The 243,793-nt window shown below is 39.1% G+C and overlaps 2 protein-coding genes across 5 annotated transcripts; one reads left to right on the top strand and one right to left on the bottom strand.

The window, feature by feature from the left end:
* Positions 1 to 394: 394 nt before the first annotated feature.
* jazf1 (JAZF zinc finger 1) lies at positions 395 to 156,236 on the top strand. The gene is made up of 5 exons (XM_002933383.5): positions 395 to 668; positions 101,075 to 101,147; positions 125,488 to 125,684; positions 151,553 to 151,722; positions 155,301 to 156,236. The coding sequence occupies exons 1-5, from the start codon at positions 551 to 553 to the stop codon at positions 155,475 to 155,477; spliced, it is 735 nt and encodes a 244-aa protein (XP_002933429.1). The 5' UTR covers positions 395 to 550; the 3' UTR covers positions 155,478 to 156,236.
* A 6,462-nt stretch (positions 156,237 to 162,698) lies between these two features.
* tax1bp1 (Tax1 binding protein 1) lies at positions 162,699 to 223,219 on the bottom strand. 4 transcript variants are annotated; one of them, XM_031903297.1, is made up of 18 exons: positions 222,830 to 222,968; positions 215,266 to 215,448; positions 209,635 to 209,737; positions 205,094 to 205,281; positions 203,702 to 203,860; positions 193,984 to 194,132; positions 193,521 to 193,611; positions 190,319 to 190,504; positions 187,365 to 187,616; positions 180,312 to 180,461; positions 178,589 to 178,679; positions 176,412 to 176,530; positions 173,024 to 173,149; positions 172,071 to 172,166; positions 171,078 to 171,243; positions 169,969 to 170,135; positions 165,762 to 165,865; positions 162,699 to 165,329 (listed from the first exon to the last, which is right to left on the bottom strand). In XM_031903297.1, the coding sequence occupies exons 2-18, from the start codon at positions 215,440 to 215,442 to the stop codon at positions 165,128 to 165,130; spliced, it is 2,526 nt and encodes an 841-aa protein (XP_031759157.1). In that variant the 5' UTR covers positions 215,443 to 215,448; positions 222,830 to 222,968; the 3' UTR covers positions 162,699 to 165,127.
* Between the last annotated feature and the right edge of the window lie 20,574 nt (positions 223,220 to 243,793).

The raw sequence follows: 243,793 nt of genomic DNA, 5'->3' as shown, positions 1-243,793 counted from the left end.
TTGTGGTTTAATTTCATGGATAGCCATAAACAACAGCTTACAGAAGAACTACATTACCCAACATGCAATGGGTAATTCGGCAGGGAAAGGGGAGAGGCGGGCCAGGTAGGGCTGAGAACATTTTTTCACGCTTGTAGTTTGCATATATTGTTAAGAAAAAAAAAGTTGGCGGGGTTTTAAAGTCCAAACTCGCAGCAACTTCCAAAACTAGCCCACAACTGGACAATGGCCGATTTGGACCTTAAAAACCCGCCGCAGAGGTGGATGAGTTCGGCAGGGCTGCTGTCAGGTGGAAGGGGACGGAGCTGTCAGAGAGGGCTGGTCGCTGTCAGTCCAGCTGTGAGGGTTGCTCGGTTCCCTCCCCCTACCCCAGCTGCAGCCGCCGCCCCCTCTTCTGCTCTCAGCTGCAGCCTCCTCCTCTGTTCCCTACGCTTTCTGCTGCCTCCTCCCTCCCCTCCCTCCTCCAGCACCGGCTGCCGTCCTCCCTCTCTCCCTTCATCCCTAGCCCGGCTCTCACCCGCAGCCCTAGTGGGACCTCCATGAACACACCATGATGACAGGCATCGCCGCTGCTTCCTTCTTCTCCAATGCCTGCCGCTTCGGGGGTTGCGGGCTCCACTTCACCACCCTGGCCGAGCTGATAGAGCACATCGAGGATAACCACATCGGTGAGTACGCTACTCGGGGTCCCTCCCCCTCCTCATGTATAGGGTATCCAGTGGGGTCCCAAGGGTGACCCTCAGGGTACACTAGAGGTAACTACAATGTATTGGAAGGTGCAGCCGATATGCCCATTCTGTGCCCCCCTCCCCCAGGTGATGCTGAACTACAAATCCTAGCATACCTCGACCGTCAGAGGCGGTAGTGGGAATTGTAGTTCAGTAGCCACAGTTATGTTTCTATGCACTGCGTTCATTTCCAGGGGGGAGTTAAGAAACATGGCTATATACATATCCACAGGCTGCAGCAGCCATGCACTGCATGCACCCACCCCCATCCAGCTGTTAGCCACACCCCCTAATGCACACCCACACCAAGTGATGCGCTCACCCACTGGTCGAGAGCTCTGGGATCCTATAGCCTCCCCTAATTATGTCACTTGGTAGTAGCCATTGCTTCCTTGTGCCCTATCAGTTGTGTTATTGGGTGTGGTGGTGCCCATGGTGGGGCTGCAAGGCAGTCTTTATGCAGAAGTGCTATTTGCATGCATTTGCTAACAGTCTCTTGCTGTGTGGTAAAATAGTACACGTTTAAGGCATTATGTGTGTGAAAATGTTGGTTATTAAACTACATAATGCCTATGCCATTAGGGTTGTAGGATCTGCTTTAGCTGTGTGATTTGCTTTAGCCACCCAGACAAAAATTGTGTTTTAAAATGTTTGCACTGAGCTGATCATTTGCTTATTGTAGTTATTGACGCTGCCTATGAAGGGCTTAGATACACAGCAAATTACATTAAGGCTCTATGCACGCATCACTGTCAGCTGAGCTTCATGGGAGTCAGAAGAGCTAAGTAGGTGGGACACTCCTTCTTCCTTATTGAATCAGAAAACAGTATAACCATACATACCTCCCAATGGGCCACATAATGACCCCAACCCTTAGTACCACTACACTGTCCAACCTGTGACTAGGTCCATCCCTGTGCAAGTGCAACCGTACAATGTGTTGTTGCAGTATATGGTGATGTTTAGCTTTTAAAAACTGGCATATATATTTAGCAAAATAGCACCCGTAGTTTGTAAAAAGCTTTTCAAAGTAAGCAAGATGGTCCAGGTGCTCCAGCCCCAAACCCTCAGCTCTAGGGAGCGGACAAACCGTGTATCAGAACAGAAAAAAACAGGGGAAAGGCACTCCAAAAAACAGGCCATTCCAAAAGTTAAAAAGAGAAAACTTTACTATATTCTCATCTCAAAAAAAAAAATTGAAGCAGACAGCTAGAGCTGAGTTTCTATGGGAACCAGCAATGCCATCACTTTACTGGCTGCTAGACTCGGGGCGTGTTTAGTAATCTGAGCTTAGAACACCTGAGCATGCCCACAAGCCAACAGCCAAAGCAAATCCTGAGGGAGGGGCTGAGTGGGTTTCAGGAGGAGACGGAAATCTAAGTGATTAAGGAGGTGTTGCAGCCTTACTATTAACCTCTGGACAACCAGTGTGGCAGGTATTGAAAGATTTCAAAGAGGCTGTTCACTGATTACATTTTTGTGTGTGGGGTTACATGTCCTTTAATATCTTGTATGTTAAAGGAACAGTAACACCAAAAAATGAAAGAGCTTTAAATTAATTAAAATATAATGTACTGTTGCCTTTCACTGGTAAAACTGGTGTGTTTGCTACAGTAACACTGCTATAATTTATATAATAAGCTGCTGTGTAGCCACGGGGGCAGCCATTCAAGCTGGAAAAAAGGAGAAAAGGCACAGGTTACATAGCAGATAACGGAAAAGTTCTGTAGAATACAATAGTGTTTTATCTGTTATCTGCTATGTGCCTGTGCCTTTTCTCCTTTTAATGGCTGCCTCCATGGCTACACAGCAGCTTATTTATATAAATTATAGTAGACTTACTGAAGTAAACACACAACTTTTACCAGTGCAGGGCAGCAGCACATTATATTTTAGTTACTTTTATAAACTTTCATTTTTTGGCGTTACTGTTCCTTTAAATTGCCACCCCTCCGAGATGAAAAAACTCCCTATCCCTTGAACTTGGAAAAAGTCTAAATTCCCCATAGTGCAAGACAAAAAGTGTCTGGATACATTTGTCTGCTTTCTTATTCGAATGTCAGAAACATGTTCCCAAATACGTTCTTTAAAACTTTGCGAAGTTTGTCCAATGTATTGCATACCACATTTCTGACATGTAATCAAATATATGACATTTTTGGTATTACAGTTGATATATTGACCAATTGTAAAAGATTTATTAGTAACTGAAGATGTAAATTTATTGGCCACTATGTATGAGAGGACATAAAGTACAACGTGTAGCACCACATTAAAAAGATCCATGATACTATAGCCAGGTGGGAGTCTCTAATTTGTTGCTCATTACCATACTAGGAGATATATCTTTCCCCAAGGTATCACTTTTTCTAGTCACAAATTTACAGCCCGATCCTAAAATGATCTTAAAGGGACACTAAACCCTGCTGCACAGCGCTGCTCAACCAAACTTTACTCAGTTGTTGCTGGACTACAAATCCTAGAACAATTTAACCTAATGAAGGTTGAGGCATGCTGGGAGCTGTAGTCCACAACATCAGGGTTGTATTCTTAAAGTAATACTGCACAAAAAAACATCTCCAGCTCTCTAGAGCCTGCGGCAGCATTGAGATTCAAAAGAATCCTCAAAGAGAATCCCAGCTGATGTGTGAAAATCTTTCTCCATGTTCTTTGTTCCTGCAATTGGAGTTGGGAGGTTTAAGCACAGTTTTCCAGCACTGAACAAGTTTGTTCTTTATCCCTATGTCTGATTCCTGTGTCATATAATGAAGGACACAGTGCTGGAAATCAGCATTCTCATTGGTCAGTTCTCTTGATTCTATAATTAAGTTTTTAGTCATTAGAATTGTCATTGTTGAATTGGTTTCCATGTGTAATTATGTTTTTCATCAACTACTATAGAGAACTAGAGGGCACAGTGGGACAACTTTACGGTTGGGTTTAGTGTCCCTTTAAGCTTAGGATCAGTACATAATATGGGCAGATATTTATTCACTATTCCTTTACTTTGAGGAAATTGGGGACTATATGTAATTATACACAAAGGAGAATTAGAATCCAAATAACCCCTTGACTTCTCAAAAGGATTTCTAGAGTGACATTTCAACAAGTGGTCCTGTGGGGTCATCATAGCTCTTTTAAAAGCTTTTGTAAGGCACTGTATATGATAACCCCATAAAAGTAATCTTTAGCCTGCATTTGTACTGGTAATACAACACCAAAGCTCACTTGATAGCTAAAGGATGAAGGACTGCAGGCTTGCCATCTCTGGGTATATTGATCACTGTAAACACTGTTACATCTTATGTAGCACAGAAAGTATATTTTCTCTCAGCAAGCTCACACTACAACTTCACTGGCACACAACCTGAGTGTAGCTCTGGTAGATTGCAACTAGGGGAGCAACAATCTCTGTTTAGACTGACAGTGATAAAGGCTTTGGTATAGATGTTTACTAGTACTGAACTCTGCACGTGCTGAAAAAGGCCCAACATTTTTTTTAGCTCAGTTTAGTAGAATTACTTTATCTGCCATGTTCCCTACCAAAATTATTGCACAAGGCATTTTGGTAGGATGTCATTGTATAGTGTTAAATGTGATTGAACAGGATGTACATTGTTTTTCTGGTTCATTTTATAACAATTTTGTGTGTATTTAGAACTCTAACAAGACTTTTTTTGGAGGGGGGTACAGTGATTGATCCTAGAAATGCACCAAATCCACTGTTTTGGCTGAATCCAAGCACTAATTTGCCTATGCATATTAGGGCAAAGCACTGTAAAGGAGTTGTAAGTCCAGGCATAATGCTGTTTCTTGCATAGTGCAAGAAACGACCAATGAGACCACTTATTCGTAGCACCATGCCTGGCATCTTGCTGTTAATCTTATATATAGAGATAATGATGGCATTTTTTTTCATTATATGTCACTGCAATCAGACACAGGGATAAAGGACAGATTTGTTTAGTGCTGGGAAACTGTGCTTAATGCTCCCAACTCCAATTGCAGGAACAGAGAACATGGAGACAGCTTTACACACATCAACTGGGATTCTCATTGGAAGATTTTTTTTGCATTTCAATGCTTCCGCGGGCACTGGAGAGAGCCTGAAAAGTTTTATTGTGCAATATTGGTTTAAGAATACAACCCTGATGTTGCTGGACTACAGCTCCCAGCGTGGCTCATCCTTCATTATATGTTACATTATTCTGGGAGATGTAGTACAGCAACAGCTGAGTAACGTTAGGTTGAGCAGTGCCCCTAGGTTGAAAGTGTGCCTTTAAAGTTCCCAACTCCAGTTGCAGGAACAAAAAACAGGGAGCCAGTTTTATACAGATCAGCTGGGATTCTTATTGGAGGATTCTTTGCATTTTATGCAGCCGCTGACCATGGAGATTTGGGGAAAAGTAAGAATACCAAACCAAATCCATATTAGCATAGGCTAATTAGGTTTTGGAAGGGTTAATTGTCGGAAAATTTTGGTAAAATTTTCAACTACCGTGTTTACGTGACAAAAAGTCACATGATTTGTAGGATTCAGATTTGATCCGGCCATGGCGTTTAAGTCAGTACTATTCTCACTGGTAAATTTTCTTGCATCTACAATTACTGTTTTTGGCAACTTCTATAGCAAAACTAGGGGGCACAATGGGACAGCATTATAATTGGGTTTACAACCCCTTTAACGTTATCTTATCTCTGTTTAGTTCTATATAGTCTTTGGGTTAAATGTGACCCGCCAAAATAATTTTTGGCCTTGGTCTGCCCAAAGGCATCTCTACGTCTCACCCTCGAACTTGTGGTATAGTGGTTAATTGGCCCTCTGCAATGAATATGTTGTGCATGAATATTGTGACTCATGCTGTGTTATAAAGATAGCTAGAAGCTCAGAAAAGTATAACAGGACTGCATTTTTTTTACAGGAAGGAAGTAAATTGGAGCAAGAGTACCAACACATACTTTATGTCATATTAGCATAATACATTTTGTGTATATGTGTATATGTACACATACACAAAATATAAAAAAAATCATAAAAGACTGCACTGGTAAATAGAAACTTACTGAACCCACGTTTTGGTCTCTGCAGACACCTTTCTCAAGGTAACAGGAAAGGAACAAAGGCAGACATAAATAATCCCATGTAACTAACTCACTCACTCTCTCTCTGTTTTGCGAGAGAGAGAGAGAGAGAGAGAGAGATTTTTTTTTAAAAAGTAGATCTTAGGCTGATGCCACACGTGGCGTAGGGCTGATATTTTCGGCAAGCGGAAAAACGCTTGGCGAAAAGTCAGCCCTATGCCTGCTACTTGTGCCTGCACCCGAATGAATGGAATACACTCGGGTGCATGCACCTGTATCCGATATACGCATGAAAACGCGTGAGAATTTTCGCCAAGCGTTTTTCAGCTTGCCGAAAATATCAGCCCTACGCCACGTGTGGCATCAGCCTAAACCTTAAGGGAATACTAAACCCTGGGACACTGCTTAACCAAACTTTACTTAGCTGTTGCTGGACTACAAATCCCAGAATAATGTAACACAGGGGAGCCCACACTTTTCCACGCCACAATTGACTTTGGCTCCTCCCCGTGTACTTACGCGACTCAGCGTACATACGCATTATTCTGGCATTTGAAGTCCGGCAACACCTAAGTAAAGTTTGGTTGAGCAGTGCAGTACACCAGGGTTTAGTACCCCTTTATAAATTAATATGGCTAGAAATGGCATATTTTATATACTGGTCATACACCAGTCTAAGGATCAACATCTCTGTAGTAGGAATGATCCAGGCACAGGAGCTCCACATTTTGGATTCTCTTACAAAGGTCATTAAGGTTGAGGAGACTGCCTCATACAGATAGAAATAAACAAAAGGAATTCTGGGAATGAATTCCAAACTCCTAAAAAAAAAAAATCTCATTTACATAGGTTTACCCTACAGCCTAAAGCTCACCCATGCAAATGAGAAATTTTTAGGAGTTTGAAATTCATTCCCAGAATTCCTTTTGTTTATTTCTATCTGTATGAGGAACCTGATCAGCTATTATCTTGGCTTCTGCTTTAAAACCCACTGGGTGAGCTTTAGTCTATAGGATAAACCCATGTAAATGGGATTTTTTTCAGGAGTTTGGAATTCATTCCCAGAATTCCTTTTGTTTATTGTAATGGTCAGTGACACTGCACATGCTTAGTGTGTGCATTAGGAGTTTTACAAATAATCAAGTAGAAAAAGTAGTTTTGCCTGTTAAAGAAGCTGACAGGGCTAATATTATAACTGTGCTGGTTTCAGGGATGCCATGAACTAATAATCTGCATTATTTAATAATTAACCTTATATTGTAACTAGGAATACACCAAATCCAAGATTCAGTTTTCAACAGGATTCAGATTTGGCTGAATCCAATGTGTCTGGCTGAACCGAATCCGAAATCTTAAAATCACGTGACTTTTTGTCACTTAAATATGGAAGTTGAATTTTTTTTGCTGCATGCGCTCTCTAACCCTTCCATTTGCAAATTAGGCTTTGGATTCAGTTTGGTATTTGGCTGAATCTTTTACAAAGAATTTGGGGGTTCAGTCAAATCCGAAAATAGTGCATCCCTAATTGTAACATTTACATTGTGTATATACAGTACCGGTATGTTTTGTGTTTGTCCCTAAGCTCAGTAAGTGACAGCAGCACAGAGCATGTGCAGGAAATCAGCAGAAAAGAAGATGGGGGGGCTACTGGGGGCATCTTCAAAGGCAAAGATATTCCCTGCTAAAGGGCTGTGGCTGCCTTGGGCTATTACAACATTCATGATTATTCAGACTCTTCTGTCTAGTTATGACATAATAATCACTGTATATAAGATAAAAGTATGATATCTGAAGTTGTCCTTGTAAGTTGCATTCTCATTGGTGCATTCTCTTGCATTTATAAATGTTTTTGGTCAGTGGTATTCTCACAAAGGAAAAGTGAATGTTGATGAGGTCAGTAGGTAGCCCTCCCTGCATAGGGTTGCTACCTTTTCAGGAAAAATATGCCACCTTAAATATATAATATAAAAATATATACCTATATTTTTATCTTTTTTCCATAATAATATCAGCACCAAGCAGCATTCTTACCAGCCAGGTCGGAACCCTAGCCTTGCAGCACTAGGGTTCTGAGTTAAATTATAGCCTTGGCACTATTTACTGGATCTGTGTTGGCTTCCTGTGGGAATCCTCCCACACTTTAAAGGAGAAGGCAAGGCAAATTTTATAAATGGTACCATTGCATAGTGCTAGTATAGATAAAGAAAAACGCTACACTTTGGGCTCAATTATAATAAGAAAAACTTATAAAATCTTACTGTAAAATTTCAGCGTTATCTAAAGAATGGCGCGGCCATCTTGAAGTTGTATGCCCACTTCTTGTCCTTCGGCGTCTTTACTGCGCATGCGCAAGCTTCCTCCCTCCCCCAGCTTAGGCGCGCGTCCTTCTCTGCGCATGCGCTTACTTCCCTCCCCCCTAGCCGGCTCAGGAGATTTGACTGACGGGGAGCGCGCCTGCTTGTGCGCGCCCACAGAAGAGACAACTGCGCACGTGCCGCTTCGGTTCCAAGTCCTCAAGTCTGGGATCATGGGAACTTTTTTCACACAGCTCCTAGGTTTTATATCCGTTTTGGCTTCTGTTCTTCTAAACCATGGAGATATGGGGAGACTTAATTAAGGGCACCTTTGAGACAACGGATGGTAAGCCTCCAGCCTGAGATTAACTCTTATGTAGCCTTTCCTTCTCCTTTAAAAACACAGACAGGTTAATTAGCTTATGATGAAATTGATAGTGATGAGTGAATCCGTCAAAACATTTTTTACAATTTTTTAAAAAAAATATAGTGAAACACCTAAAATACAAAGTGCAAAAAAAAAAAAAAATGATGCACGTGACACGCAAGAAATGTACTATTTATATTACTATTTATTTGTACTGTAATTTTTTTTGCCACACCAAATTTTTCTGACCCTAGTGTGTGTATTGTGTGAATGTGAAAGGGACCTTAGATTGTAGGCTCTCCTGGGGGCAGGGGGCAGTGTGAATAATGAATAATCTGTGTGGCATTCCACATGGAGCTAAGAAACAGCCCATAAATTGGCATCAACCTTCTTCCTTTCCTGCACCCATAATGCGTAAGTGTACATTTACATTTTGTGCCGAAATCCACCGTATGTGCCTGTATCCAGGACGACATAGTAGTCCCAGGTGCAGACAAAGAAGAAGACTGATGCCAGGTGTAGGGGCTAATTCTCGGTCTTGGGTTTTCCGTAAGCCAAGAATCAGCCCAGTGTGGCATTAGCCAAACAAGCAAGCGATATCTGGCTAATAAGGTTGTTTGGCCCTAGGTCCAAACAATTAAATTGGCGGGTATAGACACCATCGGTTCAGGGACTGCATCAACAAGCCAAATGCAGTCCCCGATCTGATGGAAAAATCAAACCTGCCTGATTGAGATCTGACCAATTTCTGGCCAGATGTCGGGGAATCCTGTCATTGGTGCACGTACATGGGCAGATAAGCTGCCGAAACGGTCTAAAGGACCGATACCAGCAGCTAATATCGGCCCATGTATGGCCACCTTAAAGGAGAAGAAAAGTCATTTTGGCATTTAACTGCCAATAGATATGCCACATTAGTATCACCTAGAACAATATTTTTTTTCTGCAGAAAGCACTACCATACGTGAGTAAAGAGCCCTAGAAGCTTTCTCCGTTTGCAGCTGCCATTTTAAATTACATCCTGCTCTAGCATTTAGAGCTGAAAGCACACATTCCTAAGGGTGGGACTTCTTAGCATTCATATGGGAAAGGGGAGCAGGAGAAAAGAGAACTGCACAGACTCTGGCCATAGAATTAAAGATGTTTCTGAGAGAGGAAGTCAGACACCCAAACAACATGTTTACAAAAATGGAGACAAGACATCCTGTGTTTCTTTTGATAGAGGACTCTGTAGAATTTATGTGAATGGTTATGGCTGTATTTACATAGACCTTTTTGATAAAGCTTACTTAGTTTTTACTTATCCTTTAAACATTTTTAAATTGTGTCTGTGCTACACAAACAACAGATAATACATTCTGTAGAGAACAGGAGTGGCAATAATAGTCTTAGAGCATAGATTTTATGTGCCACTGCTCATAGGTTTGTAGGACAGTACTGCCTCACAAAATATTATCATTTATGTGCCACTTTTATAATGATCCTATATTTTATTGAAATAATTTGCAACAGTTCCCTGCTACAAATTTTTCCTAAGAAAATCAAAGCAGGAAATGAGCGAGTGTAATATTAGCCTGTTGCACACTAGTTGTTACATGATTTCTGAACAAGAAAAGCTTAGAGACAGTAATATTTAAAGGAAATAGCACACATTCCTGAAAAAAGGGATGTAATTAATCTGCCTTACTCCACAAAGAGCAAAGTTTACCTTAACACCTTTTGTTTGTAACAAAACCTAATCTGCAAATGTAAACTTGCATGAAATACAAATGAAGATGGAATGCAGCAGCATTAAAGGGGTACTAAACCTGCTGCATTACACTGCTCAACCAAATTTTACTCAGCTGTTGCTGGACTACAAATCCCATGATAATGTAACATATAATAAGGTTGTGGCATGCTGGAAGCTGTAGTCCAGCAACATCAGCGTTGTTCCCAGCACTGAATAAATGTGTCCTTTAGAAACCAATTGTAGGTCCTACATTCCTCACACAAAGGGTTAATGAAATAAACATGTAGAGATGACCAGCTTTTAGGCCTCACGGGGTTATTTTTCAGGTATTAATATATAGGCAACCAACATGTGGTTGGAATTGAAATCCATTGAACCACACAGGTTTCCTTTTCTGGTAAAAACACATTTTTTTTTGCTTGAGGAAGATCCTGTGGGGCTCCTAAAATAGGGAAGGGCAAGCAAATATTCACCACTAATTTGTTTTTTGGGTTTTGTATGTGACCAGACAATTATAGCGCTGAATGCTAATTAATTGCACTTTCCTTTTTTTATTTTTGGGGCAATATTATTATTAATTGTTAAGCATTTAATCGCTCTACAAGTAAGCCCCACTTACTAATATGATACTGTACATATCAAGTACGTTCAAAGCAGTGTTATAGAGGATTCTGCACTTCTTTTGTGCATCCCATAACAATTTACTCAAACTGGTATTTTACAGCTAAGCTACACAAGATTTAATAATGAAACAAATTGCTTCTAGGTTCTGTTGGTGTCAAATTTGTATTGCTGCAGCAGGCAGGGCTAGCATGGGAGCCTGATATAAGTAGTAAAATGTATGTAGAATAAAATAATGAATCTCCATTGCACCATTGCAACAGAATCATTATAGGCCTGTCTAATGTGGATCAATTCAACTGGTTTTAGAGTACAACTCCCAGCACCCACTGATAGCCATATGCTGCCATAAATAACAGAAAGTTGCATAGATTTGAGATTATATCCCTTTTAAAGGGGTGGTTCACCAGCAGGTTAAAGAGGTACTAAACCCTGCTGCACTGCTCAACCAAACTTTACTTAGCTGTTGCTGGACTACAAATCCCAGAATAATGTAACATAGAACAAGGTTGTGGCATGCTGGGAGCTGTAGTCCAGCATCAGGGTTGAATTCTTATAGTGGTTGTAAACCCAGTCATAGCGCTGTCCTCCTGTGCCCCCTAGTTTTGCTAAAGAAGTTGTCAAAAAATGTAATTATAGAAGCAGGAAAATTCACCAATGAGCATTCTACTAACTTAAAACCTCATTATAAGTCCAAGAGAAGTAACCAATGAGAACACTGATTTCCAGTACTATGTCAGGCATCTTGCTGTTATCTTACATATAAAGACAATGATGTAATTTTTTTTCTTTATTATATGACACTGGAATCAGACTTGTACAGTGCTGGGAAACTGTGCTTAAGGGCTCTGGTACACAGGGAGATTAGTCGCCCGATATGACATCCCACTGGCGATTGCATGGCATAAGCGGCGGCATAATCTCCGAAGTTGCCGCATATACCATCCCACCGGCGATTTACATTTTTGCCGGTGGGATGTCATATCGGGGAGTTTAGTCGCCCGCAACAAGGGAGATTTGTCGCGGGCGACTAAACTCCCTTGTGTGCCAGAGCCCTAAAGCTCCCAACTCCAGTTGCAGGAACAAAGAACAGGGAGCCAGGTTTACACAGATCAGTTGGGATTCTCATTGGTGTATATTTTGTATTTTAATGCAGCCACTGGTCCTGGATATTTGGGGAAAAGTTTAGGAAAAGTTTTATTGTGCCCTGTTGTGGCCTGTATCATCTGCCACTCTCTAACCTGTACATCTGATATTTAAGTTATGGAAAGGAGGGTGCCTATGTGTTTCTACTCTTACACCCATCAGTGGTGCTTGACGCAGGCCAGAGTTGCATTTGTAGGGGGAGCCACCAAAATTGAATGTACAATTCCAGATAAAAAATGTGGTGCCCCGTCGCATGCTGCACTTGTGCAAGTTAGGGGATGGACGGGACACTACATGCCTACCCCTTATGAATACAGTGCTGCAAAAAGTAGGCATCACTGTATTCATTGGGGAAATGCAACAGGTCTTTACTTCTTTTTTTTTTTTTACAGTGTAAACAACAGTAACAAATACTGTTAAATAGCTGTTAAATATCCTTTTTTCTAATTTAAAATTTGTTATCTTGTTTTTCCTGTTTTACAGCTTTATTTTTTTTTTCCTAGTAGCAGTAATTATTTATAGTGTCTCTTTGAAGTTTTAGAGAGATTCACATTAGTGTCCTTGAGTCTTTGCACATGAAGCCATCCTCCTACAAGATAGGGAAATAGACACCCCTGCTAAAAAGTCAGCCCATAGAGCCAGCAACATTCTTCTTCTCAATATTATTAAGAGAAGCGATGCCTAGCAGGTTGTTTTCCTTTACATTATCTTAATAGACAAATTGCAACTTATTTTCTTTTTTTTGTGGTTTAATATTTCAGCAGCTATCTGGTTGCTAGGGTCTTGTTTACCTTAGCAACCAGGCAGTAATTTTAATGAAAAACTGCAATATGAATAGGAGAGGGACCACACAGAAGATAAGGATTACAAAGTAACAATAATATTAAAATTGTAACCTCACAGAGCAATAGTTTTTTGGCTGCCAGCGTCGGTCACTCCCATTTGAAAGCTGGAAAGATGTGAAAGAGGAATGCAAATAATGCAGAACCTATAAAAAATAAATAATCAAGATCAATTGCAAACTTGCTAGGAATACGACATTCTATAACATACTAAAAGTTAACCTACAGGTGAACCACCCCTTTAATTTGGTCACTCAGAAGTTACTGAGAACTTTAAGGCCCGAAGAAGCATAGCCATGGTTATCTGCCCCTGTGATTATTTGCAAGGATTCTTCATTCCAGAATACATCTAACCCTGTAAAATAGTTGATGAGGCACCCTTTTGAAATAATTCCTTTGTGACTCTCAGGGGGACTAGTCCCTGCATCAGCTTTATATTAAGGATTCATTTCAGTTACCCTGTCTATTTTTACAAAGGTGTACAAGCCTTTCTTCAAACTATCTCATGTATTTAATGTATCTGCCAGCGCAACTGCCTCAGGAAGAGAATTCCACAACTTCACAGTTCTTAATGTAAAAAGGACAGGTCATTTTGACACCCATCATCTTTATACCCCATAACATAATGGCGGAAGAATACTGGTGTTTTAACCCCACTCTTATACCGCTGTAAGCTTGACCTGCTGCCTTTGCATCACTCAGCATGCTGTACTCCTAGGTTAAAATGTTTAAGTGCTGGTATGTGGGAAGATTACATGTCCCATGTGGCACTGTGTGGTCTTGGCTCACATGAATACACCAGTGTTTAACTGGAACCCGCAGTATGATCTTGTTACTGCCGGTACATTAGTTGTAACAATGCACACTCTGCTTGTAGCTTTTTAGGACTTCCATGTGTAGAATGGCTATCGTTACCCTTATGTATTGTATGTTATTTACACAGTGAATAGCAGCAGTTGCAGCAGCAGCAACGGGTAGCTGAAGATGAGCTGCTAAATTCATCCTTTTTTTGTACACTGTCACTTGAAGAATCCATCTTCATTGGTGCTGGTCTACAGCAGCCATCATGCTAATGCAGTATAGCTTTGAAAATGTTTACGCCCCCTTGCAGACAATAGTATTTTAAAGAATGTCCAATTAGTCTTCATATTTTATTTTTTGTGATTTTGGAGTCATTTACTTTTTTGTTCTGCAACTTTAAGGCTTAAGGGCTCATGGACAAATGCAGCTGCAAGTGCTGTTGAGCACTTGTTGCGCTGATGTATACAATCTTTGTCTGCATTGATACTATTCATTAAATGTACTTGTGTCTAAGCACGCATGGATATTGTGCATATCTAGCTTGATGAATGGCATGCAAGCATGCCTGTTGATGCTGGGAAACACTAAAGCTACTGCCAGCCTTGACATGCTAGTAAGTCTGGGGTTCCCACTGCAGGCTGCATGCCTCAATAGGTGCAGCAGACTTGAGCATAAAGTATCATTCGCTAGTGGCATATAAATGTAGATCACTGGAAATGACTCGGTGCTGACTCAACGCTTTATCAAAACACACAAACACAAATGTGCACATTTTAAAGGAAAGGTAATGTAACCCTTTCTTGGCACATGCTTCTTTGGGCTCTATACTTGCTAAATCAGTAGATTTTTATAGTTCTCTTTGCAATGTGAAAGATACTGAGAACTGGGATTTCAGCGCAGTGCGTCCACCTAGTGGACACCGAGGAGCACACCTCAAGGGGATTTCCACTAGGAAAAATAATTAGCACACACTTTGCAGCAAGGATAACTTTATATAACCATTGAAATAGAATGTAAAACAACTTTATGGATAACTGATTATCCTGCCCTGAGGAACCCGTGCAGTCTATCAACTCCTGGCACAGTCTCTTTTGGTCTGGAAAGACCCCAACCCTTTTATTCAGTACAGTCCCTTCCCAAAGAGCTGGCAAAACAACAGGGGCTCCCCCTTTATAAACTGCTGGGCCCGCCCCTGATTTTTGGCTCCAAACCTAGGCACTCCTCTCTCCAACAGTGCACTGGGGCATCCAGCCAATCGCGTTTTTCCCCAGTCTGTAGCCGGGCTGGATGATGTCACAGACAGAAAAACAGGGGAAAGAGTTCTCTGATCCCCTACAGTAAAAACTAAGTAAGCTTTATCAGAGAGGTCTGTGTAAATACAGCCATAAAACTTACAGAATTGCTGCTCTGAGTCATCAGTGAAAAGAAACACTACATGTCTTTCCTTTTATGCTGTATACATGATCTTCTGTGTCAGACTTCATGCTCTCAGAAAAATCTTTCAGGGCAGGGCACAGCTCTACTCAGTTCGCTCCTCTCCCCCCCCCCCCCCCGCTATTATCTCCTCCCATCTCTGCTATAGAATTTGCCAAGAAAATTCACCAGTGAGCACAGGGGCGGGCCAAGCCGACCGGGCGCCCTAGGCAACCCGGTCGCCAACTCCACCCATCTCCCCGCCCCCCCCAACAGCGCATGCGCGCCAAAGCACAGGAGGTGGCGCAGGGAGGGCGGGGTGATTAGATCGGTCATTGCCTCTGCCGCTAATGACAAGCGGCGGAGGCAATGACAAAGTAGCACTAGGGGTAAGCAGGAGAGGCTCCTGCCTGGCGCCCCTCAATCGTTGCACCCTAGGCAGCTGCCTCTTCTGCCTACCCCTAGTTCCGGCCCTGAGTGAGCGTTCTACTGACTAAAAACCTCATTATAAGTGCAAGAGAAGAGACCAATGAGAACAGTGATTCCCAGCACTATGTCAGGCATCTTGCTGTTATCTTACATCCCCTAGACATGGGGATGAAGGACAGACTTGTTCAGTGCTGGGAAACTGTGCTCAAAGGGACACTAAACCCAACCATAAAGCAGTCCCACTGCGCCCTCTAGTTCTCTATAGAAGTTGGTAAAAAACATAATTATACATGGAAACCAATTCACCAATAAGGCTCGGTGCAATGAGAGGTTTAGTGAATTGTTAACAAAGCAGGCAAGGCTATCATTGTAGGGTGCTAGGGTGGGACATAATTATCTAATTAACTATGTGTGTAAAAATCCTCCAATAAGAATCCCAGCTGATCTGTGTAATTCTGGCTCCATGTTCTCTGTTCCTGCAATTGGAGTTGGGAGCATTAAGCACAGTTTCCCAGCACTGAACAAGTCTGTCCTTTATCCCCATGTCTGATTCCTGTGTCATATAATGAAGAAAAAAAATTTACATAACTATCTCTATATGTAAGATAACAGCAAGATGCCTGACACAGTGCTGGGAATCAGTGTTCTCACTGGTCTCTTCTCTTGCTCATTGGAAAATTTTCCTGCATCTATGATTATATTTTTTGACAACTTCTATAGCAAAACTAGGGGGCGAAGAAGGGAAGCATTATGACTGGGTTTACAACCCCTTTAACAGTTTCTGCATTTATTCTAGTATTTTTCTTTTATATTCTTAGTATTTTGGATGTAGTTAGTGATGAGTATTGAGTTTGGAATTTCTGGCACTATGTGTATTGCTTAGTCTGCACATTTATTCCCAAGTTACAGTTTATGCATCTTATTTATTTGTTATTTTGCTCTGCTGGTACTGCAGGTTTCGCTGTTTGGTTTCATTTTAGTTATCCTGCTAATTTATTTAATTAAATTACTACGTATGTGTAACTTGTGTCTGAGACCCACTTTGTACAGTTCATGGGCAGATTTTCAATAAGGCTTAGGGATGCTAAGCCTACCTAAACCTGTGTGGCACTATAAAAAACAAACTCACTCTGTTTCTGCACTGCTCTGGAACTTTTAACATGGGAAATTCTTCTTGCATTCCTGCAAGCTTCTGTTTTGTTGTAATCAGCTGTGCTCTGATTGGATCTTTCTTCTTGTGGCTTCTCCAATTAGTGCACAGTTCTCTTAACAGACAGTAAAATTGACCAATCAAGGCACAGATGTAGGCAGGGATGATATTACAAACTGAAAGCAGTGCAGACATAAAGACTGATAAAAAGAATCTGCAGGTTGTAACTTTACCTAAGAACCTCACAAACTCTGAACTTTTGTTGCAGGTTTTATCCCACTCCCACAGGTACTATACTGTATCATCCCACTCCCACAGGTACCATACTGTATCATCCCACTCCCACAGGTACTATACTGTATCATCCCACTCCCACAGGTACTATACTGTATCATCCCACTCCCACAGGTACCATACTGTATCATCCCACTCCCACAGGTACTATACTGTATCATCCCACTCCCACAGGTACTATACTGTATCATCCCACTCCCACAGGTACTATACTGTATATGTTCTAAAGGCTGAATCACTAGCTGGAATTAAATAGTTTTGTGTCACCTGGCATCTATAATATCCCTATCACCCTTGATCCAGTCCTAAATTAACTCTTTCACCCTGAAAAGGCTAATTGTGCTTTTATATATGTTGTTTTTGCACTTACCTTTTTTCTTACTATTATCATTGTTTTGTTCATTTCTAGTTAGTTACAGTGGAGCCCTCATGAGACTGTATAGCTGGAAAACAAACCAATGTTGTGTATCAATGCCAGTGTTATAGTGCCAGGGCCTGCATATCTGCCATCAGTACCCACTGCATCTCACAGCATATAATTTGCTGGTTTTGTAAATACAGACTGCGTCTCACTGTATATAACGTGCCAGGGATGTCAGTAACCACTGCCTTGCTCGCTATAAAACTAACTAAAATACATTTAAGCTAACTGATCACAAACACAAATGGATGGAGAAGCCTTTTGCATCCTAAGCAGTTTAGGTTTAAAAAAGCACCCCCGCTCGCACTTTTACACAGTATCCCTGGAAGTCAGTGGGAACTGCAAGAGCTAGTTGGGAGGTTCATAAACTACAGGTATAGGACCCGTTATCCAGAATGGTTGGGACCAAGGGTATTCTGAATAAGGGGTCTTTCCGTAATTTGGATCACCATACCTTAAGTCTACTGAAAAATCAATAAAACATTATTTAAACCCAATAGGATTATTTTGCATCCAATGAGGATTACTTATATTTTAGTTGGGATCAATTACAAGGTACTGTTTTATTATTACAGAGAAAAGGGAAATCCGTTTTAAAATTCTCAATTATTTGATTATAATTGAGTCTATGGGAGATGGGATTTCCATAATTAGGAGCTTTATTGATAACGGGTTTCCGGATAAGGGATCCCATACCTGTATAATGTACTACTAGAGTTTATATAAATAGCCTGCTGTAGCCATGGGAGCAGCCATTCAGAAGGAAAAAGGCACAGGTTACATAGCATAACAGATAAACTCTGTAGAATGCAATGGTGTCTTATCTGTTATCTGCTATGTAACCTGTGCCTTTTATACTTTTTCCATCTTCAATGGCTGCCCCCATGGCTACACAACAGCTTATTTATATAAACTATAGTAGTTTTCCTGTAGCAAACACAGCAGTTTTACCAGTACAGGGCAAGGGTACATTTTTTTTTAATTACTTTAAAACACTTTCATTTTTTGGTGTTACTGTCTCTTTAAAGGTGGTACTAAACCCTGGCGCACAGCACTGCTCAACCAAACTTTACTCAGCTGTTGCTGGACTACAAATCCCACAATATCTAACATATAATAAGGCTGTGGCATGCTGGGAGCTGTTGTCCAGTAACATCAGGTTTGTATTCTTAAAGCAATATTGCACAATAGAACGTTTCCAAAACTTTTCCCAAAATCTCATGGGCCAGCAGCTGAATTAAACTTAGGAAAACTTTGCTGTTTGGTAGTTTGGGGTAGAAAGAAATATTTGTGCATTTTGGAGTTGTCTGAATTTGTATTTTCCAAAAATATATGGTTTTCTAAGGGTCTCTATACAGTTAGGGGGTCCTACGACACATAATACACAAGCGAGGGGTCTTGTTGGCAGCTGAGAAAATTCATATTCACTATTTTTCAAGTGAAGCCTCTACATATCACATACTTTGGTAAATCTATGCATATGGGGCATAAAACTGTTCGGAGGATAAATGAGGCAGATTGCAACATTTATGTGCGATTTTTACAAAAGCCATCAAAACCGCTAACTTTAGGCTTTGCAGTTTGATGGTTTGGGGTAGAAAGAATATTTACCCATTTTGGATTTGTCTGAATATACTTTCCAAAAATGATTTTCAGGGGTCACCTTACTTTTTTACAGCTTTTACCAAACATAAAACTGGACGTGTGTTTATGAAATGTAAGCCATGAGATTAGTATGCACAAGGTATATTTTGGGGTCTCTAAATGCCATGTACTTTGATAAACCTATGTACAGTGGGCATCAAACTGTTAAGTGGATCTGTGGCGTTTTTATTTAGCATGTTTTATCTTGGTACCTAATGATATGTGGGATATTAGATGCTGCAAAGTAGAAGCTTTGATGTGATTTTCATAAATATTATGAAATATTATGTTTTAAAAATCACCAAATTGAGGAAGGCTTTACGTCTTGGTAAGTTAGAGTAGAATGCCATCTTTACCTATTTTGGCCTTTCCAAAATATATGGCTTTCTGGGGTGAGCATACTTTTTTGTTTTTTTTTTGTTATCACACATAAATTATGTAAATGTGTTGATTTTGCAGAAGCTGAAATAACAGAAATGACGGATCATATGGGGGTATGTTCACATTGGGGCCCCTACATGCCACATACTTAGGGAAACCTATACATATTGGGCATCAAACTGTTCAGTGGACCCCTGGCGTTCATATTTAGGATGCTGTAGTCTTATGACCTGTAGGATATAAGATGCTGAAGACTGGAAGTTTTAAAGCCATTTTTCAAAATTTTACAAATTTTCTTTGGAGTTGTTCTGAATTTATCAAAATCTGTTCTTTCTGGAGCTTTGGAAATTTGGTAGTGTACTGCTGGGAGTTTTTGTCCTATACATGTGAGAAATTACCATAAAACTATATATATTTAGAACTGGCACATTTAGGAGAATGTGAATAAAATAATTAATGTTTCTGATACATGTTATGTTTATATGTTTATATTGTGGAAAATATTTTTTTTTTCATTTTTTTATACGCCTATATCTATACAGATGTGGAATTACACAGCATATTTTGAAAGCTTAGGTTGTCCTTAAAAAAATTATATATTGTTTCCCTGGGTAAACTAGAATTCTGGAAAACTGTTCCAGAAGTGTCAAACTGGCAGTGAAATGGTTAAACATTAATTGAACCGAATAGGATTGTTTTGCTTCCAGTAAGGATTCATTTTATCTGTGCTACCTATTTCTGTACAGTATTCCATGAACCCTTCTGTCCAGTGTCGGACTGAGACCCCAGGGGCCCACCAGGAAACCTTAGACCCTAGGCCCAATCTCCAAACTATTTTTTCTCCTTTCCTCACCCAACCTCTTTATTCTCCTAGTCTTTTGTTTACAAGCTAGCATCTATTCTTCCATTTATTTTTATATTTGTTCTTATTCAGAAATAGGAAATGACCATGAAGCAGGCCAAATGGTGAAGTGCAGGAGGGCCCACTGGCACCTGGGCCCACCGGGAGTTTTCCTAGTATCCTGGTGAGCCAGTCTGACACTGCTTTTGTCTGATGACTAACATTGCGCATACAGTGTTGCATCCCTGTCCACATTGCCTTGTAAAGGAATCGGTTGGTTTAACATTAATATATATCTAAAATGTTTGTTCCTGTTTCTGTGCCGTTGGGGAAGACAAAAAGAAACGAAAAAGCAGAAATGTATTTGCTTTCTCAGGCACGCTGCCATTGTACCAAGAACATTTAGGGCAGGAAAGTGTTCAGTCTGGATCTGACTGCTTGGCCTCATTGCTGATCTCCCAGGATTGTGATCATGCCTTACATCCCCAGGTGGTCCCAATACAATATACAGGCCCAGTCTGAAGGCCAGTAAGTTCCATGATTTCCTAAAATGTGTACTGCGTGTTTTAGAGATGGCATTTTCATTTCTGGTTTACGTTTGTCACAAGAAATGCTTCTTTGCAATCAAAATTATATGAAAAAATTGTTTATGGCAGCTGTGTCAGGAATCTCATTACTCATGTTACGTGTATTACTTTGCTTTCTTTTCTTGAAAACATTATAATTGCAGCAGTATATTTGCACCAGCAGAGGGTGCTGTGTGACACCTTCTATGCACTTACTCTGTGTAACTGTTACTAGTGCTGGGGGTTTACACTTACCGCAGAGATCAGCTTCAACTTCCTTACATATGCCTTACATATTTCATAGTCGGTCATTCTTCATCTTCTAAAAATATGTATTAAGTTGTAACACATTAAGATATGTCTCTTTAATGAGACATATCTTAATGTGTTACAACTTAATACATATTTTTACATGTATTATTTTCAAGATAATTTAATATTCTGAACCTATTTTACTAAATATATTTTTTTAGTAACCATATTCAGGGCTCTGTGCTCTATTTATAGATAACATACTTTAAGGCTTATTATAAAAATACTCAGACCTAAAAGTAAATGGCAATAGGTGCAAAGACCCCCTACGTGTAAATTTCAGGGGTTGTCCCCCTGCGCCACCTAGTTTTGCTATAGATGCTGTCAAAAACATTGATGCAATAAAATTCACCAATGAGCATTCTTCTGACTAAAAACTCTCTACAAGTGCAAGAGAAGTGGCCAATGAGAACACTGATTCCCAGCACTATGTCAGCCATCTTGCTGTTATCTTACATATAGAGATAACTGTCATTTTTTCCCTTTCATTATATGACACAGGAATCCGACATGGGGATAAAGAACATACTTGTTCAGTGCTGGGAAACTGTGCTAAAAGCTCCCAACTCCAATTATACAGATCAGCTGGGATTCTTATTGGAGGATTTTTTTGCATTTTAATGCAGCTGCCGGCCCTGGAGATTTGGGGAAAAGTTTAGGAAAAGTTCTGTTGTGCAATATTGCTTTAGGAATACAACCCTGATATTGATGGACTACAGCTCCCAGCATGCTACAACCTTATTATATGTTACATTATTCTGGGATTTGTAGTAAAGTTTGTTAGAGCAGTGCAGTGCTGCAGGGTTTAGTACCCCTTTAGGCGAATGCCACACGAGGCATAGGGCACATGTAGCCGATATACGCATGAAAACGCGAGATAATGCAAAGTCTCGGCGTATATCGGCTACATGTGCCTGCACCCGAGCGTATCTCATTCATTCGGGTGCAGGCACATGTGAATTTTCAGCAAGCGCTTTTACGCTTGCCGAAAATATCCACCCTACGCCTCGTGTGGCATTAGCCTTAGGATTTCAGTAACCGCAAAGGCACTTCTTATAGTCCATCTCTGTTCTCCGTGTCACTTCTGTGGGTATGTGGATATTGAAAGCCAGGCTCCTGATCCACCCAAAACTTTTTTTCCCAAACCTGTTGGCTGCTGTAAAGAGGCAGAATATGAATGCTAATACTTGAGTATAAGCCGATCCGAATGTACGCCAAGGTACCTAATTTTACCTAAGAAAACTGGAAAAATTTATTGACTCGAGTATAAGCCTAGGGTGGGAAATGCAGCAGCTACTGCTAAGTTTTTTTTTTTTAACTGTCAGGCAAGTTTGGGAAGGCTAAGGAAGCTGCCATACTAAGTATCAAGTACTTGCCATCCTGCTGTGTGCCCTCCCATCCTGCTGTGTGCGCTCCCATCGCAATGCAGCATGTCTCCAAGCACAACTGACCGCAAAGCTTCTATTTGTGAGAGTGCATCAGGGTAGTGCAGGTTCACAGGGGCCTTATGCAGCCATGGAAAAGCCATCAGTCGCATTTGTGCAGCGTGCACTCACATCTTATGAAGCCGTGTTGTGTGTTCTCCCAGCACAGTAATTTAGCCGTCCCTGAATGAAGCCAATTGCATGAATTGTGTCCGCTCCCGTATAGTAGTGCTGTATGCGCTGAGAAACTCGGCTACTCGGCCTACAAAGGAAAGAACAATTGAAAAGTTGCTTAGACTGTTAAAAGTTTACATAATATCTTAGATACCTTTATAACAGGGCATTTACACAGTATTCTTCTAAATTCCAACTGTTTGCTACAAAAGGGTTGTACTGATAACATCCATTATAAATGTCTGTTACTCTTTCTTGTTTTATATCTTTATAGAGACATGGTGTGTGTCATTTAAAGTGCTGATTGTGAGTGTCTCTCCAGTGCCTACTGTACCCTGTATTGTAAAGCAACTGGCAGGCCTAGAACATTGGCACACTGGCTTGTAGCCCATGTGAGAGTGGATCTGGTACACTGCTTAGTGTTAATCCAGACAATGCAGTTGCTGGACATAAAAATCTTGCTGCTCAGAAGTCAGAAATATGTGATGTTTTCATTGTTTATGGGATCACTGATGTAACCATTTTCAACCATAAAGCCAGTCTTATAGACATTGTAAGCTTAATGGGACATTCTGCTGCTGTATATGTTGTGCTTGGAGGTGGGTTACTAAACAGCATAGATTTTGCAGCAAGAAGAGCAATATATAATACCGCACAGCCTCCTTTTATCCATGTCTACAAACACCTGGCTGTACACGGGCCAGTATTAGCTGCCGGCTTGACCCTTTAGCCAGAAATCTTCTCTTTTGGGGTAGAAAACTCCATCAGGTGAGGACTGCATTTGGCTCACTAATGAGGTCCTCCCCTGACAAGTCAGCATATGCTCCCGTTATGATCTGATTTTTAGCCTGGAACAGAGAATTCAATTAGCCCAATTTTGGGGACTATGTCAAAGTGGATGTTGTATGGTCAGCTCAACACCATTTGCACCATCAGATGGGCCTTCAAGTGCTCTGGGTGGTGGTTGTGCTTTATTATAGGCTACAAAATAACTTCAGGTTCTTGAAATCCCCCATAGTTGCTAACCTTTCCTGGGTGCCTTGGTTCTGACTTTCTACTGACTGGTTGTAAAGGTGGTCCAATGCACACACAAACCAATTTCTCTGACACTATGGGGCACATTCAGGAAATCACAAGTTTGAATCCCAATTGGGAAAAATTCGGATTGGATACGATAATATACGAAAATATCACGAAAATGCCTACAAAAACATTGTATTAGTCACGATAATATCGTATTGGCGATTGCAAAATTTTCGTATCCGAATGATCGTAAAATGCAGGAAAACCTTTCCGACTTTGATCCTTCTGTGCATGATTTTGGAAGCCTCCCATAGGACTAAATGGCACTCTCCTTGGGCCAGGTTGGAGCTGCAAAGTCTCCCATAGGGCTCAATGGCACTCTGCAGCTCCAACCTGGCCCAAGGAAAGTCACGATACCGATGCTTGAATGAATCCGAAACTTTTGTACTCTGCGCGACAATACGATTTTGTTGCACAAATTTTGACGCAAGGTACAAAAAAGTCGCAGAAAATACGCTCGGAGCGTTCGTGTATTAATACATGTACCCCTATAACTGAGCAAGTGTAGAAAAATCCCATGCTCAAGCAAATTACATTATTCTCATAATCAATAACAAAGGCATCCCTCAACCACTTATTACCCTTCCATGTGTGATTGTAAGTAACCAACCAATTTAGATTGCACACTCTAGGGAACAGGTGTCTCCTTTACCTTTTCTTTAACATTTAGCACAATCTTAATTTATGTGTATTGATTTATAGTCTAATAGTATTCCCCATCTATTTTGTTACTGTAATGTTTTACTGCACAGTGCAGCTTATAGAAGTAGCAATATATAAACATATATATACATAACCCATAGTATTAGGTGGTGTTTAGAGATAGTTCCATAATCATAGACATTAGTCTTTTCAGTCTAACTTATATTCTAGGTTAGGCACATTTGCCACTTGCAGCAGTGCAAAATGCTTACTAAATTTAATATAAAAATAATTTGTTGTATCTGTGCTTATTAATGTAATGACTCTTGTTTGTACATTGCTGTGTAGATAAGTAGCACTATATAAATAAAAATATACATACATATGCAAGCATCATACTTGGTACATTTCTACAGATGTGACAGCAGAGGGCAGGCCAAGACAGTATTTGGAAAAATAACCACTCGTAGTACTGAAAGGAATTACTAATGTAAAAGAATGATATAGGCACAATACAAATGAAATTTCTTTTTTTTTTTTTTTTAATTTATTACAATGGGCCTTAATTTATATATATTATACCCTAAAGAAAAAGTGGCTGTATTATTGAATGAAATGAAAACATTTATTGTTAATTTTGCTTAGAATACTGTCTATATATTTTTTTCGGAGTTGGAGTTCATTTGACAAGGTCACCAAATGAGCAGATCTTTTTCTGGGCAATATCGGGTTTATTTGATTACTTGGCCCTAGACCAAGACGGTCGATCGAGATCTGGAAAATTTTAGGCCTGATATCAGTTGTGTGTGCCCATACAATGGCAGGTAAGCTGCTGAATTGATCTTTAATTAATTTTATTATAGGCAGTTTTAAAAAAACTTTAAATAGAATATAAATAAAATGAACACATTTTAGAGAGCTCAAGCATTATGGGAGAAGGAATTTATAGTCATTCATAAACTCCTTTCTCCCCTATGTACCATCATGAACATAACTACCACTTGATGTTTTATCATGCCATAATTAAATCTAATTGTCATAATACCATTTAATTTTGCAAAGCCTAAAATGGTGTCCTGTTAAGTCACAAGTGAGACACTTTCAAACTTTTTGGGTCCGAGCCCCAATTTGATGTGAAACATTTGTTTGGGCCACTATCTGCTCATAACAAGGTTACAGTCATATAAAAACAGCAGCCATTCAGCCTTGTTTCCTCCCTGCATCCCCCTCTTACCCCGTTGTGTAATAAAAGGCATTACGTTTACCCAGAAGCAGTAACTTATAGCAACCAATAAGGTGTTAGCTTGTAAATCGGTGACTAGTAAATGCTGCCAGCTGATTGGTTGCTATAGGTTACTGCACATGGGCAAACAGTGCCTTTTATTACATAACCTCATTATTGCCTTAAGAGGAGTATCTAGAGGAGAATCAGATATTCCCCAGATAATGCCCCTAACTGGCCTTGTCTCCTGGCGTCATTTCACCAGTTGGACAGCCCTGTATTACGTTGTTCTGGGATTTGTAGTGCAGCAGGGCAGGGGTGCTGCTACCATGAGTTGAGAAACTCTCCTAAGGCAGCATCACCCTTGTAGTTACCATGGTGTCGCTGCTGCCATTGTGCTCTCTAGGCTAGTGATGCGGCTCCTCCGGTGCTGTAAAGGTAAGCTAGGAGGGAGTAAGGGCAGCGGCATTGGACGGGCCACCTCAGGCAGCTGAGGGGCAAGAAATGCCCCTGCACCAGGGTTAAGTACCCCTTTAAGCAACAAATACTGCAAAATGACACCAGGCACACAACCCTATACAACACTTAGTTGCACTTAAAGGAGAACTATAGCCCCCAGGCTATAAATGTCCCTTCACCTCTCCCTCATCGCATAGTTTTGCTATTGCTAACCCCAAGCTAAAACAGCAGAGTAGCGCAGCAGCGTACCTGGCTAAAATTTTCTTTGCAACTGAAGACACTTCGGGTCTCTTTGCGTATGTGCTGTTGAAGGTAGCAGGAAATCTGCTTAAACTACACATTTTTTTTATTGAAAAATATACTTTATTATATATATATATATATATATGGGAGGGATGTGGAGTTTGAAATGCCCAAAGCTTTATTTTCCACTTAATCTTAGGGCTCTGGTACACGGGGAGATTAGTTGCCCGCGGCAAAACTCCCTGCTCGCGGGCGACTAATCTCCCCGAGTTGCCTTACCCCTGCCATCCCGCCGGCGACTTACATGTTCACCGGTGGGATGGCAGGGGGAAGGCAACTCGGGGAGATTAGTCGCCCGCAAGCAGGGAGTTTTGCCACGGGCGACTAATCTCCCCGTGTACCAGAGCCCTTAGACAACAAGGGAGGGATTGGGAGAAGGAGAGGGGTATTTAGTCCTCTTCTTCTCAAGGCTGTCCCGGATGTTAGTCCCGGAGCAGACTGTGAATCAGTCTGCGGCAGTCTTGGATTGTCATCCTCTCTCTCCTCAGAATGAGGCAGTTCCTGGAATACCACAAAACGTCCTTAAAACAGTTCATAAGGCGCCAGGCTTCCTGAATTGCCCCCTCAGTGTGGGTACCCTGAAAAGTTCCTGGGCACACAGTCTTTGAGTTCATGTTCCAGGGCATCAAGCAGGACCTGAGCAAATTGGCAATCCCAAAAAGTGTGCAAAGATGTTTCCTCATAAATGATGCACCGTGGGCAATGCCGGTACCTGCACAGGTTGCGGTCATGCATGAAGGTTCTGAGGGGCAACCCCCCCTGTATGGCCATCCATGACATGACCTTATGCTTAAACTACACATGTGCAAGCAGGGCCCATGTCGGCGGTGAGACCCAAAGTGTCTTCAGTTGCTAAGAAGGTGTAGGCCAGGTACTACTCTGCTGTTTTAGCTTGCAGTTAGTGATAGGAACAGTTGTTAAAGGGACACTAAACCCAACCGTAAAGCTGCCCCTCTGCGCCCCCTAGTTCCCTATAGAAGTTGATGAAAAACATAATTACACATGGAAACCAATTTACCAATAAGAGTTCTACTGACTGAAATCTTAATTAAAGATGCAAGAGAACTGACCAATGAGAATGCTGATTCCCAGTACTGTGCCAGGCATCTTCCTGTTATCTTACATATAGAGATAATTATGTCATTTTTTCCCTTCATTATATGACACAGGAATCAGACATGGGGATAAAGGGACAGACTTGTTCAGTGCTGGGAAACTGTGCTTATTGCTCCCAACTCCAATTGCAGGAACAGAGAACAGGGAGCCAGATTTACTCACATCAGCTGGGATTCTCATTGGAGGATTATTTTGCGTTTCAATGCTGCCAGAGGCACTGGGGAGCCTGAAAAGTTTTATTGTGCAATATTGCTTTAGGAATACAACCCTGATGTTGCTGGACTACAGCTCCCAGCATGCCTCACTCTTCATTATATGTTACATTATTCTGGGCTTTGTAGTCCAGCAACAGCTGAGTAAAGTTTGGTTGAGCCGCGCTGTCCCTTTAAGCTTAAAAACTATGCAATAAGGGAGAGGTGAGAGGGGTCAAGGCAGTCAAAGTTAAGGTTCTCCTTTAAGTCTGATGTGCCATGGAGAATGTATTTAATGCCATTAATGCCGCAATAGATCTCTGCTACCACGGGCGACTAATCACTCAAAAATACCTTTCCACTGGCAACACAAATCAGTGGTAGAAAGGCCTACACGTCTCTTCGGTTTTCCAAAGCCGTGCGAAGGTTCCTCCTGCAGGCAGAGCTACCTTATTATTTGTTTAGGGGGGAAAAATTAGCTTTTTGCAGTAAAACTAAGCCAGCCTGGAGTAGACTGTTGCTTTAGAAAGGATATCTGTTTTTGCAGAGAGCTATTATAAGACAGCATCATTATGCGATGTTTGGAAAGGTCCAAGCACTTTATACTGAGGCCATGCCCACTCACATCAACAGTTATACAGCACATTTTATTCCCAGTTAATGAGACGTCAAATTTACGGTTATAAATTGGATGAATTGCTTGTCCTCATTCGTTTTAACAGTGGTTTCTCGTGTATAAAAGCCTATTATTAGAGAAAAACTATGTATTGTGAAACTCATAATTGCCTGGCGAAATTGCGTCTCTGGTCACAAACCGTTCAATATTAAATGTAGTCTAAAGGTTTATGGAGACAGTCTTCAATTTGTTTTTTTATGTTGAGCTTTTTATCTGATCTGTTTTCTCTGTAATGTGGCAATTAATTAGAAAGTAATGCTCAGGGTTTTAGCCCTATGGCTTTAATCCCAGCTAGCTCCACACAGAAATAATACCAACCAGCCAAGACTGATAATGCTGAAGGGATTCCAATTGCATATTTTGCCTTAGCAAGCCTCGTGTTGTACGTGCCTCCTGCTGCATGACCTTTTCTTACAGAGATACTGTTGTACCTTTCTTTGTATATACTACATTCCTCTAAATAATATCTAGGGATGTCAGTGGACCTTTGCCCCATAAGTAAAATGTTGCATAATGTCCCATGCTTACTATTCATGGCACACCAAGGCCGTGGGTTACTGAGTAAGGATACACACTCACTGGTTGTAAGATCATGAACATTCTATTCTTCAATGCCATGCTGCCATGTTCCCATTTAGCAACTATTCATTAGTGTGATTGTATATATTGGGTCAAGGCTCCATATTGCAAACAGTACTTTAAAGTACATTATAAACATATTGGGGATCTACATGCATACTGTATGTAGAAAAGGCTATTAAGATTAGCCCCTGATTCACCCTTGATCCGCCCAGAATATGCCACAAACTTATATTTTCTTTGCCTTTTCCCTTTCCCCAATCCTCCACAGGACATCATGCCCCCGCCCCCTTACGTCATCCACCCACGCCTTTAACATCACGGATCGACCCCTTTTGTCACTGCCCACACTGCTGGCCGGTAAGTTCATTTTAAAAAGGTTGCAAACCTGCAACCAAGCACTGCTATAGGATGGCAGGATAGATCAGGCCTGGACTGGAATTTAAAAGATTTTCAAGTTAGAATTTCAATTTAAAGGAATTTCAAGCACACGGAGGCCCAAACAGCACTCCCAGCAGCCCCCCACAGATTGTCAGTCTGTGCCTGGGATAGGTTATGGAAAAGGATTGTAGTAAATGATAACAATATTTGTGAAAACAGTTATGCAGTTTTATGTACCATGATTCACACAAACAAAGACTTTGCAGACCCTTCTGCAGTTATTATAGTTATGACAAATGTACAAATAACTAATATAGTAAAAATAGCCAAATTGACAAAATGATAAAAATAGCCAAACAGTAAAAACAGACAAAATACATGTAGTTCACCATCTGTTCCAGTAAGATAAGCTCCTTGTCTCCCTAATGGAAGTGGCAGGTTGCTCACCTGTTGAGCGAATGAGTAACTATTGTTTCTATAAACTAAACTTGCAGGGAAACAGCCTGTTTGTCATTGAATGTACTATTTGTCATAACCATTTGCTGTACATGTAAATTATATAATAATAGATCTGAGGAAAGTTCTATTTTCTCACATGTCTTTTTTTTTTTTTCTTTTTATGCACAAACAAATGTCACATCCCACAAAACTAAATGATGTTTGTGTTCTGTAAAAGTACCAAATTTCCTTTCTGAATAATGTAGTTAAAGTTAGTTTTATTACACGGCGCACAAAATAAAAGTTGGTGCATTTATGTAGCAGGGGATATACTGTATATACATAGTTAACTCCTCAAACTCTATATATAACCTCCCTATGGGCACATATCATGTGCTGCCAGAGACTGGCCAAAGTAAGGGGAAATAATACCCCTTCTGTATTGTTTGAATGATAGCAATGATGTGTCCAATAAAAAGGGAGAGTTATTTGCTTCTAACAATAGTATTTACTATGTGTTTTTATGCAGGATCATTTATCATTTCTAATTATTTTCCTTGGCCCTATAATCTAACCTTTTCTAAAAAGCCCCCAAAAACATATATCTACATAGAGTTCAGTTGTTCCACCCCTGCCCCTTAGCTGACAACCTCTTTTGACTTTTACTTTGGCATTCCCTGACTTTTATAGCAAATGTCAACGAACGCCATTTCTGTGTCACTCTCAGTGCCATATTCACTTATCCCTCACCCAGTTTCTAAACTATGTGCACGTGGCCACCATCTGTAGGAGACAACTGTAGGGAAACGACAAATTTTAGACCCAGGGTGGCCCACATAGATTTTTTTTTTTTTTTTTATGGGCCCTCCTGGCTCCAGTGTCCATTCAGTTGTATGGGCCCCAAGGTTTTTAATCTTGGGGCAGTAAAATAACCAGGATAGTTATATAGCTTTGATCCGTACATTTAGCCATTAAATGAAAGTTGAAGTGGCATAAAAATTTGGACCCTGTCACTTTCCTGGCCTGACAGGTGAAGCAAAATATATTTTTTGCTGCAAGAAAGTATCAACCAAATATACAACTATTGATCAATAGAAGAGTGTCCTTTTTTTCAGTAAAGCTTACATTCTGAAGGGACCAGTCTGTTAAAATTGCCTCCCAAGGGGGCCAAACTGCTCAACCATATTGTTGCATGTATGGCCAACTTTTGGTTTTGACAGCCTAGTAGAGCACATTTCTTTGCTGCGATTAGCCATATTAAAGGGGTAGTTCACCTTCAAATTAACTTTAAGTATGATGCAGACACTAATATTCTTAGAGAAATTGCAATTGGTCATTTTTCACATTTTTGTATCATGTACCTTTCTGTTCAGCAGTTCTCCAGTTTGACTTTTCAGTACTTATCTGGTTGCTAGGGTCCAGTTTACCCTAGCAACCAGAAAGTGGTTTGAATGAGAGATTGTATAATAAGTAGGAGAGGGATTGAATAGAAAGATGAGTAATAAAAAGTAACAATAAAACTGTAGCCTTGCAGAGCAATAGTTTGGCTGCCACTGTCATTGACCCCCATTTTATAGCCAGAAAGAGGCAGAGGAGAAAGGCTAATATTTATAAAACTATAATAAAAAATAAAGATCAGCTGAAAAGCTGTGAATAATAGCCCAGCCTATAACATACTTAATGCTATTCTTTTCAGATATATTAAATTGGCAGTTCACCTTTAAGTTAGCTTTATCACTTTTTAGTTCAGTTAAAGGGGTGGTTAAGCTTTAAGTTAACTTTTAGTATGATGTAGAGAGTAATATTCTGAGACAATCTGCAGTTGGTCTTCATTTTGTATTATTTGTAGTTTTTAGTTATTTCATTTTCAGTTAAGGAGCTCCCCACTTTGGAGTTTCAGCAGCTATCTGGTTGCTAGGGTTCAAGTTACCTTATCAACCAGGGAGTGGTTTAGATGATAGACTTGTAAGCAAAAAGTAACAAAAATAAAATTATAGCCTCAAAGAGTAATAGTTAATAATTTTTGGCTGCTGGGGTCAGTGACCCCCATTTAAAAACTGCAAAGAGTTGGAAGAAGGCGGCAAATAATTGAAAAATATAACAAATAAATAATGAAGACCAATTGAAAAGTTGCCATTCTATAACATACTAAAAGTTAGCTAAAGGGACACTAAACCCTGCTGCACATCACTAGTCAACCAAACTTTACTCAGTTGCTGGACTACAAATCCCAGAATAAAGTAACATATAAAGAAGGCAGAGGCATGCTGGGAGATGTAGTCCAGCAACATCAGGGTTGTATTCTTAAAGCAATATTACACAATAAAAATGATGTGTGTAAATCTGGCTCCATGTTTTCTGTTCCTGCAATTGGAGTTGGGAGCATTAAGCACAGTTTCCCAGCACTGAACAAGTCTGTCCTTTATCCCCATGTCTGATTCCTGTGTCATATAATGAAGGGAAAAATGACATAATTATCCCTGTATGTAAGATAACAGCAAGATGCCAGACATAATGCTGGGAATCAGCATTCTCATTGGTCAATTCTCTTGCATCTTTAATTAGGTTTTCAGTTAGTAGAATTCTTATTGGTAAATTGGTTTCCATGTGTAATTATGTTTTTCATCAACTTCTATAGAGAACTAGGGGGCGCAGTGGGACAGCTTTATGGTTGGGTTTAGTGTCCCTTTATAGGTGAACCACCACTTTAAATGCTACTTGTCCACATGCCTTGCCTGCTGCAGTGAGTGGGCCACTGTAACAGAGCAGCCTGACTTCCTGCCAGCCCCAGCGCCACCCCTCCATTCCCCTGAATGAGCTAATATGTTTTATAATGAAGTGATAGTTCCCCCTTTATAAAGTGTGCGCGCATGTGAATAAATATCTACACCTACACACAGTGTATGTATAACTAAACGTAAATACTCAGTGCTTACACTTTTAGCCTATATGACATATTGCACGTGCAAGCTTACATCCTGTGCAACGTTGTTGTAGCGACATTTATAAAAACATAATGAGGTGAGAGTTTAAGTTTAAGAGAAAATTGCCCTGACGCTTGTAAAATCTAATTCCTGTCCATCTTCTTTTCACATTATTATCTCTTTCCTCGCAACACTTGCTTCCCTGTGCCAAGAAGTTTCCTAGACTCGCCCTTAGCCGGCTCACACATACCTTGCACGCATATTTTACTATTTCCAACGCTACGTTAATGGCGGCTCTTTCTTTTTTAGCCTGTAGGGGAAGCTCACATAACAGCACCAGATTAAATTACTGCAGCTACTGCTCTCTGTTGGAATAAAACAGAGTGTAATGTTTTCATTCAAAACAAAGCCTGCAACTCACTTGCCATCAAAACTACAAGGTCGGCCATAGAAAATATGGAGAGTCAGGAACTCTGCTGGCTTCTAGCTAATAAAGGCTTGATATTTATAGCTTTTACATCAACAAATCTTTATGGGAACATTAGAATAAATGAAGCACTGAAAGACATAATTCCTTGATATTTTTATATTTTGCGGGGATGTTTTTAAATGACATAACAAACCCAAACTGTGTCAGTGCCACTTTTTAACGGCAGTCTGCAAGTCCATCGGAGAAAGCCTTGTCACATGAATTAAAAGCAGAGTCCAAAAAAGCTAATGTTTTCTTTACTACCGGTAAGTGCAGGGGGCTTTTCGTCTCGCTTTTAATTATTTATGTTTCTTAACATTTAGATTTCACATGGGGGTTCTACAAGACTTTACACAGAAAAAATCAATTTCCAGGCTGGATTATATAACCTTGCAAAAATGCCTGTGATTGTGGTATCAAAAAAGTAATGTGATATTCCATCATATGCCACTCGTAATGGTTTAAATTTGATGAAAGAACCTTTCTTGTTTACAGGCGCAAACAAGTTGAAAGGCCTGCACATGTTCTACTGTTCATAAACGGCTTACAAGGAGGTTCATGTTTCTTCTGTAACATTGACTTTCTCATTATTAATATTAAAGTGAAGGAAATTAAAGTGAAGGGATTATTCAGTGTGTCCTTCCACGTGCTCTGTATTTGGCTTTGTTTTACCGTGATAAGGTAAGGAACATAACAACAGACTCTAGACGGAGAAGATTTTGGGGGATCAGAGTGTATTGAGGGTGCCATGAAGGCAAATTCATATATGTATATGTCAACAGAATTTGTATTGCTTCAGTTTGGGACCTCCTATTGCACTTTTATTATCTCATATTCTAGTTTGTGAGAATGCTAATGAAGATGTAAAACACAAACGGAATAAAGAGACATATAAATACAGCACTACCAAATAAATAAAGTAAATACATTACAGGTTAGGGATCCCTTATCCAGAAAGTTCTGAATTACGGAAAGGCCATCTCCCATAGACTCCATTATAAGCAAGTAATTCTAGTTTTTTTTAAAAGTATTTCCTTTTTCTCTGTAATAATAAAACAGTAACTTGTACTTGAGCCCAACTAAGATACAATTAATCCTTATTGGAAGAAAAACAAGGCTATTGGGTTTATTCAATATTTAAATGATTTTTAGTAGAGTTAAGTTGGAGATACAAATTACGGAAAGATCCCTTATCTGGAAGACCCTGGGTCCCGAGCATTCTGGATAACAGGTCCCAGAGGTACTAAATCAAACTAGAAAGGGAAGTTTGAGAACAAACTTCATGTTGGTTTGAAAAACATAAACCCTAACAAACATGAAGTCACTGAATGAAATCTGATTGGCTAGTGTTGCCTCCACCCGGTTTTTCTAACCTGGACTTCCGTCATATAATAAAAAACACTGTGCAATGTTTAAGGACCCTGGTTTTAATGGTATCAGCATGGCAGCAATTTAAATTTCCCCACTAAAAGTCGATGAGTGACATCTGATTTGCAGTTGGTGGTTCTGCCCACTTTTTCAAACCTAAAACTGCAGTCCTCTAGTGACCAACTGTGAGAATGACAGCAGGTTCAATTTTTTCACTGAAAGTCAATAGGTATAATTGGATCGGTTGTTGGTGGCTCTGCCCACTTTTTCTAACCTTGAACTGCAGTTACCTGGTGAGTAACTGCAAAATTTGGGGACCCTGGCATTAACATTTAAAGAATGGCAGCAGTTTAAATTTAAACCAAAAGAAGTCTGTTGGTGAAATCTGACTGACTGTTGTTTCTAAATGTGAAACATAGTCACAATGACAAACAGTGCAAAGGGGCAGTAGTTAAAATTTCCCCACTGAAATCAATTAAATAAATGTGATTGTCTGTTGGTGGCTTCACCCACGTTTTGTAACCCTGAGCAAAGTGTGAGATAGTGTGAGAATGTTTTAAATGTAAAACAATGAATTTCAGTGGCTGAAATCTTATTGGCTGTTGGTGGATCCGTCCACTTTTACTAACATTGGCCTGCAGTCCACCAGTAACCAACTGTGAAGAGTTTGTGAATGGTACATAACTCTTTCAACTCCGGCTGCTACTTTGAATGGAACAGTAAAAATTTATAAAAGTATAAAAGTTAATTAATATATTATGTTTATTGCTTTTCACTGGTAAAAGTTGTGTGTTTGCTTCAAATCCCTACTAAAGTTTATATAAACAAACAGGCCCGGATTTGTGGTGAGGCCACAAAGGCCCAGGCCTAGGGCAGCACAATTTAAGGGGTGGCATGCCATCCAAGCCACAATGAAACTTTTTTTCACATATGGAGCAATAGGTCCTGGACACACAGAAACTTCAGCCTCAACTCCCCACTGCTCCGTATTTGAATTAAGCGGGCACGCATGCACTTGTGGGTGGAAAAAGGGGCAGCCTCGGAGCGCCGGGTTATCAAATACGGCCCTGTAAACAAAGCTGCCGTGTAGCCACGGGGTAGCCATTCAAACTGAAAATAGCAGAAAATGTATTTATTAAAGAAACAATCGCTTACCTGAAACCCCTGGTTGTTGGTCCTGCTAATAGAAAACTGCAGCGCCCAGGGGTTAAAGCAGGCAAGTTATCCTGTTCCTTCTTTCTCCTTTTGACAAGATTCTGGGGTCTGTGCAGCTGAGTGTAAAGCCGTGAAAACAATCACTGTGGTGTGCCTAACATATTAGCACCCCTGTGATTGTAACTTTCCTTGTCCTTTAAATTTTTTAGGAGTGTGTACATTTTTGCTGACTCTAGGTACCCAAAATTGCTTCTGACACCACAGCTCTGTATATACTGTGTAAATATAAAGGTACAGTATATATAATTTAGTTTTGTTTGAAATAGTATTAGGGCCCATAAACATGGGTGGGTTTTTTTTTTCCTGTGTTACCTTGCGGTTGATCCTTCATGTGGACTACTGCAGGACAACACAAGAGAACAAGTGCAACCCATGCTTCCTGATTGGGCTGTCCTCATTGAGTTGCATGCAAGCACCAAATGCAGGTGGAACGCATAAACAACAGTGTGTATGGAAAGGGGAATCAGTACAAGTTGCTATCCTAATTGCATTTAAGCAAGTCATTGCATAGATCCGTAATGTTTAAACACCAAAGGCACAAATTATTGTATAATCAGAATTGTTACAATTATTAGGGCTTGTATAGACGGCTGTTTTGCCTTGCGCTCCCTGAGGTGAAATTCTCAAGCGTTTCACTGCAGAGGAAAGCTGCCCTTTCTTCCCCAAACCTGCATTTGAGGCTTCTATGTGCTTATGTGAGTATAACAGGATAGGGAAAAATGGGCTGTGTCTGTTCCTGGAAGGATCCACTTCAGGGGGATGCAGGAATTGAAATGCAAAATTAGAAAGAGCTAGCACCATCCACATTAATTATATATGAAAGAGAGTGAGAATATGGGGGTAACGTGCAACTGAAGTAAAAATGTATAACAGAAGAAGGAGAAGGAAAAACAGGAATATCCTCTCAGAGGACTATCCCTGTATAGACTTCAGGACACTGCACCGAAAACCACCCAAAAAAATATATGTAGTTTATTATCAGGTAAATTTCTTGATCAGGTGTGGTATAGAGATTAAGACTTAGCGTTTATTATTCACTTTTTTAAAAAAATAATAAAATTTACCACGGACCAAACCCTATTAAAAAACGCGTGAGGTGAAATACAACTCAAAAGAAAACTCTAACAAAATGCAAGGCGGCTTAGAGTTAACTTGCTTGCTAAGATTCGCTACAAAGTTTTATCTTACAGAGTAACCATTGTAAATTGATTCTCCTAAGCCTGTGAGGGCAATTCAAGGGAGATTTAAAAAGTATCCAAAACTATTGTTGCGAAAGTGTTGTAATACAGATAAGCAGAGGAATCAGTTTCCTTGTAATCCGAAATAACTACTTAATCACAAGGGGGATTCAAACCCCGTTGTTACTAAATGAGAAGTGCACTTCTCTTTAGGTATAGAACTATCATTAGATAATTGGGTGTACCAACACCCCGTAGTGAAATAAAGTTAACCCCAGCTTTAAGCCAAGTTTCTGGTTTCTAGATTGTAGCACCCACGCTTATTAAAAAGCACATCAATCGTGCATCCCTTTCAACCCACCCTTCCAACCACCAAACCCCACATCAACACCCGTTCATTCCCCCCTATATAAGCCCGACGCGCGTTTCGCTCCTATACACGCGGAGCTTTTTCAAGGACTAACGCGCGCCCCCACACTACCGGCTTTTAAATTTCCCATGTCACTTGCTATTGGACAGCTCGCGTCCTCCTCGGGACCTCCCCTATGACGTCACTAAAGGACCCGGACTGCACCATCCATTACAGCTCCTCATAGACAGGGAAACGTGAGTCATCATTGAAAGCTGACAGAGGGGGCGCTATATTATCTAACAAGAAATAGAGTTAAATAAAGGACAGAAATAACTGGAACATGATGAATTAAAAATGAAATAAATTTGTGACCAACAGTATGGATGGAATAAAGTAATAAATTGAAATAATTGAAATAAACATCAGAAATGAAAATCAGAAATCCAAGATCAAATAATTGTTAAGTGTCATCTAATCTAGGAAAACGTTTAAGGTAATGCTTTTGTTAAGGCCATTGGGAGATAATGAATTTAATAAAAAAATCCACTCACTCTCTTTTTTAAGAAGAGCTTTATCCAGATCACCACCCCGTAATCCTAGGTTGATTTTACTAAGCCCGGACATTCTCAGCCCGACACTTTTACCCTCGTGTTTTTCGTAAAAGTGTCTGGCAATGGGGGTCATTTTTATATTACTGCCAGCATCTGTGTTTGAATGTTCAATGTTCCTGACATGTTCAAGTAATCTGTCTTTCAGCATTCTATTTGTTTTACCCACATATACTGTTGGTCACAAATTTATTTCATTTTTAATTCATCATGTTCCAGTTATTTCTGTCCTTTATTTAACTCTATTTCTTGTTAGATAATATAGCGCCCCCTCTGTCAGCTTTCAATGATGACTCACGTTTCCCTGTCTATGAGGAGCTGTAATGGATGGTGCAGTCCGGGTCCTTTAGTGACGTCATAGGGGAGGTCCCGAGGAGGACGCGAGCTGTCCAATAGCAAGTGACATGGGAAATTTAAAAGCCGGTAGTGTGGGGGCGCGCGTTAGTCCTTGAAAAAGCTCCGCGTGTATAGGAGCGAAACGCGCGTCGGGCTTATATAGGGGGGAATGAACGGGTGTTGATGTGGGGTTTGGTGGTTGGAAGGGTGGGTTGAAAGGGATGCACGATTGATGTGCTTTTTAATAAGCGTGGGTGCTACAATCTAGAAACCAGAAACTTGGCTTAAAGCTGGGGTTAACTTTATTTCACTACGGGGTGTTGGTACACCCAATTATCTAATGATAGTTCTATACCTAAAGAGAAGTGCACTTCTCATTTAGTAACAACGGGGTTTGAATCCCCCTTGTGATTAAGTAGTTATTTCGGATTACAAGGAAACTGATTCCTCTGCTTATCTGTATTACAACACTTTCGCAACAATAGTTTTGGATACTTTTTAAATCTCCCTTGAATTGCCCTCACAGGCTTAGGAGAATCAATTTACAATGGTTACTCTGTAAGATAAAACTTTGTAGCGAATCTTAGCAAGCAAGTTAACTCTAAGCCGCCTTGCATTTTGTTAGAGTTTTCTTTTGAGTTGTATTTCACCTCACGCGTTTTTTAATAGGGTTTGGTCCGTGGTAAATTTTATTATTTTTTTAAAAAAGTGAATAATAAACGCTAAGTCTTAATCTCTATACCACACCTGATCAAGAAATTTACCTGATAATAAACTACATATATTTTTTTGGGTGGTTTTCGGTGCAGTGTCCTGAAGTCTATACAGGGATAGTCCTCTGAGAGGATATTCCTGTTTTTCCTTCTCCTTCTTCTGGGATGCAGGAATTGACGCTTGTAAGTACAAGACCTTACAATAAGCTAGAATTGCTGGGACAAGGTGATTTCATAAAGAAAAAATACTTGGATTCAGTTTGTATAGGAAAACTTAGCTCTAATTTAGTGGCCAAATGTTAAGTCAGTCAAAAACTTGCATTCAAAAGTATCTAAAAAAGAATAAAAAAAAAATTTGTTATTAATAATTTTTGTGTCCATAATAATGGAGAGGTCGTATCTTATGTCTTGATGGTCCGTTTCTCCTATGAAATGGTAGGATTGAGATGTGGCAAATGTGACTTAATGGAATGGTTAGAAAGGTAGTGGCAATAGTTTCTGAAAAGATTATAAACATTTCCTGCAAATACTGTGTGTGGATCAATAGTGTGAAAAACTGAATGCATTAATTTTATAGGAGCTTAGACTCTGGGTCTGTCAATAAGAATCTAGAGATTAATGGTTACAGGCTCACCTAGCCCATAAATATCTTTGGTGTGATCTGCTCTGTTAGAGACATTGTAAATTTATGGACCATTAATTCACTTGTGGTTCAGGTGTCTGTAAGGTTTTAATTTCTATTATGTTGATTTCCCACCACAGGGATTCCCAGCCTGCCCAACCTCCAGCTTTTGTTTTACTACAACTCTCTGCATTTTCTCATTATCTCAATTTGCAGTTGATTCTTTATTTTTTTTTATTATTTGTGGTTTTTCAGTTTTTGTGGTTTTTGTTCAGCAGCTTTCCCCAGTTTCAGCAGCTGTCTGGCTGCTAGGGTCTTTACCTTAGCAACCAAGAAGTGTTTTTTATGAGAGTCTGGAATATGAATAGAAGGGGGCCTAAATAGAAACATAAGGAATAAAAAGTTAGAGTAGAAAATACAATTGTAATAAGGAATAAAAAGTTAGATTAGTAAATAAAATTATAATTTTATAGTACATGTATGGGACCTGTTGTTCATGCTCAGGTCCTGGGGTTTTCCAGATAAGGGATCTTTCCAATTGCCTCCAATAAGGATTAATTATACCTTACTTAGGATCAAGGTACTGTTTTATTATTACAGAGGAAATGGAATAATTTTTAAAAATTATAATTATTTGCTTATAATGGAGTCTATGGGAGATGGTCTTTTCGTAATTAGGAACTTTTTGGATAACGGGTTTCGAGGTAAGGGATAAAAAAAATTGTTTGCTCACAAAGCAAACGTTTTTTTACCATTTGAAAACTGGAAAGATGCAGAAAAGGATAAAGATCAATTGCAAAGTTGTTAGGAATAGAGTAAACCACCCCTTTAAATGACTTGACAAGTATATACTTAATGAGTATATAACACATTTCAACAGTTCAATATTACAGGTTGCCAGAAAAAGTTCAACCAAAATAAAAGGGGTATAATTAAGGATGTGTTCGCCGGCGGTGGCTTTTTTATTCATTCAACCACGAGAAAAGGCAAACGTTAATGCAGCCTACTCTTTGCTTTCCGTTTACAAGCACTGCACTGAACGGAACTGCCAAATGCAGGTGGAATGCATCAAGTTCAGGTTTGCAGCTTTTAGTCTTCTAATACTTCACCAAACACCCAATTTAATTTAATGTGACTTTTTGCATTCTATGTCCAGGGAAAATGAAATGCCGATTAAATGTAGCGCATTTACAATACATTGGGCTTGGTGGTAGATTCTCTACATTTTAATCTCCTATGCATATTTGTTGTCCTTTGAGCCTTATTACATGACAAATATAATATCACTGTTGCTGGTGCTGTTCCTATTTTAATTACAGGGGCTTTTCTGCCTTCCCTTGATAGTGGAGGATATTACTCAGCAGGGGAGTCACTGTTACGTGTGAGCCAATGACTGCAAATTAAAGTGTCAGTCGGTTAACTGCTTCTGCTAAATGCAGTCTGTCAATTCAGAGGGCTTTTTATGGTTAGTTATATGTGGTGTGGACAGTGGTGATTCTTGGGCTGCTGCCGCCCAAAGTTCCCTCTAATTCCTTCTCCAACATGTGTGCAAAAAAATTATTTTGTTATTTTGCACATTTTAAATTTGTATGCACCTTTTTTAAAAACTGTGTGCACAGGTCAGAATAAGTACAAAATGTTGTGTTTTTTTACACGAAAGTCTTTGTGCGCACAACAATATGAGCGCTAGCCTCACCTTGCCTCATGGCAGGAGCAGCCCTGGCTCTCGCAGTTAGGTAGAAATGGTATATAGGCCTATTGTAGAAATAAGAAAGGGCTGATGACAATTATTGTAGGCTCATGTAGTCTTCTGCACCACTCTGAAAGACTTTGGACACAAGGGCATTCCTGGGCCCCTGGCTGCCCTGAGGTGGCACCTGGCTGCCCTGAGGTGGCATTTTGGATGCCACTCCCCCCCCCGTGTACCTTTCCAAGTGTGGGAGTGGGGTGAGTGTACGAGTATGGATTGCATTGCTAGTGCAGAGAGCACAATTGCGCTCTCTTCACTAGAAGAGCCGAAATTCATATTTAAAAATCTGGATTTAGGCTCTTGAAGGTACCCGCCTTAGGCAAGTTTCTTTACTTGGCTCATGGCAGTAGTGCCACTGACTGTACACCTTAATGTGGTTGCCATCTGTGGGGTGGCCCTCCTGAGTGGACTTGGAGCTGTGGCAATGGGTGAAGTGGTTTAACCTGAAGGCCAGTAGTGGTGAAAATTGGCCATTTGCTATAATAGATACACCTGAAAGCCTAGCTGAAGGTCAGTTAGGGTGAGTGAATATGTAGATATTCCTGAAACTATGACTGACAGATATATTTATATATTTTTTCTATATCTGTACTTATTTCATAAGATAAGGGGGGGCCCTGACCAAAGTTTGGACTTTCAAGGGGTACCTTGGCCAAATGGTGCTTTCTTTAATAAAAGCAGAAAATGTGCATATAAACTATGTGTACACAGTAATTATGGGCTTGTTATGCATTGTGACTGACATTCTTATTAACATCCTTTCTTATGACTGACACTACAATCAGAGTTGTCTGTAATAGTTATACAGCGAAAAATCCTCATAAATCACATTCCTAGCTGATATAGAAGTTATGAGTCATTGCAGATTACCAGTTAGTAGCAGTCAGACCAGAGTAAAGTCAGTTTATTAGCAGTGCACCTTATCAGTAGACCTTATCATGTACATTTATTGAACATAATGCAGTCCTACCCCCCTCCCGCCTCTCCAGGATTTTTTCAGATTTTTTGCAGAAACCTCTAACGTCAAAAAAAAAAAAAAAGTACATTTTGGCTACAAGGCCAGGGCACTGTACTTATTATACCCCTGTTTAGTGAATACATACGTTACTTTTATCACAGAATATTGTAATGAGAAACCATACTGCATGAGGGTTTGTAGGAGCACTTTTATAATTGCATAATGCGATATATTTACTTTTCTGTGTAAAGCTGGCCATACACGCACCGATAATATCGTACGAAACCTCGTTTCGTACGATATTCGGTGCGTGTCTGGCAAGCCGGTGAGTCGACCGGTATCGCAGGAGGCTGCTGATATCGGTCGACTCGCCGATCGGCCAGGTCAGAAAATTTTGATCGGGTGCCATAGAAGGCGCCTGAGCAAAATCTGCCGTCAGGGCTGAATCGACAGAAGGAGGTAGAAATCCTATTGTTTCTACCTCCTTATCTGCTGTTTCAGCCCTGACGGTGTGTGGCGGATCTGACGATGTTTCGTGCGACCGATGGTCGCACAAAACATTGCCAGATCGCCACGTGTGTGGCCACCTTAAGGAGAATGTTAATAAATGCTTTGGCCATATTATTTTACTTTTTGTTTTCATTGCTTTTCTTGTGGAACCAAAACATTGTGCTACAGGTTTGTGAAATAAGAGAACAAAGACATTTAAGACCCCTTAGTAAGACTGAGCTAGATTCACATAACTGGAAGAAAGCAGAACGCACCATGTGTTCCAAGAACTGTGTATGGATGTTTATTTTTCTCAGGCACTTACAACTAAGTCTTTTCAACCGCTACAATTTTGACATGGTGCATACAGCCTTTCTGCTGTCCGTTTCAGCTCATCTATAGTTCATATATAACTGGGCCTCCTATTCAGAGTGAAGTTCAAGGATAGATGTACTATTATACTAGATATTATATGCTGTAAAGGAGTTGATTGAAAAACACATTTACAGTATAACAAACTTAAAAGAGAAATAAAGCCATTAATATGTATGTTTATTCTCATTTATATAGCGCTTATGTATGTAGAGCTTAGTGTTAAACGGAAAGGTGGATGGAGGTCTGTTCTCCATGGACTTTTCATTCTATCAATATAGCATAGGGCCGTTGCCCAACCCCCCTCCCTAAACACAGCAACCAATCTACCTAAAATGATGCTGTTACCCAACCTACCCAAAATGGCCCTGTTACCCTGTACCTCAACTCAGAAACAGAGCTGCGCCGCAAGGTTGGTGGCAGCATTGTTTCCAGTCCTTGTCTCTGGAACTGGTTGACAAAGCTTGAAAGATTTGGTTGTGGCCTCCATTGTCATTTTCCTGGTTGCCAAGCACTCCTAAGTTATCTCATGGTTTATCACATGAAAACCTATGGATGAGATTCAATTGGAGAAGAAAAAACTTTTCTCCTAAATCAGTTCTAGTTTTTCCCATAATTTTTCTGAATTGAATTGCATCTCAAATTAAATCTCGTGAGTTGTCACTTATCTTAAGCTGGGAAGGAAATGCTTTTAAAATGCAAATCTATGTATGGCCACCTTTATCAGGCCACTGTATTTTAAAATAACCAACAGGTGCCTAGACTTTTCTGGCCACCCTCATAGCAAAGTGGCAGATCTGTATAGTTTAGCAAGCATCTGCCACCTCCCATGTTTTATGAGTTTTCATATACATTCTAGTTTTTCCTTTCCCAAACAAGCTACAATAAAAGCAATGTTATTATCAGATCCAGTAGAAGATCAGTGAATATGTGCAGTAAAGTTTACCATCCTGCTGTACGAGTGCAGATGGGGAAATAAAAGCACCATACGGATGGAACCGTGCCAGTGCTTTTGAATTGCAAACATTCCTCTCCAGAATGCTGAGAGAACTACAGACAGACTTACCATGGGCAATGTCATTGAAGTTTCATTGTGTCTCAATAAAATAGTGGAAATAACAATTAGAACAAGCAGTACAAAGGCACTTGAAGAAGGCATCCGGCTCATGGGTTACTTGGTTGGTTTAGAAGCTTGAAAGCGTCCATTTAAAAGTCATCTTGCACTTCTATTTAATTGGCTCCAAAGGCCACGCTTGAACATTTGGCCTGATAAGGAGCTTTTTTTTTGCTTTCCAAAGCCAATAAAATCAGCAGAGTGAGGCATCTGTTTAATGCAACAATAGTGATGGGGGCTCAGCCACTGACGTTCTCTTTATGCAGGATCTACCCCTTAAGGCAGATATAGCACACAATAAAATGGGGATTCCTACAGACCATACAGCTAAAGATTTCAGCAGTCAACAGTCTCCAACTTTTAGCCGCCACATAAGCTCTGGGGATGTGTTGGGTCACATAAGGCAGCATGCACTAGTTGTTATTGACTTGGAACTGAATCAAAACCCTGCCCCCAAAAGGCTTCTGTCATGTGGTTTGCTGAGCGTGGGAAAAAGAGACCCTCTGAAATCCGTTTGCTGGTTAATATTAGCTAAAAGGTTTGTTTAGCTGGGACTTTTGTTTTAAGCCTGATGAAGGCTGCACAGATTGTTTAAAGTCTATGCTGGGGTTCTGGTGTGATCTAATATATGTATAGAAGTAGGTAGTGTCCATCACATACCAATTACAGTATAAAGGCACAATTATTACAGCAGCAGACTTGAAGTTCATTAGATTAAAATTAACATTATTAAAGTTATTTCTTGTGTGTATATCTACCTTAAGGGGAGGGATTTCTTAACCTTCGGCCCTGACCTGCATTTAACTGTTCCTGCCTCTGCATTTACATTGTGCATGCTGGCAAATGGGGGTCAAGCCATAGGCCCTGCCAGTGGCCCCACTGTGTCCATTTGTTCGTGGAACTCCAAGGTGACTTCTAATATCCTTATTTTACTACTTGGGATACAATATTATAATGCACAAGTTTTAGTGAGTCATGTGACAGACATGAAATTACTAAGTACCATTTATAAGGATATACCTTTTGTAAAATATCTATATCCATATATAAATGGCATGTTCTACCACCAGAGCAGGGCCAGAACATAAACAGTGCTGTCTTCTGCACTACTATGACTGTGTGTCCATAGCAGTGCCTTTAGTGCATGATCCAACAGCAAGCCAGTAGAAATGCTTGGCAGTGGTGTTATAGAGAAAGAGGAGACTTGCTGTCAGGGTCACTCAATTGTAATTGTGCTTCTGTGCAGTTCCATGCATAATTGTAATTGGCACAACATATGTTTTCTGTTTCTGAGCAGTTGTTATCCCAGATTTTGCTTTAAGTTTTGTGTTTTTTACATCTGTGGCAGATGTTTTACAATGAAAATTGCGTTAGCTAAATCAAATGTTATGAATGTATTTGTATCATATAGAGAGCAAATTGTTTTGACATTCTAAATGTTTATGTATTTATGTATTATAATGTACAGAATAATGAAGCAATGTAGAGAAATAGGAGGGAATACATGGGGACACGAAGTTCTGTTTATGCCTCTCTGTAGTATCTGTTAAGCTTGCTGTTCTAATTGAAACTGGAAAATAAGAGGGATGTCCTAGGGGCACATTTACTTACCCACGATCGTTCCGACGGCGTCCGAATGTGTTTTTTTCGTAATGATCGGTATTTTGCGATTTTTCGGAAAATTGTCGCGACTTTTTCGTAGCCATTACGAATGTTTCGCAAAATGACACGACTTTTTCGTAGCCGTTACGAATTGCGCGAAAAGTCGCAACTTTTTCGCAGCTTTCGCGCCGAGTACGAAAGATTCGGATTCATTCAAGCTTCAGTATGGTGACTTTTTTCTTGGGCCAGGTTGGAGCTGCAGGGTGCCATTGAGTCCTATGGGAGGCTTCCAAAATCATGCTAAGTCTGAAAGTTTCGCCCGCTGCTTACGAGCGCTCAATACAAAAAAGTTGCGACAAGACACGAGCGAATCGTAACGGCTACGAAAAATTCACGTCTTTTCCCGCAAGTCGTAATGATTACGAAAAAGTCGCGACAATTTCCGAAAAGTCGTAAAGGCGATGAAAAAATCGCAAAAAATACGAAAAAGTCGCAAAATGTTCGTTTTCTAATCGGAATTTTTCCAATTCGGATTCGAATTTGTGGTTAGTAAATGTGCCCCCTAGAGTTGAGAATAATTATGGATGTGTGAGGAGCAGGGCATGGTGTTTGGTGTGGATCATGACAGTAAATCTGGGCATTGTCAGTAGTTAAGGGAATGGGGAATGGGGTGAGATCTGCTTGGAAGAGTGAAGGACAGTAAAACCTGTAGAGAAGTTGGGGGACTAGTACTACTGGGATTTTTTCTGAGATTAAAGGTGCTGATAAGGAAGGTACTGCTGGGTGAGGCGTCAGGAGCGGAGGTCTTACTGTTGGTAGTTGAGCATGAAAATGAAGGTGCTGGAAGTTATCTGACAATAAAGATAAAGGAACATACAGCTGCACACAAACAGCTTTTGTCCAATATGATGATTACTTGGAAAACATAGTACTATGTTAAAGCACTGTACCAAACTGAAGTTGTGCATGTGAAGTTTTTGTAATAGTTCCTGTTGATACTTTGGTGTATGAGCTCAGTAACATTAGGCATCATAACACAATTACGGCTAAGACAAAAAAGCCTGTTGAGCTCAAAATATTATATTGAGCAAGGGCTGAACACAAGGGCCTACACACTGTACTGCAATCATTGCTTCTGTTTATTTCCAGTCATCTTCACGTACCCTTCCACATCTTCTACTCTACCGACCCACCACTTTTATTGTACCCCTCCTTACACAGTATTTGCTATAACCCAACCCATGGCAGTGAATTCTACAATACTTTTTGACCTCCACAATAAATATGCATATCCTTTTTGGCACATAAACAGATATGATTTAGTTTCAAGAAGACATTTATTCTCAGTTGATGGAACCTTTGGTTTCTAAGAGATTGATCACTAAAAGGGAAGCGTATCTGTCTTGTGCAGCGGAAGTAGGCTTTTAACCCACTTATCTATAACTTTTAGAGCTCTAGAACTGTGCAAGTATTGTGTTACCATCCTTTAATCTATGCCTTAGGACAAGAGGACAAGTAAGCTCTCATAGGACAAGGATTAGTTGATGGTGATTTGATTTGCATTGAGAAGACCAGTTGACCTGTGTTCCAACCTAAACTTGGCCTTATACACAGTTTTTTAGTCAGAGCTAGATCCTTTTAAGATGACTTAAAAGGATTAAAGAGAATATATCTATTTTATATATATTTTTTTCCTTTTTTTGGGCGGGGGGAGCAAGAAGCTCCAAAATGTGCCCTTATTAGTGGTTTAGCCATTTAGAATTCAAACATATCCATATACAGTATTACTTTAAAAATGCACTTATTAAAATTTTCCGACTCTTGGGGGCTGATTTACTAACCCACGAATCCGACCCGAATTGGAAAAGTTCCGACTTGAAAACGAACATTTTGCGACTTTTTCGTATGTTTTGCGATTTTTTCGGCGTCTTTACGAATTTTTCGTTACCAATACGATTTTTGCGTAAAAACGCGAGTTTTTCGTAGCCTTTACGAAAGTTGCGTAAAATCTTGCGCTTTTTCCGTAGCGTTAAAACTTACGCGAAAAGTTGCGCCTTTTTCGTAGCGTTAAAACTTAAAAGGTGCAAAGTTTCGCGTAAATTTTAACGCTACGAAAAAAGCGCAACTTTTTGCGCAAGTTTTAACGCTACGAAAAATCGCAAGATTTTACGCAACTTTCGTAATGGCTACGAAAAACTCGCGTTTTTACGCAAAAAACGTATTGGTAACGAAAAATTCGTTAAGACGCCGAAAAAATCGCAAAAAATATGAAAAAATCGCAAAATACCGATCTTTACGAAAAAAACGCAATCGGACTCATTTCGACCCGTTCGTGGGTTAGTAAATGTGCCCCTTGGTATGAGATGAAAGCCTCATATATTAAAATATTAAAAAAAGGGAAACGCTTGTTTCCCCTATGAACTAAAAATGCCTTACGCAGTGGCATTTATATGTGTGGCATTCAATTTAAAATAAAAGTGTATAAAATATGCTTTAGTGATTTTAAGGTATTATGGAAAGCTCCTCTGGTGATCAAGTGCTGCGGTGCCTGTCACTATTAACACAGGAGATTTTCAGCCCAAAACTGCCTATTCCCAGGGTGATGTGATGTCCATTTCATTTAAATGACAAGTGGCATAGGTGATTTTGGGTATCTGTCCACTGGGAAACTGCGACATTCAACTTAGTGTTGTTGGACTAAGGGCAATTATACCTATGCTGGGGAAGGTCCTCATTCTGTTCATATAAGGCTAGGTATGTAAAGTTTTTACCCACTGTGTTGTTCTCATTTTCTTTAAATGTGATCTGTAAATAGAGTTAAATTCTTAGAAAAGGGTACCAGAGGTTTCACAGTACTGAATATCAGTTGTTATTCATTAGTAAGTCATATTCAGTAAGCTATTTCAGAAAATATAAAGGTTTGAAGTCATGTGAGTTCAGTTTTGGTTTGGTCAGGCACTAGGATTTGGCCAAATCCTACAGAAAATAACTCAAACCTTAAGTGCATCCTTACTTTAAACACATATTATGTCTTTAGATGCCTATATTGCAATCAAAAATTGTTTTGACAATTAGGGCAAGATATATTAATTTTCGGAATCAAGTTTTACCACATTTCTAAGACTTATCAACCAGTCAATCAACATTTTATTTTGTTTGCAGACGGTCAGGACTCTGTAATTACTTTGGCAGGCAGCAAATTGTTTGTTCTAGTCTCCCATAAAAGTCACATTCATGACATCTGTAAAGGTTCTCATTAATCCAGGCCATGGTATATCTGTAGTAATATGTCAAATCATCCTGACTTGCTGTGTTTTTCTTGAAGCTGTTTCTCTAGTCATATGACTGGCTTTCTCATTTCTGAATTTTGAATTGAGAAAGCCAATCAGATGACTAGCGAAACACAGCAAATCCATTTGATTTGACTTACTACTGATATCACATTTATGACACTATTTAAAGACTTCAGAAAAAATGTAATATTTAGCATAAATGACAAATGACTTGGCATTTCCTTCTCCTCGACATCAGAGATGCTTATGTTTTAAGATCTGTGCATACCCTTGGGCACATACCTGGGCATTATGCATCAATGACAAGCTATTCTGCTGATATACTTAGCCACAAGGGGGCGTTATGACCTTAATTGAATAGTCAAAGAGGCCAGCAATATATATAAAAGATGGCTGCATACATGGAATACAGCAAAACATTTTCAGTAATTCATACAGTACTTCTTTGATATATTGGAAAAAATAAAAATCACTGTCAATTTATTTACATCAAGGGTAAAGGATTATAAAAGTTTATTTTGTGCATCAGAAGATCATATAACCAGTATAAAGCTACAAATGCCTACAGATAAAGTCCAAATTCATTATGTATGCTGCAAGAGTCACCTTTCCTTCAAAATACATTAACCCTTTAAAACATTCTTCGAATTGCTTTTATGAGATCTGTTAATATGCTTATAATGTTTAATGATTAACCACTTCTTACCAGGGGAGTTCACATTTCATTGCTGGGCAAAATAAGAATTAATCTGTGTTAAACTGTGAACAAACACTGACAATTTTGATATATGTGGATTTAAGGAGGCTTTTACGGTGCAAAGCAGTTTTATGAGAGTCCCTGCTTGTAATCGAAACCAATATAAATGATGTAATGGGAGAGTAGAAATTTATTTCAGAAGAATGTTAAAGCGTAGGGAATCCGAAGCATAAAGATGAAATCTTCTGTTTGCCGTCCCACTTGAACTCTTGGCCTTGCCAGCCACTTTACGGGTGGTGCATGTATTATAATTAATATGTGTGTGTGTTGATTTTCCTTTATTTATTGTCAGCGGTTTCTATTTGTGTTGTTTTCAAACTATTCATTTATTTGTTCCTGAACTTTGGATATCATAAAAATGTCACCAATGTGGTTGAACATTAAGCACCTTCCCGTTTTGCTATGGGCCCTTGAAATAAATGTAGACCAGGTGCTCCTCTCATAATGCGAAGCCTTGATGTGCTCTGATAATGAGCTGGGAAGCGGAAGCTGTCAGCTTTCAGCTGGCTTGAAGAATGCAATTAGAAAACATTTAAAGCCACCAAGGGACTAAACTTGGTCAGTGCAGATCTTGCAAAGCAAGAGGGTCATCTATAAAATTCTGTACAGTTACAGGAGAAGAAAAAAGGTTGCATAGCGCCATTTAAATATCCAGTTGTGATGCAATAATAAAATAATCAGTCCTGGAATATTATAGATATACAGTATTTGTGGGCTGGTATTTATACCTGTGTAAAGGATCAGAATCCTTCAGGGGTCCCCAAACCTTTTTACCTGTGAGCCACATTCAAATGTAAAAAATTTTAGGGAGCAACACAGACAGAAAAGAAGCTTCATGGGGGTGCAAGATAAGAACTGTAATTGGCTATTTGGTAGCCTCTATGTGGAATGCCAACCTATAGGAGGCTCTGTTTGGCAGTGCAACTTTTTTTTATGCAAACAAAGCTTGCTTCAAGCCAGGAATTCAAAAATAAGCACCTGCTTTGAGGCCACTGGGAGCAACATCCAAGGGATTGGGGAGCAACATGTTACTCACAAACCATTAGTTGGGGATCAGTATCCAGGGCTGAGTAACTGATTGCTACAATCAGGCGACTTATCTCTCCAAAATGTCTTTCTACTGGCAAAAAAGGGAATCACGAGTGAAAGGCCTAGGCGTTACTTTGGTAAAGCTTTCTGCAGAATAAATATAGCATTCTAGGTGGCACTAATGTGGCTAATCTATTGGCAGTAAAATGCCAAAATAACTTTCCTTTTCTTTTAAGTTTTCCTTCATTTTAAACCTTTTTTTTGTTGTGGTACCGCTTATGTATATTATATAATGCATTTTAAATTTTTTCAGATTTTACACAATTTTTCTGGTCCCCTGAAAAAAAGTAAAAAGGGCGGTTGTACTGTAAATGTATATCACACAAGAGCCATGAATAAACTAAGTACAGGTATGGGATCTGTTATCTGGAAACCCGTTATCCAGAAAGCTGTAAGTCTCTGTACTGTCTGCAATAATAAAACAGTTATTTGTAACTGATCCCAACTAAGATATAATTAATCCTTATTGGAGGCAAAACAAACATATTGGGTTTAAAGTTTAAATTATTTTTTAGTAGCCTTAAGGTATGGAGATCTAAATTATGGTATGGAGACCTAAATTACGTAAATTTCCCTTATTCGGAAAACTTCAGGTCCTGAGCATTTTGGAAAACAGATTCCATACCTGTAATATAATCCTAAACACGGTGCTTATCACGATGTTATCAGAAATAATCATTGCTTAGTAAAATATTATTTTAGTCAATGGTGTTCTGCTTGGTACTGTATAGTACTCAGATATCCTTTCTACTTACTGTATACTGCAAAGATTTGGCAATTTGTATAATCTTGGAAAAAAAACTTTTCCTTTTTCACAAGCGCGTGCCTGATGTGCTGCATAACATTTCCTGAGTCTTTCCTTTACATGTAGCAGTAAAACACCTTTTATGAAACAGTTTAGGTGTAAAGGGTGGTATTATATGTTGCTGAATCCTGGTTAGTTTCTAGCTATTGACTACTGTTGTGGTAACACATTTTAGGAAAGGGATGTGAGTGCGGCTGCATGGATGTTTCTCTCATTACTCTTTGTCATGACAAGGCCCTTCTCTGGAAACCCTGGAAACTCAAGAACCGTAAATTGTGAAGTGTTTATTTTTAATAACGCCTATACTTTCGGAAAGGAAATTGAATTTTTTTTATAGTTAAAAAGTGTCTGACTATAAAACATGATGTTGGCACCTTACTCATTTTCTGGATGCGTGGAATATAAATACTTGAAATTTGCATACATATTATTTATTTGTTAGATTGAACTGAAAGGTTTTGTAGGAAAATAATATCGTTGCATGGAAGACATGACTTGTAGAATAATTATTTTCAAGGTTACTTTAATGTTGTACAGAATTTACAGTGAATGTACAATTTTTGAAAAATTGTCAATAGAGCCATAATTCAATTATTTTTTGTTTTGATTTCTGTAGAATATTTAACATTTCACACACAGATGAAAATCATAGAGTAATAAGGACCTTAACTTTCAGTGCCTTCTTTTTAGAATCCATTTCCACCCTCACCTGATACAAGTTACCAAAATCATTTTTGTTTAATACTTTTTTGAAGAAACTATTTTGACTAGAGAATGTAGACAAACTTTTTAAACAAGATTGTGTAAATAAAGTAGAAAGTCAGGCGTGCCCAGACCAAGGACAGAGGGCCATATGTGTTCAATAAATAATAACCTATTAATAATAACCCTTTTTGGGCCAATACTGGTTTCTAATGATCCTTATAGAGTTTATAGCAGTTGTGAAATAGTTCTTGATTTATGGAAATATCCTCATGGTACTAACATGCCACTCAAATCTCATTCCATCTGGGAATTAAAATATCAATGATTTCTGAGTTTGCCAAAACTTGTTTATCCAACAGTAGGAAATAATGGCTTCAATCTAGGTCTGATCTCACAATGTTGTTTTGGTACTATATTGGTTGTTTATAGTAAAATAAGGAAAATAAGTGATAGTATTTGGTTGTAATATTTTCAGGGCACTAGTTTTGTAAATAGCCAGAGTTTTATTTTTTTTTAAATGGTGAAATCTGAAAATATAAAAAAATAGCCCTGTTAACTATTGTAAGAGAATTTACTAATATTCATTAGCAAATGAATCTTAGCTCAAGTGCAGGAGCCCTAAGGGGAATACAGAGCATTTTTACTCCTGGAGTTGCAGTGTCTGTAGGCACAGATCAGCCCTGTCCTTACTGCCTGCTGCGGGTCCCTGTGACTGTTTGCACAAGACCAAATACCCCATATGCCAGCTAACCTAATTCTGGCATTAACTAGCTGCTAGTAACAAACCATAGCCATTATTTGCCTCTGTAAATATATAGGCATTAATGTAACCCCTATTGTAAAACATGAGGATATTAGAAGACACTGAGGAGTTTCATAAACTTAATAAGGGCACAAGGCCACAGGGCAACCATGAGTGACCTCCAGTAAATCCTAGCTCTCAACTGTCCCGATTTACGCAAGACAGTCCTTCTTTTGACAGCTCAACCACAGTCCCAGATTCTTACTGAAAAGTCCCTCATTTTCCTCTGATCTCCTGCACTGAATGCTAGAAAAGATACAAATTTAATTAAAAAGTAGCTTTTGGCAGGGAGCCCAGAAATCTCAAGGAGCTATACCTTCACTTAGAAACATTGTTTCTCACATTTAATTAAATAAGTGGGCTTTTGGCAGAGAGCCCAGAAAGTTAACAAACCACACTTGCACTTAGATACAGTTGTAACTAATAAGCTAAACAGGTCTCTTGGGGAAACTGAGACTTGCAGCCTAAATTTCAGCTTTTTTTAACAAAACTTTAATAACACTTAAAACAAGACCCCAAAACCCCCAGAAATATGTTCAAATTTTAAATAACCTGTCAAATTTTGTCAAATGGTATTTAGTGGTGTTGTCACAAAAATGGGTGTGGTCAAAATATTTTGCCATTTCAGGGCATTTCTTTTTGTCCCTCTTTACATTTTCAAAATGTTGGGAGGTATGCAGTATCCTTATATTTTACAATCATATGTTATAATATACACATTTCAGTGACTTGTGACAAATCACTAAGCAAGATATACTATAATTAATGTAGGACTACTTCCTTACTTTTTTCTCTGTGTTTGTGTACAGACACGTATCTAGTCACAGTGTTTACTTCAAGTTCAATCACCATTTTTTTTCTCCCAACAATGCACTGGTTTTTCATACAAATCCGGCATTAGTGTAGACACAAGCAGGTGATTCTCTTTACACTATTATGCTGCGCCTGCTGCAGTTGCATCTATTTCACCAAAATCCATTTTCCATTGTTTGCTGACATCACTTCTGGTGTTCAGAATGCCAGTCTGTGCCTGATGCTTTAGGCGCAAGTGTGCTGTGCCTATTGTTGCAGGGTACAGAGGGAGTCCTGTAACTACTGCCTGGTCAGATTCAGTGCACAAGGCAGGAAATACTGAGTGGTGCCAAACAAAACTATATGAAAGCACATTTTGACACAGGTGTAATTAATGAAAGCAGTTTTAGGCACAACTGACTGTGGGGAAAAGTACAAGTTGTCTACTGCACTTACGGCCATTAAAAAAAAAAAAAAGCCCATAGACTGAAATGGGTGAAAAAAATGTCACATGGTAAAAAAATTGCCGTCCATTGACTTCAATGTATTTTGTGACTTTTTGCCATATTGCAAATTTTTGGGTGAAGCGAAATGGGACAGATGCTCATCGCTTGCAAGTAGATATTTGTATATATATACTTATATAAGTCTGATATTTGGGTTCTCTCAAGTAAAGGCACTATTAAAAAGACCATTTGTGTTATAATATTGCGGGACTGTTTTACCAAATTGGGAAATCTGTTTTCTGATACATTTTAATAAGTTTATAACTGAACGCTAGATAACCAAGGTTACACAAGCCGCCTTCCTCCCTAGGGTGCTGATCACTGCTGTTTGGCCAAGCAGAAGAAGCTGATTAATGCAATTTGGTTGCTAACTTATGTGGCTATTGCTCTGTGTGGTTTGCCTTTTAGTGACTGATTTATTAGAATATGATAAGAATTATTAGTTAGCAATGCTTTATCACAGAACAAGTAGTTTATTTAAAGCCATCCTGTGTGTATATAGCTCACCTTTTTAAAATGTTTTATTTGCATTTAGCTGCCAATTTCTGAAGGTTATCTAATAATGTCAAATGGAAGCACCATGCTCAAGCAACAACTCTGTTAAACTGGCCATACACCGAGATATCTGCCCATTTAGCAAGGTCGCCAAATGAGCGGATCTTTTCCTTGTTATGCCCTCCTTGAGGTAGGCGATATTGGATTGATCTAATCATTCGTGCCATGGGCCAACCAATTCAATCACATTGATGATCACTTGTCTAAAGTCCCCATACATTTGACAATAAGCTGCCAACCCTGACCATCAGCAGCTTTAATCAGCCTCTGTATAGGAATAATCCCTATTTTTTTAAACACTTGAGCAATACAGGCTGTAGATGGTTTCGGTTTTTTTTTTATTCACTCTTTTTGGAAAATCGGTACAGGTGGAAATGAACAAAAAGAATGGTAAGTGCCATTATAATTCAGAAGGGTCGAAACAAAATGCATACAGTATGTATTTATGCAAATTCTGGATATATTACTTGTCACAAAGTGGGCATCACAAAACAGCTTGCTAAAGCTGAGCTACAGAAATAAATCCTTGCAGCATTTGTTTTTGTTTTTTTTTAATGCAGCAGTAAAATGTGCGGTATCTACATATGAATAATAATGTGCACAAAGGAGACAGGGGATGACACCGAGGTGGTTTTATGGATTCTAAACTTTAAGCAAGATGAGAATCAACGAGACAGACTGTCTGCCTGTCTTTTATGTTACCGTCAGGGGTTGTTTGACACTACAAGACACCAAAGTGATTCATTGTTTCTCGACACATTGTCTGTGTACCTAAACCATACATCATTTGTGATTTTAACCTTATTCATGCTGCAGTGCCTGGAGATATACAAGACATTACTGGAAGCAAAAGACTAAGCTGCTTGTCATCCCTTGGCTTCCAATAACTTCCTCGTAATGTATATGTCAATGCCCTGCAGTATGCGAAAGGTTAAATCTTTGTATTTTGGTTAGCACAGAGGACATTTTTGTGCAAGATTACTAGGAGAAGGCATTTGATGTGCAGTTTATAGGAGCCTCACTCATAGTTTAAAGGAGAAAGTGTCATACAAATTGTCATCACAAATCATGGTCCTCTATAGGGTGAACAAAAATGGCTCATTTACATCTGCAAGCACAGTGGGCAACTTGTACCTTTTCCTTGCACTGAGTTGCGCCTTTTAGCATTTTCATAAAAGGTATTTGCATCAAAATGTGTTCTCTGCACTTTGCACAGTCTCTGTTCCGAATCAGGTGCTGCTGTGCCTGTTGACGCGGGGGAACCCTGGAGCTACTGCCACCTCCTTCCCTTGGTGCCCTGCGTCAATAAGTGCAGCACACTTGCACCGAAAGCACACACATGGTTGCATCCCTTTCATCAACTTGGATACAACTCCAGTAAGCGCTGTGCAGTTGTGTTGAGTTTCCCATTCATGTTCACAATTTACTCCTGTTTGCCAGGTGCATCTTGAACTCTGTAATGAATTATAAGGCACCCAGCGTTGCCAAGGGCACAGGACACTGAGGTTGTTATTGGTGCAGGAACAAGTAAGTATGGGACACTGGTGTCAGTGATGGTGAGCTTTAAGAACAAATGGCACATATATTTAAGAAGAAACATACTTAGGTTAAGTCTAGAATGAATTCAGCCCTGGGCCAATGGGAGAAAGAAATGGGAGGATCTCTGTTGTCACTTAGAGCAAAAGAGCAGAATGGAATATAGAAGAGGAACTTGAGTGGTGCAATAAGTGCTTTGGGAGCTGTGAATTATGCAACTAGTTTTAGCCATCCCTTGTCTTTTTAATAAACAATCCCAAATGTGCAAAAGCAGTTTATTAAAATGGGTTTTATAATGGGTTTATGCTCTAATACCAATGACAAGGCTGTACAGTGCATCTTCTAATTCAGGAGTGCATAATGATCTTTCTACAAGTCTACCTTGTATTGTTTAAACACACTTACCTATAAGGATCATTAGTTAAAGGGGGCCTGTATACTAGACCTAAAAAGCTTTATAATAAAAGTCCTTTTCAAAATAAAAATGAAATCCAAATTATTTTTTTTAAACATCCATACCTTTTATAAAGGTATTTAAAAATCTCTGCTCTCACTGCCTGCCCTGCCTCTATGCCTCAGGCAATTACTTTTTATTTACCATTCTGCACTTACTAGATGTTACTGCACTCCTAACATTCCCCCTCCCTCATCACAATCTATAATTGTGCAAATGCATGGGCATTAGGTTTTCTATTGTGGCACATAAACAAGATTTTTGGAAGATGCAAAACTTGCCTTGATAACAGTGTTCAAGGAAACAATCTTTAAAATTTATATAGTGTAAGTAAAGTTTATTTTTCCTGACTAGCACAATAGAAAAAAAATGGAATTATTTCTTAAGGTAATAGGTCGGACCGAGACCCCAAGGGCCCACCACAAAAACCTTAGACCATAGGCCCGCTCTCCTAACTATTTTTCCTCCATCCCTCACCCAACCACTTTATTCTCCTAGTCTCTTTTATTTACATGTTAGCATATATTCTTCCATCTAGTTTTCCTCTTTGTTCCCATTCAAAAATAGGGAATGACCATGAATCAGGCCAAATGGTCAGGAACAGGAGCGCCCACTGACACCTGGGCCCATTGGGAGTTTTTCTGGTATCCCAGTGGGCCAGTCCGACTCTGTATGTGGACATTTTAAAATTTTTTGTGGCTCAAAAATTGGAACTATCATCTTCCAAGATATCTGAAAATTACAAGCATAGATGATCACATCAGTATAATCAGTTCAACAGTACTGAACTTCCAGATCAGTTATTATTCATTTAATAACCTTGACCTTTGTTAATGTATAGGTTCCAATGTTATGCTATGGGTAGATATCAAATATCGAATTGGGGATTCTGAAGGATTCCTAGAAGTTTGATATTTTCTCCATGTATTAGAGCTTTCCTGACTGTCAAAAATGATTTTTAATGAATTAACATATGAAGAAAACCTTTATATTTATGTCAGTACATTATAGTTTTTTTGGAAAACTATCACCTGTCCAAAACCTTGCTCTTTGAAAATGTTCTAATTATTGTTTTCCATAATAGAACTAATCACTTATGGTTTTCAATCAATTAAATCAACCCTACATGTAGTAGTTACATTTAACTGAAACACGAGATGTAATCAGGGCAAGCAAGGAGCAATAACACTCAAGGCAATGGTGATAGTCTGCTCCCCAAAGGACAGATGCATCCTTGGTGTGCAGCACATAATGGACATCAAAGGAGCATCTTGTTAAGCTATGAATGCAGTAGTAGACATTTAAGGAATGTATGAATCACAGTTATTGATAGTTGATTGGATATGGACAATAAACCCCAATAAAATCTTCTGGAGTTGTGTCCTAGACAGGTGCCTCTGTACTTAACCCTAGTGCCAGGCTAGGATTTGATAAAGATATGACCTGCTTGTTGGGTGCTGTAATATAACTGAAGCTACACAATAGCAAGTTATTTAGTTATGTCATCTTCTTTGCTCAAACACTGGCTTTTAACGTCTTTCTACAACCTGATGTGGCCTTAATAGAGGGTGAGTTAATATAGGGAATGCAAAACATGCAGGAGAAGATTGTAATAACAATATTTTTTATGGGGGGTACTTTACAAATCAGTATGCAGATAGTTTGAAAAAATGTAATTGATGGGAAAATGCCAGGAAACTCCAAATCAAACTTTCATCATCATTATCATCACTATTATTATTATTATTAGTAACATGTGTCTTTAAAGCATGAACATATTCCGCAGCACTGTACTGGGTGCACACACTGAACATAAAGATTTACATACAAAGCAACCAATAACTGATTAATGAGGGTTTTTTTTATGATGTGATGATAGTTCTGATTCATTGAAAACTTATACCAGTAGTAGGGCAGTAAGGTTCATAAGAGATACAAATAAAGTGTAATTATTCACACAGTCCATGTTCTGTTAATAATTGGGGAGTACGTACCCTTAAATAATTAATGCTCTGGGAAGTTACAATGCCTGTAATATTAGCCAGTTATGGTTTGTGATTTGTTTAAACCATGCCTAAACCAGTCCATGAACTTTGATTGTCCTTGAAGAGGATCAAGAAAAGTCTGAGATAAATTCAGTTTTATGTTGCTCAAAGAGATTTAATCTGCTTTATAATGACTTGCATGCTTCCTTTATGTAATTCATACCTAATCTATCTGTGCAAATCATCAAAATGACATAATTTATCCTATGGTATATTAATTTTTCTTGGGACCAGTAGCCTGCATAAGATGGGAACATATGAATAATGATTTTTCCTTGCATTCTGCCAGACAGAGAAACTGTGTTCTTAAAGTTTGCAGGGATTATCTTTTTAGTTACCCCTTATATCATGACCATGAAAATAATATTTTATGTTACCCTCCTAAGTTAAAAAATTATACCTCCATGGCCAGCAATACTGTTGGTAAAGTAGGCACATCTGAACAGCAGCTGGAGTCAGACAGTTTCTATTATAATATTTATAAAGCTCCACTAAACCTTAGAAGTATTGTAGAGAAATAGGGGAATCAAATGGAAATGGGTCTAGACGAGGGAGGAGTTATGATCACTACTTAATATGAGTTCTTTCAATCCTGTATTTATTTTATAAGTTTGTAATTTTTAGAGACACTGAGATTGGAGCAGGAAAATGTATAGACTGGATTTGGTATATTCATGTATTTAAATGGATATGGTTAACCTAAATCAAATATTGTGGATCTTCTTAGAGTATAGCAAGTTGCTGTAATGCTTCCCCTTGACTCTATTTTCTATTATTGTTTGTATGGTATTGTGAGGACAATATGCCCATCACCAGTGGGAGAGCTGTTGTATTACACAATAGTATCTGTAAAATATTATGAGTTGTGCAAAATGTCTAACGAGTGGTAACTAAAATCTAAACTTGAACCATCTGATGTCATCCCCTTTGTGATGCTATGTATATTATTACCACCAAATTCTATAAAATTTTAATTCAGTTATGTCTCTGTGTGTATAAATGGGAATTGAACTCAAATAATAATAATCAAATAATTTACATATTTAAAAATGATTTCTGATTTCCAACTAAGATGTTATTAATCCTTACTGGAGGCAACACAATCCTGTTTGGATTATTCAATGTTTAAATAATAATTTAATAGACATAGAGGCCCATTTATAAGCATTCTCATTTTCATGATTTTAGAGATTTTTGAAACCACAACTAAACTAATTACCATTAAAACCATGAATGCCAAGGGATTTATTAGAACAGACTTTTAATAAAAAAAACTGAAATATTTTTAAGTTCTTCCACCGAATGGAGTGTCCAAAGAATCAAAATCCCATGAAGTAAAAGAAGATTTTCCAGTTGGAAACAGGACAGCTGGCCATTGACTTCTACATGAGTTCGACATTTTTAGATGGCTTATTTTTTCTTTTGGATTTATTGTAGTTTTTACACATAAATGGCAAAAAAATCAGTTTTTTTTTCACGAAAAATGCAAGATTTAAAGATCGTGATTAAAAAATGCAAACGTTAATAAATGCCCCAATTACAGAAAGACTCCTTATTCGGAAAACTGCAGGTCCTGAGCATTCTGGGTAATAGGTCCCATACCTGTACAAGCTAATGGTTAATTGTTACAAAGAAGAACAAAATCGTTTTTTAAAACATTGAACTACTTGCTTAAATCGAATCTATGGGAGATGATCTTCCCATAAATTGGAGCTTTCTGGATGACATTTTTTTGAATTACAGATCCCATACTTGTATATACTTATCATTGATGTTGTGTCACAGTGTACAAAGGTCCATCTACTACTAAATAAATATCCATGGTGTAACTGATACACCAGTTTAAACATCTGCTTTCAAGGACAGGCCTATCAGCTGAATATTGTCCTCTACTTACATCTATTTCATATTTTTGATTCCAGTGCTGAGATTTGTCAGAATATTGCCTTACAAAGATGTGGTTTCTAGCTTCAGGCTAGTCAGTGCTGCAAATCATTTTTATGTATCAGGTGCACTATAGGTCCCAGCCCAGGCTATATTACAGAGTAACACTTTAGCATACACAAAACAGGAGTTACAGTAACTAATTCTAAGAGTTTTCACATTTTTAGCAGCAACATGATGAGGAACATACAAAATAGCATGTGTAAAGAATGAAGCAAAATCACTTATTTGGTAAAGTATTAAAAAATATCATTTTACTTCCAACCTATTAAAAATGCCTTAAAATAAAATGGAAAACTTACAGTATACAGAGGTTGAAGCCCTTGCCTAGGGTTCCAAAATACCTTGGCCTGGCCCTGCCACAGTCAATATGCACATCACTACTACATGTGGCTGGGGCTAGTATATATGTCTCTGGGGTTTGGCCTAGACATTCCTTGGTGAATAAACTTCAAATTTGACCACATCAATGTCAAAGCCTCTGCTTGTGACCCTAAAGATCACAAGGAAAATTATATGCTTGATGATCCAACACGCAGGTGAAGTTCATTATACCTGAGGTTCCTTCCATCCCTCCCCGCACTACCCTATACTGTCAAAAAGTGTCCTTATCTTTATACCTGACAGGCGCCAGTTAGTGCCACTTCAGATACTCCTTAGTCAGAACTTGCAAGCTCTGAGCACTCAGTGTCGGCAATCTGACAGACAAGCATGCAAAGCAGTGTGATATGGCACCTACCAATTCCACTGCAAAACTCTGTATTTTTATAGAAGGGTTTTCATCTACCAAAAGTAGACTTCTGCAGCCTCTCACTGACTTAAATAGAAAACACCTGACAGCATCAGAAACTAGTGCTTTCCAGACCAAAGACCTAGCAGACCCTGAAAAATGTTCAGTGAACTTCAAAAAGAGGTTTAGAACAAAACAAGATTATTAAAAATGAAGAAATTATGGGGCAGACTTGTTAATATTCTTAATTGCAGTTCTTTACTATGTTTAGCTCAGGTTTAGAAATAAAAAATATCCAAAAATTAAAATTAAGCCACCTTAAACATGGTTAGCTGTCATAGATGTCAAAGAGAAATATATATTCAACATTCAAGCAAGTTTATTTCTGCTATATTTACAACAGTTGTGATTTTCAGCTTGTTTGCAAAAGTTCAGCATCATGCTAATTAATCCATGTGAGTTATTTGCACGAATAATAATGATAAATATGTGTTTAGTATTTGTTTATGCAAGATAATTTGCTAAATAAAGGGTACCTAACAAGAAAGATCCTGGCACAAATGTGCCATTTTTAAGTATAACTTGAAGAAATAACTGGCACATGAATGCAATAGAAACTGACTGAGCTGTGAACGTAACAGCCATAAATGAGTTCTACCCTAGTTAAGTGTGTATACATGAGCCAGAGTTAATGCACCCTGAAGAGCAGTAGTACAGATACCCAGCTTGAGCTTGTTTTGTCACCAGATGGATCTCACATTGCACCTGGTAGAGAGAGGTATGTAACCTGGAGATCAGACTGGATTTGTGCCATACAAGTGTATAAGGTTCATGTGACATATCTGTGGCTTTTCCGAATGAAACAAACCCTTCTTTTCAACCAGTAAAACACTTGCAATTTATCCTCTGTTTATCTAATTTAGATTTAATCCCCATGGAACAAAACCCCACTTAATAGTAAAGGTCTCTGGATCATATACAGTGGTTTTCTTAAGAAGCAAAAGCAGTTAGTTGGCTGTTTCTGAACGTCAGAGAGAGAACCAAATGTCGGGAGCTGAAAATGTTGAGAAGCTGATGAGGCAGATATTGCTAAAATAGCACAGCAATCACACACACTGCACTGCTGGTTCTCTATAATGGGTCTCTCCTGAGTAGAGGCTGCCAGCACTGTCAAATTTTGTTTTATTTTGCGAGGCTCTTATAATTTAGGAAACTAGTCACAGGAGAAATATTCTGAAGCACAAAATAAGCTCCCTTTACTTGTGACTTGAAACAGACCACCTAAGGTGAAAGCCTTTCGGCTTGTGAATGACGTTGCCACACCAATTATATGTTCCTTTTCCTCCAGCCATGTGTCTGTCTGCTGGCCTGTGAAAAGAATTTCCGTACAGGTATTCATTAGTATTTTTATTGTTGCCTTTGCCACATGAATCATCTCCAAGGCCACCAATCCTGTCACTTGTGTGTAGTGGATTTTCTTTATATGAGATTTTCTAAGAGTTTCAAATTCTTAAATTCAGTGTCTGCTGTTCTATGATTAATACATTTCTGCTTCCACTGGGGCTCCAAAGCCCATTCTGTATGGATGAACCCGTTACTGTTTGTAGTTCCTAAGATGTAGATTTTAAAACATAAAATCACCATCCTTCAGTGGGCACTCAAGGGTGCATTTGCAAACATTTTGGATGCAAGATTGCAATGTTTTTTTTTTTTACTCACAATAACAGCATCAAATAACATCTGCACCCGATTCTTGAGGCACAGCTTAGCTTTGAAGATTGAGTACACAAGATGCCCTCTTTTACTAGTGCAACTGTGTCTTAAATGCTTAGTAATTTCCCCTTACTGTGCAAGATTGGTGAAAATTCCATTCCTTTTTCAAGTCATGGAAATTTCCCCCCCACTGAGTTTCCGCATTTTAGTACACAGGATGAAAATGCTCAGAAAATAAATTGTCGTGATCAAAAAATTGTTAAATCATGCATGGTAGAAAACCTCAGATGGTTTAGATATTTGCAGACAGTCATGTAAATGTGATTAAAGTAGTAAAATATAATTGAATTCAATAATTTTAGCCATATTATTGTTTTTAAAACATTTATAACCCTTCCTCTAATTTAGAGAGAAGTTCTTTATAGTCTCATAGGAAATAATGCTATATCATGAATACTCTTACAATAATAAATAATAATTTCATTTTGAGCACAGTTGGTCACCATGTTCATTATAGAGATGGAAGTCTGAAATTCATTACAGTGAAGAATATCTGTAAAAGTATAATTACTAGGCAATGCATATAAGCAAACTGGGACCCTACTAATCTACCTTTCTCAGCATCCCATTAAGCTGCAGTATCTGGAGGACCACAGGTTGCCCTTCTTGGACTTGTAAAGAGGTTGATAAATGGACATGTTTAATGCTCAGCCTTGTTTGCTTTTAGCTGCTATTTTTATACTCATTTTTTAGACTTTCTTTGATTTATTTCTGAAATTCATTTTCTCCCGGAGTGCAGCCTCAGGTAACCTCTTGAACGATCAGCAGTGCAATCGTGTTTAGCTTGTGTTTAGTACCAATGAATACCCATATATGTGCAATTTTATGACTCATAAATACCCTTTATTTACTGACCAGTCATAAAACTAGAGTTAAGAATTACGCAGATCAGTAAACAGGCTGAAAACGCTGATGAATTCCCTCCCAAATTGCAGTAATTTATAATATGTAATCAAGCAGACACACAGGAATGGAAGTGTTTGGGCATATGGATTCACTTTGTAATAAATTTCATAGGGAAACAAGGTTCTGTTTCAAGCTTAGCAATGGATCTGCAGCAAATGGCAAACAGAGCCCCTGCTATGAAACACCATGATTCTGTAGGCAAGCTCGTAGCTGTGTTTTGTCTGCAAATCTGCTGTTTTTATGCAAGTAATGCAGTTATAATAAACAGAACCACACATGTCCCTTTTTACTAGGAAATGTATAAATTTGAAAAAAATATAAACATAATACTATATGGAGACAACAACTCGGCAATAAATATTTATTTTGTAGTTTGGTTTGCCAACCTAAGCTTGAGATTTGTTTGCTTCTCATTTTTATTATTTAGTTTCTTATTTAGGCTTTTTCACAGAGGGATGATTACATACAGCTTGTATGCCATATTCACTCAGAGGTTGAAATAATATATAGACTAAATACATGGCCCATATTTCACACAAAACCTGCGTACCTATTCCATCCTCCCAGTAATAGGGAGTGTAGTGCCTGAAGTTCAGGAAGAATTTAAAGAGATATTTAGTGTTCCCTTCTCATGATCACAGGTCATGGGCAGAGTAGGCTAGAAGTGGTGGTATATATGCTGGGCTGCAGGTGGGCTTGTGTACTGTTTGTATATGGAGTGGAACCCAGCCCTGCAGCAGAGGCACCTACCCAGAGGTTTCATATTAGTGGTGTGCCTGGGCCATGCTCTGTTATGCCCAAGCCTGCCCCTTTATAATCCTGGCCACACACCCCAATCACTCTTCTATATCTACCTGTTGTTGCCTATTTCTGAGGGTATTCTTGTCATTTTTAATGCTTAGCAATGGGCAAAGTTACCAAAATTCTTGTGTAATTTACAGGCAGTGGGAGACTACACAAAGCATTTAAGCTTGTACAACACATTAATTGAGTTTATTTAAAATAGATATTTATGTTAATGCTATCCCTTTAGAAACTGTGTATGTAACACTGTAATCAAACTATGAATGGGTTAAGGCTGCTTTATAACTGCCTGTATTAAGATCATTATGAAGAGGGACTCAGTTTGCTTTGGAAATGTTTTTGGTTACAGCCCAAAGTAGACATGGCAGGTTTTAGGGAAATGACCACCGCTACAGGGAAAAAGTTGCAGCAGGATTTAAAAGTGTGTGTTCTTCATTTCCAGATGTGGGTGCACTCTTTCATTCTGCTCTGGTTTCCTGGCGGCTGGCAAAACAAGCAAGCACTTCATTTCTTTTTAATATACATGTATCCCTCCTCACATGCAGAAATACATAAAGTCAAATACTGTAAGTGCGTAAACATTTGGCCAAGTTCCCCTGGTTATTGGCTGTGAACAACACCAGTGTTTTGGTCTTCTATGTCCCTTTTGGCTTTTTTACATCATAACTGTCATGAGCAGCTCAGTAAACGGCGGCTCATTAATTCTGCTTGATGGCATATTCTTTAGCCAGTGGCTATATATTACCGCTGTCTTCGGCAGGAAGAAATTCTCTGTTCTTAGGTCTAATGCAAATATTATAGTGGGCAACTTGTCATCTGTGTCAGGAAACTGTGATCATTGTATATATTTAATAACTCAAATTTAAAGCTATAAGATATAGCATGGTATAGATAAAGAACAAAAAAAAATCATTGTATAACTCTCTAGGAACCATTCTGCGATTTGCCAATAGTCAATACAAATACTTAGAAGAAAGGATGAAGTACAGGTATAGGACCCGCTATCCAGAATGCTTGGGACCTGGGGTTTTCTGGATAAGGGGTCTTTCCGTAATTCAGCTCTCCTACCTTAAATCTGGTAAAAAAAATAATTTAAACAGTAATTAAACCCAATAGAATTTGTTTGGCTCCAATAAGAATTAATTATATTTTAGTTGAGATCAAGTACAAGCTACTGTTTAATTATTAGAGAGAAAAACAAAATTATTTTTAAAAATGTGAATTATTTGATTAAAATGGAGTCTATGGGAGATGGCCTTTCCGTAATTCAGAACTTTCTGGATAATGGGTTTCCAGATAAGGGGTCTGATACCTGTACAGATAATTCCGACAACAAACAGAAAAAAAAAAAATCTGCTCTCGTTACTGGCTGCCATTTTCTGAAAATTAAGCTTATACACAACTACATAGCACACTAGATATTATAATAATAATATCAACATACTATTTTGATAGTCCTGTAACTTGTGATTATTGAATGAACCATGCCTTCTTCATTACAGTTTTGAAAGCTAGATGCAGGCAGTATAAACTTGAATATACTCATAATAAGCAATTGTATGGCCCTAAGGGATACAGACCATCGGAGTGAGGACTGCATCAATGAGCTGAAGCAATCATCGCTCTGACAAAAAATTTAAACCTGTCCGATCAATTTCTGCCCAATTTTTAGCCCAGATATCGGTAAAAAAGGTGACTTTAAAATGACAGAAAATTATTGGTTTAATTTAGGGAAAGTGCTGCAGGCTGTGACTCCATAGTATTTTCTAGATAACAGTGTTTTACAAACAGCTGTTTGTAAGATGCTGTGAATGTCCAATTATTAATCTAGGTCTTATTTTTTTATGTTACATGGTAGATGAACTCTGAGGTCAATGGCACAGGAAATGATTTGTCGCCTTTGTGCTTGCAATGAAAAACACCATTACCGTAAAGAGCCTTTGTGGTTGCATGGGGGTGGGGACATAAAAAATCTTTGCAGGCTTCCATGTGGGCTGCATCAATATAGTGTGTGAGCAGGCAGTGTCATTAAGTAAGGCATTTTGTGGTAGAAGTGCATTAAAGGGGAACTAAAGCCCCAAACAAATTTGGATTCTTTAAATTACTGTTATGGAACAGGGCTGTTGTGCTGTTTCCATCGGAATCCAAACTGTATTCCAACTTGAAAGTTCAATGTGAGCACAAATTGGGGTTCCAGCATTACATAACATAACATGTCATATCAGTCATTTATAGAATCCAAGTTCATTGTGATTTATTTCCACTTTGAGGATCATTTATCAAAGGGGTCAAGCATGCACAGCACTGCTGCAGCCATTTAACACTGACCATGAAGTGCCAAAGGGAACCCTGTAAGCCAGTGATCCCCAACCAGTGGCTCCTGAACAACATGTTGCTCACCAACCCCTTGGGTGTTGCTCTCAGTGCCACAAACCAGGTAGTTATTTTTGAAGATTTACTACCAAATAAAGCCTCCTGTAAGCTGATAGTGTGCATAGAAGCTGCCAATCCATTTATTTGGCACCTTTATGATGCTTGTGTTGCTCTCCAAGTCTTTTTACATTTGACTGTGGCTCACGAGTAAGAAAGGTTGGGGATCCCTGCTGTAAGTAATGCCTAAACTGAAACCTTTTAGGCTAATGCCAGACGAAGCGTAGGGCGGATATTTTCGGCAAGTGGAAAAGCGCTTGCTGAAAATTCCACCCTACGCCTCCTACATGTGCCTGCACCTGAATGAATGAGATATGCTAGTGTGCAGGCACATGTAGCTGATATACGCATAAAAACGCGAGACAATGCAAATTGCCGGGGGTAAAAGGTAGGCTACTGAAGTGACTTGGGGGTGCCTAATATTTTGGAACCCCCAAGTGACTTTGACTTTCCTTCTCCTTTAAACTGAAACTTTAGATAAAGCACCTTTTATATAATCAACCTGGTGCAGTTTACCAGCCCAGCACTGCACACATAACAAGCTGAAAATGCCAGCTTTGCTGTTAATAGTGCAGGGATCTGGCACTTGGGGGAAGTATTGGTTCCCTTCAAAGTAATTACTGACTTTTTAAAGCTGTGTTGGTGAAGGAGCCAGACTTTACATTGGTGGTTTAAGAATTAGGAATTCCCATTGACAAAGGCTTTGTGCCGAAACGTTGCAGGTGATAAGTATTTGCTTAATGACTTGTATGCTGTGTATTCTGGGTTTTGGTATTTTATTACTGTGGAAATTGTCACTATTATATACACTTAGAGGCCTATTTATGATTGCTCGAGCCTACATTTTGCACAAGATTTTAATAAAAGAATATTTGTTGCAGTACCACTTTTGTATTTTGCTATTTTTTAGCGTGTTTTCTTTACTTTGAGGGTTTACCGTACTATTTCTTTCAAGTTATTACAAGCGGTCTATCATTTTATCAGACATCATACATTTTGCCCTTGTTGCAGTCATAAGTATACCTGTAGCTGCTGTAGGTCTGGTAAAGAGCAGGGGCTTTTCTTCTCATACCCATTTTTGTGTCATAGCAGCTCCCCCAGCTGGGCTCAGGATATTGCACCTGGGCAACTCTAGCCATGTTTTACTTAACTGAGTTTAGAAATGCTCTTCGGACTTCTGCAATGCTCACTGGTCTGTAAAATTGAAGTGAACATTGGCTTTGTCAGAAGGAATATTTGCATGCAGGGTCCAGGCACTAAAGAGCATGAAACTCTCTTAAAGCACACTGCAGTTTTCCCAAACGCCTGCAGCCATCAACACTCATTAGGAAATCAGATCTGGCTATATACAGTGCCAGCCAGTGACCCATAGCAATAGATTACAGATGCCTATAAAGTATTGGAACTAGTAGCCAAAAAGTACACGAGGCATGGACAAGGGTTTTTTCTCTTGTCAATGTTAAGCTACATTATTTCCACAATATTCTATATACTTCAAATAATAGGCAATGGCATGTAGAACAGTTACAACGTATATAGGTGTGCTGTGTATCATTGCGCAGAGTGGTTCTGCGTTTCCTTCATTGTACTGGCACCCATTGCAATCAATCACTCCTCCTGAGATCACCAGTCTCGGAGCTGAACTTTTCAGCTTTTGACTGATTTGGTTGATGTAAATCATGGTTTTGCTTTCAAGCTGTGATTCATCGGAAGCATGGTGTCAAGTCTGTAAGAGTTCAGCATTCTCCAGGAGTGACACAAGGAGTAGCTGTGCCTGGCACATCAAACACATTAACATTCTGCTGCCTGCTCTTTTCAAATCAGATAAATGGAAAGGAACTTCTCCATGCTCAAAACAAATCAGAGGATGACCTAAAGATGAAGTGTTTGTTGCCTTAAAAACAACGCTTCTTTGACTTCGGTATCTGGCATCACGGATTTGCAAAAGAGAAGGGGAATAAAGAATAGTAGTCTTTTTATCTTCAACAGCACAGTATAGGTAATCCTTTCCTGAACAGCCATAATATAAGTTTATGAATCAAAAATGCAGTGTCCAGAAATAAGAAGCATTTGGCGATTTTAAGCATTTTGTTGTGCAGCCCCAGAATTATGAAGTACCCCATGTTGCATTTCCCTGGAAAAAGTTTATAGCAAATTTGTTTTTCTTTTCCGTGTTTCTTTGTTTTAAAATGTGTGTGATCATTCTGTAACATGCTTACAAATGTCTTTGCACATTGACCGAAGAACATCATGGGGCCGATTCACTAAAGGTCGATAAAACGAGTGCTATTTATAGCATGCGTTAAAAATTTTATCACTTCATATTTTTTGCGACTTAACGCACGATTTACTACAAGGACAGGCATCATAATTAAGACGCAATGTTCTTTGCATTATTTAACTTGCGATGAGCGTATTTCTTACGTTATTTCCTGCCGTGTGCGTTATTTCCCACTGCGCGCGATATATTTCGCTGCATGCTATATTAGCGCACGATTTTACGCACGTAACCATTACTTTAGGAAAACTACTGTTCTGAAAATTACCATTTCCCTGAAAACTGGAGGATGCTTCACTCTAGGGCCAACACATACTTCTCACTGCAAAGTCCATGTTGTGTTGGCAAAAGCTCACAGACCACAATTTTCTTTAAGTACCTCCTGCCCCAAGTAGGTGTTAATCTTTGCACAGACTAACGCAAAATTTAGCACGTTTAACGCTTCATATGTGTTTGTGAATCATGCGTTAGTATTATTTCTATGCTAGGTAAATAACACATTGCGTCTTAACGCATGCAAAATTACTTTGATGAATCGGGACTTAATTATCGCATGCGTTTTAACGCAAAAAATTGTTAAAATTTTTCGACCTTTAGTGAATCGGCCCCCATGTGTACAAATAAAAGTGCAAATGGGAAATACATCAGTGCTAGCTCACAAGTGAATGCTTCCTAACCAAGGCCAACCTTCCTCCTCTTCAAACAATGAACTGGCCAGGGGACTTTTTGTCAAGATTGTCAACATTGCCAGTGTCCCAGGCATGTTGCATATCTATTGGAGCTGGGCACATATGCAGTAAAGATTTCTGCAAAAAACTTTCTTTACTGTGAATATAGTCTCCCAGGGTGCTGCAGGCTGTGACTCCAGAACAATATGCCAGTGCAGGCGCCCACGGTCTTTTTTAAAGAAGAGAAGCACCATCCTGAGGTTGGAAGGAAGCAACTAAATTACTGGGGGGTGCCTAACAACCTGGCACCCCACCCCACACAGTGATCTTCTATTTTAAAGAGGAACTTCAGCTTCAGAACCAAAATTTGTTAAAACTCAGAAAACAACACAGAAACCTAACCATCACTCTATTCTGTTCCTTTAAAAAAAATGACTTATTTGCAGCATTTGAAATCCTAGCAGGGGAGGAGGGACTAAAACATTATAACAAACATTGTAACAAATTGTGACTTACAGACACAGCTTAAAGGCAGCATGCAGGAACTACATAACCCACAATACATTGCACTGTGATGTTCCTTTTCTTATTAACATCAAGTGTGCAGGGGATTGTGGGATTTGGAGGATACAGGCTGAGGACGGTCGACTACAGTTACATTTTTTGAGTTTAAAAGTAGTCAGCCAGATCAGCAGGAGAACAGGGGGCCAGGCTTATGGTGGCCATACACATAACAACAGTAAAATCCATTGTACCATTACAATTGGTCGCAGGAAAGATCATTTGCATCCTCCACTGACCTTCAGGGCTGAAGGGCCTTCAATGGTACCCGATCAAAATCTTTTGTCCCGCCCGATCGAAGAGACGACCAATATCCAAGGCTTTTGTGATAAGTTATATATACCCTTAGTGATATAGTTTAATAGTGATCTACAGAACAGGGGATTGTATACAGTATATAACATAGTATACATTACAGTGGGGCTTAAAGGACAAGGAAAGGCTAAGTCACTTGGGGGTGCCAAAATGTTAGGCCCCAAGTGACTTTAATCGCTTACCTTGTACCCTGGGCTGGTGCCCCTGTTCAGAGAAAACAGCACCAGCCCGGGGTACCTGTAGCGCAGCGCTTCCTCCTTCCACCTTCACTTTTGGAAGGACTTAGGACAGGCGCATGCGCAGTAGAGTGAAAAGCTGACTTCTCTGTTAAAGTTCGGCTTTTCACTCTACTGCGCATTCGCGCGACAGAAGATGAAAGGAGGAAGCGCTGCAGCTACGCCGGGCTGGTGCTGTTCTCTCCGTACAGGGGCACCAGCGGGGGTACAAGGTAAGCGATTTAAGTCACTTGGGGGTGCCTAACATTTTGGCACCCCCAAGTGACTTAGCCTTTCCATGTCCTTTAAAAAAAGGTTAAGGAAGACAGTAACTAGCCAGCTTCTGTAAAACTAATACTGTAAGTTCAGCCTGTAACAGCATTGTGCAAAACAAAACCATTTTCTTAATATCTGTGTTTACAAAGGGAAATATAATATGAAGGTATTGTGGCCCTTTGCTTCTTTACTACCAAGCCATATTACACAAAATGGAGTGGTTTGTGACCTTGAGGACTTTGTGACACTGCCTGCTGCCCCATAGATTAGTTTTTATTGTACAGGCACCGTAGCCAAGGATCATTCATTTTTGGATACTAAGCTAATATTGGTGACATTAAGCTTGTATTAACTCTTTCAGCTATTGTAGCGGCAGCACAATCAAGGAGCATGCATGTTTGTTCTTAATTGCACCACATGACATTATTCCTCTCACAATTCTAACTGCCTTCACCTTAGCTATTGTTGCTGTAGGGTGTATATATTGTTGAAGGAGGTTATTTGAATTGTCAAATGTATAAATTTATAGTTTTGAAATAAAAATATATTGGCTTGAATCCATTGTCAGGACTTATGCAAGGGTTTTCACAATATTGTTGTAATGCCATAAAAGCAGGCATATCTGTATAAAAATGCTTACTGGTCCAACCCATACATGTATTTGTGTATTTTACAAAAAGAGTACTGCTTCATGCGGAATGTTCATAGGTAGGTATATACAGCATCGTAGGCTAATGTCAGACGAGGTGTCTGCCGTATATTTTTGGCAAGCGGAAAATCGCCTCCTACCTGTGCCTGCACCCGAATGAATGGAATATGCTCCGGTGCAGGCACATGTAGCCAAAATACGCATAAACACACAAGACTTTGCATTCTATTGCATTTTTATGTGTATTTTAGCTACATGTGCCTGCACCGGAGCATTTCTCATTCATTCCGGTGCAGGCACAGGTAGGAGGCGGAAGGCAGTAATTTTGGCAAGCGTTTTCTACATGCCGAAAATACACGCCAGATGCCTCGTCTGACATTAGCCTTAGGCTTAAGGTGACTATACACGTACCGGTATTATCATGCGAAAAGTTTTGTATGATAATTGGTGCATGTATGGTGGGAGACAAGGTAAACCTTGGATATCACCTCATCAATTGGCAGGATTGAAGATATTGAAGGGACACCTTTGTTTTTACCTGCATATCTGACGACTCCTCTCATAACGTTAGTGGAATGGACAAACAATATTTCCTGCAATCTGCTCCTTGAAGAACATGCGAAGCCAGAATCCAGCTCTGGGCCTCAGTGCTACCCACTGAGCCACCATGGTGCCCCACGCCTAGACAAAAATTTCTGAGTAAAATGGGGTTCAATCCATGTCTTAACTTTATCTGTATCAACTGCTAGACATATGTATGTCCCTTTAAAGGAAAACTATACCCCCAAACAATGTAGGTCTCTATAGAAATATATTGCATAAACAAGCTCATATGTAAAACCGTGCTTCATCCAAATAAACAATTTTCATAAAAATATACTTTTTTAGTAGTATGTGATATTGGGTAATCCTAAATAGAAAATTGCCATTTTAAAAAAAAAATAAGGGCCGCCTCCTGCACAGTGCACACAAACAAGCCAAGGCACACACACTGCTAGGCCCCATCAGCCAATTAATGGACAAGTTCTGTCTTTTGCTTTAACATTTCTTCCTGTTACAGTTAGAGCTGCATTATTTCTGGTCATGTGATCTCCGAGGAAGCACACAGCCCATCACTAAATGGATCAAGGGAAAAAATGTAAAAGTGCAATATTTGCTGATATATATATATATATTCCAGTTTGGCGAGATTCTTTAATAGGTCACTTAACATAATATAAATGGTTACGTATTCATTCTGGGGGTGTAGGTTTACTTTCATTATTATTTGCCTGATTGCCACAAATGTGTACTAAAATTAAAAGTCGATAGCTATTAGCTAGATCTACACTGGTGTTTGGATGACCATGCATAGTAACATAGGATCCATTAACCAGTAACCTTTGATAAAATGTTTCTAGTAGTCAAAGAAACAAAAGGTGGTCTAATTGCAGATAAAAAAAAATGGGAGTATATTTACTATGTGTGATGTGTGTGAGTTATGATCCTATTAGGTATATAAAAGTGACAGAACACAGAAACATTGCAGTGAATGAAGCATTTTAGCCTTCCATTATTGAGCAGCCTACGATGGTGTGCAGGAGGTTAATGCCTCTCTCTCCTTGTCACTTTCAACATCAAACGCTCTATGCACTTTTAGTGAACCTGCAGTGTCTATAGAGCCTCTCTCATACAGAAGAAAATGACAATATTTTTTCTTTACTACTGGCCCACACTGGCGTGTTTAGTTTCTGCCAATAAATCACAGTTCTTTCCTACTCACTCCTTTTTCAGTAGGTGGCGATGTGGTTCTTCCATTAAGAAAAAAATTCTTTTTTCCCCCCCTTTGTGTCCATGGTGTGTTTAAAATGTGTTCCTTATGGGCATAAAAATGATTATTTCAGTCTGGCCCTCACGGAACTTGAACTTGACCTCTTGCTAAGCTCTGGAATTCTAACACACACAAATACGGGTGCTAAATGTTTATCTGTATCTTCAGAAGAGCGAGTTAAACCCAGTGTGACACACATTTGGCATCATATCACCTCTGTGCAAGGGACCTATATTGTTGCTCTCACATTCCTGAGTGCTGCCTGTTCAGGAAAGGCATACCAACAGTAAACTTGCTATTTCATCTTTACAGACCTTTTACATTACACATCTCCATAGCATGAGATATTTGCCAGGCAGATCTCTCGTGAAACCATTTCTGCTGTACTCTGTAAATGTACTATATTGGCCTGTGCATTATTTCAGGTTATTTAAGGTAGGTTCTGTATAACCAACTGAACTTGAGTGTATTTTATATAGAAAGGGATTATTTATCCTGCAGATCTTAATCTATCAGTGGTGGCTTATTCTTTAATATGTAGAGGGGTGTTGGTGTGCTAATGAGCTTTCTGCACTAATTTGAGTCATTCCCATTCTATAAAATAAACACAAACCTTTCCTAGCTCCTTGCACAGATATTAACTGTAACTTAAGTAAGATGTGTACGTCACTCTCAATGCACAGACGCACACACAGTGTTACTAAAAAGAGCTGCTCGTCTTATTTACCAGGATGAAGAAAGACATGTGTAAGTGCAGAATCGTATCTCACTTTCATGCCCATATTTAGGAAGCATATGTGCCTATGGGCAGTATGGACCTGAAGTCTTCCCTTGTTTACTGAATGTATAAGCTTAGCTATTCCACTTGAGTGACTATATGAAATCAACTAGAAATAATATAAACGCAAACTATCTACTGAATGGTAGTTTGCTGGGGGTATCTTTAATGGAGAAGGATCTAGGGGTTTTTGTAGATAACAAGTTGTCTAATTCCAGGCAGTGTCATTCTGTGGCTACTAAAGCAAATAAAGCGCTGTCTTGTATAAAAAAGGGCATTGACTCAAGGGATGAGAACATAATTTTGCCCCTTTATAGGTCCCTGGTAAGGCCTCACCTTGAGTATGCAGTGCAGTTTTGGGCTCCAGTCCTTAAGAAGGATATTAATGAGCTGGAGAAAGTACAGAGACGTGCAACTAAACTGGTAAAGGGGATGGAAGATTTAAGCTACGAGGTTAGACTGTCGAGGTTGGGGTTGTTTTCTCTGCTCTGGAAAAGAGGCGCTTGCGAGGGGACATGATTACTCTGTACAAGTACATTAGAGGGGATTATAGGGAGATAGGGGGTGTTCTTTTTTTTCCCATAAAAACGATCAATGCACCAGAGGCCACCCCTTTAGATTAGAGGAACGGAGCTTCCATTTGAAGCAGCGTAGGTGGTTTTTCACGCTGAGGGCAGTAAGGTTGTGGAATGCCCTTCCTAGAGATGTTAATGCCTTTAAGAGGGGCCTGGATGAGTTCTTTAACAAGCAGAATATCCAAAGCTATTGTGATACTAATATCTACAGTTAGTATTAGTGGTTGTATATATAGTTTATGTATGTGAGTGTATAGATTGGTAAGTATAGGTTGTGTGTGCTGGGTTTACTTGGAAGGGCTAAACTTGCTGGACTCTGGTCTTTTTTCAACCCTATGTAACTGGAAAAGCATATTTAAATTGCTTTATTGTCACATCATTCTCTACATAAAGTAATATATTTTGCCCTCTTTGGCTGTCAGTAGTATTTCTAGCATTCTTCTAAATCGTTGATTTTGTCCAAGATTCAAGTATGTTTCACATTGTCAGCTTTTTTCCATTTTTGCAAAGAAGCATATGTATTGTTTTAGTGTAGAGTCTGTGCGAGGAAAGACTCGTTTAGTCCGAGTAGATTTTTCCTGCTTGCCTCTGAGGCTGCTGTCAGCACCCAGCCTTTAAGCATAAGAACAATGTATATATATTTTTACACCCTGCCCCCCACCCCCCACCCCCAAAAAAAGTGAAAAAAAAAACTCACTCTCTCTTTTCATGGGACAATTTGGATTTGAGATCTGTTTCTCAAAACAAAGTAAAATTATGATAATTCTGATCACTACATGTAACACTCATTCAAAATAAAAGACCAACAAATGTCCCAAAATTTCATGCAACTCTTAAAACTTTTAGAGATTTTAGAATTAGACATTTTAAAAAATATTTGCATGGATATTTAGTTGTACACAAAGAATGTCCAGTTAATAAAACCTGTGCTAATCCACAAGAATGCTCCTTTGTCAACACCTGAGTTTCTTTGCTGCAGTTTTGGTTGCACTTCAGAATTAGCTGCAGAGCAAAGCAGTTATTAGATGCAGCACCAGATGATTAATTGCTACTTTAAATCTTTCATAAATTAATTTGCTCCTCTACAGGTGTTCGAAAAAAAGGTACACACAGACGGGATGTCAGACAATTAGCCTGAGGCCTTAATCGGACATGAAGGATAAACATGGTTTTATTTAAGAAGAATAATTTGCCAATACGTCCTGGATAACATCTTGTAATTGCTGTCAATTTGTTGTCACGCGTATGATGTTATCATAATGAAGTACAATTTTACTTATGGCTTCAGACTGCCAGTACAAGGGAAATTGTCAGAGAGTTTTAGACATCGTTGTCCACACCTAATATTTAATAACTTTTCCTAGCTCTGCCCGGAGCTGTCTTCACACAAATGTTTGGTAACACGCTTTATACAATTTATGTCCTCCAATTTCCGCGTGTGATTATATGGGATCGGTATTTCCAGCTTCTTAAAAGAGTTGGGTATAATTCATCAAAGTTTACACCTATTTACCAGCTAGCTGTGGGAATAATTCCAACACTTACGAGCAGTCGGTAAATAAGAGGTATCCATCAAGCTTTCAGCTGCTTGTAGGAAAAATAGACTGTGTGGTCCCCTTAAAACAAAAGTACTGATGAACAACGAAAATAAAATGCTTTTTGTGTAATACTAGACTCATAGTTATTATATATGTTTTTTGCTTGGATCTGTGGTGGAAATAGCAGAATTTTATAAACATGAATATATAGAGCAAATGACATGTAATACATAACTTAAAATACAGAGACAAATGCAGGTTACAGGACCTGTTATCCAGAATGCTCGGATAAGGGATCTTTCCGTAATTTGGATCTCCTTAACTTAAGTCTGCTGAAAATCATTTAAATACTGAATAAACCCAATAGGCTTGTTTTTCTTCCAGTAAGGATTAATTGTATCTTAGTTGTGCTCAAGTACAAGGTATTGTTTTATTATTACAGAGGAAAAAGGAAATAATTTTTAAAAATTAGAATTATTTGCTTATAATGGAGTCTATGGGAGATGGTCTTTCTTTAATTCGGAACTTTCTGTATAACGGGTTTCTGGATAAGGGATTCCATACTGTACATCTTTGCTCTCTCTTTCTCTATATACATATATAGAGATATATATATATATTTAGCACTTTATTGCTTTTCAAGAGTGATACATATAAAGACCTATTGCACCGATACTTCTCTCACAAAAATCTCTGCTAAGGGCTCCTAAATTACCCTCAGTTTTATGGATACAGCAATGATTCAGTAGTGTAAATAAGATGTGCCGTACAACTAGAATGGTTAATAGGCTAATAGAATCTGTTTCGATCCACTGGGTATCAAACTTGAAGTGCATTAGCCATGAACTGGCTGCAGGACTGCAAGCTTGATCATGGTGGTTTTTAGTTAAACAGAATTGGTGTGTTGTTCTTGATATTGATGTTGTTTCTAGAATGCTTTTTGACATATAAATATGGCAGCCTTCAAGTCTTTGTTTTGCCACCAATATGGATTCATGCAGCTAGGTTACCATCAAGTTCAAGCTGCTGTTTTTTTATCACAGAGACAAATAATTTGACAAAATAATTTGTAAAAATGAGATTTATTTGCTTAAAATGGACTTCCTTTATGGAGTAGCTTTCTGAATAATGGGTTTCTGAATAAAGGATCACTACTATATAGTGTATATACTTACATTGCTATTTAATATATACATAGATTTCTTTATAAATATGTTTTGAATAATTGCTGTGAAATAGGTACGAACATTCAACTTAAATTTACACCCTCCACCCATAAAAAAGCTTCTGTCTAACCAATAAAGCACGTGATACTCACAGGAAACACAGCCTCTTTTGCTAGTTGCCTATATAACATTTGTACCCTGCTTTCCCATAATGACCCTATTCATATGTTTAGCTATTCAGTTATATAGCCATATAAAGTCTGATAGGGGCTTCCGGTACTGCCAGTTCAAGTACATGCCACAGCTAAAATGTGCATTACTCTGTGTGCCTCAGATCTGCACTGTCTAGTCCTTCTGTACTACAGTATGCTGGTTTCCCTGCCTTGTGCTACTTCTGGCGCATACAGTTCCACCAATCAATCTGTTATATTACTCTCTATAAATATGAGGATGATATCACAAGTTCTTGTCACTGGTCCTTTCTTTTCCATTTATATGACTGTGATCTAGTTAACTACAAAAATGGATTATATATGGATATATAAAATATTTTGTTTAAACACAGAAATGTGATTGTGTTTAATTGGCTGTGTAATTATATATATATATATATATATATATATATATATATATATATATATATATATATATAGCATAGAATGGAGAGCACTCCAAAAAACTCGTGTCGATACTTGGGTGCCAGAGCTGAGGAATACGTATAGCTATGGGAAATGCCAGCACTCACAGGGTTTCAAAACCGATTGAACAGACAAAAAAACAAAAATTGAAAAGATGAGGTGAGATTTTATTAATCCTACGTTTCAGTTCCCTACTGGAACCTTCGTCAGGGAAATGAATGTGTGTACAGAGCACAGGTTAAATGCATAGTTTGGCGCCAAACAGTATGTTGCTAGGCAACCAGATCAGACGCAAAATCCAAAAACAGAAAGAAAGACAGACATACAAATAAAAATAAACAGAATTTTTCAAACATATGCGTGATGTCGTTATTGCGCCAAATACCCTTACCCAAGAAGCGATCGGTAAAAGGCAAGTCTGCCCGATGCGCCAGAGTGGAGAGGCAGAGAGCTGACCTGTCAGTCAAGTGGAGACACCGCCCCCGTAACGAGCCTGGGGTATACCATAGCAACCACGTTTGATAGGAAGGCAGCGGCTCCCCTCATATAGCATAAGCGCATGTAATCGTGCCCGAGCGCCATAGCGCAACGTAATACCGCTCACCCTCGCATGCATCAAGAGGACTGAGGGTGGTACGGCATCGCCGGCATCAGCCAGGTTCGCCAACCACCCTTAGAGTCCGGCCCACATCGGGCCATAGCGGGATCAGAGGGAGCGTATTCAGCGCATACACATTACCACCAAGGCAAAGTGGAACGGGTGTAGGAGGGGGGGTGTTCCGTCTGCCCCCCGCGGGGCTGGTATATCAGGTCACTGCTGCTCTGCGCCCCTGTTACTTACACACGTAAGGTGAAGAGGGGCTGAGGAAGGTACTCCTGCTGCCTTCCAAATAACTCATACCATATTGCGTAGATAAGGGCAAACGAGAGGTACTCCTGCTACCATCCCATAACTTCGGGCAAATGGAGGTACTCCTGCTACCTTACTGAGTTATGCCCAAGTGAATCCGCACCATGGGGGGTGTTATGGCTATGATCATCTAGTACATAGAGGTTTGGAATATAGTGCACACTCACAGAGAGAAAAAGAAAGGAAAACAACAAGATCAGTATATTTAAGGTGAAAAGAGTCGCTCAAAGCAAAATTGTAGCGAACCAGATACAACGTTGCACAAGTTCAGGGTTGTAGCAAAATAGATACAAAATGATACAATGAAGGGAGCCTAGTTTCAAATAAAGCAGCCCAGAGGTAAAGTCTCGTTAAGTCCTCTGGGAGACACACAATCCAGTCTATGGATCCATCTAGACTCCCTCTGTAGGAGAGCTTGGTCCCTGTTGCCCCCCCGTGATGGGGGGGCTGAAAGTCAATAGCCATGCATCTGAAGGTAGGAAGGGAATGCTTCATTCTGAGGAAGTGTCGAGACACCGGTTGGTCCGCCTTGCCTTCTTTCAGGGCTTTGCTTACAGCCGAACGGTGATTCCCTATACGCTCTCGCAGGGTTGTAATTGTCTTGCCAACAAAATACAACCCGCATGGACAGGTAATAATGTAGATCACATAGGTAGAGGTGCATGACAATCTGGTTGATCTTGAATCTTTTGCCCGTATGGGGGTGTGGGAAATCAGGTCCTGTTAGAAGACATCTACATGTAACACAGTCTGGGCACTTGTAGCATCCATTCTTTTTATGTGTAGACAGCCAGTTAGTCAATGAAGCAGAATGACCTTTTAAAGTCTGTTTTTACTAGAAAGTCTCGGAGACTGCTGCTCCTTTTGTAGCCCATCATAGGTTTCTTTGCTTGATACAGTGAGAGGGTCTCATCTTGACTAATCATCGGCCAGTTATTCCGGATACTCTTGGACAATTGTGGTGACATGGAGTTATATGTAGTAGTGAATATCGGAGGAGTCGATTGGGCCTTATTGCTGTCACTTCTTTGTAGTAGTTCATCTTGTGTATGAAGCTGTGCTTTCTGAAGTTGTAGGTCGAGCTGTGTAGCCGTGTAGCCGTGTAGCCCCGTTCTAAGAATCTATTATACATATCATCCAGTTGAATTTTTGCAGTGTCTGGTGAACTATTATTCCTAATTACCCGTAGAAATTGGGAGAAGGGGATACCCTAATGGTGGCCGGGGGATGGTGGCTGGAGGCATGGAGAATTGAGTTGCGGTCGGTTGGTTTCCTAAATAGTCTTGTGCCAAGGCCAGAGTCCGTTTTGAAGATATTCAGGTCTAGGAAATCTACATTGTCATGGTGGTAGTTTAAAGTAAGTTTAATCGGACTGTCCAGATTATTCAGGCTCTGGTGGAATCCTAACATGCTATCTACCCTGTCAGTCCAGATCAGAAACAGATCGTCAATGTAACGAAAATATGTAAGAATGTGCCTGCCCAGTAGGGGTAAAATATGTGCCGATTCGAAGTCAAGCATGTACAGGTTGGTATATGACAGTGCCAGCGCACTACCCATTGCGGTGCCAGAAACTTTGAAAAAGGTCCCAAGAGGGACCGAAACGTCGGTTGTACATGCAATTATAATACACAAGAGATTTTTTGAAACACAAAGACCCTTGGTGCTGGCTGTTTTATTTTGATATAGATATATATATATATATATATATATATATATATATATATATATATATAATAATCATCTGTGGCCAGCACACCCTTCAATGTTTCATCAAAAATTTTTTATTTTAAATATATTGTTAAAACCAACGTTTCATCCTTATTAGGACCTTTCTCAAGGATAATAAGACCGAAACGTTGGTTTTAACAATATATTTAAAATAAAAAATTTTTGATGAAACATTGAAGGGTGTGCTGGCCACAGATGATTATTTTCTATGCAGACATAATTTTGGCTAGCACCCCGCAGAATATTGAGCCTTGGAGTGCGGACACCATTTGGATTGATATATATATATATATATATATATATATATATATATATATATATAATACAGGTATAGGACCCATTACCCAGAATGCTCGGGACCAAGGGTATTCCAGATAAGGGGTCTTTCTGTTACTTGGATCTCCATACCTTAAGACTACTAAAAAATCAATAAATCATTAATTAAAACCAATAGGATTCTTTTGCATCCAATAAGGATTATTTATACATTAGTTGGGATTAATTATAAGGTACTGTTTTATTACTACAGAGAAAAAAATTCTGAATTATTTGATTAAAATGGCGTCTATGGGAGACTTCAGAGCTTTCTGGATAACGGGTTTCCGCATAAGGGATCCAATACCTGTATGTATATATATTTGTTGTATGAGTCACTTTGAAAAAGGCTAGTGTATTAGCAGAAACGTCAGCCTTCTAGCAAATAAACAATGTTTTTTTCATATAAGTTCAGTGAGTGCGGATACTGCACCCTGGCTCCAGTATTCATCTCCAAACGTGAGTGCCAGCATCCTCTTGGACTTATATATATATATATATATATATATATATATATATATATATATATATATATAATTTATATAATCAAATACAGATGCACTCTGGGGAATATTTCTGAAAAAAAAGTAACTTTTATTAACCGTTGGTTTATGGGTTTTTCGGAGTATAATCCAACCTATTACTTTTCCTAAAGATTTTAATTGTGAATAAATTTAGCATTATAAGTGAATTTAAATGTTCCAGCATTGCTGAGAATTTGTCTATAGTTCCTCGCCAGCATCTAAAAAAAATTATTACGATACAGAGGGGCAATATGTTATGACTCAAATTGATAAATATAAAGACTGGCATATGCCGGTGCCATGGCCATTGCCATCCCCATTGCAGTCCTTGAAACCTTTACAAAAAAATGTTAAAAGTAGCTTTAGATGTGATAAATTATGTACACAGTAAGAGAAAAGCTGACGTTGCACACAGGCCCACTTATATGCAGGCAGAGAAAAGTGATTCATCCACCCCTTGTACCCCTAGCTTAAGTGCAGTACACACTACTACAAAATCAGGGTTGCTTTGATTACCATTATTGATAAATTAGTCCCTAAGTCTCCATCTTCTTTTATTGAAGAGTTCATCTTGGAAAAAATGTATGGTAGACTTTCTAGCAACATTGAATATGGTCCTTATTAAAGGGGTTGTTTACCATTAAATTAACTTTTAGCATGATGTAGAGATTGATAATTTGCAATTGGTCTTCAATTTTCATTATGTATGGTTTTTTAATCATTTAGCTTTTTGTTTAGCAATTCTACAGTTTTAAATTTTGGCAGCTATGTGGTTGCTAGGGTCCAAATTACCTTAACGACCATGTAGTGGTTTGGTTCAGAAGAGGCCTGAACAGAAAGATAAGTAATAAAATATAAAAATAACAATAAAATTGCAGCCTCAAAGTGCAATAGTTATTTTGTCTTCTAAGGTCAGTGACCCATATTTAAAAGTTGTAGAGAGTTGGAAGAAGGTAAATAATTCAAAAACAGTAAAACATGAAGACCAATTGATGGGTTGCAAAGAATTGCTCATTCCATAACATACTCAATGTAAATCTGTAGGGGAACTACCCCTTTATAATGATTTGTGCAGGGTTCTGAGATCTTATACTCTGCTGCTTTTTTAAGTAGTGTTTAATGAAATTAATATTAAATGTATACCGAGTGAGAGTCACTTTTTTATACAAGCATCTTCCTTGCTATGCCAGGCAATCTATACAGGAAATGTTTCAATGTCTGTATGACAAATGATTTTGTTAACAGTTGAAACAAAACAGCTCTGACCCTTCCTATTTGTAATCCACAAAGTTAGTTAATGCCCTCACAGTTTACCTTACACCTGTTATGTAGAGGAAACTCCTTTGACTGGCTGACTAGTGCAAGATGAAATGGAGCATCGATAATCTGAGTCACAAATCCTTTTTTAACCACAGGCCTCATATTTTCCTTTGCTAGCATGTAAGGAAACTCTCGGTGTAATGTTGTAGGGAAATGGCTTGTGTGCCTACAATTCTCAGGCAGATTATGTGCTTCACTGCTTACACACACAGCAGGAGGTGTCTTTGCTTCCAGAAGGTCTAGTATGTTCTAAAATAAATCCTTGGAACCTAGCCCTTATTTAAAAAAAAAAGGCTTGCCAAAGGAACTATGTCAGGTACTTAAATGTTTCATAGAAATGGCTTTGTGAATAATGCAGTATTGGAAAAACAGAGAACAAAATACCTATTTTCTTTCCTCTTGTCATTCTGGCAGCCGATGGCATACTTACTGCTGCTTACTTTACTCAGGATAATGTTTATTCTTTGCCATAGCATTAAGGGAATGATTTCAAATGCTTAAAAAACTATTTTTGGTTTTGTTTCCCTGCTTTACCTCTTCTCTTAAATTCTGTTTATCTGAAAATGTTTTACTTCCACTGCATTTCATAGAAATATGATTTCACCAACATTTTATAATTTTGACCTGAACAAAATAATGGTCCTTTGACTTTAGTTATTGATGCACCAAAGCCATTATTTTTAAATTCAGCCAAACACAGAATCCTTCACAAAATATTTGTTTAAATACCATACTGGATAGAACCATCATTTGTATATTTGCAAACAATAAAAAAAATGCATACATACTTGTTAGTTTGTCAAGGGATTTAAAGTTATGTTACTAAGGGACAGATTTATCAAATTGTGCGATTAAAGTTCAGCACAGAAAAAATCACCCACTTTATATTCATTCCTAATGGATTTTTAAAAGTATATTTACCAATGACTAAAAGTTAGAGTTCACTATTTGCTTCTAAAAATCCCATAGGATTTATAGAAAGTGGGTGGATTTTCCTGTGCTGAGCTCTAATCTAATATTTTGATAAATGCAGATTTTGCCTCAAAAAATTAGCATTATGGTAAAAATTCAAACTCAATTTGATGCACCCTGTATATTATTATTAACGTGTATTTATAAAGCACCAACATATTACAGTACAATTTCTGTACAATAAATGGGTTTATACAATGTCCATACAGAATTACATACAAGCAACCAAATAACCAATACAGGAGGTGAAAAAGGCCCTGCCTAAAAGTGCTTACAATCTAAAAGATTACTTTGATTGTATAATCTAATATAATAAACTGCTTTGTGCTTGGTATATTCATAATCGTGGGAGTATTATTTCCGTTTATTTACAATGTTCTAGAATACAGAATATGATTGGATATAGCTTTCTGACCCCCTAATGCCAGTTTTGACAGATAATCCGCTTTAACTTCACAATCTCCTCCAAAGCTAAATAAGTTGTGTGGTCCACCTTGGGAAGTCTACAGAAATCCTCATTTATCAATTTGGCACTGGACAGTTTTATTGTTCAGTCCCCATAGACCTCCAGAATTCCACATAGACAAAAGCATAACCTCACTGAAGAGAATGTTGCACTTGAGCAGCAGTACATTTTATACCAGACACTATAAATCATAATCACTAATTTTATACACATGGGCAGAGAATAGGTTATTTACTATTTCATGACTATCCTACAACCATTAGGAGATGAAAAACCTTCATTAAAAGGAACATGCACCGGGTGCAACCCTGCCATGTGTAAAAGTATATGCCTATAATGGGAATTTTAAAAGAGAAAAGTAAACATGTTTTTTTTTTTAAATAATCTACTACTAATTCACTCACATTAAATCAAACAAAATCTCTTAACAGAATTTGCTTTCAGGTTGAAATGTTTATCATACTTACATTGTGTGTGTCTTGGGTTGCACCTAGCAGAAAACATCATTGCTTGATAAACAACCATTTCAAGGGGTTGTTTACCTTGAAATTCATTCTTATTATGATGCAAAGAGTGATATTTTGAGACAACTTGCAGTTGATCTACATTTTTTATTATTTGTGGTTTTTTAATTATTTAGCTATATGTTTAGCAGCATTCCTCCAGTTCAAGCAGCTATTTGGCCGCAAGGGTCTAAATTACCCTACGAACCAGGAAATAGTTTGAATGAGAGATTGGATCAGTAGGAGAGGGACTGAATTGAAAGATGAGTAATAAAAAGTAACAATAACAATGTAGCCTAGCAGAGGATTATTGACCAGTTGACATGTTGAGCCACCTAGTCCAAAGGTCTGGAAGAGGTTTGCTCTACCTAAATTGACAGCACGGACATGATTATGTTTGAATAGTATAAAGGGTAAAGAACCAAAGGTGGTGACCCAGGACTTGAAGCATGAAATCTTTTTTTAATCTTCAGATGCTGAAGAAGTTGATGGTGACCTCTTAAGAGAAGATTCCTGTATGTATTTAGATCATATGACACACTTATAAGAAGCACAAAGACAAACTGCACAGGTCTCAAGTTTGACCACATGTTAAACTGGTTCATAAAGTTTTCTTTAGAACCCACCAGCTTTTTATGGCATTGTGTGAGATTCTTATTGCAAGGCAAACTACAGCCATTAGATGTCAGTGTGGCATCATTTGCAGGAACTACATTAAATGGGCGTCATCTCTATAAAAATACAGTACTGTAACAGAGTTTCTACTGAAGTTTCCATTCCATAATAATGCTCAATATTAGGTGGCTGAGAAATAATGTAAAAAAGTGGGACAAAAGTTTTTATTTTTTTCATACATTTTTATTGATTTGTTGAAAATTGTAGGTAGAGTACCCTTTAGAATATCTGGTGTTAAATTTAGATAGTGAAGCAGCAAATTGAATGTTAATAGCCAATGTATTTGCATGTCATCTACATGATATTTTGTGAGTTTTATACCCATATTTTGTACAGCATTGTGGCATATATTGGCTTTTTTTTAATTACAGGTATGGGTTGCATTATCCAGAAACCCGTTATCCAGAAAGACTATCTCCCATGGACTCCATTTTAATCAAATAATTAGATTATTTTGAATTCATATTCCTTTTCTCTGTAATCAAACTGTACCTTGTACTTGATCCCTGCTAAAATATAATTCAACCTTAATGGGGACATAAAAACATATTTAAATAATTTTTTAGTATGGTGATCAGGATTACAGAAAGCCCCCTTTCAGAAAACCCCAACTTCCAAGCAGTCTGGTTAACAGGTCCCATACATGTACTTCTTAATAAGAATGACAACAGTATATATTTCACTGTTTTTCACGATAATAAAGCATTAATTATAGCGCCTCCCATAAAGGAGGTTTTTGTTATTAAGCAGGGCACAAAGAGAAACACACAATTTTAAAATGTACAGTTACTGTATAAAATATCAACAAACACTGGTGCTGAAGAGGGTTCTGCTCATTAGAGCTTACAATATAAAGGGCCTGTGATACTTACACATGAGGACAGGCAAGATTAGGGTTGCCTCCAGTCCGGTTTTGACCCAGACAGCCTGGTTTTTCAAGGGGCAGTCCAGGTCAAAACCTTCTGCCCGGTTTTCAACATTCAGGACACTGGGCAGAACCCTCTGAATTACTTCTGGTGGATGCCATAATCCCACCCATGACATCATCATGTGATGACTTTGCGTGATGACATAGTGGCTTGTGTGATGAAGTAAACACCATACACCGCCGATATGAGCACTAGTCTTGTAAATGTCTGAAAGGTTTGTGTCCATCCTTAGAAATGCTATACCGTTTCTATAATGTAACTTTGTGAACTGCTCTCCTCTATCATGTCTTCCAACCCAAAAGCACCTAGCCATGCCTTGTACTATAATAATCAGAGCTATCCATTCTTTTTTTTATGAGACATTAGGAACTCACCCTTAACCCTCCTGGAAGAAAACAGAAGTTTTCTACAGGAGTTCTTATTGCCCTTGACACTATCTGTAGCTTTGCTGAGTTTACAATCCAGCGGCTTCCTGACTTTGCTGGGTCTATGATTACTTTCTATGTACAGTATGTTTTATTTGTGTGTGAGCTGCATCTAAGGCATTTATTCTCTAATTCAGGCCAAAGAGTCACCAGTTTTATGAGAGCTTTTGGACTTACATGGATTTTCATAAGTTATTCTAAAAAGGGATTCATGTCTGGTATTATTTCCATCTTGCACATAACAAAAAATAGAAGCCAGTAACGGCTTGTGGAACTGCTCTCACTGGGCAACTGCTGCCAGCTAATGTGTTTTCTTTTGGTGATCTTTGCTCTTGTATATCTATATCCATGTACAAAAGGTTAACTATATAAAATAACCTGTACATGGTCCCGTGACTAACCTTTAAAGGGGATATTTATTTTTAGACAATAGTCCAAATTTAAGGAGCCCATGTCAGAAAAACATTTTTGTAAATCATATTTAGTATTTAAAATGTTCATTCTCCAAGCTACAGACCATGATCAGTGCTGCTAAAACTTTCATTGATCTGCTCTATCCTCTCTCTGTAGGGGATTTTCCAGACCAGGTCTTGGCAGGCAGCCAAATTAAAAACTTCCCTTCCTCTCCTGCATCATTTGCATATCTTTGATACCACTGATTGGCAAGATTCAGCCAATCAAATCAATGAAATGCAAATGAAGCAGGAGAGGGAAGGCATGCCAGTAACCAGTGTCAACATCCCCTTTGGGCAGAATGCAAGTTGATGTCGGAGAGGAGAAAGCAGAGGAGAGAGCTTGATCCTGATCTGTAGCTTCAAAACTAAACATTTTAAATAGTAAAGATGAATTACAAAAATGTTTTTTTTTCTGACAAGGGCTTTTCAGATTCAGACCGTTGTCTAAAGGTGAACATCCCCCTTTAATGTGTACTTTTTTTGTGGGTACAGGTATGAGATCCGTTATAAATAAAGATATACAGTGGTGTGAAAACTATTTGCCCCCTTCCTGATTTCTTATTCTTTTGCATGTTTGTCACACAAAATGTTTCTGATCATCAAACACATTTAACTATTAGTCAAAGATAACACAAGTAAACACAAAATGCAGTTTTTAAATGAGGGTTTTTATTATTTAGGGAGAAAAAAAATCCAAACCTACATGGCCCTGTGTGAAAAAGTAATTGCCCCCTGAACCTAATAACTGGTTGGGCCACCCTTAGCAGCAATAACTGCAATCAAGCGTTTGCGATAACTTGCAACGAGTCTTTTACAGCGCTCTGGAGGAATTGTGGCCCACTCATCTTTGCAGAATTGTTGTAATTCAGCTTTATTTGAGGGTTTTCTAGCATGAACCGCCTTTTTAAGGTCATGCCACAACATCTCAATAGGATTCAGGTCAGGACTTTGACTAGGCCACTCCAAAGTCTTCATTTTGTTTTTCTTCAGCCATTCAGAGGTGGATTTGCTGGTGTGTTTTGGGTCATTGTCCTGCTGCAGCACCCAAGATCGCTTCAGCTTGAGCTGACGAACAGATGGCTGGACATTCTCCTTCAGGATTTTTTGGTAGACAGTAGAATTCATGGTTCCATTTATCACAGCAAGCCTTCCAGGTCCTGAAGCAGCAAAACAACCCCAGACCATCACACTACCACCACCATATTTTACTGTTGGTATGATGTTCTTTTTCTGAAATGCTGTGTTACTTTTACGCCAGATGTAACGGGACACGCACCTTCCAAAAAGTTCAACTTTTGTCTCGTCGGTCCACAAGGTATTTTCCCAAAAGTCTTGGCAATCATTGAGATGTTTTTTAGCAAAATTGAGACGAGCCTTAATGTTCTTTTTGCTTAAAAGTGGTTTGTGCCTTGGAAATCTGCCATGCTGGCCGTTTTTGCCCAGTCTCTTTCTTATGGTGGAGTCGTGAACACTGACCTTAATTGAGGCAAGTGAGGCCTGCAGTTCTTTAGATGTTGTCCTGGGGTCTTTAGAAAATGGCTTTATAACCTTTACCAGACTGATAGATCTCAATTACTTTTGTTCTCATTTGTTCCTGAATTTCTTTGGATCTTGGCATGATGTCTAGCTTTTGAGGTGCTTTTGGTCTACTTCTCTGTGTCAGGTAGCTCCTATTTAAGTGATTTCTTGATTGAAACAGGTGTGGCAGTAATCAGGCCTGGGGGTGACTACAGAAATTGAACTCAGGTGTGATAAACCACAGTTAAGTTATTTTTTAACAAGGGGGGGCAATCACTTTTTCACACAGGGCCATGTAGATTTGGAGTTTTTTTTTCTCCCTTAATAACGTAAACCTTCATTTAAAAACTGCATTTTGTGTTCAATTATGTTATCTTTGACTAATAGTTAAATGTGTTTGATGAGCAGAAACATTTAAGTGTGACAAACATGCAAAAGAATAAGAAATCAGGAAGGGGGCAAATAGTTTTTCACACCACTGTACATCCATACATACAGTACATACAGAAAGCTCAGAATTACAGAAAGGCCATATCTCATAGATTCCAATATCATCAAATGATTATAATTTTTAAAACTGATTTCCTTTTCTATTTAATAAAAAAACAGTACCTGATACTTGATTCTTTCCTAACTTAGACCTAATTAAAGGAACAGTAACACTAAAAAATAAAAATGTTTTAAAGTAATTAAAATATAATGTACTGTTGCCCTGCACTGGTAAAAGTTGCGTGTTTGCTTCAGAAAGACTACTATAGTTAATAGAAATAGCTGCTGTGTAGCCATGGGGGCAGCCATTTAAATTGAAAAAAGGAGAAAAGGCACAGGTTACATAAGAAGATACCAGATAAACTGTGTAGAATACAATGGGAATCTGCTACTTATCTGTTATCTGCTTAGTAACCTGTGCCTTTTCTCCTTTTTTCAATTTAAATGGCTGCCCCCATGGCTACACAGCAGGGTATTTATATAAACTGCAGTAGTGTTTATGAAGAAAACACACAACTTTTACTAGTGCAGAGCAATAGTATATAATATATTAATTATTTTTATACACTTTCATTTTTTGGTGTTACTGTTCCTTTAATACTGGTTGAAGACCAAACAATCCTATTGAGTTTATTTAATGTTTAAATGAATTTTTTTAAGTAGACTTAGTATGGAGACTATAGACTATAGTAGACTGTAGACCAGTGATCCCCAACCAATGGCTCAGGGGCAACATGGTGGCAAGTTTTGGTTGAATAAAAACAAGATTTCCTACCAAATAAAGCCCCCTGTAAGCTGATATTGGGCATAGAGGCTGCCTAATAGGCAATCTTAGCCCTTATTTGGCACCTCCATGAACTTTTATGATGCTTGTGTTGCTCTCCAAGTCTTTTTACATTTGATTGTGGCTCTTGAGTAAAAAAGGTTGGGGATCCCTGCTGTAGACTATAGTATGGAGATCCAAATTACAGAAAGATCCATGGAAAACCCCAGGTCCATAGTTTCCATACATACCCACATTTTTCATACATACATACATACATACATTCCATTAAAAAAAATCGTAATGTTCTTGAGATGATACTTGATGAATACATTCATTTTGAGAAACTGTGGTCCTTTAGCCACAGTAAAATTGGTATTCGCCTTTGTATATGCTTGTGATTATGATTCATGTTCAGTTTCTGTGTGATACAGAAATTGGAAGGTGAAGATGGTATTTATTTGCTGAGCATAATTTTAGTCTGGCCAGCCATAATGTCCAGCTGATCTTGATTGCTTTTTTTGACCGCACTTCACATGCAATAACTATTATTTTAAAGTGCCAGTAAAATTACATTATAAAATGACTAGAACATTATATTTTTTACCCTTATTTTTAACTAACCCCCAGAATAACATACCTTCATCCCTGCATTCAGTCTGATTTGAAGTTGAAATCTCCAGCTCCTTTTCTCTTCTTCCTGGTACAGCATGATGCCCTGCCCCCTCTTCCTGTCCAGCTCTCCATAGTGGAGCAGAGCCTTGTGTGCATGCCTGATGGAGAAGAAGCTTTCTGGGAATGCACAGTGAGCCAGGTAGTTATGCTGCTATGCTGCTCCAAACTGGCTCCTGCTTCTCAGAAAGCTTCTTCTTTGTCAGGCAGAGATGAGGAGAGCTGAACAGGAAGAGGGGGCAGGGCTCCATGCTGTTACAGGAAGAAGAGGAAAGGAGCTGGAGATTTTAACTTATAAATCAGAAACCAGATCAGACTGAATGCAAGGACTAAGGTATGTTATTCTGGTGGTTGTTTAGAGTAATTTTAAAGATAGGGAAAAAAAGGTTTACTTCTTTAAACACAATTGTTAGGTACAACACTGTCTAGAAAAACAAGTTTAAATTATAGCAAGGTAGGATATTGTCTTGTTCCTGGGTTCAGGCAGTATTAAATAAAAAAACTTGAGAACCTGGTGGCAAGCTTTTTATAAAAAATAAAAAAGATATCTGGGGAAAAAAAGCAATTTGTGTAAAAAAAAAAAAAAAACCTGAGCAAGATTAAGTTCTCTCTCTTGATTTGTTACTTTGTATTTTCCAAACCTAAAGTACAATTATTAATGAAGCAGCTCCAAAATTTCCAGCATGTAATCCAACATGTAAAAATGAGTGGAAAGTAGGGATACACTGAACTTTTTCCCATAGAGCTAGATGCAGTTCAATGAGGAATTCTCTATTGAAGTCGCTGGGAAAAACGGTAACTGAATTAGGAGAAAAGTTTTCTCTCCATAAATTTAGTCTCACTGATACATTTTCATTTGATAAACCATAAAGTATATTTAAGTTGTGGAATTGGATTTGGCTCAATATACTGGTTAGTATCTCATTGGTCATAATGTTATTTAGCTGAACTTTCAGTTGGTCTATTTGAAAAGAAGAGGTAAGCTAGGGGTCTAGTTGTTTCTTTAATGGCCTTAGAACTGCTTGGGGGCCAATGCTTTGCACTACTAAAATGAGTAGTAGTGCCAGGTATTAGTGGTGACTGTTTAACAGAATTACATTAAATTATGTAGTATAAGGAACTACAATACATAACATAGTGACACAATGCACCATTAGTTTGGGATTTATGTATTACATTGCAACATTTTGAAACAGCTCTGTATCTATTTCTAGATAAAAGCACCCCATGTTTTGGTAAATATAATATCCTGGAAGCACCCATACTTAACTAGTGAATATTTTTCTGACTATATATCATTTGCTGTCCTTAATTCTGTATTTTTGTCTTCAGTGCAAACGATTTTCTTTAATGTCAGGCCTTACAAAATCTTTTTAAAACTAAACCAAAACGAAAACAAGCTATAAAACTTAGCTGACTGGAGAGTCTTTTAATTTTAGTCCAGGAGAATGACAGCTGCCATAAAACTTACACTGTCAATCTATCTGCACCTGGTTACCACCATATCCTGCTGAGTGCAGTAAGTTATAGAGCAGAATACGACTGCTATACATGGGAGTGGAGGGCTGGGTTACCAGCTACTTTCCTTTACACAGAAGACCATTGTATGCAATTAAAATTTCCATGGTATAAATGGAATAGTTGCTCTGTCTGAACTAGAATATTTAATCCAGGTCCCGTATTGAGGGAGTGTTCAATACATTTGCTAAACATAATAATACTGTATGTTTGTTTTTCTTTTAATTCAGTGTACTTATAAAAATCACTTATTACTATTTCTGAAACTTTTTATAGAAAGAAAATGCTAAAAGAGAATCATGCTAAATCTTCTGTTTCAGTAGAAGCTCTTCCAGTATACTGTGGGTTTTGTGATATCTGGCAAAGTCTTCATTTAAAGCTTATTGCTCTTGCGCAATAGTATTCTATCAACTGCCATAGAAGAGTAGAAGCACTGCACTGGCTGTCAAGTTGTTAATTTTTGGGTGCGGAGGTGGGGGCAAGTTAAAAGCAAGTTATTTAAAGACTAAATTCGATGCCAAGATCTACACCGTGTCTGGGTCAGCCCATGCCACTGCACGCCCACCTACTACCTGTCACCTGTGCTGTGGTGCTGCTGGAGGTGCTAGGCTAAAGTGTTATGAGGGCTGGTAGCTGTGCGCAGAATGAGGTTGTGGGGGTTATTGTGCGTTGTGGTGAGGATCTGTGGCAATCGGAGATGGGTCCTAAAATTTGGGTTTGCCCCTAGTCTGCCCAGCCACGCCTCATTACACCTAACACACTCCCAGACCTCACACACAAGCTGCACCCCTTCTTATCCCTTGAACTGAAACTTTTTATCTATTGTGGCCACCCTCTTTCATGAGGCTTGTGACCTCTGCTATAGCAAGGTGACTATTTTTACTCACTGTCAAGGGGGAACCTAAAAAAGTCCAGAAAGACTGGTAAAACTAAACTTCACTTATATTTGTTTTTACCCTTGTATAGGACAACCTTGTTTACATTTTCAGAATTTTCATAGTGTTTATGTAAACTGTACATAAACTTGGGATACTGGGAGGTGTGCTTTAAAGGCCTTTAGGGTCAATATCTCTGTGCTAGAGGTACCTATCAGTGAAATCAACCCTGTAACTTTATTTGTACGCTCCATAATTTCAATTGATCTCAATTGTAGGTATTGTGAGCTAGAAGCAGCTGCAGATTAAGTGTAAATGGTATGTCCACCATTTGCCTTAATCACTTTACTCTGTCTGCTTCCAGTTGCCATTTGCACTGGCAAATCGATTTTGGCATGGATTATTTAAGTTTTTTTTGCAGAATTTGAGTATACTCAAATTAAGAATAGTTTTTGGTATGCTTGGGCTTCAGTTGACTGAAACTTCCTTGGTTTGTGGTCCATACATTTGTGCCATTTAAACACCTGCACTTGCACCTATCCTTTAATAAATGATCTGTATTGTATATTTATTGTCTTCTAATCCAGATGTCCTTCAGTAGCTGTATAGTTATTTTACTTATGGGCAAACTGTAGTAATAACTATAATTAAGTTTAGAATTTCAGATGTGTTGCCTTTCTTAGATATAAGAAGGTATAACAGACGAGTATATCCATAGGTCCTTTATGCTGGAATTTCGGGGGAACAAATAGCATTATAGAGATACATTTTGCCATTTGCAGCCAAAATTGCAGTTTTCACACTGCACTTGCATGTTTCCTTGCTTGCTTCAAAAATCTAGTGCACTACAATGCTTTTATTTACATGGAGGGATCCATTTTTTTACCTTATTCTGTTGTCTGATTTTTGACATAAAATTGCAAAATGTTAGCAAGGTTTGATATCATCAATCAAAATCAATTCAGCTGGATGTTGTGCATGTTTGGAACCCAAAAGGAAAATACTACAGGGAGTAAAAGAGCAAGGAGGAACAAACCTTCTTCTAGTTCACTTTTTCTCCTAAAATGTATCTTTGTATGTTAAAAAACAGGGAATATATAAGCAAGAAAGACTTGATTCTTTTGGTAACTTTATATAGTTTTGCTTTAACATTGTTTCCTAAATTTTGCCATTTTTTAATGCAGCTACAACAATAAATTCATATTACGCTAACATTTTAAGATTTATATTTGGCATGCTAAGGAAAGAAAGGAAAAATATGTGTAAATAAGATGTTCTGGAGTGAGTAAAATAACATTAAATGCATTTTCTTTTTCTGCCAAGGAATAAGGGGTTAGAGCTCTAAGCTGTATTTATTAAATAGGCACATGATTTACATTGCTTGTTATTTCTGCCTTAGTTCCCCAGGTCTCCTGTTAGTTGCTTTGATTAATGAAGGCTTGGCCAAATTGAATTGCCCATTAATAAATGCCATAGGCCGTGGAGATAATTATAGCTTTTAAATCAGTCTACATTAACATAAGCTAAAATAACATTACACCATGTAAAAAGGACTAATGATCTTGTAGTTAGCAATGTATACATTTCATTCACTGTGCTAGCTTCAGGTCTACCCTTTTATTAAATGTATTCTATGCATGACAAATAATTAGAATGATATAGCTTTTGCCTTGCATCCCTCAGTGTTTTCTTTGTCTCATGCAGAACAAATTAGAATAACAAGTAACAAGCTGCCCCCCCAACACCCCCCAATATTTCCATGTGGTACTTTGTCTTGAGTTTGCTAATAAAATATGGAATGTCAGGGATTTATTGTTTACAACTTGTTAAGAGAAATCAGCCTTTTCCGTGCTACCAGTGAGATTTGGTTTGAGCCAATAGCCCCTGAATTCTATTAAGGTGGAAAAAGCCTGGAGAATATCAGGACTGGAGCATTATGGTATATTTAACTTATCAAGAGGAAGTGGTGTAAATAAAGGTGTTCTGCGAAGTCCAATGTGAACAAAATGGCTCAAATATTCATATTTTGCTATATTCATAGTTTAAAATCATCATAATATAAGCCACAACCAATGAAAATGCCATGGCAGCCTGCACAGCCTTGTATTGCCCATTATCCTTGTCAGCTCAAATCTCAACTGAATGTACTTTACATTTACTTCAGTATTAGTCTGCTTTGCCCACATCTGTTTTGGTGGATGGGCCTACTAAATACAGTACTGTAGTGGAATTTCCTTTGCTATATATTGCCTGACACCATAGATCGGGGGTCCCCAACCTTGAGTTGGAGAGCAACACAAGCATACAAATAATTTCTGGGGTGTCAAAAATGAATCATTGTTAGCCCTTATGTGGACTGGCAGCCTACAGGAGGCTCTTTTTCTCAATACGCATGGCTTTTATGCAACTAAAGCTTGCCTTCAAGCCAGGAATTCCCATATAATCACCTGCTTTGAGACTACTGGGAGCAACATTCAGTTGGTTGGTGAGCAGCACATTGCTTGCAAACCACTAGTCGGGGATCACTGCTATAGATAGACATGACATGAATAGGGTCAGTTTGTAAGAATATTAGGGTTTAATTTCTGATTTATCTTGTGTGTGCATGTGTGCATTATAACAAATAAAACTCCTAGGTCTTCGCCATGTACTTATTTGTCTACTTAATTGCCTGTTTCAAGGATCCGTGACAGCTGTAAAGGCTAGTGTTGTTCATACCTGTCCTCCAGAACCACTTATTACACTGCAGTTATAATTGATATGGGGAAAAGAGGCATCATCATTTGATATCATGGAGATATTTTTCTATCATAAACCTGGAAGAAGATAAGAAAACCTGCATGATTTACAGAGTTCTCATTTAATAATGGTTACACTGGCATAGGTTTAGAATAATTTATAGAAATCTTCCTTGGATTTCACATTTTAACAGTCTGAAAAGTGCAAAGTCAGGTTTTTGCAGAATGGGGCTGTGGGACGTGAGGAAATCATTAGCCATAAGTACATTTATCATTATAAATGCTACTGAGCCTATGTGTGTATTTCAGTTGTCTGGAGCTGGATTTGCTCTCCTAAGCACCTGTCTAGTGAATGCAGAGAAGCTGCTAGTAAATCTGCTTGCCTAAGTGACAGTGACAAGCCAGGAGTGTGTCATGCTTCTCACACAAACTAGTGTGGCAGTAGCTTTTTCCTATTTCCTTTTTGTGCAAGGATTTCTTACTTTTTTGGATAACAGTGCTGACGTCATGATGTGCGCCCCTTTGTCTGGATTTAAAGCCCAACAAAGCTGGCAACCCTGGTTTGCTCCTAATTTAGATTTGGGCATGGCTATAATGTAGTGTGAAAATGTACTGTACTGCGTATGTGCAGCTACATTTGTGCAAATTTTCCTGCAGTCAGTTGCATGTAAAAACCCCATTTGCTAAGGGTACATAAAAATGTGTTCTTTGCAATTCTGTAAAGTTGCACTCAGCGCTGCTCAGTCCTTCCTGCTCCCATTCTAAATGTGACCTATTGACACAGAGGAACCCTGGAGCTACTGACACCTACAGACAAGATGGCAGATTCAGAGTTCTCGCAGCACAATATGTCAACAGGCACAGGGCACTTGCAACCAAAGAATCTGGTGCACACACCATTCTCACGTCCAACACTGAACATGACGTTGACCAGATTTGATAAAACTTTCATGTTGAAGTGTAAGCGCAGTTGCATTAATATTGACCATTGTGCCGGCCAATTGACTTCCACAATGCTGGAATTCTAGGAAAAAGGCTGCATTGTGGGGAAATATACCATGCTGCCCAAAACTGCCCTTTGCTCAATGCATTTGTGGACATAGATCAGCAAACATGAGTCTAATTAAAGGCATAAGGGTTCCAGGGCCGGCCCAGGTATTTTGGCATCCTAGGCAAGGACTTCAATTGGCGCCACTTCACTGACGTTACTGTATGGACGCACCATTGCCTACAGGGTATGCTCCCCTGTGTGTTAACATGAGAGTGGGAAACAAAGGTACACACTGGCAAGAGAGGGGTGGAGAGTGCTACTGCAGTACAGAAAACAAGCCAGAGAGGGTTGGGGTGGGCAGTTTATTAAAGCAAAAGACCATTAAAGGCCAAGCAAACCAAGGGTAAAAAAGGAAAATATATATATATATATTTTCCCTTTATGTGCGCCCCCCCAATGATTGTGCCCTAGGCAGTTGCCTAGTCTGCTTACCTCTAGTTCCAGTCCTGACCGGATCCCTGGCAAGGTAGGGTAACGCGGCAGAGTAATGTTGTACATAGAACCTTTCAGTTTTAGGGATAATAGGTCCCGTGGCTGTATCAGATTAGTCATCCAAGTAACTCCTCAAACCTGAAGTAGAAATGAATTGTAAGCTCAATTTATTTCCAGACAGTGCATATAACTAAGCCACTAATTTAAGCTCCAAGTTGATCTGTTGAAAGTGAGGGGTTATGCTGTGCTAGACCCCTGGCAGAGAACAGATACTGCTTGACAGTCAATTTCAGTCATTGATATATATGCTTTGAAGCAGGGCTGGCAATGCAATAAACCAGGATGAACTTGTGAGAAATATGGATGATTCAGGTGACATGTTGTTTGTAGGTGGCTGGATTTAGAGGCAATAGAGCCCCAGCCCAGGGATGCAGGCTAGTGCTTGATAAAATGCTGAATGAACATTATTTGCAACTGTCACTAAGCACAAATCAGGCAAAGAACAAAATATGTATGTGCTGTGGGCTATATTATCCAGCGGCTTATTTCCCATCTGCCGGTATATATCCTTCCCTCTCCCTGTGTGCAGACAATGAGACACTGTGCACCTCACACAGCTCCGCACTTAATCAGGGTACTAATAGAGAATGAATAGTCTCACAACATAAAATATTTTTTTATATAAGCTCCTGTTTGACTATAAGTCAATCAAGTAAGAGTCAAGGAAAGTACTTTATGGAAGAAAAACTGCCAGGAAGTTTGTGACAATTTAAAAGTAAAGAGATTTTTTTCGGCGAAGATAAACTGTATGTGGGGAAGGATTCTGACGAATGTCATGCTTGATGGATGGCATTCCTGCAAATGAAAAATACAGCATCTTGTTATTTATGAACAAGGAGTGATCTGTGTTAAGTGTATGCATGTTACTTGAGGTCATTCCTACTTCCACGCAAAGTGAACTTAATGGTTTACATCTTTGTGACTTTAGAAGGGGGAAGACCTGCGTGGGATTAAATTGTGCTGAAGACAGTGTGCTGATTGATAGGATAAGTGCATCTGATAAATGTATCTGACTAAAGGTCAGCCTGTAAATATAAGCACATAATCTGCTTGAATCCACAGCTACAGATGAAAAGTGATCATATTACTTATTCACAAGATACCAAAACAGAGACGTAAGGGCAGTACTGCTGGGCACTAAGAAAACTGCACAAACAACTCTATTAGTGTACACTTAGGTCTAAAATGGGCCAGTTATCCCCATGCTAGGAGTGATAGGAGAGGCAAGTGGCCTTTCATGATTTGGGAAACCACGCTACACATTTACATATTGTTCCGTGGAATTACTAATTATAGGTCCCTGCAGCAAGATCTGTACAAGGCACCCTCATTTCCAAGGCCTTATGGCAGATTATTCACATATAGATTTGAAATGCCCTAGTAGGGTAATGCCACATGCTGCTCCTGTATACACATTTTACATAACATGAAAACCCTGACCCATTTTTGTGAGTCTCCTGACTAATGCTTGTGGCAAAAATTTTTCAGGTAATAGTGGCTTAAAAATAAGGATGCACCGAATCCACTGTTTTTGGATTTGGCCAAAACCCGAATCATTCGTAAAATATTAGCCTGAATACCAAATCCTAATTTGCATATATAAATTATGATACAGAAGGGTTAAAGAGCGGTAACAAATGTTCAACTTCTGTGTTTATGCAACAAAAACAGAGCTGAATTTCTAATCCGACTGCCCCCATTGTGCGCTCCCCCCCCCCCCCACCCGGCATACGCATGTGCAGACACAAACCCCCCACCCCGGCGACCTCATGCTCGCATGTTTAAACTCCCATATGGAGCACTGGGGAAAGGTCCCCATTGTTCCTATGGGAACAAAATTTCACGGTGGCGTGGCGGTTTGCCGCCTCTAAATTTGTGCCGCCCTAGGCCTGGGCCTTTGTGGCCTGGACAAAAAGTCACGTGATTTTAAGGATTCAGTTTGGCCAGAAGCGTGGATTCCGCTAATCTGAATCCTGGTGAAAAAGGCAGAATCTTGGCCAAATCCTGGTTTCGGTGCATCCCTACTCGAAAACATGTAGTTGCACTTTTGCAGGCTAATGTATAAAAAAAAAATGGCCCAAGTGTTTGTCACATGATCTCCATTCAAAGCTGTTGGGGACTGCTTAGGGTGCTTTACTGCACTATTTTAAACATTTTTAAAGTGGGGGATACTGGGAACAAACCTAGTAGGCCCAGCCTTCACATGTCCCTCCGACCCACCCTAGATCACAGCTGCAAAGTTAAGGAGAAGGCAATTTTGTGCCCCATACGGATTGAACTTGCATCCTGGGCATCATTAAATGAGGCCCATTGTATTTGCTTCTCAAGCTTACATTAACATTGTTCATAGCACAACAAATAAAACATCTTATTTATTTTGAAGATTTATCACTGTAATGCTATCATCTAATGACAGATGGAACCAAATAAGTTAGAGTATATATGTTTGCTTTACATGTAACATGTTCTTTTAAACAAACCAACAAATCAGGTGCTTACTGTACTGTTTGTATTACAGATACAGATCCACGTGTCTTGGAGAAGCAGGAACTGCAGCAGCCTACATATGTGGCTTTGAGTTACATCAATAGGTAAGCTTTCTTTTCCAGCCATTTTATCTATACTTCGGGATAACTGGTTAGCTTTGTTTTGGGTTAATTGCCCAGAATTGATTAATTTTGATAAGAAAGGGTTTACTATCAAAAAACTGTGTACCATACCACTCCAAGCTTTGTTTTTACCTGATTAGGCAATGACCACACAGGGCTGTTGCTTAGCCTGCGGATAAATATAGGATGAGAATGAGCCCCCTACTGTTTTGAAGCATAGGGGCTTATTGTTGACCTGTGTTTATCCACAGCCTGGGATAAGCCCTGTATGGTTGTAACCTTGGTCTATGGCAAATCTACACCAAAGTGCCCTGAATCACTGGGAGCTCCTTGCCATTATAGGAAGAGGGCTGCCAGTAGCACACAGGAGTGCAATATAGATGTCTGCTTACTTGCATAATACCTTCTTAGTGCTGGGAATTAGCCATCATTGGCAGTGACACTTTTATAGGTACAAATTGCGAGCAGTTCAGTTATTATCACAAATTTTTTTGCACCAGTCTACATGCTGTGAGTGAATAAACAAATGATTTGACTTTTTTTTTAAACAAACAGTAGACAAATTTACTTTTATACAAAACAAAAGGGGGAGAGGAATGTGAAATAAACAAACCTCAAATGGATTTCATGAAATAAATTCAGTAAAATAGTTATCTTAACTGACTCAAAAAATAATTGGAATATAGTCAATGATTGAGTCAAAATTTGTTCCCTAATATACATCAAAGCAGTAAAGGTTATATATATATATATACCCAGTATCGGGCTAGGCCCGGGTGTTCAAACCCTGAGCCCGACGCAAGGTTCAAAAAAGGTCATTCAATAATATACGGACAAAGAAATCCAAGTAGCTCACCAAAAGCCGATGGTGGTCCGGGTGCTCAAGGCCCCGAACCCGCAGCTGAAAGGGAAAATTCTCCAAGGTTGAACGTGGGACATCCAGCACTCTGGACTCATGAAAACTGCTAAAATCCAAAGTTTATTCCTTCATGTTTAAAACAAATAAACGCCTGACGCGTTTCGTGCCCTTTAGGGCACTTAATCATAGGCAAACACTAATAGATACAAATGACTTTAAATAGAGCAAACAATATGACGTAGAAGGAGGTAAGGCTGGATAAACCACGCCCTCTCCTGGTATTTAAAAAGACAGACATGAGAAATAAATCACAAGCAAAAATTCCTTTTTAGCAGAGTTCATCTAAGGTGACACCCACTCTAGGGTTAATAATTAGTTATATGTATGAATATATAAATATAATACAGATTCAATGAATTAAAAAGTAATGGATAAAATTACATGAATGAATAATAAATAGTAAACACATAAGTATACGTATGAATAAATAGGTCAATAGAGTTCATTATAAAGATAAATACCTAAAGAAAAAGCCTCATTTCATGAATGCATACATATATTGAATGCATATTCGTACTAAATTTGAAGCCACAGAAAGCTTCTGCGAAACCTCCCTCTTTGATGAAGGTGAGTTCAAGTTAAACATAGCAACTGACATCAAAGATAGAATTTAGACCGACAGGGTAGCGAGTATTGAGGATGAAAATCCATTTCATTTCTAAACGTAACAATTTTGAAAGCCTGTCTGAATCTCTTTCATCCATTAGTACTCTATCAATCACTTGTATTTGTAACATAGAAATGTTCGAATCGCAACAATGTTTAAAATGCCTTGCCACAGGACTTCTATCATTACTAGTAATAATATGTCTAATGTGTTCCCGCATCCTGTTCTTTAAAGGGCGGGTAGTACAACCCACATATTGGATGTGACAATTAGCACATGTCAAAAGATAAACAACAAACTGCGTGTTGCAATTTGCATAAAAAGACATATCAAATGTTCTTCCAGTCACTGAACTACAGAAACTGGTGGATTGCTTAATGTAAGTACAAGTCATACATTTCCTTGCACCACAAATGTATGTTCCTTTTGTTTCTAACCAAGTCTTTTTTCTTTTAGTAGGTTGTGAGCAAAATTTACTTTTATCTGTAAACCCAAGGCCTAGAATTTGTGTTGGTATGTTAGCTTACCTTCCTTGGTAAGGTTATTTTATGACTAGAAATAAGTCACTATTCTTGCCTGTTAAGTTACCAGAAGTGAAATCCAGGGAAAGAAAGGGGCATATAGTCCTATAGGGGCTCCAGCTACACATATTAATCTCAATATATTTCCCAAACCTCTAAAATAATTTTATACATATTACTAGACCTAAAACCATAATGCAAGCGATATTTCCAAAGTTCAGAACTGAAGGAGTAAGCAGGACTGTGGAGACACTCCCTCCCTTCCCACTCTTGCCCTGTTGCACCTAGCTGACAAAATGACACCGTTGTGTGGGTGGAGTTCAGCCACAGCTTTATTATAGAATACAACCTCAAAAATAGTCCTTGACATGTATTTCAACTTTTCCAAACATCTTAAACTGTTTTGTTAATGAATGCCGGCCACTGCGAACGCAGTGGGCATGTAGAAGCCATAAAACAACCCAGAGCTTAAATGGCCAAGGACTACCCCACGCCATTTGCTTTGACAAATTAAATATATATATTGATATGATAACTTTTTTTTTTTTTTTTGCATGAGACAGAGCTGTAAAAACTTACATCCTTAACCGACAGCACTTATATAATAACGTATCATAAAGTGAATGTGCTTAAACAGGGAGAGGGGGAAGGGAAATCCCGCTCGGTGGAAGCCGGAAGATGAATGGGCAGCAGCGGGAGATGCAGGCACAGAGGGGGAGGGGGAGGAGCGAGCGAGGAGGCTGATCTTTCCCTGCCTACACTAACTGGGTGAGTTAATCCCTTACCAGCACGGAGGGAACTGAACCACAGCTGGCTCCACAGTCCCTCCGCGCTTTCATTATTTATTTCAGCGCTCTCTATGATAGCCAATGATCAGATCTTTGTTAGGCAGTGTTTATAGTGGGGCAGAACAGCAACAGAGAGGGGGTGCTCCCTTCAGCAACAAAAATACTGGTGCAGGAAGTTTGGAGGATGGAAGGAGTTCAGCTGACAGAAGATTACCCCTTCTTTCTTTCTGTCCTGGACTAGCAATGATTGCCTGGGGGCTGATCTGTTGCCACAGCAAGAGCCAGGGACAGCTTTCTGAGGCATGGATACTGCATTGCAGGATAAAGTTTTCAAACCTGAAAAGTTTCCTGAACTAACCGATATCCATAGCATGTGAATATTGGTTGGGATCAGTGGGTCACCATACAGAAACCAATATTCATACAAAATAATCATATTTAAATGATTATTGGTACATTTTCAGTGAGATATCTGTCGGGGAGGGGCGATATACCATCAGATAAGCTGCCATCTCTGTCTGAAAGGGCCAAATGGAAAGCTTTAATCTGCCTGTGTATGGGCAGTGTATGGGAATCTGTCAGTCTGAGCTTTTTAAGTTTAATTATTTCATACCATCACCCTAAGATGTAAAGAATGGGTGTCAGGGAGTGTCTCAGCTGTAACTACTGTTGCTTCATATCCCACTTTAACATGCAAGATGCTCAAACACCCACTCACTTTAAAAGAATTCTGGCCATTGCCACATTAAATGTATTTACACCGCATATAATAAACAAGCTCACTTATTATTAACAGTGGTGTCTGACTTAAAGATTATTAGAAATGATGAAACAATTTAAGTAATTTAGGTAAATGTGTCTCTACTTACACCCATTTTAGCATTATAATGAAAGTTTTTTTCTCTAGGCAGGGAAATATTAGCATAAAAAAATCTGGGTCTTACAATAGGAGCTGGCTTGCATTTGCCTGAGAAAAGGCAGAAACTGATGGATCAAAGCCACACATCACTCGGCAGATAATAATTCCTGCTTCTTCCTATTTTATGTTTGTGGTGACTATGCTGATCATGTGTTTTTATTCATGAACTAAGATCTCTACATTCTGCTATCTGAGCTCTCTGCAGGAATGGCAAAAGGCGAACCTTAGATGATAAATTCAAACAAGATGTGCAAAATGGATCCTTGCTTAGGGAAACGGGAAGTGTCTTGCGTTCTTGAAAGATTTATGTATATGACTTTATTTTGTCTTTTTTTTTTTATCAGATATTAGGTTTACCAAAATGTATCTTTCCTGAGCTTGATAAAACATTTGGCTCTTATTCATGTCAGTAGTAAACATCAAAAGGGTAAATTGGAAGTAAAGGGGAAAATGTTACAAAACTGTATTGTAAGTACAATGGTCCATGTTATCAATTTATGAAGACCATATGCTGAATTCTTTGTGTCTTTGATAAGAGCATTGTAAGTTTACACCTTTGAATGGCAATTTAGCTTTGAATGTAATTTACTGCATGGGATATTTATTGCTCGCACAGTGAAGACACACACAGAAGATATAATGTAATATATATTTTTGCCTGCTCTATATCCATAATGGTGACCCTTTTATAATGAATTTTCTGCTTGATCACTTGTGTCCACTTGTACTGCTCATTTGCACATTTAATGTGTGTCAAGGTAGCATCTATGTTCTGGATCCCTAGATATCAGCCACTGAGGGTTCAAGGGGCTAAAGGCAGGGTCGGACTGGGCCGCTGGGACACTGGGAGAAAACCCAGTGGACCTCCACTCTCATGGGCCCCTGCCAACCCAGGTCCATTCCCTTGCTTAAGCTGCCCCATCAAACACTTAAGGCAAAAGTTGCGTAATGTGACATGTGTGTACCCACGCACTCACTCACGCAGGGGAAAATATGTTGGGAGGGGGGCTCTTAAAGTCACAGCTCTGGTAGGCCACTGCTGCCCCAGTCAGACGCAGACTAAAAGTGCACATGCATGGGCCAATAAAAGTTTGGACCCTTTGATAGGCCTACCCAACCGATATATGGGCAAAAATTGGGCAGATATAAAAATCCCTAGCCAAACGAGCAGATGGCCAGCTCAAATCTGGAGGTACTGCAATACCAGTACCATGGCTGTAAACTAATTTCCATTATTTCTGTAGTAAATTGATGGACTGTTTTTTTTTTTTTGGCTGTTGTCAAAAGTTAGGGGTAATGGAAGAGGCTACAGTGGACTTTTGTGAAAAGAGTTGAGAAACGTTACTTTTGACCTCTACTGGGTTGTTTACTTATAGATAAGGCATGGCACATTGTGAAGCTGGTTCCCTTCCTTTTAAATAGTGCCTTCCAGATTTCTCCATTTACTATAGAAGACCAATTATTCAACCTACGCCCAAGGGCAAGGTTTTATTAAACTAAAAGTATATTAAACATTAAACAGTGGGACGTTTAATACCAAAGATAGCAAATTAATTACCAGCTTTATCTATTCTTCAGGGATAGTTTGTGCTAATGTTCTAAAAAGAGCCTGCCATCCGCATCTCTAATAAACAAGCTTAGTTAAGTTTAGTGTGCAAGGTGACTGCATCATTAACCAATAGGACTTATGTATTTAAAGGAGAAGGAAAGTCATTTTGGCATTTACTGCCAATAGATTCGCCACATTAGTGCAAGATAAGAACGCTATATTTATTCTGCAGAAAGCTTTACCATACCTGAGTAAACAGCCCTAGAAGCTCCCTCTGTTTGTTTAAGACAGCAACTGCCATTTAAGCTTAGTATCCATAGCTTCCGTGCTGCTGGTAGCATAGATCACACATTCTGATGGAAGGGGGAGTAAATTCTTATGGGAAGGTAGAGCAGGAGAAGGGAGAGAGCTGCACAGACTCCAGCCCCCGGAATGAAGGATTTTTCTGAGAGAGGAAGTCAGATACCGAAGTACACGTGTACAAGGGCACATACCCCTTCTGCCTGCTCTTCGTTAGTTCCGACACTGGAGGATCAAATACCGATGCGTCACCTGCACTCTCCTGATTGTAAATGTGCACACACAGGAAAAGGGGTGGGGATGTGCACGGGTTGCCCTGGGCTCCCATTTAACTTGGCCTGGCCTGGCCTGGCATATCTTTATGTAATAGATAACAGGTAGTGTCTGTAGAATATGAGTTTAGTTATTAAACAGGAAACTATTTTAAATATAAATAAATGAAATAAAGTACATTTTTAAAGTACGATACTCATACAGTAGGTTAAATGCCATCCATGGCTCTCTATAAATGAATACTTTCGCATGTAAAATAGGATTTTTGTTGCCAAGAAATGTTTTTTGAGGCTAGGTTCTTGATCATCAGATACAAACTTTAACAATCAAACAAAGCTGGTCTTTTAGGAAGGCTTTATCTGTATTTTACAGTTTGTGTACAACTTATTGGTAGTTCTCTTGTCCATAAACACAGCACAGTGAGGGGTCAATGCAGCCAAACTTGCAATAATTGTCAGACGCCAATGCTCAGGGAAATCTTTCTTGCACAAAAGTCGCTAAATAGATTGTAAATTTATTACAATCTATTATAATAGCTAATACAGATTTCAGATCTCCCTGTCTCTAGGAGGTCTGTGAACAATCAAATGCCTAGGAAATTAGGATAAGCTTTCTAGAATATGTGTGTTCTTCACTGCAAATCACATTGCAACTACACATCAGAATGTAAATGTAGTGAGATGTTAAATCGATGATATGGAAAAGAAACACAATATCGCCATATTTGGAGAGAGTGAGATTTACAAAAAAAAGGGAATATACTATTTAAAAGGTGGCAGACAAGCACATGCTATCCCACATGTTCTTCTCTTAGGGGCAAGGTAGCCACAGAAACCCCTTAAATACACCTAGCAATACAGCAAACTAGTGGGGTCTGCAAAGGGAGTCATTTCTTTGTTGTACTTTGCTTGTCATTTCTTTGTTGTACCCATATTGATAATAGTCATGCAATGACTGGAGGGGGTGGATTACCTTAACCCCCGATAGTGAAATGCAGTGGTGGGCAGCTGTGAGTCCTATGTCAGGTCTGGCACAATATGAACATTCATGGTCAATTTTCTCATAGCTGTTTATTTTAATATTCTATTTTAGCAAAATAACTAAAGTACATGCATGAACATTTGGTTTCTGAAGGTGAGCAGAGAAGCATGCAGTCTATATGGTTAACAGACCCACCCCTGTAGGTTGCACTTAGTTTGCTTTGGGGGGAGCCCCCATCTGCCGCGACTCCTGAAATTTAATTAGTTAATATCCCAAGGCTACAGCTGAAATCTGTTTCGGCTCAAGCAAAATCTCATTTAAGCTTGATGGGAAAAAATAATATCTTTCCATTTTACCATACATTTTAATATAGTTATTAAGCCGACACAATAGCCAGAATTATATTAAAAAAAACAAAGTCCAAGAGCTAAATAAACATTCCGCCACTTTAGTCATCTGGCTAATGAAGTTCTTTAATTTAAAAATTCCAAAGCGGGTCATTAAGCTTTCCATAATGAATTGGTTTCATGGCTGTAATATGCTCTTCATTTTACTGGTGGAATTCTGGTGTAAATCTTGCAGGTGAAGGGTAGTTGACATTGTTCTACATTATCTTTCTGAAGACCATATGTTGATGCTGGGCTATCCCTCAGTCAGTTTTGTACTATTCCATGCTACTTTTAAATTTTGGTCCTAAATGGTTCATATTTTTCAATGCCAGAGGTGATTTACAAAGTAATTGGGCCTCATTTACTAATGCCACAATGAAAATGCTGAAGCACTGGTGATAGCATTTTTGCAAAAAGAGATAGCACTTGCACTGCCTATATAACTAACCATAGTGTGTGAATGTGGTAGGAATCTTAGATTGCAAGCTTCACTGTGCAGAGACTTATGTGAATGATGTATAATCTCGGTAAAGTACTTTGGAATATGTTGGTGCTATATAAATAAAGGATAATAATACATTGAGCTACATTGAGCTACATAAGCGTTTTCTACAGGCCTATAGCCCACAACTGAAGGAATCAGGGTAGTCAAAGACTAGTGTTCATGTCATTTTGTTTGAAAAGTTACAGATAATATATAAAAAAGAACTTCACATAACCAAGGCTGTGGCTCATGACCACTGGGTTGTGAATGGGGTGGGACTGTAGATAACTGTAAGGCTTCAGATGTGACTTCTTGCCCGTAACAGATTTTGTCTGTGTTTTTCCATCGCAATGGAATGTTGTGATTATTAATCGATCTGTCATCTTTAAGGAAGTCTTCTTCTAAGACCTAACATGCCCTATAAGAGTCACCCAAGTGTGTCCAGTATTTACAACTGCATTATTATTTGTAGGCTGTCGTTTTTTGGATAATCCATACTGAAAATATTTCTAAAAGCCTTTAGGGAGTCATTGTCCTGGAGAGTCACTTTGCGAATGATTACTATGTATCTGCTGTTTCTGGAACACAGCACTAAAAAAATCTTTAATATGTACATCTGTACATAGAAATAGGCATATTTCAGTAAAGGCTATGCTTTGATGCAGACAGGGGGGTGGAGTCTGCAGTCTGGGCAATATTGCTCCTAGCCAATAACTTGGGTCAGTAAGTTCTAGTAAAGGCTAAGCTTAGATTCAGACTGGGATGTCTGCACTCTGGGCAATATTGCTCCTGGGCAATAACTAGGGTCACCATGTTCTAGTAAAGGCTAAGCTTAGATAAAGACTGGGGGTCTGCACTCTGGGCAATATTTCTCCTGGGCAATAACTTGGGTCACTATGTTCTAGTAAAGGCTAAGCTTAGATACAGACTGTGGGGTCTGCACTCTGGGCAATATTGCTCCTGGGCAATAACTAGGGTCACCATGTTCTAGTAAAGGCTAAGCTTAGATACAGAATGGGGTGTCTGCACTCTGGGTAATATTGCTCCTGGGCAATAACTAGGGTCACCATGTTCTAGTAAAGGCTAAGCTTAGATACAGACTGGGGGGTCTGCACTCTGGGCAATATTGCTCCTGGGCAATTACTAGGGTCACTATGTTCTAGTAAAGGCTAAGCTTAGATACAGACTGGGGGGTCTGCACTCTGGGCAATATTGCTCCTGGGCAATAACTAGGGTCGCCATGTTCTAGTAAAGGCTAAGCTTAGATACAGATTAGGGGGTCCACCCTCTGGACAATATTGCATCTGGGCAATAACTTGGGTAACCATGTTCTAGTAAAGGCTATGCTTAGATACAGACTGGGGGTCAATTTCACTGGCCTTAGCTGGTATTACAAATTTACCATCAATGTACTTGCCAGTAAATTTGTAATAACTTGTCCTCCACTCCCAGCCCACCTTCAACAGCGAAATTCACTATTTATTTTACACAGCGTTTTTTTGGGGGAGAATTTCATTTTTGCACAGCATAATAAATAGGCCCCTTAGTGTACAAGAATTGGAGGTAGTATAGGGTTATGAAAAGTCTTTTACAGAGTTTATCTGTGTCATGTATTTGGTCACTGCTTTTGTTTCAAATACAGTAAAATGGAAAACCATTGTAACATCAGTGTACAGTATGGTATTTGTACGACTTAGGAAGCATTGCCTACGCATGTAAGAATGGGAGCTCTTGTTTTCCTGTGTAAAACTTAACATAAATTCATTAGGAGGGAACCTTATTACCACTTATGGGCTCATATTTGGGATTTATGTTTCCCTGGCAGCCGGTCTTTAGTGTTCACGCTCATTTTGAAAGGCACATAAAAGATATTTAAACTCTGCAGTGCCTCTTGTAATATTTTAGTATTTCCATAAATTGTGCGGCACTAAAGTGTGAAACAGCCCTTGGTTTTTGTAGCCCCATTTCATTGGTGCCATATAAGTTGTACACAGGTAACATTTGTAAAGTTCAATTGTCTGCAAAGGAAATAAAACTTATAGGTACACTAAACGTTATGCGTTGGTTTATACATGAGCAAACTACTGATGTGAAGATCACTTTAATCAACTGCACAGCCCATTAAAAGAAAGGATAATGCTCTGTAGTTTTATAGTGCATTTGTATCACCGTGGGATAACATTGCAAACACAATTCATTTTGAATAGCAATGATGTGCTTTCTGTGTTTTTGCCAGCAGGAAAGGAAAAACAATAGTTCTATAGTGGGAAGGTCAGCTGAGTATGTTAGCTCCTGCACTCAACAATTGATCCATGCTGAATTCCACTATGTATGATGCGGTAGCCAGAAGGAAGCACTAGATGAGAGGTATTTAGTGGTGAAACACCTGCCCTTTTGCGTGATACTGAGATTTAATAGGTGATAAAGAAAATCTGAAATGGACCTACCCTATTCCAGCCGGATGTGAATAAACAGATGACCTCAAAATGTCACTGTGGAAATAGCTCATACGATGAAACCGTGAAGGAGAGCACAATCATTGTGTGACCTGGGATTAGAAGAAAAAAATCCCATACAGCCAAACTGTTTTCAGCTTTTACTGAGGTTGTGTATGCCACATATTTCTCCCTCAACCAGAGTATGTCTTGGACTAGTTTCATATATTTCATATAAATTAATGTTAATAAACTTATTTATTTCTACACTGTACTCTGTCAGGAGCCCACAGGGACTATTAAAATATCTATCTGGCTGCTTTAAATAGCCTTTAGCCTCTTACTGAGAGTGTAGTAAACTGACTTATTATATTTGATTTTAGTTTTCATATTTATGTTAATACATTTAATGATTAGTTTTATAGGGCAGTCAGTTATAGAAAGGGTTTTTTTTTATTCAATAGTTTTAGCAAAGAGTAGACATTTTAAACATAATTCTAAAACTTACACTTTCGCACATGGGTAGATTTGCCCATTCAATCCAACCCAGAACATGCAAAGAAAAGGCAAGCAAGGCAACACATATGGTGGATCAGACTGGTTAATAAAATGCCTGATTTGAATTGTATCAGTATGAGGTCTGCTCTATTTCCCTGGCTTTCCTCATTACCATGTTCACTGAAATATTGGAAAAATATTGAAAAAATGATATAATTATCTCTATATGTAAGATAACAGCAAGATGCCTGACATAGTGCTGGGAATCAGCATTCTCATAGGTCAATTCTCTTGCATCTTTAATTAGGTTTTCAGTCAGTAGAATTCTTATTGGTTTTCCATGTGTAATTATGTTTTTCGTCAACTTCTAGGGGGTGCAGTGGGACAGCTTTATGGTTGGGTTTAATGTCCCAGCACTCAACAAACCTGTTCATTATCTGGATGTCAGGGTGGCCATCTTCCACAACCATGTCCCAAAAACTGAAATTAAATTTTGTACACTTTTCATGTATCCCTTACCTTTAAATGAGGATGGAGAGCAGGAATTATTAATTCAGAGTCATCTGCCATCTGATACTAAATGCACATATGATTTATATTTCCTGGTTTCTTTACGGAACAAAAAGAAATGAAGATCCCAATGCTCCGGTAAAGCCACTTGTGTATTTTATCATTAGCAGAACCAGATTAATGAATACTTGGCTGATGATTTACTTTAATTTGTGTTCTTTGCCCAACACTAGTGGAGAAACAAGTAATGCAAGGGCTAAATAAATTAGCATAGCATATTTTTTCCCTGGCTATCTGTTAGTGACTGCAAGAACAGGTTTGGTATCTCGTTTAACAGTAGGAGAAGCATACCCTGCATCTACTGGGAGGTCCAGCACCATGGGGTTCCCTGACTGATGAGCAGTTTTAACAGTTCTCTTTTTACTGAACATTGAAGCCACTTCTGCCTTGCCTTGCTCTTTTTTGTGTGGACAAGTAAGAGTAGAGATGGGTGGGGGCAAAAGAAGGGCCACTGGTTTAGAGAGCTATAATTCAAGTGTGCTTTAGGATCCAGTAAGTAGTTATGTCACTGGTAAACAAAAGTTCCATTTTAATGATCATGTTTCTAAAACACAATGTTGACTTCAGGACTGCAGAAGAAGCAGTCCAACACAATTTAGGCCCCAGTTGAATATGAAGATTCAACATTAAGAATTAACATAACATGCCAAATGTATATTTTCCCCAAAACTGCGTTATTTTACCCAATGATATGTAGGATGTAGGAACAAAACCCTTTTTTGTTATTATGATTTTCAAGATTGTTTTTCTATTTCTTATTCTGCAACCAGCAAAGGTATTTTAATGAAAGGGCTCTCTGCACTTTCTTATATTGTCTTACTGATATCATTATCCTGCTGCCGACATTAATCCAAATAATGGATGCATGAATTTTAAGTACTAATTTCCCAGTGTGTTTAACTGCAGTTGTCACATTTCTGGGGGTGACATTTATCCTACAATTAGCTTTTTCATTGTGCTATTGCAATAATAAAATATTCGAAACCAGAAATAAACCCTTATTTACATGTGTCAGGTACAAGTGCATTAGGAGCAATCATTTGCAGTCATTGCCTTGATTCCTTTTTTTTTACCCACGTAAATGGCACCCACGCTGTGAATCGGTAATTGACGAGAGCGGCTTTTATAAAGTATTCCTTTTAGGTTAATTAGCTTTTTTTTCTTTGGATTCTTGGAGTGAACTGAAATCAAATAATTTATCATGGCAGAAGCAAGCTGTCAGGGTCAGACACAAATATTCCTTAATGATGAATAAAATATTAAGTGCAGCTTCTTGTTCACAAAATAGGCCAACTATTTATGAGCTGGGTAGCATTTCAGGCAGGGTTTTTGCAGCGCTGCAAATTGTGTTAATATATTTGTTAAAGCAGGAGACATGACCAATGCAAAGCCATTTTCTGATGTTAAAGCACACCAGCATATTATTGCTCTGTAGCATAATATATAGACCTCTGCATTACCTGTTCTCCTCCACTTTATTTTCTCTTTGCAGGCACAGTGCTATTCGGAAAAATTCATGCAAATTTGAACATTAAAAATGCTAAATTTTCAGAAAGTGATTGCACCTACTATCACTGATTTATTTGCTGTATCTTAATGTAAATTAGGCTCAACAGCTATATAATGTACAAGGGGACCCTGAACTTTATGCCAGCTATAAAGGTTTTCCTTTATCAACTTAGTCAAGTACAAAGGGAGGGCATGTAAGTGATGTAAGCCTTTGTGATACCCATAATGATGCCAGTGCACGTGTGACACCTTTATTTTTTTGTTGCACCTAACCGTGACTACAGTGGGTGCAGTAATACTGAATCACGTGCTATAAGTAGATTCTTTTGGTGCTGTCACCTGCATATTGTCCTTTAAACATCCCAAAATGATCTGATCAAAAAATAGTAAATCCAAGCAAACAAGGAAAAAGGATCTGTGTGTGGCCTGGTGCCTTGCGCTCTCTTCTTTGTCAGGGAGCTGATGTACCTAAACATGCTGTAACTTTGGCACAAGGAGCACTGCCAGAGCAAACATACAATATGCTTTCCTCTAATCCATTTGTAAACCCACACACCCTTAATCATAGCTTTCTGTTTCTAAACTGAGTCATTCTTAGCATTCAAATAATAATCCAAATATATTTACGGTAATAAAATATTACTCATGAAACAACATGGCACTTGATATTATATTAAAGGCAAATTATACCCCTGAACTTGTAGGCCACCAATGAGCTTTCTAAAACCTCATTATAAGTGCAAGAGAAGAGACCAATGAGAATACTGATTCCCAGCACTATGTCAGGCATCTTGCTGTTATCTTACATATAGAGATAATTATATCATTTTTTCAATATTTTTCCAATATCTTAATTATATGACAAAGGAATCAGACATGGGGATAAAGGACAGACTTGTTCAGTGCTGGGAAACTGTGCTTAAGGGCTCTGGCACACGGGGGAGATTAGTCGCCCGCGATTAACTCCCTGTTCGCGGGCGACTAATCTCCCCGAGTTGCCTACCCCTGCCATCCCACCGGCGAACATGTAAGTCGCCGGCGCGATTTCGCGCAAATCGGCGAAAAAGACTCGCGAGTCTTTTTCGGCGATTTCCGGAAATCGCCCCGCCGCGTCTGCCATCCCGCCGGCGACTTACATGTTCGCCGGTGGGATGGCAGGGGTAGGCAACTCGAAGAGATTAGTCGCCCGCGAACAGGGAGTTTTATCGCGGGCGACTAATCTCCCCCGTGTGCCAGAGCCCTAAAGCTCCCAACTCCAATTGCAGGAACAAAGAACAGGGAGCCAGGTTTATACAGATCAGCTGGGATTCTTATTGGAGAAAAGTTTAGGACAAGTTCTGTTGTGCAATATTGCTTTAAGAATACAACCCTGATGTTGTTGGACTACAGCTCCCAGCATGCCACAAACTTATTATATGTTACATTTTTCTGGGATTTGTAGTCCAGCAACAGCTGAGTAAAGTTTGGTTAAGCAGTACAGTGATGCAGGGTTTAGTACTCTTTTAACAGCCTGAACAAACCTTAGTGGTGGTATTGGGGGATTCATAAATAAAAAAAATATTTGGTGAAATCAACATTAAATTGAAGTTTGTTTTATGTTTTCTTACAATTAAAAGCACAACCATTTGTATTTTTTTTATTATGTGGCATGTTTTCATTTAGAAAAAGATGTGGAATGACTTGTGAGGCTTGGTCAAAAATCAGTTTTCTAAATACCTAGTTTTTAAAATCTTGCTGAAATGGCAGCTATCCAGCTAGTGCTAAACTATGTTGTGCTTGTCATGCTTGAGATAAGGAAAAGAAGGTTTCTGTTTCAGATGTCCTGAGCCTGGGTGCAACACAGCGGGAAGGGGCAATCATAATTTTAGAGCTATTATTTTGAATAAAGTAGTGTTGGGCACTGAATAATAAACCAGTAACACCAAAAATGAAAGTGTTTTATATGCATGTTAATAAATTTTACTTGTTACCCATGCTGGTAAAAAATGTTTTTGCTTCAGAAACACTATATAAATAGGCATTCGGTCTGAATAGGGCAAAAATGGTTACATGGCAAATAACAAACAAGCCTTATAAATTACAATGGGTTTAGTTCTTACACAGGAAGATAGAAAGGGTACAAATGTCATCCATGGCTCTCTACAGGACTATAGACTGAAAATGTTTTCTCATATAAGATAATTGTTGCCACCAAATAGTTTCTTTGCGGCAGGGACGTTTCTGGCCCCTGAGGCGGCTCCTCCGATGTCACCCCCACCTTGGCCCCTCCACGCTTACCTTTACTGCACTGGAGGAGGTCCGGTGGGGGCCGCATCACTAGTGTAGAGACCACAATTGCACTCTCTGCACTAGCCAAGCCGAATTTCCATTTTAAAAAACAGAAATACGACTCTTATAGTTACCAGGAGCAACTTTTGCCGGCCCTGGCAACTTCGGGGGCGCTGCTGCCTGATTTGTGGGCGCTGAATCAATAGATACATGTGTTAAATGTAAATGAAATATTTTCACTATTTAATCTTGCCTATCCTTTACAGTACAGACTTGTTCTGATTTAATTTTGTCCTGCTGTAATAGTATTAATAGGACAGAGGTATGTAAAGGTAATAAAAGAAAAGAACTTGGTGAACTGCACATTTTAATGAGCAAATTAAAAACTTCTAACGTTTAAAGTTTCTTTTCTGACTAAAAGGAGAATTTAAAATAAATGATGCCCTAAAATAGGTGCACAATATACTGGAAATTTTTCAGACAGTATGGTAATGAGACTAAGAAGCGCAGTAGGCGCACAGAAGGTGACTGGGTCAGTATGTCAGACCGAGAGGCTAAATGCAAGCGAGAGATAATATAATGTAATGTTTTCCACTTGACTAATAGAAACTAATCATTACCACCTTTGTCCTTAGCGCTTCATCCATTCTAAAATAAAACATTGTGTTCTATGGAATTTGACAGGTTCTGAGAAGGAAATGGTTTGCCTTGATAGCAATCTAATTTGTTAGCATTAGTGAAGCACTGTACTTCTAATTTAATGCAGCTTCCATTTGATTAGTTTACACATGAACAATTCCTGACACCTTTTTTCCCTAATTAAGCTTTTCATATTCATAATATACTTTTGTTTTTATTCTTCAAAGATATTTAGACATTATTAAGGCTCAGATACCTTACTTATAACTAGCATTGCCAGTTTCCTCAGCATTTTGTGTAACAGGTATGGAGAAAATAGATCCCTTTATATGATGTTAAAGGGGTACTAAACCCTGCTGAACAGCGCTGCTCAACCAAACTTTACTAAGTTGTTGCTGGACTACAAATCCCAGAATAATATAACATATAATAAGGTTGTGGCATGCTGGAAGTTGTAGTCCAGCAACATCAGGGTTGTATTCTTAAAGCAATATTGCACAATAAAACTTTTCCCCAAATCTCCAGGGCCAGCAGCTGCATTAAAATGCAAAAAAATCCTCCAATAAGAATCCCAGCTGATCTGTATAAACCTGGCTCCCTGTTCTTTGTTCCTGCAATTGGAGTTGGGAGCTTTAAGCACAGTTTCCCAGCACTAAACAACTCTGTCCTTTATCCCCATGTCTGATTCCTGTGTCATATAATTAAGCAGAAAAATGGCATAATTATCTCTATATGTAAGATAACAGCAAGTGCTTGACAAAGTTTGGTTGAGCAGTGCACTAGGGTTTAGTACCCCTTTAAGGATCAGTTTCTTGAGAACACCTTTAGAGGAGATGGCAGCAGTTTGGGAAAGGCCCATTTGAAGTCTGTACAGAATGGGTTTGCTAAGTGGACCTGCACAGAACCATGGCCTCAACCCAACTGAACACCTGTAGGATGTACTGGAACACCAAATATTTGCGCCCTATTATTTATATATGATTTATTTATTAATTGAAGCAAATCCCATCCACAATGGGATCTAGTGGAAAGTATTGCTGTGCAAGTTGTCAGTTCATGGTAACATTTTATATAGTAATTATATTACAGTAAATAACACTGAATAAATATTGTAATACTGGCTGCCAGATCTGACTGATCAGATTTCAAGTACTAGATTACTGTGTCCTTTGGAAGGTTTTTTTATGGGAATGGTGGATGTCCCTATGTCATATTCTCTGTGCAGCTTATTTCCACATTTACTTCTTTAAGATACTGTTTGTGGGCAATCCCCCTTTAAAGACTGTCCTTTACACTTGCTAAAATGATGTATCTGTTTGAGTGCTGAGTCCTTCACTGAACTGCATGCCAGTGGAAAAACACACCACTGCTGTTGATTCATTTCCATCTGTTTGAATGTGTCTCCAGCAGACAGTAATGAAATGACTTCTCACACTATAAGTCTCTCATTAGAAATAACACGCTTCTTGCATGCCTTGAGCTATTAATTCAGCGGCTTGTATTTTGCTTAATAATTAATTTGCAGTTTGTGTAGAAGGTTGAACCAGGCTGTTAGTGTGAAGAACATTTGGAATTGCCAAAGTAATTTGTAACACCCAATAGGCATTATGTAAAAAATCAGTACTCAATTATACATTAGATTGCATGCATTTTTATTAAACTAAAACCATTGCTGAAGAATAAAAAGGTTAACTAGGCAGATAATCTATAATGTATTATGTATGATTATTAAATTGTCAGTGGCCGTTTCATTTACTAATATTTGATCAATGTATTTACAAAATCTAAGTAATACTCTATATTTACTTTATTTGTTGGCCCAGCTACAAGGGTGTGCCTAATTCAGTGGTTATCAGTGCTCTTGTTTATCTAGGCAAACCTCTACAGTGAAAGATTTGTTTATAATTAAAGAAAACATAATTGCACTTAGGCTGTGCTCCACCTATACGTAGGGGCCCATTCATTAAAGCATGATTGACCATGAATGAGAAAAATTCGTATTTTTTCAAATTGTTAGAACATTTCGTATTGACCACGATAATATAGTTAAAATAGTACGACTTTTTTGTGGTTTTCGTTAAAAATTCCACTAAATAGCCTTATTTGTTGCAAAAACTACAACCATTTCGGAATTCATTTAGTCTTTGGAATTCATTCCCAGAATTCCTTTTGTTTGCTTTTATCTGTATGAGGCAGTCTCCTCAACCTTATTTATTTGTTTGTAGAACCACATGGTGACTCTACCTAAGCTGATCAGAAAACCCTGCACTACACTGATGAGCCTCAAAAAGGCGAAACTGGTCTGTAGTTGGGAATCTGATCAGCTATTGTCCTGGCTTCAGCTTCAAACCCAGTGGGTGAGCTGTAGCCTATAGGATAAACCCATGTAAATGGGATTTTTTTTTTTTTGGAGTTGTTTGGAATTCATTCCCAGAATTCCTTTTGTTTGCTTTTATCTGCATGAGGCAGTCTCCTCAACCTTATTTATTAGTCTGTGGTATTGTGACTTTCTTTTGGCCAGGTTAGAGCTATAGAGTGCCATTGAGTCCTATGGAAGGCTTCCAAAATCATGCATTGAAGTTTCAAAGCCAGAAAGGTTTTTGTGTCCTTTAAGATTGTTTGGATACGAAAATTTTGTGACTTTAGGATCGCAACCACAATATTTTCTTACTACCAAGAATAGAATTTTTGTGACATTTTTGCATATCAGAAATTATTGTGGATACTCTGAATTTTTTCCAATCGGCCTTTTTAGTAGCGAAAATTTGTGCTTTAATGAATGGGCCCCAACGGGTTGCCACCTTTTGCCCCCAAACTTACTGGCCAGTGTCAAGGGAGGGCATTGGTGATGTCAGCGTAATTGCTGGTGAATTTGTAATACCAGTTACTCTAGTGGTATAATGTGCACCACACATGATAGAAAGCAGAACTTCAAGTCTCAGAATCCATCACTTCATCATGAAGCAAAGAAGGGTGGGTTGAATGACTGCCAGCCTAAGGGCTGAGGAAATGGTCCCTCCTAATCAGGGGCATACTAACATGGTTTCCTCTCTATCTGGGGAATCGTATTGGTGTTAATAAGTTATATACTTATTTTTGACAGCTCAGATAGTGTTTATGCACCTTGTACATGAACCCAGCTGAATGAGTTCATGTCAGTAAGGGGATATTTTTCACTTTATACTGGAGCTAAACCATGCTGCACTGCTCTGCTCAACCACATTTTACTTCCCAGCACTATAACTTGCTATTATCTTACATATAGAGATAATTATTTTCTTCATAATATGACACAGGAATCAGACATGGGGTTAAAGGACAGACTTGTTCAGTGCTGGGAAACTGTGCTTAAAGCTCCTAACTCAAATTGCTGGAACAAAGAACAGGGAGCCAGGTTTATACAGATCAGCTGGGATTCTCATTTGAGGGTTTTTTTCTGTTTTAAAGCTGCCGCTGGCCCTGAAGATTTGAGGAAAAGTTTTGGATATGTTCTATTGTGCAATATTGCGTTAAGAGTACAACCCTGATGTTGCTGGACTACAGCTCCCAGAATGCCACAAAATTACTATATGTGACATTATTCTGGGACTTGTAGTCCAGCAACAACTGAGTACAGTTTGGTTGGGAAGTGCCGTATACCAGGGTTTAGTACCCCTTAAATATGCCACCAAATATTTTCAGTATCCATTATTTCTTTTTATCCTTTATTATTGAACGTACTGCTAAAATGTCTTCATCCTGCAGAGGGTGCTCTTGTCTCACACTACACATTTATTCCTTGATGTAAGGTGGGGGAAGGGTTTTTGAGCAATATTCTTCCAGTCTAGTCTGAGTCTGGTAAACAGCCTAGAAATTGTGGGCAGTGTCCATGCTCTAGGCTCTGCACCAAGTATGAAGTCATATGATTCAGTCCGGGCTACAGCTGTCAGATGGTAATGGTTTTGGAGCAGCAGCAGGAGTCTGCCGAAATAAGCATTTAATTGTTAAAACTGAAACTGCAATATTGTAATGTTGTTATATTACTTTAATTTAAGTAATGTGGTTGAGTCATTCATTATGGCTCGTTCCCGCGCAAAGGCATTGTCGAAATGTTGACATCCTCAAAAAATAAAAATTACATTTCTGTGTACCCATCTCCAATTAATACTAAGTGAGTCAGATGATAGTTTCCAGCTTTTCTGTCTGTGTTCTCCATTAGAGTATTAGTAAGGATTGCCATGCATTGATTTTTCCATGTTCTAAGCCTTACTGTATTACTTTGCAGTGCATTAGCAATCTGCTGTAATAAAGGCAAGCATATTATTTGCTTAAAGGGGTTGTAAACCCAGTCATAGCGCTGTCCCCCTGCGCCCCCTAGTTTTGCTATAGAAGTTGTCAAAAAATGTAATTATAGATGCAAGAAAATTCACCAATGAGCATTCTACTGACTAAAAAACTCATTATAAGTGCAAGAGAAGTGACCAATGAGAACACTGATTCCCACCACTATGTCAGGCATCTTGTTGTTATCTTACATATAAACAAATAAATTAGGTTGAGGAGACTGCCTCATACAGGATAAACCCATGTAAATGGGATTTTTTTAAGAGTTTGGAATTCACTCCCAGAATTCCTTTTGTTATCTTACATATAGAGATAATTATGTCTTTTTATTTTTCTTCTTTATTATATGACACAGGAATCAGACATGGGGATAAAGGACTGACTTGCTCAGTGCTGAGAAACTGTGCTTAAAGCTCCCAACTCCAATTGCAGGAACAAAGAACAGGGAGCCAGGTTTACAAAGATCAGCTGGGATTCTTATTGGAGGATTTTTTGCATTTTAATGCAGCCGCTGGCCCTGGAGATTTCGGGGGAAGTTTATGAAAAGTTTTATTGTGCAATATTGCTTTAAGAATACAACCCTGATGTTGCTGGACTACAGCTTCCAACATGTCACAACCTTATTATATGTTATATTATCCTGGGATTTGTAGTTCAGCAACAACTTAGTAAAGTTTGGTTGAGCAGTGCTGTTCAGCAGGGTTTAGTACCCCTTATTGGGGGTAGTAACTCTCTTGCAACTATATCACATACAGAAAAACTTTTGCAATGAGAAAATGTATGCCCAGATGGACTGTTTTGTATAAGCAAAGTGATTAGAACTTTTGTCATAGCTTGTGTTCTCCATATAAGAACTAGTCAGTGCGTGAATTTGCTTTGGACACAATAAGTCGGGCGCAGTCGGTTCAGGGACCGCATCAACGAGCCGATTCGGTCCCTGATCCGACTAAATCTTTTCACCTACACGATCGATACCTGCCCAATTTCAGACCAGAAAGGCATGCCCGTTGTTCCTGCCCCTACACGGGGCGATAAACTGCCGAATCGGTCTAAGGGACTTTAGTGTCCCTTTAAGATGCAAGTCTCAGTTTATTTTATTAGTTACAATTGTATCTCAGTGCAGGTGTTGAGTATTCTGGGCTCTGGCAAAAGCTACTTATCTAATTAAGTTTAAGAAACATTGTATCTTTTTGGCATTCAGTGCAGGAGATCAAAGGGAAATGAGGGACTTTTCAATAAGAATCCGGTACTCTGGGTTTAGCTGTTAAAATCTGGACTGTCCCTTGAAAATTGGGAAAGTTGGGAGGTATGAAGTGACACTATCATGCTTTTATTTATATCAGGAGGTGCTGATTAGGCAATTTAGGTTGAAGCCTATGTAACTACCACCTTATTTTTTTAATTTATTATTTTTATAGCTACAGTGGCTATAAAAAGTCTACACACCCCTGATAAAATGTCAGGTTCTACCATGCTTCACTGTGGGTATGGTGTACTTTTGGTGACGTGCAGTATTGTTTTTGCACCAAACATATTTTTGGGAATTATGGCCAAAAAGTTCAACTTTGGTTTCATCAGACCATAACACCTTTTCCCACATGCTTTTGGGAGACTTCAGCTGTGTTTTTGCAAAATGTAGCCTGGCTTGGATGTTTTTTTTTCATAAGAAAAGGCTTTCGTCTTGCCACTCTACCCCATAGCCCAGACATATGAAGAATACGGGAGATTGTTGTCACATGTACCACACGGCCAGTACTTGCCAGATATTCCTGCAGCTTCTTTAATGTTGCTGTAGGCCTCTTGGTAGCCTCCCTGACCAGTTTCTTCTTGTCTTGGTAATGTCACTGTTGTGCCATATTTTCTTCACTGGTTCTTCACATATTTTCTTGATGACTGTCTCCACTGTGTTCCATGGTATATTTAATGCCTTAGAAATTCTTTTGTACCCTTCTCCTGACTGATATCTTTTAACAATGAGATCCCTCTGATGCTTTGGAAGTTCTCTGTGGATCATGGCTTTTGCTGTGGGATGCGACTTAAAAAATGCTGAACTTTATTTGGGGTTAATCAGAGGCACTTTAAATGATGGCAGGTGTATGCTGACTTCTATTTAACATTATTTTGAATGTGATTGCTTAATTCTGAACACAGCTACATCCCCAGTTAGAAGAGGGTGTGCACACTTATGCAACCACATTATTTTAGTTTTTTTTGGTTTTCTTCCCTCCACCTAAAAGATTTCAGTTTGTTTTTCAATTTAGTGGTACAGTTTATAGGTCACATTAAAGGTGGAAAAAGTTCTGAAATGAATCTTTGTCTCATTTTTGTACAGCACAGGAACCTGACATTTTTCCAGGGGTGTGTAGACTTTTTATATCCACTGTATATATAGAACACCAACATATTCTGTAGCACTATACATAAGGGTTTATTAATTATAACTGACAAAGGTAATGAGGGCCATTCCCACAAGATCTTACAATCTTCACCTGTCTGTATCCTTTATTTTTTATATCCATTTACTTTTAGTGAAGCTACAGAATTATTATTGTTGTTTGTTTTTATAACTTATCTTTCTGTTAAGGCCCCCTCCTATTAATTTTTCATCTCTCATTCACTCCACTGCCTGGTTGCTAGGGTAATTTGGACCCTTGGAACCACATAACTGCTGAAATTCAAAACTGGAGAGCTGCTGAACAAAAAGCTAAATAAGTTAAAAACAACAAATACTAAAAAATGAAGACCAATTCCAAATTGTCTCAGAATATAACTCTCAACATAATACTAAAAGTTAGTTCAAAGGTGAGCAAATCTTTTACGTTTTGCCGAAGGTAAGTAGTTGCTGTAGTTTTAGTTTGATTCCTACCTACTGTATGTACATAGAGTTTGTGTATTTTGCTGATATATGTGCAGGTTTTTACTCTGGGCACTCTGGCTTTTCTATCGCAAATCCATACTGGAAGGTTAATTGGCTCTTTGTGTTACTGTGAACTGAAATTAGATTGTAAGCTCCACTGATGTGGGGACTATTCTTAATTAGCACAAAGAACTATATAATTTTATATTTATATTTTATATATATATATATATATATATATATATATATATATATATATATATATATATATATATATATATATAATTTTTACTTTGTAAATAAAGGACATTAAAGGTTCTGTGCATTTCAGTATTATATACAACACGATGTTGAGCCCCTTCCACGTGGCTTATGCCAACCACAAATGGGCAGCCTGGATATGTTTCCAGAATGTGGCTAACAGGAGAAAAAAAATCTTGATTATTGTACTGTCAATAGGGTTCATTTAGTTAACTTGGTAATTATATATCTATTTTAATAACATCAAACAGATTTTTTTTATTGCAGACACATTTCCAGTGATGCCTGTAATGCTTTTGCTGTGTTTTGTGGTAAAAAAAAAGTCTGAAGGGCCAGTTGTGTAAAGTAGAATGTGAAGCACACATGGAAGCCTTCTGCTCCATTGCTGGCCGGGGAGGCCAGAGGCATCCCATAGCTCAGACTGAACTACACAAAGAAAAAGCCAATTACAGCAGAGGAGAGGGAATTAGGTAATTAGGCACTTTGAAAAGGGAGATGAATAATATGTAGAATGCAAATTACCTGTATCTAGTAAACCACAGGGATGATGTATAAATGCAGCTCTCCAGTAGATAGTACTTTGCCCTTTCTCTATAATCCCGTGTCTGTTGTTACTGTTTTTGTATTGCTGTTTTACAAGAATTTGTTTCATGTTACCAAAAGCAATTTTAAAATTTTAGTCTCTAAAACAAAGATAACAAGCCATAAGAAAACAAAACAACTTTTCCCAGAGAAAGTTGTTGAATCATCAAGATTTCTACTGGGAACATGATGCTGATTGGACAAAGAAAAAGCACTGGTATTAGGTACTTTTCTGGGCCCATCTCACCTCAGCCCAATAACAGGGCCAGTCCATGGAACTCAATGCATTATCCAAGTTCAAGACCACCATCAACCTAGAACTATAGTTGTTATCATTCATTTTACAGTAATAAAGAATTGTTGGGGTTTAGTTCTGCATTTGCTACATAAGCTTCCTAGATATTTATTATTTATTTAAGGCAGTGCTTGTATATTAAAGTTTAGCCCTCTTATTTTTAACATCCTCCTCTTTTATTCAACTAGCTGTAGAGAGAATAGGAGGTTAGTCATTTAACCAAATCAAATTAACCAAATTCCCTTTGAATGCTGTACCTATAGGAAACTAATGTTGAGCTGAGCCTTGATATCCTTGAATTTAGTTTGGAAATCATAAAATCTGAAATAAAAGTTTTTCCTTATTTCTATTTTAGATTCATGACTGATGCAGCCCGACGTGAACAAGAAACACTAAAGAAAAAAATTCAGCCTAAACTCTCATTGACATTGTCAAGTTCTGTATCCCGTGGAAATGTGTCTACCCCCCCACGACATGGCAGCGGCAGCCTCACACCTCCAGTCACCCCACCAATCACACCATCCTCCTCCTTTCGCAGTAGCACTCCTACAGGTAAGGCCCAGTTCTTTTACTGGCATGCTTTACTTTGGCATGCTCTCAGTGTATGTTGGCTCATTTGCTAACATGTTAGATTGCAACCAAACAGCAATTGGCTTTGACCAGTCTACTATAAGTAAAAAAGGCTCTGAGCTACAGAAGGCAAAAATACAATACAAATCAATGAATATAGTAATGAACAGTAAAATGCCTATGATAAAGATGCTTACAGACTTCCATATTCCAAGGAAACAAAATTCTGAATTTGAGATTAAGAATTAAAAATATGTTATATATTAATTTCCATTGGTGTGGAGGTTAGCATCGCTGCTTTGCAGGGTTGGCGTCATAGATTCAGTTCCAGCCAGGACACTATCTTCATGTTGTACCCACTGGGACAGGGACTGATTTTAATGAAGTATAATATCTATAAAGGCATTGCTGAATATGCCGGTGGTTTAAATGATCATAATTTAAGTATATATAAGTAATAAACATCAGACTTTTTTTCTGAGTCTGTGGAGCTCTAGGACATAAAGCGTGAGTGGAACAAGTGAGCAATCTTTTACCAGACATGCTAAGCCCCTTGGACTGGAAAGTTTTATCCCACATCATTGACACGAGACACCGCATTGAAGTTTTGACTTTTCATATCTAAGTATGCATGTCATAAATTCATCCTCCTGTTCTCAAAGTATCTATGCAATCTTTGGATTGGAAAAAGTTTTTTCCTCCATGACTTATATAATATAATGACATTCAAATGTAAATATTTATTTTCCTGGCTGATGAGTAGAATATGGATATAGTTAATCATACAAAGTGATTGTGTGAGAACCCTAAATATTGTGGACTTTATTAGTCATGCAGTACTGGAAAATGTCCATATCCACTCATTTCTGTTAAGACTAATACAGATTATCGTGGGACAGGGAATTTTGAACACCGAGAGGGTTGTAGATTAATAAATAATAAATAACAATAAAAAGGTAATCTACGTGCTAGTGAACTAGAGAAAAAGTATCTTGTTTCATTTTGTTGCAATTTTTTTGGCAATATTAAGGCAATCAAAGAACAGTCAAATGCCACAGAAATAACTGGAAAATGCTAGCTCTATAAGGTGTCTAATACAGTACAAAAAACCATATTACAGCTTCCTGCAGCAGCCCAACATCACTGAATTACAAAAAAAACTGGGAAATAAACTGCAAATATCTAAGGAGATCATTTATATAGCAGTCATAAGTTGTCTCACTTCTGCATCACTAGAGCCATAGTTAAGACTAGAAGCTTCATATTTATGCACCTATCAATGTATTAATTATTTTCTAAGTAGTGGGTATGGGATCTATTATCCAGAAATCCGTTATCCAGAAAACTCCAAAATACAGAATTAAATTATGTCCTATCTCTCTGTAATAACATAACAATACCTTGTACTTGATCCTAAGATATAATTTATCTTTATTTGAGGCAAAACATTATTAGGTTAATTAATGCTTAAATTATTTTAGTAGAGTTAAATTATGGAGTTCCAAATTACAGAAAGACCCCTTATCCGGAAAACTCATACATGTACTATGACCTCCTTCACTGATCTTCAGTGGAAAGAAGACATGTCCTATATTGGTGAATGGAGTATTAAAAAATGACTTGTGCACATTTTTCACACATTGAGCACAATTATGCTGTAAAAATTACACTGTAGGTTAAAAACATGGCTAACGTCTCTGATGTTATGCACTTCGTACATAGTGCCATTTTAGTGTATGAGGGCTAACGTCAGTCCACTGAAATTATAAAATAATTTAAAGGACAATGAAAGGTTAATATAAATTAAAAGTAAGTCTAAAGGCATTCTTTTTAAGTACTTACTGCATATCTAAATTCCCAGATCCCTGCTTGCTTCTCTGAGATATGGTGCTGGCAGCCTACAGCAGTGTGAAGCCTACAGTGACATCACTGAATTCTCTCTTCCCTTCCTATAGGCTGCCAGCGGCAGCCTCCCTATTCTCTGAGCATGTGTGTAACTTGATCCTGTCTCCTGTTCTGAGTTACACATGCCCACCAGCCAATCAGAAGCAGATCTGGCAGGGGGGGGGGAGGGAATGAAACACATGTGCAGTATGAAGCAAGGAGGGAAAGGAAGGGAGAATACCATTTTAGAGATGGCTGCCTGTTCTAGAAAATGTGAAGTAAGTGTGACTGAGTAAATATTTGATTAGTTGAGCCAAAAGTGTGGCGTTTTTACTAAACAATAGGAGGACTATTGGGCAGTATGCTTTTTAAATTTTGACTTGCATTCTCCTTTAAGTTGTACGATTTTTGATTCTATTTGCCATTTCCAAGCAAAGCTATAATATTTATTTCATAGAGATAGAGAGAGAAATGGTTAATTTTATACGACAGCCCCAGTGCATTATGGGAAAGGAAAAACACACCCCAAGTATGAGGCAAGTATTCAGCTGCTAAATAAGTGACAGTGGTAAATCCTTTGATTTTTGTAACTCCCTGGTTACTTTCATACACTGTGATTGCTGCTCTTACCTTGAATTTACAAAAATCATGACAATTACCCTGCCTTGACTTAACATAACATACAGCTGTGGCTCAGGGCATAAGGTTTTTAGGAGCTATTAAGGGGTTAACGTTAACCAAATATGTGACCTCACTAATTAACAGAGAAAAAGTGCATAAGATTGTTTTAGTTGGCTCCTTTTACAGGGAAGATTTAAGAGGCGACTTTCTACTTACCACTGCAACGAAAGCCAATTTATGGTGTGGTCCGGAGGTAACCAACTCGGTGTCTGTCAGACACATTACTGAACCATTGAATCCGTGCCGTACAAAGGAAGTGGATGCCAGCAATTAATGAGGAAGCCTGCTTCTGTCTTCCAAATATTTTTCTGTTTTCACACAGTAAATTTTGTCCTTGCGCGAATATTTCCAGTCGCTCTCATTTTCTTTTACCTGAAGTCAGAGAGATCAGTTTATCTTGGACATCCACATGATCTTTTTTTAGTCATGTTTGTCAGACTAGAAATAATTACCACCGATGTTGTGACTTCCAAAGTCAACATGCAAACTTCAGCACTTTTGCATAGAATAACGTGAGTGAATTCAGATTCTGTATTTACTATAGTTGCAGCTTATGTTAGTTCTACAAGGCAAGGTACCATTCTGCGTGCTGGATGCTGTGGAACCAGCTATGCTAACAGTGTCGGGGCAGTTGTAGTTGCAACAGCTGAAGCAACACAGAGTGCCATTGCTGGTGCAAAGAATGTTTCCACTATTCTGTATGTGAATATATATGTGATGGTTTTATTACAAAAAACATCCCTCTTTTTTATGTTGGAGCTAAATGACGCCCATTTTGTATGTGAGTACAGGTATGGGATCCGTTACTCGGAATCTTGTTATCCAGAAAGTTCCGAATTATGGCAAGACCGTCTCCCATAGACTCCATTATAATTAAATAATTCTAATTTTTAAAAATGATTTCCTTTTTCTCTGTAATTATAAAACAGTACCTGTACTTTATCCCAACTAAGATATAATCGATCCTCATTGGAGGCAAAACAATCCTATTGGGTTTGTTCAATATTAAAATGATTTTTTAGCAAACTTAAGGTATGGATATCTAAATTACAGATCCCTTATCGGGAAAACCCCAGGTCCCGAGCATTCTGGATAATAGGTCCCATACCTGTACAATACAGATGCACTGCCATGGGGCAGAACTAAAACAATTTGTCACTATGGAGGAATTGGCCTCCCATGCCATATTTTTCCAATGTGCAGTCCTGAGGGAGTTAAGAAAGACATAATGATATTTATTTTAGATTCTGAATAACACAATATTATTTTCATTTTAAACAGTATTGAGTGGTTTTGTTTATGTGACAAATCACATAAAACTTTGTTTTTAAGTACTGTTCCCTATATTTTATTCTTGCTACAGAGCTGTAAACAGATGGGTCCCTTTATTCAATTCTTGCCTGCTTTCCATAGTATTGCACTTAGTTTCCAGGCTCTGCATGGGTGCTTTGGCACCTGTTACAGGGGGTAGTACATCTTTAAGGTAACTTTGATTTTGTATAGAACGTCCTTTTCTTAGCAACATATCAGTTGCTGTCCTTTTCTTCTTCAGCTGCTTTCCTTGTTTATTACTCTTACTATTCTAAAAAATATTGTTCTGTTGGGCTCCATTTATACTTTATGGTTACTTTCTATTACTTTTCTTTCTAATTACATATTACATTACATATTCATCTTCCAGTCTCTCATTCAAACCACTGCTAGATCTCTAGGGTAAGATGGCAGATGAAACAGTGTGAGGAACTGCAGCTCTTCTTTATATTTATCAGATCCACTTGTTTAGACTGTTAACTCTACTAAAGGCATTTGGCCATCCCTGTGTATATCATACCGTATTCATTCATTTGATTAGTCAGATAGCTTGCAAGGTTGGCAGTTTACACCAACCTACACTATTGCACTGTAGAATACCTCCTCAGCTGGGTCTCCCACTGTTGCAACGACAAATATATCCCCTTCCCCAATTAAAGGTTGTAATACAGCAGGTTAAATGCCACCTGACTGCAGCTACAGCAATCAAAGTACTGAGACCGTGGGACAGAAGCAGTTCCAGGCCAGTTGAGGATGCAGGGAGTTTTAGGCCTTGGCCAATGAATAGCCCCAATCATCGACATTTGGTAGAAATATTTCTAGCTGCTCCATTTTCATCAGTTGAAGAAAAAGCCTATTTAGCACTGTGCAGCTGTGTAACTTGGTTGCTAAATCAAACATGATTAGGCTTAATATACATATGTTTATACATTGGAGGATTTAGCAAGCATTCATTTCCCTGGGGCTACTGAACAGGGTATTAAAGACAAATTCATGTAGTATTAAGCTGTTATTCATACAATAAAGGTAACTAATCAGTTTACAACCAATGCAGCCCAGTGGCATGCATTTATTAGACACTCAGGTAACCTTTTAGTTCAAGTGCACATAAGGGTAAAGAAAAGATTATTTGTATTTGATTCTATCATTTATTCATGTTACCCACATATTTGCCGGTGACACATAATCTAGTGTCAGACTAGCCTACCAGGATACCAGGAAAACTCCCGGTGGGCCCAGGTGTCAGGGGCCCTCTTGCTTCTATCTATTTAGCCTATTTCATGGTTATTCCCTATTTCTGTATGGTAACAAGGAAGCTTGATAGATGGAAGAATAGAGTATAGTATATAGAGAAAAGAGACTAGGATAATAAAGAGTTTGAAGGCGGAGAGGAGGAATTCAACTTTTGGGGCCCTGCAATCTCAGTCCGACGCTGGCAGTAGTGAGAGGTGTTGTAAAGTTACAGCCCTTACAACTTTAGGAGCAGGGAGAGTAAGTGAATTGCCTAAAGCCACTAGAAGGGGGACACAAGAGGGACCTTATGAATTATATATTTTTTAACATGAAATGGGCTGTGTTTTTTTCCAGGAACCCAGGCTTAGGGCTGTGCACATAAGCTGATAGTTCTTTCAGTGCCCAGGGCAACCTGCATAGATTCATTTAGATTTATTGCAGCAGAGATGTATGAGTCAAACCCTGGGAAGTTGGTAACGTCACAGTGCTGTTTTTTTAAGATACTTTTAATTTTTTTTTATTTTAAATTAAATTTGAAAAATAGTGATAATGCTTTTTGGCTACATACTCTTTTCCAGTCAGTGATTCCTATGGCTCACATTGGCATATATGGAGCTTTTGTATAATTCAGCCTTGGATCTGTTCAGTCTAAAATATTGCTGTTTTACTAAGTGTATCTGAAGTGTATAATTAGGGAGTCTCATACAGAAAATCATTAAACTGCAGTTCAGAGTTGTCACTAATGGTTTCCTCCGTTGGCATTCTACACCTGACTGCCGCTCTTAGTACATTTCTAACAAGTCCAAACTTACTGGGGTCTAGACTCTGACGTCTTTATTGGCAATAAATCATTAGCAAAAGCAGTTGGGTTTATCTTGTCCCTGTTGATAAAGTAGTTGGAGGTGGATTCCAATTACATCAATAAAGCAGCTGAACATATTTTAAGTGAAATCCTTGTAGAACACCCAGGTTTGTATTTTAGTTGGTATAGTATCGTCTTCTGTTGTTGAAGTAGCTCATCAAAGGGTGATAAGAAAGTGTAAGCTGTATTAGCTTTAGAGACTAATAGCCAATGGCTTTCTAGTAGGGTTGCCCCCTCCTTTATGGCCTTTGTGTTTGGGGGTGGGCAGTGATGTCACTTAAGGCTGGGGTGATGATGGAATAGGGCGGGGATATGAGTAGGCCAGGCGGGGGAAATGGGTGGATGGGTCTCAGAAATAGGCGTTCTGGGGAGGGGGAATAGGCATGCCGTTTCGTAAAAGAGGGTGATTGACCACAGAGAGGGTCAGGGAAGGGAGGGAATGTTTAGGTACGTTTACTATCCCTACAAATTTGCTGGTAAATTTTCAATACCAGCTAGGCCAGTCAAATAGCAGCTAGGTGGCTCAACTTTCAAGCTGTAATCCTTTTAATCTTTCCCCTTGCTCTTATGAAGGTATTTTTGGTTCAGTTTAAAGTTTTATCCTTGTCTATTCTGCCACTGCATCTAAAAAATTTGGGTGATGGCAGGTCTACTAAACACCTCCTATAGCCCCTGCCGTGTCGGACTGGGGACCCAGGGACCCACCTGAAAACCTTAGACCCTAGGCCCGCTTTCCAAACTATTTTTCCTCCTTTCCTCACCCAACCTCTTTATTCTCCTCTCTTTAATTTACATGCTAGCATCTATTCTTCCATCTATTTCTCCTCTTTCTTCCCATTCAGAAATAGGAAATGACCATGAAGCAGGCCAAATGGTCAGGAGCAGGAGGGCCCACTGGCACCTGGGCCCACCGGGAGTTTTCCTGGTATCCTGGTGAGCCAGTCCGACACTGAGCCCCTGTTTTGTGTTAAAACTGCCTTACAAATAAGCAGAAAAGGACATTACCCAGCAATGTGGGAGGTGTCAGTGGAGTGTATACTTCCCAGCACAGATAAAAGAGAAAATGTGTTTATTAAGGGCCAATCACATATTTCCGATGGTTTTAGGAATAATTTTATGGTTGGGGTCACCACAACATGAGGAACTGTATTAAAGGGTCGCAGCATTAGGAAGGGTGAGAACCACTGCCTTATAAAGCTTGCCACTGGTCCATATGTAGAACTCAGTGACATATACAACAATATACAGTATATAGTACAGAATAATTATGTGCAGCATGTCGCACCAGTTCTTTAAACCTTAGAGAAACATTATTTTGAGTGCTCATTTCTGAGCACCCAATAGTAATCTGCACAGTACAGAAACGGACACAAGTTGCCTTTAAAGGGGCACTAAACCCTGCTGCACAGCGCTGCTCAACCAAACTTTACTCAGCTGTTGCTGGACTACAAATCCCACAATAATGTAACATATAATGAAGGGTGAGGCATGCTGGGAGCTGTAGTCCAGCAACATCAGGGTTGTATTCTTAAAGCAATATTGCACAATAAAACTTTTCAGGCCCTCCAGTGCCCACAGCAGCATTGAAATGCAAATATATCCTCCAATGAGAATCCCAGCTGATGTGTGTAAATCTGGCTCCCTGCTCTGTTCCTGTAGTTGAAGTTGGGAGCATTAAGTACAGTTTCCCAGCACTGAACAAGTCTGTCCTTTATCCCCATGTTGGATTCCAGTGTCATATAATGAAGAGAAAAATGACATAATTATCTCTATATGTAAGATAACAGCAAGATGCCTGACATTAGATTAGATTCAACTTTATTGTCATTACACAGGTATAAATACAGCGTAACGAAATGAGATTCAGCATCTAATCAGAAATGCAAGGGACAGCTGTGCAATATATACAATTTACAAACCGGATTCCAAAAAAGTTGGGACACTAAACAAATTGTGAATAAAAACTGAATGCAATGATGTGGAGGTGCCAACTTCTAATATTTTATTCAGAATAGAACATAAATCACAGAACAAAAGTTTAAACTGAGAAAATGTACCATTTTAAGGGAAAAATATGTTGATTCAGAATTTCATGGTGTCAACAAATCCCAAAAAGTAGCAATAAGAGGCTGGAAAAAGTAAATTTGAGCATAACGAAGAGCTGGAAGACCAAATAACACTAATTAGGTCAATTGGCAACATGATTGGGTATAAAAAGAGCGTCTCAAAGTGGCAGTGTCTCTCAGAAGCCAAGATGGTAGAGGATCACCAATTCCCACAATGTTGCGCAGAAAGATAGTGGAGCAATATCAGAAAGGTGTTACCCAGGGAAAAATTGCAAAGATTTTGCATCTATCATCATCAACTGTGCATAAATCATCCGAAGATTCAGAGAATCTGGAACAATCTCTGTGCGTAAGGGTCAAGGCCGTAAAACCATACTGGATGCCTGTGATCTCCGGGCCCTTAAACGACACTGCACCACAAACAGGAATGCTACTGTAAAGGAAATCACAGAATGGGCTCAGGAATACTTCCAGAAACCATTGTTAGTTAACACAATCCACCGTGCCATCCGCCGTTGCCAGCTGAAACTCTACAGAGCAAAGAAGAAGCCATTTCTAAGCAAGATCCACAAGCTCAGGCGTTTTCACTGGGCCAGGGATCATTTAAAATGGAGTGTGGCAAAATGGAAGACTGTTCTGTGGTCAGACGAGTCATGATTCGAAGTTCTTTTTGGAAATCTGGGATGCCATGTCATTCGGACCAAAGAGGACAAGGACAACCCAAGTTGTTATCAACACTCGGTTCAGAAGCCTGCATCTCTGATGGTATGGGGTTGCATGAGTGCGTGTGGCATGGGCAGCTTGCATGTCTGGAAAGGCAGCATCAATGCAGAAAAATATATTCAGGCTCTAGAACAACATATGTTCCCATCCAGACGTCATCTCTTTCAGGGAAGACCCTGCATTTTTCAACAAGATAATGCCAGACCACATTCTGCATCAATCACAACATCATGGCTGCGTAGGAGAAGGATCCGGGTACTGAAATGGCCAGTCTGCAGTCCAGATCTTTCACCTATAGAGAACATTTGGCGCATCATAAAGAGGAAGGTGCGACAAAGAAGGCCCAAGACGATTGAACAGTTAGAGGCCTGTATTAGACAAGAATGGGAGAGCATTCCTATTCCTAAACTTGAGAAACTGGTCTCCTCGGTCCCCAGACGTCTGTTGAGTGTTGTAAGAAGAAGGGGAGATGCCACACAGTGGTGAAAATGGCCTTGTCCCAACTTTTTTGGGATTTGTTGACACCATGAAATTCTGAATCAACATATTTTTCCCTTAAAATGGTACATTTTCTCAGTTTAAACTTTTGTTCCATGATTTATGTTCTATTATGAATAAAATATTAGAAGTTGGCACCTCCACATCATTGCATTCAGTTTTTATTCACAATTTGTTTAGTGTCCCAACTTTTTTGGAATCCGGTTTGTACAATATAGCACAATGTTCAGTGTTAAGTTAAAATAAGTAGAGTGAATTTAAAATAAGTATAGTAAAGTTGAAGTAAATAGTGAAATTGAGTACTTGTGCAGTATAGTACAGTGAGATTACAATAAATACGGTGATTTTAAAATACTTGTACAATATAATACAGTGTAATCAAAATAAATACTGTGAAGTTGAAATACTTGTACAGTGTAGTACAGTGAAGTTAAAGTTCAGTGAAGTTGAGGTAAATACAGTGAAGTTAAGGTAAGTGCAGTGAAGTTGAAGTACTTGTACAATACAGGACAGTGAAGTTAAAATAAATACAGTAAAGTTGAGGTAAGTAAAATTAAAGTAAGTACAGTAAAATGAAGGTATGTGAAGTTGAAGTAAGTACAGTGAAGGTAAAATACTTGATTATATACAAATAATAAAAAGCAGTATAAGCAAATAAAAACAATGTAGGTATTAATTATAGTTTCCCAGAATATATATATATACATTTTATATATATATATATATATATATATATATATATATGTATATATATATATGTATGTATGTATATATATATGTATATATATATATATATATATATATATATATATATATATATATATATATATATATATATATATATATATATATATATATATATATATATATATATATATATATATATATATATATATATAGCAAGACAATGAGCCGCACACGCAGGGACTTTTTTAGAAAACAAAAAATTTCTTTAATGAAAACGATCCAACGTTTCGAGCACCAACTGTGCTCTTCCTCAGGGACAAACCAAAAGACAGTGCAAACCTCACCCCCCATAAATACCCCACCACAACAAAAAGGGCGCCAAAAAAATCGGTAACCATGGTAACCAATGCACATGAACTATGCTGGTACAGGTAGAAAGAACATAAAGGAAAAAGTTTCAAAATAGTAGAGGTGATAGAACAGAAATAAACACAGCTTGTGCAATGAAACAATATGGATAACAACAATATCAATGATCAGGGAAATGTATATAATGCAGATCGCTAGTGAACCAAAAATAAAGGTGCAGACATACAGAAAAACAGAAAAACAAAGCAGATAAGGGAAACTGCAGTATGAGGGAGTACAACCGAAAAAAGCAATGAAGATCGTACTTGCCAGGGAGAGAGAGCCTTTGTCAGATCAATCATTGTCCAGAACAGAAGCGCTGGAGCTGATAGTGTAACGAACCGATAGCTGATGACGTCATCATGTAGAGCCTAGTGTGCCCCGTAGTCATGGAAACGTCCAGTGTCAGAAAAAGTTATACGAGCCTGAATAGCTACCAGAGAGGTAGCAGGCTGTAACACTGATGGCATTCCACTGGGGTAATAAAACATGTTGTCAGTGGAGCGCAGAGTATGTGGCTCAAGGAACAAAAATTATAAAAAATAAAAATATTAAGTGGCTAAAACAGAAACAAAAACTTGAAACTAAAGTAGAACAGAAAAATTAGATCAATAAGTGAAAAAAAGGCAGGGCTGCACAAAAGAAATGACAGACACAGAACATTGAAACGAGTAGTAGGAAACAAATAGCAAATAGACAGGGCCAATTGTCAGTTCCAGGGACATGCCGTATAGGGACATTAAGGTAGTGCATGACTAGGGAAAGAGCCCCCGCAGTTGGTCTAGCACCATATGAAGTGCTGTATAGCATATTGAGAGGCACAGGGGTATACTTTGCCCCGCATTGAGCGACAAGTTATGCTGTGTCAGGCATGTATAGTGCCAAAAACAGCAATACCCGTGCTGCTGTATGTGCCCAATGATAAAAACGTGTATTACTCCAGCGGTAATGATGGTATTCAGAGAGCTCTCTGTAACTTCACAAGTGTCACCACCGGCGCTGCTTTACGGCTTCCAAACCATTTCAGGTCTTGGATAAAACCGCTACGGGTGCCCCCCGCAGCCCTACCGACACTGTTCCAAGCACTGTCGGAGTAATTAGTATCACACTGGCGTTCATGGCATTCAGCACATGAGGTCCGAAGGACCTGTGATGTCAAAACGGCAAGGCTGTGACAATATTGGTGGCCAAATAAAGTAATCTGAAGAACAGACAAATAAGGAATAAAAGATGTAGAGTAAAGAGTATTGCTAGTAATGATTGAAGTACAAAAAATGAGACACTGGGGACAAAAAAATGTCCATGACGTTAATGGGACATATAGGAAGATACAGTTCCATTGGACATATGTTAATGGATAAAATATAACAAACTTGTGTTTTGGGGGCTATGCGGTCAGATTGAAAATGTACCAAAAGCAACTCTCTCCCAAGGGACTAACTACACCATAGGCCGTATTGGTAGTGCGAGCCAAGGGAGGCATGGCAAAGCCTACACAGACAGAGGTGTATGAACTGCAGTGACAGATATACAGACAAAATTAAACACAAAGCTAAACATTGCATATTAGATGGTGAAAGTGTAAGGTATAAGCTGGTGTGATAAATTGATAACGGAAGCATCTCGTTAAGTCCTCTTGGATTAACAGTGTCAAGTTTGTAAATCCATCTGGATTCCAATTTCAGCAGATCCAAGTCTCTATTACCCCCTCTCCTAGGATTCGGAATATGGTCAATGAGCATATGTCTAAATTGGGGTAAAGAGTGTTTTGCCATCAAAAAGTGTTTTGCAATGGGTTGTTCGGCTTTTCCGGAAGCTAAAGCCGATCGGATAGCACAGCGATGATTGTTCGTTCTGTCTCTGTAAGGGGTAATGGCCTTCCCAACGTATGCCAAACCACAAGGGCACCATGCCATGTATACCACGTAATCACTGGTACAAGTCAGTCGATGCCGAATCTTAAAAGGTTGACCAGTGTGAGGATGTCTAAATGTGGTACCCTGCACCATTCCACTACAAGTTTGACAACCAGTGCATTTGAAACATCCTGGCTTCTGCAAGCACCCCAACCAAGTGGTGGGTGATGTCGTAGGTTTCAGGTCTTTGATCATGAGCAAGTCCCCCAGGTTTTTGCCCCTTCTATACCCCATGATAGGTCTTGGGGCACCAAAGAAAGGTAATGAGGGGTCCGAAGAAATGATGTCCCATCTATTGGAAAGGGCAAGCTGGAGATTTTTGCTCTCGACGGAAAAGGTGTTAGAGAAAATCAAAGGCGGTTGTTGTTTGGCAGGTCTAGTGCTGGGCTGTAATAAATCATCCTGTGAAAATTGTAAGGCTTTTGACTTTTGTTCGAGGATCAGCTTGTGGTTGTACCCCCGCTCAAGAAAACGTTCAGCCATGAGGTCTACCTGGGCAGCAGCCTTCAAACGATCCGAGTTGTTTCTAATCACTCGCAGGAATTGGGAATACAGGACCCCCCTTGAGGTAGAGCTGGGATGGTGTGAGCGTGCATGTAAAATAGTGTTGCGATCAGTAGGTTTGCGGAATAAGGTGGTACCTAATGTGTCACCACATCTAAAAATTTCTAGATCAAGAAAATGTATACAGTCTCTGCTCCACTCTACTGTAAACCTAACCGGACTGGGTAGATTATTGAGGTAGTCCACAAAGTCAGACAGATCAGTCTGAGAGTCACGCCAGATTAAAAAGCAATCGTCAATGTAGCGTTTGTAAAATAATATAGAATGACCCAGTCTGGGGAAAATGTTCAGCCGTTCATAATGCTGCATGAACAAGTTGGCAAATGAGGGTGCGACATTGGACCCCATTGCCGTGCCAGAGATCTGTAAGAAAAACTTGTTCTCAAACAGAAAGTAATTGTGCGTCAAGGCGAAGTCAAGAAGACTGCAGAGATAGTCAATGGGAGGGCTAGTATGGCCAAACTCACTAAGGGAGGTACGAATAGCATCAATGCCAGCCTCATGGGGGATAATGGTGTAAAGACTTGAAACATCCATGGAGACTAATAAGCAGTCATTGGGGACAGACAGGTCACGTAGTAAGGTGATAAGGTGTGTACTGTCCTGCAGATACGAATCCATGGACCTCACCAAAGGCTGTAAGTAATGGTCCAAGTATGTGGCCACCGGTTGACACAGTGAGTCAGTGGCTGAGATAATAGGTCTGCCAGGAGGATTGTCAAGGGACTTGTGGATTTTAGGGATAGTATAGATAAAAGGAACCCGGGGATTTTGATTATACAAAAACTCATAAGTAGGTGAATCCAGCCAACCACTGTCAAGTCCTAGGCGAAGTAAAGAACCCAGTCTGTGTCCATACTCTAGTGTCGGGTCTTTGGTTAAGCTACGGTAAGTGGTTTGGTCAGAGAGTTGCCCCAGGAGCTCAGAGCGATAATACGCTTTGTCCATTAGCACAATAGCCCCACCCTTGTCTGCCTGACGTATAATCAGGTCTTTATCTGATGTCAGCAATTTAATGGCTGACCATTCCTCCCCAGAGAGATTATTGTAAGGGGGCACAGTCTTGGCGGACTTGCCGGTCATTGTTTTGCAGTCTTTGGTTAATAAACGAGAAAAAGTAGCAATGGAAGCCGGAGTGTTGGGAGGAATGTAATTGCTTTTAGGTTTAAATAAGGTAACAGGTGCACTCCCTGAGTTCTTAAAGTGATCTTTAAGTTTTAAGGTACGTGTAAACCTAAAAACATCCTGCGTAAGGTCAAAGGGGTCAGAGTGATGGGTAGGTACAAAAGACATGCCTTTGGATAATAGGGACACTTCCCCTTTAGTCAGGATATGTTTGGACAGATTGAAAATCACCTTCTCCTGGGAGCTTGGCTGGATGGTGGTCTGGGAGGTTTTTGCTTGGGGATGGTACCCACCCCTCCTTGGCCTTCTGTGTCTATGTCTCTCCGTGTGCCCTGTGACCTATATATATATATATACTGTATTCCCAGACATAGTGCTGGGAATCAGCATTCTCATTGGCATATCAGTTTTCATTGGTGAGTTGGTTTCCATGTGAAATTATGTTTTTCATCAACTTCTATAGAGAAATAGAGGGCACAGTGGGACAGCTTTACGGTTGGGTTTAGTGTCCCTTAACTAAAAAAAACTCAGGTTACATAGCAGAGAGCAGATAAGCTATTTGGAATATAATGGTGTTCTGCAGAGCTTATCTGCTATTTAACCTATGCCATTAAGCCCTATTTCAGTTGGCTCCATTGCCAATAGTAGTGCAGGGTAACAGTACATTGTATTTTAAATCTTTCATTTTCACACTTTCATTTGTTGGTATTTTTGTTCTTTTAAACAGAGTATATTGCAACTCGCACATAATTTAACAACACAAAAAAAATGAAAGTCCACTTTGACAAATCAACTCATGTTACGGCACGAATGTTCCTTATTTCAACTTTCGGTGTCTGTGGTGTCCTCTAAGCAGGTTTATGCACATGAGCCAGGAATAAGGGAAGAAATCAACCATTTTCTGTAAACTTTACCACTTTCATGGATCAGCTTCTAATTATGGGGCTGACCCTTCTGGAACACTGAGCCACTCTTATTTCATCGGGAGGCATCTACCATAGACAGCTGGAGTATAGCAGTATCTATTTACATCGACTAGATGTGCTTATCTGCAGTCATTCCAACAGTATGGCATCTTTAATTCATTTGTATAAACGTTAATATAAAATGTACTTCATAAACAGTGCCCTTATACTTTATTATTTTATTATTATTAACATTTATTTATAAAGTGCCAACATATTCCGCAGCGCTGTACAATAAGTGGGTTTCATACATTGGACATACAGAGTAACATATAAAGCAATCAATAACCGATACAAGAGGTGAAGAGGGCCCTGCCCAAAAGAGCTTACAATCTACAAGGAGAAAGGGTTGAGACATAAGGTGTGGGAATGGGCATGACCAGAGTTGTGAGAGGTGTGGCACAGGTTATTGCTAAACTAGATTAGGGTAAGCTTCTCTAAATAAATGCGTTTTTAAAGATCTCTTGAAGGCAGAGAGATTGGGAGAAAGTCTGAATTCCAGAGAAGGGGGGCAGCCCTTGCAAAGTCTTGAATGCGAGCGTGTGAGGAGGGAATGAGAGAGGAGTTGAGGAGCAGGTCAGTAGAGGAGCGTAACAAGCGGGTTGGGTGGTACCTAGAGATGAGTTCAGAGATGTACTTTACTGTGCATTTATGGTAACATAAACCTTTACACATATAGAATTTGTTTAAAAACTTGGGGACAGCACAGTATAATAAACTATATATAGTGTATATACAATATGTTTATACACTTGTTTAGGGGACTCTTTAATCCCTGCTAGGGATAACTGGTCTATGAGGCACATTTCCTCCAGTTGCATGACGTTTTAATACATTATTGAATCTGTGTGTTCTGTGCTCTTGCACTAACCCCGCTTTACATGTCTAAGACTCTAATGGAGGGAAAACAGAGCATATGCCTGCGAAGGACATTCAGATCCAATATGGTGTTTTGGAAGCAATCAGCTGAAGGAAATTGTGTTCGATGTACAGATGTGTTGCTTGAGCAATGATGACATATTGATGGAGGAAATGTTTGTTTCATAATTCCTGCTACAAAAAAAGAACATTGTTACTTAGAAACATTTCATAAAACAATAAGAACTGTCATTCTGACATAAAGAAATCATTTAAGAAGATATAGATCCTGATTGTAAAGACATTTGAAGTCTGGCAGCAGCTGCAGTCCTCACCATAATATATCTTACATCAGCAATATGGATGTGATAAATTATTTTTAATGCCATACACTAGCATCTCAATGATGATTTATAAGCCATGCAGTATTTTGCAGCTACCACACTGCTGCTGTCTTGTAACAGGAAGATTTGTAGCTTTGTTGGATTTAATCACAAAGAAAAACTCAAACAATACAATTTCTGGAGGTTTTGTCTTTACATTTTATTTACTGTTTATAGGGTAAAGCTACTTGGCGTGTGTATGTGTGTTCTAGTACAAGTTAGAAAGTAGAAGCTTGTTGAAAACTGCACTTGTTTGTAAATGAGCCCCAATATATTTGCTTAAATATATCATAACATTTATTTGTGTTTTTTTTTGCATGATGAAAGAAAATGTCTTTCTAAGCAACTTTCCTATATCCAATTATTACAGGTTTTCAAATTATTGTGAAGTTATTTGTAAATGTAATTGCAGGGCAGTGCTTGTTTATTGCATTCTGTTCTCTGGGTAACAGCAGTCAGGTCTCCTCCAGGTCTTTCAATCAGTTGACTTGCAACACTTTTTTAGGAACTGCAGAGAATGTAAACAGACAGGAAAAAACATTTACTTATAATTTTAAGGGGGACCTGTTAAGGTAACAGCATGCCTTTACCTACATTATTCTGGAAATTGTTGTCCAGCAACAACTGAGTTAAATGTGGTTGAGCAGTTCAGTGCAGCAGGGTTTACATCACCTTTAAAACTATTGAACCTTTTGTATATTGGAAAGTTGTTTAGAATGACATTTTCCTTCACTGTGCCAAAAATGATGCCTTCCCTTTCTTGAATATGTGCTCCCCTAACACTCAGCTGACAGCTATGGACAGATGTGTAACCACAGAGATAGAGATAGAAACCATCTGAATGTTCCTTTAGTGATCTGGGGTCAGTAGTTATGGGATTTTTAAGCTACGAGGTTTTCACTTTGGCAAAGTGCTACATTTATATGCCAGTTAGACTTTATTATACTGGCCTTGTGGGATTACTTTTGAGGCAGTGTTTTGGGTAAAAAGAAACTGCAGATTTTTGTATCTTTATTTTCTCTGCAGTGTACACTAGAATTCTAGGGGTTGTAAACCCAATCATAATGCTGTCCCCCTGCGCCCCCTAGTTTTGCTATAGAAGTTTAAAAATATATATATAATTGTAGATGCAAGAAAATTCACCAATGTGCATTCTCCTGACTAAAAACCTCATTAGTGCAAGAGAAGTGACCAATGAGAACACTGATTCCCAGCACTATGTCAGGCATCTTGCTGTTATATTACATATAGAGATAATTATGTAATTTTTTCCCTTCATTATATGACACAGGAATCAGACATGGGGATAAAGGACAGACTTGTTCAGTGCTGGGAAACTGTGCTTAAAGCTCCCAACTCCAATTGTAGGAACAAAGAACAGGGAGCCAGATTTATACAGATCAGCTGGGATACTCATTGGAGGATTTTTTGCATTTTAATGCAGCGGCTGGCCCTGGAGATTCGGGGAAAAGTTTAGGAAAAGTTTTATTGTGCAATATTGCTTTAAAAATACAGCTCCCTTCATTCCACATCCTTATTATATGTTACATTATTCTGGGCTTTGTAGTCCAGCTGTGCTGAGTAAAGTTTGGTTGAGCTGCAGGGTTTAGTTCCCCTTTAAGCTTTTGGAAACGTAAAAATAACGCTTTTGGAAAAGTAAACATAATTTCAAGCAGATTCGCAATATACATCATTAAAAAATATGCAGCCTTTTCATGATTTTTGATCATTTTTTGGTATATTAGGGGTTTCTTTGTTGTCTGGGGATTTTTAACAAATTGATGCCGCTAAACCTTAGAGTTACTCCCAGGTCAGGCCTGAGAATAAAAATAGGCCCTGGCTTTTCAAGTACAGAGAGGCCCAAACAGCCCCCCACAGGCCCAATAAATAGTGACTGTAAATGGCATTGTACAGCAGCCCCTCTGGCATTGGCCAGGATCCTCAGATTGCCAGTACGGGCCTGGTTACCACCCCATTGAATATGGCAGTAATTTCAGGCTTCCCACAGTGGGTTGTATCAATAGCAGCAACAGAATCTCACTCCAATGACATTTTAATGCTGCACACCAGAAATGTTAGCTACAATTTCCTGGAAACATATAAATGATATCTATAGTTCAGTATATTACCAAATATTCCGACATATGGTAGTACCACAGTGCACAATATCGTTTCCAGCACTTGTTCCCTTCACTTTATTACACTTAGCGCAGATGTTTATCACCGAGGTCCTAATTGGAACCACATATTTAAATACACGGAGTCCAAGGCATATTTCTGTGCCAAGCTCTGCAGGTAACGTCTCGTAGCCACAGTGGGAGAATCTTTTGAACAAGCTTTTAAACCTTAAATGAGTGCATTCAGTCATGTGCAGCGCTAACATCAAAGGGGGCTTTTAGCAGAAATGTATATTGAAAATAATTGAAAATACTTCTATATTTGTACATTAAAAAAGTAACCTGTCTGCATTTGCCTCTCTGATTTTTCTTTTTAAGAAGAGCAACTGCCAGGGCAAAATTCACTCTGCCAAATACTGGCACCTAAATAAAATAATAACATTATGAACTCGGTTATTATTTTGGATTCTGAGTCAGAGAGTTACTGTGATTATCATACACTATAGACAATTCATGTCTAATTTCTTTAAAGGGACAGTATAACCCCTTTATAACATGAGCTGAATGTATAGGGCTTGTACTGAACATGTACATTAATATGCCTATTGTTTTACTTACAAAATATCTATGGGTTTTTTTATTTCTGGCACTAAACAAGAATATGAAGCCAGTTTTACTGTTGTATTTCCTGTCACTTCTGGTACCAAAGAACTTCAAAGGAGCTGATAAAACTCATTACCAGTCCAGTGAGGAGCCCCTGATAATGAGATGCTCAAAGGCTGTTGATTAGATAAGGAGCTCTGAACAAATTGCCCTGTTTATAAAGGAAGGGGAGGTGAGTTCAGTGAACATAGCCCAAATTTTAAATAAGTGCTTTATAATGGCTAAACATAGGAACATATGGATTTGTTAAAATCAAAACAATACGATGTAGTTTCAACACAAGTTATATTTGTTGTGCAGTTTTAGCAAATGTGTTTTTAGTTGTATAATGTCCCTTTAAAATGAATGTAACTAGAGATGCTGCATTTTATATACAGAATTTACTGTCTCAGCAGAGAGGTTCAGCAGTAATAATCCAGGCCTTCAAAATTGCCCACAGGTACTTGCCATATTGCCAAGGGCCATTGTTGCCTTTGATGTCTGCTTGGCTGTGTGCGCAGGCAAGAAGGCCACTTGTTGAGCTATCTGTACACATGCTTTTGGCTTTTACATTACAGAATCTCTGCTGCGATGCCCAGCCTTGGAGACATCCTTTCTATACAATTGTATCTCTGTTTGCGGCTGGACAGATTGTGAGCAATGTTATTTCTGGTTGTGTTTCTATGTCATAATTACATTCTGCAGTAACAATTGCCCAAACCACACTAATTAAGGGAGCAGCACACAGTACCAGATTGCAGCAGATGTTCATTTTTCTTCATCCCGACTGTTTTTAATTCTTGGTGAGTGTTTGATTGAGGGGTGGAACAGGGATTGTTTAAACATTTGCCAGAGTGCCATTAACATCCCATGACTGAAGGTGGAAAATTTCCTATGTTGTGTTCCTTCAGCCGTACCATATTTTTTCCTGCTTATGCCACAGCTTGGAGAAGGGACAGCTTATATTGGCACAGCTTATATGGCTGCAGAATTGGCTTTCAGCAAAACCTCTTGGATTGGAGGGTACTGTTATGATTTACACCCAGCAAGTCTGTGGGAAGTACAAACTGTGTCCACTTTAGACTAATTACAGAAATATTCCGTTTCATTTCTCTGAGCTGCAAGTATATGCACTGCTATTGCCATTGGCTAGGAGTAGCCTGAAAGTACTGTGATCCTATGGGGATTTATATTCTTATATGTAAGGGAGATTTATATTCTTATATGTAAGGGATCCCTTATGCGGAAATCAGTTATCTAGAAAGTTTCATAATACAGGAAGGCTGTCTCCCTAGAGTTTCCCATAGGTTTGCCTAAAACCTGAGCAGTCATAGATCTAACTTAAAAGCATTTTGCAGTAAAAAAGCCTTTGGAGTCATGTATTAATGCTGGGTGCAAGCCTTGTGGGCACTAATAGACACAAAGTGTGCCCTCAGTGCCCAATCTGTATGGCGCATATGATTCCTTCCTGTGTGGAACAGCTGTGCCCTGCATTATTGTGCCCATGCATTAAAGGTTCCATTCGCTATTTCAACACAAAGAGCATTAAAAATTCCAAACCTTCAGCCAAAACAAATGTCGTTTCTCATTTGCATTCTATTTAGACATGCTTATGTAAGCAGATAATTAAAGCTACATCTCACATGGCATCATGTATCCTTCAAACTGGGTGTTTTAAGCCTAAAAGCCCACTTGCAGCATTTTTTACTCCTATTTTTCTTTCCTTCACAGAAACATTTATTATTCCTTTTCTGAAGGAAAATTGCACAAAAAACTGTTTTTATATTATCAATGACCCTCCAGCTATTATAGAATACAGCATGGGCTGTTGAGCGGCACTGGCTTTGAGGGAACACAGAATGAAAAAAAGGATAATTTGCAAGGGAAAGAGAAAAGAAAAGATTATTTATTCTGAAATGTCATGATTTTGTGGGGTTCCTCTATTCATTGGGCTGCTGTGGGGCCTTTTTGGGCCTCTGTGTGAAATGCCAGGGTCTGTTTTGAATCCCAGTCCAGACCTGAGTACGAGGTACTGTTTACTTATTACAAAAAGGAAATCATTTTTAAGTGATTTCATTTATTTATTAAAATGGGATCTATGGGAGATGGTCATCCTGTAGTTTGGAGCTTTCTGGATAACAGGTTTCTGGATAAGGGATCCCTTACCTGTACAGAGAAGAAAGAAAATGGAAAAAATTATTGTATTCTAAAAATTGTGGGAAATATCCTTCCTGTTAAATATCAAGTTTGTTACTAAGAGATAAAAACACAATTCTGTGCTGCAGCTGGAAAAATAAATAGAAGCCGTCTCAGTCTTAAAGTACAGTTACAATAAGGCAGTACATTAGTGTGTGTAGGGGGGGCTTAAAAACAATACCTTTTTTAAAATCAAAGTCTAAACTCTAAAGCTATTTTACTGTACTCAGCATCACATTTCCAGTACCATTCAATATAGATTATACTAATTTCTATTTTATTAATACAAAGACCTTACTATAAATAAAGAATTGCATGTGGTGCTGTGTGGTAGATTGCTATGGAACTCACTGCTTTAAAAATTCTTGTGCTGTAAGTACAGTGCATGGCTGCATAAATCCTGTCTAGTCAGCAGCATGAATCTAAATGAACTGCTGGTTAGACATGCAGGACGTGGCCTACATTTGGCAAACTGTTTTAAAAAGGTGGCAGGCCTAGAAAACAATATATCCCATCATCTCTGTGCCAGCTGATCTGGGGGGATACCCTAGGAGTAGAGCTGTGCCAGATGATCTGGGCGGGGGGGATACCCTAGGGGGCACATTTACTAACCCACGAACGGGTCGAAATGAGTCCGATTGCGTTTTTTTCGTAATGATCGGTATTTTGCGTTTTTTTCGTATTTTTTGCGATTTTTTTCGGCTTCTTTACGAATTTTTCGTTACCAATACGATTTTTGCGTAAAAACGCGAGTTTTTCGTAGCCATTACGAAAGTTGCGTAAAATCTGGCGATTTTTCGTAGCGTTAAAACTTGCGCAAAAAGTTGCGCTTTTTTCATAGCGTTAAAACTTACGCGAAACTTTGCACCTTTTAAGTTTTAACGCTACGAAAAAGGCGCAACTTTTCGCGTAAGTTTTAACGCTACGAAAAAAACGCAACTTTTTACGCAACTTTCGTAATGGCTACGAAAAACTCTCGTTTTTACGCAAAAATCGTATTGGTAACGAAAAATTCGTAAAGAAGCCGAAAAAATCGCAACAAATACGAAAAAGTCGCAAAATGTTCGTTTTCAAGTCGGAACTTTTCCAATTCGGGTCGGATTTGTGGGTTAGTAAATCAGCCCCTAGGAGTAGATCTGTGCCAGCTGATCTGGGGGGATACCCTAGGAGTAGATCTGTGCCAGCTGATCTGGGGAGATTCCCTAGGAGTAGATCTGTGCCAGCTGATCTGGGGGGATTCCCTAGGAGTAGATCTGTGCCAGCTGATCTGGGGGGATACCCTAGGAGTAGATCTGTGCCAGATGATCTGAGCGGGGGGGATACCCTAGGAGTAGATCTGTGCCAGCTGATCTGGGGGGATACCCTAGGAGCAGATCTGTGCCAGCTGATCTGGGGGGATTCCCTAGGAGTAGATCTGTGCCAGCTGATCTGGGGGGATACCCTAGGAGTAGATCTGTGCCAGATGATCTGGGCGGGGGGGGATACCCTAGGAGTAGATCTGTGCCAGATGATCTGGGCGGGGGGGATACCCTAGGAGTAGATCTGTGCCAGATGATCTGGGGGGATACCCTAGGAGTAGATCTGTGCCAGATGATCTGGGCGGGGGGGATACCTTAGGAGTAGATCTGTGCCAGCTGATCTGGGGGGATACCCTAAGAGTAGATCTGTGCCAGCTAATCTGGGGGGATACCCTAGGAGTAGATCTGTGCCAGCTGATCTGGGGGGGATACCCTAGGAATAGATCTGTGCCAGCTGATCTGGGGGGGATACCCTTTGGAGTAGATCTGTGCCAGCTGATCTGGGGGGATACCCTAGGAGTAGATCTGTGCCAGCTGATCTGGGGGGGATACCCTAGGAGTAGATCTGTGCCAGCTGATCTGGGGGGGATACCCTTAGGAGTAGATCTGTGCCAGCTGATCTGGGGGGGATACCCTTAGGAGTAGATCTGTGCCAGCTGATCTGGGGGGGGATACCCTTAGGAGTAGATCTGTGCCAGCTGATCTGGGGGGGATACCCTAGGAGTAGATCTGTGCCAGCTGATCTGGGGGGGATACCCTTAGGAGTAGATCTGTGCCAGCTGATCTGGGGGGGATACCCTTAGGAGTAGATCTGTGCCAGCTGATCTGGGGGGGGGATACCCTTAGGAGTAGATCTGTGCCAGCTGATCTGGGGGGGATACCCTAGGAGTAGATCTGTGCCAGCTGTGGTCCCACATGTTGCCAGTGACTTGCAATATAATTGCTAAGTGCCGCTTACAATACTAGTAGCAAATACATGTAATATTCCATGACAGCTGTGTCGTGAACAGAAAATATCTAATTTTCCTGGGTCTCAGAAAGGCTTCTGATTACAGTAGTAAAACGTTAGCCCCAAGCCCCTCGCCCCCTCCTGCAGACTGTTCCCTCCTTCCGACAGTTTGATTAATAAGCTTAGAAGTGGAATTGAAATGAAAGAGAAATGAGCTCCAGGTGGCGGGACGGCTAGTCCTGAGCTGGGCAAAGCGCACAATGCTATTCATTCCTACACCTGAGGGACCAAACAGTGGAGCTATAATTGCTGTAACTCTTATTAATGTTCTGCCATAATTCCTATTAATTCCAGTGGGCTAGTAAATGCATTAGAACTTGTCAACATATTATTTTACACGGTTTATGTTCTGTAGAATTATAATCTCCTTGACTGGGCAGAGGAAAGGTCCTTATTAGAGAGAGAGAGAGAGAGGGCCCTTTCAGGCTGGTCAGCCACTTTGTGTGTCATATGGAAAACTCCACTTGCAGTTGGTAATGAACAAACTGAACTGTATGTTACACGATTGTCTAACAAGATTGTCTAACCTGTGCTGCACCCCCCAAGATTGCTGCCCAACCAACACAAATAAAATACAGAACAAACTGACCCTAGACAAAGCTCTATAATCTTTATATATTTTAACCAGTCCTAGCCTATATGAAGGCACATTTATGTACACAGTGAAGTGTGCAAAGTACAATTTTCAGATAGAAATCGACATTTTACTCTCAACTCCACCATTAACAACCTCAGTGTATCACCATTTCATTGAAGGGTACCCAGTCCTGATAGGATGATATTTTGTTATCAATTAGTGGTTGTACTCAGGGTCACACTGGTCTGGCAGAATAATAGAGGAGTATCCAGTGGGCCCAGACACTAGTACAGTAGGTCCAAGCATAGGGTTGCTGCCTGCCCGGGATATCCTGGTTTTTCAAGGTTCCGTCTGGGTCAAAACCTTCAACATTTTGAAAACTGGGCAGAATCCTCTGAATTGTGTTGTCAATTACCCCACCCCTGACATTACACCACCCAAAATGTTGTCATATCTCTGCCATCTGCATAATGATGTCACTGGGGTACACAGTGATGTTGGGGTGTGTACACTGCTGATGTCATCGTGCATACCCCCTTTGTCTGAGTTTATAACCTTGCAAAAGTGCCAACCCTACTGCAGCATGGGAAAATTCCTATAAGCCCATTCTTGCTTCCACCATAAGACTGTATAACTTTTCTACTATATGACACTGTCAACTTCTAGTTGTTGTGAAAGCAAGCCCTGGGCATTAGATGTTTTGGTGGGACATAGGAGGATTCATCCAACAGTGTGTGTATTGAAGTAAAAATTTGTTAGCATAAAGCCGACCACTTGTAACTTTGGCAGAATTTCTGTTTTTATTTTACTGGAAATTGTGAACTAAATTGGTGTAGGAGAGTACAATTACACACCCTATACAGTTATGGGACTCGTTATACAGAATGCTCAGATAAGGATAAGGAGTCTTTCTGTAATTCTGATCTCCTACTTTAAATCTGGTAAAAAAAAAAATAATTAAACCCAATAGGATTGTTTTGGCTCCAGTAAGGATTAATTATATCTTAGTTAGGATCAAGTACAAAGTACTGTTTTATTATTACAGAGAAAAAGGAAATTATTTTTAAAAATGTGAATTATTTGATTAAAATAGAATCTATGGGAGATGACCATTCCGTAATTTGTAACTTTCTGGATAATGGGTTTCCAGATAATGGGTTTCAATACCTGCACTAGCAGTCCGCCTTGCCAGCGTGCCTCACACCATGGAGGGGTAAGTTTGCAGAATGGGTGCAAAATCTCCCATGGCGCCATAATAAAATAGGGGAATATGTATGGGGGAATATGGTATCTTTCACTTTTGGATGATTTTGCCAGCAGTGATGTCAGACTAAACCCCATCTGGTTTCCATTAAAGGGATTATACCACTACAGGAGGTTTAAAGAAGAGATAAGGGGGCTTCAGAGAGAGCAATGGAGGCTTAGACATAAATGAATCTAGAAAAATACATTTTCCCCTTCAACTCAAGGGTCATGGCACACAGAATATTTTCCACCAGTTTTATTCAGCCTGTGGAGCAGTGCCTGTACCTGGCCCAGGAGCCTGTCATTAGTTTCTGACTGAAATTCACTTGTCACCACTGTTTTCCATTTATATTAACGACATGCTCCTTGGCAGGATTTGGGTGCTTCTTTGCCGGCTGAAAAATGCCTGTGGAAAATACTTCATGTGTGCCTTTAGCCTATTAATGTGTGCCTTTTTCCAAAAAAGTGGAAAACTAAAAGTGCAGGTATAGAGGACCATGAATTACAAGACCCCTATCTTCCACAGCAACAAATGTGTTGGCCACCATGAACAAACAGTGTTGTCATAATATTTTTGCCTTGTTTTTGTGCTGCCTCTGCAGGAAGTGAGTACGACGAGGAAGAGGTAGACTATGAAGAGTCAGACAGTGACGAGTCATGGACCACAGAGAGTGCCATTAGCTCTGAAGCCATCCTTAGTTCCATGTGCATGAATGGGGGAGATGAGAAACCATTTGCCTGCCCTGTTCCTGGCTGTAAAAAGAGATATAAGGTAAGGGTCATATTAGAATGTGAATTGTCACCATTCTCAGCTGCTTATAACTGTCATATTCAGTGCATTATTTTGGATCAGTAACACCCTAGGCACCAGACCTCAGACCACCCCTTACCCTGCAGCCTAATCAGCGTGTCCTACTGTGTGCCGCTGGCACAGACTTATGGGTATCACTCTGCCCCCAGAATTAATTGCAATTATGCAGCAGGGTTGTATTCTTAAAGTGGTTGTAAACCCAGTCATAACACTGCCCCCGCTAGTTTTGCTAAAGAAGTTGTCAAAAAATGTAATTATAGATGCAGGAAAATTCCCTAATGAGCATTCTACTGACTAAAAACCTCATTATAAGTGCAAGAAAATAGACCAATGAGAACACTGATTCCCAGCACTGTGTCAGGCATCTTGTTGTTATCTTACATATAGAGATAATTATGTAATTTTTTCCCTTCATTATATGACACAGGAATCAGACATGGGGATAAAAGACAGACTTGTTCAGTGCTGGGAAACTGTGCTTAAAGCTAATACAACACACAGCACATGTAGCATATTTTGGCAAGCCGTAAACCACTTATCGAGAATACGCTACATACGCTTAAAAATCCTCCTACCTGTGCCTGCACCTAAAAATGCTAAGTATTGCGTTTTTTGGCAGATATTGCCTACATGTGCACCCGAGCATATTCAATGCATTCAGGTGCAGGCACAGGTAGGAGGATTTTTAAGCGTATATAGCTTATTCTCGGTAAGTGGATTTCGGCTTGCCAAAATATGCTACATGCGCTGTGTGTTGTATTAGCCTTCAGCTCCCAACTCCAACTGCAGGAACAAAGAACAGGGAGCCAGGTTTATACAGATCAGCTGGGATTCTCATTGGAGGATCTTTTGCATTTTAATGCAGCCGCTGGCCCTGGAGATTTGGGAAAAAGATTTATTGTGCAATATTGCTTTAAGAATACAAACCCTAATGTTGCTGGACTACAGCTCCCAGAATGCCACAACCTTATTATATGTTACATTATTCTGGGATTTGTAGTCCAGCAACAGCTGAGTTAAGTTGAGCAGTGCAGTGCAGCAGTGTTTACATCCCCTTTAAATGGGGTGGTGTGCAACATGTTGCTCCAGAGCCAATGGTTGGGGATCACTGTCTTCAGTGACTTATTATACCCTAATTCCATTATTGGCGTCACTGGTGCTCTGTGCTCACCAAATGCTTTTACAAAACCACGTGCCCGACTTGTATTTCTTGACGGAAGAAACACTGCATTGTGGGTAAACAACAGTAAAAATTGCACATAGCCCTGTAAGTTTGGTAATAATTTGTATATTAGATTCGTAGCAGGGCAACACAATCAATTTTAATTACTAATAACACCCAATAGTCAGACTTTCCACCCCCCTCTCTTTATGTGGGGATTTTCCAGGTCCATTTTATTCTGCAATGGCTGTGTGCCAACAGCTGCAGTCCATAAGCGCCAGCCCCTGAGCCTTCTCCCTACAAGACATTAAGCATTATTCTGCTCTGTTCCACCCCCCAAGCCCGCACCTTAATGTGCTACACAACAATATAATTAGTGGCATTTCACTTGCTTTTATCCTGCCTTTGGCCTGGAGGAAAATGCACCTTTAATATTAAAAATAGAAAGAGGGACTTTAAGGAACTGTAAATAAAGTGGAATTAAAGCTGCAATTAGAGCTGGTATCCAAATCCCCATGCCTGCAGAGGTGTGCCTGGGGGCTGGCACTGCTGTGCGTTGTACGAGCGCCTCTTGACTCTCTCACCAACACTTGTGTCTCACATGATGTTTATTCCTGTCCATTTAAACCCTGAGCAGTGTGAACATATTTATGGCGCAGCCAGATACAATAAACGAGTGTTAGGCCGGGTATGGCATGGCACACCCTGGTACAATACTGTACATACATCTCTGCAGCTTAATTACAGCACATTCAGCCCTGATTAGTTGGACTGGAATATGATTTGCAGGGGAGGGGGGTGCTGGGGATGGGTGCTGTTTAGTCTGGAGTCTCAGGGGGAAAGCAGAGCAATCTGCGGGGCAGCAGACAGTGTTATTTTCCCCTCACTCCATGAATACAGTTTGTTTATGAGTAAAGTAGTGACAGTGGGAGGGTATATTGTAAAAGTCACAATGCCTTTACCTCAGGAAGCAGGCAGGCCATTGTGAGAGCAAGAAGGGCCCATTCCCAGGGGGCATCCCCGCACCACACTGAGGGTTTCTTTAGAAGAGAAAAGCTTGATGCAGAAGCCTGTAATTTGCCACATCCTGTCTGTTCTCTGTGTGACTGCCAGCCCGCGTTTTATTGCCCAAATAAGCACACTATTCCTGCCTGCTTTTCCTATCACACCACCTTCGTCTCCAGCGCACAAGGACTGTCTCAAGGATATCTTGCACACCATTAAGTCAGAAGGGGATGAAGTTAATGACCCATGGGAAAGCTGACAAACGTGCAACAAGCAGCAAATAAAAAGTAATGATACAGAGACTAGAATAAACAGAAGGATTTCTTCCTTCTCCCAGGAATTTACTCTGATGTCTCTCAGCCTTTTCTCTCTCCCTTTTTTTTTTCTTTTTGTCCAACATTGTCTCTGTGCTCTGCACCTCTGGCATCATAAGGGGTTAAGTACAAGTTACTTTTTTATTATTACAGAGAAAAAGGAAATAGTTTTTGAAATTTTGAATTATTTGATTAAAATGTCTGTTTGGAGTCTACTGGAGATGACCTACCTGTAATTCAGTCTTTGGTTGGCAATGGGCAAAGGTGCCCTTGTTACTTCTGGAACACAGAATAGTACATCATGTTATAAAGCTATGGAAACAAGCTTCTAGAAAATGCTGCAAGACGCTGGTTTGCTTCCAGAAGCTTCCTTTCAGGATTGTATGTACTTGGGTACCATTGTGCCTTGTGTCATGTAGTACAGTGGCCTGCTGGGCATGGAGGGATTCTGCATGGCACACCTCTGCAGATAATTCCCGTGGAGGAATTAAGTCTGTGTTTTAATGAAGTTACTGCATAGTAGCTGCCAACATTCTAAATATAGGTATGGGATCTGTTATCTGGAAACCTATAATCCAGAAAGCTCCAAATTAAGGGAAGGTCATCTCCAGTAGACTCCAAACAGACATTTTAATCAAATAATTCAAAATTTAAAAAACTATTTCCTTTTTCTCTGTAATAATAAAAAAGTAATTTGTACTTAACCCCAACTAAGATACAATTAAGTGGGTGCACAAACTATAGGGCGCTGGGAGACAGCATTATGACTGGCTTTATAACCCCTTTAAGCCCACTTTCCCAGAGCTGAACAATTCTGTCCTTTATCCCCATAGGAAAGAGTCATACTGTAAAGTCAGTGACAGGTGCATAGACGCCAAGGGGAAATGTATTGGTACATTCATTTGAGTACATTGTAATTAATGCTATAGAGCTATATATATATATATAGCAAAATATATATTGGTACATTCCTATTGGAATATAGGTTGGTGCCTTTGAGTAGCAATGTCTATTAAATGTAAAATGATTCTTAAACCCCTATTCTTGTTCTTCCACAGAATGTAAATGGCATTAAGTACCATGCCAAGAACGGGCATAGAACACAGATCCGAGTGCGTAAACCTTTCAAGTGTCGCTGTGGGAAGAGTTACAAGACAGCTCAGGGTCTCCGTCACCATACAATCAATTTCCATCCACCGGTCTCTGCCGAGATCATCAGGAAGATGCAGCAATAAAAGCTGAACCCCCCTCCCCGTGCCAAGAAGCCCTCACCAGCAGACGCTGAATCTGAAACAGCCGCCGTTCCTCTCTTCTTTTCTTTGCCATTGTATTTCAGGGGAAGCACTGGCTCAGTAGTAGGAATTACAGTGCATGCTTTGGCCCAGCAGCCCCACCTGGTCGGAATGGTGCAAGTCTAAAGGGAAATCTCTTTTGCACTTTTGCACAGGTTATTTTCCATGCCCATTCTCATTACTTTGACAAAGGTGCTAAAATAATGAGATGACATGATTAAATAAGTGTCGTTGGGCAAGAGCCCCAGGTCACCCCCCCACCCCCAGTGCATAACATTTAAGGGGGAACTGCCATATTATAAACAGAAATATCCACCAAGTTTTAGTGGATGTTTAATAGATCAGCATTATTATTTTGCATGGTTTACGAAGAGGGGTTTTCCAAAATGGTACTACACACAAAAGGTGTAAACGACATGGAATCATTGAGCCCATTTAAAGGCAAATTGCTTGCTCTTACAATACACACAAATGGGTGCACAAAAAACACCGAGCTTTTGTGGTGCAGTTGAATGATTGCTGTCTGTCCATTCAGTGACGTGTAGCTGCCTCTCAGTGCCTCCTGGTGCAGTAAGGGGCCGGCAGCACGAGACATTAGCTTGCACCAGTGATAAATGGAAATAAGACATTAAAGGGACCTAAACCCAACCATAAGGGCTCTGGCACACGGGGAGATTAGTCGCCCGCGACAAATCTCCCTGTTCGCAGGCGACTAATCTCCCCGAGTTGCCATCCCACCTGCGAAAATGTAAGTCGCCGGTGGGATGGTACACGCTACGCAGGCGATTTTGGCAAATCGGCAAAGTTGCCTCGCGAGGCATTTTTGGCGATTTGCCGAAATCACGCCGCCGCGTGTGCCATCCCACCGGCGACTTACATTTTCGCCGGTGGGATGGCAACTCGGGGAGATTAGTCGCCTGCGAACAGGGAGATTTGTCGCGGGCGACTAATCTCCCTGTGTGCCAGAGCCCTAAAGCTGTCCCGCCTCACCTCTAGCTGTTTTTTTTTTCATGAGAGTGGGACATCACTTTACCGTCTTGCTGTTATCTTACTAGATATGGACATTATTATGTCATTTTGGCTTCGTTTTGTTATATTATTTTTCCCCCACGTCTGATAACCGTGTAATATATACATATAATGGAGCCAAAATAACACAATAATCACCGTATGTAAAGTAAGATAACAACAAGATGCCCAACATAGTTCTAGTAAGTCAGCATTCTCATTGGTTAATTCTCTTGCATTTATAATTGTGTTTTTGGCCAGTAATTCTCATTAGTGTTTTTTTTTTCCGTGTGTAGTTACATCTATAGGAAAATGTGGGACAGCTTTATGGTTGGGTGTAGCATCCCAGAAAAACTATAATCAACTAATAACTAAAAGTAATGATGGAAGGGGGTATTAAACATCCACTGCAACTTTATAGGTACCTACATGTATGTATTATATATGGCAATCTCCATATTATTGTCTGCAACAAACTCAACATTGATTTTAAGGTGAACTGCCCCTTTAAAGGTTCATTTATAACACATGAGCGTGCATTAGAAGGCCATGGTGTATACGGGGGGGTCACTAACATGATTTACTCCATGCCTGCATATGTCACCAATAAATAAAGTGCCCCACCTACATAACCTACAGCTGCATTTCACACCGATCCATTGGCGCCCCAGGATGTAGCCGGGCCGTATGCCTTCCCGCTAGCCCTGCTAAAACATTAATAGGGTTATTTGTGCAGAACCCCTGGGGAATTGGGATGTTCCGTTTCCCTAATGCCATTTCTGGGAACTTTTTTGACAGGTAAATTCCCTTTTTCCAATCACTTTGCTACCAAAGGTTTTTTTTTTGGCAGCAAATCCGTATCTCCCAAACATGCAAGCAGGACTGAAGGACCTTAGCACCTTTCCTATACGTATATATAGATATATATCTGTATATAGAGGATAATGCCACAATATCTGTAGCACATTATTAACCCTTTCATAATTTCAGGGTCCTTCGGTGCAATGAACATAATGTGCATTTAATTCCAAATTATCACCACTTTGATACTCCTTAACCTGCCTTACGTAATAAGCTCAGTATGCTTGGTAATGATTGCATAGGTTACAGAGCTATAAATAAGAATGTTTAACATAATATTATAATACAAATTATTTTCATACGTAAGTAAATAGCATACATATAATGATTGTGCTTGCTGTTGTCTCACTTAGTTTCTCTTTTACCATGAAAGTGCTTAACCCCCCCCCCCCCATGTTTCTGCAACCAGCAAAATAGTGTTGGGCCCAACTGCTAGTGTCAGGAACCGGCACCAGAATAACGTTGTGGTTTCATAACAGATTGATGTTATTGACCAAAAACCAAAAAAAGTCTCTCTTTTTACCTTCTATAAAAAAGCGTTTGCCTGGCAGCATTGCAGCGTTGCCCTTTATTGGCAGAAACATTGGTACAGAACTTTGCAGGATGGCGCTACTGATCCCTAGGGATCACATTAATAATCTCATTGGCTTGCACTGCAGTATTCACAGCTAGAAATCTTGGGAGATCAAAGCTTGACTAAAGCCTAAGAAAGAATATGGGGGATATGTAATAAAATACACTAGCATTGCCCAAAAGCAGTAACCCATAGAAACCAATCAGCAGGTAGAATTTACTGGCCAAAAGTTATTGGTTACTAGAGGTACTATTCCTGGTCAAACTTGGTGCCTTTTATTACATATGGGGGTATGGCTAGAAATTGGAGGTATGGCTGGAAACTTACTGTACCAGCCCAGAGCTTCAGTAACCATTTAGCAGCAATGAACTAGGCCTTCAAAGTTGTCCAGCAGCTCTCCCCATCTTGGATCTTGTTAGGCCATCTTTTTGCCTGCCAGTGGCCTCGCACATGCTCAGTGCGCTCCGGCCTGTTGCCAATGAGATAATTTTAGAGATTGTTGAAAATAATTTGAAAAAGTGAAGTTCTAACTATTGTAATGGTTACTGCTAAACGGTTGATTATGAATGCATTCTAATGCAGAATGCACTGGTTTCTGTGCTGCCATGTAATGTGAGTCTGAATTTGATATTCTACAAATACTTTATATGGTCAATCCCTAATCTGAGAGGCGCAGAGCATGATGGGGAGCTACTGGGGCATCTTTGGGGGCACAGATCTTCCCTGCTAAAGGGCTGTGGGTGCCTTGGGCTGGTACAGAAGCACAAAACATACAGGCATAGAATGTTTAGGATTTGTTTGTTGAGCATTAGTTCTCCTATATGTATAGTGTATTTACCAAGGTTGTCTTTCTCCAGAGACAGAAATGTGTAATATTGTAATATTTCATGTTAAAGCATTGGTTTGTGAGACACAGAATGGTGGGAATGAATGTCGTGCCCGGCACAACACTGCAATGCTGCTGTTTCCTATTCACATCTCCCTATTACTTTCCCTTTATTTGTCTGTCCCGGGACAAGGAGAAGGAGCACTTTGTAGTTCTATATTGCCAACACAGTAAGACTTGTCTGCAATGCCAATCCCTGCAGCTCCGCGCGTGCTGCACCCCAATCTTTCAGCCGAGCCGGAGGCGCCTGTTGGAAGGTTTCCTTTCATGTTTATTGTATGTTATTTTTAAAGTTCATTTAAGCTGTGCTTTCTTTCTTTTTAGCCTTGTGATATTAACCTCAGGCCGCGCGCAGTTATCTGCTTAAACTCATTGGTCCCTCTGCTCAGCTGACAAACCCAGAGCAGCTGGGAGTCAAGTGCTGCGTTACATGTCTGGCCCATATCACACACAGTATATACAGTATAGAATACAGCAATGAGCTGGAATAGGCTTTAATGCCTCTCGCTGAACGGGGCAGAGATGGGCAGCTCTCTTGGGCCTTTGCCTTCATGGACACAAGTGACTCTGTAGTAATGTACACCAATCAGCATGCAACATTTGTATATGTAATTAAAGGGGATGTAAACCCTGCTGCACAGCGCTGCTCAACCAAATGTTACTCAGCAGTTGCTGGACTACAAATCCCAGAATATTGTAACATATAAAAATAGATAAAGGCATGCTGGGAGCTGTAGTCCAGCAACATCAGGGCCAGTTGCTGCATTAATATGCAAAAAAATCCTCCAATAAGAATAAATAAGCTGATCTGTATAAACCTGGCTCCCCTGTTCTCTGTTGGAGTTGGGAGCTTTAAAGGAACAGTAACACTAAAAAATGAAAGAGCTTTAAAGTAATAAAAATATAATGCACTGTTGCCCTGCACTGGTAAAACTGGTGTGTTTGCTACAGTAACACTACTATAATTTATATAATAAGCTGCTGTGTAGCCACGGGGGCAGCCATTCAAGCTGGGAAAAAGGAGAAAAGGCACAGGTTACATAGCAGATAACAGATAAGCTCTGTAGAATACAATAGTGTTTTATCTGCTATGTACCTGTGCCTTTTCTCCTTTGAATGGCTGCCCCCATGGCTACATAGCAGCTTATTTATATAAATTATAGTAGACTTTCTGAAGTAAACACACAACTTTTACCAGTGCAGGGCAGCAGCACATTATATTTTAGTTACTTTTATACACTTTCATTTTTTTTGGTGTTACTGTTCCTTTAAGCACAGTTTCCCAGCACTGAACAAGTCTGTCCTTTATCCCCATGTCTGATTCCTGTGTCATATAATGAAGGGAAAAAATGACATAATTATCTCTATATGTAAGATAACAGCAAGATGCCTGACAGTGCTGGGAATCAGTGTTCTCACTGGTCATTTGTTTTGCATTTATAATGAAGTTTATCAGTAGAATGCTCATTCGTGAATTTTCTTGTATCTATAATTATGTTTCTTGGCAACTTCTATAGCAAAACTAGGGGGCGAAGTGGGACAGCATCATGGCTGGGTTTACAACCCCTTTAAAAGTTCTACATTTGCCCCAGTGCAGTAAAACCAGAGCAGCCACTAAAATATTTGCACTTAAACAGGTGACCAGTAAATGCTGCCTGCTGATTGGTTGCCTTTTATTACATAACCATGTAAGAAGCAGGCAGGTGGGGGAATTTTGTCCAGCTCTGTTTTCACCGGATATATAAAAGGCAGCAGGTGCAGAGCAGAGAGGGCTCTCTTGGTAATGGCGGAAGGCTGAGGCTCCAACAGAGGGAAAAATAATCATCTGGGGAGTCTCGAGCTGTCGGACTATCAGTGCTGGATGGCCCTTCTGGGCCCACTAGAGAATCTGACATTGAGAGCCACTTTCACAACAGTCACAACATTTAGACTATTATGTAGGCCTGGGATGGAAATAAGAATGGGCTGATGGGAAATAGTCCTTGGCTGGGGCCCTGAAGGAGTCCTTTTGCTACCTTGGCAGGCCAGTCCAACCCTGTGGGCTACAGCTCCCAGGTATCTGCTGTTAATGGCATTGCTGAGGGTGGTATTTGTTATTTTAGCATCATTTTTACACTCCTTTATAAATGACCCCTATAAACTGGGCCAGTGTGGGGGAACTCAGTCCCATGTATGTAGACAGGCAAGTAGGGAACAAAGCAAATGTATATGAAGTAATATACGTTGTGCAGAGATCCCGATGCAGCAGAGGGTTCTGGGAGGGCACAGAAGGAGAATAACACAAGCCCGGTACTGCTGTGTGCTGTGATCCAGACATGGGGAAGGAGCCCTGTTTGGCTATTCTAAGCCATGGGGTGCGGCGTTGGCAGCACTACAGAAAGAAAAGTATTTTTTTTGTCCCAGTTTCTGTCTCTCCCAGGCCGGATGTTAGCGGCAAAGCCAAACAGTTGTAAAATAATGTCCCTGTTGCATGGAGATTCTGTTCAGCTATAAAAGTGCAACTCCCTTTTCTATTTCCCCATTGTGACAGTATTATTATTATCCAGGTAAGGATGGGACTATTTTGTTATATTGTGTATAGTGAATGTATTGTACGGTGTCTGTGAAAACAAATGTGCTTAAATTATATTTTCATATGTTTTGTTGGGGACAGAGTCCATTCAGTCTGAAGGGGCCAGTGGTTTTATGTTTCCAAACTGAAGGCAACTTAATGAATCAAAATCTTCTGTCAAAGCTGCTTATAAATGTAAATGAGAATTAAATAAAGCGCCTCTGACTGAGAATTGGACAAACGCCTCTTTTTTTTTGCTTGCAACTTTAAAGGTGACTAAGTTTGTGGTCATCAGAGGAAGAAACAGAAGAGAAGTTGGGAGCTTTAAACAGTTTCCCAGCACTCAACAAATCTGTTCTTTATTCCCATGTCTGATTCCTGTGTCATATAATGAAGGGGAAAACGACTTTCTGTATCCCCAACACCAAGTGCTGACTTGTGCAATAAAGTGTGCAAACGTTTGTCATAAACAAAAACATCTACCTGGGCAATGTATTAACTTTGTAGCAGGCTTTATTTGCTGCTCAGATAAATTGTATATAGAGTTCATTGTCTGTATCTTCTGCCTGTTGATTCCAAGTGATTTGCTGGGGAACAATACCTGTGTTTACTGCTTACCCAGCAATATACTGTACATAGGACAAAGGCATTGAAACTTCAGAAACCCAAAGCAATGGGTATGTCATCCCACCAGTGATTCCCATTCTTTCCAGAGTGAAGCGGGAGATCAGTTGCCCACAGTAGCGAAGGTTACAAAAGTGCCCACAAAATGGCACCTGCCTGCTTGATGTGATTGTAACTTCCAAGACAGGATTCAAATAATTTATGTAATGTAAATAATTTAGAAATATTTCTTAGGGTGACAGGTCCTCTTTAACAAAGAAGTAGGGTAGAAATGGTAGCCATTTTGTCCACACAACCCTTTAGTAGTGAAGGAAGAAGATGCCCCAGTGGCTTCCCATGTACTGTTTTGCAGATTTCACATTCTCTGGGCTGCTGTTAGTTCACTGAGCTTTTACATAAGTGCATGGAACTCCATAGTGACTTATAATATACTCATATTTTACAACAGGAAGTAGTTTATACACAAGTTTTAATGAGTCATGTGAAACTTAATACATCACTAAGCACTGACTGTAAATGATGACGTCACTAAACACCATTTATAGAGATACAATTTACAGAATATTAATGGCTCTTGTGTATTCCATACTTATAAACGATGCTTAGGGAGGTTGTCTCGTGTTGGTTTTTCAATAATCAGATGAGACTGAAGTTGGCGAGTTAGAGGTGAATAAAGTTTAATGATTTAATTTACAGGAGAAGCTGCACTCGTACATCCAGGTTAAACTCGGCTGCATTCAATCAAACACAATTTGTGACACAAGTTGTATAGTTCCGCAAAGTAGCCGTTACTGGGGTATGAAACATGGAGAGATAAAGGCAGAGATGCAGGAAAGACATATACAAAGGGGGGAAGATACAGAGAAAGATATGGGAGGGAGAGATAAAGGCAAAGAGATACGGGGGGGGGGGGGCGGGGGGAGAGTAAGAGAGAGAAATAGAAATACAGGGAGAAATAGAGAGATACAGGGAGAGATATGGGGGGTGGGAGATACAGAGAAAGATATGGGAGGGAGAGATAAAGGCAAAGAGATACGGGGGGGGGGGAAGAGAGAGGAAGAGAGAAATAGAAATATAGGGAGAGATATGGGGGGTGGGAGATACAGAGAGAAATATGGGAGGGAATGATAATGGCAAAGAGATATGGTGGGGGGGGAGAGAGAGAAATACAGGGAGAGATAGAGATACAGGGAGAGATATGGGGGGTGGGAGATACAGAGAGAGATATGGGAGGGAGAGATAAAGGCAAAGAGTTGGGGGGGGGAGAGCGAGATACAGAGAGAGATATGGGAGGAGAGAAATAACAGGAGAGACTGCAGTGGAGACTCCAAGCTACACAGATGCACTCAGATTTCTCTTTATTTGAAACAGAAGAACAATAGTGTTCAAGCAAATGATGCTTGGGCTGAACAGAAAGAGACTTTATACAGACATTACAAGAAAGAGTTAAAACATAAATATGGTATGATTTCTGTAAAGGGGACCATTTACAATGTAAAATTGTTAGAAAGCTCTTTAAAGCATTTTTGGAATTAACAGTAATATTTTTAAGGTTTCCCAATATTAGTAGCTCATATGATAAAGTTCCCCTTGCTGTGAGTAGGACGAGTCTCTTGCTGCTCTGCGGCTCAGCCCATTGCTCAGTATGAGGGGACAGTAGAAGTGAGCAGAGAAGTGTCAAGAGATGCTTATGCTTCAGTAAACTCTTGCTGTTTTGCTTGACCCTCACTGAAGCCAAAAAGCAGGGGGCACTCAGGCAACACCGATTTCTTAGCAGTGTAAATCATGAAATCTTTTTAAAAAATGTAAATTACAAAAGTGCTCAAAAGAGCATTCTGAGCAATGTTACAGGTTAAATAGTATATGTCCCCTTTAACCTTCTTAAAATAAATGATATTATCTGACTGCCATGTCATACAGCGCATTTATTCCAGGCATGTAATAGGCTTGGGCAGGCAACTGCATAATAACCAGTTATGTCGGCTGGAACCAAATGACTTTGCATCACTCTGCAAATAATAGTTCAGCTTTAGGGGCCTATTTATCAAGCTGTATAAAATGTTTTACTTCAGAAACAAACTCTACACCTTGATAAATTCCACCTGAATTTGCTCAATAATTTCTCCTGAGCTAAAAGGTAAATTATTAAACAAAACAAGGAACCACCACAGAGAATTGTACTCTCCGCCTCCCACTTATTCCCAGCTTATCGCTATGTGTAGTGCATCATAACTCCACTTCTTCTGTTGCGCAGCTTGATAAATATGCCCTTTAGTGTTGTGTGCGGGCTCCTCCGGGTATCACACAGCGCCTGTAATAACCAAGCTATTAATGTAATATTACCTCAGGGTAGAGATGAATAGAAAGCAATGGGTGGATTTTTCCCAGCGCCACAGAACACTTTATCAGAAGTATAAATAGACATGCTGCAATCAGACCAATGGGATTACTCCCTAACTAGCATATGCCATCACTGAACTGCCCTTCTTCTACCACTGGTAGCATTTGGGTTTTGTGCCCTTTACACCGTGGCCTCTCTTGTCTTTAAAGGATTAACTGCAATTAACACTAAGTTAAATCTATCATATCGTAAGAGAAGCAAGAAATTATGTTTAAATCATTGCAGAACATTTCTAAAGGGAAATGTTTCCCACCCCCTCGTGTATAAGTGGGTTATCCCACTCTCCGCTAAACAGATAGGTATAAGAATAATGGATTCACTTGACTTTAATCTATTATAAATGTCTGTGCAAATAATTACAGCATATTACCAGCAACCAAGCCATATGCTGCTTTCATTAAAGTATATATCAATGGAAACTGCCATTTTGCTTGCCCTGAATGAGGGGACTAAGGATGGGTTCAGACAAGTGCGGATACTGAGGAATATGAAATCATGAAGGGACAGCCCATGGCCACATACGTTATAGTCTGTTTAAGGGAAAGTAATGACAGATCCCTACTTCCAAGCAGATTTATTGCCCCCATTGGTTCTGATGGGGAGTGACGCTTTAAGCTACATTGCACACCTAGTTTTTAAGGTGATCTCCTCACCGCTACATTACAAACATACAACAAGCATGGCGGCTTTAGTCAAAATTCAAGACACTGCCATCAAAGTGGGTCTGCACATGCCGCTCGAAGATCTGCTGGTCGCAGTCTGGGGGGAACTGCTCGTTGCACATGGGGCAGACTTTCCAGTGACTCTCCACGTGGGCTTCAAACTGGCCCTGGTCGTAGTTGGGGGGAAATGAGACTGGGCAGAGAGGGCACTTCTTATTCATAGTGTACCTAAAAAAACAAATTCAGCCATTAACCATGGGGTGCTGCGGTGGCAATATACAATGCACACACTCAATTGCCCCCCTATACACAAAACTGGCTGCACAGAACTCAAATCCAATTATTTCCAGAAAACTGAACTCTGCCCTGCGCCTGGGATGTGCGGGTATCAGCATGGGAAAAGAACCATCATGCCTCAGCAGTTTCTGGGGTTTGGTCCCAGTGGCTGCTCCCAAGGGTAATTCTCCAACACAGAACACACGAGTTGTCTCTGACAGACACGTATGGCATTCGGCAGGATTAGGGGACAGACATGTCTGACCCCAGTAAAAGGCCCAGAGGGGTCAGGTAAAATGAAACACTATTACACATGATTGCTATCTACTGATATCTGAGTTGCATGAAACTTTTTTTTAATAAAAATATTCCAAATGTTATTACCCTGCTTCAAAGCAGAAGCCTGATTGGTCATGCATGGCGATGCGTGTAGGATCAGGAGTTTGTTCAAAATTTACATTATCGTCATCATCATCATCGTCTTCATCCTTTAAAAGCAAAAACAAAAGGACACCAGTTAACAGACAGTACACAGCAATGTGAATATGATAACATTACTACTGAGCTTTATTCCACATATATGTTCCTTGCAGAAAAGCACTGATGGCTGACATGGATTTCTGTATGAGAGACTGCAATACAGTTGGTGCAGTGATGGGCCAGGAAACAAGAGGGATATATGTGAGTGCCAGTAACTGTGTGACGCTGAATGTGTGCATCAATGTTATTATAGTCCCCCAGGAACTGTGGCTGAAGCTGAACACGTGTGTTACATATTAGGGTAAAGACACACTGAGCTACTAGTAGCAGCTACTTGTCACAGCTACACCAGAAAATACCCTGCCATAGAGAATACTGAGAATTGCCTCTGCTAAAACACACGTAGAGACAGTTATCAGTAAATGATCAGCATTGTCTGATTGTCTGTCTGTAGCCGTAACAATTAGCTGCTACTAATAGCTCCGTGTGTCTTAAGGCTCTGGCACACGGGGAGATTAGTCGCCCGCAATAAATGTAAAATCGCCGGTGGGATGACATACGCAGGCGCTGCGATTTCCCTGAAATCGCAGAAGTTTCCTCTCAAGGCAACTTCCGCGATTTCGGGGAAATTGTGGTGCCGCATATGCCATCCCACCGGCGATTTACATTCTCGCCGGTGTGATGGCATTTCGGGGAGATTAGTCGCCTGCGACAAGGGAGATTTGTTGCGGGCGACTAATCTCCCCGTGTGTCACAGCCCTTAACCCTAAACCATTCACATGAGTCTTTGAGAGCTTATAAGTGAATGAGCCTACTACAGACCAACACAATAAGGGGAATTGGGTGCTAAAGTAACTATTGCACAGTATAAGTATAGATAGTCAAACAGATGAGACTATGTATACAGATCTCTGATTTGGGCTCCCAGCAAATCCATGCAAGTTGGAAGCACGTCACAACTCACTAGTTCCCTCTGACAATGTGAGAGTGAGCAAAGGCAACACAAGAGTCGCGTGTCAGCACGCAGCCAGGAGTGATGTGCACATGGAGCTAGCGCCACTCAAGCATGTCACACGTGTCTCTCCGCACTCAGGCGCATCACTTAAATTGCCCTGCTGAGCAAAAACTACATCTCATCAGCTCTGACAGCTGCTCTATCCCGCGCACTAACAGCAGAGATCTATAGCCGCCCACCATGGATGGCAATCACTGTGCTGATAGACAATCAGAGCCATCACAGAAAGCTCAGCGCTGCCAATACAATAAAGAACAGAATGAAATCCATGCGCATCGTGTTTAACCCATGGATGACAGCAAGATACCCACAGGCCATGCAGCAGGTTCTCAAACTTTTTCGCTGCACTCTCAAAGTTCTGTCAAATATGGTTCCCAACTGGCCACACTTTATAATAAGCCTTCTTCTTGTGGACACTCATAACATCACCACTGTTTGGAATGGAAGTGCCAGCCTGTAAGCTCCGGGGCAAATGTAAGCGCATATTATTCAGTGATCAACTAAAGGTGAAAAAACAGTATAATTTATCTGTACTGAGGCACAGTGTGCCCACCACCTTTCTAACGCACACGAAGCACCGGATTTAAAGTTGTGGCACCCCAAGCCCGCCCCCCATCCCTCCCGAGCGCATGCGCAAACGCGCGAGCAAGCTCCCCAGTCCACACCAGTATTTATGGGATAAAAGAAAAGATGTGGTGACAGAAGAGAACAGTAACATTGGCAAATATGCTTCTTCTGTATAACAGGCGTTTTGCACTTGGGCACAAGGTTAGTGGACAGCAATTTCTTGGACAAAACACCCGGGCCAGAAAAAGGGCTGTGCTAATTAAAGTTCCCCACAAGACTACAGAATAGAAGAGCCTGTCGTACGTAATGTCAAGATGATTAAATATGGGAAAAAAAGTGAAAAGGTGGGTAACATCACTGAGCTAACACTTTACACCTTAGAGAAGGCAGCAAAACATATGACAGGTTTTTTAATTACCTTCAATCCTAGCCGTGGGGGACCTGAAGGCAGAAGCAATAAGAACAATCCTCTGTATTCTAGGTGCTGAGCACTAAGGCTAAAAACAAGCCTGTCTCACCTCTGATCACTTTCTGCAAAGGTTAATAGCAATTATATGCAGCAAACGAGACTAAATGAGAAACAGGTCGCGCTACTGCTGTACTGAAAAGAGCACAGTGCTCAACAGATAAGTATTTCTCATCACAAGCGCCTTGCCAGGTCCAAGGAGCCCTGCTGTGGAAATGCTAACCCAGAGAACACAGTGGCATTTATAGTAAATTTACAGTTCCAGAAATATGGTTACTCCCTCCTGCCATGTCCTGCCAGGCAGAGTCAATTATCGATGTGAAATATATGTCATCAGTAGTTATATTACTAATACAAATGTGAAAAGATCAATGATTTATGACATTTGTAAAAGGTTATGAGAAGCTACAACAACAAGAAGAACTGGAACATTCCACAAATCACTACAGTTTTTGAGCTCATGGATTTCCGTTATGCCAGGGCCCTCGAAATGTTAAGGAATTACAAATTCCAGAATCCTTCAACAGTCATGGAATCCTGCTGGCCAGCTACATGATGTTAGGCCTGTGGCACAATAACGTATCTCTACCAGCATATTATAACCATGGGGGAATGACCCAATACTCCTCTGGCCGCCTGTCATTGATATGAATATAACCCCACAGTGATGAGAGAGGATAGGCACAGGGAGAGTATCAGCCAGTGCAAAAAGCTATATGTGCTGTAAGCTTAAATCTAGACTCTTGCAAAAAAGCTTAGGGTTCCACAAACTGCTCTCAGCAGCATCTTTTTTTTTGCAAATGTTTTTTTATTGAAGCAAGTCTCAGCTTTGTCCAATCCACAGATGCTTCACTTGTGCAATGTACATTCATCTTCTGGTATTAGCCATTTCTGAGACAGCTGCATTTTTATACTGCTACTACCAGGAAGCGCAGACAGTTAGCCGTTCAAAGAGCCACATTAACTCTAACATTTCTATTTTTTTTTTTATAAAATTTGAATAAACCAACATCAAAAATCATAAAACAAGGATCCTCCAAAAGAAGGATCCTCCAGGGGAGGTAAGATGCATCTGCCATTGACTTTTACATGATCTCTGCAAGTTTTAGCTGATGAATTGTTTGAATCGGATTTTTAGGTGCTCAGTAAATCTCAAAAAACTCACAACTTTTTTTTCCTGCCACTTATAGCTCTAAAAAATCTGAATCAGAAAAAAAAAAATCTAAAATAAATAGTCCCCTAAGTCTTCAAGGAGCTGCTGAGCCAGGCCTGCTACTGACTTACAGGGGGTTTTTGTTTGCTGTAAGACCACAAAAAATATCTTGCCATAAGGGAAACTGCAAAATTGCCCCTGCTAAAAAACTCAAATCACATAATGCTTTTGTAAGCTTCTAAGCAATTGCACGATTTGAGTGTTTTAGCAGAGGCGAGTCTCCATATTCCCTATGGCAAGGTATATTTTCTAGTGTTTTGCAGCCGTGACAAAACACAGGCAAAAAGCACACCATGTATCATTGCCCTAAATCTGAATTAAAATTATTATTATCTCAGAAACCACTCAAAATAATAAAAAAAATTTAATTTGAGAAGACCACTCTGAATATGTTTACATCAATAATTTCTTTATGTTTAGCTCGCCTTTAAAGTTTGCAAAACAGCACGATTATGTTGTGTCATTCGCCCATTTTATTTAAATTATAATTTATATGGAGCTTTCTTTGCAGACAGCAGGATAAGAAACATCTGCACAAGAAAGCATTATGGCTCCACATAAAGGAACAAGCAAGCAGATGAGCACAAAGACATCAATACACTTTTTAAATGTAACTTCTTTGGTTCTTTTAAGTCCTAAAGCCTATCCATAAATCCTATTACCTCTTCCTGAGGATCAAAGATTCCAGATTGCAGTCAGATATATTTAAATAATAATATTTTCTCTGGCATAAAGGGATATGTTACATTCTGCTTAACCATATGTCAAACAATGATATAGTAAATTATACATACATAGAACATAGAGTTTAAAAACAATAGCACTGGCAAAATGACAAGCTAGTAAGTACCTTAGTAATTAGGCCTGCATTGTTTTCATCAGGATCTTCCAAACCATCAGGCCGACTAAGGTTGCGAGCAGGTTGACTGCAGACAACCTTGTCCTCGAGACCCCAGGAGGTAGCTCTTACTGGAGGTCCTTGGACTTCATCTGGATTAAAAGCTCCATCTGCTCCATCTGAAAAATAGGTTTTACTAGTTGACTGACATGTTGAATATTGTCTTGAGAGCACAGGCATTTATTATAGCATTATCACCCAAAAACTGTAACAATTAAAGTTTCTCTCCTATGATGCAACTGGGGCTGGTCACTGGTGCCTAACCACATCGCAAATATATGTACTGTATATACAGTATACTGTATAGAAGATCTGCATGGATAAAGAAGCAAATTGATTTTTTTTTTGGCAAAACTAACCCAAGAATGTTTTGCCAAAACTCTACTGAAATCTTTCATTCCTACAGGATGCTACATGTGTCATATGAATAAAAACAGAGTACAAAGAAGTACAATTAAAGAAGAAAGAAAGTCCCAATCATTGGGGGCTACCAAATGTTAGGCACTTTCCTGGTACCCCAAGCCAGCCTTGTTAGCAGAAAACTGCACTGGCCCAGGGTACCTGAGAGTGAGTAATGCTTCACGATTCTGGGGCAGACGCATGCAAAGTATTATGAAAAGGCCTGACTTTCTTGTTAAAGTTCAGCTTTTCACTCCATGCGCATGTGCCAGCTGCACGAAGCAGGAAGATTGTTCGCTCGTAGATACCCCGGGCTTGTGCAGTTTTCAGCTAACAGGAGCACTGGCCCATTGTACCAGCTAAGTGATTACAATCACTGAGGGGGGGGGCTAAAATTTGGGCACCCCCTACTGATTAAGACTTTCCTTCTCCTTTAAATCACTGGAACATTAAGGCCTCAGTGCCCAAATTGCTGGATTTTTAGAAGAACATCAAAGCTTCTAATGGATGTCAAAAGGTGAAATTCTAATTGTAGTTGCCAAGTAGGGGTGCCAAAGCAAATAATGAATTGCCACAGAAGACTAGAGAGCAACATAATACACAAATTATGTAATTAAATCCATACTGCATGTACATGCAATAGGAACGAATTAGCCACGTACCTCTAGTTTCTTGAGATGCATATGGATTTCCAAACTGAAGAAGAGGCTGCTGAGCTGGAATGGCAGGAGCTAATCTGTGTTCATCACAATATGGATTAAAGAACTGCAGCCCCTGTGTGTTACTTGCAGCCCAGCCTGCTTGTTTTTCCAGTTTTTTCTCAAGATCCTCAAGAAAAGACACAAATATAAATAAAATAGCACAATAGTATTGTGGCAGCATATAAATAACTTTACAAATCACATGCATCGTAGCAAAATGCTATAACAGCCTGTCATAAGTAACTGGGCAACTGTTCTTTGACACAAAATTATGCAATATCAGTACAACTACTGTCTGCCACAGGAAGGTTTCAGTTGGTATGGTTATATAAAGGTTCATACCACTGGTTGGCCTCCAGTGTGGTTAGCCATTGTTAATGTTACACAGGACAGTGAATCACATACAGACGCAGCACAACTCCAGTATCTGCATGTGTATATTTAAGATATTGTGCTTTGTAAATAGGTGGCCTACTATCCAGATGCAATGTCCGTTCCCCTGCAACGGCCATCCAAGGAATGTGTATATCTATTTCTTCTAAGCAAGTCTCCCATATTGCTCTGTTATAGAGTAACTATAAAAATAGCTACTATCTTTAAAAAAGCAAAAATGCCAGTAAGCCTATAACTGTTCTAAAAATGTTTATTTCTAGCCATGTACATGTTTGGATGGTTTGACATACTTGCATGTGTTCTGCTGCACATACTTTTTTTTAACCATTGTTATGAAGGGCTGGGCTCTATGCATGGGGTATACCAGCAAATTTCCAAAATAGTTGTTTTGCTGGTTTTATTGAGAAGCCTAATTGATGATGGACCAAAATAAACGTGGCATCTGCTTCGTACGAGGAATACCAAATGTACATTTTCATGCATTCTTTTAGGGGTACTATCCCCTTTATATATATATATATATATATGTATGAATGTTAGTTTGTTGTGTTTAGTTCTCACATTTATAAATCTCTCCATTTTCGCCTTTTCATTACGAAGTGTTTCAATACTATAAGACAGGTCACATATTTCTCGATCTTTCTCTGCAGACTGCACCTGAGAAAAAATAATTAGAGAGACTCTGCATCATCAAATAATCACTTTAAATACAGAATGCAATTTTTGTGTCAGAAATATTCAACATGAGAGACCCAGCTAATTCTGTGGTTACTGGCTAGGATTTAGCAAACAGAACTATAATTACAGAGAATATTTCAATGGTTCCCTGTGATGGTAATGTGATGGTAAATGAGAAAAAATACTCATTCATGTCAATCTGTAGAATGAGAGGTGGTGGAAAAGAGGGAATATAGTACCTGAGCCAAACAGAAGAGGCTGTAGATACAATCATTTTCTACTTTTTTACAGATACCACATTGCCCCATGATACAATCTGATTAAACCTTATGATCCAGAGAGGAGACACAGAGATTTTACCCATCATTTCATACTGCACAACCTAAACTTGCTGCAGTTAAGACTTCAAAATGGGACCTATATAAAATCCAGGTAATGCAGTAGTAGCTGTTATGTTTCTTTTGTGCTTTTTTTAGTCCAAGGCATACTGAGAGTTGCAGCAATGGCTGGCATATCATGTTGATGTATAGACATATTCAAAACATGCTACATAAACATGCTTCAGACCTCTGATTTCCAAGCACCCATGTGGTATGCAGCCAAATACTGTGCCATTTTCCTATGCATTCTGACTAGATAAGAAACAAACAGTGCAACTGTATTTTTCTACTATGTATATGCTCAAGTTACCAAACTGACAGCAGTCAAATATAAGAAGCGATCAGGTTGAGGAAGCCAGTGCTCCGACTGCACAAAAGAGCTATACTTCCCCTGTTAAACCCAATTTATGCAAAACCAACAGTATAATAATTTGGATTTAAAAAAACACTATATACTTTATATTGATCATCCAAAGCAATCAATTGCCGCTTGATGCTGTCGTTGACTTTGAGCTGCTCCTTCCACTTTAGTTCCATCTTGGCAACATCATCAGCATAGGCACTGCATCTTGCTTTTTCTTCCTAAAGAGGAAACAAGACCACAACTTTTAACTAGGAGTTTGGGCATTTCTTTTGTTTTGCAACATTTAACAGTCTAAAGGTATATACCACAATACATCTTTACTAGTTTACAAAATATAGGAATTACAGTAATAGCTACTTGATACTATCAAGTGTTCAAACATAAAATAAAGAAAGTAATCCGACACAGAAGTAATTGGAAATGTGCATTTAATCACATGTTTTGGGTAACACAACTCTATACCCACATGGTAGTGTGCATCAGGACATGTAAGGAAAAGCATAGGCTATATACACGTTTGGTAGTGGAAGTTTTTTAGACTGTTACTATGTTGGATACTCTGAAAACATTACAAAAATGACATATATAATACATTATAACATACATTAACATACATATAAGCCATGAATATGCTGTGAATTAAATGCTTATAAATGGTGCCTAGTGATATCATCAGTGCTTAGTGTAATGTAATTTCTGTCAAATGATTCACCTAAACTTGTGTATGATAATAAATACTGTATCCCCTGCTGTAAAATATAAGGATATTATTAAGTCCCCTTGGAGTCCCATGACCTGCATGACCTGTCCCATGGCCTGGCTTTGGCCCTGTGACTTTATATGGGCATGGAACGTCTGTCTCATTGACTTATAATGTCATTATATTTTACAAATGGTGCATTATTCACTACATATTTGCTACAATTGGGCAGTTTTTCCTTCCCTTTTGTTTGGCAAGTCTGAAAAGAAAATGAAAACATGAAGGATTTAGAGCAGGGGTCCCCAACTTTTTTTTTTTTTTTTTTACCTGTGAGCCACATTCAAGTGTAAAAAGATTTGGGGAGCAAAAGAATTTAAAAAGTTCCTGGGGGTTCCAAATAAGGGCTGTGATTGGCTTTTTGGTAGCCACTCTGTGAACTGGCAGCCTACAGAAGGCTCTGTTTGGCATTATAATGGGTTTTTATGCCACCAAAACTTGCGTCCAAGCTGGAAATTCTAAAATAAGCCCCTGCTTTAAGGCCACTGTGAACAACATGTTACTATTGAGTTACTGGCTGGGGGATCACTAATTTAGAGCAATAACATATAATATACTAACCATTTGTATTTTATAGTATAGTGCAGACATTTCAATGAATTTCCCTATCGCCTTATTCTGCTATTTGGTGTGTGTTTTCTGCTCATTTATTACCACTGTTTTATCCCACTGCCCATCTGGCTTGTCCTGTTGCTAGGTGTGTGCATGCCCACTCATAGCTTTCAATGTAATTGTGCAGTTCATTGTAATTGTGTGTTCATTAAATATAGTTCATATTTACTTACTATTTCAAACAAAGCACAATATACTAAAGAGTGTATACTTCCCTTAAAGGGGTTGTATGCTTTTGAGTTAAAGGGGTGGTTCACCTTTAAGTTAACTTTTAGTATACTATAGAATAGCCTATTCTGAACAAAAAATTAAATCATTAAAAAACTATAAATAAAAAATGAAGACCAATTGCATATTGTCTTAGAATATTATTCTCTAAATCATAATGAAAGTTAACTCAAAGGTGAACAGCCCCTCTAACTTTTATTACGATGTAGAGTGAGATAGACAATTGCACTGCAATTAATTTTAGCACTCATGCAGTGGTTTGAATGAGAGACTGTAATCTGAATAGGAATGGATCTGAATAGAAAAATATGTTATTCAAAGCAGAGTATGGCACACACAGGCAGGGTAGGGCAGGCAGGGTATGGCACACAGAGGCAGCGTAGGGCAGACAGAGTATGGCACACACAGGCAGGGTAGGGCAGGCAGAGTATGGCACACACAGGCAGGGTAGGGCAGGCAGGGTAGGGCAGGCAGAGTATGGCACACACAGGCAGGGTAGGGCAGGCAGGGTAGGGCAGGCAGAGTATGGCACACACAGGCAGCATAGGGCAGGCAGAGTATGGCACACACAGGCAGGGTAGGGCAGGTAGAGTATGGCACACACAGGCAGCGTAGGGCAGGCAGAGTATGGCACACAGGCAGCGTAGGGCCGGCAGAGTAAGGCACACACAGGTAGGGTAGGGCAGGCAGAGTATGGCACACACAGGTAGGGTAGGGCAGGCAGAGTATGGCACACAGGCAGCGTAGGGCAGGCAGAGTAAGGCACACACAGGCAGCATAGGGCAGGCAGAGTATGGCACACACAGGCAGGGTAGGGCAGGCAGAGTATGGCACACACAGGCAGGGTAGGGCAGGCAGGGTAGGGCACACACAGGAAGGGTAGGGCAGGCAGAGTATGGCACACACAGGTAGGGTAGGGCAGGCAGAGTATGGCACACACAGGCAGGGTAGGGCAGGCAGAGTATGGCACACACAGGCAGGGTAGGGCAGGCAGAGTATGGCACACACAGGCAGGGTAGGGCAGGCAGAGTATGGCACACACAGGCAGGGTAGGGCAGGCAGAGTATGGCACACATAGGCAGGGTAGGGCAGGCAGAGTATGGCACACACAGGCAGGGTAGGGCAGGCAGAGTATGGCACACAAGCAGCGTAGGGCAGGCAGAGTAAGGCACACACAGGCAGCATAGGGCAGGCAGAGTATGGCACACACAGGCAGGGTAGGGCAGGCAGAGTATGGCACACACAGGCAGCGTAGGGCAGGAAGAATATGGCACACAGGCAGCGTAGGGCAGGCAGAGTATGGCACACACAGGCAGCGTAGGGCAGGCAGAGTATGGCACACACAGGCAGTGTAGGACAGGCAGAGTATGGCACACAGGCAGCATAGGGCAGGCAGAGTATGGCACACACAGGCAGCATTGGGCAGGCAGAGTATGGCACACACAGGCTGGGTAGGGCTGGCAGAGTATGGCATACATAGGGCAGGTAAAGTATGAAACAGGCAGGGTAGAGCAGGGCAGGCAGAGTATGGAAGGAGACCGGGAAACCTATCATGTTTATGTAAGTAATTAATCATGATCACTCCAACATCAACAGTTTGTACTGAAGTTCATATGGTGACACAATACCACCACTGCTCCTACAGTTTGTATGAAGTGTGAACAATGTGGGAGCCTACAGTCTGAGGTCTTACAGGTGAGTACAATTCATGGGCTCATAGGTGTGAACAATACAGAGTGGTACAGGTGTGAATAATAAAGGGAATTGCAGGTGTGAACAATACAGGGGATTAAAGCCTGAATGTGTGGCGTGAACAATGCAGGGGGCCAGTTAATCTCAGAATATAAAAAAGGTATTGTTTTAGCAAATAATATTACACTTACAGCCAGCATTTGCTTACACTTGCGATATTTTTCTGTTTTTTCAGCCATTTCTAAGCTCATTTCCCGCACTTGCTCTCTAATGTCAAATTCAGGTAAAGAATCAGAAGTAAACGGACTCACTGGAGGAGAAACACAAAAGCCATCCATTAGATTTCTTTCAAACACATTATTAAAAAACTAAATAATGTTTTCACAAACATATATTACTGTAAGTGTTTAGTCATGAAGCATCTTTAATCTGTTAGAGATACATTTTAGTTGTACTCATGTTATGAATAAAGAGCAGGCAAGTGGTTAGGTGACCATTCTGTGATGATAAAAGCTGTTTAGTTAAAGTCCTGTGCTGTTGCCAGCTAAATAGCTCCTATATAGCCACAACCTGCTACCAGACCCATGAGGGTTTGAGCTAACTGCGGTTTGTTTGCAAAGCTTAAGAAAAGGATGACTCTTGGCTCCTGCAAAACAATCTTTATTGGTGCCCCTGTGCTTTCCTGAGTCAGAATGTGGAGTTTAATACTGTAAAATAGTCTGAACTAAAGTACAAAGAGTTAGGGATCTAGAGCATCCAGTTATTGTTCATTGCACCTCATTCTCTGTTTACATGCCATCTAAAATGTTGTTTATACATGTTCAACAAAGCCTGGCAACTGCTCTCTGCCTACTTGGTTTAAACACACTGCTTCAGTCTCAGGATAGACAATTCTTTACTACTCCGTAGAACTTCTAGTAACAAGGGGCTTTGCCTGCTATGTTTTTTAGTGTTCAAATACATAGGGGCAAATCAACCTCCACCTCCTAAAGGTGATAGAATAAGCCTGGGGATGGCTGGGAAACACTGATGCAGCTGGATGAAGAGCTGGTGCTAACGCTTTTAGATGATTGCTCTAGGTGCTATTTTGGAAATATTACATTTAGAAATCATCTTAAAACCATTAAAATGTTTAATCAATGGATATTGATCACTATAATTTATATGCAGATACCCAAATATACCTTTCTTCCCCAGACCTGCCCTCGCTCCTAGCTCGTGTCTCCAACTGTCTAACCGCAATTTCTGCATTCATGTCCTCTCACCACCTAAAAATCAACATGGACAAAACTTATCTGGTCATCTTCCCACCCTCCAACTCCGTTTCCCTGCCTGACAAAAATATTAATATAACCCCAGTTCCACAAGCTCGCTGTCTAGGAGTCACATTTGACTCTGCTCTCTCTCGGTTCAACCTCAAAAACATTGCACGCATTCGACCTTTCCTCACTCATGAGGCCAAAATTCTCATCCACGCCCTTGTCATATCTCGCTTAGACTACTGCAACTCACTGTTCCCCACTCCAATCCATCATGAACAGTGCTGCCAGACTCATACACCTCTCCTACCGCTCCACAAGTGCTGTCCCTCTCTGACAATCCTTGCACTGGCTATCTCTCACGTACAGGATTCATTTCAAGATTCTTGTACTCACCTTCAAAGCACTCATTGGCCGTACCACTCTATTTAACCACCCTAATCACCAAGTACACCCCCAAACGCAACCTTCGCTCCACACATGACCTCCTTCTCTGCTCCTCACTCATCACCTCCTCTCACTCTCGCATCCAGGACTTCTCATGTGCTGCACCCATTCTCTGGAACGCTCTTCCCCATCCCATTAGGCACTGCCAGACTCTCCAAGCCTTTAAACGGTCTCTTAAAACTCACCTTTTCACTGAAGCCTATAACCTAAACCCCTCAAACATTCACTAACCACTCGTTTTCACGTCTCACTCTGCACTTAACGTCACTTTACACACCTACATGAACTCCAACACCATGCTTGTTACACTGACCTTATGTCTCACCCTTCCCTTTTAGAATGTAAGCTCTTGCGAGCAGGGCCCTCCCCCTGGTGCCTTCGATCCTCATCCAATGTAACTGTAAACCATTTTTGTGAATTGTTTATATGTTCATGTTAACTCTTATGTCTTTTGTACCCCTCTATTCTGTAAATCGCTGCGTAAATTGTTGGTGCTATATAAATAATAATAATAATAATAATATTGCTTAGAATTATATTTTATTATAAAATATTCCCTACCATTTAAAAACAATACGCAAAATATATATGAGATTATAGAACATATAATAAAGTTCAATGGAATTTCTAAATAAATACAGAGCTAGAAGTCTTAGGCTTACCTGGTGGAGTACATTGCTTCATAACTGTAACAGCTGCAGCCTCTGTAGCACAAAACAGTTCTCTTTCTTTCTGCTGATTTTCTGTAGCTTTCTGTTATCAAGGCAAAGTATTGTGAGCAGATCAAACCAGGCAAAGCAATTGCTTTTCAAAAACCTTTTAATTTTACAGAACTACTGCCTACAGACAGGTGGGGAACGTAATTGTCAGAATAAATCTATCCTACTTGCCTAAAATAATTCTTTCCTGTGAAACAGTTCCTTAACTCATTATCTTCAAAACTGATTTGTGAGTGCCTTATCAAGGTAGACTGAAATAAGTATATATTATATTTAGTACAATTTTAGTTAATTTGTTCATTAATGACTTAGGGGTGTGCAATGTAAGTAATGTATCAGTGTTTGCAGATGACACAAAACTATGCAGGAACAATTCATTCCCTCCAGAAAGTGAACAGAAACTCTGGAAAACTAAGTGGCAGAAAAAATTCATGTTGATAAATGCAAGGTTATGGATCTGGGATATAAAAATATGCAAGTTACTTATACCTTTAGGGCAATGACACATGGTACATTTTCTCGCAACTAAAAAACACAAGAAAATACTTGCCATACGGGATACTGAGACTTGTCTTTGCTAAAACACTGAAATCACACTGATATCTGGTTGCTAAGGGTCTTGTTTACCATAGCAAGCAAGCAGTAGTTTGAATGAGAGACAGAAATACGAATAGGACAGGATATGGATATAAAGATAAGGAATAAAAAGTAACAATAATAATAAAATTGTAAGCTCAAGAGCAATAGTTTTCTGCTGGGGACAGTGATCCCTATTTGAAAGCTGGAAAGAATGCAGTTTGTCACCCGGTCAGACTGAGCATCAATATATATAGAATTCAATGAAGTACTGGAGATGGAAAGCTCACTGAAAGTGTAAAGTGTAACTGTACCGGTCTCACCTATTTGGGGAAGTTTACAAGGCCTAAATTAGGGGAAATTTTATATGCCTCCCACTACAAACAGAAAGACATAAGATCAGCCCTACAAGATTCTTTACAAAAGCTACATATCCTAGAAATGAATGGAAAGCTACAACGCAGCTAATACACAGTGAGAACTTCTACAGTAGAACCAACAAGACACTGTAACACAAAGGTACAAAGGAAACTCAAATATACAAACCTACAAAACAAAATACAGGAATTGCCTTTTATAGAGTCCTATATAATAGGTTTGGATCAATTTTCAGTAAATATTGAAAATCAGGCATATCTAAATTTAAGTGCCAGGATTTTGGCTGAATCCTGAACCCAAATCTGTATTTGGTACATCCCTAACAACCAAAAGTCTAGAACTTATGACACAGAAGTTGTAATGACAGTCACTCCTTTATCAGAAATGCTGCATTCATACATCAGGTGGTTACATATGTGATATTTTTTTTTTTCTTTTTTTTCTTTAAGCTCATTGGTTTCTTTCAAAACCCTTTACAGAGTGATGCCTGTCACGGCCAAAAATAAAGCAAATGTGCTGCTTAAAGAAGATTAGTTCAAAACAATTATGGAAGGAGGACTGGCACTTTCTTACACCAGGTGGAAGGTTTGCAGTCTTAAAAATGTAATTCCCACAAACGGATGCGTGAGACAAGAATATATTATGCCTGGTTCTACACAAACACATTTCCAACCAGGAAAAGCCTCAGCTGCTGGTAACCTTAGATACTTACAAGCTGCTCTGTGAGTTTTACTACTTGCTTCTGAAGCTTCTGGCATTCTTTAAATTTATCTTTATAGTGGTCCGCTGCCATCTGCAATCTCAGCTTCAGGTCTTCAACCTCTTTGCGAAGCTCCTGCTCCACTCTGTTATTGTCTGCCCCCTATTAACAACATAAGTACTCAAACTTTACTCACTGCCTTCACCAGCTAGGAAAATATCAGTATTACATTTCCTACTTTTTCCTAATAGCACCTAACCAGTTATGTCACCATAATGACGACAAATAAGTGTTAAACTGAGTTGCTAACAACTATATTTCCAGAATCATTTTATATCTGGCATGGAATGGTAAATAGCTAATGCAATATTTAAAAAGGGATCCCACTCTCAACCTGAAACTATGGACCTGTTAGTTTGGCATCAGAAGTTGGAAAGTTTTTTTTCTAGGGAGTAAAAAGGGTTAAGATACTGGCATATACGTAAAATCACAGCATGGGATCTGTTATACAGAATAGGTTCTCTGGATAGAGAAATCTACTAAAAAAAATTACACATTACTTAACCACATAAGATTGTTTTGTCACAAATATGCATTTATATAGCCAAGTTTGGATCCATTATCATTATCTCAAAATATACATTACGGGAGATGGCCTCTTCATAATTTGGAGCTTTTTGGATTCCTGACAAGAGATACCTTACCTATAATATGAGTTTGTGGTATTACATGCAACATATCTAATAAAACATGTAATTGCATTCTATGAAGAGGAGAGCAGGAGCTACTGGGGAGGCAGTGGATGCAATCTAATTGACCCGTGCTGTGGTGGAGTACTGAAGGGTCCTTGGTTCCTGGTTCTTCCTTGCTCCATTTATTTATTAATGACCTTGAGGTTGGTACTATCTCAGTTTTTGATAATGATGCTAAATTGTGCAAAACAATACGTCTCATGCTTGGATGCTGCCACTTTGCAAGAGATCTTAATAAATTAGAGAACTGAGCAGCAAACTGGCAGTTGGATAAATTGTGTAACTCTAGGTGGTGTCAGTCAGTGGCTACTAAAGCAAATAAATTGCTGTCTTGAATAAAACAGGGCATTGCCTTCAGTATGCTGTGAAATTTCTAGCCCAACTCTTAATGATATTAATCTGGAGGATTAATTATATTTAACTGGAGGGAGGAAGGGCACCTGCAAGGGGAAATGATTACTCTTTAGACTATGGACACACCAAGCTGATTCTCATAGGCTCCTATGCTTCAATCTGTCAAGCCCTGTGGGGACCACAGTGTCGGCCGGGTTAAAAGGCACACAGAGCAAATTTCAGTGGCTAAATGCATACCCGCACATCTCAATCTTGAGCATTTTGGAATCCACTTAGCATGCCCAGGCTAATGCAGTGGCTCCAGGTGCAGTCATAGGGGAAGGCAGATTGGAGCAAAGGATGTGCCATTAGCCTTACAAGTATAATATAGGCAGGAAGTGGGTCTTTTCCTATTTAAAGAAAATAACAAAAAACAAGGGGCCATGCCTTTAGACTTGAGGAACTCATTTCTTCTCATTTGAAGCAGCAAAAATGCTTCTCAACTCCGAGGACAGTGAGGTTGTGGAATGCTTTTTCAAGTGATGTGATGGCAGTTTTTTATTCTACTCTATCTCATACCTTTTCAGTGGTATATATATATATATATATAAAGTCCAAAATAGGGAGCACTCCAAAAAAGATTTTCTATACCTTGGTGCTAGAGCAGAGCAATCTTCAAATGGAATAAATGTCAGCACTCTGAGGATTTTCCATAACTGGTCAAAGAAGTCATCAAGGCTAGTATATTTGCAAAGGTGAGTATTTATTACCAACGTTTCAGTCCTCGCTGGGACTTTCGTCAGGGAATATAACAAGAGAACATACATGTCAGCGTTTTTAAAGGGGAAATGGCGCCAAGAGATAGTGTTGCTAAGCAACAGAAAGTAAACAACGCAACCGACAGGATAGTGTCAGAGTGAGTGACAAACATAGATAAAATAATAAAGTGGTAGGTGTGTGTGTGATTATTCGGTCGCTCTGACTCTATAGCCCCTCTGTAACACATAACCATAGACTTTACTTACAGCCGATCATATCTGGGGTGCCGGACAGCGAACCGCTCATTGTACTGCGAGGCAGGATAGCGCGTACACGAAGATGGCAACAGGGAAGCCAGGCGTTGCTAGGCCAGTGAGGCACGTAGAGACGCCGTGTTGCGGCGTTGCTATGCAAATAAGGTGGGTAGAGATGCCGTGTTGAAACACGGAAATACTCCCCCTCCTGGGCAAAGCTCATAGTACATCGACCCCAGTGAGTAGGCGCTACCGCAGCGCTTCAATCGGGGACTGACGGGGGATCCCGTTACTCGGTAAAAACCGAGTAGCGGTAGCCCAGAGTCAGGTCCACATGGCGGGGTGTTTGTTTAGTAGGAAGACAAGCCTCTTTAAAGGAAATGCCAGCCTGGCAAATACGTTGCCCCACGCGGGGCATGTCCCATACCGTGCACATCTTGTAAAAATAGATATCCCCCGCGGGGTATATTCAATATAGGGTTGCTATCCAGGCACATTGCCTCATCCGCATGAGGTGCTAATAGGGAGAGTAATCGGGAAACGGCTGTCCCCTTTTGCGAACCATGATGAGGGGATGTGTTTGGCTAGTGGGAGACAGAGGATTTGTACAGAGTACACACCATGAGAGAGAAGAGAAGGGAAACATATAGTGAACGGATAGATACAATGTTAAACATGGGAGTAGAAAACATGATCTCATGTTAGTTAAAACAAACAGAACGCATTTCTTAGACAGACCGATAGAGAGGGAGCAAAATAGGACTTAATTCAGTTCCAGCAGAGTGAGCATCCCGGACTGGCCTTGAAACTTGGAGGGATAGAGAGGTCACATTGTGTCATACACATAATGTAGCTAACCAGGGCAACTGTAAATAAAGCAGAACCGCAGGTGTTACATAAAGAGACATGATAGATCAGTCGAGCCATTAGTATTACAGCCAGATCAAAAGGAAGTCACAGTGTAGTAAGGGTCACATGGGGATGTTCAAATAAAGCATCCAAGTGGCAATGTTTCATTAAGGCCCTTCGGGGATACACAGTCCAGTTTGTGGATCCACCTGGATTCTCTTTGTAGTAAGGCCAGGTCCCTATTTCCTCCTCTTGGTAAGGGGGGCTGAAAGTCTATGGCCATACATCTGAAGGTGGGTAGAGGATGTTTCATATTAAGAAAGTGTCTTGCGACTGGTTGGTCTGCCTTGCCATCTTTCAGTGCTCTACTCACTTCAGAGCGGTGGTTTGCAATCCGGTCACGTAGAGTAGTGATGGTTTTCCCCACGTAGTACATACCACATGGGCAGGTAATGATGTAAATAACATAAGTCGAGGTGCAGGTTAATCTGTGGTTGATTTTAAGTCTTTTACCTGTGAGGGGGTGAGGGAAGTTGGGGCCAGTCAGTAAGCATCTGCATGTGGTACAGTCAGGACATTTGTAGCAGCCCAATTTCTTCTGTTTAGAGAGCCAATCCATCGGGGTTTTTGGGGGTCCCTTAAAATCTGTTTTGACTAATCGGTCTCTCAAACTGCTGCCTCTTCTGTATCCCAGCATCGGTTGATCAGAAAGGTGCAGAGATAAGGTCTCGTCCTGATTGATCATTGGCCAATTCCTCCGGATGCTTTTTGAGAGAGATGATGATGTAGCACTGTATGTGGTAGTGAAAATTAGGGGAGGTGTTCGGGATACCTCCGGTTTTTTCTTGGAGATTAACTCGTCCTGTGTGTGTAGGAGCGCCCTTTGCATCTGGGGTTGAAGCTGGGTATCGGTGTAGCCTCTTTCACGAAACCTGTTATACATCTCATCTAGTTGGATTTTGGCTGTATTGGGTGAGCTATTATTCCTCATGACCCGCAAAAATTGGGAATAAGGGATACCCCTGATGGTGGCGGGGGGGTGGTGGCTCGTGGCGTGTAGTATGGAATTACGGTCGGTAGGTTTTCGGAAGAGTCTGGTCCCGAGTCCTGATTCAGTCTTGTAGATGTTTAGGTCTAGAAAGTCGACATTGTCCTCATGATAGTTCAAAGTGAGTTTAATGGGGCTGTCCAGAGAGTTTAGTTCCAGATGGAACTGTAGTAGGCTGTCTAGATCCCCCTTCCAAATGAGGAAGAGATCATCAATGTAGCGAAAATAAGAGAGAATAGAGTTGCCTATTAGGGGGAGGATGTGTGCCTCTTCAAAGTGGTGCATAAATAAGTTGGCATAGGATGGTGCCAGGGCACTGCCCATCGCGGTGCCTGACACCTGGAGATAAAAAGAGCTTTCAAAGCGGAAGTAATTTCTGGTCAGAGTCAGTTCCAGGAGTTGTAGCAGGAATTCGATGGGTGGGTTTGTAGGGGGATTCTGCAGAAGAGCTTTACGTGTCGCCCATACCCCTTGGTCATGGGGTATCACTGTGTATAGGCTCTTAACATCCATGGTGACTAGTAGGCTATTGTCAGGGATGTCGCTAAGATCCTTAAGCCTTTGTATGACATGGGTAGAGTCCCTAGTGTATGATTGCATGGATTTAACTAGAGGTTGCAAATAAAAATCGATGTAGGTGGCAACAGATTGGTATAGTGAGCCTACTGCCGAGATGATGGGTCGACCTGGGGGTGCTGAGAGGGACTTGTGTATCTTTGGTAGCGTGTAGATTATAGGTATGCGTGGATATTCAATGTTCATGTATTGGGCAGTACCTAAGTCAATCCACCCTGCATTCAGGGCGGAGGATGTAAGGGAGTCCAATTCCCTTTTGAATTTGCTAGTGGGGTCCCCCGGGAGAAGTTTGTATGTGGTAGAGTCTCTCAATTGTCCTAACAGTTCATCCCTGTAGTAACCATAATCCAATAGTACAATGGACCCACCCTTGTCTGCGGGCCTAATTACTAAGTTTGTATCCTCCTGGAGAGTTTTAATCGCTCGGCGTTCTGCTATTGATAGATTGGGATAGGACCGTGTACTTTTAGCCATAGCTTTGGCTTCTAAATTAAGAACTTTACCGAAAGTACGTACTGCCGCTGGGGTATTAGGGGGCTCAAAGTGGCTTTTAGCCCTAAAGGGGGGTTGTGTATCCCTAGGTGTGTTTCTAAAGTGTTCTTTCAGCCTAAGTTTCCTCTGAAACTTGTAAATGTCTACTGAAGTATCAAATGTATTGGGTATAGTGCTAGGTACAAAGGAAAGACCCTTGCACAATAATGAGGACTCACCCGGTGTGAGGATATGTCTGCTCAAATTGAAAACTATGTTTTCTTCCCCTTTGGAGGCTTCCCCCTTACACTTGTGACCCCCTCTCCTGGTAGGTCTCCTCCTTCTTTCTTTGATCTTGTGGTCACCCCTAAAAAAGGCCTATTGCCAGGGTTGTTGGTGTTCCCAGTGTCCGAGTCAGTAGACTGATCCGAACTGTCTACAGTTGCTAGGGATCTGGGGAGTCTTTTACGTCTAATAGGTCTCCTTCCTTGGTCGCCTGGTCTTAGACCCAATAGCCACCCATAAACCCTCTTGTGTTTATAGTCATCTGCCACTTTGTGTAGTTTTTTCTGTTTGAAATTAGTTAGATCTTGTTTGTATTTGTCAATATTTGTTTGTAGTTTGTGTATCCAGTCGGAAGTAGTGTCTGCCCTGAGGGATTCTAGGTGCTGTAGCTCTAATGTGTTAATGTCTGCCCGTATAGATACCAGTTCCTTCCCAACTTGTTCTACCACTAGCAATAGCAGGTCAAATGAGCAATGGTTCAATATACCGCACCACTTACTGCAAAACTCTGGGTTACTGCGACCAATGGTGGGGATGTTATTAATCCTAAAACCCCGTGGGATAAGTCTTTGTCTATGATAGTTAGAGAGATAGATACCGTGTAGTTGAAGGTCTAACTCCTTCTTCTTCAAATTTAGTAGATCATGGTATATATCGATATCAGGTTTGTTTGTAGCAATGTCCAATGGAGTTTCAGTAAACAGAATTTTGTCTGCATCCTGTGGGGTGAAGGTGAAGTCCGTGCTAGTATCAACTTCAAATGTTAGTTGCGAGCCGCTGCCTTCCATTAGCCAGTGGGTAGTAGGGGTGAGCGATGTAGGTAAATCAGTGTGTTCAGAAGAAATGCGTGTTATCGTTTTAGTTCCGTAATTTCACCAATGATCAAGCAAGAAATGGGGACAAACAGAAAACTTCAAAATATTGCATGTAGACGGCCCAAAGGAAGGGCCATAAAAATTCCTTTAAAGTCGGAAAAATAGAGGTGGGTGCTTACCCTCAGAAAGCTGAAAACAACCATCTGAAAATACAAAGTCCAAAATAGGGAGCACTCCAAAAAAGATTTTCTATACCTTGGTGCTAGAGCAGAGCAATCTTCAAATGGAATAAATGTCAGCACTCTGAGGATTTTCCATAACTGGTCAACTTCTCAACTCCGAGGACAGTGAGGTATATATATATATATATATATATATACACACATACACATAGCTGCAGCAGAAAGCACTCACGGCTCCGATTTGTGCAAAAGTATCAAAAGTTTTATTGCTCCACGCTCACATCATGTGAGCGTGGAGCAATAAAACTTTTGATACTTTTGCACAAATCGGAGCCGTGAGTGCTTTCTGCTGCAGCTATGTGAATACGTTTGGTGAGCACCCGGCGTGTGGCTTGCGATTGGTGAGTGCCGTTACTGGAACAGATATATATATATATATAATTTTTTTTTTTTGTATATTGTTAGGTCTTTATAGGTATGTGTATATGCACTGGGGGCCATTTGGAGGGGTTGAACTTTTGTCTTTTTTCAACTCACATTAACTATGTAAGGAGGATATTCTAAATTATCAACCAGAACCAACTAAGCAATAACCTGCAAATTACAAGTCACACCCAAACTAATTACAAGTTACATCCAAGCGTATTTGACATTACTACTGGAGACCCCAATTCATTTAAGTGCTTGCTACTTTCGGACTGGTGAATCTGAATGAATATTTGTCTTTTCTGTCTGTTTTACCTGGTCCTTTTTAGCAAAAGGGTTGGACTTCTGCTGTTGCTCATCTCGCATACTTAGTTGAGCCAAAGCATCAGCCAGTTGCATCCTCACACTGTCTGTGTCAAGACGGGCTGAGTGGAGATCGGCCATGGTTTTATCACGTTTATTTACTGCCTCACTCAATTCCCTAGACATTAAAGAGACTTCTTGTCTGCTGGCTTGGTGTTGATCCTCCAATTTTCGTAGCTGTTGCTTTAAAAAGGCGATATCCTCCTTATAAAATATTTAAAACAAAATAAGATCAAATCAGATTAAGCAAATAAAATAAAACAAAAGCATTGCATTATATAACAGTTGCACAACAGCATAGTATGCAAAGACCATACAGTTCAAATCATTACTTGTCATAAGCTGATAAGAAGTGTTTTCGGTTTTATACGGTATTTTTTGATTAACATTTTTATTGAATGTGTGAAATCTGCAGTGACGAGTATCTTAATTAAGATACCCTTGTATAAAGGCTCAAACTATTTGAGATACATTCATGGCCCATACAGTAAACTGTCTGGTTATCTGTCAACAAATCTGTTTTTATATACAATACAAATACATCCCATAAAAATACAAAAACATAAGATTTAATGGCATGAATGTTAAAGGGGAACTCCACCCAAACACAACTTAAGCTTTCTGAAAATAAACATAATTTTAAGCAACTTTTCAGTATAGAGGTATAGGACCAAGACCTGGGGTTTTCCAAATAAGGGGGTCTTTCTGTAATTTGGGTCTCCATACTTTAAATCTATTAAAAAAATATTTAAACATTAAATATACCCAGTAGGAAAATTCTACCTCCAATATTGATTAATTATATCCTATTTGGGATCAAGTATAAGGTATGGTTTTATTTTTACAGAGAAAAAAGAAATCATTTTTAAAAATGTGAACTAAAATGGAGTCTATGGGAGATAGCCTTCCCATAATTCAGAACTTTCTAAAAAAACTTTTTTTCTGATCATTTCTTGATTGTTTTCATGATTGTAATTTGGGCTGTTTAACACATTTTGTTTTGGAAGAGTTCTCTTATAAAGAAGCAGATTAAATGCCTAATGCCTGGGTAGAAGACCAACAACCATGCCCTTATTATTTCTGTCTGGGGGAAAATTGAGCCATCAAATAGGACTACAGGTTGGAATCCCTTATCCGGAAATTGGTTATCCAGAAAGTTCCGAATTACGGAAAGGCCATGTGCCATAGACTCCATTATAAGCAAATAATTCTAATTTTTAAAAAATATAATTAATCCTTATTGCAGGCAAACCATCCTATTGGGTTCATTCAATATTTAAATGATTTTTAGCAGACTTAAGTTACGGAGACGGAGATCCAAATTACAGAAAGATCCCTTATCCGGAAAACCCCAGGTCCCTAGCATTATGGATAAGAGGTCCCATACCTGTACAGTTATATACAACAGAATTATTTTAAAAACACAAATATTTAAAGCAAAAATAACAGAAAAAGAAGGCAGCACATTGTTAATACAAGTCATGCATTAAATACAGGATTTGGTTCAGAATGTAGCCAGATTTTTTATCTTTTAGCACAAATCTCTGCCAAAGCTCAACCCAACTGAACAACTCAATCCATTTTTTGCCCAAAATTAATTAAAATTTTCTCAAAACTGAACATGCATGAAATTGGGGCTCAAATTCAGTTTGGTATTCAGCCAAAATTTTGTAAAGGATTCTGTACAGGTATGGGATCCCTTATCCGGAAACCCATTATCCAGAAAGTTCAGAATTACAGAAAGCCTGTCTCCCATAGACTCCATTTTAATCAAATAATTCAGAATTTTAAAACCGATTTCCTTTTCCTCTGTAGTAATAAAACAGTACCATGTAATTGATCCCAACTAAGATATAAATAATCCTTATTGGGTGCAAAATAATCCTGTTGGGTTTAATAAATGGTTTATTGATTTTTTAAGTAGACTTAAGGTATGGAGATCCAAATTACGGAAAGACCCCTTATGCGGAATACCCTTGGTCCCGAGCATTCAGGATAACGGGTCCTATACCTGTATTTGGCCAAAATTCTGGACTCTTCCCTAAGGGGCACATTTACTATGGGTCGAATCCGAGTCCGAATTGGAAAAATCCGATTTGAAAACGAACATTTTGCGACTTTTTCGTATTTTTTGCGATTTTTTCGGCGCCTTTACGACTTTTCGGAAATGATCGCGACTTTTTCGTTACCAATACGATTTGCGCGGAAAAACGCGAGTTTTTCGTAGCCATTCCGAAAGTTGCAATTTTTTTGTAGCGTTAAAACTTGCGCGAAAAGTTGCGCTTTTTTCGTAGCGTTAATCGGACGCATTCGGCCCGTTCGTGGGTTAGTAAATGTGCCCCTAAGTATTACATATTTGGCATTATTTATTGCTACAAAGGCAAAAATATAGAATTTATGGTTATGGCCCCTAAACAAAATTATAATCAAGGTCTTTATTTATAACCTTTACAATGACAAATAGCATTCTTTTAGTCTTTGTATGCTAGCTGAGTTTCCACAAGCATGCATGTATCTTGCCAGCCAAATGTTTATGTCAGTGATTGCTTCTTAATGCCATAGGTCTCTATCAGAGGCCCTACTGCCATCTACTTGCCTCAGGTGGCACTTTATCACTGAAAACAAGGCAAAGAAAAGTAAGCAGGGGGTGGCACACCTGTTTCCTATCTATGCCCTCCCAAATATCTCTTGTCAATTGCCTGCTAATCATTTCACAAGCAGGTCTCACGAAAGGTCCCAAGTAAGGACCCACATTTCAACCTAAGAAAGACAACTGTTTTCACTTTATAACTTCCCGGGATTGACCCATTTGTTTTTGTTTTTTTATATTGTTTCCAATATGTCTGCACCAGAACAATCCATATATTGCTTGGGCTGTAATTCTAGCCTAATTCCACTGTTCTCACTTTATTTGAAGAATTCTGCAGAAGTTCTTTATTCATTTTTTCTTTATCAGCTAGACAAATCTGCAGCTTGCCAAGCTCTTCCTTGTAGTGGGAAATCAGATTTTCTTTGTTTGTATCCAAGTTCTTTAATGTCTGGACCTCAGTTAGCAGCTTGGTGTTTTCAATCTCTGTATTCTTCAAATGAACCTATGAATTAAAAAAACAATACGAAATGGCCAAAAGAGTATCAAATATCATTAATGTTCTTAACAGGTATTTATTGATGAAGATTTTGTTTTACCACTAAAAAACTATGGAGACGCCAATAAAACACTTGACTAATAGTGTATCAAAATGTTAGGGGTCCTTTGCAACTCAGAACTGAAACTGTCAAAAATGCCAGTTTTTTGTACTTAGCCCCTTGGATAGAGCGATACCTGCTTTAGCATCCTAGCACTTGTGACCAAGGGTTCTGTAAAAGACCCCTATGGTCTAACTACATATTGTAATACATTAGCTCTGCTGTCATTTTTGATTCCCACTGGGAATAATAAGTTAGTGGGGTGAGATTTTGAGAATTCTATTTCTAAACACCATTTATGGCTTTGGTGCCATATTGCTTACACTCTACATCAACTAAAATAAGCTCTGAAACAATTGCTTTTTTTACCCACAGGCCTTATATGGTGTGGCAGCCTGCACTGTATATTTTACAGCCTGAGGCATGTAAGTAAATAATAGTACAATAACAATGTATGATGCATACCCCCTCCAGAGATCTGATGTTCCTGTATAGTAGGAAATTATTTGCATGGCTAAATATGTTAGTTTCAAGCTGTGCCCCTATATATATATATATATATATATATATATATATATATATATATATATATTTCCAGTTGTACAACAGTAGAGTATATACGTAAATAAAAATGGAGGAGCTTTTACTAACAATGATTCAAAGCACACTGTCTCCTTTCCTAACTTCTTCCATATGTAGCCCAAGATCTTTGAAGAGCTCCTTCGTACTTTTAGCATAAATCCTTTAACCTTTCTTTTGGGGTCAAGGTCTCTTTTTCTCCTTTTATTCATAAAATCAGTGAAAAGATTTACTTAAAATAAGTGTAAAATGGGTGAAAATATAGCTTTTTAATCACCAGCACATGGTCCATTTGTACAAGCCATGTAGTGGAAACTGTTATTTCTCACAAACCTCTCAAAGTGAATCAAATGTTACATATTTATTTGTGACATGAATTGGTTTTGATTTGCAAGTGCCTGCCAAGTGTACATAACTAACTACAGTTTCCCAAAGAGTGCCAAAATATCCCAAGTATGGAGCAAGGCACCCTGTCTGATCAAGCAAATACCACTGGGTGGATAACACTGACAGTGCTCCCACAAGCAAATTTACTGGCCCACCCACTTTCAACTTCATTCTGCATTCCCTGGCCCAACAAGATTAAGTGCTATTGAGTCAAACCAGGAGACTTTAGTCATCCTGACCATCTCTCTAGAGTCTAGACTAAGATAACATTTTCTTATAACCAGTGTATATTTTGTGTATGTGTGTGTGTGTATAATTGCAAGACTGCAACAATGAAAGCTTGGTATAAAGTAAAAAAAAAACTAAACATATATTGTATTAAACAGATAAAACTACTTACTACCTTACTTTTTTAGAGCAGCCAGCAATATATTAAGATATGTCTCTTTCTAATGAAGTGCACACATCTGAGAATAATCCTCTCTAGTATGAGACAGGGAGTTGAAGTTGCTGACCTGCTGGCACTGCAAGCCATTGTTTTCTGGCTCATGCAAAATGTTTTTAAAAGGGCTATATAAAATAATTTATTGTGAAGCTATTAAATTGACTTCATCAGACAGACTGTAGCAAAGAATGTCTTCACACTAATAAGCACCAGTCTGATAGTAACATTATGCTCTCTACTTTGTGCAAGCCATTACCTGATACCAGTGTAACTCATTAAATAGATTAGTGGTTTCGTTTTTGGCTCAAAAGTGTGTACAAAAGTCATTATGCAACATATATGATTGCAACATGAACAATAATTTATCCTAAAGAGTGTGTTTGAATACTGTACTTTTATGGGGAAAACATGGTCATCAAAATACAAAGATTTTATGTGCGTCATGAAACAAGGTGCAATCATGTGACCTGTGCTCTAAAAAAAACTTAAGTAACACTTTACTGCTGATCTGCAAATTGGAGTGATCTCACCCCCAGCAGACCATACTGAATTAACGAGCCAAAGCAGTCCGTGATCCGACGGGAAAATCAAACCTATCCAATCAAGATCTGCCCAATTTTAGGCCAGATACTGGTCAGGTAGGCCCGTTGGGGGTGCCCATACACAGGCAGATAAGCTGTCGAATTGGTCTGAAGGAACCGAATCAGCAACTAAAATCTGCCCATGTATGGCACCTTTAGGGAACTGGCACATGGGGAGATTTGCTGCACACAATAAATCTGGAAATTGCCTTCCTTCACATTTTTTCTGCAATTAAAGGTGGCCATACACGTAGCAATAACAATCTTTTGTGCGACCATTCGTCGCATAAAAGATCGTTCCCACTGTCCACTGATGTTCAGGGCTGAATAGTCAGATATGGAGGAAGAAACAATAGAGCTTAATTTGGTAAAATGCAAAAGAAGGCAATTTCCTGCAATTAAGTTGGATTGCCTTGAATACTGTATTTTACTTTAGGTGATCCAAAGTTAAGTGAAGGGGAATGTTGTTCGCAGCCTGAGTGCCAGTACACTTATGGTACTTAGGGCATCCTGACTAAAGTAGACTGATCTGTATATCACTGAGAGGTTGTAGTGGGCTGCATCAGTGTAAATCCATCCCTTTTTCAAGTGCGTGAGAGGAGCATTGAGAGTGCTTTCCATCTGGGTAACTGCGAGCCAGCGATCCTCTTCCGTTTCTCCTCATTCTTCTGAATTCTGGGGCCGGCACATGCGCAGTAGGATGAAAAAAGTTCATCTTTTCACTCATGCAGTAGAAGACAGAAGAGGATCGCTGGCTCACAGCTAACCTGGGCTGGTGCAGTTTTCTCCTAACAGGAGCACCAGCCTGGGGTATAAGGTAAGTGATTACAATCACTGGGGGGTAGCTAACATTTGGTACCCACAGTGATTGTACCTTTCCTTGTCCTTTAAGCAGTTGCTACAAACAATTTGAATATTATATATTTTTACCTTATAGAGATCTTTTTCATCCTTCTCATATTTCAGCTGACATTCCAGTTGATCTTTCTCCAGTACTACTTTCTTTAATTTATCTTTCAAGCTAGGAAGTTTAAAAAAAAAAAAAAAAAACAACAATCAGAATCAAAGATTCATGCTCTATAACAAGGTAGATTGCCCAGGGAGCACTTCTGAGCATTTTTACAATTTATATTAATTAGTAGAAATAGAATTGACAAAAGACGTGTCAGAAGATGCTTGCTACATTGGTAATTTCAACTTTTGCTGTTCTGCCTTGCCCCTGCCCATGCACAATACCACAGGGTACTCCTGGTACACATTTATGATATTTGTATAAGTGCAAAAACTGCTAATATAATAACATCTTAATAAAGGGGTTTTTTAAGTGCTCAGAAGAGTCATTTAATACTCTCATTTAGCTCGGTGAAATCTCACAGCAGTTTACAGAAGTTACCTGTCCAACTCTGTTTCTTTTGCTATTGCCTTCTGTGTCACCAACATGATATCTTCTTCTAGCTGAATAATTTTAGCTGACATCTCCTTACATTTTCTTTTGGCTTCATCACTTTCATTTCTTAAGATTTCTGATGCATTAAACAATTCCTGTCACAAAAGAAAAGAAGTCAGATAACACTAATGTAAAGGAATGTATAGCTGTATAAAGAAAAATTGTAGTTATGAGTAACATATACCTTCTACTTTTGCAAATAATGTAAAAATGAAGTACAATATCAGGGCATAGCTCATTATTTGTAATCAAATACAACGGAATAAAAGCTCTAAGCTTTTATAGGTTCCAACAGAAATAAATATGATACAACATAGAAATTCAGCACAACTCGTGTAATACGTGGGATACCACCTCTTATTAGTAGCCTACAATTACACCCACCCATATAGAGCCACTGTACTGAAATGACTGAAAAATGCATTAATAATTAATTAAATAAACAATGCCTATTAGCTGAAGAATTAGTTCATTACTTAATTAATTCATAGGCATATATATATATATATATATATATATTGTGGCAAAGTTGCAGTTTATGCAGTGGAACCAGACAAATTAAGCCATTAAAGGCTCAGATACAAAGGGGTAGACACAAGTGCTATCATAGTGCACTCACTGGCCCCTCTATATACAAAACACATTGCCAAGTTTCAGATGGTTTCTGCCACCACTAGCTCCATGTACTATTGTATCTTTAGCCAATTCACTATTATTTATCTAATCTCAATTTTTTTTTATTTTGCCAGTTAACTACAATAAAAAGCTGGATAAATCTGGTTGGTTGCTTGTTCCTATTATTGACCTCAGTATACTAACGGCAGCTACTGTTTTATGAGTAGATGAGGGTTATCTGTGGTGACTTGCAAACACTATCTTTCACTAGAAACAATCATTAACAGAAACACCATATATGATATCTCAGAATAATGCCATAGTTAAGAGAGGTGACTTCCTGGTATATTTACCAGCTATTCAATCTGATTTCCAGGAGTACAATGTGGCAGGTGACAAGCAGATCATCTCTAGCACAAAAGAGATAACAGCAACTCAAATAGTAATCCAGTACTGTGATCCTTGGGGTTCCTGAGTGCTACCCATTTTTCAGCAAAGAATAGTATCTCCTATACAAATGAATAGGAAAAAGCTGCCAGCAGACATGAGTAACCTGCTTATCAGTAAAAATGGCGGCCATTTTAAATTCCTGTCTCCCATCAGCCAAATAATTTTGTTCCAGGAACATTTGCCATGATCCCTGGCAAAGCCAAAAAGTAAAAGACACCAGTTTAAAGGTTGTAAGGGAGGAGGGGGTTATTCTTCCCCTTTACAGAGCACTGGTAAGGCCCCATCTGGAATATGCTGTTCACTTCTGGTCTCCAGTGCTCAAACGGGACATGATTGAGTTAGAGAGGGTCCAGAGAAGGGCAACTAAGTTGGTAAAGGGTATGGAAAGTCTCAGTCATGAAGAAAGACTGGCCAAGTTGGGTCTGTTTACACTGGAGAAGAGGCACTTAAGAGGTGACATGATAACTATGTATAAATATATAAGGGGGTCATATAATAACCTTTCTAATGTTTTATTTACCAGTAGGTCCTTCCAACGGGCACGAGGGCACCCACTCCGTTTAGAAGAAGGGAGGTTATGTTAAAATATTCGGAAAGGATTTTTTACAGTGAGAGCTGTGAAGTTGTGGAATTTCCTCCCAGAATCAGTCGTGCTGGCTGATACATTATATAGCTTTAAGAAGGGGCTGGATGGATTCTTAGCAAGTGAGGGAATACAGGGTTATTGGAGATAGCTCTTAGTACAAGTTGATCCAGGGACTGGTCCGACTGCCATCTTGGAGTCAGGATGGAATTTTTTCCCCCTCTGCGGCAAATTAGAGAGGCTTCAGATGGGGTTTTTTGCCTTCCTCTGGATCAACTAGTAGTTAGGCAGGTTATATATAGGCATTATGGTTGAACGTGATGGACGTATGTCTTTTTTTCAACCCAACTTACTATGTTACTATGTTACAAGGTTTTGCAAGACTGATTATATTAGATTTTTAATCTAATCTCTGGCTATTCTCACTTCAACTTAGATGTGGAATGTCTAGTGGAAAATACTTAAAAATACCTTTTAAAAAAAAAAAAAAAAAATCACCAGATTTTTTGCAGGCGCAAAAAACATGTACCAGAAATATTTATGTGAGTTGCTAAAAGACCCGATTATAGGGGGCTATATAGCAACTTGTTCAATGTGAAGTCAGTGAATAGGGCTTGGGCTGAACATCCTTTTTCTCTATTGTTTTAATCAGAAAATCTATGGTTTTTGTTATTTCTTAAGTGAAACAGTCAAACAAGGATGCTAAAGTTACTTCATGCTTGGTCCTTGCCAGATAGATAATAAGCGTACCAGTATATAAAAATCGCTTCACCCTTTGTTGTGACTGTTTTGTTAGCAGGAGTCCATTATGTAGGGGAATTATCGGTGTACTAATATGCAATTTTATGTAGTTACAAAAATAGGCAAAAACTATGTTCAGAACAAGCTGTATTTATCGCACTCATATTGAACAAGGGAGTGTACTGCCTCTTTAATATATAACATAATGTGTGTCAAATGTATTTATTGTGTTTTAATTACATTTATTTAATACCAACCAGCAACTGCAGGCTTCTTTGGAAAAAGTAAATAATAAATGGGAGAGCTAGCAATACACATTCTAAAGCACATCTGGCAGTGAAAGGGTCAGACTAACCTGCAGTGTTCCATACTTCTTGAAATAGTACTGGACGGCATCCAAGTATTCAAGTACAATAAAATATAATGAGGGGCTGTGTTTACTCATTAATTGTGAAAATCATGCTCAGAGCTGTAGTAATTAAGAAAGGAACTTTTACAAGCACCCAGGGGTAGAGCAGATACATACAAAGTAGCAAGTCTTCAAACCATACTTGCACTTTTTCCCTCCCACAGAAAAAAACAAGTTTAAATCAATGGCAAAGCAATCTGTGGAATGAACCCAAAAATTCTGTTACACAGGTCTTTTGTCCCTCACCCACTCACAATTTTCTTTTAGATCTCCTAATATGACCTGAACTTGTACTAAAAAATAACCATTTCTTTCTTTTTCTTTTCTTCCAAACTTTGGGTAGTGTAGTAAAAGTCTTAAAGTTGGTATTGTGTTCAAACCAATGAGATTTTTTCTTTTAAACAGATGATCAGTAAAGACAAGTAACAGATTGTATGTTATGGGTTACAAGACCTGATGCTACTTTTTTTTTTTTTTAATAACAATCCTGGTCTCTAAGATTCCTCCTCCTCTTTGCAAACGGTATGCTGCCTACCACTAAACATGCCCATAAGCTAGGAAGCTAGGATCCATAACTATCAGCAGCTATGAAGGTTAATGTAAAGGGAAGATAGGACATGTAACCATGAAGGAAATACACATATTTTAGTCTCTGTAGTTGACAACTGTACATGCAATCATATTCAGTGAGCTTCAGTCTTGTAGTTTTACTTTTTTTAAGTTCCTCTATTGTTAAGACACAAGCTGTACTATTATCTTCTGGAAAATACAATGAAACACTTAACTGCTTGCATTTTCATATGTTTTACCTTGAAAGCAACAGATGGAATCTGGGAAAATTTGGGGGGCATTTTTTATGCAGAGGTTTTAAGTAAGGAGACAAAGCATTTAGTCCTATACAGAAAGTTCATGCGGCTATTCCACTGCATATCCCACTTGACCAAGAGTGTGCAGACTGCGTAGCAAGGAACGCATCTGCATGATTTAACTATATACCCAGAGATGTGCTCATACTTGGAATGTTATTGGCTTTGATTTCGTTTTACAAAAACTTGCTGTATATTTTTCTTGATTTTATTTTTTACAGTTTAATGTTGAAAAGTTATTTTTCTCAGCATGTTTCTATACTGGTGGAAAAATGTTCACAAAACAATCCACATATTCTGACCACTAGGGGGCAACAGAACACTATAAACAGCAAGCTGGTTTTATGTCTGCCTTTTAATAACATCATCATAGCTGATAGTGGGATAAAGCTTCATTCAGTTGTGTAGGCTAAAGAGCTCCAAATCAAGAACATAGTAAGGAACAGAAGATGGATTCAAAACTATATTATAAATGCAAACAGACACTTTTTTATTTGTTATTTTTTTCCAATATACTTGATTGAATCTTAAGGCAGCTCCATAATTTGGATCACCATACCTTAAATCTAAAATCATTTAAACATTAAATAAACCCTACAGGATTGTGATACCAATATGAATTCATGCAGCTTTGTGATAATAACACATTACCTTGTAGTTGATAATTACTGAGAAAGAGGAAATCATTTTTTAAAAGTCAGAATCATTTGTGTAAAATATAGTCTATGGGAGATGGCCTATATGTAAGTTAAAGCTTTTTGAAAAACAGGTTTCTGGATAAGGGATTCCATACCTGTATTGCATAAACCACAAGGAGCTCTGAATACACTACTAAAGCTGGCCATACATAGTAAGATCTGCTTGCTTGGAGAGGTTGCCAAATAAGCAGATATTTGCCCAACCTGGCCACCAACGAGGGACCATATTTGGCTTATTCGATCAATGCATATACATCTCATTACACTACGTATATTTGGACTGTGTATTGGTTCAAGAACACCAACTGTCTATTTTTATCTTTTGCTAATTATATTTGCTTTTTAGTTTTTATATATCTTTTGCTCTTTACACTGCACCCCTTGTTTCTACTCTTGATTTGATCAATGGACATTTTGTCTATGTCTTTGATCCATTTAGTACATATATGCCCATTATAGTCAGAACTGGGAATCAGGCATACTCCTTGTAGAAATACATTTTTTCTAAATTTTTTACAATTTTATCTATTGAACTCTAACACGGAGTTAGAGAATAATTTCACATTTCTCAAAGGATGCAAGCTCAAGGACACTTGGTCACTATGTATTTAAATAAATTATATACATCTGTTCAATTTTTTCTCATTCTAATCCTGCCACTGCACATTTATTTCTCTGTTACAAGACAGCAAGTTATTTGAATACCACTTCTGTATGCCTGATGACATCACTCCCACTGAAGATATGTGAAGAACTGTCAGTTTTTCATTTTTCAAAGGTTGTTCAGCTTTTAGTATGATGGAGAGAGTAATATTCTAAGACAATTTGTTATTGGTCTACATTTTTTGTGTTTTTAAAATACCTTTTTTTGTTCAGCAACTCTTTAGTTTGGAATTTCAGCAGTTATCTGGTTGCTATGGTTTAAAATACCTTAGCAACCAGAAAGTGGTTTTAATTAGAGACCGGTATATAAATAAATTTGAATAGAAAAATAAGTAATAAAACAACAACAAAACGGATTACAGAGCAAAGGTATTTTGGCTACTGGGGTCAGTGACACCATTTTGTCAAAAAAAAAAAAGGCAAATAAAGTATAAAAAACAAATAATGAAAAAGGATTGAAAGGTCGCTAAGAACTGGACATTCTATAATATACTAAAAGTTAACTTAAAGGTGAACCACCCGTTTAAGGCACATTTCCCAAGTAAGTTAAAGTTAGAGGTGGAGCTATCTACAGTGAATGTACATAATCAGCACCCAGCAACCCCTTGCTATAACGGCCACAGAAAGTTAGCTGCTTGGAAAGAAGTGGCTGGATTTTATAGCAAATATACTGCTTTTAGTTCAAATCATTTCTCAGTAGCACCAAATGCATCTAATGAATCATTAACTTCTTTGTTTTATGCCTCAATTACAGGTATAGGATCCTTTATTCGGAAACCCATTATCCAGAAAGCTCCGAGTTACGCGAAGGCCAAGGCCCTTTTTCTCTGCAATAATAAAACAGAACCTTGTACTTGATCCCAGCTGAGATATAAATTAATACTTATTGGGTGCAAAAACATCTTATTGGGTTTATTTAATGTTTAAAAAAATTGTTTTATTAGAATTATAGTATAGAGATCCAAATTGCAGAAAGATCCCTTATCTAGAAAAGCCCAGAGCATTTGCTACTGTATGGAATATCATTTCCAAACATTAAGATAACAAAGTACAGAATCTGTCCATTATATGCATACAAATACAGTTTTCTTCCTCTTAACTACATTGCTGCAAAAGCTATGCAAGTTAAGACATACTCACATACAATGTTGCTTACAGTGCGATCTGCATATGTAGGCACTTATGTATAGTAGCCTGCAGCATCCCTTGGGCCATTACTACTTGCCACAAGTATTACACATGAAATGCATATCGTTACAGCTTCTTTCAAGAGCTGGCTGTGCACGCTGATGGCTAGATCAGTGCCAAAAACAACACCACTTGGCCCTCTTATCAATAGATCTCACATAAATAAAATATTTTGCTGATAATTATATAGAAAGGCTGAGAATGGTTATCACTCAGGTGGTCATTTATGTGCAGACAGTATGCACTCTGCATAAATAGATCTGTGTTGGGCATGGCTGCTCCAACCAAAGAAACACATGCAATCAATAGGTTTACTGCAGTGTACTGATTTAAGCTGATCCACTGGCAGATATTTCCCTACTGCAACACATCTGGAAACTGTTTTGATCCAGGTTTTGTACTAAAATGCTAAAGCTTTCTAATTGTTTTACAACATAAAAGCCAAAGTGGCAGGAGGTTAATAGAATTAACCTGTGCTCTTTAAATGCAAACCTCCTTCACCTTGAACTATATTGCCTGTCAGCATCCCATTCAAGTTCTAACAGAGCTTCAAAGAAAAGCAACACATACTAAAAGCACAACTTACTTCTACAGTGGCAAACTGTTAGCAATTTGCTATATAGACTAAAGCCAAAAATATGCCCTGCCATTCTGCCACTATATCAAATTATTCTGAAATGTATTTTTTATTTGTTTAATAGAAACAATTCAGTGTACACCAAGTTATATTTTATAATCAAGATTACTTACATGCCCTATTGTCTATGGAAACTTTACCTCTATTATTGTTGCTGGACTAAAATTGTCATTACCGTTAGAGAACAGAGGTCTTAAGTTAAGTATGTTGCAAAAATACAGAGACAATAATGATAATCATTACTTATGCATGTAGTAGCAGTTCAAGGTAAGGATCGGGAAGAAGAATGAAAGTACGGGCTCTGGCACACGAGGGAGTTTAGCCGCCCGCGACAAATCTCCCTTGTTGTGGGCGACTAAACTTCCCGATATGACATCCCACCGGCAAAAATGTAAATCGAGTTTAGTCGCCCGCAACAAGGGAGATTTGACGCGGGCGACTAAACTCCCTCGTGTGCCACAGCCCTAAGCGCTCTCTGGGGTTCTTGTACTGCCATTTGCATTTAGTGATCACGGTTCCTTGCTCAAATTGACAAGACACTGATGAACCCCAATAAGGGCAAAACTGTGGTTTGGGAGTCTGAAAAGCTTTCTGCCTTGGCTGTGCTTTAAGACCCAGTGGGTATGATTCAGCTGCAGGTTATTAAACGTAAATGAAAATCCTAGTAGTGATACTGCCCCGCCAAAGTGCTTTGCTTGCAAGAATTAGTTTTATGGTTTGAAAACCCCCTAATCCACATGACCTATCACCATGCGTGCACATTATAGGGTTGATTCACTAAAGTGCGTTAAGCGGTATCGCATGCTTTTTTGCATTAAAATTGACGCGAAAAAAAACATGCAATTAGCTAAAGTATTATCGCATGCATTAAAGGAACAGTAACACCAAAAAATGAGAGAGCTTTAAAGTAATAAAAATATAATGCACTGTTGCCCTGCACTGGTAAAACTGGTGTGTTTGCTACAGTAACACTACTATAATTTATATAATAAGCTGCTGTGTAGCCACGGGGGCAGCCATTCAAGCTGGAAAAAAGGAGAAAAGGCACAGATTACATAGCAGATAACAGATAAATTCTGTAGAATACAATAGTGTTTTATCTGTTATCTGCTATGTGCCTGTGCCTTTTCTCCTTTGAATGGCTGCCTCCATGGCTACATAGCAGCTTATTTATATAAATTATAGTAGACCTTTTGAAGTAAACACACAACTTTTACCAGTGCAGGGCAGCAGCTCATTATATTTTAGTTACTTTTATACACTTTCATTTTTTGGTGTTACTGTTCCTTTAAGTCGCATATCGCATGCGCTAAATAATGCATGATCGCAAGGCGTTACTTTTAACGCATTGCGTTAATTCTCACACAGAAATAATACTAACACGATTCACAAACACATAGTTGCGCTAAATATCGCATTAGTCTGTGCGAAAATTACCACCTACTTGGAGCAGGCGGGTATTATAGAAAATTGTGGTTTGTGAACTTTTGGCAACACAACATGGGATTTTTTCAAGTATGGGGGACAATTACTAATATATGAACAATTTCGTACTTTGCAACAAAATTTGTGCAAAACAAACGTATTGTTGCGCTGAGTACGAAAGTTTCGGATTCATTCAAGCTTCGGTATTGTGACTTTCCTTTGACCAGGTTGGAGCTGCAGAGTGCCATTTAGTCCTATGGAAGTCTTCCAAAATTATGCACAGAAGGATCAAGGTCGGAATCCAGCCGTTTACGATCGTTAAATACCAAAATTTCGTGATTTTCAGATCGCCAATACGATATTATCGTGACTAAACCGTTCATTGCGAGTTAAATAACGCAAACAACATCGCGTCTAAATTAACGCAAGTGTCCTTTTAGTGAATTGTGCGTTAAGTCGCGAAAAATAAGAAGCGATAACATTTTTTACGCTCGTTTTATCACACTTAATCAACCCTTATGTTTCTACCCGCAAGCAATAGAGGAGACCAGGCTGCATGTGTGACCTGCAAGCTTGGTGAATGTGCAATTCAGAATAGGACATGTTTTCAATATTGCAGCACTGGAATCTGTTAAAGATGCTGAGATTTCTCTTCTTGTACTATGGAAATGGGACATATTTTGGATATAAGCATTATATATTTCGAGTGCCTTGTGAATATGGGTAGTGATTTTTTTTTTTTTTTTCAGATATACCTGCTCTTTAAATGAGAATAAACACTTGGACTCTTGCCTTATACCTTTATATGGCCTTATGTCCTAATAGCTTAAAATGGGGATACATTATTCTCTATATATTTTATTAGATCATTAACTCTTTATAAAAAAAATCTAAAATATGTATAAAATAAAACAATCCAAACCTTGTAGCAGTAGTTTTACCTATGAGTTTCAGTATCTCTGAGTACCTTCTAATTGTTAGAGGTTCTTATTATTAACCCTTTTCACTGCCGGGCTACTTTGCACAAATTTGTGTGGTACTTGCCAAGCAATTTTAAGCAAATTAATTAGGCTTTTTTAATTAAATTTTTACATTTGATTTCACTATGCAAAAAAATAAAAAAAAGTTTGTTTAGATGGAGTTCCCCTTTAAGTATTTGGTGAAATCTTTGGTGAAAATTTTCAGTCATATTCAAATGTTAATCACACTCAATTGGGACATTTAAACTTGCTTTATTTTTTTTTTTTTTTATTATTCCCATTTAAATTTAGTAGGAGTCGGTTCATTTTTTGCCGACTCCGACTCCAGGTACCCAAAATTGCCTCCGACTCCGAATCCTTGACTCCGACTCCACAGCCCTGTTTGCAGCAAACAATCCAAAATATTTACCTCTCGCTCTGAAGATAGTTGTTCAGATCTCTTTTGCTCCCGCAGAAACTCACTTTCTAAGCCTTCGACATGCTCTCTCAACTGTAGCACTTCCTTTTCAAGCACAGTTGTTATTTTTACAAGTTCTTCCTTTTCTTTCATGGTTTTTTCAATTTTTAACTGAAAAAGATAAAAAGCAACTATTCAAAAAACAGGCTTTGTGAATCATAACTGCCAAATACCATTTAATCTAGAAAAGGACAAAGGACAAAGGTTAAAACTACTGCCACATGTGACAGTAGGCAGGCCAAGAATCTGCTCCGAAAAGCATTTTGGTGTACTTGCACCCATAGACGTTGTGTCAGCTTGGCTGCAAAACAGCATACACTTCACACTTGAGCAGCTCTCTGCAAAATTCCACTCTTTGTGCCTGCACGCAAGCTGACATAATGGCTCCAGGTGTATGCACAGCAATAAGATTTTTGGAGCAAAAGGCAGATTTTGGCCTGCATTCAGTCACAGGCCAAGAATCCGACACATGTGGCACTAACCTTAAGCCACTATCACAGGGGCGGATTCTCAGCCTGCAGATAAACACAGGCCATAAATGCACCCCTACTCTCCAAAAATCTTATTGATGTGCCTGCACCTGAAGCTATTGCATCAGCCGAGGTACAGGTACGCGAAGCAGTTGCGTATGCAGTTTCCTGCCAAAACTCACTTCATGTGCCTGCACACATCAAGAAGCTTTTAGGAACATAGGGTGGATTCTCGGCCTGTGGATGAACACAGCTGTGAATTAGACACTTGTGGCACTAGCCTTCGATAGCACATAAATTCTGTAAAATACAATGGGCTTAGAGTCCTGTGTAAGGGTAATGCCTCACAGAGATTAGTTGCCCTCAATAAATCTCTGCTACTGCATGCAACTAATCTCTCCGAATTTTCGGTGAAAATACATATATACGGCTTCGTTTTCCCGAAGTTGTGCAAAGTCCTGCTGGAGGAAGAGATAGTGACACCAAACATTAAACCCTTTTTTTTTACATCTATCATGTCATAAAAGTACTTCCTAATGCTTTTATATTACCTATCTCATCCCCGTGTTTTTCTATGAGGGGGCTGCCATATCTGTGCTGCAGTAGTCAGTTAGCATTAGAAGCTATAACTGGCAGGTTGAGAAGGGACAGTCAGGTTTAGGAACTTCAAGTAATAATTACTTACAAAAGCAGCCCTATCAGAGACAATCACTGTGACCTATAGATAACTTTTAATGTAGTTTAATATTTTAAGGAGTAGTTTTTTGGTGTCAGTATCACGTTAAGTTCCCAGCAATGACAGGGGTCCCTAAAACTGCTGCCCAGCAAAAAAGCAAGACATACAGAAAAATTATTAACTAAAACAGTGCCATACCTCAAGAAGTCCAGTTTTAGTAGTTACAACCAACATGTCTGAATGCCCCTCATCTTCCATGGTTAAGAGTTCATCTACAGGAGAAGATGCCCGAAACTGGAAAGGTGTGCTTGCACCACGGATCTCTCCCTTGTGGGTTACATAGCAAAACTGGTAAAACTCGCCATCATCATTAGGAAGATAGTATCCTAAGAAACGAAATATGGTATATTAGTTGTATACAGACTATGACACATGAACATTTTCATGAAAAGTTTAAAAGAATTTTGCAGTTTTGTTGTTGTGCTGTTGTTTCCCTGATTTCATAGAGGAAGTTTCAGGTAAGAAAATTACATTTTCCAGAATTCTCTTTCCTGAAACCCTAAAATGAGAGCTTAGCTGATACCAAGAAGTATGCCACCAAACCACACCAACAAAATAACATAAAAATGCAACATTTTTTAACAATAATCACCTGACCCAGCAGTGTACATGTGTGCAGGCACCTGCCATAGAAACTAATAGTGAATATTCTGTTGCCCACCTGCCGAGCTAGAAATCATTTAGCTAAGCCAGTAAAATACCCTAAACCACCCCTAGATTTCAGGTACAGAGATTTGGCCCTTTGTCTTTGTTTTACACAAAAGAACAGCCACAACATCAGTCTAGAGTTTCTTTTGACAGAGAACTTAGTTCAGCGTTTCTGTGAGTGCTTATGGCTGTTATATATTTACATAAACCTTTCTGATAAAGCTTACTTAGTTTTTACCTTTCCTTCTCCTTTAATACTCGCAACTGGCCAAAACATTAATTTGCCCAGCTACTCCCAGTTATTCCCAAACAAGCCCATGATATGCCCCAAACCCAGTCCTTTGCATGCCTTGCAACTCATACCCTTATGTCTGCCCAGGTCACAGGGCCCCCGACTCTCTCACTCTCTGCAATATTATATATATGTTAGAAAACATTTTTTTGTGATGATTTTGTGTTTTTTTGTAACTGCACATATTTTGATTCCATCCCCACTGCTGCATCGCAACTATTAACATGATGTAATTAATGGTAAGAGTTAATATGAAGAGTGGCATAAGGCACATATACAGACATGGATGCTAGGCAGAAGAACCATCAAACCACTGGAATATTTGATGTAACAATGAGAAATTAAAATTACATAACATAACCTTAGCCCTTAACCTTACCAATTAAACAACTGAGTACTTTGGCTTTAAAGACCACAAATATTGACTCTGAGATGTAGGCAAAGTGTAACGCTTATTTTAGAATACTTTGAATGTTTATATTCTACAAACCTACAAAACAATCCAAAAGAGAATAGCTATTAAGGTACAGCTACTTAAACACAAAAAAACGCAGTTTTTCTATCAACAGCATATTTAAAATTAAACCTTTGGTCTGTGGCTTTTCAGAAACACCACATTTGAATACTTGGCATTTCATGTACATATAAATACAGTCATTGTTCATGTAGTCTCAAGCTATACACTTCAGAGCAACACATTTTCATCTTAAAATATTTTGATTTGGGATCCAGATGGTTTTATAAAGCATGCATATTTTTTCTGTGTGGTTGCTTTAGGAGGGAAATTTGGTCTCATTCACAAAAAAAAAAAAAAAAAAATACAGAATGCAAAATAACAGGGACAAATCAATCTTCTATTTTTCCCACCTTGTTGGTGAATGTTGCACCCTAAGGCTTTTCATTCTATAAGAAGAATATGCATACATACATGTAACAGCAAGTTTGCACTTGCCAAAAAAAGGTTAGTCATTCTATGTGCAGAATTGACATGCATACATAAATATAGCCAAAAATAAAGTAACTCTATCACATTCAATATGCCAATCCCTAACACAGTCACATTCAATAATTGACATTTGTTGTCAATGCAAGCCATAAGCATCACTTATTTTGAAAAATCTTTAAATTAATCTCTGCCTACATTTGTTTGGTGGGGGGGGGGTTGAAAGGCAGCAAATAGGTATAGCCCTTCTTCCCAATTTCTTACTCCCAATGATCTAGAGGATTAATTATATTAATGATTCAATAAGGCCTAGGTCTAGCATAATTCATGACAAACTAAATCACACCCATAATAAGAGAAATATTAGTCTACTCACTTTTGGTCTAGTCACGATGTTTCACATGATTTTAACGCTACTGTATAAATCTTTACATGCACATTTTGCATTAAAGGTGAATTAAAAAAAAATACACCAAACTGTACTTGATGTTAATTAAAAAGCACTCAACCATAAACTTTTCTTAAAGATGTAAAGATGCAAACAATACACTTAAGGGGCACATTCATTAAAGTACGACAGGTCCGAATACAAAAAATTTATATTTTTTTTCTAAAGTTTACAACTTTTACGTATTTTCTGCAATATTTTCGTTAATTTGCACAACTTTTTCATACTCTGCAACAACTTGTGCAACAAAATCGTATTTGTTGCAACAAGTACGAAAGTTTCGGATTCATTCAAGCTTCGGTATCGTGACTTTCCTTGGGCCAGGTTGGAACTGCAGAGTGCCATTGAGTCCAATGGGAGGCTTCAAAATCATGCACTGAAGGTTCAAAGTCAGGGTCAAGGTTTTCCCTCCGTTTACAATCGTTCAGATATGAAAATTTTGTGACTATCGCAAATGATTGTTTCAATACAAAAATTTCGGGACATAAGTATTAAATTTTCGTATTCAAACGTAAAGAATTTTCGTGACATTTGCGATCATCAGAAATGATCGGATTTCGTGATTTGGATTCGTATCTTAGTGAATCTGGCCCTTAAGGACTGTGGCACATGGGGACAAATCTCCCTTGTCCCGGGCGACTAATCTCCCCGATATGACATCCCACCGGCGAAAATGTAAATCGCTGGTGGGATGGCATATGCCTCTTGAGGCAACTTCAGCGCCGCGTATGCCATCCCACCGGCGATTTACATTTTTGCCGGTGGGATGTCATATCGGGGCCAGAGCCCTAAGAGATTTTCTCTGACCTAACAATGGTTGAAGGTACAAATGTTAGAATAACAAAACATAAGAAAGTAGTAATAACCTCAAAATCTATTTGTAAAAATATAAAAAAAATAAAGAAAATGTGTTTCATGATTAAGCTGATGGGGCACAATGAACTCTTTTTATGAAGCCATAAAAATCCTTTGGAGGGCCACATCTGGCCCACAGGCCACCATTTGGACAGCCCAGATCTATAGGATTGAGACTGGACTCTGTTTTGCTCATTCCAGGACAATAACATTATTTTTCCAAGTCACTTTTGTGTAGCTTTGGATTTTATGCCTAAGACCATTAAGTATTACAATGGAAGTCACAGTGTGCAAAGTGAAAAATTAGACCCACACCACAGCACCCACAGTGCAGCAGTTTCCCCACAATACCAGTGTAAAATGCTTTAACTACCCCTGCAACATCATCCAATGTCTTAAGCGCATGCACATGGAATTGCATGTTTTTGCATTTATATGATGTTTGCACATGATTCTTTAGGTGGATATTTGCAGAACCTACTGATACAGCCTAAAGGATTACACTGTATTTTGCTGCATTTATTCTACCCTCACAAGCCTGATGCAGAGAACATGATACTGCCACCACCATGCTTCACGGTGCAGATAGTTGTTTATTATGATGTACAGTGCTCATTTTTCCATAAAACTCTAACTAGGGGGCAGTTGTTGTGCACATTTTTTCTCTAGTCTCACCCAATAAGAATTATAACTCATTCAGAGCTCTCATAGGTAAGTTGGTTGCCTTCTTTGCCAGGCCAAAGCCTTGCACTGTCAATCACTTTTGGGGATCGACCTGTTTATGGCAGATTTACTGCTGTGCAATATGCTTTCCATTTCAGTGAATTGGAAATTGTCCAATAATCCATCACCTGACATGAGATTTTTTAATCACCTTTTCATGCTGTAGTTTGGAGGGTTTGTTTGCCTTCATGGTGTAGGTTACGCCACAATACTAACTAATCAAAAGTTGGACCTTCCAATACATGTGTATTTATACTACTACCACTTGAAACCCCTTCACTACACACAGACAGTCTCCATTTATCTATGTAACACGTGTAACAATGTCAATAAACAAATAATAATACAGGTATCTAGAAAGCTCAGAATTCTGAGAAGGTCATCACCCATATACTCCATTATAATCAAATAAGTTTGTAAAAATGATTTCCTTTTTCTCTGTAATAATAAAACAGTAGCTTGCACTTGATCCCAGCTAAGATATCAGTAATCCTTATTGGACTCAAAACAATCCTATTGGGTTTATTTACTGTTTAAATTATGTTTAAGTAGGCCTAAAGTATGCTGATCCAAATTACGTAAAGACCACTTATCCAGAAAACCATTGTGCATTCTGCATAACAGGTCCCATACCTGTACTGAGCTAGTTATTAATACTGACCACTTTCTTGTATGATAATTTGTTATACTAAAAAAAAAAATGTGATTGGTGTGGTAATACATGTTGTGAAAACCAAGACTAATATAAGGATAAAATGAATTTCTCTTACCTTGAAAAGTCAGTACACAGTTACAAGTGGACTCTGCCACATATTTTTCTGGCATGAGAGACCAAAGAAATGTAAAATAATCCCGAGGAGTGCTCCAACCAACCTGAAAATAGAAATACAGTTAAGCGTAACAGATGTTGTAAGAATTTTATTTTCAAGTTTTTACAATAAATGGGAAAAAATTAAATAATTTACAAAAAAAATTATTTTCAAAAGTTCCAGACAGAATCAGAAAAAAGAAAAGAAGCAATACTTATGTTCAGTGTCCGCATACCATCTTATCAGTGAAAATGGTTCTTTAAAGGAGACATATCCTATAAAAATTATGAATGTGCCAGGGAATTATACTCCTCTAGATATAGAAGGATTGTGCTTAAAAAGTTGTGTTTCTGACTGATTTATTGAGAAATTCCACAAAAACCCCCACTAGCCCCGCCCATCTGTGCCACTTCCTGCTGGCTGAATTCTCTGGATGAGCTGGGGAGCCGGCGGCCCTCTGTACCCTGCACTGTAGGATAGGAACCAATCAGCAGCTAGGCTGACCTGATAGGGAACTGAAGCCTGTCTGTGCTTGTGTGACTGCAGGGCTGTGATTGGCTCTCCCCCTCCTACTGTGCTTCTGGCAGGGACCGTTAGGACACGCCCACTCTCCATTTCAAACTCTGACAGAGAAGAGATAGGATCTATAGGGAGCTCCAATAAAGGGGCCATTGTTACAGACAGGATTAATGTTTAGCCCAAAGGGAAACCAGCACCGTATATTATTCATAATTGCCTACAAAATTAGGGTTTTCCCATTTATCCAATATGTCTCCTTTAACAATTTTTGATACGTTTGCTGTTTTATATGATTTTTGGTACATATATTTTGGGCAGACAGCCCTGACCATACATTTGTACCATATATAGTGGTGGGCACTTCAGTTGGGCAGGTAATGACATTTTTGGCTTTAAAAGAAGAGTAATACCAGGACATGATAATCAGGCTATAACACTGGATCTAAATTATCTTATGTTTCTGTATGATTGCACTTCTCTTCATAAGAAATTTTCCCACATATAAAGCCCAAAACATGCACATACAATACATGCATAATCTGCACAAAAACTGCAAACAGGTTACTAAATCTGATCACTATTGTACTCTGAAGCAAGGTAAAGGCCACCAAAATTACACAGCCTTTTTCTCCCTTTAACTTCTGTTTTCCATTAAAACAAAAGAATTGCATAAGAACTATGATCAAGTGATAATCCATGAAAGAAACACAAAGTCACGCTTCAGGGTATTTATTAGATATGAAATGAATCACATGAACCTGAGAATAGAAAACAAATGCTGTTCATCCACATATGTGCATTTTAAAAGTGCAGAGCTGTACACGTTTGCAAGCATTTAAGTCTTTAAAGACAAAAATTTCATGCCACCCTACTGCTGTTATCAGATCATGAGTAAGGAAATTTTTGGGAATTTCCTAGAACAAAAAAAGATGGTGGAAATGATATACAGGGAGCTGTTAATACTGCCTTGCTTAAAAATGACAAAACCTATTTTTATTACAACTCTGTTTTCAAAATAGCAAAGTGCTATAGTGCTTTCTCCAAACCACAAAATCTGCATGCTGAGTTTTGTTGTTTGGAGAAAGCACTGTAGCATTTTACTGTATTTTATTTTTTGAAGAGAGCACTATAGCACCTTGTTTATCATTTTATGCCTAGAAAAATCTGTGCATAGACTAAAACAGTTATTTTGAGAGGTAATGAAGCTAACTGCTGGGGGAAATGTTTTAGATTTAAAAAACTTTTCCCAGCTTTATTTAAAATTTCAAAAGCACACATTAAAGATTGTATGTAATGGCAAAGTCCCACCATAGACTTTAACTGCTTTAATATCAGCTTTCATTATCTTAAAGATGCAGAATCTTTATAAATCAGTTACTGCACAGTGAGAAAATGGAATCTGACCAATAACTCTTGGCAAAACTATCTTAGGAAAAATCCTTTCCATACAGGAAATCTGAAAAAATGACATTAAAGTTCAGGAAACTCCAATCCAACCTTTGTACTTATTGTATGTTGTGCTAAGGAGCTTTAACAAATGAAAGCACTGTCTATTCCAAAACACTTGCATATTTGTAGCGGGGACACAGCAGTTAAAATTTTGACTTAATCAGCAAGAATCATTTCTCATTTCCAGCTAATAGCACTACAGCATAGAAACGACAATGCTGTAAAAACAGAACCTGCAGACCTGGTGATGATTTAATCCAGGCATGGTTCGGATTTAATTAATGTTAAGAAAGAGACATGCAGCTCTTTATACCTAATTACACCAAATACTTCCAAGCATTAAACTCATTTGCCTTACAGTACATACTAACAGTTGCTATTCTTCCTATAGTTTATAGCTCCCCTCAGGTAATCCCCCAGTTAAGTGAGCCTGTTTCTTTAAAGTTGTTTGATATCTCTGGCAGTGAAGATATTAAAAGCAACTTTAATCCAGACACACAAAATCCCAACCAGAACAGGACATTTATGCATCTTGGTGTGTTTACAAAACCTTTTCCTTCCTGTACAGATATGGGATCAGTTATCCAGAAATCCGTTATCCAGAAAGCTCCAAATTAGGGGAAGGCCATGTCCCATAGACTTTATTATAAGCAAATAATTCTAATTTTTAAAACTAATTTCCTTTTTCTCTGCAATAATAAAACAGCACCTTGTACTTTAGTAAACTTAAGGTTTGGAGATCCAAATTACAAAACAACCCTTTATTCACAATACCCCAGGCCCTGAGCATTCTGGAAAACAGGTTCCATACCTGTATTTTAAAATTGAAAATATACATGATATAAAACTCCAGAGAATTACATCAGCATGATAGTCAAATGGTATATATGTTTATGGTAAGTTTAAGAGCACTTTAATGAGCTTTAAATGTTTAGTTTAATATCAAAAAGTACATTGTAATTCATAAAACCTTGGAACAGACTGCCCTATATTAGGCAGGTAAACCCAAAAAGTGTGAAAACACCTTGTTAAAAAAATATATTTTTTTAACCACTATACCAGGTTTACCCAGCAATCCAATTGTTTGTGTCCATCCTTCCCTTCTCTAAAGCAAAATGCCAGTTTAAGGGAAATTATTTATTATATACACATGAACTCGAAATACAGCAATGTTAAAAAATATTTAACATTTAACATATTTTTTTTAAACAGGTTATTAATGTTTTTGAGACAAAACATCTTTGAGACATGGTTGAAGTGCACTTCAACAATTTTATTTTCTGGCTGTTGAATAGCTAATTCATGAGTTATGCTGGAATTGTTCATCTGATGGCTTTTCACGATATGCCTCACTAATAAACAGGGCTCTCTGTGATACTGCAAATGAAAATCAATCTAGTCTTGCTATTTGTAACATAACTGTCCACATACCAATGTGCTTATTTATGATGAAGTCACAAAAAAACAGGATCTATCACACTACTATTTGCATCCACCACTGCTTTATCTTGGGCTGGGTTGAAAAATTATTTGTCTTTTATCTACTCCTTATGTTTGTGTGTATGTGCATGTCTGATAACAATAGCCATATGTGGAGGAGCATGTTATAGTTATATAGTTGCTGTCTCTGGGATGGAAATTCTATTTTACCTTTCAATGAAAAAGAAAATATAAATAAACAATCATGCTTATTTACCATAAAATGAAACTCTATTCTGAATGTTTGTTGCCATACAGATAAATTACAATCTACAAAATAAAACCCTATAAAAAGCACTAGCTCTTCCAAAAGTTAGATACGTCTAAAGTTCTTAAATTCATTATTTAATCATTTAATTCATATTCCGAGCAAAGGTGCATAGAGTTCCAAGAAAAGCCTTCTTCTTAACACAAAACGAACCTAAAAAATCCTTAGTGACATTTGGGAATGACAGCTCATATTCCAGGATACATAATTCTGGCAAGCAGACTTCAGGGAAACTAATATTTTCTGCCAAAAAAATCAACAACTTCTGTCCAAAAGAATAATACTCTAAGGGGAGCTTAGGTGGCATTAAGAAAGATCCCAAGCAAAGACATATATAGGCCCCAATACAGTGTCTAATATGCCCAGTTAAGGGTCAGCATACCCCACATAACTATTGGAGTAAATAAATGGTATCACTCACTCTTCTAAATGACCCTCGGGATGTCCATAGACCACGTAATGCTGCAACTGAGATGCCTATATTTCTTTGCTTATTTTCTTTAAATACTTATTTTACAATTTTCTCAGATTCTACATAATTTGTTCTGGCCCTCTGAACATCCTATGGTATATACTTATTTTTGGCAGGTTAGATAGAGTTTATACATGTTTTTACATTAGCCCAAATGAATAACCGTATTTCATAATTTTTCCCTTTAAATATATGCCCTTTTTAGCATTAATTTAATGAACATGGCTTATGTTGAATGTACTTTTTTCCTGTTGTTTTAATTATAAAATATGGATGGTTTTCATTACTTCCAGTAACAGAGCAAATTTTAAAATTTAAAGTAAAGTTGCTAGGGATGCACCAAATCCAGGATTCAGTTCTGTATTTGACCAGGTTTTGGGCTTTTTTGGCAGGGTTTTGTTTCAGCTGAATCCATGGTCCTGGCTGAACCGAATCCTAATAATCATAAATTAGCATATGCTAATTAGCATTCAAAAGGGTTAAATGTTAGGGGGGAATTTTTAACCCTTCCCAATCATAATTAGCATATGCTAATTAGAATTTGGTTCGGTATTCGGCCAAATCCCTCAGGTTGGGTTTGGGGGTTCGGCCGAACCCCAAAAAAGTGGGTTTGGTGCATCCCTAAAAGTTGCATGCTATTTCCATCTGTTCCAAGAACAAAGAAAACAAATTAACAGTCACTGGGAACCCTTTGTAGAATGATCTGATCTTTATCTAAGGGCAATGACACACGGTGCTATTTGTCACACTTCATATTCATTTTAAAGAGATTATATGCTTTGACCATTTTAGCAGAGGCAATTCACAGTATATTCTATGGTAGGGTATGTTCTGGTGTTTTGTAGCCAGGGGCAGTTTCTTTATACAAAGGGTTTTGTGTTTTGACTGTGCTACAAACCTTAGATAATACTGTAATCCTCTCTACCTTTCCCTACAGGAGATACCAAATAGTAACAAGTCCCCTTGTAGGTGCAAATTACAGGTGTGTTGTATTTGTTGATATTCTGAATTTTGACTCTCTGCCTGTTCCTGTCTATTCCGATTACTGCCTGCCCTGATGTCTGACCAATATTTTGACTTGGATTCTGTAATCATTGGATACCTTGATAATGGACTTTTGTCTACTCTATTTTGCCAATTCTCCAGAGCCAGCTTCCTCCTTTGTCCCTACTGCCTTATCCAGACTGCCTTGGGGTCCTGACTGATAGACTACAAATGTAGAAGTTTGACCCTGAAGTGTAGAGATACTTTCTGCCTTGCAATATAAACTTTGCATTACAACACTGTAAATGTGAACAATTATCAAACTAGAGTTCTACACCAAGTTGGGTACCCATAGAATGCCCACATTTTGGGTGGAAATTCTCTGATTCCCTGATCATATACATGGAAACCATGTCCTTACCTTAAATATACCAACCCAGTCTTTTGGATGTGGATGGATATATTGAGTGAGAGTGTAATGACACTCAAGGGGGGCATTTGGAAGGTAACTCTTAGCCACATTCTGAAAGATCACATGTGCAAAGTTGGATGTCTGCATGTTGCTGATTGGTGATGGGATTTCTTGCAAAGCTGACATTTTAACCTGAAATATAAAAAAAAAAATCAATGAATATAACTCACGTTTAAGGGACTGTGTTTGTAATATGTTTGTTGCTAACTGCATAAAAAAGCAAGCATAAATTACACACCTTTTTTTTCCCTAAAAACTTACACATGTAGGTTGATTTACTAAAACTCAATTTTTTCTTTTTTTTTTTTTAAAAATAAATTTGAATAAACTCCACGAATATCTGACATTTATGAAAAAATCTGAACTGAAAAAGCATGTGCTGGAAAAAGTTGTGGGAAAAGTTGCAAATTTTGTAGCTTCTTGCATGATAACTACAATTTTTTGCATTGTCGCACACAAGCCAGCATCAAAAATCTGAAAAACCTCTAAAGATTTGAAGCAAAGAAATATCATTCAGGGAAGGGATATCTGCCACTGACTTCTACATTATCTTGACAAGTTTTGCCTACATAAATATGGGCCACTGGCGTGCCTACTGGTTATTTGTATTTTGGTACACCTGTCCCACATGACTGTGGTTTTAAAAAATGGGGAAATGGCATAATAGCATCTAAATGCAGAACTTTTAGGCCTTCCATGTCAAGAAGCAGAACAGCACCGACATAGGCAATATGCATTAATTTACCTTTATGTTCAGGACAGATTAAAAATTATTGCGGCCTAGAGCAGCAGCCACATGTGTCAGCTGAAATATGTTAGTTTTTGAATACCACTGTAACTTATGAATGTGTTTATTAAGTTTGGTATTGATCCCTTCATTTATGGTTATTTATAGGAGAACTAAACTCCTCATTCTATTACTTTAACTTTAGCACCCCCACACAGGTTTCCCTCCCCAATCACATTGCTGGCACTTAAAAAAAAACTAATGTCTTGAATATATTTTCCCTACACACAGAACAGCATTGCAGGGTTAGTGGTTGTTATATTTGGACAAGTTACATCTAGTTGTATGTTCCTTGGAAGTCATCGGCCAAACATGGCCATATTTATTCCTGGCTTGCAGAACATATGCCCCTGGTCAATGATAACTCCAAGTGCCTATAGATAAATATGGTAATAGCCAAAGATGGTGACTGCCAACCAAGCTGTACAACCCTGCATGTAGAAAAAGTGTTGGCGATGTAGTTTGGGAGGGAGCAGGGGGCCCTGTGGAGATGCTAAGTAGGGTAGGGTATAGGGATTATTTCTCCACTTGACAACTCTAGATAATTTTCACTTTGAAATGTTTCACTTTATCTTTGGTGATGATAATGGCAGGAAAGTTTCCTGCCAATTGGTAGTTGTAGATTGCTGACCTTAAATATTTAAAGTGCATATATACCATAAATTTTTACAATGCACTAAACCATGTAAAATAATGTAAAATAGAAGGAAGTGCTTTTATTTTAATACCTTTGGGGTCAGATATGTCCATAACTGCTTAAAAACTGTGCTCTACCCAGACCATATGCCAGCTTCTGGTTTAGACTCTTCAGTATATGGCTCAGGGCCACTGGCCCTCATAGACTTCAATGACACAACCTCACCTACTTAAAGTGAAGTGATTATTCATAGAGTAGGCAGGGCTTAGCAATGTCACAGCAGTCCCTTTCTGCTCTAATCCCTCCTCTCCCCCCCCCCAGCAGCACAAGCAGAGAGACACAGAAGGAGGGAGGGGTTTTCCCTGCTGCTGCTGAGTAAAGCCTGTCAGTCAGTGCTGTGACCACTTCCTGTGGGAGACTGAAGCGACACTCGCAAGTCTCATTTGGCTCTGGCTTCAGACTAGTGTGTGCAGCTCTCACATAATGGCAGTTTTAGGAGGTAAAATGCTTTCAAAACATCTTTTTTTCTGCATCATTTCACATTTTGAGGGAGGATGAATATTATAACTCAGGGGTCGGGAACCTTTTTGGCTGAGAGAGCCATAAACACCACATATTTTAAAATGTAATTCCGTGAGAGCCATACAATATGTTTGGCTGCGGGGCAAGGTAGGGCGGGTGCCAAGGATGCCGGATGCGGAGAAGGGCGTGGCCTGCGCTCGGCGGATAGAAGATGTGTTCTAAGGTATAGAACACGTCATCTATCCTCCAAGTGCAGGCCACGCCCCCCGTTATTTTTTTTATTAAAGATTTGGCAGCGAGCCAGATGCAGCCATCAAAAGAGCCACATCTGGCTCCCGAGCCATAGGTTCCCTACCCCTGTTATAACTGAATATGAACTTTATATAAAATGTTTTCTTGAAAGACATGTGAAGTGAGGTTACTTTATTTATTTACTTACTAACTGACCGTAACCTCCTTCAGCCTTGGGGACAACAATTCATAGCGAATAGGCTGTTTTTCTGCTGTAGGTTTTGAAGATGAACACGCATGATGTTTGAGCCAGAAAAAGGGGAACAGCAGCAATATTGTGCTTTTGGGAAAGTACACAGCAATATTGTGCTTTTCAGAGTACACAAGCACAATATAGAGCCCTGGGGAAATTTCACTGTAACAATATAGTGCCCTGGGAAAATTTCAGAAATTCTATAATGTATCTGTAGCATCCTTTTATCAGAAATCATTTGCTTCTTGGATTAAAGGAACTGTTCACCTTTGCGTTCACTTTTAGTATAATGTAGTAGAGAGTACTATTCTGAGACCTTTTGCAATTGGTCTTCATTTTTTATCAGTAGTTTTTGAATTATTTTACTTTTTATTCCACAGCTCTCTAGTTTGGAATTTCAGGAGTTATCTGGTTGCTAGGGTCTGATTTACCTTAGCAACAGGGAGTGGTTTGTGAGATTGACCGATATATGAATAGTAGAGGGGCTGAATAGAAAGATAAATAATAAAAAGTAACAATAACAATAAAATTGTAGCCTCAGAGAGCAATAGTTTTTTTGGCTACTGGGGTCAGTTACCCCCATTTGAAAGCTGGAAAGAGTCAGAAGAGGAAAGCAAATAATTAAAAAACTATAAGCAATAGAAAATGAAGACCAATTGAAAAGTTGCTTGGAATAGGCCATACTATAATATATTATTATTAACTTAACGGTGAACCACCCCTTTAAAAGTCAGCATATAACAGCCAGATACCTGCTAACCTGCCAAGACTTTGTGCCAAGATGTATTTACACCTGTCTGCACTGGACTACTCTTTGAAAAACACTCTATTCCTTGGGTTAAGCAATATGTACTTGGACTTGAATTTTTGACTTAAGGTGGCCATACACGTAGCAAAAACAATCTTTCGCGCAAGCATTGGTCGTTCCCACCCTCCACTGACAATCAGGGCTGAATCGTCAGATATAGAGGTAGAAACAATAGAAATTTTACCTCCACCTGCTGATTCAGCCCTGAACGTAGATTTTGCTCCAGCACCTTCAATGGCACCCAATCAAAATCATTTAACCCGTCTCAGCGAGACGACCGATATCTGCAGCCTTATGCGATAATGGTCGCCTCTTCGAGCCGCCATACATGCACCGAATATTGTACAAAACGAGGTTTTGTATGATAATATTGGTGCGTGTATGGCCGTCTCTATAGTTTTAGCCTTGAAAATGTTATTTTAGATAGAAAAGCTTGTTATCTTAGAGAAATATATTTGCTTTCTTATCTCTAAGATTTTTGACATAAGAACCAAAGAGAACCTTTCAAATAGTAAAGTAAAAGGACTCTTTTTCTCTAATTGTTTACCTTTCCTCTTCTACCTCTTTCTAGTTTGCACTGACCCCAGCAGCCAAAAAACTACTGCACTGTGTAGCATCTGGACCTCTCCAATTCATATTCTAGTCAGTCATTTAAACCACTGACTGGTTTCTAGGGTAAAATGGTACACTAGTAACCAGGTAGCTGCTACAATTCCAACCTACAGAGCGTCTGAATAAAACCATAAATAATTTTAAAAACACGAAAAAGCAAAACAAAAAAGTTAAGGGCAGTTGATACTAAAAGTAAATTTTGGTGACAATAAACAAATATCTTTGAATTTGCTGTCAAGAAGATGACTTTGCCACTTTTCAAATCACTCCCCTTGTGCAGTATTCAGCAACAACATTCAATTTAGCAGCTGCTGGGTGGCTGAATTTGTCAAGGGTATCTGTGTCTGGGGCACCATACAGAATGAGTGTGGAGATAGAGACTCTATTTGCCATCAGTGTTTGTTGTGTGTGCTGTCCCTTTAGTCAATGTAGCTCTACTCTGTCCAGCTTTCTATAAGTATATAATAATCAGCACTTAACATTAGGATAAGCTCCTGAATGGCACTTGACCCAGCAACAGAGACAATGGAAGACTAAGGGCTCTGGCACATAGGGAGATTAGTCGCCCGCGACAAATCTCCCTGTTCGCGGGCAACTAATCTCCCCGAGTTGCCATCAGTTGCCATCCCACCGGCGACAATGTAAAGTCGCCAGTGGGATGGCACATGCGGCGGGGCGATTTCGGCAAATCGCCCAAAATGCCTCGCGAGGCAACTTCGGCGATTTGCCAAAATCACCTGAGCAGCGTGTACCATCCCACCGGCGACTTACATTGTCGCTGGTGGGATGGCAATTCGGGGAGATTAGTCACCCGTGAACAGGGAGATTTGTCGCGGGCGACTAATCTCCCCGTGTGCCAGAGCCCTAAGGAGTGCACAGTAAGAACTATAAAATCAGTCTAATTCAACCATTGTCTTAAGGCAGGATTTTTCTTTGCAAAGTTTTTTAGGTTTTGCACCTTGAAAACACTACTGTTAAACAGAAGAGAAGGGTATAAATCCTGAATACAGCTCTGAAGGTTGCCAATGGATATCCCCTGCTTATCTGTTAAATAAACAGGTTTTAGCTAATATTTTAAAATTACACTGCCTAATTATTATTGTCTTACACATGAAGAGTCAGCCCTTGGTACTACCGGAGATGCACCTCACCACTATGAAGCTTGTAGTGTCATCCAAAGGTGCTAGACAGACTAGAAGCCAGTGTTAGTATTTATGAAAGGACCCAGAACCTCATGCCAGTTTGGTGAAATGAAATATAACGCATTTTGAGGGGCTCTGCCACATAGGATAACTGTGAGAAGAGGAAACACAAGTGGCTATGACCTTAAACTGAAAATGTGTAATAATACACAATTAAGGATGGTGTTCCTCATGATGAAAAGCTAAATAATTGTATAAGAAATCCCACTAAAGAATTTAGAGAAAACCAAGCTGTAAGCTTGCTTACTTCATCTGAATGTTAAAACCACCCTTTATTACATCTCAGATAAAAAAATAAACTTACACATGTTTAGACAAAAAACACTTAAAGTGTACAATTTCAGTAATATATGAAACTCAATAATGCAGTTGTGAATCCATATTATCTGTACTGAATTAACAAATCTGCCTTAAGGATCACCTAAGAACAATAATAAAAAACAAGAGATGCTAGAAACACATATGTAATACGAAAACACAAAATTAAGTACTCTAAACAATTTGTTTAGAAAAAATAGTGTTTCCTCATCTAGGTGTACAAATAACTTAGCTATGTAAACAAACTCTTCAGAGACTATAGTAAGCTTTAAACAAAACTGCCCAAAATACTGATTTTCAGGGATGTAAAACCAAACAGGGATAACATTAAACGAGGAGTAATTTATAATCTTGGTGATTTCAGGGCTATACAGACACAACAAGCCCAACAAACTTACTACTGAACACCAATTTGTCACTTGACAATACAAGGTGCAGAGAGTAGAGGTTCTGTCACCCTCTGTATCAAAGAGGATTATCATACCATAAACAGAGCTTATTACAAAGTTTGCTCAGATGGAAGCTCCATTGATAACCTGCCCACCTCCCCCACAAAAAATATAGGTACAAGACTAGATAGTGGTGTTATCACCACAGCTTTGCATTTACCGAAGCCTTACCATATACAAACAAAGTAAGAGGGGTGATGAATCCTTGTATACATATAAGGTAACCCCAACTGTAAAATATAAGGATATAAGTCATCCAGGAGTTCAATGACCATATAAAGAAACAAGGTGGAAGGCAAAGTACTTTTTTAATGGTCATGGAATTCCAAGATGACTTTTTATGTCATCATATTTTACACACAGGGGGTATATTATTTATAATAACAATACACAAGTTTCAGTGAGACAAGAGACAGAAATTATATTCATAAGCATAACTATAACTAATGAAATCACTAAACACTGTATACTTCTATATATACACAATTGTATATTACTGGCACTCATTAACAAATGTAATTAACACAAAGTCGAGCAATACTAACAAAAGTAGTTTACAAATATACTTCTTGGAATTTGTGTCCCCTCAGCCTGGTCTACAGACCTGCATACAAGGGAAACCTGGAACTACAGACAACCTTGATCTGTTAGTAAAGCTGGCCATACACGTGGCGATCTCACGATGTTTCGTACGACCGTCGGTCGCACGAAACATCGTCAGATCCGCCACACACCATTCAGGGCTGAATCGGCAGGTAAGGAGGTAGAAACAATAGGATTTCTACCTCCTTCTGCCGATTCAGCTCTGAAGGGAGAATTTTGGTCAGGCGCCTTCTATGGCGCCCGATCAAAATTTTCTAACTTGGCCGATCGGCGAGCCGACCGATTTCAGCAGCTTCCTGCGATATCGGTCGGCTCGCTGACATGCCATACACGCACCGATTATCGTACGAAACGAGGTTTCGTACGATAATATCGGTGCGTGTATGGCCACCTTAATTCTCCCTTATCTTTTCTTTCAGTAAATGTGTTTTGGTGCACCCTGAATTACTTCCAAAAGCAGGGCCCCTACTTGCTACTGAGAATAGTACCCAAAAAATAGAAACAAAACAAAAGAAAAAAAAATCATCGGGTAAAAAAATATAAAAAATATAAAAAAAATAAAAACATAAAAAAGGCATGGCTACTGGTAATTTTATCAACATTATATTTTCCTTTTAAAAACAAGGTGAGTAAAAGTGGAAGGCTTTCAGTTTCATAACCTTCCTGAGTATAACCATGTTACCACTAACACAGCTTGGTTGCTATTACAGCAGTTAGTGGATGACAGGGGTGCAGCTGACAGTAAGTCACCAGAAAAAGCTCCCTTACGTAATAATAATATCTCCTACGGTTGTACTATTATGTACTGCAGTGACACAAGCACTTACTTTCCAAAGCTGAGTCAGAGTCTTGATAAAGAAATGACCCCGCCCCCCACACAAACCTATACACATATATATACCTATACACATACATATATACATACAGGTAACAGCATTAACTGAGGTCGGACACGGAGCCACTGGTGATGCCACTGCCAGACACCGTTCTAAAAACGTCACAGAGGGCCCTGACCTTCATACCCAGACATTCCCAGTAACTTCCAGCACAGATCTCGCACAGATCTCCTACAGTCGCCTATATATACTTACAGCCTGCCCGCTACGGGCTGGGAAGCTTAGCCCAACCCCTTACGGTATCGTTACCAGCTCTAAGCTCCCCTTACGTAGTAGCAGGCAGTGCATGAAAGGCCACTGACGTTCGCCATCAGAGAGAAACTCGGTCAGTGCCATACACTGCTGCCGCTCTGCCCCGGTGGAACCCAGTGCCCCTTATAAAACATGTTACCTGTGTTGAAGGCTGCGTTGGTCGCGCTGGCGTGCTTCTGCCGGTACAGGCGCCTACGTCAGCCAGATGGTGACAGAAACAGAAGCAGGGAACGTCTGACCCCAATAATCCAGTGCGCACTAAGGTGCTTCCGCATGCCAAGCGCAGGGATTGTTTTCTTTCCACTGGGTCTTGCCTGTGTATATTTGCGTCACTTCCGTTAGCTGGAACGCGGAAACGCATTGCCTGGCACAGCTTCGAGTAAGCGGACAAGTTGAGAGAGGGAGAAAAAAATCTTTTCTTATGGCTGATGGAATGTAAACGTATTTTTCGGGTCACTTACAGTTATCTTTCGTTAAAAGGCTCCATATTAAGTTTCTTTGGCGTGAAATTGTGTTTTTACGGTTAACTCTTAAAACATTCAACTATCTTTATTACTAAGTGAGAAGGATATGTACACCTTTATTGCAATATGAGAAATTAGGCCTGGACTGGGATTCAGAATAGACTATGACTTTTCAAGTAAGTAGTGGCCCAAACTGCTTCCCCCCCCACTTAAGGTGGCAATACATGGGCTGATTCTAGCTGCCAATATTGGTCCCTTAGACTGATTCGGTTTAAAGGAGAAAGAAAGGTAAAAACTAAGTAAGCTTTATCAGAAAGGTCTATGTAAATACAGCCATAAGCACTGACAGAAACGCTGCACTGAGTTCTCTCTCAAAAGATTACTTGTGTCTGTTTTCCTCTGCCAGAGACACGCAGCTCTCCCCTCCCTCAAGAATGCTAAGAACTCACTCCAGCTTTAAATTAATAATCAAAAAAACATGAATTGAGCAGAAAAACTTAAGTTAAATTCACTAAAAGGTCCTGAAAGTTAAGCAATTTAAATCTCCTAGAGTGGGTACCATGAGGCACTGGGTTTTCCTTTCCACTGTGGTATAGTATGGTTTATGTGTTTTTGAATTTTTGTTACATTTTCTGAGGCAATAAATGTCTGTTCTTTTCACTAAAAAATTTATGTGTTGATTTAAATAATTTAAGAACTCACTCCCCCTTTAGGAATGTGGATCTGAGCCAATCAGCAGGAAGCTGACTCATAGTCTAACTAACTGAGCATGTACACCCGACTTGCTCTTGGTGCAGGAGCGAGGCATTATGGGAACTTTCTTTACACAACTCAGCGTTTTTTCTTTATGTTCTGGCTTCTGATCATCTGAACAGGTGAAACATGGGGAGACTTAAGGGCACTATTGAGAGAACTGAAGGTATGCCTGCAGCTTGAGATTAACTCTTTATTAGCCTTTCCTTCTCCTTTAAACATTAGTCAGACCGGGGACTGCATCAGCTCATTGATGTGGCCCCTGAACCACTGGACACCCATACCCATCGTTCTAATTCGATCATTTGACCCCAGGGCCAAACAACCAAATTAGGCGATATCGCCCACCCATAGGTGGGGATATCGGGAGAAGATCCACTCACTTGGCGACCTCGCCAAGCGAGTGGATCTTAGCATGTATGGCCTCCTTTACCAAATAAATAGTGACTGCTTTTGGCAACTTTCAGCAGCCCCTCTGGCAGTTGGCAGAATCCACAGATTGCTGGTGTGGACTTGTTAGACATTGTAAAAATGAACCATATACATAAAGCAGGGGGAATTTGAACAGCATAAAATATAGCACATGATAAAATATTGACAGATTGTGTTTATTTACACATAGGATAACACTAATATGCCAAACAAGGCTTGACCTCTTTCTCACAGCAAGCCATTCCTACAACATTCTATTAAAGACTTATAACTTAGCTGGAATCATGGCCAGTGAACAATGGAACATGTTATGTTTATGTGATTGGTGGGATGATATGTTGACATAAACACAGGACAACATCTGGGGAAATAAAGGCTATATTGCCGTATCCTGCCTTGCCTGATAATAGATTATGTGATTATTCATGCTCATGGAGTTCTGCTGTGCTTGGTTTGTCTTTTTACTTTTACTTCTACATTCTCTGACCTGAGCTTTAGTCATAGATTGTGCTTGAATGCTACCGGTCCTTGTCCCGTTCATTTTGTTTATGATTTTGTTGCCTTCTTGTTGTTGCACCACTGTTATATCTGTCTGACCATCTTTAACTTTCAACCTCTTGTTCCAACATGGGCAGTCTGTTTTTCAGAAGGGAGCAGACGTGTGATGACCCAGTAGAAAGTTTAGCAGAATTAGAAGAATCCACACATGGATGATAGATTGCAGAATGCAACCTTTCTCAATACTCTGGCCAGTGCTTAGCAGAAAACACATATTAAAATAAACATTTAACATTTTAGCCTATAGTGTATAGGCTCTTGTGCCCTTTGGTGCATTTTCTGGCAAAGTCAAATTTACCAGCACATATAATGCAGACAAACATCTAGCTACAAAAGTACAAAGGATATTATAAATATATTTCTCAACAAACATGAGTAAAACTGTGAAATTCCCAAACGTCCTTTAAATGTATCTCTTATCTGCATTTTATGTCTCCTGGAAAATGCCTGTGCACAGAGGCACTGCTGCCATGAGACGAGTTGAGGCAAAAAGGCCCTCCTTGTAGTGTAGAGAGGGCAATTGTAATTAGAAAGCGCAGGGAGCCTAGGGGGACGGCATTGCAGGAGTCGGCTCAGGGGCCAGAAACGCCCCTGCCTGTGCAAGCATTGCCCATTTGTTCTGGGAAATATGTTAAACTGTGGCACCAAACCTTAAAGCTATGATTATTCTTGCTACCACATTTCATAGCACATACTGGGGTTCATTTATCAACAATGGACAAATTTGCCCACGGGCAGTTACCCATAGAAACCAACATACCTTTTGACTAAAATTTAAATTGCAACCCAAATAGGGCAAATGAGGGAACTGAAGCTGCTATGTATGGCCCTTGCAAACCAGATACCATTATACAATCATCTCTCTTTACCCTTTGTTGTGATTGTTTTGTTAGCAGGAGTCCATAATGCAGAGGGATTATCTGTGCACTAGTAATCTAATTATATACCAGGACCAAACATGGAGTAGCTTCAAGTTCCCTGTTTGCTCAGGAAATAACAAATAGCATAGACTGTGATTAAAACAATAGACAAAAATATATATGGAATAAGCCCTATTAGTTGCACTCACATTAAACTGCTCCTTTAAACCAATGATTTGTATTTTTGGTGCTGAAAACCATTTCAAAGTGATACACTTATCTACAGAAAAGCAACAACATGTCAGTATAACTTTTAAAGATGAATGGGAAATCAAACTGATCCTTCACTGTCACTTGCTTCCAGTTGGATTGGACAATGGAGGCTGGGATTTATTTTACTAAGTATCTGAAGTAGGAGAGCTATTTTTAGATTGATTTGACTTTATGTATCAGACAGATTTCTGAATATACATCATAAAATTCAACAGGAACAAATGTGGCCTAGTATGTGGCCTAGTAAGACAGTCACAGATTGGCAATCTGGCATATGCCAGAGGGACTGCAGTAAGATACCATAAACATGGCCTGTGGGAGCCAGTGGCATAAAGTTACTATACCCAACAGGAAGATTGATTTGCACTCACATAAATTCAAACTATGAATCAAAAAGGACTCTACTTAGCCTCTTCTCTTTTCCTGTGAAATCTGTGCTTCTAAAAATGCCCCAAGTAGCTCCCTATTTTGTTTTCTGCTCATTCACTGCACATGCTTTGTGCTGCTGTCACTTACTGAGCTTAGGGACCGAATACTGTATTTAGAATATACATGTCACAATATAAGGCTGATTAGCAATCTATTAAGATTCACATTAAATGGCAGCTCTTAAACCAGTGCAATAACCGTCGCTGTAGCATTAGCTTGTATTACAGGCCAACCTCATTGTATACTTGATAATTTGCAACAACCCTTATTGCTTAGCTTTTCAACAGCTGCCCAGAGTACACTGAGCAAAATCCAAGATGGGGAACTCCTGTGACAACTGTAAAAACTTTTATCATTACTCCGGGTTCCCCTGATGCCTGGACCTCCCGCTAGCATAACTGTATAGGTAGTTACACCACAGGCACTAAGTTAACTATATAAAATATGGTATTTCTAACCATATTTATTTTCAGGATTTAGTTATCCTTTAAAAAACACTTATCAGTGTTTAAAAGGGAAATTATTCCAACAATACACCCCTGTAACAGGTATTCTGGACTTTTTGGCTCCTGATAAAATTAACAATTTAAGGTTTCAGTCATTTGTCTGTGAGTCTATTAAGTCTTGTCTGCTCAAATCATTAGATTAAGCTATTATGTTTTCCACTGCAAACTCTTTTTTTGCAGATGGTTCAAATAATCACAGCAAACTGTTAGTCTGTATTTAAAACTTCCAGTCCTACTCTTTGCCCTGTGTTCTTTCTTAACTGTTTAAATCATTTGGAAATTTTTAAATAAGATATTTTAAAGAGGTCCAGTAATTATAACCATTCAGGTATTGGCACTGCTCCTGTTTCCTGGTTATTTACTAATGTATAGAACTATAAGGCTATCTGCACAATTTGTTTTTAGCTCACTTGATAGATCAGTATTTTGTTTTAAAGAAAATAAATAATCCTTTAGAAGTAGAAGTATGCAACCTGTTATCCAAAATGCTCAGGGCTTTTTCAGTTAGAAGGTAAAAACCAACAGAATAGGAACAATTAAAAATCATACAGAATAAATAATGAAGAGCAACTGAAATTTTTCTCATCTATTTGTGAAAGTTTAATATAAGCCTTTGGGATTAATATATTGTGAGTGGAGCTTTGTTACAATAATCTTATGGGTTTAATAGGAAACTCAGTCTTCAAACCCCATATAACCAGGGAATGCAAATTATGCCTGCACACCCCATCTTGAAGGGATCTTATCATCATGTAATTTCCCTTTCAATTTGGAATCATTGTCAACATAATTTTAAAGGACAACTAAAATCTGTTTCTAGCAAACTGTAAAATAGTTGTTGTATAGAATTCTGTAAAGCAGCTCTACAGTGCTGTTTATATGGGCAACATTCCCTCTGTCCACACAAAGCAGTCGTTCTTTATAAAGGAGGCACATAAGTAATCACTGGCAACTAGACCTGTCTGAACTTGAACATGGCTATTGATACCTGCTTTCAAAGCAGGGGGCTACCACTTTTTCACCGAAAGGAAGTATGATGGCCACTAGGAAATGCATTCCACAATTGAGCTAATATTATTAGTCTCAGCATTGAAATAAATCATTTCCCCAACAGTACTTTGCAATTCTTCATATTTGTTTATTGAAATATTTTAAACATTTATAGCATTTGATGTCCTTTATATATTCATGCCTAATGGTTTGGTCCCTACGCTTTTGTGTAGTTTAGAATTTTAATGTGATATTGGTCCATTTACTATGTTTGGTTTACACATTTTTTTTACTGTTGAAAGACTATCTTCATAAAACCTTCCTAAGCCTATTGATGATAAGCAACTATTATTAAATAGCTATTTGGTACTTGCTTGACCACCACAGAAATCAAACTCAAGTAATTATTTCAGCTATCATGATCTTTTATAAATATGCACAAATATGGTGTGCCTTAGTCATAAAATACTTAGTAACCAATCAGATGTTTTTATTTCAGTAAAAGTTAATTAAATAATAATACTATCATCATTTAGTACCCTATATATAAAAATATATTTATCCTACACAGGCTTGCCCCCATTTAATTTATAATATGGTTACAGATATATAAAATAACCATCAATCATAGTTCCAAGAAAGTTTAGTGTTAATCAATGTTTATCCAAAATTCTACCTTACTTGTCCTTTAGGCTAAGCTCCAGAGATGCTGAGATGTGCTTGCCTTGGAGATTAGTCCCAACTTGTTAGATCAGGGATCGCCAACCTTGTTTACTAGTGAGCCACACTTAGATGTAAAAAGTGTCGGTGAGCCACCCAAGCATGGAAAAAGTTTCTTGAGGATGTGAAATAAGGACTGTAATTGGCTATTTGGTAGCCCCATGTGGACTGCTAGCCTGCAGGTGACTCTGGTTGGAGTAAAACTGTGTCTCTGTGCCTCCAAAACCACTTGACTCCAAGCCACAAATTTAAAAATGGACACCTACTTTGAGGCAACTGGAAGCAACATCAAAGGGAGTGGTGAGCAACATGTTACTCCACAGCCACTGATTGGGGATCACTGAGTTAGAGCAGTCCAAAAAAAGATTAATACGAATATATATTCTATTTTATTTGTTTTACTGAAGTGAAAATAAGTATAATAAAATAATATATTTCATGTTTATATTTGAAGCAATTATGCATATAATGGTATGAAACAATGACCAGTTCTTTTTATTGATTGCTAAAATGTTACATGGCGCATTACGCATCTTGATGGAACATATTAGAAAACACATGTCTCAAACTTTTGCTTATTAGGGAATAGGTCCTTGCATGTGTACTTTGGATTTCAATTGCAACACTTAATTAGAATTGATGAGAAAAGCTATTCACAGCCTGCCAGACCTGCCAAGTCTTCTAAGTCTATGTGAGTGAGATTGATGGAATTCGTGGCTTTTCATTGGAATGTCTTGGGGTATAGGTGAGATCAGACATTGTGTATGTGAGACACAGAGCTCCCTCAAGGTGTTAGACTTGGCAACCTTGTGCTGTACAATGGCATGTAGGAAAACATGGAACTACAAATTCAAATTGCTGTTATTTCACAGTTGGATTGCAGCATTGTTAAAATGGAAAGGCTTGTTTCATTACAGAAAAAATCTTAGGTCTCTGGGAAGTACTTCTCCCTGGTGTGTAATTACTACAATGTGCACTGGAGACATGTCTGGGAATGTTTTTTTTTTTTTATTTGTAAAGCATATAATTCTAAGGTTTAATTAATCATGAAAATACTTTCATAAGTAGAAAATTAATGATATGTCTAAAAGATCATTTTTGATATCACATGCATGCTGTAAGATGTTTTGTAAATATATTGTGTTAAGTACATGTAACAAGAGCCAAAAAGGTTACTAAGAATGCTAGTAGAATTTACATTGCCTCGGGATCTTAATAACAGAAAAACTATGGCATCTTGGGTTGTGATATTAAACAAGTAAATGTAGTTTCAGGTTAGTGTGTTTGCCTCTGGTTTATGTAGGTTTCCTAAACTGAGATCTAAAATAAGGTACAAAGATTTCCAAATTTCCTTCTTATTAAGAGGGTATTAGTTTGCACTGCAATTTAAAATAGTGTTTTTGTATATTTGTTAGCATTAGTCAGTTTTAATAATATAGCATTAGAGACCATGCGGTTCTTTCTGATATTTGTACAATTTAGCCACACAAATGGATTTCCAGATTGCAATGATGCCATGGGTCAGCCCATTGGCTAATTTATAAGATAACATCAGAAATGCAAGATGCAGGTCTGGACTAATCACTGCCCCAACACATGCAACAAATGGGGTCAACCACAATAGAGGTTGATCAGCTAGATCAGTGCTGTCCAACTGGCGGCCCGCAAGCCGCATGCAGCCTGCGACCCCTCTCTGTGTGGCCCCCCACCTGTCTGGCTGCTTTGATGGCTTACCTTTGTGTAAGCTTTAAATGGTATCAGTACTGAGATTAACTGGCCCCCTGCATGGTTCTCATCTCAGATTCTGGCTGTAATCACCCTGTATTGTTTTAAAATGTAATCCCCTGTGTTTTTTACACCTTTTAATCTCTGCATTGTTCACCCCCTGCAGTGTTCCCACCTCAGGCTCAGGCTGTAATCACCCCCATTGTTCACCTGTTCACACCTCAGACATTGTAGGTAGTACCTGAACTATGCTGCCTGTGTGTATGGCACACACACGGAGCATAGGGTAGGCAAAGTATGGCACACACAGGCAGCATAGGGCAGGCAGAGTATGGAACAAACAGGTAGGGCAGGCAGAGTATGGCACACACAGGCAGCATAGGGCAGGGAGGGTATGGCACACACAGGAAGGGTAGGGCAGGCCGAGCATGGCACACACAGGCAGCTAAGGGCAGGCAGAGTATGGCACACACAGGCAGCATAGGGCAGGCAGAGTATGGCACACACAGGCAGGGTAGGGCAGGCTGAGTATGGCACACACAGGCAGCATAGGGCAGGGAGGGTATGGCACACACAGGAAGGGTAGGGCAGGGAGGGTATGGCACACACAGGAAGGGTAGGGCAGGCCGAGCATGGCACACACAGGCAGCTAAGGGCAGGCAGAGTATGGCACACACAGGCAGCATAGGGCAGGCAGAGTATGGCACACACAGGCAGGGTAGGGCAGGCTGAGTATGGCACACACAGGCAAGGTAGGGCAGGCTGAGTATGGCACACACAGGCAGCATAGGGCAGGTAGAGTATGGCACACACAGGCAGGGTAGGGCAGACAGAGTATGGCACACACAGGCAGCATAGGGCAGGCAGAGTATGGCACACACAGGCAGGGTAGGGAAGGCAGAGTATGGCACACACACAGGCAGGGTAGGGCAGGCAGAGTGCTGCCTGTGTGTGCCATACTCTCCCCGCCCTATGCTGCTTGTGGGAGGTTAACTTGGCAGGGGGGAAGGCAGAAAATGGCACACACACAGGCAGGGTAGGGCAGGCAGAGTGCTGCCTGTGTGTGCCATACTCTGCCCGCCCTATGCTGCTTGTGGGAGGTTAACTTGGCAGGGGTTTATTGTGGGAGTTTGTTTGCAGTTGGAAATAGCCATTAAATGGCCCCTAAGGTGTGTAATTATGTGCTGGGGGTTGCTGTGCTATCCACAGCGGAGGAGGAGGCATATGGATTTTAAGGGTATATCTTAATATGACATAATATAATTTTCACATATGAATGATGGTTGATATCCCCGCAGTAAGGACCAAGCATTTGGGATTTTGCTGTGCTACCACCATTGTGATAAAATAGGTGTGGTTTGAAGTGGGTGTGGTTTTAAAAAGGGGAGTGGTCAAAACTGACTTCCATTAGCGGCCCTCCTCCATGTATGCTAGAGCAATTCCGGCCCTCGGCACCGCAGAAGTTGGACAGCACTGAGCTAGATCAATTGTTTAAGAAAGTCATACAAGCACAGGCAAATATAAATTGTTTAGGATAATTTTAATTTGGAGAAATCACATCACAGCTAAATCTGGTTGGTTTATTCTTGTTTTTGACTGGTCTAGTTATTGTCACATCCTAAAGTGTTGCGAATGATCATCCCACTAGCTGATTGATACAGTTTCTGAGTGTTTGAGGTATTATTCCCCTCTAATTTTGCTGCATCTTCAATGAGAACTTTGCTTATGGGGCTTCTAAAACTTGAAATATCTGTCTTTAAGGAAGACTGTAGAATACGGGGCACATTTATCAAAGTACGAATTTTCGCCAATTAAAAGCACGATTGCAAAAAATTCGGGCTAACCATGATAATTTCTGATGTGCGTTAATTGCGCAAAAATTTGTGTCGTGGTCATGCGAAAATATTGTGGTGCGATCCGAAAGTTACAAAATTTTTGTATCCGAACGATCATAAACGGCGCAAAAACCTTTCTGACTTTGAACCTTCAATGCATGATTTTGGAAGCCTTCCATAGGACTCAATGGCATTTTGCAGCTCCAACCTGGCCAAAAGAAAGTCACAATACCGAAACATTCATAGCCGTTGCGACAAATATGATTTTGTCTCACAAATTGACACAAAGCACGAAAAAGTTGGGTAATTTAACGAAAATATTGTGGAAATTATGCAAAGTTCTAGAAGTTTACAAATTTTTCTCATTCGTACTCATTCGGACCCTACATGTCAGCATTACCAAATTGCTACTCCAGATGTTCTAACCACATGCCTAAGTTGTCCAGGTTATTTCTGTTCTTTCCCTGCCCTAATTCTCCATAACCTCCCCCTGCCCCACTATTACTTCAGTGACTGACAACATTACAACATAAAGTGGTCCAGTGCAGCTATGCTTTTGGTATCACACTTTTAGGGAAACAATGTAAAAATCCTTAAATGTGGCAGGACCCCCAAGCTGTACTAATGAAAGTGGTGCCTGTTTTGTCCACTACCCTTGTATATTTTTTTCTGAAGTTTTCATTGTCCTTTATTTTAAATATTTCCCTTGTCCCTAAATGTAATCGCTGCCCATTTCTATCATTTTTTAGTGCATCTTTTGCCCAGAAGTGGAATATAATCTGTTTAGAAAATGATGGGCCACTAAAAGTGTCTGGGCTCTACTGCATTTGCTGTCTTTTCAGCTATGCTCACCAGGGGCACAGGAAGAATGGCAACAGCATCTGCTGGTGGTGTAGATTGCTCAGCAAGGCCCTAAACAATATGTAGTTTTAACATATGGTTGCAAAAAACATCCCCTAATACATTTTGCTGACAATTATTTTAATCATCTTGTTTTTTGTTTGTACACCCCACTACTTTAAACCTTATTTACTCTGCATTATGCTTACCTAATGAAGGAAGTTTTATGCATTTAAATATAATATAGTGCTACTCTGGGCTGGTAAAAACCTTGCTTGTCTAGAAGCTTTAACATAGTTCATATCGACTGGCTTGTCTAAAAGCTTTAACTGATATCGGCAGTTTCTATCGGCCCGTGTATGGGCAGAAACGAGCGGCCTGGCCGACCGATATCTGGCCTGAAATTGGCCAGATATCGATCGGCCAGGTTAGAAAATCCAGTCGGATCGGGGACCGCATCGGCTCGTTGATGCGGTCCCCGAACCGACTGCCCCATGGCCGCAACTGTAAAACGATCGGTAGGTGGGGATATCGGGTAAAGATCCGCTCGCTTGGCGACATCGCCAACCGAGCGGATCTTATAGTGTATGGGGACCTTTAAGGTGCACCTACGGGTGGGCGATATCGGGTAGCAAGGGACTTTATGGGAGCTTATGGGGCAGTCGGTTCGGGGACCGCATCAACGAGCCGATGCGGTCCCCAATCCGACCGGATTTTCTAACCTGGCCGATCGAGATCTGGCCAATTTCAGGCCAAATATCGGTCGGCCAGGCAGCTCTGTTCTGCCCATACACGGGCCGATTAGTCGGCCCGTGTATGGGGACCTTTAGTTCATATAGATAAGATAATATATAGCTACAGGCATTGGGCTAATGCTAAAAAGAAGAACTTCACCAAAGACGGGCTCAAACTGTTCTGGGACATAGCCTCCAAATTGTGTCCCTAATATAGATCGGCCACGGCAAGCGAGGTTATAGGAGATATTTGTACATTTTCTTTTCAGCTGGATTCCATCACATGTTCTAGGCTGCTACCAGCTACCTGAGCTTAGACACTGTAGCATCAGTTTCTATGACAAATGTAACTTTAATTTCTGCTAATTGTTTTGCTGATTTTCAATTACCCCTAAGCTAAGCTTTCAAAAGAAAGCCAGAGGTTACTGAGCATGTCAATGGCTGGCCTAATAGGATCAGAAGTTGGGTAGCTACTGGGAGCAGCTTTAAAGCAAGGATTCATTACTGTTACAGGGTTGCTGGTAAGGTAAGTTCAGTATATAAAATACAGCATTTCTAGCCATATTCTTTTAATATTATGGCACACATATGTATAGCAGGCTTACTGTAAAATTTCTAGTCTTGAAATACAAAATATTTTAAACTATATTTATGTTTTGCACAATATTATATGACAACTACTACCTGTGTTTAATTGTAGTGTCTTGTGTGTGAGTACATTAAAGGAGAAAACAGTCTAATGTCTCTTTTCTGGCAACTAAAATGTAATAAAATATGAAAAACAACATTTCATGGGAAAATCAGAAGTCTCCTTTTTGTTCTAACTGATTAAAACTTGTTTGATCATGTGTTATAATTCACGCCATATTTTTTGCCACTTTCATTTATAGCAGTAACACTTTTACGGCCACTTAATCTGGAAAACCATGAACTATTTTCCTGATGAGAAGTAGGTGAAACGTCTGGAAACTCACACCAAAACTTAAATATTCTACCAGGAATACATTTATTTCCCTATTTAGTTGCATTTACAGTTTAAATTGTTAACATTTATCTAGGATGCTGTCCAGGTATTTTTTTTTATTGTCTGCTCTATAAAAATCAAAACTGCTACTGGTTTACTTACTAAAGGAAACAAAAATGGACATGTACTGTAAGAGACTTTGGTTAGCTGAGAAATATTAGAACCAAAATCTGTTGGAGGATGTTGGGATTTGTAGTGAAGCAACACATGGAGATGTACAGTTTTAACATTCTTCAGGGAAACCACTGTGCTATAAAGAGAGACAAACTTCTGGGTCATACCATGCCACAACTGCCACTCTCATCACATGATCCATTAGAAATTTAAAAAAAAATGTTTACCATTAAAATAAATAAGCAGTGGGCAGATCCTTACACTCATTCTCTGGATATACAGTAGGATGCCATTTTTTTCAGTGTTAGCCAATCATAATTCTGCTTAAGTGCAGGCCACCTTCTCCAAGATGGCGATTGGTTGGTATCATAGAATGCAAAAAGGTAAGTACCACCAGCTCTTCTAAACAGCCTGAAATGCCTGCAGAAGTGATATGTCTGGCTGGTGCCAGCACAGTTTGTAGGGAAAATGTATTTAAAGGGGTCCAAGACTGTTAAGGTGCAGAGGTACAGACTGCCATGACAACTGTTTGTTTTTAACACTGGTGCATACACTCCCCAGAGCTCTAGTCACTTAAAAATATATAACCCTTTGATAAATGTGCTCCTAAAATCCTGTACATGTGAATAAAGAGCTGGGAAGTTTTCCTCTGGCAAACTCTATTTTCACCCTTTGAAAATATACCCCCAAATGTCCCCTCAAATGCGACAAATGTTAACCTGCCCAAATTACTTTAATGGAGTAAAATTATAGCGAAAATTTTCCAATTTTTTACCCCTTCACTTGTCCAATTCACTTTAGGGGAATAAAATTATGATGTAAATTTCCAGAGTAAATCTAAATACACACCTTTAAAAAATAACATGCCCTGATAAATTACACCACTTTTTCCACTGCTTTTTTCCACTACTTTCTCTGTAGCCCCATTGACTTTAATGATTTCACAAGCTTTGTAGTGGTATAGAATAACAGTTGCGCTTTTGATTTTATAACCCTTGTTTATTAAATTATTTAATTTTTTTGTACATTAACGTAAAGTGCTGCTAATCTTGATTGTAATGATGAGTAAAAAAAAAAAAATCTAAATACACACGTAAATATCACCACTTTTAAAACTTAACAAAAAAGTAGAAATGCTGCACATTATGTTTTGAGCTTTTGTACCAGCCCAAGGCATCCACAGCCCTTTAGCAGGGAATATCCATGCCTCCAAAGATGCCCCATCTTCTTTTCTGCTGATTTACTCCACATGTTCTGTGCTGCTGACACTTACTGAGTTTAAGGACTGGCTCACATACAACATATATAAAACAGAAATGTCACAATAAAAGGCTAATTATTATTCAAATTCAAGTTCTCATTATATGGCAGCTCAGAAACCAGTGCATCATAATGTAATAATCAGCCCTATGACATCAACTTCTATGGCATGTTAAGCTAGACCCCTAAGCTTAGCTTCTCAACAACTGCCCAGAGCACATTGAGCATGTGAATGTCACTGACACTCCTAACAATATCCAGGATGGTTACCCTCTGTGCACAACTTTAAAGCCTGAATTATCATTACATTACATTATCATTGGTGATGCTGGTGCAGTTAGAGTTTAGTTCTCCTTTAACTTTGTGAGGGATTCTGCCATAATTAAGGAGAATAACATAGCTTTACAACACAGCTTTATAAATAGCAATAATTTGCAATTTCTCATTTCCTTGCATCTCATTGGATATTTGTTTTCTTTTTTTGTTTAAAGGAGAAGGAAAGCCTAAGTCATTTAACCAAAATGTTAGGCACCCCCAAGTGACTTTAATTGCTTTCCTTGTACCCCAGCTGGTGCCCCTGTTAAGAGAGAACCGCACCAGCCCAGGGTAGCAGCGGGTGCTTCCTTCTTCCGTTTTGGTGCGCTGCACATGCGCATTAGAGTGAAAAGCCGAACTTTAACAAGAAAGTCGGCTTTTCACTCTAATGCGCATGCTCCGGCCCAGGGATTTTGCCGGAAGGAGGAAGCGCTGCGCTACAGGTACCCCGGGCTGGTGCTGTTTTCTCTTAACAGGGGCACCAGCCTGGGGTACAAGGTAAGCGATTAAAGTCACTTGGGGATCCCTAACATTTTGGCACCCCAAGTGACTAAGCCTTTCCTTCTTCTTTAAAAATCTCTGCGTTTGTATATTAGGGCTTTTGGAGCAGATTAGAAACCCGAAAAAAACATAATGGGTGACAAATAAAAGATGGCAAAGCATCAAAAACTTGATAACTTAAAACCAATGTTTTTGCTTACAAATTATAATTGTTTATGTACACAGTAGCACCTATATTTAACACTGGCCATATAAACGGGGCTTGTATTAACATATGTTATACTTTAAGATAAAAAGTTCTCTGTTAAGGAGTATACTGTTCCCTAATTGATGTCTTTTGAGGAACTCATTATACAGGGAGTATGACTTCCACCTCATAATTCTGCTCTGAAGAACCAACAAGGTGGGATCCAATGTAAAATAAAAGTGGGCTTTAAATGTATTGTATTGTTTAATACAACAGTTAAAAAAACTGTATAGTTTAATATTAACCCTGAAAATGCTGGTAAATGTGAAGATGTAATTTAGCCACAATTATGTTAAAGGGATTTTGTCATGATTGTTATGGTGTACTTTTTATTTATAAATTACACTATTTACATAGCAAATAATTTATTATTTAAAATTATATTCTTTAACCAACTTATGTATTTTTTAGCTGTAATATTGGTGTGTAGACAGCCATCTCAGCACATTGGGGCTCATTTATCAACGCAACGCAGCGCAGTAGTAGTCGCAGACGCATAATTTTTGCCCTGCGCATAAGCATATTTATCAGTATATCGCAAACACGGTCGCTTACCGTTTCATGCGTTAATTTGAACGCAAACGGATGCGCCACGCACAAATCCGTTTATGTGGCCGCAGAATTGCGCACGTGAGATCGCAAACAGTATGATAAATTATGTGCATGGATGGCGCAAGGTCACGGCCAGGGGCGGCGCATTTGTAGCGCATATATGGACGCAAACGGTGTGGTTTTTGCGTTCGTTGTTTCGCATAGTGCGACGGTGTTGCGCCTTTCTTTGCGCCTAACTTGGCTTTATGATTGTTATTGTGTAGCCTATGTTGAACTGAAATGCATCTTAGTTAACATTTAATGATCCTCCTATTCCTTACAAGGCCTTGAACTCCCTCAGTATAACATTAACCCTTTGCTAACCGTGGGTGGCTAAACTCCCTTCCCACAGTATAGCATTACACCCCATCAGGGCTGCCATTAGGGGGGCACAGGGGTACAGTTGTCCCGGGCCCGGACAATTTTAACTTTAAAAGGGGGCCCGGCGGTGCTACAGTTTTCTTATTAGCTCGGGCCCCCTTAAATCAATTCCGGGCCCTGTCATTGGTGGTCAGCAGGTGATCCTATTGGTCACGCCCCATGCATACATGCCTGTCAGTACGCACGGGGCACAACCTTATAAAAAGACCTGGCGTCTTTTGCAACTCAGAAGTGCAGTGCTATCGTGAACGGAGGAGCCACCGTAGACAAGGGGGGCTGTGCTGTGCTGGCTACCAATGTACTAGGGTTTGGGCACTGCTGACTACCAATGTACTAGGGGGGGCCTGCTGGCTACCAATGTCTCATGTTTGTGAGTCCTTTGTACTGGTGGGAGGGGGGCCCAGAAAATTTTGTTGTGAGGGGCCCCGTGATTTCTGATGGCGGCCCTGCACCCCATTAATTAAATCTAGGACCCAAGAAGTAAACAAAAGTGCAATATGTCCTGGGAGGGGGGTGAGGAAGATACCAGGGGTGGTTGCCTGACAGAGTACTGTGTGTTATTGTGTTATATTGTGCTGTTTGTTTTTGCCAGTGAGATTTATGGCCCCTGTAATTATCCCTTAAAGTATAGACCCCTCCTGCCCCACTCAGGGTGCTCTATGAGTAATGTAATCTACAGGTGCTGAACATCCAGATATGATGCATTTCTGTATAAAGGATAAAATAAAGAATAAAGAAACAATTATGCAAACAAACAGTAGTTTTATTTAACATTATGTTATAATAAACATGTTTTTTTGTGATTTTAACATTTCTGTCGTAACACACTAATTATTTTTTAGTTGTTCCAGACTAGCAAATTTATCATCAATTTTCAAAAAAATTTCCTGTTTGAACACTTCTATCTCTTGACGAATAACATCGATTTTCTCAAGTAAAGAGGAATGACAATAACTACAATATGATGAAGGAACTTTGGATGCCTCCATATTGACACACAAAACTGACTCTTGTGAGTTAGAGAGTGGGATTTCGGCATAGCTGCTACATGCCTCAATTTCAGCCTCTGGTCCTGCCGAAGCTTGTGGTGATGACATGTGTGTAGAAAACATATCTGAAATATCATCAGATGTTGGCAATTCAGGCTGCTCGTCATGGTGTTGAGATGCAGGCTCTAAAGGATCAGAAGCCTGATCATCATAGGCTGCCGGTTGTATATAAGGCTGAGGTGTAGTTGAGGGCCAAGTGATATGGGCACATACCTCAGCTTCTGCCTGTTGCTCTTCTACTTGTACAGCCTGTGATAAAATGTGTTGTTGAGGTATTTTGCCTGCTGATTTTTTTACAGGCTGGTGTTCAGGTGGTTTAGATTGCAATTTTGACCTTTTTTTTCCTTGAGCTTGCAGGACAGATGGTCCGGCTACTGGCTCTTACACTGTTGGATGTGCTTGAGCTTTGGATGTAGTCTGGGCCCCAGGTATCTTATCAGATGATACATTGGAATGGTGGTGTGTCCTTTTACTACACCTCTTTTTCATTATGTGTTGTCTATCTATTGAAATGAAAATTAAAATTGTTAAAAAAGAAATATACAATTATATTTTAATGAAGTAATTCACCTAATCCTTATTGGGGATGTTCATAAAAAAAAAAAAAATTTACGTCATATTAAGGGAAAATGTTATAGTGGTCATGGAATTTTATTACAATATAATCAAATGCATGAAATTAGTATTTTTATAATAACAAACAAATATAAATAATTTATTAATAGTATTTCTATGTCTAAGAGCTGTTTGTCTCTGCACAGTCTATGTGAAAAAAATAAGATATAAGATATAAATGTTCTTATTCAAATATGTTTTAAATCAAATAAATACACTCAGGACTTATTTAACCCCACAACATAACCACTGGATGTCCTGCCACAATGTTATTTTGCATTACCTAATTTTAATAGATGTGATCAGAGTCCTAACTGATCTAGAGTACAATCTGGACAAATGAAACTTCACATGGGACATTAGCACACAAATGTTAGATATTTTTGTTCAAATTAAATAAACTATGGGGCACATTTATCAAAACCTGAATTTGAATCCCGAATGGGCAAAATTTTGATTGGATCCAAAATTTTTTGAATATTGCAAATATCACAAAAATGCTTATGAAAAAAATCGTATTAGTCATGAAAAAATCGTATTAGTCATGAAAAAATCGTATTAGTCACGATAATATTGTATTTGCGATCTGAAAGTCACCAAATTTTTGGAACAAACCATTGGAAACAGTGGCAGAGCCTTTCAGAATTTTTGTTTTGGACGCGCTAAAAATCGCACAGTTGTGCAAAAAGTTGCGCACGCAACAAAAAATTGCCCAGACGCATGAAAAAATCCATGCACGTACGCTTGGAGCGTTTGTGCCTTCGTAAATGTGCTGCTATATCTGAAAATTTTTCAAAAACGTGGTCTTATTGTGCGTTACAACAGATTTGGTCAGTTCAAGAACATGGGTCATATTAAATCCACTTACTTAACATTATTCTGTGGCGGATCTGCTTTATTCGTTCCTTTTCTCGTCTATTTAAGTCATTCCAGCGCCGTTGTAGTTGGCGTAATGTTCGCATACGACCTGTTTTTTCTGCAATAATTTTTTGCACCTCCTGAATTATGCTAATACGCATAAAGTGATAGTTTTGCGCATAGCTTGGGATGCGGTCATATCTGCACATAGATATAAAACAGCACAAGTCAAATTATAAATTTGGAAGCACAATCTTGGAAAGGGCAGGTTGCATTTTCTGGTGTATTGTATAATAATTGAATCCCTATTTCTTTAAAGTTATAATTTTATTATTTCCTAATTGTTCTTAACACAATCTTGCTAATGGTATAATAATCCAAATAATTGATCATGAATGAAGTCTAAGTTTATACTGTTATCATTGAGAGAAAGTTTTGAAAATAATATGCCAACAATCAAATGACCTTTAAAAGTATTAACTTCATTAGATTTATATAAATTAATTTAGTCTATTAAACACATGCTTACCTTCTCTTATCTAAAATTTTGACAAGAAAATAAATTTCTCTTGAAGAGAATGCTTGACTTCTTTGACTGTCTGCCATAGTGCTCCTCTATCTTTCTCTGAGACTAGCAATCGGCCGAGATCCAGTGCGCCTGTGACGTCACGCATTTGCCACACCCAGCTAACCTATCGAAGAAGCGCCGCTATAGACGCAAATAAAGTCAAAGCAGACGCAAGAAAGATAAGTTGCGTCGCTACGGGTGCGTGCTGCGTCATAACGCTGTTATGCGCAATTTATGGCGCGAAAGTGCGTTTGTTGAAAACATTTTTGCAAGAAGTTTTGTGCATGAAGGTTGTGTATGAAAAGTTTCCAGGAGGAGAAAAATATGGCAGAACAACTTACTGACAAAGAATTCCAACAGTTGCTGCAGTTTTTGCCTTTTATTCGAGCTCAGTCTACAATTCAGAGTGCAGGCTCCCTGAATAATGCTCCCACAGCTACAAACCTCACATCTGTGGTAAGTAGTGTTCCACAATTAGCTGGACCAACAATTATTTTGGAGTCTACAAAGTCTGCAAGCGCTGAACCACCTGTGCCTGAGGAAAATCTGATTTGCCAAGGTTTGTCTGAAAACACTTCTACTACTGACAAAGCAGAGAATGTGATTCCGTTTAAAAAGTGCCAAAGTAAATCTAAACATAAAAGTGTTGCTTGTGACCCAAATGTATTGGAATATGAAGAATTAGGCAACAATTTGAGGAACCAGTGTGAGGATTTATCTTCCAGTGAGGATTCAGAAGACTTAAAAGGCCATTCCAAATCTGGCCTTATTGAGAGTAGCCAGAAGCGAATGTCAAAATTTTCTGATGAAGAATTAGAAGTCTTAATTCGTGAAGTAAGTGTATCCTGTTTTTGTTTTTATATTTCATTAATGAATTTAACATGTGTCACGTATCAGGATGCATGCAATTTAATTTAATTGATTTTTGTTTTATTTTTCAAAAAAGTCAAAATAGTAGCTGAAAAGGTTTTCAAAAATTTAGATTTATTAACATTGTGATTGTGTTTATGAAAAATTCACAATTAAAAGTTTATATTATGTTTAATATTTTATAAAAAAAAAAAAGGGGCAAAACTCCATACATAATAACAATATAATTGGCCATTATCAGTACACAAGAGTATCTCCAAATGTTTTGTTTATTAAACATAAGACTAGTTAAATAGAAATGAGTGGATACTATGTGTTATGTCTGTTGGCAATGTGCTTTATATAACATTAGTAAAATTACAGAAATATTAATGCAGGTCTATCTGTGTTGTATATCGTATTAATATTTGTAAACATTTTTGTTTTAAGGTCACTGAGAAATATGAGATGCTCTATGGATCTTTGGCTTCAAAACTTACTAATCAAAGGAAAAAACAAATATGGGAAACCATCAGAAGTAAAGTTTGTGCTGTTGGAGTTAAGCCAAGATCAATTATTCAGCTTAAGAAACGGTGGCTGGATATTCGCCGGTAAGTATTCCTAAAAAGTTATTCAATTCCAATAGGCTAAACCTATAGGGAATAGCTTTAGAACGGTAACCTGAGCATAGTGGGCTCTATCCAATAACAGTAAAGATGTGAAGAGGTAGGGAAATAAGGCCATAGGGAGCTGAACCCTATGGGTCCCTACAGTTATTTAATAGTTATTAATAATAAAAACTTTTCTTGCTTTAAAAAAGTGTAATTCATTTTTTTAGCCTGTTTTTAAACAATACCATTTGCTCAATAATATATTAATGTCAAAATGTATATACAGGTATTGGACAAGTTATCCTGAATGCTTGTGACCTGGTGACTATCCAATAAATTATATTCTTACAAATGCTACTTAGTGATATTTGTTAGAATAGTAGCTTAGTGAGTTAACTTGTCACATGACTTGTGAAATCAAGTGTATTATAAGGCATCATGAACATTTGTATTGTTGCAATATTTAATGTACTATTTTTTATTCCCTAATTAAAGACGTACAAAGGATAAACTTGGTCAACTTGAGAAAATAAGACACAAAACTGGTGGTGGTGAAGAGAACACTGCATCTCTTAATCGGTTTGAAACGCAGGTAAATGAAATTAAATAATTATCCAAAAATTTAAATAAAAAACCAGCTCTACTTAATGCAAGAATAATTTTAGACACTTCTAAGTAAAATAACAAAAAACCATAGATGAATACATAATATAAAGTGATTACACTAAAATTATTAATATTGCATTATTAAATATGACCAAGTATTCAGCAAACCACGTAGCTGTCATTTATTTTGCCACTGAAA

Source organism: Xenopus tropicalis, chromosome 6 (genome assembly GCF_000004195.4).
Source record: "Xenopus tropicalis strain Nigerian chromosome 6, UCB_Xtro_10.0, whole genome shotgun sequence".
NCBI classification, from domain to species: Eukaryota; Metazoa; Chordata; class Amphibia; order Anura; family Pipidae; genus Xenopus; species Xenopus tropicalis.
The sequence above is the reverse complement of the archived record's forward strand: the minus strand, read 5'-3'. Positions and strand labels throughout refer to the sequence as shown.

What these genes read in the sequence shown, in the direction of transcription:
- jazf1 (XM_002933383.5), top strand. Translation starts at nt 551, where the DNA reads ATGATGACAGGCATCGCCGCTGCTTCCTTCTTCTCCAATGCCTGCCGC. An exon ending in CATCGAGGATAACCACATCG is followed by an intron (nt 669 to 101,074) that starts GTGAGTACGCTA and finishes TTTGTATTACAG; the next exon opens with ATACAGATCCACGTGTCTTG. An exon ending in TCGCAGTAGCACTCCTACAG is followed by an intron (nt 125,685 to 151,552) that starts GTAAGGCCCAGT and finishes CTGCCTCTGCAG; the next exon opens with GAAGTGAGTACGACGAGGAA.
- tax1bp1 (XM_031903296.1), bottom strand. An exon ending in AACTATCTTCAGAGCGAGAG is followed by an intron (nt 194,133 to 203,701) that starts GTAAATATTTTG and finishes CTTTTGTGACAG; the next exon opens with GAATTGTTTAATGCATCAGA. An exon ending in GAAGCAATGTACTCCACCAG is followed by an intron (nt 176,531 to 178,588) that starts GTAAGCCTAAGA and finishes TTTCTCCTCCAG; the next exon opens with TGAGTCCGTTTACTTCTGAT.